A 288358-nucleotide genomic window follows, 5' to 3' on the forward strand; every position below is an offset into this window, starting at 1 on the left:
GCATCAGTTTTTCAGTCTAGGAAGATGACATAGCCCTGGTGAAATGAGCTTTTAGCTTTTGAGGAGGTTCTATATCTTGGGCTATATATACCTCTCGAAGGCCTCCTTGATCCCTCTTCCAATGGTACTCTTTGATGCTATTTTACCCTGATTCCTTCCCTGGAATTGAATGAAGAGATTATTATCAATTCTCCAGTTCTTAGTTGAATCGAAGTAAAAAAAGAACATCGTCAAGTAAATTACATTTCTGTTCCTTTGCATTTCTGGGATTTTGGCAGGATTGGATAATCTCTTGATTTATGAAATTGAGATACAACTTTAGGTAGGAAAAAAGTATCTAATTTAAAGGCTATGTACAACTTTCAAAACATTAAAAAAAAATAAAAAAATGTGTATCAGTTTGTTTTGTGCAACTTTGTAACTACATTTAATTTAAGGGAAACTAAATGTTCGACAAACTTCTGACATGTCATATTGACATGTCAGAAGTTTTGATTGGTGGGGGTCCGACCACTGAGACCCTCACCAATTGCTAAAACAAAGCAGCAGAGGTGCTCGTGTGAGCACTCACTGCTTCGTTTCTGTTTGGCTTTCTCCAGAAAGCTGATGTATCGGAGTACGGGTTGATAGACTTTCTATTGAGCCCGTACTCCGCTGCATTGACTTCCGGAAAAAGCCGAACAGACGAGCGCTCACACAAGCAAATCTGCCGCTTCGTTTTAGCGATTGGTGGGGGTCTCAGTGCTCAGACCCCACCAATCAAAACTTCTGACATGTCACTAGGACATGTCAGAAGTTTGTTGAACGTTTAGTTACCCTTTAATAATTATTTTCACTTTTTAAGACACAGCTGCTTTTTATTCTGTATACAGAACAGTTGTATCTTGCGCGGAGACCTGAATCCGTCAGGTCAGCGGCACTGACTGGTTCAGTGTTAGCGGGTCCTGCTTGTCTCTGACACGCGGGATCCACCTGTTATAGATCACATCTAATTTATGAATTTAGATGTGATCGATAACAGCTCAGTCCTGCATGTCAGAGGCATGCAGGACCTGCTGTCACTGAACCGTCAGTGCTGCTGACCTGACGGATACAGGTTTCTGGAAGGACAAATGGGTCTTCTAAGGCAAGTCTTAAGAGGGTTGAACACCAACTTTTTTTTGGTCCAAAGAGGAGCTTTTCTAATTATCCTAGCTGTTTCTTGTTTAAGCTTCCTGAGAATTAGGGTATGTTCACACGCAGCGACCAAAAACGTCTGAAAATACGGAGCTGTTTTCAGGCGAAAACAGCTCCTGATTTTCAGCCGTTTTTGTAGCAACTCGCGTTTTATTTTACGGCCGTTATTGGAGCTGTTTTTCAATGGAGTCAATGAACAACGGCTCCAAAAACGTCCCAAGAAGTGACATGCACTTCTTTTTCGCGGGCGTCTTTTTACACGCCGTATTTTGACAGTGACGTGTAAAATTAAGCCTCGTGGGAACAGAACACAGTAAATCCCATTGCAAGCAATGGGCAGATGTTTGTAGGCATAATGGAGCCGTTTTTTCAGGCGTAATTCGAGGCGTAAAACGCCAGAATTACGTCTGAAAACACTGCGTGTGAACATACCCTTAGAGGAAGGAGAGGGAAGGGTGGAAAGGAATAACCCAGTTTCATAATCCATTTCTGAGACAAAGCATCTATTCCTGCTGGCTGGTCTCTTTGGTTTAGGGATATTTTTACTTTTGAATTTATTTTTGGTGAAAATAAATCGATCTGAGGGAGACCCTACTTTTGGATCAGCATCTGAAATATTTGCTTGTCGATGCACCTTTCCCCAGAATTAATATGTTGGCGACTGAAAAAGTTTGCCGTTGTGCTTTATGACTCTTTGAGGTAAATGGCCGAAATAGATAGAACAGATCCTCTCAGCCCAGAGGAACATTTTTGGAAATTGTTCCTGAAGTTGAGGATGACGAGTGCATCCCTAATGTCTTGATAAGGATACTGTCTTCCTATTGTCAGTGAAGACTTTTATATGCCAATTTCGGGTGAGATCTTGAGCTTCCAGGAAGGTCTCCCATACTGCTCTCAGCTCTCGATAAATTGAAGGCCTCTGTCTTATCTGATGAGGCCATGTCCCCTGGAAGAAATCTTCTATAATGTGAGCCACCCAACCCCAGAGGCTGGCACCCATTGTCACAGATATGAACGGGAATGGACACCAAGTAATTCCCTTGGAAAGATGTCCTGTTTTCTGCCACCAATCTAGGGGCTGGGAAACTCATGTATGAATTTGAATATTTTTGTCCAGAGATTGGTGTTTTTTGTCCCAACATAACAGGATATGGTATAGAAGAGGTCTGGAGTGAAACGGTCTCCAGGGAACCATCTGACTGCAAGATGTAATTTGACCTAGTATATGCATTGCTTGACCTAGGATCTGCATTGCTGACATCTTTGTAACAATATCTTCCATTTTGTAAAAAGGAGTGCTGAGAAAAAGAATCTAGAACAACATCTAGAAATATATTTTTCCTGTCTGGAACTAGGTCTGACTTGACTGTGTTGATAATCCAATCTAGTTCTTGAAATGAAGCTATAATAAACTGAATATCGTTCTGGAGATGCTTTTTTGAGTCCCCAATCAGTAAAACGTCATCCAGGTAAGGGATAATATATAGATTTTTCCCTCTCTAAATAGCCACTATCTCTATCACGACCTTTGAGAAGATACAGAGGGCTGAGGAGATCCCGGGGGAGACACTGGAACGAAAAATTATAAATTTTTTTATCTGGATCTGAAGGTCGTTTATACCTTTTTAATTTTTTTCTGCAGTGACTGAGATGGCTGATTTTTTATGATAAATTTGTTTGCAAGAAGAGAAATAAATTATATTTTGCCTGATTTCTTTAGCATAAAATCCCAGGGGTTCTGCGTAATTTCTTCCCACAATAGAGCAAAGTGGGACCATTTCTCCAACTATTCTGGTGTTTTATTAGGCTGGTATGGATTAAAGATGAATTTCCTTTCCTTGCCTCCTTTGGGTTAACTCCATCGTCCAGATTTCCCTTTACCTTTATAATCTGCCCCAGACTGATACCTGGTTTGTGGTCGTGATCTTCGAAAGGAAGGATTCTTCCGGACCGGTCTTTCTTATACTTTCCTTTTGTCATACACTTTATCTAGTATTATAGCTAATTCAGGCCCAAAGATATAATTTCTCTTAAAGAGGATTGAACAGTTTATTTTCAGAGAGAGGACTTTACGAGCTGAGTTACTCACGGCGGCATCTCTGGCTGCAAAACTTTTGGTTTCAGCTGAAGCATCTGCCAAGAAAGCCGTGGCCAGTTTAGCTAGCACCCCACACACCCTCCTTTGTAGATAGTGCCCCACACACCCTCCCCTGTAGATAGGGGCGGAATTCCCAGCCAATGTTTTGGCAACGCTCTGGCCAGGGATTCCGTTCCAGGAGGAGCCCGACTTCACTGTCCAACTTCCTCTTGGAGCTGAATCCCCGGCCAGAGCGACGGCAATGCTCTAGCCAGGGATTTTGCTCCTGAAGGAGCCATGAAAGCAGTGGCAGCGTAAAGCACTCGGCGGCTGAATGGGCCCCCCCAAGGGTAGTGGGCTCCGGCACTTGCCCGGGTTCACCAGGTGCTGCCAGTGACCCTGCCTAGATGTTTTTATTTTTAAATGGTTGTCAAGTTAATTAATGCAGATAACCATGAATCTTGCAACAGAATTGGCTGCAATACCAATTTTAATGATACTAGAAGATGCCTCCGAGGATTTTTTAAGGAAGCCATCTACTTTCTTATCCATTGGGTCCTGCAGTTGGAAAGAGTCCTCAAATGGAGTAGAGGTTTTCTTAATCACATTTGCCACCTGTATGTCAATTTTTGGAATAGAATTCTAGAAATCTGGATCCGCAGGACTGAAGAGCAGCCTATTTTTAAACTCAAGGTGATCACCAGACATCTCTGTGCATCTTCCCATTCCTCTAGGATTAATTTCTTTAAATTATCGTTAACAGATGCTTCCTGCGAGGATAATAATTACTTTTTATCGTCTGCCTCTGTTTGGGGATGAAATAATAATATTTGTTTAATTCACCTTCAGATAAGTCTCCAGACTGTAAGACTTCTGAGTCTGAGCTATACTCTACCTGCACACGGGAATGCTTTCTTGGAGCACCCGCTAGCTGTAGACCTGAAACGAAGGGTTGAATTTCCTCACGGACCATTGTCCTGCGATCTTCTACTATAGAAGGTCTTTCCTCTTTAATCACATTAGAAACACAGGCTGAACATAACCGTTTTTTGTAAGATTCTTTAAAAAAATTTGTGCACATGACACAACGTTTGATACGTTTTTTTTAGTGTCAGGCTTAAATCTCTGTGTGTCTATATCCTCCTAACAGAGCGAGAAAGACACATAGAATAATTTTTACTAGCCAGATCCTAAAAATTGCAGATTTCCTCATGGGGTACTCACATTATAGGGGTATGTTGCACATCTGCCATGTCTGCTCTAATAACGTCCATAATGCAGCATACCACGGTATGAATAGACAGGCGTTTTCCCTGACTCAAATAGGAAGTTCTCCCCCAATCAGCCACCTCATCTCAGAACCACCATGGCCCATATAATGGTCATCCTCAAAAAGTGCCCTGAGTGCATCTGACATCATCAAAGTCTGCTGGCCCAGATAATGGACGTCAAAGGCCTTCAGATGCATGTGACTTACAGTGAAGGAAATAAGTATTTGATCCCTTGCTGATTTTGTAAGTTTGCCCACTGTCAAAGACATGAACAGTCTAGAATTTTTAGGCTAGGTTAATTTTACCAGTGAGAGATAGATTATATAAAATAAAAAACAGAAAATCACAGTCAAAATTATATATATTTATTTGCATTGTGCACAGAGAAATAGGTATTTGATCCCCTACCAACCATTAAGAGTTCAGCCTCCTCCAGACCAGTTACACGCTCCAAATCAACTTGGTGCCTGCATTAAAGACAGCTGTCTTAAATGGTCACCTGTATAAAAGACTCCTGTCCACAGACTCAATTAATCAGTCTGACTCTAACCTCTACAACATGGGAAAGACCAAAGAGCTTTCTAAGGATGTCAGGGACAAGATCATAGACCTTCACAAGGCTGGAATGGGCTACAAAACCATAAGTAAGACGCTGGGTGAGAAGGAGACAACTGTTGGTGCAACAGTAAGAAAATGGAAGACATACAAAATGACTGTCAACCGACATCGATCTGGGGCTCCATGCAAAATCTCACCTCGTTGGGTATCCTTGATCCTGATGAAGGTGAGAGCTCAGCCGAAAACTACACGGGGGGAACTTGTTAATGATTTCAAGGCAGCTGGGACCACAGTCACCAAGAAAACCATTGGTAAACATTACGCCGTAATGGATTAAAATCCTGCAGTGCCCGCAAGGTCCCCCTGCTCAAGAAGACACATGTACAGGCCCGTCTGAAGTTTGCAAATTAACATTTGGATGATTCTAAGAGTGATTGGGAGAAGGTGCTGTGGTCAGATGAGACTAAAATTGAGCTCTTTGGCATTAACTCAACTCGCCGTGTTTGGAGGAAGAGAAATGCTGCCTATGACCCAAAGAACACCGTTCCCACTGTCAAGCATGGAGGTGGAAACATTATGTTTTGGGGGTGTTTCTCTGCTAAGGGCACAGGACTACTTCACCGCATCAATGGGAGAATGGATGGAGCCATGTACCGTCAAATCCTGAGTGACAACCTCCTTCCCTCCACCAGGACATTAAAAATGGCTCGTGGCTGGGTCTTCCAGCACGACAATGACCCGAAACATACAGCCAAGGCCACAAAGGAGTGGCTCAAAAAAAAGCACATTAAGGTCATGGAGTGGCCTAGCCAGTCTCCAGACCTTAATCCCATCGAAAACTTATGGAGGGAGCTGAATATCCGAGTTGCCAAGCGACAGCCTCGAAATCTTAATGATTTACAGATGATCTGCAAAGAGGAGTGGGCCAAAATTCCATCTAACATGTGTGCAAACCTCATCATCAACTACAAAAAATTTCTGACTGCTGTGCTTGCCAACAAGGGTTTTGCCACCAAGTATTAAGTCTTGTTTGCCAAAGGGATAAAATACTTATTTCTCTGTGCACAATGCAAATAAATATATATAATATTGACAATGTGATTTTCAGTTTTGTTTTTATTATATATAATCTATCTCTCACTGGTAAAATTAACCTAGCCTAAAAATTCTAGACTGTTCATGTCTTTGACAGTGGGCAAACTTACAAAATCAGCAAGGGATCAAATATTTATTTCCTTCACTGTAAGTAGGACGCCGACGTCTTACACGTGATCCGGCATCAGCTAATACGGTTTCCGGTCCAGCACAGCGCAGGACTTTCAACAGCCGATAGAAACCGCAAACCCACAATTATCATTGGATAATTTTTTAACAGCAAGTAAATGGCAAAAAACTTATTTTGATACATCTAGACAGGAAGATACTTCAGTAGCCAAAGACATATCTGATATGTCTTTGCTACTAAAGGCTCTAGCTCAGGCTAGATGGCAGCTAGAGCTGCGATTAGGTCTTGTTTTAAAGCTAAGATTCTTGAGCTAAAGCTAATTGAAGGCAGGGACGCATCTACCATGAGGTGGGTTGAGAATCTCACCTCAAATGGCAGCCTGTAGCATCTAGTGGTGGGCCGCATTACAGAGCTGCTGGTTGTGTGGTGCCACAGGTTCTCCCTGTTTTGGCTCCACTGTCTCAGTCACTCTCCGTTCTACCATCTCATTATGGTAGTTTTGCAGAGACGTCTTCAGTAAGAGGAAAGCAGAGACTCTTCCTCCTCATCGCATCTACAACTGCCCTGTTGATTTACTCCCTGACACTTCACCGCCTCGAGGGTGCGTTTATCCGCTTTCCCTGCAAGAGACCCTAGCCATGTCCACCTACATTAAGGAGGACCTCGAGACCTTCATCCAGAAATCTTCCTCCCCGCCCGCAGTCATGGATCTGTGAGCGCTGGTCCCCATCTCCTCATGAGATGCCAGCATTCACTTCCGCTTCTCCCGGTCGAGTCCCGTGGGGCCAGCGCGTGCACCTGAATTTAAGTATAAAATTAGCCCATGAGCCCCCTGGACTATAAGAGGGGCCCAGCCCCTTCCTGCCTTGCCTGATCCTTGTTGTCTATGCAAATAGTCTCCTAAGTGTTTTCCAGTTCCCAGTGTTTCCCGTTCCTGTAACCTGTATCCCGTGCTATCCTGGTCAAGTGCTGTGTTGAGATGAAGTCATGTTGTGCTGTGTACTATGCATGTCCTGCTACACCACGCCTGGTGCCTGCCTGCTGACTTGTCTCAGCCGAGCCTGTCTTGCTACTGTCTGAGCTAAAACAGGTACACTATACGAACTATAGACTGTGACCTGTGTCCTGTTGGCAAGCTGCCATACAGTCAAGGTGGTATGGCCCAGTGGGTCCACATACCCAACGTGACACCATTACTTTCAATTGACCTATTAGATCTTATTAATACCATGTCATGTGTGTGCAATGATAGCAACAAAGATTGCAATGCAATTAGAAGTGGACGTGCACATGCTCTGTATGGATTGAGGAGGGGTCCTGAGGATCCCTCTCCTCTGGTGGGCCCTAGGAACCACAGTTCTACACTGCATGCTTGCAGCATGCAGGTAGAGGAGAATCTGTCATCCACGTCTTTTCCCTGTATGGCTGTATATGACCCCATCTGGAGGGGTAACATGAATGTTTCTTCACGTTATCATCCACATTATCAATCAGAGAGCATACTTTCTCTCTGATTGTCATATATGGGGGGTCCTTTTTTCATAAAAGGAGTGAGAAGATGAGCAGTTGCTCATTTAATCATCCCCCTCCGCCTAACGAGGTCGTTTATTGACTCCACGACCCAGATGTTTACCAGCATCTAGATCGCAGTGTTAATTACATCACACTAAACACACGTACACACAAACATCAATAAAGTTTACACAGTGCATTCGGAAAGTGTTCAGACCCTTTCACTTTTTTCACATTTAGTTATGTTGAGACCTTCTGCTAAAAGAAAAAAAAACAACAAGTTTTTCCCCATAATTCTTCACTCAATACCACATAATGACCACATGAAAACAGAATTTTAGACATTTTTGCAAATTTATTACAAATCAAAAACTCAAATTTCGCATGGACTGGAAGTACTCAGACCCTTTGCTATGACACTTGAAATTTAGCCCTGGGGGCCTCCCATTTCTCTAGATAATCTTTGAAATTTCTTTACACCTTGATTGGAGTCCACCTGTGGTAAATTCATTTGATTGGACATGATTTTGAAAAATCCCCCCTGTCCATATGGGGCAGAACTACAGGGGTCTCTGCAATAATTTAAGATGCTGTTAATTTTTAACTTACACAAAAATATAAAAAACTAATAAATTGTTCATCTATCATCATCATACCTCCACACACTTTTTCCACCTTCCCCTCCCCTTATCAATTACTCACTCCACCCTACTCACTCACATTTAGGAGCAGGGCGGACGGAACCAAGTATGGCAGTGGTCTGAGTGAGGTCGGTGCGTGCCAGCCCGAGAGTGGACCAGTCCAGTCACCTGATCTCACATCAGTGACCTGAGCTCAGGTGACTGGACTGGTCCACTCCCGTCACAGCACGCACTGACCACACTCTGACACCCGCTGCTGCCGTGACATTCCCTGTTTGGCTCCGACCGCCCTACTCACTCACATTTAGGAGCAAGAGGAGGGTGGACAAAGCCAAGTATGGCGGTGGTTTGAATGAGGCCGGCGCGTGCCGGCCCGGGAGTGGACCAGTCCAGTCACCTGACCTGAGTCATCTGACGTGAGTCAGGTGACTGGACTGGTCCACTCCCGGGCTGGCACACGCTGATCTCCTCACTCAGACCGCCGCATCCTCATTCACTAGTAGTGAATGACAGTACTTTGCTCCCTCTGCCCTCCTCCTGACCTAAAATTTTGAAACTTAGCTGAGGCTTAAATGTAGAAATGTAGCTGTAGTGTAGACATAGAACCTGTCCTAAACGCATGAAGTGAGGTCAGGTGCATTAAAGGGGTTTTCCCATCAAGGATATTTATGATATATCCACAGGATATGTCATAAAGGTCAGATAGGTGCGGGTCCCAGATCTATGTCTAGAACGGGGCTCCCTAAACCCCGTTCTACCTCTTTGTGTTTTGGCTAAAGCTTGTGATTTCCGACCACTAATAAGAATTTCGTAATTTCATAATGTTTTTGTAAGTCCCATAGAACTGAACGGTAGTTACTGAAACAACGTAACTCACATTCTACGCTGCTTTCGTAACTGCCTTTCACTACTATGGGAGTTATTGAAACAGCGCAGCTCAGCAAGCTACGCTGTTTTCTTCTTTATGGTCGGAAATCAGCCTGAACACAGTGAGGTAGAACAGGGTTTAGGGGGCCCCGTTCTACGTTCTAGAGATCGGTGCGGATCCCAGAGGTAGGACCTGCATCTATCTGCCATTTATGACATATCCAGTGGATATGTCATATATGTCCCTGATGGGAAAATCCGTTCAAGTAAGTTAGGGCTCAGACGAGCGGCCGTCACACGGATTCATGTGCTTCAATGGGGCCGTTCACATGACCGTTGTTTCAACAGAGCGTGTGAAGGGTCCATGAAAAAATAGGACTATTTTTTTGAGCTTCACGCATGCCTCCATAAAATCTAGTCTATGAGGGATGCATGATAACGTCCAACACGGGTGCACCTCGGACGTGAAAAACGAAGTTGGCTACGTTCGTTTGAATGTAGACTAAGTCGGAACTACTTATTGCTGCGAGTTCTTTTCAAAACTTACCATTGCAAAGGGTCGACTACGTTCTAGACTGACCGACGCAGTAGCAACATCATCAATACCAGCTAACATCACACCCCTCACCAAAGAGAAGCAGTTCTAGCCATCACATTAGGGGTGAGTTAATGAAATGTTTGACCAAACATAACAGGCTAACTTTTAAGTTGATCATTTTGTATGGCCTGCGAATGATGTTATAAATATCCAAATGGCCCTTGCCAGAAAAAATGTTCCCCACCCCTGATATAAGGTCTCACAGCTGACAATGCATATCAGAGCAAAAACCAAGCCATGAGGAGGAAAACACTGCCTGCAGAGTTCAGAGACACGATTGTATCGAGGCACAGATCTGGAGGTTACAAAAAGATTTCTGCTGCACTGAAAGTTCCCAAGAGCACAGTGGCCTTCATGATCTTAAATGGAAGGAGTTTCGAACAACCAGTACTCTTCCTAGAGCTGGCTGCCCCACCAAACTAAGTAATTGGTGGAGAAGGTCCTTGGTAAGAGAGGTGGCCAAGAACCCAATGGTCACTATGGCTGAACGCCAAATATCCTGTGTGCAGATGGGAGAAACTTCCAGGTCAACCACCATCACTGCAGCACTCCACCAATCTAGGCTTTATGGCAAAGTGAACAGAAAGAAGCCTCTCCTCAGCAACAGACACCTGAAAGCCCACCTGGAGTTAGCAAAAAAGCACCTAAAGGACTCTCAGACTGTGAGAAACAAAATTCTGTGGTCTGATCAAACCAAGATTGAATTTTGGCCTCAATCCTAAGTGTCATGTCTGGAGGAAACCAGGCACTGCTCATCACCTGCCCAATACCACCCCTACAGTGAAGCATGGCGGTGGCAGCATCATGCTGTGGGGATGTTTTTCAGCGGCTGGGACAGGGAGGCTGGTCACGGTTGAGGGAAAGTTGAATGGAGCAAAATACACAGATATTCTTAAAGAAAACCTGATCCAGAGTGCTCTGGACCTCAGTCTGGGCCGAAGGCTCACCTTCCAACAAGACAATGATGCTAAGCACACAGCCAAGACAACACAGGAGTGGCTTATGGATAACTCTGTGAATGTCCTTTTAGTGGCCCTGACTTGTACCCAATCGAACATCTCTGGAGAGATCTGAAAATGGTTGTCCACCGACAGTCCCCATCCAACCTGACAGAGCTTGAGAGGATCTGCAGAGAATAGTAGAAAATCCCCAAAACCAGGTGTGCAAACCTTTTGTCCAGCGGTGTAACTAAAGGGGTCGCAGCGGTCGCAATTGCGACCGGGCCCCGAAGCCAGGGGGCCCGCAGCCCCCCGCACCACATCAATGAAAAGGAACTATAGTAACTGGGGTCTATGTAATAAACTACACGGGCCCGTTACTATAGTAATTGCCAGTACTTACCCTCCTTGTTCCGGAGCGCAGCGGAGGTCCTGACGTCACAGTGCTGTGCGTGTCAGTGATTCACAGTGTGAGCAAGTAAGGGAAACGAAGGGGAAGCAGCGCTCGTACCCAATTCAAAATAGACCATCAATATTTTGGGACTTGACAACCCCTTTTAAGCCTACCATGTGGTAGGCTTAGATACAGGGCCCCAGCAGACAGTAATCTTATACTGTATAAGATTACTGTCTGCTGGACCTTGTAACTAAGCCAACCTTGTGGTAGGCTTAGATACGGGGTCCAATAAACAGTATCACACGTGCCCTGTATCTTTGCCTTCCATACGTGTTAATCTGTGTTCACATCACCGTTGCCCTTCCGTTGAGGGGTTCCGTCTGAGGTTTCCGTCGGGTAACCCCTCAACGGAAAGGCAAACTGAAACCTCAGCTTCCGTTTACCTCACCATTGATCTCCATGGTGACGGAAACGATGCTAAAGGTTTCCGTTTGTCAACGTTGTGACAGGGTTGCATTGTTCTTGACGCAACCATTAGCGCAGTCGACTGCGCTATTGATTCCGTCAAGACAACGGAATCCTGTCACAACGTTGACAAACGGAAACCTTTAGCATCGTTTCCGTCACCATGGAGATCAATGGTGAGGGAAACGGAAGCTGAGGTTTCAGTTTGCCTTTCCGTTGAGGGGTTACCCGACGGAAACCTCAGACGGAACCCCTCAACGGAAGGGCAACGGTGATGTGAACACAGCTTAACACGTATGGAAGGTGTCACAACGGTGACAAATGGAAATGTTTCTGTCTGTTCAGTTTGCCTGCTGTTCGGGCACACTATGTGCTGCCCTAACAGCAGCCTGTGTCAGAGTGACACAGTGTAATGTACTAGCATACAGAAGTATGCTAATACATTATAAGTAAAAAATAAAGTTGTAAATAAAGTTATCTCCTAATGGGATTTTAAAAAAAAAGTAATAAACAAATAATGTCCCAAAAAAGTCATTATCTTGCATAAAATATATTTTATTGCCCCTACATTACACACAAACAAAAAACCTACACATATTAGGTATCTACACGACCGTAATAACCTGAAGAATTAATTTAACTGGTTATTTAGTGTGAAACGTGAACAGGATAAAAAATAAACAAGAAAAACAATGCAGAGAATAGCTTTTTCCTATATTCATACGGTAAAAATAATTTTTTTCTAACCCCCAAACTGCGAAAAAAAAAATATATTTCTCCCGCATAAAACAAGGATTCATACGGCCACGTCAATGAAAAAATAAAACAGTTGTGGCTGCTGAAAGGCAGAAAGGCAAAAACAGAAAAATGTAGCTGTCATTAAGGCCTTTTCAGGACCGGTCGTTAAGGGGTTAATGCATTAGATTAGGTTGAGAGATTTGCGATTATTGACTGTGCTTACACGTTGCTGTCACTTTGTGCTTTTTACCACGATTTTCACAGAGTGGCGGCAAAATGGAGTGATTTTGCCAGGGGCGTAGCTAGGGGGGGGGCATGTGCCCTGGGCGCAACTGGGTTGGAGGGAAGGGGGTGCCACTGGTACAGCTGATCGCTTCTGCAGCCCCTCCGGCATACAGGGCGTCTATCAACAACGATCAGCTCATCCTCCAAGGGTCCCCTGCCGTGGGGCCCTGGTGCTAGCGACTGCCACATTCAGTTGTATCTGTGACGCAATTGAATATTATGCTGCTTCCTGCTCCGCCATTACTAGACTACAGGCCACATTAGGCCTGCAGTCTATAAGAGTCCCAGAGCTGGCCAGCATGATGATATCACTGGATCATGCCGGCCTACACAAGGGTCCCACCTTGGCGTGGAGCAGGGAACGGGGTTAGGTAAGTAAAACATTTTTTATTTGTTTCTACAGGGGGGGGGGGCTGTGTGTCACCATCGACAGGGGGGGCTGTGTGGCACCGTCTACAGGGGGGGTTTGTGGCACCGTCTACAGGGGGGGGGGTTTGTGGCATCATCTGCAAGGGGGGCTATGTGGCACCATCTGCAAGGGGGGTTGTGTATGGCACTATCTACAGGGAGGCTGTGTGGCGCTTATCTCTAAGGGGGAGCTGTGTGTGGTGCTATCTACAAGATGGGGGTTGTGTGGCGCTATCTACAAAATGGGGGTTGTGTGGCGCTATCTACAAGAGGGGGGCTGTGTTATGCTATATACAAGAGGGGGGGCTGTGTGGTGCTATGTACAAGAGGGGGGTTGTATGTGGCTTTATATACGAGAGTGGGGCTGTTTGGCAATATCTACAAGAGGGACTGTGTGTGGTGTTCTCTACAAGAGGGGCTGTTTGTGGCGTTATCTACAAGAGGGGCTGTGTGTGGCGTTATCTACAAGAGGGGGGCTGTAAGCCATTATCTATAAGGGGCTGTGTGGCACTATATACAAGAGGGGAGCTTTCTGGTGCTATCTACAAGAGGGAGGCTGTGTCGTTATCTACAAGAGGGGGGCTGTGTGGCGCTTTATATACAAGAGTGGGGCTGTGTGGCCCTATCTACGAGAGGGTCTGCGTGTGGTGTTCTCTACAAGAGGGGTTGTGTGTGGCGTAATCTACAAGAGGGGGGCTGTAAGCCATTATCTATAAGGGGCTGTGTGGCACTATATATAAGAGGGGAGCTTTCTGGTGCTATCTACAAGAGGGAGGCTGTGTCGTTATCTACAAGAGGGGGGCTGTGTGGCGCTTTATATACAAGAGTGGGGCTGTGTGGCCCTATCTACGAGAGGGGCTGCGTGTGGTGTTCTCTACAAGAGGGGCTGTGTGTGGCGTAATCTACAAGAGGGGGGCTGTAAGCCATTATCTATAAGGGGGCTGGGTGGCGCTATCTACAAGAGGGGGAGGCAGTGTGGCACTATCTACAAGAAGGGGGCTGTGTGGCGCTATCTACAAGAGGGGGGCTGTGTGGCACTATCTACAAGAGAGCTGCTGTGTGGCACCATCTACAAGAGGGGCCGGATGTGGCATTATCTACAAGAAGGGGGCTGTGTGGCACTATCTAAAAGAGGGGGGCTGTATGTGGCCCCTTTAATTTATTTTCTTTTAATTTATCGTTATGGTTACTACTTTATGTAACTATATTGCTTGTAAAACGTACAAATGGTTTTATGCTCGAGTTACATAAAAAAAAAATTGATTGGTAGAGAAAGCAAACATGGCGAGGGGGAAGGAAATGTCGGAAAAGAAGTTGGGTGAGTGCCAAACTGAATCTTTGCGCTGGGTGCAGGAGAACCTAGCTACGCCTCTGTTTTTTGCTGCAATTTTTTTCAATCGCGGCAAAAATGCTTTTTGATGATGACAAGGGAACACAGTCTTGGGGCTTGTCCAGACGTAGCGGCATTGCTGCATATTTTCCATCCGGACGGAAAATACGCAGCGGAATACAGTAGCAGCAAAGTGACTGAGATTTAACAAATCTCATTCACACGCTGCATAAAAATTCCGACCCGAAATTGACCTGTGGTGCGTATTTTTCGTAGCGCAGCATGTCAATTTTTGCTGCGGAAAGTGAACTGAATTGCTGTGTTTTTCAGAGGAGACATCACCATCTCCTGGCATTGGGAAAAACGCAGAAAAAATTCTGTTACGTGTGGACAAGCCCTTAGAGTTTGTAAACGGGGATGAAAGATGATATACCCATACACCGCGTTCCAAATTATTATGCAAATGTTCTTTTTCGCTGATTTTCCTAAATAGTCGATGCAAATGACAGTCAGTATAATCTTCAAGCCATCAACCGTTGGAGTATAATGCGAATTTTATTGAACAAATCTCCTAATGATGACAGATTTTTTTTTAGAAGTAAATAACTCAAAATGCACTGTTTCACATTATTATGCACAACAGAGATCAAAACATTTTAAAGGTTGTAAAGAGAACTAAAATGGTAATTTGTTGAATTTGCAGCATCAGGAGGTCATATTTACAGAATTCAAAAGCTCTTTCAATAAAAAAAAAACTTAGCAGGCCAAGTTACATGTTAACATAGGACCCCTTCTTTGATATCACCTTCACAATTCTTGCATCCATTGAATTTGTGAGTATTTGGACAGTTTCTGCTTGAACATCTTTGCAGGATGTCAGAATAGCCTCCCACAGCTTCTGTTTTGATGTGAACTGCCTCCCACCCTCATAGATATTTTGCTTGAGGATGTTCCAAAGATTCTCAATAGGGTTGAGGTCAGGGGAACATGGGGGCCACACCATGAGTTTCTCTCCTTTTATGCCCATAGCAGCCAATGACACAGAGGTATTCTTTGCAGCATGAGATGGTGCATTGTCATGCATGAAGATAATTTTGCTACGGAAGGCACGGTTCTCCTTTTTGTACCATGGAAGAAAGTGGTCAGGCATAAACTCTACGTACTTTGCAGAGGTCATTTTCACACTGTCAGGGACCCTAAAAGGGCCTACCAGCTCTCTCCCCATGATTCCAGCCTAAGACATGACTTCGCCACCGCCTTGCTGACGTTGCAGCCTTGTTGAGACATGGTGGTCATTCACCAACCATCCACTACTCCATCCATCTGGACCATCCAGGGTTGCACGGCACTCATGAGTAAACATGGTTTGAAAATTAGTCTTCATGTATTTCTGAGCCCGCTGCAACCGTTTCTGCTTGTGAGCATTGTTTAGGGGTAGCTGAATAATAGCTTTATGCACACTTGCAAACCTCTGGAGGATCCTACACCTTGAGGTTCGCGGGACTCCAGAGGCTTCAAATACCTGTTTGCTGCTTTGCAATGGCATTTTAGCAGCTGCTCTCCTAATCCTATTAATTTGTCTGTCAGAAACCTTCCTCATTATGCCTTTATCTGAACGAACCCGTCTGTGCTCTGAATCAGCCACAAATCTTTTCACAGTACGATGATCACGCTTAAGTTTTCTTGAAATATCCAATGTTTTCATACCTTGTCCATGGTATTGCAATATTTCACGCTTTTCGGCAGCAGAGAGATCCTTTTTCTTTCCCATATTGCTTGAAACCTGTGGCCTGCTTAATAATGTGGAACGTCCTTCTTAAGTAGTTTTCCTTGGATTGGGCACACCTGGCAAACAAAGAGCCCTAAGACACAATACCATCAATGAGTTTAATTGAAAAACTAATAATTAAATGTTTATGACACTTATATCCAATGTGCATAATAATTTGGAACACGGTGTATAATCCCCAATTAAATTTGCATGCAAAAATCGGTTGGTGAATTTCCATGGCTTTGGCGTTTCTTTAACCAACCCCTTAAGGACACGGCCAATTTTGGCCTTGAGGACAGAGCAATTTTTTTACATTTCCCTATTTGCATCCCGACGCTCATACCTCTTTTATTTTTTGTACGACGTAGTTGTATGAGACTTTCTTTTTTGCGGGATGAGTTGTACTTTATGCAGGTAACATTTTTTGGTACAAATACATTATCGTTTAATTTCTATAAATTTTTATTTTGGCAAAAATGCAGAAAAAAAGCAGTTTTAATATTTTTTTTTTACACCATACACCGATCATCATAAATAATGTTATACATTTGTTGTACAGGTTGTTACGGTCGTGGCGATACCAAATATGTCTATATTATTTCATGTTTTGGGACTTATTTTTTATAATAAATAAACTTTTTAAAATATGTGTGTTTCTGTTTTTTATTTAACTTTTTATTTATTTATCATAAAAAAATTTTTTACGTTCATTTAACTTTTCTTTTTAATCCCATAAAGGGATTTATCATTTTGATTTTGTAACTGTAATATACTGGCATAGATCTATATGCCAGTACATTAGCCTGTTACTGATCGTACACAGGCAGTTGTTAGGACATACCTCAGTATGCCCTAACAACAGGAAATATGTTCAGACAGACCTGGGGTCCTTCAATGGACCCTGGGCTGTCTGGCCATATGAGTTGTGGGCTTTGATCGCGTCACAGTTATTTTCTGTGACGCGATCAATGTGCAGTCCCCCCTCTTTGAACGCCGCGATCAGCTTTCATCGCGGCGTTCAAAGGGTTAACGTCGGAGATATGTTTCTCTCCTCTCCGCTGTCAGAGCGGGGCCGTGGCTGTGTAATACAGCCGTTGCCCCGCTCTCGATCGCGCGCACAGATGGCTGTCACACAGGATGAGTATGCTCGTCCTAATGCGCGAAGTGCTCGCCGCTCAGGACGAGCATACTCGTCCTGTGTCGGCAACCAGTTAACACAAGCACCTGTGAACGTAAACATGTGTGAATGTATCAACTCCTCACATCATACAGTTCTTTACAGAGTATATTTTGTTTGCATAAGGGTAAGTTCACACGTGGTGTAAATACTGCGGATTTTCCGCAACGTATATTGTTGCGAAAAATCCGCAGCATAATATAGTAGCAGCAAAGTGGATGAGATTTGAACAAATCTCATCCACATGTTGCGTAAATGATAAGCGAAAACATTTTCAGAAATTGACCTCCGGTGCGATTTTTTAATCTGCAGCACGTCAATTGCATAATCGCTGCTTTTTTGTTGCAGGTTTTCCCCATTGAATTCAACATTCAACTTGGAGGTAAAACCCGCAACAAATAGCGGATGTTGGGATTTTTGCAGCAGAAAAGCTGCGATTGCGCCACAGAAATCTTAACTCAGAAAAAAAGATAAATCTTATACTTACCCAGAATTGTGTGCCTCTTAGTCCAGGTCGGCCTCCCGGGAAGACATTTCATCCCATGTCACCGCTGTAGCCAATCACAGGCTGCAGCGCTCACATGGGTTCATACGTCATTGAAGGAGACCGGTCTGCAGGACACGAGAAGGTAAGTATGGCTGTTTTTTTTCTTTTCGCTTCTGTTTTTGGCAGCAGACATTCTGGCCGAAAAAACGCACCACAATTTGGTGCATTTTTTGGGGCCAGAATTCCCTGCGGCTGCCAGGGCGGATATGTGGTGTACTTTTATGAAGCGTATCCGCCCTGTGTGGTTGTGTGTAGCTCTTTCTGAGCTTGGTGGTTTAAGTGGCTTGTGAACTAAGTGGAGTTCTAAAACCGGATTGTGTTGCTGTACTTCTGTATTGTGTTGCTGTATTTCTGTGTTTGTGAATCTGTTTTGATTGCTAGCAAATAGAAGATAGCAAAAACTCACACAATTTAAAAAAAAAAATTTGTAAATGTTTTTTTTTTTTTTTTTTTTCCCTTGCAGATTCGTTCCAGCTGAACAGCTGACGAGGGGGAAGGGGTTAACTGGACACAGATTCGTTCCAGCTGAACAGCTGACGAGGGGGAAGGGGTTAACTGGACACAGGTGGTATAAATTAGTCAGCAGACCTCATTTTGAGCTTGCTCTTTCTGAGCTTGGTGGTTTAAGTGGCTTGTGAACTAAGTGGAGTTCTAAAACCGGATTGTGTTGCTGTACTTCTGTATTGTGTTGCTGTATTTCTGTGTTTGTGAATCTGTTTTGATTGCTAGCAAATAGAAGATAGCAAAAACTCACACAATTTAAAAAAAAAAATTTGTAAATTTTTTTTTTTTTTTTTTTTTTCCCTTGCAGATTCGTTCCAGCTGAACAGCTGACGAGGGGGAAGGGGTTAACTGGACACAGGTGGTATAAATTAGTCAGCAGACCTCATTTTGAGCTTGCTCTTTCTGAGCTTGGTGGTTTAAGTGGCTTGTGAACTAAGTGGAGTTCTAAAACCGGATTGTGTTGCTGTACTTCTGTATTGTGTTGCTGTATTTCTGTGTTTGTGAATCTGTTTTGATTGCTAGCAAATAGAAGATAGCAAAAACTCACACAATTTAAAAAAAAAAATTTGTAAATTTTTTTTTTTTTTTTTTTTTTCCCTTGCAGATTCGTTCCAGCTGAACAGCTGACGAGGGGGAAGGGGTTAACTGGACACAGGTGGTATAAATTAGTCAGCAGACCTCATTTTGAGCTTGCTCTTTCTGAGCTTGGTGGTTTAAGTGGCTTGTGAACTAAGTGGAGTTCTAAAACCGGATTGTGTTGCTGTACTTCTGTATTGTGTTGCTGTATTTCTGTGTTTGTGAATCTGTTTTGATTGCTAGCAAATAGAAGATAGCAAAAACTCACACAATTTAAAAAAAAAAATTTGTAAATGTTTTTTTTTTTTTTTTTTTCCCTTGCAGATTCGTTCCAGCTGAACAGCTGACGAGGGGGAAGGGGTTAACTGGACACAGATTCGTTCCAGCTGAACAGCTGACGAGGGGGAAGGGGTTAACTGGACACAGGTGGTATAAATTAGTCAGCAGACCTCATTTTGAGCTTGCTCTTTCTGAGCTTGGTGGTTTAAGTGGCTTGTGAACTAAGTGGAGTTCTAAAACCGGATTGTGTTGCTGTACTTCTGTATTGTGTTGCTGTATTTCTGTGTTTGTGAATCTGTTTTGATTGCTAGCAAATAGAAGATAGCAAAAACTCACACAATTTAAAAAAAAAAATTTGTAAATTTTTTTTTTTTTTTTTTTTTTCCCTTGCAGATTCGTTCCAGCTGAACAGCTGACGAGGGGGAAGGGGTTAACTGGACACAGGTGGTATAAATTAGTCAGCAGACCTCATTTTGAGCTTGCTCTTTCTGAGCTTGGTGGTTTAAGTGGCTTGTGAACTAAGTGGAGTTCTAAAACCGGATTGTGTTGCTGTACTTCTGTATTGTGTTGCTGTATTTCTGTGTTTGTGAATCTGTTTTGATTGCTAGCAAATAGAAGATAGCAAAAACTCACACAATTTAAAAAAAAAAATTTGTAAATTTTTTTTTTTTTTTTTTTTTTCCCTTGCAGATTCGTTCCAGCTGAACAGCTGACGAGGGGGAAGGGGTTAACTGGACACAGGTGGTATAAATTAGTCAGCAGACCTCATTTTGAGCTTGCTCTTTCTGAGCTTGGTGGTTTAAGTGGCTTGTGAACTAAGTGGAGTTCTAAAACCGGATTGTGTTGCTGTACTTCTGTATTGTGTTGCTGTATTTCTGTGTTTGTGAATCTGTTTTGATTGCTAGCAAATAGAAGATAGCAAAAACTCACACAATTTAAAAAAAAAAATTTGTAAATTTTTTTTTTTTTTTTTTTTTTCCCTTGCAGATTCGTTCCAGCTGAACAGCTGACGAGGGGGAAGGGGTTAACTGGACACAGATTCGTTCCAGCTGAACAGCTGACGAGGGGGAAGGGGTTAACTGGACACAGGTGGTATAAATTAGTCAGCAGACCTCATTTTGAGCTTGCTCTTTCTGAGCTTGGTGGTTTAAGTGGCTTGTGAACTAAGTGGAGTTCTAAAACCGGAGTTGAAAAGAGGAGTTGAAGCCCCAGTAAGTACTCTTCTTTTCTTTTTCTTTGACAATTGTTCGCTGTTTTGGTGTAACTTGGATAATGGATAGCAAGATTGGAGGTTTTCTTCAGTGCACAGTTTGTCATATGTATACACGACTGGAGCCGGAGTTCCAGGGTGAATATCTCTGTGGCAGATGTGAGCATGTTGTTCACCTGGAAGCTCGTATTAGAGATCTGGAGGAGCAGAATGCAACACTGAGGAGGATAGACAATTTTGAGCGGAGCTTGCTGCTCACAGAGCATGCAGTAAGTGGGTTAGAACTGGAGGGTGAAGACATGGGTGAGCAGGATCAGGTAAGTAGCTGGGTTAATGTAGTTAGGGGCAGTAGAAAGGGGTCAAAGACAAGGAAGGCCGATCCGGTTTCTGGCATTCCAAGCAAAATTGCCAGGTTGGGTGATGATGCAAGGGTGTCAGTCTCAGAAAAGGCAGCCCTAGTGGATACTGATCTCCCTAACAGCCGGGAGAACAGCCCAGCTAGTAGTCGGCGGGATGGTAATGCAGGCAAGCCAAGACAATTGATAGTTGTAGGGGATTCTATAATCAGGAAGACGGATAGAATAATTTGTCGCCAAGACCGCCTCAACCGAATGGTTTGCTGTCTCCCTGGTGCCAGGGTTCGGCATGTGGTGGAACGGGTGGACAAATTGCTGGGAGGTGCTGGTGATGATCCAGCTGTCGTGGTCCATGTCGGTACCAACGACAGAATAAATGGTAGGTGGAGGAGCCTTAAGAATAATTTTAAAGAACTAGGCTACAAGCTGAAGGGAAGGACCTCCAAGGTTGTATTCTCAGGAATACTGCCTGTGCCATGCGCATCACAGGAAAGACAGCGGGAGCTTAGGGAGTTAAATGCATGGCTGAAGTCTTGGTGTAGAGGAGAAGGATTTGGGTTCCTAGAGCACTGGGCTGACTTTTCATTGGGGTACAAACTGTATTCTGCAGATGATTTGCACCTAAATGGAAGGGGGTCTGCTGTGCTGGGGGAGAGAATTCTAGCTGGGGTGGCGGAGTATTTAAACTAGGGCTGCGGAGGGAGGTCAATGTAGAAAAAAAAGGGGTAGCCAGGTTAGAGAGGGGTCAGACTATATTGGTGGGGGGAGAAACAGAATGTGGGGAGAGGACTAGACAACAAGATAAGGAGATCCTTTCGTTACAAAACATCAGTGTAAATAAAAAGGACCGATTAATGTCAAATCACATTTCTGATAATAAAAGTGAACAACTGACAGGCAAGTTAAAGTGTATGTTCACAAATGCCAGAAGTCTAGCAAGCAAAATGGGGGAGCTGGAGGCCTTGATACTGGAAGAAAATATAGATATAGTTGGTGTTGCTGAAACATGGCTGGACTCTTCACATGACTGGGCTGTAAATCTACAGGGTTTTACACTTTTTCGGAAAGACAGGACAAATAGGAAAGGTGGTGGTGTATGTCTGTATGTGAGAAGTGATATGAAGGCGAGTGTGAAAGAGACAATAGTGGGTGAAGACTGTGAGGAGGTTGAAACCTTGTGGGTGGAACTAGAAAGGGAGGTAAACACTGAAAAAATTACTTTTGGTGTAATCTATAGACCCCCCAATATAACTGAGGAGATGGAAGGTCAGATATATAAACAGATGGAGCGGGCTGCACAGGCGGGTACTGTAGTGATAATGGGAGATTTTAATTTCCGGGATATTAATTGGTGTCATGGTTCGGCTTCAACTGCAAAGGGGAGACATTTCCTCAACCTGTTGCAGGAAAATTTTATGGGCCAGTTTGTGGAAGACCCGACTAGAGGTGAAGCTCTGTTGGATCTGGTCATTTCTAATAATGCAGATCTTGTTGGGAATGTCAATGTTCGTGAAAACCTCGGTAACAGTGATCATAATATAGTTACATTTTACCTATACTGTAAAAAACAAACGCAGGCTGGGAGGGCAAAAACATTTAATTTTAAGAAAGCCAATTTCCCCAGGATGAGGGCTGCAATTCAGGATATAGACTGGGAAGAACTAATGTCAAATAATGGAACAAATGATAAATGGGAGATTTTCAAATCTACTTTGAGTTATTATAGTGCAAAATTTATTCCTACAGGTAATAAGTATAAACGACTCAAATTAAACCCCACATGGCTTACACCTTCTGTGAAAGGGGCAATACATGACAAAAAAAGGGCATTTAAAAAATACAAATCTGAGGGTACAGCTGTAGCCTTTGTAAAATATAAAGAGCTTAATAAAATCTGTAAAAATGTAATAAAATTAGCAAAAATACAAAATGAAAGGCAGGTGGCCAAGGATAGTAAAACAAATCCTAAAAAATTCTTCAAGCATATAAATGCAAAAAAGCCAAGGTCTGAACATGTAGGACCCCTAGATAATGGTAATGGGGAGTTGATCACAGGGGATCAAGAGAAGGCAGAGTTACTAAATGGGTTCTTTAGCTCTGTATATACAACTGAAGAAAGAGCAGCTGATGTAGTCGGTGCCAGTGCTGTTAATATATCAGTTGATATACTGAATTGGATGAATGTAGATATGGTCCAAGCTAAATTAAATAAAATAAATGTGCACAAGGCTCCGGGACCAGATGGGTTACACCCTAGAATTCTTAAAGAGCTTAGTTCAGTTATTTCTGTCCCCCTTTTCATAATATTCAGAGAATCTCTAGTGACTGGTATAGTGCCTAGGGACTGGCGCAGGGCAAATGTGGTGCCTATTTTCAAAAAGGGCTCTAGGTCTTCCCCGGGTAATTATAGACCAGTAAGCTTAACATCAATTGTGGGGAAAATGTTTGAGGGGCTATTGAGGGACTATATACAGGATTATGTGACAATAAATAGCATTATAAGTGACAGCCAGCACGGTTTTACTAAGGACAGAAGTTGTCAAACTAACCTAATCTGTTTTTATGAAGAGGTGAGCAGAAGTCTAGACAGAGGGGCCGCTGTGGATTTAGTGTTTTTGGACTTTGCAAAGGCATTTGACACTGTCCCCCATAGACGCCTAATGGGTAAATTAAGGACTATAGGTTTAGAAAATATAGTTTGTAATTGGATTGAGAATTGGCTCAAGGACCGTATCCAGAGGGTTGTGGTCAATGATTCCTTCTCTGAATGGTCCCCGGTTATAAGTGGTGTACCCCAGGGTTCAGTGCTGGGACCACTATTATTCAACTTATTTATTAATGATATAGAGGAAGGGATTAATAGCACTATTTCTATTTTTGCAGATGACACCAAGCTATGTAATATAGTTCAGACTATGGAAGATGTTCATGAATTACAGGCAGATTTAAACAAACTAAGTGTTTGGGCGTCCACTTGGCAAATGAAGTTTAATGTAGATAAATGTAAAGTTATGCATCTTGGTACCAACAACCTGCATGCATCATATGTCCTAGGGGGCGCTACACTGGCGGATTCACTTGTTGAGAAGGATCTGGGTGTACTTGTAAATCATAAACTCAATAACAGCATGCAGTGTCAATCAGCTGCTTCAAAGGCCAGCAAGATATTGTCGTGTATTAAAAGAGGCATGGACTCGCGGGACAGAGATGTAATATTGCCACTTTACAAAGCATTAGTGAGGCCTCATCTAGAATATGCAGTTCAGTTCTGGGCTCCAGTTCATAGAAAGGATGCCCTGGAGTTGGAAAAAATACAAAGAAGAGCGACGAAGCTAATAAGGGGCATGGAGAATTTAAGTTATGAGGAAAGATTGAAAGAATTAAACCTATTTAGCCTTGAAAAAAGAAGACTAAGGGGGGACATGATTAACTTATATAAATATATTAATGGCACATACAAAAAATATGGTGAAATCCTGTTCCTTGTAAAACCCCCTCAAAAAACAAGGGGGCACTCCCTCCGTCTGGAGAAAAAAAGGTTCAAGCTGCAGAGGCGACAAGGCTTCTTTACAGTGAGAACTGTGAATCTATGGAATAGCCTACCGCAGGAGCTGGTCACAGCAGGGACAGTAGATGGCTTTAAAAAAGGGTTAGATAATTTCCTAGAACAAAAAAATATTAGCTCCTATGTGTAGAAATTTTTCCTTCCCTTTTCCCTTCCCTTGGTTGAACTTGATGGACATGTGTCTTTTTTCAGCCGTACTAACTATGTAACTATGTAACTATGTAACTATGTAACATGTTATGCTGTGCGCACTCAATAAATGTAGATTTTGGTACCATACTAGCGGTTTGCCGTGAGTAGTATATATTTTTAACACATTTTTGGATGATAGCCCAATACTGCATGGCCTCTGTATCAGCATGTTTGTTGATGTATGTGGTATATATGAATATTGCACACCTTGGTCTATTATTTTTACATTGTTTGTGTGTGTAAACCTCTGTCTGTATGCGAGTTTTATGTGAAAAGTGTGTAATCCCTGTATTTTATAGGTTGTCACTTTTTTTTGTTGTAAATTTCCATCTTAAAGAGGCTGTCACCAGTTTATAACTTGCCTATCTCCTACCTAATCTAATGGGCGCTTTGATGTAGAAAATAACTGTTTTTTGTTTTTTTTAAATAAAAAGTTTATTATTGACCAAGTTATGAACATTTTACGATTTATGCAAATTTTTTCTACATGCCCAACTGAGTGGCTTTTTTCTATTCACCAAGTGGGCGTTGTATAGAAAAGTGTATGACGCTGACCAATCAGCGTCATACACTTCTCTTCAGTCCAGCCCAGCTTGATTCACAGCACAGCGTGATCTCGCGAGATCACGCTGTGACGTCTTTGCCTCCCGCAGGTCCTTCACCGGAGCGATGGAAAACTGAACAGCTCCAGCTGCTGCAATTCGGGTAAACGTCCTGGCATAGCTGGAGGCGATGTCTGTTCAGTCTTCCGTCGCTCCGGTGAAGGACCTGCGGGATGAAGTGATGTCACAGCATGATCTCGCGAGATCATGCTGTGCTGTGGATCAAACTGGGCTGGAATGAAGAGAAGTGTATGACACTGATTGGTCAGGGTCATACACTTCTCTTTACAGCGCCCACTTGGTGAATAGAAAGTTGGGCATTTAGATAAAATTTACATAAAATCGAAAAATGTTCATAACTTTGTCAATAATAAACTATTTTTTATTTTAAAAAAACAACAACCAGTAGTTCTCTACATCAAAGCGCCTATTAGATTAGGTAGGAGATAGGGAAGTTATAAATTGGTGACAGAGCCTCTTTAAAACCAGATTTTGGGTCTCTTCTGATTTTATAAAGACATGTGCATGTAGACATAGACATAAGTGGTACACAAACTCCGCACAGGTCAGAGAAACAAAGCATTTAGTATTCAGCGCAGTCAACGTTGTGACAAAACCAATCGAACCCCTAAAAAACGGAGACGTAGTCTCGTAATGAATGTATAGAGGCTATGGAGTGGCCGACATGCAGGAAACAAGAAACAATGCCTGTGACAGCCCAACCCTGGGACTTCCCCATAACAGTGCAGCGACCAGCAAACTGAGGGGAAAAGATCCTAAGAAAAACAAGAATGAACTGACAGCGGAGAACAGAGCCAGGCCACGACTTTTACATCCTGGGTAAAGGGCAGGTATACAGCAGCCGCCCGCTGGACACACGCGCGGTCCAAAGCTCACTGAACTATCAGCAGTAAGCAGACACGAAGACGATCATTGGCTGGACGAGGCGTGACTGACTGAAGGTCGGCTGTAAGCAGGGGGCGGGGCTACTGTGAGGGTGACTGAGTGTCCCGAACATAACGGAGCACAGCGATTACAATACACATTCGTCCTATCATACACACAGCCAATAGGCAGCAAGCACGGGCGTGGCCTGCGCGAGAGGGCGGATACTTCCTCCCCTCCTCAGTGTTGCTGCCCTGGGACTCAGTCAGTGCCGGGTAGAGGCAGCGGAATGGCTGGATGTGTGTTTATAGTGTGTGTGGTTACCTGGCAAGTGCTCCCCGCCCTGGGGCAGGGGGAGTGAGCGGCCCAGCCTCCCGATTCACTACTAACAGGGATTCCCACACAGCGGGTTCCCCCCTCCCGCACTTCCCTCGCTCCTCCCCTCCGATAAACTCTGACAAACAGCCCGGGAAGTGGCAGCGAGTCTCAGGTCGGAGCTGAGCTGCAGGAACACACTGAACGGCTGCACTCCCGTACTGTGAACGGTAAACTTTGTGCGCTCACCTGAGGCAGCCGGGACTCTCCACAGACACAGCCGTGCGCACCTCTAGCGGACATGCCTGTCGGTAGTTTGCTGCCTTTCAGTGTGGCCCCGCTGGGGTCGGGGAGCGGAGCTGGGGGCGGGCCGGGTGGATTGGCCACCGGAGGCGGAGTGTCCGGGCTGCATTGGTTGGGCCCCGCGGGAAGGAAGCTCTCAGGGTTTCGACTCACAGAGAAGTTCGTTCTCCTGCTGGTGTTTAGCGGCTTTATAACCTTGTGTTTCGGGGCCATCTTCTTCCTTCCCGACTCCCCCAAGCTGCTGAGTGGTGTTTTCTTCCAGCAGCCCCTGCAGCCTCCTCCACAGCGCACCCCTGTTGGTCCTGGGCTGCAAGATGAAGAGGACGGGGATCGCCTTGCCCGGATCCGGGAGGAACATGAGAGGGCGCTGCGGGAAGCCAAGGACACCCTGAACCGACCACCTGAGCAGATCAAGGGGGAGATCCAGGAGGAAAAGGACAGACTGCGGGCACAGGGCAAGGTGACTGCTGCGGGCAGGTTAACTCCCCGGCCGTTTAAAGAGCCTATTGGAGTGGTGGGGAAGGAGCCTGCCGATCCCGATGTCAAGCAGAAGCGGGACAAGATTAAGGAGGTGAGGACCGATGGCTGGTGGTGCCGGTGTAACAGGTGACAGCACACGTAGCGTTGCCATCAGTGTGGTACCCTGTCACTTGGCACTGATCGTGCTTTATCACTGTGAATACATGACCTGCTGTTGGCATGTTACAAGCTTGCTGGACAGTGTCCTATAGAATGGTACAATTTTCTGGCAGTGGGTCATAGAGGGCAGCTTGTGTCCGGGACATAGTACATGACAGTGCGGCACCCTGCAGAGCACTGGAGGGATTACAGGTCACTGTCCATCCTGCATAACATGTGCTGCTCCGTACAGAGGAGGTGTCTATTAGATTAGTGCCACGGCAGATGGGCGGTCAGGGCTTCCAGTATTGGGTGCTGATCCTAAACCATGATTATAGCATAGAGCTGTGCAGTGCATGGTGCAGGCTGGCTTTCTGTCCTACATGTGGGTAACAGGGATCGGTGCCAGTTTATAGCACAGTGCTGAGTTCTGCAGCTTATTGTGTATCTGCCGTGAGCGAGTGCAAGCTGGCATCTATCCGTTCTGAAGCTGCTGGCAAGCCTATGCCTTCAGCTATGCTTTAATGCCTAAATCTATCTCTATCTATCTTCTCCATACACCCAATCCCTGATGATGATGATAATAGTAGTACAGCTTTGATTATATAGTGCAATCCTATTGTGCACCACTCTGTAATCCTGCATTGCTTCTTCATTGGTGGTCTTTTTTTCCAACGCCATTGACAATCTCCTTGGTCGGTGTCAACCTCAGTCCATATATAATGCGTTTGACCTAAGATGCTATGAATTCTGCTTTCTACCATCCACCTCTGCAGCTGGGACCTGGGTAGCTATAGACTAGTTACATGGAGAATGACTTGTGTTTATATGGTGATGACTTTGTCTTATATCTTAGATTCAGGAACAGGTGGTACAGGTTGGATAGGGTTCCTTGAAGAGGTGAACATAACTGTGTGTCTTTACAATTCATAGCAACAACCTGTTTTGGTTTTCTCTTACTTGGGTTGATAACCAGACTTGACAAGTTTCCGGAGCCCGGCGGCCAATGTGCCTAGACGTTTGATTCTGGTGCCTGACTTTATAGGTAGCACCCTATTAATGTCTATGGAAGCGCTCATTGCCTGGATACTAAAGAACGCTCCAACTGACTACAGAAAACTGTCCACTGCTGGTCCTGAACCTACATGACACTTGTAGTTGCTGCTTCTAGTCTTCTGTGCCTTTGTAATGTTTACTTTTTCGCACACACAGCCTCGTCTTTATATTTTTAATTTTTTAGGAAACCTGTCAGTGATTGTTTGCCTGCCAAACTTGTCCCAGCATTTTGTAGGTCTTGTAAAACTGTGGCCACGTTCCTTTTAGTCTTTGTATTACCTTGTTTGTTCAGATAAACCACTTTATTGCTGTAGGCAAGTGCCAGTGAGGATAAGATTGAGGTGGCCATAGCGTGCCAATATTAATCCTGAGTAAGGGGTGGGGTTGAGCATCGTAAAACCAGGAGAACAGGAGCACTTGCGTGGAAACGGACTGTCTGATAGGCACTTGCTGAGTCATTTGCGTATGGTAATAAAGTGGTTTATCTGAACAAACAAGGTGATACAAAGTAAACTAAAGGTATGTGGGCACACAGTTTCACATAGTCTTCTACCAAACGCTAGGGCTGGTTTTGAATGCAGATAGGAGCTGACCGGTTCCCTTTAATTGCTATAATAAGGTTGGATTCACACGAGCATGTTCGGTCCGTAAAGGACTGAACATATTTCGGCCGCAAGTCCCGGACTGAACACAGTGCAGGGAGCCGGGCTCCTAACATCATAGTTATGTACGACGCTAGGAGTCCCTGCCTCTCTGTGGAACTACTGTCACGTGCTGAACATGCTTGTGTGAATCCAGCCTAACTGGTTACTTCACACAGAATCTGGTCAATCCTGAATCACTTAGTCCCTTAATTTGTCCTGTGGTCATTTGTGTAACGTTATCTCCTCACTATTGTCCTCTCATGATCTTCGCTTTAAGTGGCTGCCTTTGTCGACTTCTGTCACTTTTTTTTTTTTCTGTAACTCCATTAAAAATTTCCATTTCAAGCTGGATTAGATTAGTAGAGCTAAAAAAAAGCAGGGAAAAAAAAAGTTTTAGGTTTAGACAGATTTGTCAAGCCACGGAGCAGCATGAACTCTCTTGATTTATGTCTTGCTGTTATGAACCACCTCCGATTTACTTTCTGCCTTAAATTTTGGGTCTGTTACAAGCTAGAAGTGAGTGGTGTGTTTTTTTTTTTTAATGAAGAAATAAAGTACTCATTGTTCATTTGCGTAGGTCTAAAAAAGTGTGAAGAGTTTGTGTGATTGCCTACGTTTTCCTATACTTAAAGAGGCTCTGTCACCAGATTATAAGTGCCATATCTCCTACATAATGTGATCGGCGCTGTAATGTAGATAAGTGGTTTTTATTTAGAAAAACAATCAATTTTGACCAAGTTATGACCTATTTTAGATTTATGCTAATGACCAACTGGCCGTTTTTTAGCTTTTGACCAAGTGGGCGTTGTAAAGAGAAGTGTATGACGCTGACCAATCAGTGACCAATCAGCGTCATACACTTCTCTCCAGTCATGTACTCAGCACATAGTGATCTTGCGAGTAAGCGATGTGCTGTCACTTACTCACATATTAACTAGACTGAGGTGTCTGGAGAGTGAATAGACATAATTTTCAGCCAGGACGCGATGTCTATTCACAAAACCAACACTTCGGTAACGTTTGTGTGTCACTTACTCACACAGCACATCGAGATCACGCTTGCTATCATTAAAGAGGCTCTGTCACCAAATTATAAATGTGGCATTTCCTAATCTGTTCGGCGCTGTAATGTAGATAACAGCAGTGGCTTTTATTTTGGAAAAACGAACATTTTTGAGCAAGTTTAGATTTATTCTAATTAGTTTCTTAATAGACAACTGGGCGTGTTTTTACTTTTTACCAACTGGGCGTTGGACAGAGGAGTGTATGACGGTGACCAATCGGTGACCAATCAGCATCATACACTTCTCATTGTTCCAGCCCAGCTTCTTTCACTGCAGAATCACAATGTAACAATGGGCTGGAACAATGAGAAGTGTATGATGCTGATTGGTCAGCGTCACACACTTCTTTACAACACCCAGTTGGTGAAATGTAAAAACACACCCAGTTGTCTATTAAGAAACTAATTAGCATAAATCTAAAATTGCTCATAACTTGCTAAAAAATGATCGTTTTTCAAAATAAAAACCACTGGTGTTATCTACATTACAGCGCCGATCATATTATGTAGGAGATAGGGAATTTATAATCTACTGACAGAGCCTCTTTAAGTCCCACACGTTACCGAAGTGTCGGGATTGTGAATAGACATCGCGTTGCGATGGGGTTGCGGAAATGACGCAGAATTTTAAAGTGTATTGGTTTATATTTCCAAACTTCTGAGAAGTTAAAAAACCCTTTATAGTATCCATTTGTATGCCTTTGACTTCTATATTATTACTGGTCAGAATAGCACAGCAGACTATGCTATTTTGTGTATCAAAAAGGAACAGAAACTTGAGTTAATGAAACCCAACACCAGTGTCAACATAGCCTAACCTGTATGGGGAGATAGAATAGTGACATTGATCTGCACTCGTCGGAATGATTTACACTAAGGGCTCATTCAGAAGAGTGTGTGGCGGCCGTTAAAACAGGGAACATGTATTTCAATGGGGCCGTTCTCGCGACCATTGTTTCAGTGGACATGTCCTATTTTCTTGCATTTTTACTCATCCCTCCGTAGATTATAGTCTATGGGGAATGTGTGACAACGCGTCCTGCACGGGTGCACCTCCGTTTTTCACGTCGGAGGTTGGCCGTGTTTGTGTGAATGTGCCCAACTCTCTCTCTCCCATCATCATTGGAAACCATGTGTAAGAATGCTGACCAGGAATGGAGGCATTGTCCTCAGGACCAGCTAGTCTGCAAGTTTTTCTCATCACATAAGTAGGCTATTCAAAATAAAAGTACGTTTCGTTTTGATTCTTCTTTGAAAGTTCTCACAACCGAGTAAGGCGGGATTCACACGACCGGGTCCAGCCCAAGTGCCGGCCGGTAAAATCGGCTATTTTGCCCGGCCGGTTTGCATAAAGTTTTGCATCTGTTCCGGGCTGGGCATATCTGGACAGTGACATCAGCGTGTTCGGGGATTCCGCTTCAGGAGTTTCCCCTGATGTCACTGCCCAGATATGGACAGAGACATCAAGCGCTCTGTCCAGGAGCGGAATCCCCGAAAACACGGGGATTCCGCCCCTTTAAGGAGCTAAAGTGGGGCTAGCACATAGCAGAGCGGGGAGATACCTCCCTGCTCTGCTATACTGGTGTCGTTACAGTAGTAGCAGCCGCAGCAGCTGCTAGCGGCGCCATTGAAGGTGTCGCCGGGCCAGGGCGCTTTTAAAACAAGCAGAGGAAGGGAGCCAGCACAGCGCTCCCTTCCACCTGCTGTACACCCCGGCCCTGCCACACAGTGTACAGCGTAGCCATTCGTCCGAATGGCATCAACTCCTCCTCCTCACATGCACTCTGCGCTGTGAGGAGGAGGAGACAGAGTGCAAGCCACGGAAAACCCGGCCATCACTCGGGACACATTCCGGTGGCGGCCGGGTACCCGGCCGAAAATAGAGCATGTCCTATTTTTTGACGGCCGGTTTTTCCGGCCGTCAAAAAATCGGTCGTGTGAATAGCCCCATTAGGGGTCTATTATTCCTAAAGCAGCCGGGTGCTGGCCGATTTATGAACGGCCAGCACCCGGCTGGGAAAACCTGTCGTGTGAATGAGGCCTTATAGCTTTGTATTAAAATTACTCACAAACCATTCCTGATAATTGTGATGAAAAAAATAAGCGTTGCAGATGGTGGCTTTAGTAAAGGTCATTTCTGGAACTTATAAAAGCCAATTTTACCGTATAAGTTAAAAAAAAAACCGCAAGTGATTTAAGGAAGTGAGAAGTACAACATCATCTGTGACTGGTAGATCCGGCATTGTTTCTTATGTTTGCTAACTGCAGAGGAACGAATGGTGTAGTAATGAGGAACTGTCACCTCTCCTGACATGTCGATTTCAGTAAATACTTGCATTTCCCACGAAATAATTCTTAAATATTGTTTCTTAGAACTCTGCTTTGTGCTGTTCCTCTGTTATTCCTCTGGGCAGATGTTCCCATTCCCCTTGTCAATGGGTCATGTACCTACAGTCTTACACTCCAATCAGGGCTGACAGTGTAACGCTATTGACAATCGGAATGGTAAAACCCAGTTGACAATTTATTAATACAATTCGAGGAGGAATAAAAGTATTTAATAAAACGGTCCTTTCAGGAGAGCTGACAGATCTTCTTCTTTAAATAACCATTTTCTGATCCTTCACAGTTAAATACTGAGCTGTGGAGAGAGCGTTGACCAGATTGTCTTCTTACCCTTTTACCTTTTAAGCTTCTTGAAAATAAGTACAGTACGTCTGCTTTCTCCATCTATTACGGATGGCTCCTAAGCTGTCCCACAAAGAAAAGCTGGATTACACTGTTACATTAAACCATAAATAAAATGTAAGAGGGGGACACAAATGGGTGACTACTGTCCTAGGAAAAATTACATTCAATATTCTATCAACACGAGGAAAACTGTGGCTTTTACAGGTTACCTGTCAGCATTAGAAAAAAATACTACACTAAAAAAACAATTACCTAGAACATGCTGTACTGCCTACGTGGGGCAAGTTTGCCCTCCGTAGTGTTCTCTGTGGCCTCTAGAATCCTGTACAGGAGAGGCCAAGCTGCCTTGTTAGTGGCCAGACAACAAGAACTAATCCGTTATCCTAAATGGCCCATGTGGTTAGTTGCCAGCAGACTATTTTTAAACCTGGATCTTGGGATTTGTCAGGCCCGTCATGTATGTTTGACACGAGAAGTCAAGGAAGTCATATACTGAAGTCCCAGCCCAAAACAGCCCACGTATACAGAAGTCCCAACCACTGACTTCAAATTTGCAGTAAGATTTGCTTATTTTGTCTCTCAAATTTGGAAAGTGACAGATATATAACCCTAGAGACGTGGTTCAGGCAACATTTAGGCTATGTTCAAACAGGGCGGATATGCTGTGTAAGAGCACAACGCGTATCCATCCTAGGCGCCGCAGGGAATTCCAAGCTGAAAAATACCAAATTGTGGTGCCGTTGTTTGGCCGGAATGTCCACTGTGTAAAACTACACGTACAAAAAAAAAAAAAGTTTGATACTTGCGTAGGCATGGCGACGCGCCTCTGCCGTCCTGCAGATCAACCTCCTGAGATGACTTTTTATCTCTTGACTTTTTTTTAAAATATTTTTTGTTGTGTTTTTTTTGCGGAGGAATCTCTGCTTTTCCACGGCAAAAAACTGAACGTCTGCTATCTGTTGCAGATTTTACCTCCCCATTGAATTCAATGAGGGAAACCCTCAACAAATAAGCGATTACGCAAATACTGTTGACATGCTATGGATTAAAAAAATGCACACTGCAGGTCAATTTCTGAGGTTTTTTTCTTCCGCTCATCCAGTTTGCTTCTACTGTATTATATTGCAGATTTTCTGCAAGAAAATCCATTGCAGAAAATCTGCAGTATTTACGCTACGTGTGAACTTACCCTTAGGCCGGGTTTGGCTGTAGTGGATCCGCTCGACAAATCTCAAGCAATTTACAGTGCAATACAAGTGGATGGGGATTTGCAAAACTATAGGTGTAGTGAAAGACATTTGAGAATTGACTGAATATGACAAGGCTTTGTGTTTATTTATATATCTCCTATTGCCACGCATAACCCCACTTTTCATGAAGCTTCATTCAGGTAGATGTATGTAGATTACCTGTCAGATAATATTGCTGAGCGGAGGGGATTCTGGTTTACTGTTGAAGACGTCTTGTCATTACTTCCTCTATAACCGTTCTCTGAATGTAGTCATTAGCGATGAGCCGCTACTTACATTATGTGGGCTTCTGTGACCTTTCACTATTCCACTTTCCAAAGATGTGATGAAACTTCACTCATTTACTCCAAAAGAATTGCCTGCCTGTCACTTTCTCTTTGGAACTGACGGCTTATCTCACTGTAATGCCCCTCCCCCACTCATTTCACACTACTTATGTTTTACATCGTGTTAATTGAAAATACTGCTTTGGTGTAAAACTAAACTCAGACTTGATACTACTTCATGTTGTATTTATGAAAAATGCCTAATGGTGTCCAATGAGCTACTGATCCGGTTCATACTTAATTGTATGTTTCTATGGGTTTTCCAGGATAGGCCATCAATGTTTGATTGGTAGAGGTCTGACCTCCAGGACCCCTTCTATTCGGCACAATTATGACGGCCAACAATATTTAAGTCCTGGAAAATTCCTTTAAGGCTGGGTTCACACTACCTATTTTCAGGCGTAAACGAGGCGTATTATGCCTCGATTTACGCCTGAAAATAGGGCTACAATACGTCGGCAAACATCTGCCCATTCATTTGAATGGGTTTGCCGACGTATTGTGCAGACGACCTGTAATCTACGCGTCGTCGTTTGACAGCTGTCAAACGACGACGCGTAAATTGACTGCCTCGGCAAAGAAGTGCAGGGCACTTCTTTGGCACGTAATTTGAGCTGTTCTTCATTGAACTCAATGAAGCACAGCTCAAGATTTACGAGCGTCACAGACGCCTCGTAAATTACGAGGAGGAGCATTTACGTGTGAAACGAGGCAGCTGTAAACAGTCTGTCTTTTCACACGTAAATGCCTCTCAGCATGTGAACATACCCTCAGTGTATTCACAGGGTGCAGTTTTGCTGCGTGGCCTAAAATCACACTCCAAAAACACGTGTTCTTACTGTGATTTTGCAGTTAGCATGGAAACAGGGAAAATCTCGGTAAAAACGCACACCGTTTTTCAGTGTGGCTTTCGAAATACACCCTCAACTGTTAAAAAATTACACTGCATCTATTGTACAACTTTCCGCTGTGAATCAAACTCTAAATAAAATGCTTAATCGCTACATTATTCAGAATTTTTTTTTGCCTAAAAAGAATTGTATCATAGGCTGTGCTCCGTTGTGATGTCACAATATAACAGTCTTCCCGCTCGGAGCCTCCACTGTGCCAGAATACACAGCCGTTCTGTATGTCTGGCATGTAACACTACATTTTCACTGCAGGGAAAATGTATAGCCAGAGGCGCCTTCCCATGGCGATAACTGGATGCTAGGGGTTTGAGAACCTGATCGCTGTTCTACGTTGTTTAAAAAAAATTATATAAAATGTGTTGTCTTCACATTTCCCTTTGTAGCCGTTTCAGATTACGTTAAGGTGTTCAAAGTATCCATTTCCATTGTTTAATAGTGACAACCTTCCTTTATGGCTTCTTTTAGAGATTGACAAGCATGTTATAGCTTTTGAGCAGTACTACTATAAACAGGCAAAAGTTATGACCTATAAAATGTATTTTTTTTTTTTTTTTTACATATACATTTTATTTTTGCTAAAAAATATAACATATCTTTATAAATTCAACAAAATATAAGCAAACCAATTCCCACGCCCCCGGTAGGCTACGAGAGAAGAAAAAAATAAATAATAATAAATAAACATCAATCAACCTACTTAATTGGGCAGTCTATAACTTCTATGCCCATTAAGGTGCCCAAACCCTACTGTTTCACTTAATCGGACACATGAGCGGAAATCCATTTATCCCATATTTCATTAAATTTAACCAGTTGGTCCCTCGACTGATAAATATTCTTTTCAAACCCTATATTACCAGACACCTGGTTCTCCCAACGAAGTATGGGAGAGATTTGTGGAGTCATCCAATATTGCATTAACACCACTCTAGTGATCATTAGCAACTTAAAGAGGCTCTGTCACCAGATTTTGCAACCCCTATCTCCTATTGCAGCAGATCGGCGCTGCAATGTAGATTACAGTAACGTTTTTATTTTTAAAAAACGAGCATTTTTGGCCAAGTTATGACCATTTTCGTATTTATGCAAATGAGGCTTGCAAAAGTACAACTGGGCGTGTTGAAAAGTAAAAGTACAAGTGGGCGTGTATTATGTGCGTACATCGGGGCGTGTTTACTACTTTTACTAGCTGGGCGTTCTGATGAGAAGTATCATCCACTTCTCTTCACAACGCCCAGCTTCTGGCAGTGCAGATCTGTGACGTCACTCACAGGTCCTGCATCGTGTCGGCACCAGAGGCTACAGTTGATTCTGCAGCAGCATCAGCATTTGCAGGTAAGTAGCTACATCGACTTACCTGCAAGCGTAGATGCTGCTGCAGAATCATCTGTAGCCTCTGGTGCCGACATGATGCAGGACCTGTGAGTGACGTCACAGCGTAATCTCTGGAGAACACGGCTGTGTCTGCACTGCCAGAAGCTGGGCGTTGTGAAGAGAAGTGGATGATACTTCTATACACAACGCCCAGCTAGTAAAAGTAGTAAAAACGCCCCGATGTACGCACATAATACACGCCCAGTTGTACTTTTACTTTTCAACACGCCCAGTTGTACTTTTGCAAGCCTCATTTGCATAAATACGAAAATGGTTATAACTTGGCCAAAAATGCTCGTTTTTTAAAAATAAAAACGTTACTGTAATCTACATTGCAGCGCCGATCTGCTGCAATAGCAGATAGGGGTTGCAAAATATGGTGACAGAGCCTCTTTAAGTGCCGCTATTTTGTCATTGCTTCAAACATTGATACCGTTTGTATCACCAAGAATAAACAATTCGAAATCCATAGATTTTTAACCCATCTATATGGTTAATCTCATTCATGATCTTTACCCAGTAGGGCCACAGCTTTGGACACCTCCAATACAAGTGTGACAGGTTTGCATGGCTAGAAAAGCACTTTGGGCATTCCGAGGCCGATGTAGTTCCAATCTGATAGGTGAATAATGTATGTAGTCTGTTCATTATGAACCATTCAGTGGTTCAGTATGAAATTGTAAGAACAACATTTTTCATTCTTGAAAACTGACCCACATTCTATGGATCAACCCGGAAGCATCCCATTTACATATATGAACATTCCCCATAGAATTCTATATATTCTAGAAAGGTGACCTTTGACCACCCCATCAGCAGACAAAATCAAGGAATCTAAAATCTACAACTTTCATATACTGAGGATTAGAGGGATTGGTCATCAGACTCTCTAGTTGAACATAAAATATAAAAAGATCTCAGATCTCACCATTAAGCCCTGATCTACTAACGTATCAAAACTTTAGTCTTCCTTACGCAAAAAGTTGTGCAATCAAATTAATTTTATTTTTTATCCAAGAACTTTGTAGTCCCTCCAGCTCAAGGAGGTGAGAATTGCTCCATATTGGATTGATACCCCCAATCTCTCTAACCGTCTGCCAGACTTTATACGTTTGAATAGCTAGCGATTTTTTTATTTTTTTTTTAAATGTTTTTTTTATTATAAGGCACTCTAATTAGTTGGCCGGATTTCAAAAGCTTGACCAGTCCATCAAACTTAGGATCTTTGCAAAGATCAACAGGATAATGACAGAACAGGTCTTTTAACCAGTCACAAAAATAAGATTGGGCCGCCAAATAGCCTAAAATTCGGAGCTGCTACTCCTCCCTCTAATATGTTGTATACTTACTACCAGTTGTCTGTCAAAGGGATCCATTAAAACAATTAAAGTGTATCTAAATGTTTGAGAAACTTCTGACATATCATAGAGACATGTCAGAGGTTTGGATTGGCGGGGGTCTGAACACTGAGACCTCCACCAATCGCTAGAACGAAGCAGCTGAAGCGTTCGTGTGAGCACTCAGCCGCTTCGTCTGTTCGGCTTTTTCTGGAAAGCCGATGTATCAGAGTACGGACTCAGACTTTCTATTGAGTCCGTACACCGATAAAAAAAAATCCGGACTAAGCGGAACAGACACAAAGCGGCTGAGCGCTCACAGCTGCTTCGTTCTAGCGATTAGTGGGGGTCTCAGTGCTCGGACCCCCGCCAATCCAAACTTCTGACATGTCACTATGACATGTCAGAAGTTTGTCAAACGTTTAGCTACACTTTAAGGCTGGGTTCACACGACAGGGTCCCGGTTTGCATAAAGTATTGCATCCGTTCCGGGCCGGGCAGATCTGGACAGTGACATCAGCGGCAACTCCTGAAGGGGAATCCCCATGTGTTCGGGGATTCCGCTTCAGAAGTTTCCCCTGATGTCACTGCCCAGATATGGACAGAGACATCAAGCGCTCTGTCCAGGAGTGGAATCCCCGAAAACACTGGGATTCCGCTCCTTCAAGGAGCTAAAGGGGTCTAGCACATAGCAGAGCAGGGACATACCTCCCTGCTCTGCTATAGTGGCGTCGCTACAGTAGTAGCAGCAGCAGCTGCTAGCGGCGCCATGGAATGTGTCGCAGGGCCAGGGTGCTTTTAAAACAAGCAGGGGAAGGGAGCCAGCGCAGCGCTCCCTTCCACCTGCTGTACACCCCGGCCCCGCCACACAGTGTACAGCGTACAGCCATTCGTCCGAATGGCTTAAACTCCTCCTCACATGCACTCTGCGCTGTGAGGAGGAGGAGGAGACAGAGCGCAAGCCACGGAAAACCCGGCCATCACTCGGGACACATACCGGGGATGGCCGGCTATTACCCGGCCCCATAGACTTCTATGGGAGCCGGGCGGCCGGGTACCCGGCCGAAAATAGAGCATATCCTATTTTTTGACGGCCGGTGTTCCCGGCCGTCAAAAAATCGGTCGTTTGAATAGCCCCATTAGGGGTCTATTATTCCTAATGCAGCCGGGTACCGGCCGATTTATGAACGTCCGGCACCCGGCCGGGAAACACTGTCGTGTGAATGAGGCCTAAGGTTTAGTTCACCATGAGGTAGTTTTAGGTTTCAATGTTTATTGATACGTTGGTCAAAATATACACGAGGCAACAAAATATACACGAGGCAACAAAGGTACATATTAAGGCATGGCATGCAATTAAAATGGAACATAGAATGTCAAAAAGTAAATCCTTATAAAGGAGAAACCTCAGGATACAAATGTCATGCTAAAAAAATAAACATGACTTCAACGAAGGTGGGAGAAAAAAAAGGGCTGCTAGATAGAACAGGCCCCCGCTGATTTTCTACAGACTGCCCAAGTTGTTGAAATCTGGCAGACTAGAATATTCTGAAGCCCAGAGCTTCACTGTGATAGATCAATGACCTGTCTGAACATTATTTTGGGCTGGATATTTCCTTTAAGAATAAAAGCCTCATAAATAATTGTAAGGCCTTGTTGGCAGTTTTTGATGCTTTGTAGCCCAATTTTTTTTCAAATATATAACGGTATACAATAGTATGAAAAGAACTTAACCTAACGCGCTATTAGGGCTGTCACGATACCAGAATTTGGACTTCGATACCGATTCTTTGTGTAGTATTGCGATTTCGATACCAAAACGATACTTTGCCAACAGTAATAAAAAAAAAAGTTCTTCCATTTTCTGATGTGAGGCGCATGGTGTGATTGAATTTTGAATGTGCCTCACATTAATACTAATTAACCCCATCATATTTCTCAGTCATAATGGGTTAATATGTAAGATACATGATGGGGTTAATTACTATTAATGTGAGGCACATGGAGGTTAAATTCATCACACCTCGTGCCTCACAATAAGTGAAAGAAAGCAGTTGTTTTTTTTACACATCATAAATGACACAAAAAAATTATTGCGCAGGTTATAACAGCCGAGCCAATACCGAATGTGTATATTTTATGTATTGAGACTTATTTTAATGTTTACTGTAAAAAATGTGTATTTAATATTAATTTTGTTTTTAAAACTTTATTTTTAAACTTTAATGTACTGGCATATATCTATATGCCAGTACATTAGCCTGTGTACTGATAGTATACTGGCAGTTGTTAGGACAGACCTAAGTATGCCCTAACAGGAAATATGGTAAGACAGACCTGGACCCTGGGCTGTCTGCCCATATATGGTATGTCCCTCAATCGTGTCACAGGGATTCCTATGATGCGATCCAAGGGGCATCCCCCCTTCTCATTTTCCCCTGAATGCTGCAGTCAGCTTTGATCGCAGCATTCATGGGAATAACGGCGGAGATGAGCGGTTTCTCTGATCTCCGCCGTTATAGAGCGGGGCTGCGGCTGTGTAATACAGCCATTGCACTGCTCCTGACATTAAGTGCGTGCGCGGTCAGCATGAGGTGATGCAGCCGGCGCTGCACTACTGAGCGGCGGTTCAGCCACTGAGGACAGAACATGGGGGTGTTTTGCTGCGCGCCCGCTATGTTCTGTCTTCAGTGTCGCTGCTCATTAGTGCAGCACTGGTTGCATTACATCATCCTGACAGCGCGCACTTGTCAGGACTCAAGAGCAGGGCAATGGATGTATTATACAGCCGCAGCCCCGCTCTCATACATTCATGTATTACTATACTGAGCTGTGCGGCCGCGCAGCTAAGTATCAAAATACATGAAATAACGGTATCGAACCGTTTGGGGATGCAGAGTATCGAAACATTATCGACGTTTCAATGCATCATGCATCACTACGTGCTATCACAATGCACTGTGCCAGATGACAAACTTTACACCTCCTACATTTGAAAGACTAAGGCTTCGTTCACATCTGCGTCAGGGCTCCATTCCGGCGTTCCATCAGATTCCCATCAGAATGGAACCGTGACTGAAACAAACGGAAACCATAGGTTGCGTCCCCGTTGATTTCAATGGTGACGAATTCGGTGCAAATGGTTTTAGTTTCTCAGTTGTGCAAGGGTTCCGTAGTTTTGACGGAATAAATACCGTATTCGATTGCGCTATTCATTCCGTATAAACAAAAGAAACCTTGCACAACTGAGACAAACTGAAACCATTTGCACTGGATCCATCACCATTGGAATCAAACCTGTGGTTTCCGTTTGTTTTAGTCAGGGCTCCATTCTGACGGGAAGCTCCGATGCCAGAACCGAGCCCTGATGCAGATGTGAGCGAAGCCGTACTTGTCCTAGCGTTTCAGCCCACTATTTTTGTTGTTTTTATTGTTTTGCCTACACTTAAGTACCAGATTATCAGACTTTCCTGATTATAGGAAGTTGGTTTGAACAAATGTCACTCTAACAATAATTTGTATGAGAGCATTTTTTTTTTTTTTTTTACATGCCTATTTTTCTCTTTGAAATCTGTGAGGACAATAGCATAAAAACCCCTGACTTCTGGGACTGACCTGCAGATGATATTTATTGGAATAGCCCAGCCATTACCGGTATGTACTAAGCTTGTTTTCATAGGTTATTTAGTAGAAGGACTTGAAGGCTTGCTTGTACAAAACCTATTTCACGTGCCTGTGATTGTATGAAGGTTTAGATACATACCCAAAAACCCTAAAGCAATCACTGAAAACATGTACTGCAATTTATAATACAAAGCACTAAGTAAATGACAGCCGGAAATAGAATAATCATATTTCATGCCATGTAGCTGCATGACCCGAGATATTTGGGATACCCACCTGCTCGTTGCCACGCTGACAACTTGCCTTTATCTTATTAAAAAAAATAAAAAATGGAAGAAATCAATATAAGGCCGCTTTCAGACATCCATAATCTGGCAGCGTTTTAACGTTTGTATTACAGCTGCAATACCCGGACCCACCACGGTTCTGCTGAAACGAACTTAGATCGCCGTAGATAATTTTTTTTATTTTGGAGTAGTGGGAAAAGAACCAGTATTGTCACCATAAGGATTGATGCTCATCTTTTTCAGACTCCTGAATGGGTAATCTGCACAAGATAGGTAGGTTGCCTATACAGCGGTCTTGGACACCTGGAAGACCATAACACTAAAGGTCCTTACACTGGTTAATTTTGTCCGGTGCAACGAATGCCGGTCAATGAGACAGCTCGTTGATCGGCAGTCATTTGCTCCTTTCACAAGGAGCTAGTATGGGACGTGCTCTCGTTACTCCGATCGCTCGTCCCCATACATTATCGTGTTGGCAGCGCGTCTCCCTGTTTACACGGGGAGATGTGCTGCCAACAACGATAATATTGAACACTTTTTTTTTTTTAAACGTTATGACCAGCAGATGAACTAGCGTTTGCTCGTTCATCTGCTGATCACCGCCCTCTTTACAGGGCAGTTATCATCAAGAAGCGTTCTTTGAACGCTTGTTTGCCCGATAATTGGCAAGTGTAAAAGGGCCTTTAGGCTATTTTTATCGGCTGTAATACGGGCATGTTTTATCGTGCATATTATAGCTGCTAAGCCTGGTCCTCCTGCAATTCTACTAAACTGCTTTATCACCATAGCACCCTATAGTATAGCACCCATATATAGATGTCCGGGTATTGTGGCCTTAAGCTGCAATGACCTACATATAGGTTGTCGACTAAGGCTTCGTTCACGTCTGCGTCAGGGCTCCGTTTCGACGTTCCGTCTCTGCTTTCCGTCGGAACGGAGCCCTGACTGATAAAATGAAACCATTGGCACCGGACCAGTCACCATTGAAATCAATAGTGATGGGAACGGAAACCTCTGGTTTCCATTTGTCAGTCAGGGCCCCGTTCCGACAGAAAGCTGAGTCGGAACGGAGCCTAACTCGGCCGACATGTTTAAATTTTGCTTTGACTGATCTATATTGAATGCCATGTTACCTGTGAAAGTTGTTTGCAGTCAAACCTTTACTTGAGAAGTTCCTAAGCCAGGTGAGAGAAAAGTGCTCACCTGCTTATACAGGGAATTTGTCCTGAAAAGTACCTTACGGGTATGCATTTCTACAAAGTACATTAATTGTCTTAATCAGAATATATGTTACATCTTTGACACCAGCTACAGGGTTGATATATTTCTGCAGAAGCCATATCTGATAAGCAGCTACTGAAGGTGAACTGTCCCTCTGGCACTTTTCAGTTCCTGGAAGTCAAAGGGTATGTTCACATGCGGCAAGTTTGTTGCAGAAATAGTTTCCACAGCATGTGCATTAATTTTTTTTTTAGAAAGCCATTCAGAAGTATGGAAAAGTCGCAGTAATGTGTGTAACAAATCTACCGTTACTGCGCTCACAACCGAAAAATGCAAATGATGGGGTGCAGGAAACTGCTGGATGGGGAGTTGCTTAGTAGTCTCCAAAAAAAGAACTGCTTTTGTAGTCCCTCAGGGATAGATTGAGCTTTATTGCAGCCACCTCTGAGTTTTCAGGTTTGAGTGAGCGTAGACTTTTTAGTGGTAACTTGTTTCTTGTGTCGTCTGACTTGGGCTTTTGTTTTTACACATGTAAGGATATTCCTTATGTTTATATTTTATTCAATATTTTTTTATTTTTAGAGTAGTGCAGCATGCTACTCTATTCTGACCATCAAAGATGGAAGAGTAGGTATGTGTATGTTACGAGGTGGCACCTCCATGGATCGGATAGTTTTTTTTTCTTTCACATTCCATATGCGAATTGAGATTTTGGGAATTTGGAGACAAAGTCAACCCTCTTAACTCTTTGTAGTGTTCCTCAAACCATTCCTGGCAATTTTTTGCGGTGTGACCGGCTGCGTTATCACAGTGAAAGAGGTCACTGCCATTTATGGAAAACTTTTGCCTGAAGGGTTGTACTTAGTTTGCAACAGAGTTTAGGTAGGTGGTACATGTCAAAGCAACATCCACATGAATGCCAGAACCCTAGGTTTCCATGCAGAACATTGCCCTGAGCATCACACTGCCTCCGCTCGCTTGCCTTTCCATAGTGCATTTTGGTTTCATCTCTTCCCTAAGTAAGCGACACACATGTACCTGGCCATCCACATGATGTAAAAGTAAACAGAGGAGTTGTTCACTCCTTCACGACTGCCATACAGCTATATAAATTCCAATTGCCGATGCCCTGTGCAGTTGTCCCGTATATATAAGTTGGCAGCCTGGAACGGGGTTTAATGAGTGCAGTGCTGCTTTAGTGTAAGCAGGCCTGCGCTCTTATGGTTGCCGCCCGGGGCTTTGAGAACCCCGGAATACGACCCCCTGTATATAGCGTAAAACCCCCTGTAGATAGCACCACATAAGCTCCCCCTAGGAGTGGATTCCCCTCCTAGAGGGAGGCCCTGACGTCTCTCTACCCCCCCTTGTAGATCGTGCCATGCCCTGCAGATAGTCGTAACCACCCTGCTGTAGATAGCGTCACCCCCCTCCCTGTAGATAGCGCCACCTAAGCTCCCTCTTGGAGTGGAATCCCTGGTGTCAGATCCCTCTGGCCGGGGATTCCGCTTCTAGAGAGAACCCCCTACGTCGCTGTCCATTTGGACAGTGACGGCAGGCGCTCTCTAGGTACGGAATCTGGCCGGGGATTCTGCTACTGGACAAGCCCCTGGCGTCACTATTCATATGACCGTGACGTCAGGGGCTACTCCTGGAGCGGAATCCCCAGCCAGAGCGCTACCGATGCTCTGGCAGTTTTTAGAGTTAGCCCCTGATGTCACTGGCGCTGTCTACAGGGGGTGCTATATACAGGGTGTGTGGAACTATCTACATAAACACTGCCATTATATGGGCACTTGCTACAGGGGACACTGGCGCTATCTACATGGGTGCCATGTGTGGCACTATGTGGGCACTATTTACAGTGGGCACTTGAGACACACTGATGCAAAACAGCCATGAAAAACTTACCGTTAATCCGTTAACCGCCATTTTTTTCTTGTCGTGTGAATATAGCCTTATAGCCCTCTTCGCTCACAGCGATCCAGGGTGATGGAGAGAGGAGAGAACTAATTGTTAGGCTTCATTTAAACGACTGTGCCCGTAATTGTAACCAGTAACTGTCCGTAATTACGAGCGATTTTTACGGTCGTGTGCATGGCGCCTTACAGAGCTGCAACAGTGTATAGAGATCGATACAGATACAAAAAATTATTTTTTTTTTGTTCACATGGAATTAAACTAATCTACAAAATGAAAGCCTCATTAGGGTATGCTCACACGATGAGAGGCATTTACGTGTGAAAAGACAGACTGTTAACAGCTGCCTCGTTTCACACGTAAATGCTCCTCCTCGCATTTTGCGAGCCGTCTGAGACGCTCGTAAATCTTGAGCTGTGCTTCATTGAGTTCAATGAAGAACAGCTCAAATTACGTGGCAAAGAAGTGCCCTGCACTTCTTTGCCGAGGCAGTCAATTTACGCGTCGTCGTTTGACAGCTGTCAAACGACGACGCGTAAATTACAGGTCGTCTGCACAATACGTCGGCAAACCCATTCAAATGAATGGGCAGATGTTTGCCGACGTATTGTAGCCCTATTTTCAGACGTAAAACGAGGCATAATACGCTTCGTTTACGTCTGAAAATAGGTCGTGTGAACCCAGCCTAAGTCTTGTAAAAAAAAAACTAAGTAAAATAGTTGTGATATTCAAAGCTTTTGCAAAGATATTGTTTAAAGAAGTGGAAAATGTTACTTGGACACGGGAATCAATAACCCTTGGTCATGAAAGGTTTAAAGGGGTTGTCATCCGATGCATCCTTTTTCAGTTTGTAGGTACTATTGCGAGCACCTGATCAGGGAATGTATTAAAGAGGCTCTGTCACCAGATTTTGCAACCCCTATCTGCTATTGCAGCAGATAGGCGCTGCAATGTAGATTACAGTAACGTTTTTATTTTTAAAAAACGAGCATTTTTGGCCAAGTTATGACCATTTTTGTAGTTATGCAAATGAGGCTTGCAAAAGTCCAAGTGGGTGTGTTTAAAAGTAAAAGTCCAAGTGGGCGTGTATTATGTGCGTACATCGGGGCGTTTTTAATACTTTTACTAGCTGGGCGCTCTGAAGAGAAGTATCATCCACTTCTCTTCAGAACGCCCAGCTTCTGACAGTGCAGATCTGTGACGTCACTCACAGGTCCTGCATCGTGTCGGCCACATCGGCACCAGAGGCTACAGTTGATTCTGCAGCAGCATCAGCGTTTGCAGGTAAGTCGATCTTACCTGCAAACGCTGATGCTGCTGCAGAATCAACTGTAGCCTCTGCTGCCGATGTGGCCGTCACGATGCAGGACCTGTGAGTGACGTCACAGATCTGCACTGTCAGAAGCTGGGCGTTCTGAAGAGAAGTGGATGATACTTCTCTTCAGAGCGCCCAGCTAGTAAAAGTATTAAAAACGCCCCGATGTACGCACATAATACACGCCCACTTGGACTTTTACTTTTAAACACACCCACTTGGACTTTTGCAAGCCTCATTTGCATAACTACAAAAATGGTCATAACTTGGCCAAAAATGCTCGTTTTTTAAAAATAAAAACGTTACTGTAATCTACATTGCAGCGCCTATCTGCTGCAATAGCAGATAGGGGTTGCAAAATCTGGTGACAGAGCCTCTTTAAGTTTAATGTGAATAAGTATAAGGTTTTCAGTTATGTATTAAAAAGTTAAACACTGGGTAAAACTGCCACTAGAAGGGACTTGTGGATATTGTTGGACAGCAGACTTTGGGCTCCATGTACACGCTGCGTATTTTGCTGTGGAAATTCCACAGCTAAAACCACACCTAATGGTGCCTTTTTAGGTCAGGTATTTACATTTTGAGGCGGAAATAAGGTGCAGTTGAATGCTGCGTATTTTGGTGCGTTTTTGTTTAAATCTAGTCTGATACAATTCAAAAGCGGAAACGCAGGATAAATTGACATGCTGCGGATTTTAAAATATGCACCGCAGGTCAATTTGCATGCAGAAAAAATCTGCACTGTGTCAAAGAGGTTTCTTGAAATCATTTACTTTGCTGGTACAGTATTACGCTACGGATTTGCCGCATGAAAATCCACGCCGCAAATCCGCACGTAATACGCAACGTGTGCATTTGGCCTTGTGATCTCCCATCCGACCTAACATCGGGGGTAGAGAGACGGTTCTGCACACTGTGCGGTACCAATGCTCTGACCAGCTTAAGATGCCCAAAGATTATCGTGCATGGGTCCTACTCTAATAGGACCTGTGCATGATGCCCTCTGGGCATCGTGCTGTGGCAACCGTAACTGTTATCGTCTGGCGAGTAGGAGCGTCTCTATACACCTGTCAAGTCGGGTAAGAGATCACAAGAGGAGGTACACTTTAACTCTAGCAACTAGTGCCAGGCAGCTGCTGCCAAGGCAAAAAATAAAATCTGATACATCAACAAATGCATAGATGCCCATAACAAGAATATAATTTGACCCCTATACAAATGACTATTCAGACCTCACATGGAATATTGTGTGCAATTTTGGGCATCAGTCAGGAGCAGGTGCAGAGGAAGGCAACCAAAGTATTTCAGTGAATGGATGGATTGCAAAACCAAGAAGAATGATCAAATCTGGTTATTCAATTTGGGGGAAGGGTTTACGATTGAGCTAAATATTATGTACAAATATATTGATGTACAGTACAGAGACCTCTCTAACCTTTTTATACCTTGGCCTGTGACCAAGACAGGGGGGACGGGGGGGGGGGGATTCTCTGTCTAGAGGAAAGACTGCGAGATCATCATAGAAAGGGCTTCTTTATTGTGAGTGAGAATATGGAGCGCTCCACCACAAATTGCTGAAATGGTTAATTCACTGAAGGAGTTCAAGGGTCTGGATGGCATTTTTGAATGTAATAATTACATTAATATGATTTTACTTTGTATTTAACGTGAGAAATAAAAAAATAATTTAATAAGCTTGTGAAATTGTCAGTCTGTAAATTTTCTAATCTCTAATTTTGGTGATGACAGAAATTAACTCTTTCAGAAATGTACTGTAAGGCTGTGTTTTTGTTTTGCTTCATGTAAAATGATTCTTTCTGAATCTTTCGAAGGAAATGAGATGCATGCAGTGTAAAGGTCAACAGCAGAGAGTTCCACTCTGTAAGTCTAACATGAAGAATATTCGAAGATGTTGGCATTTCATTCTCTAATGGAGTTAGACATTGCAATTATGGTAGATCTCCTCCTCTTGTCATATCTCTAGTGGATGATAGTTGTGTACATATATTTACATATTTCTGTACTGTCATGCCCCATTAGCTGCCGTATCTCCAACCGTATTCTGCCCGAGAAACACAAAAAAATGCTTTTACCTCTAGAAGCATTGAGGTATTCTAGGTGAGAATACTTTACCTCTGTGCACCATGTTCATGAGGCCTTACTGTAAAATACATTGCAAATGATTGATAAAATGCTTGACTGTCTACAAACACGAAAGCAAGTGGAGAAACCCCTGGTTCAGGAATTGATAAAGTGTTGGGCATTGTGCACACAAACGTGTTTTTGCGGCTGCAATTCACCCGCAAATCTGCAGTTGATTAGCGGTCTTATTCATTTCCATGGGACCATGCACACGACCGTCCACTGCCCGTGAGCCTGGACCGCAAAAAGATAGGCCGTGTCTTATTACAGCCGCATTTTGCTGTCCGGGCTCATTGAAATGAATGCACACGGCCCGTGATTTGCGGGTGACACTCCACGGCCGTCCGAGCCACCAATCACGGGCCGTGCGCACCACTACGGTTGTGTGCATGAGGCCTCAGGCCCTGTTTACACTGAGTTTTTTTGCAGGCAGAAATTTCTGCCTGGAAAGATCAGCGCCGTTTTTTTTGTTTGTTTTTTTTTGAGTGGTTTTGCACCAGACTTTTTTTTTTTTTGCCTTTAACGGGCAAAGCGAAAGACCGTGAGCGTCATAAAAAGCATCAACGCTGAGGCCGTTCGCTGCGTTTTTTTCCGTCTCCCATTGATGGGGTTTTTGAGGCGAAAAACTTCTCAAGATAGGGCATGTCTCTTCTTTTTCCTGCAAGCGTTTTTTCTGCTCGTGTGGGAAAAAGTAATTCCACCTGCTATTGAAATCAATGGGAGGCAATTTCGGCCGTTTTGTGCTGTGGTTTCTGCAGCAAACCATGTCAAAAACCTCAGTGTGAACAGGGCCTTAGGCTAAATTCACACAAGGTGTCACACGCCCATTTTTAGATTAATTAAAATGTATGGGTGTATTCAGCTGGCCGTCTTTTATTTATTTTTATTTTTTCAATGGCCCATGAATGCTGGCCGTCAAAAAATACAACAAGTTCTATTTTTGTCCGTCTTCACATAGTAGTTAATGGATCAGTTAGAAACCGATCCTGGCCCTCAGAAGAGGACTCCAGGGGCACAGTGCTACTCTAAGCGCTGAGACTGGGGAAGCCCTTGCTGTCACTGTCCATATATGTACAGTGACTTCCGGGACTCCTCCTGGAGCGTAGCAGACGCTCTGGCTGGGGATTCTGCCCCTGCAGGGAGCCCTGATGTCACTGTCTAGATAGCGCCATTGGGGCTCCCCTCTATCTAGAAGGGGGGAGGTGTGGCGCTATCAACTTGGGCACTATCTAGAGGGGACACTGGTGCTATTTGCATGGGCACTGTGTTGGCATAGATTAAGTCTATTGAGGGATCCATGAAAATGGGCAAATATAGGACGTCTTATTTTTTTTTCACGTGCCGTTCACATGATTCGTATAAGAAAACTACTGTGTGAACAGTCCCATAGAAGTTCATTGATTTTAATGTAGCCGTGTGACGGTAGTTAACAAAACAGCTGTCACACCGCCGATTTTATCCCGTTCGTGTGAATAAGCCTTTACAGTTTTATAATGCTGTAGTAGGCACTTGTTTTCTGTGTAGGTTTTTTTTTTTTTTCACCAGTTAGGGTCAGTTCATACTGCGTTTGTTTTTTGCGCCAATTTTGACGTGGAAACCACTTCGGGATCCGCGTCAAATGGCCCAAGTCACAACCCCCCCCCCCCCCATTGATTCCAATGGGAGGCAGACGTGTTTTCTTTCCCCTGCGGCTTTTGACCGCTCGCTGAAAAAAGCGGCATGCTCTTCCTTAAGCGGTTTCTACCTCTGACCTCCCATTGAAATCAATGGGAGGCAGAAAAAACCCACGGCTCTCTTGAGGTCAACATTGCTGGCAATCCGAAATCTGCCTCAAAATTCCTGCTGGATTTTTAAAGAAATAATTTTTTTTTGTCTGCTAAAATCTCCTCATGTACTAGGCCTTAATAAAAAAAAAAAAAGAGGGAAACTCCCTCTAGCTGGAGAAAAAAAACTGTTAAATCTTAAAGTGATGAGGCTTTTCTACTGCAAGTGCTGTGAAGCTGTGTAATGGTCACGTCAGGAATTGGTGACCACAGAAATAGTCCATCACTTCTAGAAAGGATTAGATGATTTCTTATAACTACACAACATCAGTGCTTGTGAAAGTGTAAAGAATTCTTGTATAAATGTTGATGCTCCTGTCTTATGGCCTTTTTTGTCTTCCTTTGGACCAATAGGGGGAAACAAATTTCTAAGATATAACCCACCCCTTCCTTTTAGCCACATCTTCTCCCTTCCCCTGATTTAAATTTAAAGGAGTTGGTCAGGAAAAAATATTTTCTAAAAAGTTTCCTCCAGCGTTGGTTTGCCTTCCCTAAAACCCCCTACATACTTTCTAACCAGTTTCTGTTTGATCTCAATAGTCACTGCTGCTCTTTTTGTTTGTTTACATCCCTTGCTTCCGTTCCTGTCTGTTTCCTGTCTTGTAACCCACCATACCCATGATCCCTTGCTGCATCTGAGAAGGCAGCTTTCACCACCCCTTCCTCCACAGCATCTCAGCTATTTGCAGACTAGAACACCCCTCTATGTTCATAGGTCATTGCCTGCTATAGTTAGTCACCCAGCTCCCTGCACAGACACACACACACCCAGTAATCCTCACACTGGGATGATGGAGGTTATATACAGGGATGGCGGGGGTTATATACTGGGTTGATGAAGGGTAATACACATGGATGATGGGGTTATAAATGGGGATAATAATGTAATAGGGATGTTTTGGGGTTATACACAGGGATGATGACCCCATCATTCGTGTATATAACCCCTTTAGACCTGTATATAACCCCCATCCCTGTATTTATATAACCCCTGTAATAACTATATACCATCAGAGGGGGCATGGGCGATGAGAGGGGCAGGAACAACGAGAGAGGGAAGAAGGGGGCGAGTACTAACAGAAATTACATTTCCCTGTCTTTGCTCAGCCAGCAGTTCCGGCTGAGAAGAAGCACGACTCATCATCAACTAGGTTTACAGACAGTGGGGCGGGCGGATGTTTCATGAGCTCTTCAGAGCTCCGCCTCTGGTCCCACTGCCTGTAAACGTAGTTGACGCACCGTGCTTTAGCTCTGCCAAAAGTGCTGGCTGAGCAAAGACCAGGAAAGTCAGAGGAAGTGAAAAATGTACTCTGGGTATGGTCACGTGACTGCACATTTGAAGTAACGTCACAAGATATAAACAGACCTATTCGGAAGTTAATTGTACGTGTCACATTAAGTTAACTGCGACTGCGCTACTGATTCCATCAAAACTACGGAACCCTGTCACAACGGTGACAGACAGAAACCATTGGCTAGGTTTTAGTTTGAGTTCAATGGTGAGTGAAACTGAAGCGGAGGTTTCCATTTGCCTTTCCGCTGAGGGGTTAACCCGACCGAAACCTCCGATGGGACCCCTCAGTGGAATCTAACGCTATTGTGAACACAGTTGTAGCAATAGTATCTCTGAAAGCCAGGTTTGAAATTTGAAGTTTTGCACTTGTATAGGTTTCTTCTGAACGGTCAGCTTCGTCAGAAAATCTTAGGGCCTCATGCACACGACCATAATTTTTATCTGCAGTTACGGATCCGTATTTACGGATAAAAAAAAATACTGATCCATTTATTTCTATGGGCCTCAGACACCTTCCCATATATTTGCAGGTAAGTGTCCGGGTTGTAAAAATGACCCACAAAAAAAAAAATAGAATTTTTTTGCCTTTATGGACTGTGCTCCTATACTACTTAATGTGGGCATGACCCGCAAATGCGGGTGACAGTCCGCAGCCCGTCCGTGCCGTAATCACGGAGTCTACAGACTGCTACAGCCGTGTGCAGGGGCCTGAGGTTTGGTCCACAAACTCCTTTTTGGAGCGCTGCTGATTTTTCCCTTGTTGTAAAGAGACTCTGTCACCACATTATAAGTGCCCTATCTCCTATATAAGGAGATCAGCGCTATAATGTAGGTAACAGTAGTGCTTTTTATTTTAAAAAAAAACTATCTATTTTTACCACTTTATGAGCGATTTTTAGCTTTATGCTAATTCGTTTCTTAATGCCCAACTGGGCGTGTTTTACTTTAGACCAAGTGGGCGTTGTACAGAGGAGTGTATGACGCTGACCAATTAGTGACAATCAGCGTCATACACGTTTCTCCATTCATTTACACTGCACTAGCGATATAGCTATATCGCTATGTGCAGACACAAACACTAACATTACTGCAGTGTCCTGATAATGAATATACATCACTACCAGCCTGGACGTCATGTGTATTCAGAATCCTGACATGTCTGAATCTTTTCTGTGAGATTTCCAGCAAGGCAAACGTAATCTCGTTTTAAATGACAGTTTACATCGTAATCTCGCGAGATTACGTTTGCCTTGCTGGAAATCTCACAGAAAAGATTCAGACGTGTCAGGATTCTGTATAAACATCACGTCCTGGCTGGAGGTCATGTATATTCATTGTCAGGACACTGCAGTAATGTTAGTGTTTGTGTTTGTGGCTGCACATAGAGATATATCTATATCGCTAGTGCAGTGTAAATGAATGTAGAGGAGTGCATGATGCTGATTGGTCAGCGTCACACACACTCTTCTGTACAACGCCCACTTGGTCTAAAGTAAAAACACGTCCACTTGGGCATTAAGAAACTAATTAGCATAAAGCTAAAATTGCTCCTAACGTGGTAAAAATAGATAGTTTTTCTAAATAAAAAGCATTACTGTCACCTACATTACAGCGCCCATCTCCTTATATAGGAGACAGGGCACTTATAATGTGGTGACAGAGCCTCTTCAAGAATCTTTTACTGTGTGATTTTTGCAATTCTTGTTGCCACATGAATATTGTTTTATATGTTGGGAACATTTGGTTAGGCCTCCTGCACACTCTACAGATATTGTGCTTCCTGCAGAAACAACCCCATTCAGATAAGTGGAACTAATTTTTCATTAGCAGAAATTTCTGCAATAAAATCTGCAGTGTGCGCATGGGGCCTTAAAGTAACACTGCTAGCAAAACAAATAGTTATTTTGTAAAAAAACTGCATGAAAACTATGACTGTCCAAGATGGAGCAGCACTGTAATGGGAGCTAGTCCCAGTGCAGGTGCAGGCTTCAGAAGTCCTTACTCTAGGGTCCAAATAGGTAAAGGAAAAAGCAGCAGCACTCCAGGTAAAGTGGCAACAGTGGTTTATTCACCAATGATGGTCTAGCTAAGTTTCAGCTCCTCCTCGGGGCCATTATCAAGCCTTGATAATGGCCCCGAGCTGAAACGTAGCTTGTCTGCATCATTGGTGAATAAACCACTGTAGCCACTTTACCTGGAGTGCTGCTGCCTATTATGAGTGAAAACTGCAAGCTTCAGGATTTTTAATTGTAACATAGATAACAACAACGTGGGGCAAAAAAAAATAAAAAAATAACAAAGTTTAATGTAAAATTTGAAACGGGTACTTTTCTGAGGAAACCTTTCTTAACTCGCGCTCCCACTAATGATTGAGGGGACTCTACTCACCCCATCCAACTGTATACAGCAAAGTTGACAAGTGAGCTGCACAAAACAGGATATATCGGCCCATCACGACTGCTCTAATGGCCCATGTGTAAACTGGAAAAATGCAAGATTTATATATAATGCAGCAGCCAGGCTCATCTTTCTGACCAACCGCTACACCAATTCTTCTACCCTGTGCCAGTCACTGCATTGGTTGCGCATCCCCTTCAGAATTTAATTCAAATTTATTATTCTCACCCAAAGCTCTCCACAGTTCTGCACCTCCTTACATCTCCTCCCTCATCTCTGTCTACCACCCATGCTCTGTTCTGCCAACGATTTTAGATTAACATCCTCCATAGTCTGAACCTCCCACTCAGTCTCAAAGATTTTTTTCGTGCTGCACCAGTTCTCTGGAATCAGATTAATTCCCAACATCCACAGGTTTAAGGAGTGCCCTGAAAACACATCTTTTTAGACAACGCTATAACATTCCCTAATCTGACTCCTTTCCCTGGCTCCCCTTTTACATTAGTCCTCAGAACTTGACCCCCTCATTCAGCTGTATCCTCCACACTCCTTGCACCCTAATGCACTTGGTCTGTCATACACCGATACTGGCTGGTGACCGGCTCATGCAGCTTTGTGTACCACCCCATATGTATAAAAGATGGCTGGACCATTGTACTGAACAAGCACATTTGTGTCTCCCTGATTACCTCATAGATTGTAAGCTCTTGTGAGCAGGATCCTCAATCCTCTTGTATCTTACTATTTCCTCATAGATTGTAAGCTCTTGTGAGCAGGGTCCTCACTTCTCTTGTATCTTACTATTTCCTCATAGATTGTAAACTCTTGTGAGCAGGGTCCTCACTCCTCTTGTATCTTACTATTTCCTCATAGATTGTAAGCTCTTGTGAGCAGGGTCCTCACTCCTCTTCTATCTCTTACTATTTCCTCATAGATTGTAAGCTCTTGTGAGCAGGGTCCTCACTCCTCTTGTATCTCTTACTATTTCCTCATAGATTGTAAGCTCTTGTGAGCAGGGTCCTCACTCCTCTTGTATCTCTTACTATTTCCTCATAGATTGTAAGCTCTTGTGAGCAGGGTCCTCACTCCTCTTGTATCTCTTACTATTTCCTCATAGATTGTAAGCTCTTGTGAGCAGGGTCCTCACTCCTCTTGTACCTCCTCATAGATTGTAAGCTCTTGTGAGCAGGTTCCTCACTCTTCTTGTATCTCTTACTATTTCCTCATAGATTGTAAGCTCTTGTGAGCAGGGTCCTCACTCTTGTATCTCTTACTATTTCCTCATAGATTGTAAGCTCTTGTGAGCAGGGTCCTCACTTCTCTTGTATCTTACTATTTCCTCATAGATTGTAAGCTCTTGTGAGCAGGGTCCTCACTCCTCTTGTATCTCTTACTATTTCCTCATAGATTGTAAGCTCTTGTGAGCAGTGTCCTCACTCCTCTTGTATCTCTTACTATTTCCTCATAGATTGTAAGCTCTTGTGAGCAGGGTCCTCACTCCTCTTGTATCTCTTACTATTTCCTCATAGATTGTAAGCTCTTGTGAGCAGGGTCCTCACTCCTCTTGTACCTCCTCATAGATTGTAAGCTCTTGTGAGCAGGTTCCTCACTCTTCTTGTATCTCTTACTATTTCCTCATAGATTGTAAGCTCTTGTGAGCAGGGTCCTCACTCTTGTATCTCTTACTATTTCCTCATAGATTGTAAGCTCTTGTGAGCAGGGTCCTCACTCTTCTTGTATCTCTTACTATTTCCTCATAGATTGTAAGCTCTTGTGAGCAGGGTCCTCACTCCTCTTGTATCTCTTACTATTTCCTCATAGATTGTAAGCTCTTGTGAGCAGGGCCCTCACTCCTCTTGTATCTCTTACTATTTCCTCATAGATTGTAAGCTCTTGTGAGCAGGGTCCTCACTCCTCTTGTATCTCTTACTATTTCCTCATAGATTGTAAGCTCTTGTGAGCAGGGTCCTCACTCCTCTTGTATCTCTTACTATTTCCTCATAGATTGTAAGCTCTTGTGAGCAGGGTCCTCACTCCTCTTGTATCTCTTACTATTTCCTCATAGATTGTAAGCTCTTGTGAGCAGGGTCCTCACTCCTCTTGTACCTCCTCATAGATTGTAAGCTCTTGTGAGCAGGTTCCTCACTCTTCTTGTATCTCTTACTATTTCCTCATAGATTGTAAGCTCTTGTGAGCAGGGTCCTCACTCTTGTATCTCTTACTATTTCCTCATAGATTGTAAGCTCTTGTGAGCAGGGTCCTCACTCTTCTTGTATCTCTTACTATTTCCTCATAGATTGTAAGCTCTTGTGAGCAGGGCCCTCACTCTTCTTGTATCTATTACTATTTCCTCATAGATTGTAAGCTCTTGTGAGCAGGGTCCTCACTCCTCTTGTAGAGCTGTTAATTATTTTGTCCCTATGTAATGTCTGATATTGTCTGTACATGTTGCCTCTGAATTGTAAAGAGCTGCGGAATGTTTTGGAGCGATATAAATAAAGATTATATCTATGAAGATACGTTCCCCTTAAAATTTTTATGAGAGGCTGTTTAGATAGTTGATGATGCATGTTGTAAACCTTCTAAAGCTCTATGTAAATAAACAGTAATAAATACAACTGTTTGGCCTCATTCACACGACAGGGTTTCCCGGCCAGGTGCCGGCCGTTCATAAATCGGCCGGCACCCGGCTGCATTAGGAATAATAGACCCCTAATGGGGCTATTCACACGACCGATGTTTTTGACGGCCGAGAAATCTGGCCGTCAAAAAATAGGACATTCTCTATTTTCGGCCGGGTACCCGGCCGCCCGGCTCCCATAAAAGTCTATGGGGCCGGGTAATACACGGCCATCACCGGAATGTGTCCCGAGTGATGTCCGGGTTTTCCGTCGCTTGCGCTCTGTCTCCTCCTCCTCACAGCGCAGAGTGCATGTGAGGAGGAGGAGATGATGCCATTCGGATGAATGGCTACGCTGGAGATACTGTGTGGCAGGGCCAGGGTGTACAGCAGGTGGAGGAGGCGCTGCGCTGGCTCCCTTCCCCTGCTTGTTTTTTAAAAGCGCCCTGGCCCGGCGACACCTTCCATGGCGCCGCTAGCAGCTGCTGCTGCGTCTGCTACTACTGTAGCGACGCCGCTATAGCAGAGCAGGGAGGTATCTCCCCGCTCTGCTATGTGCTAGCCCCACTTTTGCTCCTTGAAGGAGCGGAATCCCCGTGTTTTCGGGGATTCCGCTCCTGGACAGAGCGCTTGATGTCTCTGTCCATATCTAAGCAGTGACATTAGGGGAAACTCCTGAAGTGGAATCCCCGAACACATGGGGTTTCCCCTTCAGGAGTTGCCGCTGATGTCACTGTCCAGATCAGCCCGGCCCGGAACGGATGCAAAACTTTATGCAAACCGGCCGGGCAAAATGGCCGGTTTTACCGGCCGACACTCTGGCTCGGGTGGGACCCGGTCGTGTGAATGCCGCCTTACAAATCGGTTAACTGGCCTCTCAATGGCAAATGTGCTTTCCTTTGTGTAGATAGCCATAAGTGTTTTTTTGTTTTCGATTTATTTATTTTGTTTAACATTTGATCGATAGAAAAACAGTTTCACATCTGCACTAGGGTTCAGTCAGAGCTTTCCGTCGGAACGGAGCCCTGACAAACACAAACCGTCTTTTTGACGGAATCAATACCGTAGTCGACTACGCTATTGATTCCGTCAAAACGACGGAACCCTTTCACAACGGAGACCATTGGTACCGGATCAGTCACCATTGAAATCAACCTTTGGTTTCTATTTGTGTCAGTCAGGGTCCCGTTCCGACTAAAAGCTTAGTCAGAACGGGACCCTAGCGCAGATGTGAACGAAGCCTTACATGGGTATGTTTTCTCTCAACACACAGGAGGGTTGCATCTAAAAGTGTGTTCTTATCACTTCCTTCTATGCCTGACCAGATATGCCAAATGCAGCATAGGAAACAAACAAAAATGGCAAACTTCCTATATTTGCAAAAAAATTAGTACGGGCATGTGCTGTTTGATTTAACCCCTTAAATGGGTTGTACCGCAATGAAATATTATTATTTATTTTTTTTAGATCACGGTAAAATAAAAACTTTCAGCTGCAAGCCTATGACTTGTAAATTAATAACCAGGCTACAGCTGAAAGGCTTTGTAAAAACAGTTTTCAGATGCGTTTTTTCTTTCCCGCATTACAAAAATGCACAATGTGAACCCAGCCATATCTAGAAACAGAAGCATTTTTATTAAATGGCTCTAATTGAAAAATTGGTATGGTCTTTTGCATGATTTAACATAAATGTAATATTTAATCATGGGACAACCCCTTTAAGGGTTTAATGGCAAATTAAATATATATGCAAATACATTTACATGATGCCTGCTTAATGTTGTGCCTATCTTTGGCATAGCTTTCTGCAGGTTTATCTCATTTGGAGAAGAGAAGGGAGGTGTATTGTTAGAAGAGTAAAACAATGGTTTAACAAAATATAAATATCAGTAGAACTGCAAGCATAATAAAGGTGTTTTGACATGGTGCACCAGGGCCGCATCATTACTGCACTGCAGTTGCTGTAAATATTTAAGAAAACCGCAATCGTAGTAAAACTGTGGCAAAAATAGCGCACATTTGTATGCGATTTTGCTGCAGCCAAGCTTTCTTGCGCTTATAGACTTGCTCTCTGCCACACCATTTGAACACTGCTTTAAAGGAACAGTGTCGCCCAAATTTTTTTTTTTATATCAGTTTTATGTTAGGGTTTTATTAAAAACGTTTATATTTATTTGTGTGTGTTACTGTTTTCTATTTTTACACTTTTTCTTTCCTATGGGGGCTGCCATTTTTTTTTCCATTTCTGTATGTGTCGATTAACGACACATACAGACATGGAATACGGCAGCTCCAGTCCCATAGGGACTGCGAACGGGGCCCGTTCCATCCACTAAGGTGTACGCCGTGTGTGTGGGAACGGCACATGCGCCGCTCCCACACAGTCCGATTTGAAATGCGTGCCATTTTCCTGTGGACTGGAAGTCGCGGCCGGGCAGTAAGATTACTACTTCCGGTCGCGGCTTCCGGACTTGTACACATGGAGCAGCAGACGGAGTGGACGGACCGGAGGGAGCGGCGGCGACTGGAGCAGGTAAGTATCTATGTATGTTCGTGTTTCAGTGTGTTTTACTAGTGTATGTAAACCTTCTACACTGTGTGTTAGCTCAAAAAATGGCGACACACAGTGTAGGAGGTTAGACCGTTCAAACCCCTCTTTTCTCCCGGCACTAGCCAGGATAAAGGAGGGGGGGGGGATTCTGAGAGCTCACTAGAGTGAGGGATTTTTTCCCAATTTTGCAGCATAAAGCAATGTGGTTGCTTTACCACATTCAATGCTGCAATTTTGGGAATTGCTCCATCTAGTGACCAGTGCTGGGAAATATTATAAATTGAATCCAATTTATAATATTTCCTGACTCGTGAAAAAAATAAAGAAAATTAGAACCATGTTTAATCACCTACACACTAATTGTTTAACTAAAAAAAACAAAAACATGTTTTGCTGGCAACACATTCCCTTTAAATGGTTACTAGCTTTGCAACAAACTTTACATAAATCAATAGTACACGCGCAATATATCAAGAAAAAGCCCCTTCCTCCACTCCGCCCCCTCTCACGCACTCTGAATTTAGTGCTTCTTCTAGGATCAGGTTACAGCTGCTTATAGAAGTCTCTAGAGAGGGGAGGAGGACAGCAGGAGCAGAGAGGCAGACACTGCTGCAACTTCCAAGTAAATGTAATTTTATATATATATATTTTTATAGAGATGGGGGAGTAGGATTGTCCTTTTCTGTGCGCAGTGTATAGAATACATGATAGCGGTTAGGCTCCACCCACTAGTTTACAGAAAACTGAGAATTAGAAAGAGGGTGTGGAGAGAACTGCTAAAAAAAAAAAAATAGTGCAAGTCATATAATGGCAGGAAATCGTGTCATTACTCATATTCACACACATAACCGCTTATTCTGAAAATTCACCTGAAAGGTTAGGTACGCTTTAATCGAATCCTACTTGTCCGGTTTTATTGTGTCAAACAAGTGTAAGCAGTTCATATATAAATGGTTTTGTCGGTTTGACACTGGACTGTAATAAGAATTAGATGCTTATGCGTTTCCTTGGCATTAAAGATTTGGTAAGATACTTGAGCAGGAGTCTGCCTGGAAACTGTCCAAGCCTATTTTGATGTCTTGTCACAAGTGGCAACTGTGGGTATTAGACTAAATTCACACTGTATTTGGTGTTTTACCAAATGTAGATATTTGGTGTTTATGTTCCATTATAAGTTTACATACATCTGCTATTTTAACAAAAAAAATAATAATAAATACTGCGTAGTATGCATTTTCTTTTTGGTATACAGTTGCATCGGTATAGTGATTTACTTATAGTACTTGAGTGGACACTTCCTATGTTGGATAAATAAATACACTTTTGTCTCTAGCTTATGTTGTCATTTTCTTTGTGAGGTTTTTTTTGTCGCTATTTTTGTGAAAACAAGCTTTTTGCTGCAAATACCGTGTTTGAAACAAAAACCTAACCCTGTAAACATACCCTTGTTGTGTTAAGAAAATACACATCTGGTTTGGATCAGATTTGTGCAAGTTCTTTAACATTGTGCCCTGTGTTGCAAAAACGGTATTCTCTGTAGTGTTTAATATATGAATGCCTTAAAGCCACTTGATCATTTTTAATCTAATGTTGGAACAGGTTTTGGGTAGCAGCCAGTGAAAATACAGCCATTTTTAATTGATCTAGGCTGTTGCTGCCAATAAAATGCTTGTCAGACTCTGACTTGATTTTAATGTACTGGAATCGTTTTATCACAGTATACGTAATACAATTCAATAATCCCCAATGTGGTTGAAAGGGGGAAAAGTTCTAAAACAAAAAAAAAAAGATATATATATATATATATCTATCTATCTATCAAAACTTGAACTCTACTTGTAGTGCATTTTTTTTTTTTCTTAACCAATATTCTACACTGGCTACTTTTTATTTGAGACCCCTGGCCTTTCACGATTGGAGCTTTCCTGTATGGAAATTAGACACACTATCTCAGCAGCTTTGAACGAGGCATGGTCGTCCGTGTGAGACTAGCCGTGCCAGTATGTCAAACTGCCAACCTTGTGGTTTTTTTTTCCGTGCAATAGTGTCGAGAGTAAACCAAGAATGGAGTCCTCAAGAAAAAGCATTCAGCGAAAAGGGATTCTGCGGACGTAAACCACTTGTCGACAAGATGACTGAAGAGGATGTCGGGAATAATTTGGAGAAACAGGCGGTACACAGTGAAGCAAGCCGAATACAACGCCGGTGCTCAAACTAACTTGTCCAAGTGTAAACCCGTTGTTTAACATGGATGGGCTATAACAGCAGATGACCAGTTCAAATGGCAATGCTGTCTAAAGCAATCAGACTAAACTCCAGTGGGTAAAATAGCACAAAAATGGAATCCCTGAGCAGTGGAAAAACATTGCCTGGTCGGATGAATCCAGATTTCAGTTGGATCATGCTGATGGGAGAGGCAAAATTGGGCTAAGCAGCATGAATCGATGAACCCTTCCTATCAGGTATCAACAGTTCAGGTTGGTGGAGTAATGGTGTGGAAATGTTTTTTTGGCACACCCTGGGTCTTCTGATACCTGTGGATGGACGTTTGAACAAAGGGGGTTACCCACGAAGCATTGTGGCAGACGAAGTTCACCCCTTCATGGCAGCTTTTTACCCTAAGCAGGACACTTAAACGGCAACTGCGAGAAGCTATCCTGCCCATGTGGGTCAATAATCCTGCAGAACAACGTCCACATCTAGTGGAATATATGCCATGATGAAAAGCTGCGGTTCTGGAGGCTGAAGGTGGTCCAGCGCGCTACTAGATGGGTGTCTCTGATAAAGTGACCATTCAGTCTACGGTTGCTTATTTGCTGTGTGATTGGCCTAAAAGTTGCGCATTACAAGTAGAAAGGTGCTCTCTCAAAGCTTAGTGCTGATCTTCCGAATATAAAGTTTCTAGGTAGTGTTCATAGAAATTCTTCTATGAAAAATCTGTTTAATACTGGCATCCAGACCTCCAGCAGTACAATATAAATTAGAGAAGAGTTTCCAAATAAACTTACTCTAAACCTATAGTTGTACTGAAATGTTTACTAGACTATGCTTTTCAATATAGTTGCTTTTCAATGTAGCTGAAAGGTATCCCAATAGACACGTTATTGGCATATGTGCTGCTAAAGGATGTCTTTGGGCGCATTGAGCATAAATATCGGGAGCAGTTCTCAACCTTATACGGTGACTTTCATGCCCAAATTCATTGTGTGACCAAAACTAGAAAAGACAGTCTGTGGTTCAACCCCCTCAAATATGGACTTTTTTTTTTTTTTTTAAAGGGTTTTCATGCGGCAGGATACAGAGCTTTATTTTCTATGGACCTCCCTGTGGTAAATATTTTAAAATTTTGATAAATGATTTTGAGTTCTTACTTGGTATTATAATATTTTCTTTCAATAGTGGCAGGTTTAAAAAAGTTATTTTTTTTTTTCATACTGCAGGAAAGTGAAGCTTCTTATTGTGCCCCATGTAGTAAAGTCATACTGGAGTCGCAGGAAGAAAGGTGAAATTATCTGAAGGAAGCCATTTACTGAGGCAGCAGTAGCAGGTTTTTGTGTGTTATTGAGCAAATGTCCCCTGAGTTACAGTATGAAGGACTGTCATAAGACTAAGTAGAATTATTCATTGTTGCCTGTAAGGCACAAAATCATTTTCTGTAAATTGCTGCCAGTTGTGTGAGCTCAAGTGGGATTTTCTTCAGTTTTCTTTGCCAAACACTCTGTTTGGATCAGGCAGCCAGGTCGCTCTACTTCCTACCATCAAAGTTTTCGGAGAATGACTTCAAAGGCAACTTCATACTTTTGGATGCCCGCAAGGGAAATTATATCTGTTGCATCTGCATCATTTACTAGCTATATAGAGCTTTTTTTTCGGTCTACAAAATTATTCAAAGCTCGATTCTTTGACACCATTCTTCTATCTTTCTCACTTTGGAGGAGCAGTAGAGTCCGTAATATGAATTAACATTTTTGCTGTTCAATGTTTGTTCTCTGTTCCCTTAACAGGAGGCCAAATTCTTCAAAAGCTTCTATTCTAATGTGTGGCAATGGGATGTTTCTTGAGATGATTTTTTTTTTTTGTGAAATCTGTATGTATATAGATCTAAGTGTATACAATGTGTATGTCTTTTTGAAAGATCTGTTTAGTGTAAACATAGACCTTTTTATGCACAGGTCTTTTTCCCCTTTCTTTGCATATATTGTGACAAATTTATCAGCAAGAGTAAAACGGTCATTGTTGCCCATAACCACTAATCAGGGCTCAGCTTAAATTTTCTTTTTAAACTGGTCTGGAAAAATGAAAGCTGCACTGTGATTGGTAGTCATGGTTGACTAGGCAAGTTTTTACTCCGTTTTAATATATCTGCCCTATTGTTTTTAAAGTATACCTCAACTTTCTAACACAGCCTAGTGCACCCTTTCATAGCTTGGGTTCATATATAAGGCACTTGTATTTGTATATTAGAGTTGAATATCTCTGGCTAATGTGAATCAGACAATTCCACTTAAAGGCTATATACACCTTTTTTGAATAAAAATGTGTATCACTGTTTTGGTGCAACTTTCGAATTACCTTTCATTTAAAAAATTTATTTTTTACTTTTTGAGATACAGCTGCTTTGTATTCTGTTTACAGAGCAGCTGTATCTAGTGTTGATAACCTGAATCTGTCAGGTTAGTGGCACTGACTGGTTGTGTCAGCGGGTCCTGCATGTCAGATTGAGATGTTACCAATCACATCTATGTTATGAACTTATTTGTGATTGGTAACAGGTGGATCCACGTGACCCCCTGACACTGAACCTGTCAATCCCACTGACCTGACGCATTCAGGCCTCAGCGCACGATACAGCTGCTCTGCATAGAGGATACAAAGCGGCTGTATCTCAAAGTCTAATTTACTTTTTATTAAAAATTTATTTTAAAGTTGCACCAAACACTAATTCACATTTTTATAAAATAAAAAACTTTTTTAAAGGCTACATTCACACAACCAAAGTTTGTCAGTATGCTGACCCATTCATTTCTAAGGCCCCATGCGCACTACCGTGTTTTTCTTGGATCTGTGGGGGGGATGAGTGACTGTGGGACTGGGCCGTAAAACTCAAAGCATGTCCTATTCTTGTCCATGTTTGTAGCTCGGTCTCTCCTATACAAGTCTATGGTGACGTGGAAACCACTGACGACACACGAATTTTATCCGTATGCTGTTAAAATGCCGTCCATGTTTTGCGGATGCATTGCTAGGCAAAGGGGATCATGTGACCTTCTCAGGGGGTCAGTGCAAGCTATTGATATAATTTCCCGCCTACCGTTTTTAGGCAGTTACGTCAATACGGGCTGTGTTTGCGGACATACGGATGCTGAGGACATACTGACTCACGAACCGTAAAAACAGACAACGGATTTGTTTACGGGTCGTAAAATATAAACTCATGTGCGTGTAGCCTAATTCAGATGATTGCTGTCGTAATACTTGTACTGCTCTAGTCCGCCTGAACGGTAAGCTCTGCATTCTGGCTTCCAGAGAGGTCCCAAGTGGGTCAACTATGACGTCCATATGCCCGATGGGAAGGCAACCGTGAGACACTTTGGTTGTTAGGCGTGTATCCCTAGCAACCAGTCTTTTTATATGGGATTGTCAGGCAGTGTCCCTAGCAAACAGTCACCGTTTACGCAGTTCTTCTGAACACACTGGTATTGGCACTGAGCAGAGGGCATAATGTTGGGAGGAAAAGTTTTGCAGCATACAGGCCATCCCTTTCTTTTGTATTATAGTCATAGCATCACATGTTTGTACAATAAATTTAGGTAGGCAACTTTTCCCTGTTATCTGACTTTCTTTCACTGGCAACCCATTTGGTATTCAATTAATCATCTGTACACCTAAGGACACATTCACACGTGGCATATTTGCAGATTTTTGGTTAGGAATTTGCAATAAAAGTACAGTTCTATGTGAGGTGGGTGATAAGGTAGGATAATGTTACTTGTCATTTTCTTACAGTCCAAGATGGCACAGCAGTATGAAGGCCTGAACATAAATTTGTATAGTTGGACATTTGATCCCCAGATTGGGTGGGGACCACGTTCTGTCATTTAGGGCTGTGTAGAAAAAGACGATCAATGCTGTTAAGTAACGATATGTCCATTTATTTACTACAGTGATGTGTATAGGCAATCACTTTTGTATGAGACAATCTATCTGACCATACGTTTTGACCATACTTTTGATACATTTGTCTTGTTAATTTTACAATTACCGTACTTTCACTTGCAGGATGAGCTGATTCTCTTTTGTCGAGTAGGCATGTTACATTTGGCATTCAATGTTTCCTGTTATTTATCTGTACTCTCCTAGTTTCCTGTCAGTCTGTCAGTTTCACGTTTTCCTGTTATTGCTTTATTTTTTTCTTATCCACTTTTTTTTTTTTTTTAATGCCTTTTGGCCCTTTTGTTTATAACCCTGCAATATAAATATGGCTTCTATGATGAAATTATAATGGTATAATTGGATGTCTATCATGGTACTAGAATGCAACTTGCATGGATAAAGCTAATGGTAAACAAAATATTTGTTCAGTAAGGCTACATTCACACGACAGTGAAAAAAGACAGAGTGACGCCCTTATTTAAAAAAAAGTTACGCCAGTTTTTCAGAACAATGGGTTCACATGTCCATCATCATCTTCATCTTCAGATGTCCTATTTTTGGCCATTTTCATGGCCTGACTGCTCTCGTAGAACTCAATGGATCAGTTTTTAACATCTGTTTTTCTGACATCAATCCTTGTCATGGCCGGTAAAAACCGATCCTGGCCGAGGACTCCCCGGACACAGCGCTACTTTGAGCGCTGAGCCTGGGGAAGCCTTTGACATTACTGTCCATATATGGAATGGGAAGTCAGGGCTTTCAACAATGGAGCCCCCGGCCAGAGCACCGCAAGATTTCTGGCCGGGGACTTCTGTCTTGGGAAATTGGGAAAGCCCTTTACGTCACTGTCCATATACGGACCGCAACATCAGAGGCTCCCACTGACGCACCAACCCGCATGTGGATGGCACCCCTTGTAGATAGCACCCACCACCCTGTAGATGGCACCTGCCCCTCTAGATAGCGCCACTGTAGCTCCCTGTAGGAGCGGAATCCCTGGCAAGGGCCGACTCTGGCCTGGGATTCCGCTCCTGAAGAAGTTCCCGGCGTCACTATCCATATATGGACCGTGACGTCAGGGGCTACTCCTGGAGCAGAATTCTCAGCCCATATCGCTGCCCGTGGGCACTGTGGCGCCATCTACCGGGGGCACTACCTACACGGGTACTGGTGTTTTCTGGGGGTTTGGACAAAAAACACCCTGACAAATGAAATCCATCTTTCATGTCGCTTCTTGAGCTGTTTTTGGAGTAGTTTTTAATTGTCAATAGAAAAACAGCTCCAAAAACGGCTGCGAGAAAAACGCCTCAAACGTTTGATGCTTAAAAATCGGCTGACAATGAGAGGCTGTTTCCTTTGAAAACAGCCCCGTATTTTACAGCCGTTTGTCGTTTAGCGTGTGAACATACCCGAACTATAATTTTTGCTTACATGGAAGCTTGTCATGAGGTGTGAACTCCAGGTCTTGCTCTTTAACCCTTTAAGGACTGAGGCTTTTTATGGCCTTGATGCCCTAAGCAAAATGTCACCTTTTTGCAATGCTGTATTCTAAAGGTGATTTTTATATGTATTTTTTTTGGCAAGACACATAGGGCTCTTATAATTTAAAATTGGAGATATAACTATATCTTTGTAGGTCTTATTTAGGGAAAAATGGTCCGAAAAAGGAAAAAAATTAGGAGGTTCATGTCACAATGACTACACCCAGACCAGACAATGTGAGTTATAGTCAGACCTGGACATTGTTGTGCTACTGGATGGAACCCGGCGTTACAGCAGCATTAGGCCATGTTCACACTGCTTATTTTCCGGCGTATCTCAGAGTGTAAAACGCATTAGGCTGTGGAATACACCTCAAAATGCAAAAGGCTTCTCATTGATTTCAATGGTAAAAAGCTGTGTGGTTCATATGAGGCGTAATTGTATGCAACGGTTTTAAAAAAACAAACACAATTGGCGTGTAAAAATACAATTCATACAAAAGAAGTGACGTGTCACTACTGGAGCCATTTTTTAAGCAGATATTTACATTCCCAAAGGGGAATACCAAACACTCATTGCAAAAAAACAACTCTTCAAAAATGCTTCTCAAAACTGATTTTAAAAAAACAAACAAAAAACAGCAGTTTTGAGTCTGATTTCTCCTTTATAGGTCTCTGCACATTTAGCATATTTTTTAGCTCCCGACTAAATAGGGTTGTTTCTGCAGCAAGCACAAAATCTGCAGTGTGTGCAGGGGACCTTAATCGGCCTCGTATTTTTCTGCTTTACATTTTAGTGTGACAATGCCTTAAAGGGAACCTGTCATCAGCGTATTTCACCTATTGAACTCTACTCGCCCCTCGCTGGCCACTGTTGTCAAATGTTCATTGGCGTTATCCCCTCTCCTAAACTCTTTCTCTGACCCTAAATAACAGTCTGCAAACATTTTGCGCCTTTTATGGGAATAATCCGTCTAAAAGTCTCATATGTTCCTCTTCTTATGCCCGTCCACCTCCGAAAACTGGCCCACCCTGAATGCTGTCAATCAAAAGTAAGGAGGTGGGGTTAACCCGGAAAGACTTGAGGGAATGAAGATATGACTTTTATGCTCATTGGCATATGGCACAGGAAAACGAAAAAAATAGAATATTAAAGGTACAGAGACTACTCAGAAGATAATTGTAGGTTACGTAAAAGATTTTTCACCCACTTCCACCAGGTATTGCTGGTTTAATAGGTGAAATGTTGGTGACCGGTTCCCTTTAATGCTACATTCACATGACCGTGAAAAAAAAATGTCTGTTAAAAACTGATCAACTGTCAGTTTTTCATGGCCATTTTGCATCAGTGTCTCTCCAAATTTTCATCCATTTCCGGTCCGTCTGTCCGATTGTAATGCCCACCACTGTAGGTAGCTCCCTGTAGGGGATTCCGCTCCTAGAGGGAGACTCTGACGTCCCTATCCATATATGTACAGTGACCCCAGGGACATCTCCAGGAACGGAATCCCTGGCCGGGGATTTTGCTCAAGGAGTAACCACTGACATCCCTGTCCATATATGGATAGTGACACCTGGCTCTTCTCCAGGAGCGACATCCCTGGTCAGAGCGTTGCCGACGCTCTGGCAGGGAATTCCGCTCTTAGATGGAGCCCCTGACGTCACTGTCCAAATATGGACAGAGACGTCAGGGGCTCCCTCTAGGAGTGGAATCCCTGGCCGAAGTGGCAGGGGGGTACTATCTAGATAAGGAGTGCTGTCTACAGGGGGGGGTGAAAGGGAGCCCCTGACGTCACTGTCCATATACGGACAATGACTTCAAGGGCTTTCCCAAGACAGGAGTCCATGGCCAGAGATCTTGTGATGCTCTGGCCGGGAACTCCATTGTTGAAACCCTGACTTCACTGTCCACATATGGACCGTAATGTCAAGGGCTTCCCCGGGCTCAGTGCTCAAAGTAGCGCTGTGTCCGGGGAGTCCTCGGCCGGGATAGTTTTTGTTTTTTTTGTTTCGGCTGATGCATTGAGTTCTATGGGATCCGTCTGGCCGCGAAAATGTCCAAAAAGTAGGACATGTCCTATTTTTTGATGGCTAGTGTAATTGCTGACAATGTATAGTATTTATGGTTTTATAGTCCAGAGGTGAGAACCTTCCCACATCTGAGGATTTTTTTTCTAATTGTATCTAATCTGGGCAATCCTCTGAGTTAACCGCCTAGTCCTAGCAAAATTTTCTGGTGATTTTTGTTTAGCTTTAGCCTTGAAGGTACAACACAACTAGTCTCAAAGCTTGATGACGTATGTACCTCTGCAGATGTCCACCACTGACTTTCATTGCAGTAGAATACATACAGTAGCATATGTGGGGTTTGTGGAGCAGCAGCCTGTGGTGTTCCTTACATCAAAAAAAATAATAAAGTATCCAGCTGTTAATTCAAACGCTTTCACAAACTTCTCCTCCTGTCAGTAAGGCCTTATTTACACGAACGTGTCCGTTTTTTGCGCCCGCAAAAAACGCTGCGTTTTGCGCACCCAAAAGTTCAGTGTGGAATCTGTATATAGTGCGTGGCTGCGTGATTTTCGCGCAGACGGCTTCATTATGACACTCTGTTTTTATGTTTACAAACCCAAAAGCAGGAGGTGCTTTTCTGTTTTCATAAAAAAATTTTTTTTTACTACTGAAGCGCGAATCACGCACGGCACCCGGAAGTGCTTCTGTGTGCCGAGCGCGATTTGCACGCACCCACCCATTGACTTCAATGGGTGCGTGCTGCGCGAAACACGGGTACGTATAGGACATGACGTGAGTTTTACGCAGCGGACATACGCTGCGTGAAAATCACGACCTGTCAGAACGGCCCCATTGACTTACAGAAGTCTGTGCGACGCGTGTGATTCATGGCCCGCATGTAATACACGCTCGTGTGAATAAGGCCTAAATGCGGTGTGTAGAGTGGCAGAAGCTGTTTTCACATGACCATTACACTTGGACACCAGCTCTATGCGGTTCTACTATACCAAACTTACTCTCCTCATGTAGCCGCTGTGCATCTATTTCTTTGCGGCTATAATATGGATGCTAAAACGCGGGCATGTAAAACCTTCTTCTTTTTTTTTTTTTTTACCTGCAAAGAATTGCAGGAAGATCAGAGGCCAGTTCAAATAGGCATTGTTTTTCCATTGAGGAGTTCTATCTGAGCTTTCAACGGTAAGGCAAACCGAAACCATAGCTTCCGTTAACATCACTATTGATCTCAATGGTGACGGGTACTTTGCTACTGGTTTCCGTTTGTCACCGTTGTGAAAGTTTTTTTTTGACTGTATGCACCAGTAGCGTGTCTGTGGTGTACCAGAAAGTTATGCCCCCAAACTCTCTCTTCCCTTTTAATATCAGTGTCTTAATGTCATGCATTAATGTACTGTATTATTCCATAGTGATCAATGTTCTCTATGACCCGGAACAGAGGAGACAGATACATGCACAAAGAAACTGGATATACACATGAGAGCATGTTCTCTTACAAGCTGTGAATTCTAGTGGTTCCAAGGACAATGTTGGATGTAATTCTAGGTCAGGGCTCAGCAACCTCAGCTGGCACATGTTTGTCTGGCACGCTGAGTCCTTAGCCCCGCAAGTGCGTTCAAGCCTAAACCTAGCCCAAGCCACCTTCTTGAATTGATTAATGGCTCTAGCATGTGCCAACGTCTTTGGTTCCTTCAGGGCCAGGGAACGCAAATCGTTCTTGCATGAGATTTCACTAAAGAAATGGGTTTGTGTTATGACTCGTGTTGCATGGCACACAAAGTACTTAATCTTTGTTTTTGTTTTTTTATAAATCGGCACACCACACAAAAGGTTGCCTACCCCTATTTTAGGTGTTTGGTTTAGTGGTTGCGGTTTAGGTCTTGATGTGTTCAGATTCAGAATTGATCCCTGGCAGTGTTGGCACATGATACATTGGGTATCAATAGCGTGCTAATTCTGGATTCTTTTGCTTCGATCATTGCTGGAGTTTCCTAATTTTAGACTTTTCTCCCTTAACAGTGGATGTAGTTTAGGGCTTGTTCACATAAGAATTTGGGTTCCATTCAACCTTTTCCATCAGAGGAAACGAATGGAAAGGAGAACGGAAATATAGCTTACGTTTGCATTACTATTGATTTCAATGGTAATGCTTCAGTTTCTGTATGTTTCCATTCCGTAAAGTGGCCGTTTCTTTTTTTCTTCACGGAAACAATAGCGTAGTCGACTGCTGTTTCCATGAAGAAAAACCAGAAACTTTATGAAACGGAAACAAACAAACTAAAGCATTACCATTGAAATGGTTCCTCTGACGGAAAGGTTGCATGGAACCCACACGCTGTGAACCGGCCCTTAGTGTAGTGCTAGTAAGCATTTCTAGTGTAGGCTCGCTGAATACTTATTATTAATACTTATTACTGCGTAAATCGCATGTAGGAGCTAGCCAGCTAGAACTTTCTTGTTGATCTTCTACCTGCAGTATTTCAGTCCTCAACCAAAGAGAAAAATGCAGACATACGAGAGTAGTGTTAAAGGAGACCTATCAAAATACATTTTTATAAGGCTCTTTCGTGTACAATATCTTTTTGGATCCTTCTCATGTCTCTTGATAAATCACAATCTACATTCAAATCTTGTAAACTGGCTTGAATGGTGATATATTTGTGTATCTGTTCCTTCAAACCTGCTCAAGGTCTTTGACAACACTGCAGTTCCAGTCTAAATGACCATATCTCGGTATAGAAGTAGGATTTGAAATAGTTTTTACATTTTTAGGCCTTATTAACTCGACAGTGAGAAACTGACGTTTGTTTAACGGCCCGTGAATAATAGGCCGTCAAACAGTAGGGCATGTCCCATTTTTGGCAGTTTTCACGGCATGACAGCCCCCATAGAACTCAATAGATCAGTTTTTAACGGCTGTCAATACATGTAACAACCGTTAAAAATTACTAGTTCCCTTACTGGCTATCGGCAGCTTGATGACACTCACCGATGCAGCGTCGACCTCTTCAGGTGTGGTTTCGTCTCCATGGGTTCTGAGAAGGCGATTCGATGACGTCATCGCGCCACCTTCGCAGATCCCGTGAAGTCGTCAGACCACGCGTGAAGACGAGCTGCATCGGTGAGTCACCGCGTAGCCGCAGATCCCGTGAAGTCGACAGACCACGCGTGAAGACGAGCTGCATCGGTGAGTCACCGCGTAGTCGCAGATCCCGTGAAGGCGAGAGTCCTTCCCTGAAGAAGACAGCGCTGCATCGGTGAGTTTGAAGGACATTCATGTAGGGCTGTGTGGCATCATATACAGGGAGGTGTGTGTGTGGCATCATATACAGGGAGGTGTGTGTGGCATCATATACAGGGAGGTATTCTGTAAATAGTGTCTGGGTGAACATGTGACGTTCCTCATGGGGTTGGGACAAAAAAAGTCTGACCAATGAAATTCATCAGTTTTTTTAATGGCCATGAAAAACTGATGCAAAACGGATGTCAAATGGCCATTAAAAACGGACAGACGGACTCTAAATGGATGAAAATTTGGAGACACACTGATGCAAAATGGCCATTAAAAACTGACCGTTGATCAGTTTTTAATGGACATTTTTTTCACTGTGGTGTGAATGTAGCCTTAGAACACTACATGGCCTTTTGTATGCTGCTTCACATATGCGCCTACATTGTCTTTTCATCAGCACATCAGGAGTACTGTACTTGCAGTGTTCTGTTTGTAATACCTCATTTACATCACTTACAAGAGATGTGCAGATATTTTTCTATTACCATATTGCATCTTTAGCAGTTGAGCTATCCCTGTACTGGCTGTATTCCTTTACTGTATCATTTTTAGGAAAGTTGTGGGACAACCAGTGCAGCTGCCATAGAGGTCACCACTCTGCTTTCCTATCCTGAATAGAAGTAGATGAATTTGCCAGTTTTATGCGGCAATACAGGAGCAGCGGATGCGGTTCTGCATAGGCAGACGGATTTGCTGTCAAAGGGGTTGTCCACTATTAAAAAAAAGGTCTACTGCAATACTAGACAGAGTTTAAATTGTAAGGGTATGTTCACACCCCTTATTTTCGGGCCATAAACGTCCCGAAAAATGGCTGAAAGATCGGAAGCAGAACGCCTGCAAACATCTGCCCATTGATTTTCAATGGAAAAAGTGACGTTTTGTTCCGACGGGCCGTTTTTTTTGCGGCCGTTTTTTAAAACTGCCGTGAAAAAGAAGTGCATGTGACTTCAGCCGTTTTTTTGGAGCAGTTTTTTATACTCTATAGAAAAAACGCTCCAAAAGCGGCTGTAAAAATGCAGCGAAAATCGCAAGTGGCTTAGAAAAACGTCTGCAAATCAGGAGCTGTTTTCCCTTTAAAACAGTTCTGTATTTTCAGACTTTTTTTTTTTATTTTTTGTGTGCACATACACTAAAAGGGGAGAGCAAACCCTCAATATAAAACAAATCTAATCCTGGACAACACCTTTTTTTTTTTTTTTTTTAAAGACTAGTAAAGTTGGAGAAATTCCCAAGTACAGTTTTTGTGGTCCAAAATCGTGAGATCATGTATACATTCGACTTCAGAGGTGGGTAACACCAGCGGCAATAACTATTGCGAGAATGCAGCGGGATATATGTGGTTCATATTGTTGCCAGGGAGCCCTGGCTTTAAGGAGTTAAAGGCTTTGCTGAGCAGAATCTGAGTATTTTGGCATTGGGTATGTTTAGATAAATTGGGATTGCTCTCCTATAAGGAAATAATTTGGGACTTCTGATGAGTCCTGATTATGCAATAACACTAGACACAAATACAAACACTGCCAAGATGGGTATTAGCTGAGGTTTTCTATTCTGTGCGGTTTCATCCCTCACATATCTGTAAGACGTCTTAGGGCTTGTCCACACGTAACGGAATTGCTGCAGAAAATTTCTGCAGAAACTAGCAGGATTTCCGCTGCAGAAAAACCTCCTGCGTTTTTTTTACTGCAGAAAATGGTGCATGTTTTGCTGCGTTTTTTTTTTTTTTTTTTTAATGCTGGGAGATAGTGACGTCTCGTGAAAAACGCAGCAATTCAGTCCACTTTCCGCAACATGAATTGACATGCTGTGGTACGAAAAATACGCACCGCAAGTGGATGAGATGTCAGTCTCCGTCTTTGCTGCTACTGTATTCTGCTGCGTATTTTCCGTCGACCATTCCAGATGGAAAATACGTAGCAATTATGCTACGTGTAGACAAGTCCTTGCTGTTAAAATCTTTTCCTAATGATCCTTGCTACGGCCTTACAAGTAACGCCTGATTTACAGGAAGACGCCAACAATGCTGTCAAACTCCTCATAGAAAAAATATCTGCATGATCGGAGTTAATAAACGTACGACACACTGGACACTCACTTTAACCCACATGAATGTGCACTAGTTTACAGTAGATTCTTACTCTACAATGAAAATGGGGGCAAGGATAAATTCACACATCCTGGCAAATACATCAAACTTATCCATAGGACCCATTCACCCGACCTAGGCCTAGAGCGTGTTCTTATGGTCCGTCGGGCTGGTATACATCTTTTAAACTTTTTTTCTTTTAAGCTGTATGGAAAGTGTATTTTGCTGCGCTATACGTCGGGAAATCGTCCAACTAAAGCCCCATGCACACGACCGTGTTTTTGCGTCCGCAATTTCCCCGCAAATCCACGGGAGAATTGCGGACCTATTCATTTCTATGGGCCCATACACACTATCCGTGTTTTCACGGGTCTCCGCATGTCCGCAAATCCGTGCCGCAGAAACTCAGGACATGTCTTATTACAGGCCGCAAATTCGATGCGGACATGCCAATAGAAGTCAATGGGCCCGTGGAAATTGCGGATACACCTCCGTGTGTCATCCGCAGTTTGCGGATTTGCGGAAATGTTGCTAGGCGATGACCGGGAATGAGTTCTGTCGTCATCCTGTTTTAGCTAGGCTTTTTTTTTGTTCATCCGCATTTTGCGGATTACATACGGATGAACTGCGGATTACATACGGATGAACTGCGGATGACATTTCACGGAACACGGTCCTGGAATTTGCGGACCAGAAAAACACTACGGTCGTGTGCATGAGGCCTTACACTTCAAATACAGAGTAAATGGAACCTAAACTGTTAAGAATTCTTAGCAAGGAAGGGTCTGTTGGATTAGTCTGTAAGATTCTATATGAAAAATTAACTGATTCAAGCTGAACCGTTTTCTTCAGATCTTCGAAGATTGCCAAGTGTCCTCCATTTCTAGAAGAGATGAGATTTGCCAGTGGAAATAACCTTATGTACCTCTCTGTAAATTAATTGGCTCCTTATCTGCTAGTCTAGGTTCTGAAAGGCGCGTTATAGTGCACTTCAGTCTGTTTGATGTTAGCGATTCTTTTGTGCGCAGTCCATCGCATGCAGTACCCCTTTATTTTGTAGTCTGGGCAGTGCTCTAATGTTAATTAGAAACCCTAGCAGAGCAATAAAGACCAGTGTGCAGGGGAAAAATGGTTAAAACTGTATAATAAGTGTATTAGTCATATGAGTAGTTTTTGTAACCAGAATCCTTCAAACAACGAAGTTAAAGGGAGTCTGTCACCAGAATGTCCGAGTTAAACTACAATACCCTCTTACTAGAGGCGACTAACCTGTTTCTAGCGTTTATTTTCATTTTCTGCTTACTGCCTCCTTTGTAGAGAAATCTGTTTTATTAACTTTATGCTAATGAGCATTTAGGTGCAATTGAGGGCGTTACCGTTGCACCTAAATGCTCTTACTTCGCTCCCCAGTTCAACCTCCCTCCGTTCTTCCATTGATTGACAGAGACCAGGCAGCGTAATCTGCGCGTTCATGCCTGGCCCCATACTGTCTAACGCGTGCCCCTGCTTTTCACTCGGCGCATGCGCAGTACGAACTTTCTGCTCGACATTCTAATCGGCAGTACGTCCCTGCTCTTTATTCAATGCATGCGTAGGACTGCCAATTAGAGCATCTAGCAGAAAGATCGTACTGTGCATGCGCCGAGTGAAGGGCAGGGACGCGCACGTTACAGATAGTACGGGGACAGGCGGGAACGCGTCTATTTGTTTTTGTTATGCGTTGTCAGTTTCATTTTTTTTGCTTTTTTGTAATATTGCTAAATCTCGGATGTAAAAAAACAGAACAAATCCGAACATGTGAACTATGCAAAAAACTAAAAATACCTCTTTAAAATCCACCCATTGACTTCTTTGGGCTAAAAACAGAACCAATACGGATTAGTTAGAACATGCTGTGTGTTGAAGAAAAAAGACATGCACATAAAACTTAAGCCTTATTCACACGACAGGGTCCCGACCGAGCCAGAGTGTCGGCCGATAAAATCGGCAGTTTTTTCCCCAGCCGGTTTGCATTCGTTTTGCATCCGTTCCGGGCCGGGCATATCTGGATAGTGACATCAGGGGCAACTCCTGAAGGGGAATCCCCATGTGGCCGGTGATTCCACTTCAGGAAAAGCCCCTGTTGTCTGTGTCCATTTATGGACACTGATCGTTACTGGCTTCTCCTGGTGTGGAATCCCCGTTCAGAGTGATCGGGGATTCCGCTTCAGGAGTTTTTTTTTCCCCCTGTTAAGCCACAGCTCAAATCCTGCCCATACACACCCGGTTCAGCCCACACCGTATCATGCTCCCATAGTGCCTCCCCACAATATCATGCTCCCATAGTGCCTCCCACACAGTATAATGCCAAATAGCTGCTCCCACACAGTATAATGCCCACACAGATGCCCCATACAGTATGATGCCCGCATAGTGTCTAAAAATTTTTTTTTATAATAAACTAAATATTTACCTAGCCTCGTTCCCACGACTACTGGAAGAGATCACTCTGCTCTGTAGTATGAATGGCTCGGCGCGCAGACAGGCGCGATGACGTCACTGCATAGTGCCTGTTTGTGCCGAGCGACTCACGCCAGCTTGACACAGTGAATGCTGAAGCAAGGTGCTGGCCGTTCCTTGCTTCAGCATTTGGATTCAACGCTGAGGTCGCAGATACAGTTGACAACGGTACACCGCCTGCAGTCCGGGACCATCCCACTGAATCTGGGACGGTTGGGAGCTATGCGACCTCTCGTCCCCATACATTTCTATCATGTCGGCAGTACATGTTTGTGTTTACACCTCTCATCAACACGCTACAGAAAAAAAAATGCATAAAACACGTGCGGAAATTGACAAGTTGGGCGGAGTCTGTCTGCAGTATGTCAATTTGTCTTGCCTAAACTCTTTTGAATTTACACAGCATTTCCATCTTGTGTGCAGGAGGCCTAAGGCCTTTATGGTGATACAAATCTCTTCCATACTTTTTCACAGATCTTCAGCTCTGAGTACCTCCAAAACATACTCCTCTCTGACAAGCCTTGATATGTTATACTCTAGGGGAGGCTGATAAGGTCCCTTGGCTAAAACAGAGATTTCTCTGTTCTGCTGCTATCCGAGATGGACACAGCACAGTCCGTTGCACAATGCAGCAATTAAATAGAAATGTTGGGTTGTTATTTTGTAGAAGTTTTGACGGAAGATTTCATAGCATTGTCACTTCACAGCTGTGTACTCAAGCGTCTATATAATGAAAAAAAGAGCCAGACGGTACTATATAAAATTCTGTATCCACGTGGGTATGGAGTTCAATTCCTTTAAATCGGCATTGATACCTGATTGGTGCCTGACTATCAAATGTTCTACCATATTAAATGGTGATAGAAACTTATATTAGCCCCTTACAGTCCAAGCAATGTTTTTCTTTTTTTTTTTGTTAACTTCTTTTTTCTACACCTTAGGGGACTTGAACCAGCAATCCAACTGACTCTATATACTGGTATAATACACTGCAATACTAATGATTTGCAGTGTATAGTCCCCTTTACCGGCTTCTTTTAAAGGGGTTATCCAGACTTTAAAAATTGATGGCCTATTCTCAGGATAGGCCATCAATAGCTGATCAGTCTTAAAAGCGCTGCTTCCCCTTCATTTCTTTTTGCTCTCTGTGAATCGTCGACACACATGTAGCGGCGATTCACAGGTATTGCAGCCTTCTTCTCCCATTCACTTCAATGGGAGAAAAGGCTGCAATACCTGTGAATCGCTACTACTTCCGTGTCGATGATTCACAGTGAGCAAGAAGAAATGAAGGGGAAGCAACTCTTTTACGAGCGCTTCACCCCCTTCCAAACAGCTGATCGGTGTGGGTACCGGGAGTCGGCCCCCAAATGATCAGATATTGATGGCCTGTCCTGAGGATAGGACATCAATTTTTAGCGGCTCAATAACCCCTTTATGTCCTGCCACAGGCGGTGTCAAGGCAGTCCTGGTGCACCCCATAATGGCGTTGTGGGGGTGCTACTGAGCTGTCAGAGGGGGCAGTCCCTTCCCTATTACGCCTCAGATGCTGCGGTAGCGATTGACCGCAGCATTTGAGAACTTAAATGGCCATAAACATAGCGCAATCGCTGTTCCTAGTGGTTAGTGCGTCGTGTCAGCTGTAATATACAGCTTGACACCCGCAGCCTATGGAGCGCGTGAGCGCGCACCGTACTTCTCCCCCTGCACCTTGACGTGCACTTAAGTCAAGGTGCGTTAAGGGGTTAAAAGGCTACAGGCCTTAAAAGAAGACTGGCTAAAAAAAAAATGTAACACAATAGGCAATTATCACTTGTATTAAGGGGAATGTATCATCCGAAAATTACAATGGTTTAACCCTTTTTTTTGCCAGGGTTTTCTGGACATTTTGCTCACACCACACTTTTGACATGTACAAATAAAAAAGAGGAATTCAAAAATATGTCCTATTAAACCCCCATACCGATATATTTTCTGAAAGAATACACCTGACACGGTCCAAAATTCTACTTCGCACCTTGGCTCAAAACTGCATCAAGTGTGTATAAGGCTCTGTTCACATCTGTGTTGGGATCTCGTTCTGACGTTCCGTCTGAGCTTTCCGTCAGAACGGCACCCTGAACAGACACAAACTGACACCGACGGAAACCATAGATTTCTGTTTTCATCACTGTTGATTTCAATGGTGACGGATCCGGTGCCTATGGTTTCAGTTTGTCTCTGTTGTGCGTCGGAGCCGTAGTTTTGCCGGAAGCAATAGCGTATATACCACACGTGTCTACTTTACTTTAAGCTTGCACTCTCAAAAATGCTCAAACAGAGGCCATGCAACATTTGTTTCATCTGCAAATGTAAAAATATATAGTTCATACCGCAAACAGGTGTTGTTCACGCATGATGGAATAGCTATGGATTATTACAGTACCAGCAAAATGGATGAGATTATAAAAAATCTCATCAAAATCCACACGTTTAGACAATTAACAAAAATAAAAAAAAGCAGTTTGCCCCTTCACAGGCCGCAGCGTTCACATGTGTCGACATACTATGTAACTGAGCAATCTGTAGCTGCAAATCCGCACGATTTGGAGCAAATTGCTGCTGCAGAGTTTTCTGCGGCTTCCGCCAGATTGGCTTTTTCTGCAGATCATCCGGTATGTGTGGACTTGAACTATGCTACCAAAATCCCCAAAAATATATATTTATTATACTGTAATTTTTTATTTTGAGAAAACACATAGCCTGCCATGTATAAAAAAAGCAACTTCATAGCTTTGTATGTAACCACCTCCACGCATGTTTGCATCAAACAGCGATTATAAGCAAAAATTGCAACTAACACGCCTACTCAAGCAGATCCCTTATGCAAACGAAATGCCCTTTGCTGAAAAACTAATGTGTGGCGTTCATACATTCCACAGGTCTACAATCACTATTTTGTATTAACCCCTTGGCACCTCAGCCGTTTTTTGCGTTTCACTCCCTGCCTGCTAAGAGCCATAACTTTTTATTTTTCTGTCAGTGGAGTGGTGTGGAGGCTTTTTGCAGGAGGAGCTATAGTATCTATTAGCGCTATTTAAGGCCACATTTACACGACCGGAAAAAATGGGCGTGTGATGGCTGTTTTTTTAACGGCCATCACACAGCCGTTTTCAGAACAATCTAGTTCTAAGGTTGTGTTCACATGTTGTGTTTAACGGCCCATGAATACTGGCTTTTAAAATTTGATCAGCTTTTAGCGGTTGTTTTTCCGGAATCAATCCTTGTGACGACCGTTAAAAATTGTTCCTGTCCCTCACGAGGATTTCCCGGGCACAGACCTAGTTTGTGCGTTGAGCCCAAGGGAAGCACTTTGACCTCACTGTTCATATGTGGACAGTGACGTTTGGGGCTTTGAGATGCCAGGGATTCCGCTCCTAGAGTTAGCACCTCACGTCACTGTCTATATATGGACAGTGACTTCCGAGGCTCCTCCAGGAACTGAATCACCGGCCAGAGTGTTGCCGATGCTCTGGCCGGTGATTTTGCTACATATATGGACTGTGACGTCAGGGAACAGAATCCCCGTCCAGAGGGTCCACAAAGCTCTGGATGTTGATTCTGCTCGGATAATGGCGGTCACATGGGATGTAACATTATCCTAGGAGGCCGACCTGGATGACGTCAAAGGGCTGGCCTCCTGGGATGACGCTTAATCCCATGTGACTGCCGCTGCAGCCCATTAAAGGCTGCAGAAGTCTCCTCGGATGAAACGTCATCCCAGGAGGCCGGTCTGCATGCATGTGCTGCAGTTTTCCGCAGCGGACATTATGCGCGAAAAAGTGTACCGCGGTTTGGTGCGCTTTTTGTCTTGGAATTTCCTGCGGCGCACAGGGGTGGATACGCTGCTTTCTTTTACGCAGTGTATCCGCTACGTGTGAACTCTGCCTTTAAAACAAGACCCAGCTAGGCCATATTGAGCTAGAGCCATGTTTGCCAAGGATGTATCGCATACGTTCTTGGCTGCTGAAGACCTTTGCTGAGAGGACCTACTGTATGAAATACATCCTTGGCAGAGAATTTCAAGTTTTTAATAATTAATTTTTTTACGTTTTTAGTTTTTATTTTTTTTATTTTTTTTTGTGTGTCTAGCTACATACAAGCTGACACTCCTTGCTACTACAGCTCACTTGACCGCTTTGCTTTCCCATTAGAAGTAGGTAGGGGATATAATGACATCTCTATTGTATTGATGGACACCTAGCTAAGGCAGGATAGTAACACTATATGCTTATAAGAGACTGTATGCAACTTCCATGGTCTATGGGGGAGGGGCTGTAATTCATAATCCCTTTCTGGAGGCTGTAATAGTCTGACATCTCTCTTATAATTAATTTACATTTAGTTGTAGCTGACATAAATCAAACCCCCTGCTATTCTGTCTTTATAGACCATACTGGGAGAAAGTGTGTGCCTCCAGTATGACCATCCCCAGTGAAGACTTGAAAATAAACACTAGTTGCAACGTTGAAAAAATAAAAAAGTAAAAAATAAATATATATATATATATATATATATATATATATATATATATATATATATGATAGAGATAAACAGATGGATCCAGCAGCACCGGTATAATGTGGGTGCAAGCCCCGGAGATTAGACCAAAATCTCAGTTGTGTATAGAACAAAAATAGGCAGCACTCCGTTTGTAAAGGTGAAAAAAAGAGGGTACTTTTAATGTCCCATAAGCAACGTTTCAGCTCCTTCCCCTGGAGCCTTTCTCAAGCTTGATAGAGATATATATATTTGTTTATCTTCTATATCCATTTTCTAATTAATGAAACTAAAATGAAATACATGAGACAGTCTCTCATTCAGGTCTCTGCTCGGGTTACTGCTTTTGGTTTTATGAGTTTTAGAAGAGCTGGAAAAAATTCAGAAATCTAAATCTGTACTATCTGTTGCCGTATTAAAGCAATACTGAATGTCCCAGCTGGTTCTCCGCAGTGTCTTCCACTAGCATCTGTTACTAAACAAATATTACCAGATGTAGGTGGAGGGTAAACACAGATTTCAGAACGTCTGATCGGTCATTAATCTGTCAATTGTACTATAGACTTCATTCCACATTCAGATTATCTGCCAATTATTGAATGTTTTCACTAAAGAACGCAGCTGACCGTTTCAGGGCTGGGGGGGTGTTGCAATTCATGTTCAGTCAGCTTAATTAGTAGGTAACGTAGTGACGTGACCAATTATAGATGACGTGACAATATACAGCCAACCTGGGGCAATGACATTCCTGGCCTTCTCTTCCCATTCTATGTTCTACTTGTTTGAGATCTTATCAATAGTTTTTACTTTCGATCGGTGTATAGGATCGTGTTATGTATTTAATTTTAGTTTTAATTGATTAGATTTAAGTACATAGAAGATGATAATATTTTGGTGTTTTTATGTTGTACAGATGTGTCCTTCCTTACCTTTCCAATTATCTCACTATATCCTGAGGTGTGGCGCAACATGACAAGCTTTAAAATAAATAAATATTGCAATGCTTTATCACGAGATGTCTATTCTATGTCTGGCCACTCGGTGGTTATGATGTGAATTGCAGCCTGTCGAAGGTTTTGCTAGCATGTCACAATATTGAAATGGTTTCATGAGGAATTTGAGTCCTTCACCAAATTTAAGCAAAATGTTAGGGTGGACACATTTAACTTTTTTTTTTTGTACGGCTTTCCCTGGGGGCGGCCATATTGGAGAGACACGCTTGTCTACCCTCTAAGGCCTTATTCACACGAACGTGTCCATTTTGCGAGTGCAAAAGTTCCGTGTGGCATGAGTATTTGGTGCGTGCCTGTGTGATTTCCGCGCATATGGCAGCGTGATGACACTCTCTGTTTTTATGTTTACAAACAAAAGCAGGAGTTGCTTTTCTTTTTTCATTCATTTATTTCACTATTGTAGTGCGAATCACGCGCGGCACACGGAAGTGCTTCCATGTGCCTTGCGCGATTTTCACGCACCCATTGACTTCAATGGGTGTGTGATGCGCGAAAAACGGCCAAGTATAGGACATGTCGTGAGTTTTACGCAGCGCACATAGGCTGCGTGAAAATCACGGACTGTCTGCATGGCCACAATAGACTAACAGGTCCAAGAGACGCGTGTGACTTTCACACACGTATCGCGGACGTAATACACGTTCGTGTGAATAAGGCCTTATGATGAGATGACTTTTCTCATCCTGTGCCTGTATATACAGCAAAGCTGACAAGGGAGCTACAGAGAACAGGGGATATCTGCTATAGTGACTGCTCTAGTGGGTGTGTTTGGTTTTTTTGGTGGATAAATTTGGTGGATAAATGTTTTTTTTTGGTGTCACATAAAATGTTAAAAATAAGTTTATAGTAAACCCTGATTTAAATGTCCTTTTCTAATGATACATCAGATTTTCTCGAATTTGAGATTATCTAGAGAATCCCATCTGGACACTTGTGAAGGCACAATTTTAAATGTACACTACATTTTTATTTTAACAGACCTTACATGAATGTAGGGCTATGGTTTTGTGTTCAGAGCCAAATGTTGGCCAACTTTGTGGACTACAGAGTGAACTCCATCGTATTTAGAAGGACTAAAGCTGACAGACGAGGTCACTACGTGGTTTTTGTTTTTTGTTGTTTTCAGGTCTGTATGGGGTGTATTGAAAGAAGTGGTTTTTCTTTGGGGTTTTTTTTTTCTTTAAAATGGCCTTCTCCAGGCAGATACTCACAAAAGGAAGGACTTGCACCTTCTCTAAACAAATAATCCTTTCCTTGATCTCGGAAAGCTTTGTTGTTTTCGCTCTATTCGTTACTTTGTAAAGTTTTGCACATGGCGGTTTTGTTCTATCTGGAAGCTTCAATGTTTGACAGATAAGGTATTAAGCTGTGTGGAAACTGATGTCATAATCGGGTTAGGACGGCTTACAAGCTGTATTTAAATCCCTACTAAATTGACTTTCCCCAATGTAGACCAGACCTTTAAGACAGTAAACACTGCGATATTCTAGAGAAACGCAGAATGAGTATTCTGTATAAAGGGAAGAAGCTTTGATATCATAGCTCTATTATTCAAGCTGATGTTGCCTAATTTTCCTACTATGTAGAATGTTAAAGTTCTGAAAGTATATTATGGCATTTCATAAATACAATCCAGTAACATGAACTTGCATACGTTATATATATTTTTGGTACACTTCTTAAAGTGCTTTGTGTAATGCAGTGATTGATGGCATCGTTTCTACATATAAGTGGCATTATATCTACAGTAACCGATCTATACTACAGTTTTGTAGGGTCAATTTTGTCTTTCTCTCAACTTTTTGGGCCAATAATTTTATTTGGAAGGAGTAGATTGCATGCAACTGCACCTAAAGAATTCACTGCACTTTTGATTTTTATAGTGCCACCTATTGGACCCATATCTATCTCCTTAACGGGGGTCCTCTGACCCCATTCTGCCTGGTGAGGCGGTGCACATCAGGATGGGTTTTCGAAAACAGCTGAGCTATGCCGTATCCGTAACTCCCATAGAACTGAAGGGGAGTTACAGAAACAGCGTAGCACAGCAAGCTACGCCGTTGCGCAACTCCCCTTCATTTCTATGGGAATTACTGAAACCATGAACAATAGCTCAGCGAGCTGTACGGTTTTCGGAAACCCGTCCAGCATCCCGATTCCCCATCTGGCCCCGTTCGCAACAGACCTGGAGACCCTAATCTTTTAAACATGTTTGTCAATGTATGTCATGACACCACCCTTTTAAAGTGCTTTTAATGGCATTTGTTTTTTATGTTGTACATGCGTTTGCCTATGGAAAAATGCCATACCTAAAGCATTCTCCCTTTTTTTTTTTTTTTTAAACAGCTGACCTCAAAGTTAGAGTTTCGGTTTGGGGTGTTTTTGTATGTAGGTTTTTAAAATTTTATAGACTAAAGTAAAAAAAAATGTAAAATCTCATCCACTTGCCTGCAGCAGTCTTTGGCTGCAGACTTTCCACACTCGCAAATCCAGATGGAAAATCGCCAACAAAGTATGTGTGTAAGGCCTTAAAGTATGCTCTTCTCGATCCAATTTTGATTTTAGCTTAAAGAAAGCATGCAAAATCTGCATCAAATCTGCACTGTGTGAACAATGCCTTAAGGTATGTTCCCACGGGCAAGATAAATTGCAGAGCTTCCGACTGGATTTTCCAGCCAGAAATTCTGCATCATTTACAGTAGCAGTAAAGTGAATAAGATTTTAGCAAATATCATCTACAGGCTGTGGAAAATTTCTCTGCAGAATACGTGAATAAATTGACCTGCAGTGCGGATTATAAATGTGGCAGAAAGGTTGTGCGTCTGTTGCAGAATTTAAAATTCCGTAACAACTGCCAATAGTTGTCATTTGCTGCATATTCGCAGAAAATACTGCGGCTTAAAAAAAAAAAGAAAAATTCTTTACTCCCCTTTCCTGGCGGCGCCGTAGCAATGTGTCCCCGCTCTTCCAGCTCCTCTGTGTACAGCCAGCCCTCCTGTGATGACACTTCATTACATGTGACCCCTGCAGCCAATCAGGAATGTGCTGCTAGAACAGTGCCAGGAGGATATATTCTTTTTTTTTTGTTTTGTTTTGTTTGCTGTATTCCGCAGGGGACAATCTGGTAGGATATCCGCACCAAATTAAAGTACCAGTTGGTATGGATATTGAGCCATATTTTCCTGCGGGTTCTAGGTCCGATAAACTGCAGACTTTTGTGCATGGTGTCCGACCAGTGGGAACATACCCCTAAGGCCTTGATCACACCGTGCAGGATTGTTGCAGATTTTGCATGTACTGTATTGTTGAAGCCAAAACCAGAAAAATGCATGCAAAATCTGTGTGAACAAGGCCTTATACTTTTATTTTATAGACGTCACTGCTGCTGAGCGAACTTCTACGCATGGCAGATTTGTTTTAGAAATTTCTGTGACTTAAAAATCCATGCTGTGAAGGCGGTTGTTTCTGCAGCATATGCATGGATTTCTGCAAGCTCCTTATAAATTAATTAATTGGACAGTCGCAGAAATTTCTGCAACAATCGGCCGCATGGTAAAATAAAATAGCTGATGGCTGAATAGTATGAGTTTTTACTTCAAAAGCGACACCTAGAGGCTGACCGAGGTACTAGTTTTGAATGGGATGTACCTTTTAGAAATACCAGAGCACTTTTAGGAAACCTGCACCATGTATATCAGACAGCTGGGTAGAAAACCATTAGGTTGTGAAAATGGCAAATGATCTCACAAATGTTCTAGTTAATCAAATTAATTAGTTATTCTAATTGAAATGCCACAGAGTCCTCTGTAGTGAAATGGCAGTCTCGCTTCCAAAGCTTGGTCTGGCGGAGCATTTCTTTTTGTATTTTTTATTTTTTTTAATAAGAGGAACAGAAATATCATGATAAAGTCCTTGTTTTTATTCATCATTTTCAACACTGCACATCACCGGTCACATTCAACATCGTAACTGCTTCAGTTTAATACCAGACTTTCCAATTTGTCATGGGTGTTTTTTTTTTGTTCAGGGTGTTGACAGCTTCCTCCTGTTTTTAATTACACGCCCTTCAAGTGAATGCTTTTTGGATAACATGGGTGATTGTAGCTATTCTTCACTGTGCAAATAGATCCCCTGCCTTTCCAATTTAACCCAGTTTTGGGAATACTATATCATATTATAATAATAATAGTCTAATTTAGTGTGGGCAAGAAAGGTAAGTTGAACAATGTCACAACTTGTTATAAGAAAAGGTTAATTTGAAAACCTTAGTTGCCTGACCATGATGGGCCTCAGCTCATGCACATGGTAGAGCTGTGTCCAGGAGGGTGTACGGTGGCACATAGTCCCCTGTGGCTCTGTACTAGGTTCCTAGGTACATGGTGTTTCGTGAAGCACTGTATTGGGTTATTCTCGCAATGCTATGTGGCATCTCCACGTACATACAGAGGTACAGTAGGGCCCCATAGAGGACTTTGGGTGCTCTGTTACAGCCCCGTACAAGTGATTTTGTTCAAAACTGTTTTAAGGCTATGTACAAGAGGCCTAAGGCTCCGTTCACATTGGCGCTTTTCTGTACTGACACTTTCCGACAAGAAAATAATTATCGGGATTACCTAGGATCCATTTCAAACTGGATCTGTTAAAGCTGCCATGGTTGTGTTAAGAACAAACGCCATGAGCCTAAGGTGAACAGAGCATAAAATACGCTTGTATCATTTTTACTCATTGAACGGATAACACCACATGGAGAATCCCTGTCATTCACCCCCTTTACAAACTGAAAGGCTTGAAAACAGTCAATTTTGCCTGGAGTGTTTGCTGAAATGCTCAATGGTAGTGGCCGTGCCTGGTACTGCAGCTCTGTCCCGATAGGTGGTTTTAGAAGTTGGACTTCCACCAATCTGATATTGATGGCTTATCTGAAGGATAGGCCATCAATATCAAAGTCCTGAAAACCCTTAACTTTTTTTTTTTTTAAAGGATTTTCTGGACTTCTGTAAGTTCGAAACTGATACTGTAATGAAAAGTTATTCAACTTTCTTTTACGTTGTTTCGTTTTTGTCATCGGTTTTCAAGATCTCTGCGATTTGACAGTGAATGAGACTATTTATACCCAGAGGCTAAAATTGTTGCAGACCTAATGGTGGCGTCATAGCGGCAGATTTTGTTGCCTAAACTAATGTGACTAAAAATCCGTTCCATTCATCGAAGTGTAAACACTGCAGAATTTCCGACTATTTTTGTTGGGAAATTCTACCGCGTTTTCGCAAAACAAGCTGTCATGCTACAGATTAAAAATCTGTGCCACAGATCACTTTCCGCACTTCTTTTCTGCGTTTTTTTTATATGCAGCTGGTGGATGAAATTTGTTCAAATCTCATCCACTTTGCTTCTACTGTAATACGCTGCCAAATTTCTGAACTGAAAATCCAGTCAGAAATGTTGCAGTCTTTACGCTACTTGTGAACATACCCTAATATTCCTCACATCTGAGGGACCTTTGTAACCGGTCAAGAGGCAATGGTCTGTGTACTAAGCCTGTACTCTAGGTTGATACAGTTTGCCTACTCTGAAGCACTATAAGGCCCCCTTCACATTACATTTTGGCTTTCTTTCGGAGGTGTACGTTGGGAAGACTCCCGTTGAAGGTATAAGTCTGAAGTCCAAAACCTATCCCACTGTATGGCATACAGTGAGATTAGTCGCCTGTGGAAACTCCGACAGTCACGGTCTATATATGCGCAAGTGACGTTAGGAGCTTCCCGGGGGCAGAGCACCTACTAGCGCTTTGCTCGGGGACTCAGGCACTGTGGAAGCTTCTGACGTCGCTGTCCGTATATGTACAGTAAGGTCAAGAGCTTTTTAATGCCATACTTCTTGGCTAGAACATTACAAGCGCACTGGCAGGGGATTCTGGACCTGGAAAAGCCCCTGACATCACTGTCCATATATGAACCGTGCTGTCAGAAGCTTCCACAGGGCCAATGTCCCCAGGCAGAGTGCTTCTGATGCTCTGCCCGTGGACTCTGGCATTGGGAAGCTCCTGACATCACTGCTCATATATGGAGTGTGATGACGGGAGCTTCCGACGTATATATGTTTAACAGTACCATGCATTATAAATTGTTTTTTTTTGTGGGTTTCCTCTAGATTGAATAGCATAGTCTACTACGCTAGTCCATCCTTCCAAAAAAATAAATGGTATACCGACATATACCAGTCTGACTGAGGACAAAAAAGCACTCTCTTGGTCCCGGTGGGCTAATGGAGCCGTATGAACACGGCGTACGTGATGTGAAGGTGAAGAGAAGGTTGTGCTGCTGATGTTCAGAGGATTGTCTAGGCTTCATATAATTAATGCAAACCCTCAGTTGTGAGAAATATTGGGTTACTAGGGAGTGACTTCGTTCTAAAGGCAAAAGCGGACAAACCTTAATGAAGGATGCGTGAAATGTGACGTAGAAGTATTTAGAAAATAGGAGGGCTTTGTCCTGTACTTATTCTACATGAATGCATTTTTACTATGAATATTTTTATGTAGATACATCTAAGCACAGTATGTTGATAAAGTGCTTGTAGCCTTCACTGATCAATAGTCTTTGTTTCTGTTGCCTGGAAACGTGTCAATTGCAGCATATTCTGTAGGCAAGCTGATGGAATGATGCAAAGAAAGTTTTCTAGTAAATGTTCATTTAGAAGTCCTTCGCAGAATCTGTATGAAAGCGATTTTTACAGGTCGAAAAATAACCCGAAATAAATGAGCTGCAGTTATAGGGATGGAAAGGAAGAGATTACCTATAGACTATAGGTTACAACCACATAACCCTGAGGAGCATGGGATAATTCTCTGCGGTGTTGTGTGGCCCTAACCTATAGTCTGACCGCTAATGGTTCTAGATCATGCTGAGAGTCCTACTTTACCAACAGTCGGAGACCTGGTCTATAGTGTAAAAATGTCTGCAGGCAGCTGTGGCTTAAAATAAACTAAAAACAAAAAAAAAAGAAAGACCCAGGTTGTTAAATTTCTCCTTTATTCCAACACCTTTTTAGAACTTTGCCGTTTTCTAACTTCCTTTAATCAGATCTGCCTTACCTGGTGCTTCTGAGAATGTGTAGTCAGTGGGAGTCCTTCTTCAATGCTGAAATTCTGAATAATCGAACGCGTTTCACAATCAGTTTTGCCCTGCTTGTAATGTGATGTTTTGTGAATTTTTAATTATTCCCCTTTTTGCCGGTAACCAATTTATTTATTTTTTTCCTCTAATAATGCTAACAAAAGAGAACTACAGGGACCACGTTAGCGGCTTTCTGTGTGGCTAAATAGGAACTCCACAAAGAGCGCTATATAAGTAACTCCCCTTGTACAGATGCCCCGCTGATCAGTATAAAACAAGTTTCCTTAATTCTGTCACATGGCTTGTTTCCATTTTTTACTGGCGCAGTTACGCAGCCCACAGCTTCCCCTGGATACAGTTATATTTAGCAAACGGGTCCCTCTTTTAATTGCCTTTAGAATCTAAATATGAGAAGACGTTGGACAAATTTTCAGTAACTACAGGGAGGTTTTTAATAAAGTATATTTGTGTGCACTGTTTTATGTACACATCCAGCTTTTGTACTTGTTAGATCATTTTCCATTGAATTAAAACCTTCATTTAAAATTCTTGTCATTTACTGTCAACTAAAAATGCGTTTCTAAACAAAATAGCTGTACCTGGGAAAGAGCTGCAATGTTGGCATATGGCCAAAAGTATGTATACACTTTGCAAGTGAAGATTATGTCCCCCAGTGTTTGGGATATTCCAGTCAGTTGTGAAGATTGTCCCCCTGCATTTGGAAACCACTGAAAGACCAGCTGCACAACTGACTTGAACATCCAAACACCAGAGGTAAGTAATGTGTAGCCACTTTTTCAGAGAGATGTGACTTTTCAAAGAAAGAGCCCTTTCTGATGGATACCCATGATGACGCACAGTTCTTTTAAATACACTTCCAAGAATATCCATCGAACATTAGCGACGAGCGATCCAACGCAGTGGTTGATGGCAGTTCTCGCAGTCCAGATTGTTTGCAAATAAACAGCGTGCTTTCATGAATTCGATTTACCTTGGTTTTATTCGTACCCGCTATAATTGGCTGGAGTAGGGCTGGGCGATTAATCAAATTCTATTAAATCACCCTCAAGGCCTGTGACTATTCAGTTTTTTTTTCAACAGAATCTATTCCCTAGTGGCGCCATCACACCATGCTGCATGAGTAAGTTCTGCCTCGTCACCTGCTTGGCCCAACCTGTCTGAGAAGCTGCACCCTGTCACCTCATCTACTCCGCTCTTGCCCTGGCTCTGCCTCTACCATTTCACACAACCATGATTGGGCCGTGAAAACCGGTCTTTGCGTCGGCTGGATTTCCCGGCCCAAACACGGTACATGTGAACAGCACTCCTGGCATCAGTCATATATGGTGCTAGGAGTCCCTGCTTCCCTACAGAACTGCGTTTATGTACTGAACAAAATGATACAGTATGGAGCAGCAGTTCAGTGGGGAAGCAGTGACCCCTAGTATAGTGCCACGCCCCCTCTAGAAGCAGAGTCCCTGGCCAGAGCATTTCAAGATCTCCGACCTTGGGGGGGGGGGGGCTCCTGTCTTCGGAAAGCCCTTGATGTCACTGTCCATATATGGACAGTGATGTCGGGCTATTCCTGTAGCGGAATCTCTGGCCAGAGCACTGCCGAAGCCCTGGCAGGGGATTTCACTCTTATAGGGAGCCCATGACATCACTGTCCATATATGGACAGACATCAGGGACTCTCTCTAGGAGCAGGATACCCTGCCAGAGCATCGGCAACGCTCTGGCCGATGATTCTGCTCCTAGAGGGAGCTACAGTAGCGCTATCTATAGGGAATGGGGGTGCTTCTATCTATAGGGTGTGTCGCACTTTCTACATGAGCACTGTATGTAGCACGATCTACATGGGCGCTGTGGCACTTTATATATGGCACTATGTGGGCACTGGCGCTGTCTATGTGGGCACTATTTACAGGGACATTGCGACACTATCTACATGGGCAATGTGGTGGTTTCAGGTGGTTAGGTAAAAAAAAAAAAACCCTGACAAATGAAATCCATCTGTTTTACTGCCATGAAAAATGAATGATTAATGGATGACAAACGGCCATTAAAAATAGTTGGATGAAAATTTGGTGACATAACTGATAAAAAAGGCCACGAAAAACCTGACCGTTGATCAGTTTTTAATGGCAATTTTTATTCACTGTCGTGTGAATGTAGCCTAAATGACTGATGCCAGGAGCCCCTTTCACATGTACCGTGGTCTGACTGGGAAATCTGTCCTTGTCATTTATTTAAAACCCCATCATAGGGCCGATACTGCACAGAGTCCTGTTCAGACTTCAGACACTAATGTAATCTCTTCCCATAGTGCCCGCTCGGCGCGACCTTCCTGGCCCTGCTGCAATTTAGACTGCTCTCGTCTGCAATTTTGAGACCGGTTGAGGTGGGGACAGGCAGAGAAGGATTTTAGTGAACGTAGAGTATAATTGATTATAGATTCTGTTCTCGTGTTCCCTATTGGGAAACTATTCACATCCGCGTCGGACTTCCGATCATGTGTTCCGGTCAATGTTTCAGTTGGAGGAGCCAGGGAACGGAAAGCCAAACTGAAACTATAGCTTACGTTTGCATTACCATTGATTTTTAATGGTAATGTTTGTTTCCGTTCCGTAAGATCTCCGGCTTTTGTGGAAACAATATAGCAGTCAACTAAAAAACAAACACCTTAGGATAGGTCATGAATATCAGATTGATGGGGGTCTGAGTCCCCGGCATCCCATCCGTCTGAAGGTGCAGCGACGTTTGTTGCCGCGGTCTCTTCACTATTTACAGGCACAGCGCCATACACATCAGATCGGTGAGGGTCCCGGCAACCTTGCTGATCAGCTGACTGAAGAGGACGTGGCGACAAATGCCACAGCCTCTTCAATGTTTACCATTCACAGCGCTGTACCCTTCCGTAGCGATTGTACCTAGTATTGCAGCTCGGCCCCATTCACTTAAATGGGAGCAGAACTGCAATCCCAGGCACAGCCGCTGCGGAATCGCTTTAGTAAATTTTTTTTATTTTTATTATATTAACCTGTTCAGGACTGCCTGCTATATATTAAGGAGGTCCTGGTCTTTATAGCCCGTGCCATAGTAGATCTATGGTGCGGGCTTTAGCTGGCTGCCCCAGCGAATCGGGCTGCCGAATTTTGGGTGCCAATTGTTCAGGACTTCCGGGGACCCTGGCGGGAATACAGAAGCGACTTTCACCGATTCGGCTTTCTCACATACACAGCGTTCAATGAGTCGCTGCCTCTATTGGTCTCGATGAGCAAGTGACCAGTCACGTGATCGCCAGTCGAACTAGACCAGAACTAGACCCAGCACAGCCCTAACGGCTTCATGCCCACTTCAGTCTTTTCCTTCAGGGTGCTAGCCGGTTTTCTGACGGCTAACACTCTGACCCATTCATTTCAATGGGGCCATGCACACTTCCGTTTTTTTTTTGACTGTCCTGTTGCTCCGTTCCGACAAAAGTAGAGCATGTCCTACTTTGGTCCAAGATTCTGTGACTGTGACATGCAAGTCAATGGGGCAGTCAAAAAAACCTGAAGGCACACAGGCATCCGTGTGCTGTCCATTTGTGATGGAGCCGTTGCCTAGCAACGGCCGGGCGGGCAGAAGTACATATCTCTATTACATGAATCAGCAGCTACTTCTCTCTATCCAGCACTGATAGAGAGAAGAGGCTGCTGATAAAAATAAAATAAAAAGCAGTTCATACGTACCCCGGATGTTGTCTTGGTGACGAGTCCCTCTTCTTCCTCCAGTCCGACCTTCCTGTATGACGCGGCAGTCCATGTGGCTGCTGCAGCCTGTGATTGGCTGCAGAGGAGGTCACATGGGATGAAGCATCATCCCAGGAGGCCAGCCTTCTGATGTCATCCAGTCCGGCCTTCTGTTATGACTTTTATCCCATGTGACCGCCACTACAGCCTGTGATTGGCTGCAACGGTGACATGGGATGAAACGTCATCCCAGAAGGCCGGACAGGAGGAAAAAGCAGGGAGTTCTGGGTAAGTATGAACTGAATTTATTTTTCATTTCATTAGAATTGTACTTTGCGAGCGCCGAGCATGGTATTTCTTCAGCGCTAGTCCCTGTCCAGGGTGCTGAAAGAGTTACCGCCGATCAGTGCAGCCCATTAACTATTTCAGCACCCTGTACAGTGACTAGCGCTAAACAACCATGCTCTTTCAGCACCCTGGACAGTACCATGCTCGGAAACGGAACATGAAGTGCACACGGAAACCACACGGATAACAAACCGGGCACACGGATCCGTCAAAAACGGCCGATAAAACGATGAAGGAAGTGTGCATGAGGCCTAATAGTGAAAATTAGCACTATAGCAGGGCCGATTTCTCCTGTAACTGAAGTTACAGTGAAAAGGGTATAATATAAAAATCAAATTAAATAATAAAGCCCCCAATGGTCTTTCTGACTTTTCGAGGGACAGACCATAATACTAAAAAAAAATTAATTACATTTAAAATACACCATCTCTCACCCCCCCCACCCAAAAAAAAATTCTCCCCGCCAATCATTGTCATACACTAGACTTGACCCAATTACCCTAAAATACAAATGTAATAATTTTAAAATCACAAATAAAAAGCCTATTTTAGAGTGATACTATATTACCAGGAAAAAAAGAGCTATAAAGTTAAAAACATATTTTTTTGAATTCACCACCTTTTTAAAACTATAATCCTAAAAATCTTGAAACATCAAAAATTATATGTATAAAAAGGTAAATGTATAACATGCATTGTTTATGAAAGTAAGTAGCAACGAACACGTGCTAAAAATGACTAAACCGTGGCTGGTCCTGAAGCCTGAAAATAGCCCCTGCCTGAGTCTGTTACATCTCCCTTAGGGTATGTGCACACACACTAATTACGTCCGTAATTGACGGACGTATTTCGGCCGCAAGTAGTGGACCGAACACAGTGCAGGGAGCCGGGCTCCTAGCATCATACTTCTGTACGATGCTAGGAGTCCCTGCCTCTCCGTGGAACTACTGTCCCGTACTGAAAACATGATTACAGTACGGGACAGTTGTCCTGCAGAGAGGCAGGGACTCCTAGCATCGTATATAACTATGATGCTAGGAGCCCGGCTCCCTGCACTGTGTTCGGTCCGGTACTTGCAGCCGAAATACGTCCGTCAATTACGGACGTAATTAGTGTGTGTGCACATACCCTTATTGTGTGTGCAGCTATTGAATGGCAACACTGCGGATGCATGGATTTCAATGTAATTCATGTTATTGATGTCTTTAGTTTATATGCGGTCTCTTGGGAAATATGTGGTTGTAGGGGCTCCGAATGAAAATTGAATGCAGCAAGGTTACATTGTTAGACCGAAGTTATTTCACATGTCTTACAACAGAGTAACAGAGTAAAATTTAAAGTGCGGTCTGTTTCCAAGGGCAACTAGTAGCATTTGCACTGATATATATTTTTAATATACACTGCATTCGGAAAGTCTTCAGAAACTTTCCCTTTTTTATATCTTGTTATGTTGAGGCCTTGTACTAAAGTAAAAAAATTCACATTTTTCCCTATTGTTCTGCACACAATACCCCATAAAATCAAAGTGAAAATAGAATTTTTGCAAATGTATTAAAAATGGAAAACTCAAATTTCGCATGGACATAACTATTTAGACCCTTTGATATGACACTTGAAATGTAGCTTTGGGGGCCTCGTTTCTCTAGATCATCTTTGAAATGTTTCTACACCTTTCATTAAAGTCTTCCTGTGGTAAATTCATTTGATTTGACTGTTGCATACATACATACATACATACATACATAGTTTGTACAGTTGAAAAAAGACACATGTCCATCAAGTTCAACCAAGGGATGGGAAAAGGAAAGGTAAAAATTTCTACACATAGGAGCTGATATTTTTTTGTTGCCTTTTTTAAAGCCATCTACTGTGACCAGATCCTCCGGTAGACTATTCCATAGATTCACAGTTCTCACACTAAAGAAGGCTTTGTCGCCTCTGCAGGTTGAACCTTTTTTTTTTGAGACGGAGGGAGTGCCCCCTTGTTTTTTGAGGGGTTTTACATGGAACAGGATTTCACCATATTTTTTGCATGTGCCATTCATATATTTATATAAGTTAATCATGTCCCCCCTTAGTCGTCTTTTTCAAGGCTAAATAGGCTTAATTATTTTAATCTTTCTTCATAACTTAGATTCTCCATGCCCCTTATTAGCTTTGTTGCTCTTCTTTGTATTTTTTCCAACTCCAGGGCATCCTTTCTTTGAAATGGAGCCCAGAACTGAACTGCATATTTTAGATGAGGCCTCGCTAATACTTTGTAAAGTGGTAATATTATATCCCTGTCCCGTGAGTCCATGCCTCTTTTAATACACGACAATATCTTGCTGGCCCTTGAAGCAGCTGATTGACACTGCATGCTGTTGTTTAGTTTATGATCTACAAGTACACCCAGATCCTTCTCAACAAAGTGACCCCCAGTGTAGCTCCCCCTAGGACATATGATGCATGCAGGTTGTTCGTACCCAGGTGCATAACTTTACATTTATCTACATTAAACCTCATTTGCCAAGTGGACGCCCAGACACTTAGTTTGCCATGATTAAGAACGCAGATCGCGTTCGAAACGCGTAGGCTCAGGCATACACCCTGACTACTTGCACTTTGGGACTGCGTCTCCCTTTTCAGTTTTACTTATATTTGTCTAATAAACATGGGACTCTCACTTCCCTTTTAAATCAACATCAGCGCTGGATCACTTTTCCTTTTCATCATTAGTTTGTTTAAATACACTTGGAATTCACGAATATCTTCCATAGACTGAACCACGGGATGTCTATTCACAATCTCTGCACTTCGTTACTCTGTCTGTGGTAGTTACAGCAGAGGAAGCGTAGTCTCGCGAGACTACGCGGTAGATGACAGGTTACAGCGAGATTACGCTTTGCTCTGCTGTAACTACCATAGAAACAATAACGAAGTGCAGAGATTGTGAATAGACATCCCGTGGAATGTCTATTCACTGTCTAAACACTTCAGTATCGATAATGTGTTAGTATAAGACAGCACATAAGGATCTAGCAGGATCCCTATGCGCTGCCTAAATGAATGGAGAGGAGTGCATGACGCTGATTGGTCAGCGTCATACACTCCTCTGTACAACACCCACTTGGTCAGCGTCATAAACTCCTCTGTACAACGCCCACATGGTTTAAAAGTAAAAATATGCCCACTTGGGCATTAAGCAACTCATTAGCATAAATCCAAAATCGCTAATAAAGTGGTGAAAACAGTAATGCTTTTTATTTAATAAAACCATCTGTCACCTACATTATAGCTCCCATCTCCTTATGTAGGAGATAGGGCACTTATAATGTGGTGACATAGCCTCTTTAAGATCTCTAGGGTGTAACCCATCTGGTCCCGGGGCCTTGTGTACGTTTTTATTTTATTTAGCTTGCACCAGATCTACATTCATCCAATTATATATATCAACTGATATATTAACAGCACTGGCAGCGGCTACATCAGCTGATCTTTCTTCTGTTGTATATACAGAGCTAAAGAACCCATTTAGTAACTCTGCCTTCTCTTGATCCCCTGTGACCAACTCCCCATTACCACTATCTAAGGGTCCTACATGTTCAGACCTTGGCTTTTTTGCATTTACACTACTGTTCAAAAGTTTGGGGTCACCCAGACAATTTTGTGTTTTCCATGAAAACTCACACTTATATATATCAAATGAGTTGCAAAATGACTAGAAAATATAGTCAAGACATTGGCAAGGTTAGAAATAATGATTTTTATTTGAAATAATAATTTTCTCCTTCAAACTTTGCTTTCGTCAAAGAATGCTCCATTTGCAGCAATTACAGCATTGCAGACCTTTGGCATTCTAGCTGTTAATTTGTTGAGGTAATCGGGAGAAATTTCACCCCATGCTTCCAGAAGGCCCTCCCACAAGTTGGATTGGCTTGATGGGCACTTTTTGCGTACCATACGGTCAAGCTGCTCCCACAACAGCTCTATGGGGTTGAGATCTGGTGACTGCGCTGGCCACTCCATTACAGATAGAATACCAGCTGCCTGCTTCTTCCCGAAATAGTTCTTGCATCATTTGGAGGTGTCATTGTCCTGAAATTGGCTCCAATCAAGCGCTGTCCACAGGGTATGGCATGGCGTTGCAAAATGGAGTGATAGCCTTCCTTATTCAAAATCCCTTTTACCTTGTACAAATCTCCCACTTTACCAGCACCAAAGCAACCCCAGGCCATCACATTACCTCCACCATGCTTGACAGATGGCGTCAGGCGCTCTTCCAGCATCTTTTCAGTTGTTCTGCGTCTCACAAATGTTCTTCTGTGTGATCCAAACACCTCAAACTTCGATTCGTCTGTCCGTAACACTTTTTTCCAATCTTCCTCTGTCCAATGTCTGTGTGCTTATATTAATATTTTCCTTTTATTAGCCAGTATCAGATATGGCTTTTTCATTGCCACTCTGCGCTGAAGGCCAGCATTCCGGAGTCGCCTCTTCACTGTAGATGTTGACACAGGCGTTTTGCGGGTACTATTTAATGAAACTGCCAGTTGAGGACCTGTGAGGCGTCTATTTCTCAAACTAGAGACTCTAATGTACTTGTCTTGTTGCTCAGTTGTGCAGCGGGGCCTCCCACTTCTCTTTCTACTCTAGTTCTAGCCTGTTTGTACTGTCCTCTGAAGGGAGTAGTACACACCGTTGTAGGAAATCTTCAGTTTCTTGGCAATTTCTCGCATGGAATAGCCTTCATTTCTAAGAACAAGAATAGACTGTCGCGTTTCACATGAAAGCTCTCTTTTTCTAGCCATTTTGAGAGTTTAATCGAACCCACAAATGTAATTCTCCATATTCTCAACTAGCTCAAAGGAAGGTCCGGTTTATAGCTCCTCTAAACAGCAAAACTGTTTACAGCGGTGCTAACCTAATTGCACAAGGGTTTTCAAGTGTTTTCTAATCATCCATTAGCCTTCTAACACAGTTAGCAAACACAATGTACCATTAGAACACTGGAGTGATGGTTGCTGGAAATGGGCCTCTATACACCTATGTAGATATTGCATTAAAAACCAGACGTTTGCAGCTAGAATAGTCATTTAGCACATTAACAGAGTGTATTTCTGATTTTAATTTAATGTTATCTTCATTGAAAAAAAACCTGCTTTTCTTGCAAAAATAAGGAAATTTCTAAGTGACCCTAGACTTTTGAACGGTAGTGTATATGCTTGAAGTATTTTTTGGAATTTGTTTTACTATCCTTGGCCACCTGCCTTTCATTTTGTATTTTTGCTAATTTTATTACATTTTTACAGATTTTATTAAGCTCTTTATATTTTACAAAGGCTACAGCTGTACCCTCAGATTTGTATTTTTCAAATTCCCTTTTTTTGTCATGTATTGCCCTTTTTACAGAAGGTGTAAGCCATGTGGGATTTAATTTTAGTCATTTATACTTGTTACTTATAGGAATAAATGTTGCACTATAATTACCCAAAATAGATTTGAAAATCTCCCATTTATCATTTGTCCCATTATTTAACATTCGTTCTTCCCAGTCTATATCCTGAATTGCAGCCCTCATTCTGGGGAAATTGTTTTTGCCCTCCCAGCATGTGTTTGTTTTTTACAGTAAAGGTAAAATGTAACTATATTGTAATCACTGTTACCGAGGTTTTCACGAACATTGACGTTCCCAACAAGCTCAGCATTATTAGAAATGACCAGATCCAACAGAGCTTCACCTCTAGTCGGGTCTTCCACAAACTGGCCCATAAAATTTTCCTGCAACAGGTTGAGGAAATGTCTCCCCTTTGCAGTTGAAGCCGAACCATGACACCAATTAATGTCCCGGTAATTAAAATATCCCATTATCACTACAGTACCAGCCTGCGCAGCAAGCGCCATCTTTTTATATGGCTGAACTTCCATCTCCTCAGTTATATTGGGGGGGTCTATAGATTACACCAAAAGTAATTTTTTTCAGTGTTTACTTCCCTTTGTAATTCCACCCACAAGGTTTCAACCTTCTCACAGTCTTCCCCCACTATTGTCTCTTTCACACTCTCCTTCATATCACTTCTCACATACAGACATACACCACCGCCTTTCCTATTTGTCCTGTCTTTCCGAAACAGTGTAAAACCCTGTAGATTTACAGCCCAGTCTATATTTTCTTCCAGTATCAAGGCCTCCAGCTCCCCCATTTTGCTTGCTAGACTTCTGGCATTTGTGAACATACACTTTAACTTTAACTTGCCTTTAAATTTTTCACTTTCAGTATCAGAAATGTGATTATTTGGGCATTTTTATTTACACTGCTGTTTTGTAACTAAAGGATCTCCTTATCCTGTTGTCTAGTCCTTTCCCCACAGTCTGTTTATCCCCCCACCAATATAGTCTGACCCCTCTCTAACCTAACTACCCCTATTATTTTTTACATTGGCCTCCCTCCTCAGCCCTAGTTTAAATACATGATTTGGAAAGTTACACCCCTGTCTAGATAAGTTTTTACAGCTGACCATGCATATCAGAGCAAAAACCAAGCCATGAGGAGGAGAGGGCTCAGAGACAGGATTGTGTGGAGGTACATTTTTTTTTCTGCTGCACTGAAAGTTCCCAAGAGCAAAAGTTTGGAACAACCAGGACTCTTCCTAGAGCTGGCCGCCCCACCAAACGAAGTAATTGGGGGAGAAGAGTCTTGGTAAGAGAGGTGACTAATAACCCAATGGTGACTCTGAATGAACTCCAAAGATCCTGTGTGCAGATGGGAGAAACTTCCAGAAGGTCAACCATCACTTCAGCAAACCAACTATCTGGGCTTTATGCAGAGTGGCCAGAAAGAAGCCTCTCCTCAGTCACAGATATGAAAGGCCGCCTGGGGTTTGCAAGAAAAAAAAAAAAAATACTCTAACTGTGAGAAACAAGATTCAGGGGTCTGATGAAACCAAGATTGAACTTTTTGGCCTCAATTATTCTTCTTTTCAAATATTTTTTTATTAATTTGCATATAAAAGAAATAGGGTAAGCATTAGCAACTTTTCCAAAATAAACCCGTAATGTAAACACATCAAAACACAGAATGTCATAGTACATGCCATAATAAAATCACACAATGTGTATGAGTAAACGCTGTGTATAAATGCTTTGATAATTTCCGTCTGAATAGAATTATATACGGAAACAATGAAATTGCCATTATGTAAAAAATGTAGATATATTTATGAAAGGAATATAACAGATGACGCCAAATAAAAAATGGGAAGGAGGGGGAGGGGCAATATTACCCAAGGGTAGCCTGGTAATTCAGTGTATGAGGTCTAATAAGGAAAGCTCTAAAGATGAGGAGCCTCTATAGTTGGCCCAAGCCACCCAGACTTCTTGGAATTTTTTATGGTTCCTCCCAATGCGAAAGGTCTTCCAGGCTATATATATTATCTACTTTAGCTTTCCACTCAAAGATTGAAGGGGAGAACCTCGCCTTCCAATAGTTGGACAATAGTATTCGGGCGGCAGACAAAAATGCCTGACTAATTTTGAGGTTTTTTTTCTAGATTTAACTTTGAGAGAATAAATGCTAGTACTTTTTTTAACCAATTCTAATCGCCGTGTCTGAAGGAAACCAGGCACTGCTCATCACCTGCCCAATACCGTCCCTACAGTGAAGCATGGCGGTGGCAGCATTATGCTGTGGGGGTGTTTTTCAGCGTCTGGGACAGGAAGACTGGTTAGGGTTGAGGGAAAGCTGAATGGAGCAAAGTACAGAGACCTGATCTTGGCCGAAGGTTCACCTTCCAGTAAGACAATGACCCTAAGCACACAGCCAATACAACACAGGAGTGGCTTAGGGACAACTCTGTGAATGTACTTGAGTAGCCCAGCCAGAGCTCTGACTTGAACCCTATCGAACATCTCTGGAGGGACCTGAAAATGGATGTCCACCGACGGTCCCCATCCAACCTGACAGAGCTTCAGAGGATCTGCAGGGAAAAATAACAGAAAATCCCCATATCCATGTCCGCAAACCTTGTGGCATCATACCCAAGAAGACTGGAGGCTGTTAGTACTTAGTTGAAGCACCTTTGGCAGTGATGAGTACAGGGTCTGAATACTTACGTTAATGCAATATTTTAGTTTTTCCTTTTCAATAAGTTAGCAAATATTACTAACATTTTGTTTTTACTTTGTCATTATAGGGTGTTGAGTGCAGGGTGATGGGGAAAAACTTGAATTTTTGTTTTAGCACAAGGCCTCAACATGATCTAAAACAATGTAAAGGGTCGGTAGACTTGTATACTTCTAAAGTTGCTCAACTAATTATGTAGATATACTGTAGGTCCCTGTTACGGTACTGTACAACAGAGTTGGATTTGGCAGTAAAAGGGAACCCATTGACTAGGGGAGATTATCTCTGACACATACAATGAGAGCCGCGGGGGATTGTGTGCTGCTGAACAGCCTCTTGAGGCCTAAAACAAAAATGGTTTCCTGTAGTGTTAAAAGTTGCAGTCATAGTATTGTCATTATTTCCTAATCTGAAATTCTGCAGGATAATGAATCTATACTGAGTCTTTGTACAGCAACATATCCTAAAATAAAAATCTTTCCATATTTTTTTTTAACTTCATTTCCCTTTTTCCCTATACAGATGATGAAATTTGCCTGGGATAATTATAAGCGATATGCATGGGGATTAAATGAGCTGAAACCTATTCAAAAACAAGGGCATTCAAGTAATTTATTTGGTAAGTAATTTCCACTTTATAGTTAACGCAACATTTGCAGAATGCCGCAGCGGTAACTGTAAGGCCTCATGCACACGACCGTAGCCCGACCGTAGCCGTGTGCACGCCCGTGATTTTCGTGTCGGCCGGCTGCGGACTGTCAGCGGACTGTCAGCCGCAAGCCGCCCGCACATGCACATGGCCGGGCCATTGTTTTCAATGAGCCCGGACCGCAACTCCGGACCATAATAGGACATGTCCGTACTTTCTGCGGTCCGGGTTCCCGGGCCGTGCACGGACCGCAAAAACTACGGTCGTGTGCACGGCCCCATAGAAAAGAATGGGTCCGCAATTCTCCCGTGGATTTGCGGGGGAATTGCGGACGCAAAAACACGGTCGTGTGCATGAGGCCTAAGGGCACTTCACCTTTTGTACAGGTTAAGATACACAAGTATTGAAAACCTGTGAAAAGCATGTTTAAAATGGCCTAGAGAATAAAGGAACACCATTTATTTATACTGTTTTCTGATTTATATGTGTAACATTCTGTTCACATATGCATTTTACCAGTGATGTCGGATCACACTTTACAGCAATGGTCTGCAACCTTTGTCTCTCCACCTGTTGCAAAACTACAACTCCCAGCAGGTTGCAGACCTCTGCTCTACAGGCATATATGTAATCAAGCATATCCTTCAACAGTGAGCGAGATAAGAGAGTTTTCATTTCCAAGTAGACCTGAGAGAGTGCTAGGGGAGGACCTTCTGGGTGACCGGGGAGGTAGCCCTGGGACATCTAATATGACTTGCAATAGTATCTCCTAGTCAGCTACTTCCTGCCCCAGAAAAAAAAGGGCTGGAGAAGTCTAGATCACAAACTGCTGAGATTAGAAGAGTAGAGGTATATTCACACAATGGTGTTTTGGTGCAGTCTTTGAAATCACAACTAATAGTGGATTCAAAAAAGAAGTAGAATGTTTGTTTCTTTATACTTCACCTCCCTTTACGATCTACTCCTGGTTGTGGCTTCAAAACCTGCACAAAAACGGCACTGTTTGAATGAGGCCAATTAAGGCTCTGTTCACATCTGCGTTGGGGTCCCGTTATGAAGTTCCGTCTGAACTTTCCTTCAGAACGGGACCCTGAACAGACATAAACTGACACCAGAGGTTCCCGTTTCCATCACCATTGATTTTCAATGGTGACCGATCTGGTGCCCTCTGGATTCCGCATATAAGGAATCTTCAGCATTGCATTCAGGAGGATATAATCTTTGGCTGGAGATAGATTGTAAAGAGCATCTGACAACTCTTTCTTTGGTGGTAGTTTTTAGGGCTTGAACAAAACGCTTCCTATCTAGTAATGTTGAACTAAAATATATCATACGTTTATGGTTTACCTTCTGTACGGACTTCTGGTTTAGAGAGATGAGACGATCCTAAAAGGATACAGCCTAAAATTATGATGTATCGTACACTCCATTCTCCCATGATTCACTACTAAACTTGAGCATGTTTAGCATTGGCATAGCTAGGAGAGGTTGGTGGATGACATAGTGCCACCTATGTTCAGCAGAATATAGGAGGATATACACCTAGACTATTGCTTAATACAAAAAAATGCTCTGAAATCTTGGTCCATTGAAATGCATTGAGTTTTTTTAAAATCTCTTTAAAAACACTCCAGTCAAGTGAGTCCCTAGAGGATTTCTTTCTTTTTTTTACATCTCTACATGATGGGATTTCGGTGCAATTTTAATAGGCAGTAGCTGCTATTTTCATCCATAGAGTAACGTGAAAATCTCTTGTAAATCACTCGCTAACGTTCTAATTAGGCTGGGTTCACATATAGTGGGTCAATTTTGGGATTTTGGCCTGATTTTTACAAACTGGAATGACTTTGTGAAAATCACAGCAAAAAAAATTCATTTTGACCGTGATGTGTAAACCCAGTCTGGGCTGCGCAGACCACAGAGGGACGTGTTGCCATGACTACTGAGACTGGGGCAAGTAGTGTTTTGGACCGCTGTTTTCCGCAGCGGACACTCTGCCCGAAAAACTGCACCACAATTTGATACGATTTTTCGGCTGGATTTCCATTCAGGCTCCAGGACGGATAGGCCAAAAGACCACACAAGCTGCAACAAAACCACAAAAATCTCATGTTTTTGGCCCGTTTTAGAAGGAAAACTAGATTGGTTTCTAGGTGCAGCCAATTTTGCCACAATTAGTTACACATTTTGGTTGATTTAAAAATATATATAAAAGTCAGCAAAGTACAGTATCTCTCAAACTTGTATATTTCCAGATAGTGAAATATTGTGTGTGAAAGTTTTTATTCTCGAACTAGGCAAGGAAATAAAAATATATGCAGTTTACGTGTGCCGTAACCTTTTATTAGTTGGTAAGAGATCGAATTACCTTCTACAATAGAGTTGACGGCTTCTGCAGAGATATGTAAACGTGCTTTTTCTCCTCCTATAATATAGAACATTCATCTGTCCGTGTTCTGGAAAGCCATGTTACTTAAGCACTCACTGAATTGCACATTTCATTGACCTAACGGGAAGTGATCACTGTTTGCAGATGTCTCTTCATATTTACCGTTCCTTTGCCCTGAGGTTCCTAACTTGGAACACAACTTCTATTTTTCCTTTAAGAAAGAGTACACATTTACCAGTGTAAAAAAAAAAAAAAAAAAGTCTTTAAAATCTTTTTTTATATTCAGGTTCACATCATATCTAATTAAAACCATGGTTATTGCATTTAAATGAATGATTATTAATAACTTCATGGAATGTGCAAGGCCCCTGTCTCCTTCATAGACATTGTGTCAATGCTGCCAAAACAGACTTTGCAGTATCTCTACACTGTAGCCTGTCCTTGAAGCCACTTAACATTATTCTAGGGAATTGCATTATAAAAACAATTCTATATACCCACAAGGCCTCAAGCACACGGCATATGAGCAGAGCTTTTCTCCCCTAGAAACATTGCTCCGTAAATACGTCACCCGACGAATCATTGTACAGTGGCACACTGAGTCCTGTACGTGACTGTGTGCCACTATACAGCCTTTATGCTGCGTGCCTGCGGCCTTAGTTGAATAGCTCACTTGCGGCCTCTTTAAACTCAGGATTGTGGAATCCCAGCAGTCGAACCCCACTAATCGCAATATGTCATAATTTTGTGTGAAAGCAATACCCTTTTTACTTAAATGGTTACTAACTGTTCAACAAACACTGTGTAAATCAAGCGAATCGAAAAAAAACTTTGCATTATATCTTTAAAAGAAAAAAAGCCTTTCTCCACTTATCAGGCTTCTTCTTCTCCCGCCCCCGACCCCTCGAAGTCTAGGATTTCACTATGTGGTTCAAACGTGTTTTTTTGCTGCGATTCGTAGCAAAAAACACTTATCTGCAACATGAGATTCTAGCTTTAATGTTTACTGACTCTGAATTTACTGTTAATTTAGTCACTAAGACGAGACGGCATATCGGCTCACTCAAGGATCAGGTTAAAGCTGCCCGTAAAAGTCTATTGAGAGGGGAGAAGGGAGCAGAGAGAGGCAGAGATAGATGCACAGTGACACTGCCGCTGCAGTGGCAAATATTCTGTTGGATCAATATTACTGGGCTTTTGTCGAGCCATCTGATGCATGGCGAAGTCCACGAGCGGTGCAGAGGACTGTTCTGACGTATTCTTAGAGATTGGGGAGCAGGATGTTCTCTGCTCTCTTTGTGCAGTGTATGGGAGACAATGATTTAGACTCCACCCACTAGCTCATGGAAAACTGAGTTAAAGGGAATGTGTTGCGAGGTTTTTTGTTTTTTTTTTTAATTGAACAGTTAGTGTCAAATTGATTAAACATTGTTCTAATTTTTTACTTTTTTTCACTAGTCAGGAAATATTATAATTTAGATTCTAATTTATAACACTTCCCAGTGCTGGTCACTAGATGGAGCAATTCCCAAAATTGCAGCATTGCATGTGGTAAAGCAACCACATTGCTTTATGCTGCAAAATTTGGGAAAACTCACTCGCTCTAGTGAGCTCTCAGAATCCCCCCTCCTTTATCCTGGCTAGTGCCGGGAGAAACGAGGGGATTGAACGGTCAAACCTCCTACACTGTGTCGCCATTTTTTGAGCTAAGACACAGTGTAGTAGGTTAACATACACTAGTAAACACACAGTAAAACACGAACATACATAGAAATAACTTACCTGCTCCAGTCGCCTCCGGTCCGTCCGCTCCGTGTGCTACCGCCGCTCCAAGTGCACAAGTCCGAAAGCCGCGACCGGAAGTAGTAATCTTACTGTCCGGCCGTGACTTCCGGTCTACAGGAAAATGGCGCCGGACGGCGCACAGTTCAACTTGGACTGTGTGGGAGCGGCGCATGCGCCGTTCCCACACCGACGGCGTACAGCATAGTGAATGGAACGGGCCCCGTTCGCATTCACTATGGGACTGTATGTGCCGTATTCCATGTCTGTATGTGTCGTTAATCGACACATACAGAAATAGAAAAAAAAATGGCAGCCCCCATAGGGAAGAAAAAGTTACAAAATAAAAAAAAGTAAAACACAAACACACAAATAAATATAAAAGTTTTTAATAAAACACTAAAATCAAAGTGATGTAAAAAAATTTTTTTTCGTGACACTGTTCCTTTAAAGTGTGAACCTGCAGAGGGAAAAGCAGATAAAAAAAATGCCATATACAAGTCATATAATGGAAGAAATAGTGTTATTCCTCAAGTACATACATAGGACAGCTGATTCTGAAGTCACCTTAAAGTTTAGGTACAATTTTCAGGCATTCCGTGACGTACATGTACATCATGGAGCGTTAAGGGTTTAAATAAAAAAAAAAAAAACCTTATTAAGGACTTAGTAATCGGACATAACTTAGTGTATATTTACATTTGCGTTACAATTCTGTCCAGCTCTGCGGTCCAATCCATGTAAAATAATAATTACAGAATTTTAGCTATATTTATATGAAATCAAATAAAAACACCTTAATCTATTTACTACCCCAGCCCACCCAGATAATGCCATTACCAATAACTCCTTTACCATCCTAAATCACCAGAAATATTGGGTGTTAACCCCTAGACCTCCAAGCAGTTTGAGTATTAAAGGGAACCTGTCAGTAGGTTTGGAGCCATTAAACCGCCAGCATGCCGTTATGCTGCTGAGGTTTAGTATTCGAAACCTCCCGATGTCAATCTAGGAAAATAAATAGTAAATTCCAACTTACCGAAAGGAGTCCGTGTAAGGAGATCTGAGGCATGGGGCGCATTTTATGTTGATGGCCTATCCTTAGGATAAGTCATCAATGTCAGATCGGTGGGGGTTTGAAACCCAGCTCCTTCGTCGATCAACTGATTCATGGTACCGGGGCGTTTAATTGAATAAGACTGAGCTGCAATCCCAGGCACAGTATTTACGGACGCGTACGGTACAGTGCCTGGTAAACACTGAAGAACGCCGCAACCCCTTCAGTCAGCTGATGGACGGCTGTGCGGGGAGGATAGGCCATCAATCTAAAATGCCCGGAGAACCCCCTTTAATTCGCTTACTCCCTAAAACCACTCTGTAAAATGTGTGATGGTGTATGATGGCAAAGTGCGCATAATGAGAGGGTATTTTATTAGCAATGCAGTGGGCACCATAGCATTTGGAAAACCCAATGCACTTTTAATCAACACTAAAGAACATGCTTGTACTAGTATTTTCTTGGGGTTTTTCTTATTTCACATTTTAAATGCGAATTCAGAATTCTTCTGGTTTCTCTTGGGAGCATTTGGGTGATTCTTACACTGCTGTCAGACATTCGCAGTAGAAGTGTCTCCTAAGACAACCAGATGGATTTTGAAGGTCATTATTTATGGGAAAGTCGATTGGTACATGGAGTAACTCCAAATTGCGTAAGCTTTTCTGTAGGTTGAAACAGTAAAATTCTTAAAGCAAAATTACCCTTTTAATGTCTCTAAATGTAACCTATCTAGAACTTTAAACAGAGTACTGATCTTCGAGGAACACTAAAACCTAGTACGAATGATAAAGGAAAACTGGAGATGAACTTTTTCTATTTTTTGTGTTCCTTATAACTAGAAATAGTGTTTTTTTTTTCCCCCATTTTCTCTTGTTCCCTGCAGTCAAGCTGTTTTTAAACGCTAAATTTCCGAGCTGTAATGTGTTATTTATTTTAGAACATTGTTACCTAATGCTTGTTCCTTCCTTTTGCGTTTTGACTCTGTCACCTTGGGTTCCTGACTGTCCACTTTGAAATGTTGTTTGTAAAGTGTTTTTTATTGCACTTGAAGCATTTTTGTTGCTTGCTAATAATTGTAGAGAATCGTGCGTTCTGCATACCGCGCATGTTAAAGATGAAGTGAATAGATCTGTCCTTGCTCTGTACACGGATTTCATTCATCATATTCAGGTTTGTCTGCGGTGTGTAATCCGCCAGATTAATTAGATTTCATAAAAACATCTGTTCAGTGCGATTCATTAAGCAGATAACCTACTTTACCAAAGGTGATCAGTTCCAGGTGCTTGAGCAAGCACATTCAGCCTATGGGTAAGGCCACACGGTGCGATCACGGTGCGTTTATGTTGCGTCTTTACACTGCAGTAAGTAATTTTTCAATAGAAGTCAATGGTGACATTTTGGTTCTGGACAGACGGCTGCTATTATATTACAATGTGTTTTTTGTGCAGTTAACTGCATCTTCATAATGTCCGACCGCATGCAGTTAATGACCGCGCTGCCAAAGTTGTTGCTGAACTGCTTGCGTTTTTACTAACTGTTCTGCAATACATTGTAATGAACTATATACAGGAAGCACCTAATAAACTTCAACACGGGTGAAAACTATGTCCATCAATTATTTCCTTTAAAAACGCAACAGAACTACAGCATTACAGAGACAAAAAACCCATTCAGTTGACTGCATGCGGTTTTCAAACGCAACAAAACCGCGTCAACACACCGTGCGGCCCTACCCTAAACCTTGAGAGTAAGCCGCCCAAGAAAAAAACACCTCTGCCTTCAATTAAAATCAATGTGGGGGCGATTTCGGACTCTTCTTTGACACTGGTTCCACTGCGGTTTCCCTGTCAAAAAACTGTGTGAGCGGACACTTAGAGTGCAGTCACACGTTGCGTATTTGCCTTGTATTTCCGCAGCCTAAAAATATTCTTCCCTTTGGACATTGTACGGTTTTCTTAGGCGTGTTTTTACTTTGCAGAAATACAAGGCAAATATGCCACATGTGACTGCACCCTAGAAAAACTGTACATATATGGACCGTAATGTGAAGGGCTTCCATGGCCTCCGTGCTCAAAGTAGCGCTGTGTCCGGGGAGTCCTCGACTAGGATCTTTTTTTTTTTTTCCCACCAGCCGTTCCAAGGATTTATTCCTGAAAAACTGATCCATTGAGTTCTACGTGAGCCGTCTGTTCGTAAAAACCTGAAGACATGGCCAGTGTTCACGGCCCATTAAAAAAACAGCCCTGTGAATACACCCATAGAACTTCATTGCTCTAAAAACGGCCGTCCGGCGGCCGTTAAAAAAATAAAAAAAAATTTAATAAAATTAAACGGCCATTTTTCGTGTGATCGTAGCCTTCGCTTTAAAACAAGACTGAGATCGCAGCACTGTAAAAAGGGTTAATTTTTATACATTTTCTGTCTTTATAACTGTAATAAAATCACTTTGCCATGGCTTTATTGTCGTTTAGAGTATGTAAACGGCTCAGTATTCGTGTCCAGTTTAATGATTTACCAATTTGCTCTTATTCTTAACTTTATAGAGTCGTGTTTGTTCATGTTCTGGTAATTTCAATAGGGTTTTAAACTTGTACCATTTAGCTGTAAGAACACTGCCTGCAATGGTTGCCTTCCAATAAATTAATGTTATTACTGCCGTCAAGCAAATCAGCACAGCGTAATAATGTGGAACAAATGTTCGCTCACATTGCCCGAAATGATGGACTGCCTTAAAAGACCTGAAGAACTAATAAAACAAGAAAACCTTGTGCTCTCGGCATATTTCTCTCTTTTTGTAGCTGGGAGTCTTGCTATCCGGGCTATAGAGCATCATTCCGATCATTGGTGTATGGGCAGCGTGGTGGTGCAGTGGTTAGCACTATTGCCTTGCATCACTGGGTACTTGGTAAAATTTCAACAAAGGAAGACATCTGCATGAAGTTTGTATGGTCTCCCTAGGTTTGCGTGGGTTTCCCCGGATACTCCGGTTTCCTTCCACACTCCAAAAACATACTGTTTAATTTGGAATATAGATTTTGAACGCTGCTCAATACATTGGCGCTATATAAATTAATAAAATATATAGTTTTTTTTTATTCACCCACTTTAATGCTATGGAGCTAGATTAGATCGAGTAGGTCCTACAATTGGCAAAGACAATTCAACTGTGTATAAAATCACTTGGTTACAAATACTTGTAATTTGTCTCCCCTATCGGGAATAATTCATATAGCAGAACATCATGAGACACGGACATCCCAATTAATTTGTGTCACATGAACAGTTGCTGTATTGGAAACCCACATTTCTTCCTGTATTATCACTTATAGACCACTCAGCAGGGTGTGTGTGCTTTATGGCAGCTGAAAAGAATAATTGTTAATTATCCGAGAAACTGTCTCCAGGAAGTGATGGTGCACAACCCCCCTCCCCCAGATATCATGGAGTAACTGGGGAGATTCATATATAGTGTTGGGCTTTGTTCACATCTGCGCCAGGGCTCCGTTCCGACGGAACGTCTCAGCTTTCCGTTGGAATGGAGCCCTGACTGACACAAACGGAAACCATAGGTTTCCGTTTCCATCACCATTGATTTTAATGGTGACAGATCCGATGCTAACGGCTTCCGTTTGTCTCAGTTGTGCAAGGGTTCCGTCGTTTTGACGGAATAAACAGTGTAGCCAACGGAACGTCGGAACGGGACCCTGGCGCAGATGTGCATGAAGCCTTTTCTGTATAGTAATTCTGCATTATCAAGGGCTCTAGCAGTCCAATAGAGCTGTTGTGTATGAGGGAGGGGGAACAAAGATCCAAACATCCCAAAGGTTAGGAGCTGATATCCCCACAGCCCTCCGACCTTCTCATAAATACACAAACCGGTAGGTCACATGAGATACAACACCCAATTACCTACCTGTTACTGGTCAGACTGCCAATCCCTCCCCAGCAACACGAGCCCCAATGCCTGGCTGTTGCTAAGTTAACAACTGCCAAATAGGTGAAGAAATTCCTGACAAAACGACCAATACCATAGAAGAATCCACCTGATGTGATTAAGATCCCGTGTGGATTGCATTGTCCAGGATCCGTCCATTCCACTAATACTGTTGGCTATAGAAATTCCATAATTCCCCCCCAAACCCGCACAGGTTTTTTTTTTTTTGGTCTAAATATGGCTGCTCCATCATGAAACTTGCGTCCCCACGCAAGTCTCCCCTTCCTACAACTCCCATAATGCCTCGTACAGAGGAGAGACCACTAGAGGCATGTCTTGCGGAGTTCCTCCTGTTTTTCCAGGGCTGTGACTGAAAGTCCTACATTACACAGAAGCCCATCAACCCCCATCAAAAAACAGTAAGTGTCCGCTGTAGTTAGGATCATACCCCCCTGAAGATGGTGCCACAGATCACCCCCCCCTGTAATTGGCACCCTCCCCCACGTAGATAGCACCACACGCCCCGCCCTGCAGGTAGTACTCTCCCTCCTGTAGTTACCGCCATTAGGGCTCCCTATGCGAGTGGAATCCCCAGCCATTGCGTTGCCCGAGCTCTGGCTGGAGATTACGCTCCCATAGGGAGCCCTAATGGCGGTAACTACAGGAGGGGGGATGTGTGTGTCTATCTACTGGGTGGGGTGTATGTGGCGCTATCTAAATAGGCACTGGGGGTGGGGCATGGGAAGGTAGCGGGCTCTGAGCGTCGTGGCAATGTAGTTCAGATCTGCCTGACGTTCTTTCAAACTGGTTTCCGGTTCGGCCATTAATTCAAGAACAGGTCACGTGGTGCAGGATACGGAACGGTACGGGGGCAATTACACAATGAAAGAGGACAAAGGTAAAAATTAGAAAAGAAAGTACACTGCATGCATCGATCACCCTATCTATAAACAGAAAAAAAGCTTGGGAGTGCTTCTTTAAATAAGAACAGGTTGAGAACTATGGTCGAGAGCTTAAAGAAATGCATACCGTATGTAATGGTTTAAATAAAAATTCTAACACTGAATTTTCTTTTCTTTCCACACAAATGCTTCAGAAATACAGTAGCTCTCATATGAGAGCACTGCTTTTAGGACTGGTATAGAGGCAAATGGAAAGTTTTGCTTATAAAAACTTGATGTGTTTCTGTGAATTTTATCAACACCTGTATTTCCTCCATTACTTTGCGTTCTTTTCCATCTGTGGATTCATCATTTTCTTTTCTGAATTGCTGTTTTTTATTTGCCCATTATAACAAATAGAACTGCCAAGCCGATACTGACGATGCATGCACTAAAGGTGGAAGTACAGTTGGTACCTTTTATGCCTCTTGGCATGCACTGGCTTTCTTTTTAAACAAAGACATATTGATTTAACCCCTTAATGACCAGCCTATTTTAAACCTTAATGACCAAGCCATTTTTTTTAGGGTTTTCAATCGTCTCATTCCAAGTGCTATAACTTTTTTTTCTTTTTGCGTCGACATAGCTGTATAAGGTCTTGTTTTTTTGCGGGACGAGTTGTATTTTTTAATAGCACCATTTTGAGGTACATATTTATTGATTAACTTTTATTAACACTTTTTTTTGGGGGGGAATAGAAAAAAACCTGAAATTTCGACACTCTTTCGCATCCTAAATCTACGCAGTTTACCGTGTGGTATAAATAACGCTAACTTTATTCAGCGGGTTGTTACGATTGCAACGATACTTGTATAGATTTTGTATGTTTTACTACTTTAACACAGTAAAAACGCTTTTTTGTCAAAATTATTTGTTTTTGTGTCTTCATATTTATTTGAAGAGCCATAACTTTTTTTTTTATTGTTCCGCCGATGCAGTTGTATGAGGGATTTTTTTTTTTTGCGGGAAGACTTGTCGTTTTTGTTGGTACCAGTAATAGATTTATAGTCGGGGTCGTTACGGACGCGGCGATACCAAATATGCGTAACTTTTTTACTTTATTTTGTTTTTTTTAATAGTAAAGCAGTTTGTAAGGGGAAAAGTGTTTTTTTTTATTTTTTTTTCACTTTTTTTTTTAAATTAACTTTTTTATTAAACTTTTTTACTACGGTAGTCCCACTAGGGGACTAGAATATGCGATTCTCCGATCGCTATTATAATACGCTGCAATTTTTGTATTGCAGTGTATTACTGCCTGTCCGTTTTAGAACGGACAGGCATCTGCTAGGTCATGCCTCCGGCACAACCTAGCAGGCATTCACTACAGGCAGACCTGGGGGCCTTTATTAGGCCCCCGGCTGCCATCGGAGACACACACTGGGCGATCTTATCGCCGGCTGTCAGTGGGATGAGAGGGAGCTCCCTCCCTCTCTCCAAAACCACACAGATGCGGTGCACACTATTGAGCACCGCATCTGAAGGGTTAAACGGGTGAGATCGATACTAATATCGATCTCACATGGTAGAGCAGGGACGCTCCCAGCCCTCAGCTGCCTCTGGCAGCTGAGAGCAGGGAGATTTGACAGCTCCCTGCTCTGTTTACTTATTCCGATGCCGCAACGTAAAAAGTCTATTGCATCGGAATAAGGCCCGTTAGTGACCGACGTAGAAACACTATGGGGCGGTCACTAACGGGTTAAGAATTGTGCCATTTTCAGGTTGAGTTTGGCATTGGGTAAATCTTCATATGCCTTAAAGGGTTGTCCAGTCTTAGGCTGGATTTACACGAGCGTGTGCGTTTTGTGTGTGCAAAAGGCACTTAACCGCTCCGTGTGTCATCACCATAGGATGCGTGGCTGCGTGATTTTCGCGCAGCCGCCATCATTATGACACACTGAATGTTTGCAAACAGAAAAGCACGTGGTGCTTTTCTGTTTTCATTCATAGTTTTACTGCTGTTGCGCGAATCACGCGCAAGTGCTTCCGTGTGGTGCGCGTGATATTCACGCACCCATTGACTTTTTACCCTTGGATTTCCACAGCGGACCCGCCCCATACAATTTGGCTAATTTGTGTCAAGAAATGACATGTCGGTTTTTTTCTTGGAAAGTGGATTTGATAATCCACAGCGGAAAAATCTGTGCTGTTCTTCATACGGCGCAGATTTTGTATTGACAGCAATGGAAGGCATAATGGGAGACCCCCAGAATGGGGAAACATGTCGTTGTGTGTTACCCCTTTGGTCTGTATGTTCCACTTCTCCTGTATCTAGGTATTTGGCTTATTGTATGTATTATGAACATTCTACTTCACTCCAGTCCTAGTATACTTACGTGGCTTACACTTGCACTTGCCCTTTCCATTTTGTATATGTACCGTATATGATTGAATATGGTATTCTTATGTTTTCATGTATTTTTATCTATTTATATGTAACAATATAAAGTTTTTCATTGAATTTATAATTTTGAGTGTTGCTGTCATTTAGGAGGTATTTTAATAGTTAGACAGCACCTGTTTTCCTTTTTGAAGCTAGTACAAGCCCTTTTCTCGTAGGTGGTATTGGGAGGCATAAGTCACTCGAATTTGGAATCCGTGCACAATTTCTGCTCGTTCAGCTGATCGGTTGGCAATCGTCACCGCTAAGCACTGTAGGAACACAATTTTTTCTCCTGTCTTGGATTCCATAGTGCTTAACTAAACTCCTACATTATATTAACCCAGCAGCTACATAGAGGACCTGTTAAGTTTTTCACCAGCTAGATGAAAATAATGAATACTTCCATTCACTCACCAAAAGCTGAAATAATATGGACGCCCAAGCTACAATATTATGTATGGGGAGGGAGCACCGGCGAAAAATCATTCAGGGGGGGCTGGCTGCTTAGTATTACAATTGTTCGTTCGTTCTTTTTTTTATTTATTTTTTTAAAGTTTCCCCTCTTGTACTGACATCCGGTTTTCCTTTTGATTTAAAAACAAAAGGCGTAAGCGTGAGTGTATCTACTTATTCTGATGTGCAAGAACCAATGTTTTTGTTCAGTTTTAGCGTTGTGGCTAAAATGTGCGCTGACAATTTGTCGTTTCAAAATACTTTTCAATCATAATGTCTATGTAAACATCAGTTACCTGGAAAAAACGAGCGGGAACACAAAGGGATATTCCTAGAATGAACACTTATCACCTATCGACAATATAAGTGATGTGTCTGGTTGGTGGAACCCCCACCGATAACTAGACCGTGTGTCCCGAGCCTCTCGTTTCTCCCCACTGCAACCAATCGCAGTGAGGAGAAGCTTCAATGAACATTCTTCCTGTCACTCCATTCAATGTCTATGGGACTGATGTAAACAGCCCAGCACTGTACCCTGCTGTCTCCGTCAGTTCCATAGACTTTGGAGCGGCACCGTGCATGCTCATACGCGACTCTACTGCCGTTTTGCATTAAGGAGGAACGTCTGGGGCTTGGGACCCCTGTTTTTGTGATCAGTGGGGGTCCCAAGGCGTAAATACTGATATGAAAATCGTGCCAATTTGTGGTAAAAACAATTGCGGCCATACAGAGGCTGTTGTGTTTCTGTACTTTTAATATTAAGCAGTCACCCCACTCCTCAATGGTAGGTGTGTGTCTGTTCAGCAGTATTTTGCACCTGTTCCACGTTCCCCATACAACATTGTGGCTTGTCTGCATCCTGCTGAGATCTGGCATTTTAACCTGCCCTTGTAACAGTAAGAATTGCCAGTAATCTTGAACAAAATTGATCCCGTTTTCTATGACCTGATAAGCAGACACCAACATGCATTTGGTTAAGACCTGGCTTCTTACTCATGGGGCTTTTTTCCTTTCTCTGGATCAACATTGCAGGAGAATAGTCCGAACTGGATGGACATGTCGTGTTTTTTATTTTGTGGTTTTTTTTCTTGTTTTTCAGCCTTATATACTATGTTACCATGTATCTGAGGCACATTTTTATAATGATAGGTTCTTTCATCCAAGCAGCCACTTTCCATTTGCCCTATTAAACTATATAGACATTAGAGGGGAGATTTCTCTGCTTAGAAGACTCCTCTGTTAGCCAGAGAGGACAACCAATGGAAAGAGTGACTCCAGGTCTGGAAGACTTGACACTGAAAGAGGGAGTCCACAGGATGCCCCAAGTGATGAAATCAGCTGGTACTGAGAACACTTGCTGTGCAGCTCCCCAAGGGGTTATAGGACATTAAAAAAGCATGGCTGCTTTCTTCACGTGAATGGTGCACAGCTGCTTTGCAAGACCAAGCTTTATCTGACTTATCTGAAAATGGGTGTGGTCTAGCAAAAAAGGGGATGTCTTAAAATGTGACACCATGCTCCAAAATTGGCGCTATCTACAGGGGAAGGGGTGGCTACGCTACCTACAGGGGTGGGTTGGGCCGCTACCTACAGGGTTTGGTTGTGGCTTTACCTACAGGGGTGGGTATGTGCGGCGCTATCTACATGGGTACTATCTAGAGGTGACACTAGCGCTATCTACATGGGCATTGTGGTGTTTCCCCAAAAAATCACACACATTAAATAGTTGTTTTTTTTAACAGCCATGAAAAACTGATGTCAAACTGCCATTAACCTCTTCCCGCGCCACAACGTACTATTGCGTCGTGGTGGGGGAGGTAATGTTCGGAGCGTGCTCACCCGCTGAGTTCGCTCCATACCCAGCGGGTATCAACTGTGTTTTACAGTTAACACCTGGTACTAACAGCCAGGAACAGCAATCTCGCTGTTTAACCCCTCAGTTGCTGAGATCAAGCACGATCGCAGCATCTAAGACGTTACAACAGCTCATCGGCCCCCGAGCAAAGCGATCGGGAGTTGCCAATGGTTGTCATAGCAGCCCAGGGGCCTAATGAAGGCCCCCAGGTCTGCCTTTCTTAATCTTCTGTTAAGCCGTGCTCTACCACGGCTTAACAGGACCCTGTAAAAATTACAATATACTGCAATACATTAGTATTGCAGTGTATTGTACCTGCGATCTAATGATCGCTGGTTCAACTCCCCTAGTAGGACTAATGAATTGTGTGATAAAAAATGATTTATTTATTTTTCCCTCCTGAAGTCATGTAAAAAACCTACAAAATTGGTATCGCTGCGTCCGTAAAAGTCTGAACTATTACACTATAGCATTATTTAATGCGCACGGTGAATGGCGTAAAAATAAAAAAAATTTAGAAAGCCAGAATCAGTTTTTTTGGTCACTTCATATTTCACAAAAAATGAACTTAAAGAGGCACTGTCACCACATTTTAAGTGGCCTATCTTCTACATAATGTGATTGATGCTGTAATGTAGATTACAGCAGTGTTTTTTATTTAGAAAAACAATCATTTTTGACGGAGTTATGACCTATTTTAGATTTATGCTAACGACTTTCTTAATGCCCAACTGGGCGTGTTTACTTTTTGACCAAGTGGGTGTTGTGGAGTGAAGTGTATGATGCTGTAAATGACACCTTACAGCGTGATCTCTTGCTGTCATTAAGTCCCACACAAACGTTACCGAAGTGTCGGGATTGTGAATAGACATCGCGTCCTGGCTGGAGGTTATGTCTATTCACTCTCGACACTTCAGTTAAGTTAATGTGAGTGACAGCACATCATGATTTCGCGAGATCACTATGTGCGGAGTACATGAATGGAGAGAAGTGTATGACGCTGATTGGTCAGCGTCATACGCTTCTCTCCACAATACCCACTTGGTCAAAAAGTAAAAACACGCCCAGTTGGGCATTAAGAAAGTCATTAGCATAAATCTAAAATGGGTCAGAACTCCGTCAAAAATGATCGTTTTTCTAATTAAAAAACATTTCTGTAATCTACATTACAGGGCCGATCAAATTATGTAGGAGATGGGGCACTTATAATGTGGTGACAGAGCCTCTTTAAGTCTCATGTAGCCCAAAATGGTAACAATAGAAACTACAACTCGCCCCACAAAAAATAAGCCCAAATGCCGGTCAATCGATGGAAAAATAAAAAAAAGTTATGGCTGTCAGAATGTGGCATCAAAACGCTAATTTTATTTTTAACAATTCGTTGCTTCCTTGTAAAAGTAGTAAAACATAAAAACTATATAAATTTGGTATCACCGTAATCATATTGACTGGTAGAATAAAGTTCACATGCCGTTTTTATTGTATGATGAAAGCTGTAAAAACGAAACCCCTCAAAAATTGAGGAATCACTGTTTTTTTTCCCCTATTCCACCCCACAAATAATCTTTTCCCAGTTTCCCAATACATTATATGATACAATAAATGGTACCATGAAAAACTCCAACTCGTCCTGCAAAAATCAAGTTTTCATATGATTTTTCCGTCAATATAATGTTATGGCTTTTGGAAGGTGGAGAGAAAAAAATTTAAGTGAAAATCTAAATAGCTGGGTCCTGAAGGGGTTAAAAAACCTGGAAATGTATGAAAATTTGGAGACTGATGCAAAACGGCCATGAAAAGCCAACCGTTGATAAGGCTTTAACCCCTTAGTGACCACCAATATGCCTTTTCACAGCATTCACTAAGGGGCCATAGGCTAGGCTGTCGCCTTTTCACGGCGGTCCAGTCTAAGTCCTGTACGGGTATCACATGCAGGTAGGAGCGGGTGCTCGGCTGTCTGACAGCCAGGCTCCTGCTCCTACGGCCGCGATCGAAGTTTACTTAGATCGCGGCCGTTTAACCTGTTAAATGCTGCGGTCAATAGCGATCACAGAATTTGAAATCATTTGCAGAAGATCTGAGCTCCCTCTCTCACCCAGGCCCCCAGGTCTGTACTGGGTATATGCCTATTAGGACGTGCTGGAGGCACGTCCTAATAGAATGCCGGTCAGTTTTTCACTGACAAGCAATAATGCTTTGGTATACTAAGGATACCAAACATTATAACGGCGATCTAAAGATTGCTAAGTGAAGTCCCCTAGTTGGTAATAAATGTGAAATAAAGACTACAGTTTAAAAAAAAAAAAAAACTCCATAAAAAATTTTTTTATTTAGAAAAAGTGTCAAAATTAAGTAAAAGTACACTTGTGATATCACCGCGACCGTAATGACACAATCAATAAAGTTAACATGTAATTTAAGGCGCAAATGAAAACCATTAAAAAAAAAAAAAAAAAATGCGAAATTGAAATTTTTTTCCATTTCCCTCCCAAGAAGTCATAATAAAAGTTAATCAGGTCATCCATGTACCCCAAAATAGTACCGATAGAAACTGTCTCGTACCGCAAAAAACAAACCCACATATCACTACATTGACGGAAAAATAAAAGAATTACGGCTCTTGGAAAGCGATGATGCAAAAACTAATTTTAGTTCAAAAGAGTTTTTATGGTTCAAAAGTAGTAAAACATAAGCCTAAACATATGTGGTATCGCCATAATTGTACCGACCCATAGAATAAAGATATTGTGTTTGTTTATGCCGCACAGTGAACGGTGTAAATTTAAACCGCATAGAACAATGGTGGAATTTCAGGGTTTTTTTCTATTCCGCCCCCCCCCCCCCCACCTCCAAAAAAGTTAATGTAAGTCAATCAAAAAATGATATGTACCCCAAAATGGTGCCCTTAAAAGGCACAACTAATCCCGCAAATAAGTCCTCCTACAGCTATGTCGAAGGAAAAATAAAAGTTATAGCTCTTTGAATGCGACTGTAGAAAAACGAAAAAAATATCTGTCACTAGGGCCTAAAATAGGCTGGTCACTAAGGGGTTAATGGCCGTTTTTTGTTTTTTTTCATTGTTGTGTTAGGATATGTAGAAATGACTAAACTGCCAGAAATATAGGATCCTGTAAATCTCCAGGGACTAAGGTAGATTCTGAAATAACACACACATATCTGAAGAAAAAGCATGAAGATGGAATTTACGTAGTAGGCAGTTTTATATGGCTAACGGCTTCCTATAAGAACTATAGTTGAGTATATAAGACATTTCATGCAGTGCACATTCACTGGTCTTATCGTATACATCTCCTGGGAAGGATCAGAACATGGTTAATGCCTGGGGATATTCTGGGTGGCCAAGGTTAAGTGCACACTTTAGTATTAAAGAAAATGTCGGATAATGCTAATCCGGACACTTGTTCCGATAATAGATTAGTAGAGGAAGTCCTATACGTATGCTCACTACTTTATCCCATTAGTGCACAGCCAAAGGCAGTTATGCATAAAAATCAATATAGTCCGATTTGTGTTAAAGGCTTTTGTATACACCATATTGCATGGATATACATAAATATTGTCTATTGAACTGATCATACAAAATAGACAAACAGACATTTATAGGTCTACATATATACATAAAAATAAAAAATCCTATTCGGAGTATAACTGCTAGAAAAGGGCAGATATTCAAAGTCCGTATAAAACAATGCTGTAAATGTGCTATGTTGGTAAGTAAACCATATCCGTTGTTGACCTGGGAAATGGAATGTATAGCTTACCTTCTCTTGGCACACCATCTTTGAAGCAGTACTAATAACCTTTGAGCTCTAATGTACTACTAGTGCAATGCAGATTTGTCTTAGGTCTATCGAAAATAAAAATAAATTCTGTTGCCGTTATTGCCAGTGATCTGTGTGGTCCTATAAATCTCGCTCTCCTAATGTATGCACGTAGATTTTATAAATGTGCTTCTGTTATGTGACCACCGGACCGTCCTACTTTAGATTCTACGGCCAGTGTTGGTGAAAGGGAGGACTAAGAGGACCTGTCCCCTCTTCTGACATGCCTGTTTTAGTAGATAATTTTATTCCTCATGAAATAACTCTGGATTATCTTAAAATTCTATGTTGTGCCATTCCTCGGTTATTCCTCCTAGAAACGTATGGGTGTCCTTACATGGACTGACCATGTTCAATCCGTGCTGAAAGAGTCAGACTGTGTAGGGACACACCCCTTTGACAATTTGATGCTACCCTTTCCATTGTCAATGTATTCATACATTTCTAGGAGGACTAACCGGAATGTTAACAGATTTTTACGAAAATATGTTTCAGAATTTTTATTTCATGACAAAATTCAAGTATTTACTAAAACAGATGTGCCAGCAGAGGTGACAGGTTCTCTTTTAATTGTATTTTGTTTTTTGGTGCAAAAGGAATAGCTCCAATTTCAAGGAGCTTATTTTGTGGAAATATCCACTTTGTGGGTTCACACTGAGTTTGTTGCAGGCAGAAAATCTGCCTCAAAATTCAGTTTGGAATTTTGAGGCAGATTTTACTCTGCCTGCACGCCGATTTTCGCCCGCAGCCATTGAGCGCCGCGGGCATACAACGCCACGAAATACGCTTTCTCTGCCTCCCATTGATGTCAATGGGAGGTCAGAGGCGTAAAAGCCCGAAGATAGGGCATGTCCCTTCTTTTTCCCGCGAGACGTTTTTTCAGCCTGGGGGGGAAAAACGCCTCCGCCTCCCATTGAAAGCAATGGGAGGCATGTTCGGCCGTTTCTTGGCGCGTTTTCCGGCGCGGTTTCCTCTTCAAAAAACGTGTCAATACTCCATGTGAACTGGCCCTTCATGTATAATTTTGTTTTTGTTTTTTTGTTTTTCTAAACGCCTTTATATTAACTGCTTTTTTTTATATTTGATTCCAGGTAACATCCAAGGAGCAACAATTGTAGATTCTCTTGACACTTTGTTCATCATGGGAATGAAGGATGAATTCAAGGATGCTAAAGAATGGGTGGAGAAGAACCTAGAATTCAATGTGGTGAGTTGGATTTCAAGTTTTCCATTTACTCCCCATTCAGCCAGACAGTCTTACACAGAGAGTTGTAAGATTTCTACTGCTTAACCTTTGACTGGGGCTGTAAATATGAATGCTGCCAGCATCTGTATGGAATTTGGGTGCTCTTCGAAAACACAGGAAGTTGTATTCCACTATCAGCCTATCCCATACACCTATACTTGCCTAGTTGATGCCAATGCACAGATCCCCTACCATCTTCTTGGAGGCCTCCCTAGATTATGTGCAATCACTTTACCGATCAACGGTTGTCATAAGCTGTTTGGGTGCATATTCCCAGTGGCCGATAATATTTGATGTGTGGCATCTGACGCCAACTTTCTTTATATTAAGACCGTCTTACAGGGTTATTCCCATCTGTAACTCATAATTATTTTTTGGGCCGGCACACATGTATAATCAGAAAGAAACCTATTGAACTCCTCCAATTAAAATATTCACACTAGGATTTCCTCCTCTGTCTTCTTCTTTTCCCTGCTGCTTGTGAAGCATTGTGGGCAGCACGCTGCAGAAACTATCTTACACACAAAGTGCTTGTTCCAAACTACACACAGTTATTTCTGCTTACATAGAGAGAGATAACCGTGCTCTGAAGCAAACACACGTCACAGCCCTGATAAGGGCTCTGCAGTTATGTGATGAGTTTAGAATTACTGGACGGCTCCCGGACAACTGCGCATGACCGGTAGCCATCCTATTTACTTGCACTAGAGCAGGAGAGGTGGCTGGGCTGGGAACAACTGTGCATGCTCTATGCGCGCTCCAGAGTACCCGGCCAGCCTAATCAGGCTGAATTCACAACCTGCAGATTTGACGCGGATCTCACCATTGCAAAAGGTAAAATCTGTGTTCAAAATCTGTAACAAATCTGCAACATGTGAACTCGGCCTTATAGGGAAATACTTAGTAGAAACTGCGCAAGTGCGGCCACCACTGCATGGTTTGTAACCATTAAAAAACACTCACAAATAAAGCAAACGACATGTGGGGGGGGGGGGGGGGCGGGATCGGATGGATTATCTTCTGAATGCCACAAAACTTAGAAAGGAGGGTATTTAAAGAAGCTGGGCGTTCTGAAGAGAAGTGGATGATACTTCTCATCAGAACGCCCAGCTAGTAAAAGTAGTAAACACGCCCAGATGTAACACACATAATACACGCCCACTTGGACTTTTACTTTTCAACACGCCCAGTTGTACTTTTGCAATCCTCATTTGCATAAATACGAAAATGGTCATAACTTGGCCAAAAATGCTCGTTTTTTAAAAATAAAAACGTTACTGTAATCTACATTGCAGCGCCTATCTGCTGCAATAGCAGATAGGGGTTGCAAAATCTGGTGACAGAGCCTCTTTAAACTAGGTTCATTGAGATGGGAATACCCCTTTAATACAACTCTTCCCCCCCCCCCCCCCGTGTTTTCCATGTGAAGGGCAGGCTCCTTTAATGCCCCTGCCACTTGATATAAAAGCTATCAATTGTATTCTATGTGCATCTCCAGCTCACTCCTCTCATCAATTAAACGAGGCAGGCAGAAGCCGGTGAACCTGCATACAGCGTCTCATCCTTTCTCTTCTGTTTCTCTATTCTTACTGCAAAATAACAAATTAAACTGTTCAACAGTTGCGGAGGGAGGCAGTGCCAGGCTAAAATGTATTACTGTCTGCTGTAAACTCTCATGGACTAGTTGTGGAATCGAAAATGCTGCATTTATAGGCGACCTATTTATAAACTAGTGTGTGTGTGTGTATATGTATGTATGTATATGTATATATATATATATATATATATATATATATATATATATATGCATTTTATGCTTTTTACCAAGTCAGCAAGCCACACATATATTGTAGAATGGTTTTCTAAAGGGCAGTGTCCATGCGACTTTTTTTTTTGTGAATTTAGTGCATGTCATGTAGGATCAATTTATCCGATCTGTCTGTCTCTGATCTATTCATCTATAATATGTACCTGCTTTGTGTCGGATGCGTTAATACAGGAGTAAGTGACTGGCTAAAGACACTGTTGAAGATCGATTGCTTAGAATAGGTTGCCCACACTGACATTTAGATTGAATCTTGGCTGGCTTATGTGGGGCATTCTTAAAATTAGAGGTACATTTATAGTGTTGGTACAGTAAGCCGAGTAATGTGAAGTGTAATGTAATGTAAGTCCTCAGTCGTTGGTGAATTTTCCTATGATTCTAAAGTTTTCTGTCGTTGCTTAATCCCTTCGAGCATCTTTGTTAATCAACCGCAAAATCTCTGCTGGTGTGAAAATGATTCTACATTTCACTTCAGGAAAAGTATTTTCCAAACTGCAAGCCGTAGCTTCTCCAACACTCGTGTATCCTGGAAAAATTCTGCGTTGTCTAATGGGAATACATGGGGCAATGCCATTATACTGGCATCTCCTAGTCTGGAGTAGAGGTAGCAACCAGTTACAAGACTCCATTGATAACATATGTTATCCATTTATTTTAAAATAATATAATTTTGTCGTGCCGTGAGATGAGTTTTTGTTGTGGTTGAGATTATTCTAGATTAGAGGATGACTCTGTAAGGTTCTGTTCACACTGGCGGTTTTCTCTACATTGTTTTTTGTTCAAAAGAACCTAAAGAAACATTTTTTTATTGTCTCCATTCCATCAGAGTAACATTTTTTTGGGCAGCAAAAATAGCATAGACGTCTATTTAACAGGTATTCTGTTTGGTTTATGTTTGATGTAAATGGTGCAGCAGATTCTAATTCGTTATCGCCATTTTGGTATCCATTTAACTTCTCTTTTGAAGGTTAAAAATCTGATCTATTAAAAACAAGAGCACGACACGAACGTGAAGCTAATCTAATATCATTATTTAGCAGATATTAAACCTTTCCAACAAATGGGTGTACCATTACGTTCTAACTGTGGTCTTTTACCCGTAATGGAACATAATTGTGTGACTTGATGATCGCGCAAGCCCAGAAGCTGAGCAGTCGCACTTCCGATGTAACGCCCCCAGGATCGGAGAAACCTCCAGTCCCGTCCGTTTAATTGCGGAATTGAAGGAGCATGAACGGAAGGAGAGGACTCCCTTTGTTTTACCAGTCAGCCCCCGACATTGTGATGTGGCTCACATTTTAACATGGTTTTAAGAATCACCGCATGGGGCCTAGTTTTGGCCCTCATGGCTGTCCTATGATATTGACTTTTAGGGCATACCTAATGAAATGTAAAGCTAAGCACATACACTACCGTTCAAAAGTTTAGGGTCACTTAGAAATTTCCTTATTTTTGAAAGAAAAGCACAGTTTTTTTTAATGAAGATAACATTAAATGAATCAGAAATACACTCTATACATTGTTAATGTGCTAAATGACTATTCTAGCTGCAAATGTCTGGTTTTTAATGCAATATCTACATAGGTGTATAGAGGCCCATTTCCAGCAACCATCACTCCAGTGTTCTAATGGTACATTGTGTTTGCTAACTGTGTGAGAAGGCTAATGGATGATTAGAAAACACTTGAAAACCCTTGTGCAATTATGTTAGCACCGCTGTAAACAGTTTTGCTGTTTAGAGGAGCTATAAAACTGACCTTCCTTTGAGCTAGTTGAGAATCTGGAGCATTACATTTGTGGGTTCGATTAAACTCTCAAAATGGCTACAAAAAGAGAGCTTTCATGTGAAACTCGACAGTCTATTCTTGTTCTTAGAAATGAAGGCTATTCCATGCGAGAAATTGCCAAGAAACTGAAGATTTCCTACAACGGTGTGTACTACTCCCTTCAGAGGACAGCACACACAGGCTCTAACCAGAGTAGAAAGAGAAGTGGGAGGCCCCGCTGCACAACTGAGCAACAAGACAAGTACATTAGAGTCTCTAGTTTGAGAAATAGACGCCTCACAGGTCCTCAACTGGCACCTTCATTAAATAGTACCCGCAAAACGCCAGTGTCAACGTCTACAGTGAAGAGGCGACTCCGAGATGCTGGCCTTCAGGGCAGAGTGGCAAAGAAAAAGCCATATCTGAGAGTGGCTAATAAAAGGAAAAGATTAATATGGGCAAAAGCACACAGACATTGGACAGAGGAAGATTGGAAAAAAGTGTTATGGACAGACGAATCGAAGTTTGAGGTGTTTGGATCACACAGAAGAACATTTGTGAGACGCAGAACAACTGAAAAGATGCTGGAAGAGTGCCTGACGCCATCTGTCAAGCATGGTGGAGGTAATGTGATGGTCTGGGGTTGCTTTGGTGCTGGTAAAGTGGGAGATTTGTACAAGGTAAAAGGGATTTTGAATAAGGAAGCCTATCACTCCATTTTGCCATGCCATACCCTGTGGACAGCGCTTGATTGGAGCCAATTTCATCCTACAACAGGACAATGACCCAAAGCGCACCTCCAAATTATGCAAGAACTATTTAGGGAAGAAGCAGGCAGCTGGTATTCTATCTGTAATGGAGTGGCCAGCGCAGTCACCAGATCTCAACCCCATAGAGCAGTTGTGGGAGCAGCTTGACCGTATGGTACACAAGAAGTGCCCATCAAGCCAATCCAACTTGTGGGAGGGGCTTCTGGAAGCATGGGGTGAAATTTCTCCCGATTACCTCAGCAAATTAACAGCTAGAATGCCAAAGGTCTGCAATGCTGTAATTGCTGCAAATGGAGCATTCCAAGACGAAAGCAAAGTTTGAAGGAGAAAATTATTATTTCAAACAAAAATCATTATTTCTAACCTTGTCAATGTCTTGACTATATTTTCTAGTCATTTTGCAACTCATTTGATGAATAGAAGTGTGAGTTTTCATGGAAAACACAAAATTGTCTGGGTGACCCCAAACTTTTGAACGGTAGTGTATGTGCCATGTAACAAAGAACTAAATGTGTTTGGAATATATACTCTTTTTGTGAAAATTCTGTGCTGAAGAGCTGAATTCAGGCTTCAGGTGATATGGGTTACCATTATCCATACAGCAGTGTTCATTGGCCGGTTGTGGACATTGATTTCTGTGAGTTTATCTTCTCCGGCAACTGTGGTGTCCCAAGATTTATGTGGAGCATATTACAAACTCAAAGGGGTTATCCAGTTTCAAAAACCGTTTCATATACCCTTTTAGGAATTTCTGCGTAAATTTAGGGGATCCTGTGTTCATGATTCTCATCTCTTGGCCAGGGTTGAGAACAGTTGCAAAGAGCATCTCTCCCCCTGGAAGACCTCTTCTGTCCTGCACAGACAACTCATTGATTTTGAATGGACAGTTGTGTAATGTGTAGTTTCTCATGTGGTGGCGCTATAGGGCAATTTAACACTTCGTGTTAGGTTTCCCCACTGATTACAGCTGATCGCTGAGATCCCAGTAGGGGGACACTTTGGATCCCTTGCCAATAAGCAGATAACAAAGTGGACAACCCCTTTAGAGAGAGTGTGTGTGTGTGTGTGTGTGTGTGTGTGTGTGTGTGTGTGTGTGTTTGCTCAACACTTGCCCTGGGTTTTGTTAGTATTTGCAGATAGCTTTCTAGTATTTTTAATGGCTAGACTAGCGTGATTTGTATTGCTTTTTTTGCTGTAAAAAATACTGTAATTCAAATGGAATTTATTAAACTTATTGGGGTCTCCGTTTTCTCTTGGATCTGTTGGAAAATAGATGGGTCATTGCTCTGTTTATAAACAGACCATAAACAGGATTGACCTTAGTGCGATGTGAAATATAATACATTTGTATAAAACTTTAAAATCCTACCAACATTTAGTTATATTTTAGTTTTAACTTCCAAATGTGAATTGCCTGCCCCTTTCAATGCTATTCCAATGCCATAGGCTTGATTGAAATGCCTTGTTCATCCTAGTTGAATTTTCATACCCCCTAAAGACTAGGTGAGCAAAGTAGGAGAACACTTTGAAGCTGTACCAAAGGGATTGTTGTAGTGCTTGTGGCACCCTCAATAGCTGAAAGCTAAGAGCTTAGATTTTTATGTTGGGCAGAATAAATACTGTTTAAATATAACATTGAGTATTTCTAAATCGAAGGTTCTTATTTAAGTTTTTGATTTTTTTTTTTCCCTCAAGACAGTTTTGCCTTTTTTAAGTCTGCTGCACGATTGAACTTTTCATAGGAATATATCAAAAGTTTTGGAAAATGTATGCTTTGCCATTTTTGGATTTTAAGTGTTGAATCTGCACTGAAAATCGGTGACTATTACAGTATAATGCGTGTGGATGTGGTTTTGAAATCCCAATCGACATACAGCTAAAAAAAAAATCAGTGCAGCTTTCAGGGCATGCTACGGATTTGTCGCAGATTTTACGGCAAATTTGTGGTAAATCCTTTGTGAATCTGCCACGTGTGAACTTGAGAGGAGAAAAGGTTTCATTCAGACTTTGATAAGCAAACCTTTTACCAGAATTTTCTCAGGTAAAAAGCAAGTTAAAAAATATGCTAAAAGGTGTTTAATAATTCCAATTAGAATTACTGTGGTATCGTGAAAATCCCTTTAGAATGATGATCTTCCCTTTCTGACCAGCAAAAATAAATTAACGTTGAATGGAAGAGAATTGGTGGGATCCTCCCTTACCTATGAAGCCAGTAAAACGGCGCAAACCTACTTTTGCTGGACAATAGAGCTCCATCCGGTTTTTGTGAAATGACCTGTGACCTGTGTATATGTTCACATTTGACATTCACAACCAGTGACCAACGGAAAGCCAAATGCGAGCCAGACCTATTTGTCAATCATCAGTGTCTGACCTCACAAATGCTCTTTTGGCTGAATAGGCACACAATCTGACAAAGGATCTTGTGGAAAGCTTTTCCAGTAGAGTGGAGGCTTTTATAGTGGCAAAAGTGGCTCAACTCTATATTCGCGCATTTTGATATAGTATGTTCAACAAGCTCATATAGGTGTGATGGACAGGGTGACTACGATGTAAGGTGGGAGATGCAAATACGATTTGTACAAGGTCGAGGTGGAATTTTGGACTATTACTCCCAACATATATGATTTAGTTCAACAATATATCTGGAATTTCTTAAGTGCACAGTTTTTCTTCAGGTCATTCCACATCAACTTGATAGGGTTAAGGTCAGGACTCTGACTTGATAATTTCAAAACACAAATCTCTTTTTTTCAACCATTCTTTAGTTTATTTACGTGCGTGCTTTGGGTCATTGTCCTGTAACATTGCCCAACTTCTCTTCCGCTTGAGGTCATGAGCTGCTGGCCTTGCATTCTCCTGTAAAATGTTTTGAGACACCTTTGAATTCGTTGTTCCCTCAAATCACAAGTTGTCCAAGTCCTGAGGCAGCTAAAGCCCCAAACCATGATGTTCCTCCACCGTGCTTCACAATTGGGATGAAGTGTTGGTGTGCAGTGTTTTTTTTTTTGTTTTTTTTCTCCTCCAAACATAACCCTGCAGTTGTGCTAAAAAGTTCCACTTTTGTTAAATTTGTCAATAGAATTTTTTTTTTTTTTCAGAAACATCAAGGTGGTCTCATTTAATCTGGAGAAGGGCCGCAATGTTTTTTTGGACAGCAGCCGCTTCCTTCGTGGGTGTCCTTCCATGAACACCATTCTTTTTTTTTTTTTAGTGTTTTTATAATATTGGACATCTGAACAGAGGTTTTTGCCGTTTGTAAAGTCTTCAGTAGGTCTTTTGCTGTTTCTCCCCTCTATCAGGATTGCCCTTTGCGCTGTTTGAGTGATCTTAACTGGAGGCCGTCTCCTAGGGAAAGTAGAAAAAGAAATCCTGAATTTTATCCATTTGTATACAGTTTGACCAACTGTGGATTGATGTACACACAGGTCTTTTTGAGGTTTTCTGAAAGTTGTTGCCTAGAGGCATGGTTCACACTAAGGCCTCTTACACACACACACACACACACACACACACACACACACACACACACACACACTTACACACTTTTTCTGGCAATTTAAACCATCAAAAAAACACTTTTAACTTGGTTTTTGGTGACGTTTATTCATTTGGTTTCATTTTGTACATGTTTTTTTTTTTTTTTTTTTCGGGGGTTTTTAAAGGAGCACTCCCACAACAATTTTTATTCTCTGGCCTGTTGGATAGGCACATTATGTAAATTGGGGTGAAGGTAATTTTCTTACCAGTGGGTGTATTTGTGAGTTATCCACTTCCTTTTGGTCCTCAGCTGAGTCATGTGACTAAGACCCCATGCACATGACCGTAAAATTGCCCGTAATTACAGGCCGTCATTACGGTCCGTAATTTCGGCCCCTTTCGTTTCTATGGCCGACTGACACCTTCCCGTAATTTTTACGTGAAGGTGTCCATGCCATAGAAACTTGCCGAAAAAAATAAGACGTCCCATTTTTGTATTTTACGGACCGAGCGCCCATACTTTAAAATGGGAGCACGGCTGGTAAATACGGACGGCTGTCGCCGGCCATGCCCGTAATTACGGGCACGGTCGTGTGCATGGAGCCTAAAGCTGGATTCACACGTGCATGTTCGGTCCGTAAAGGACGGAACGTATTTCGGCCGCAGGTCCCGGACCGAACACATCATAAATATCTATGACGCTAGGAATCCCTGCCTCTCCATGGAACTACTGTCCCGTACTGAAAACATGTTTACAGTACGGGACAGTAGTTCCACGGAGAGGCAGGGACTCCTAGCGTCGTACATAAGTATGATGCTAGGAGCTCGGCTCCCTGCAATGTGTTCAGTCCGGGACTTGCGGCCGAAATACGTTCCGTCCTTTACGGACCGAACATGCTCGTGTGAATCCAGCCTAACTCTCAAACTGCCACAGTGTCTCGTGTGGACAGGAGGTCAGTTTCTCCATTCATTCCTATAAGACTCACATCGAAGCTGTGATAGTAATGAATTTGGAAACTGACTTCCTGTCCACACATGAGATGTTGTAGCAGTTGGATAGTCCTATTGCTGGTCACATGACACAGCTGAGGACCGGAAGTGGGTGGATATCTTACAAATACAGCCACCGGTTAGATTAACTTCACCATAATTTAATGTGCCTCTCTAATGGGCCAGCGAGTAAAAAAAAACAAAAAAAAACGTGTGAGTTCTCCTTTAAAGTGCTCTAGAGAAACCTATGGGGGAAAAAACACCTAAAAAAAAGCCATACCCAGAACATGCTGCTTTTTGGAGAAAAAAAACCCCCCCACTGACCATCAAAACTACGACAAACACCCAAAACGAGTTTGTATAGTGCATTTTATATATTACTACAGACTTAAATTTAACATCTGGCCACCAAAAACACACAAATTCAGTAAAACAGTTTAATTCGCCAGTCTTAATAGGCTTAAAAGTTGGAGTAAACTCCGACAAATTCATTAAGAGGCAAAAGCCTTTTGATGTGTCGCTTGTGGTGCAACGAGCACAGCCATTTGCCGTTCATTCTTTCCCCCTTTCGGCCCAAAAAATAAACACACCCAAGCGCTCCCTTTCTCCCCTCCGGCTCTTCCACCACTCCAGCGCTACACATACAAGGAACTGGTGGTGAGCAGCGCCGGGACCATATATGCGATGCAGGGCTCAATGTCAGTGCTTTGTCGCTTACAACATCCTGAAGCTGCCCGGCGTCAGGTCCTTGTATGAGCGGCGCTGCAGTGATGAAGGACCCAGAGGGGAGAAGAGGAGCAGTGAGTACAATTCATTTTAATCTAAAAAAAAATAATTTAAAATTGAATTGTCCAATGGAAGGGGCGGTGGGCAGTCTGGTTTAGGGGCCCAACATGGGCCTCTAACTTGCTACGCCCCATAGAGTGAAATCTATGCCAGCCAGAAGCTGGTGTAGATTTTTCCACTATAATTAACGACCATTTTATGGCGTAAATTGCAATAAATTTGTTGGGGCCAGGTGGCCACACAGTCTTTTCACAAAAGTGGCAAGGGTGGCACTTTTGGGCCGTTTGAGACTTTTCTACGCCAGAAAACTGGTGTAGAAAGGTTGATAAATTACCCCCTTTGTCTAAATCCAGCCTTAGGGCATGTTCACATGGCTTCTTTTCTGGCAGAAAATTGTACTCCGAAAAAATAATTTTTTTAAAAAATATATATTTTCGAATTGTTTTTGCCATTGTTAATGGGAAATGTTAAAAATCTTAAACTGTTTTAAGAAGTGACACACACTTTTTTCGAGGCGTTTTTTTTACGCAGCTTTTTTTCAAACAGCACTGTAAAATTAGGCCTCATATAAATGTTCTCAATAAAATACATGAACCGTATGACTGTGTTATTAGCATAGTTAGATTGTGTAATTGTGACTTTAATTACAATGAGATCACATTTTATTAGTAATAAAAGCCAAAATCCAGGTAATTCTAAAGGGTTAGTTTATTTTTTTCTTTCGATAGATAGATAATATACCTATATATAGAGATCTTTATAGATATATCTATATCTATATATCTCATTTTTATTTCTATTTGGAAACCTTGCCCATTTTCCTAGCCTGACTGCTTTCTAACTGTTTGTTCTTTTATCTCTTAATCTTGTTTTACAAATGTAACTTTTTTTCTTATTCAAATATAATTTGCTTTCAAAAGAGGTTTTGTAAGGCTATACAGTGTAATTGATCTGTGCATAATTTTAATTAAAACACATTAATATTTCATGTCTTTGTATTTCAAAGTATATTTTCATTATCGTGCCATTCCGTTGTACCAAAATCAAACTTGTCTCTTCTTAGGTAATTTTGTATTTCAGGCTGTTCTCATTTCACTGTAAGATGTTTTTTATAAGTGATAGTTAATCGTACAGTTTAAAGAAACAATTTGTCCATTTTAAGGCTACAGAACTGTGCAAAAGCTTAGTATTCCGTTTGTTTATCTTCAATAGGATTCAATTAACTCTGTTTTTGGATTATCCTTGCAATTTTTCCCTAATTTTAAGAAGAAAAGCTTTCAGGGATATAGTCAATTGATACATTTTTGGTCATACTTTATAATTCATGAAAAGACTCTTTCTATCCTGGCGTTTTTTTTCAAATTAAATCGAAAATGAACACTGGATAGTACGTGTCTATGTGCATATTAACGAGAGCTATTCAAATTGAAATAGTAGTTTTTTCCGAAAATACACAATAATCCATCTGCTGAATATGCAATAAAGTCTGTGCATTGTCAAAACCAATAAAAATGAATTGACCTCTTAAAGTGTATTTCCATACAAAATAGATCTATAGTCAGCACTACTGTATGTATACAGTAATAGGGTATTCATATGAAATAAAAATCAAACAAAACGCAAATCTGCAAGTTTAACCCCTTAGTAACCAGCCTGTTTTAGGCCCCAACGACCAAGCAATTATTATTTTTTTCTATAGTCTCATTTCAAAGAACTTTTTTTTTATTTTACCGTCGACATAGCTATATGAGGACTTTTTTTTTGCGGGATTAGTTGTACTTTGTAATGGCACCATTTAGGGTACAAATAGTTTTTTGATTAACTTTTATTAACTTTTTTTGGGGGGGGAATAGAAGAAAAACCCTGAAATTCCACCATTGTTCTATGCGTTTTAAATTGTTGTCGTTCACTGTGCGGCGTAAATAACATGATACCTTTATTCTATGGGTCGGTACGATTACGGCGATACCACATATGTAGAGGTTTTTTTGTTTTGCGACTTTTGCACAATAAAAACACTTTTGAACTAAAATTATTTGTTTTTGCATCGTCGCTTTCCAACAGCCATCATTTTTTTTTGTATTTTTCCGTCAATGTAGTGATTTTTTTGTGGTTGTTTTTTGAGGGACGAGACATAGTTTTGATTGGTACTGTTTTGGGGTACATGGGACTATGATTAACTTTTTTTATTACATTTTTTTGGGGGGGCAATGGAAAAAAATGCAATTTCGCCATTGTTTTTTTTGTTTACGGTGTTCACCTTGCGCTTTAAATTACATATTAATTATATTGTTTGAGTCATTATGGTCGCGACGATAACATATATATTTATTTTTTACACTTTTACTAAATAAAACCACTTTATGGAAAAAAAATTGTATTTATTTTTTTTACTGTCATTTTTATTTGACATTACTTACTTATTTTTTTTTTTAGTCTCACTAGGAGACTTCACTATGCGATCTTCAGATCACTGCTATAATGCTTTGGTATACCAAAGCATTATTGCCTGTCAGTGTAAGTCTGACAGGCAATCTATTAGGACGTGCCTCTGCCACGTCCTAATAGGCATATGCCCAGGGCAGACCTGGGGGCTTTTATCAGGCCCCCGGCTGCCATGACACCCCGTCGGAGGCCCGCGGGCCGCCGATGGGTGACAGAGGGAGCTCCCTCCCTCTGTGAATGATTTAAATGCCGCGGTCGCTATTGACCGCGACATTTAACGGTTTAAACGGCCGCGATCTAAGTAAACTTCAATTGCGGTTATTGGAGCCGGAGTCCAGCTGTCATCAGACAGCCGAGCCCCGACTCCAGCCTGCACGGGACACCTGTGCAGGGCTTAGACTGTCCTGCCGTGAAAAGTCGACGGCCTAGCCTAAGGCCCCTTAATGACCGCCGTGAAATAGTAGCGTATTGGTGGTCACTAAGGGGTTAAGCAGCTTCTAGTCCGGCAAGACTTGTAAACTAGGAATTCTTTCTCTCAGCATTGTGGTGCACTATAGGGTAAAGGGTTTGACTACCATAGGCATTCCATTCTTGAATACCCAATTAGGTCAGGCTAAGGCAATGGATGTGGAGTGCAGAGAGTTGCGTCTTTAGGCTACGTCTATACCTAGCGGTAGTAATCCACCGCAATCTGCATGTATACTATACATTGAAATAGTGAAATCTGCGGCTTTTTCACAACACAATGAGCATGCTGTGAATTTAAAAATCAACAGCATGTTCATAATTTTTGGGTGGAATTTGTCAACATGTATTGTCCTATACGTTGCTGGGAATTTACGGTGCAGATTCCGCATCGCAAACCCGCAACAGATTTACCAATGTCTGAACATGAACCTTTTATCTCGTGTGTCTAAAAAATCAATTTCCGTGTTTTTTTTCTTCCAAAATATTATTTACATTTTTACAAATAAACTACATGATTAAGCGTGTGGAGAAATCTAGTAGAAGGTGTCTGTTTCTCTGGGGGAAGCACTCATTAACGTAATATAACACATTTTATGATGATGCCCTTTATATGTCTATAGATTTATATACTGGTATGAGATTTGCCGTATATGCTGGGTAGGCTACTCTACTGGGGCAGTGTTGTTAAATGCAGGGCTGTGGAGTAGGTAAGCCAAATTTTGACTTCCGACACGAGTTTTGACTATTTTCTAAATAGGTAATGATGATCCCAGTTTTAGCTCGCTGTGTAGAAATGTATGTATAGTTTGTAATGTGTTTGTCCTGGAAATCAGGTTTTGGTCTGAATGGGAGTTAAATCAACATCTAAAGTGTATTTGCTATATTGAGTACTTGCCTTAATACTGTCTACCGGTTCTCTGTAGTAGCTCTGAGGGCACTGCAGGCACGCACAGTCAGGGCCGATTTAACCATCGGGTAAACGGTGAACTTGCACCAGGCCCACTGGCAGCGGCACCATTTTCTACCGTGTTTGCCTTCTCTGGACACAGACACAGTTGAAAACTTGTAAGGGCAAGTTTGGGGGCGAACACCCAGAGACAGGGAGAGAACAGCAGTGTTGTGTGTTTTCTGATGGGTATGTGTCCCCTGTTGGCCCTTGTGTGCTTCACCTTCATTGGTTATCTGACTTCCGTTTCCGCTTTTGTGTTGGTCTGCCTGTTCTCCCTCCTGTAGTTCTGCTCTGCAGCATGCGGCTTGCTGCAGAGGAGGGAGGGGAATATAGGCGCAGCGAGGAGGGAGTGAGAAATATACATAAGTACTGGACACTACAGCACAGCCCGATTTTTGGTAACAAAGACCATATTAACCCTTAGCGCTCTAGTCTGTTTAGGAGGGAGTTGGCCCACTTATGAAATTGTTGCACTGGGTCCACCAAAGTGTTAAATACGGCCCTGTGCTCAGTAGTTAACGCCCTCCAGAGTCTTCAGAGGAGGAGCTTCATTACTGCACGTGGGCAGCAGAGATTTGGACTTTTTAACAAAGTTCCTTGAAGCAGCAGCATGAAGACACTTAGTATAAGGCTCCATGCACATAACCGTAAAAATACCCGTAATTAAGGGCCGTAATTACGTGCCTATAGACTTCTATTGGCCACGGGTACCTTTTCGTTTGCATACGGGAAGGTGCCCGGGCCGTTGAAAAATATAAAACATGTCCTATTTCAGGCGCTAATTACGGCACAGGCAGGCCAATAGAAGTCTATGAGGCTCCCGTAATTACGCGTGGCTACTTGTGTGCACATGTAATTACGGGATCGTTGCTAGGTGACGTCAGGGGATTTAAATTTTTGAATAAAGAGAAGCAGAGAAAATTGCGTCTGAGCGGTTGTGACCCTTTTAAGGGGTTTGGACATGATTGTGACATTATTTCCAGCCCCCCTTTTTTTACGGGCCCGTAAATACGGGTGGAATACGGATGACAACTGACCTGTATTTACGGGCACGGGTCCGTAAAGTCAAGTTAAAAACGTGTGACAATGGGCCCATATTTATGGCCAGTATTTACGTGAGGGAAAAAATACGGTCGGGTGAATGGGGCCTAAAAGAGAAGAGCGAATAAAGGAGAGGTGATAACTCATTTTCTTTTGCCGCTAGAACCATACTAGTTATGTTTCTTCCAACTCGACCCAAAACTGACCATGACTATCAAGTCACTGTAATTGTAAACCTTTATATGTTTTTGTAACGTTTATTGTATTTCTCTTTCCTTTTAGAATGCTGAGGTTTCAGTCTTCGAAGTTAACATTCGTTTTGTTGGTGGCCTTTTATCTGCATACTACCTTTCTGGAGAAGAGGTAAGGGTTTCTGTTCATTCTGCTTTCCCAGCCAGTCAGACGTTCCCTGACAGAATGTTCCACTTTAAATGTAGGGTGTGATATGTTGGTCTTCAACTCCTTTTTAAAGATGCATAAAATGGGGTGGACCAATTTTTTCTTCAGATTTGAACCATTTTACAATTTCTCTATCCTCACATTGACTTATTATGCTGAGAAAAGTGCAATACACATTGTGGTAAACTTGGTTATACAACCATATGGGAGATAGTATGAGAAGTGTCTGTGTGTTGACCATCCTTTTGGGGTTCGATGTGTTCCTGATAGGAGTTCCTCAGTATAAGAAAATCTTTTCGGAGATTCCCTTGGTGTGCCAGAATCGCATAAACATTTTCTTATCCTTTTCCACACATTGACCCTCATGCATAAAAACTTTTCTAAGTAAGTTTCAGTATTGCCTATAGCAACCGATCCGATTACTTGTAAGCTGAAATCTAATTGGTGGCTCTTTCGTAGAACCGTTTTTATGTATGAGGGGGGCCACTTTTCCACCTTTTTGGGTTTAGCATGAAGCAATAATAGTTGCATGTAGTGAGTAGTGACCGGTTTCAATTGATAAAATTCATTGCCAGCCTGACTTCAATTAAGATTATAATGGAATTGTCAAATCGCTGCATGTAAACATTTTGTACAAAATAATCAGATTGCAAGTTGGATTTTCATCATAGTGTGCCAACCCAACCTAAAGCCTCGGCGTACAACCGTAGAATTCTACGGGTTCAAACTGTACCTCCCTTGCATGTATTTACCCCTAGTTGCATTGCTCTTTCTAGCCTTATGTAGGTGCCATGAGGTGGCATATGAAGTGCCTGCAGGTCCATAATACAGACCTACAGCCACTGTGTGTACACTCCATGCACATGCCATTGCTTTAGCCCTTAGGCATTGGCCCCTAGGCAGCGGTTTGGTGGTCTACACACATACCTGGTAACGGAGGTTTCTCAAGGCAATCTCTATTTTACCATGAAGCATTTGTTAATCTAAGGACTTTATGTGTAACAATCACCTCCATTGGCACCAAATCCAAGGTATAAACTTAGGGATTGATTCTGAACTAGGATCTTATGAGCTTTTTCACATCTTGTTCTAGCAATATTTTTTTCCCCCTCATTATTTGCGTTCTGTAACAGCACTCTGCACATTTCTCGAATATAGCCCTTGTACACAAACAATAAGATGCCTCCAGTAAAATGCTCCTGTTTGGCCAAACATCAGTGGAGGAAATCTGTCATATTAATTTTTGGTTTGTGCAATACACTTTGGCTTCTCCGCTTATATCTGACAGTGGCCTGAAGGAAGAAAGATGCCGTTCCCATTCTAGGAAGAAGGATCTCCATGCCCTTCACTATTCTGATATGCTACAAAACAAGGCTTTTGCTGTACCATCAGTTTTATGTTGGTAATTCACTACGTGGAAATAAAATACATGACTATAAAAAGAGACAAAACAATACATAAAAATGTTATATTGTGTATAACAAAATAAAAAAGCATTTTGAAAATGGGAAAACAAAAATTTCAATTTTTCTTTTACCTTGATGTTTCTGTTCTACCCCTGGTCCTTCTTGTTTACAATCTGTACAGTATGGGACGTGCCATAATGTTCATACTTATGTCAATTATTTGCAATGCAGATTTTCAGGATGCTTTTTATTTGAAATAACTGATGTTTGAGAAAATAGAATATTTAAAGTGAATCCGTCATAAAAATCTGTCTAGGTCCAACTAGCTATAATATGAAACAGGACAAAAAAAATGGTGCCGCTTGTAGAACAGCCGACGTTTCACCTGCCTCCTTGCACCCCTTAGCTGTTATACATACAGCACAATTTAAAAAAAATTGTAGTCCTACATGATTAGTTGGAATGCCCACATACACCCTTCGGCATCATTTACACGAGCATAATATACGCACGTGCTTTTCACGCATGTCGTACGCACCTATATTAGGCTATGGGGCAGTGCAGACAGTGCGTGAGTTTTGCGCAGCGTGAGTCCGCTGCGTAAAACTCGCGACATGTTCTATATTTCAGCGTTTTTCGCGCATCACGCACCCATTGAAGTCAATGGGTGTGTGAAAACCACGCAGGTCGCACGGAAGCACTTCCGTGCGAACTGCGTGGTTCGCACAACAGCTGTCAAACTCTGAATGTAAACAGAAAAGCACCACATGCTTTTCTGTTTACAAACATTCAAACGGAGTGTCATAATGATGGCGGCTGAGCGAAAATCACGCAGCCGCGCATCATACACTGATAACACACGCAGCTTTTAAGTGCCTTTTGCGCACGCAAAACGCCACATTTTTTGCGTGCGCAAAACGCACACGCTCGTGTAAATCAGGCCTTCTAGTTAGCAATGCACGTGTCTGCACGGAGTTTCCGTTAAATTCATTGACTTGGTATAACCTGGCATGAATGAGCTGTGGTGTTAGAGACTCTGTCACCACATTATAAGTGACCTATCTCCTACATAAGGAGATGGGCGCTGTAATGTAGGCGACAGTAATGCTTTTTATTTAAAAAAAACTATCTTTTTTCACAACGTTAGGAGCGATTTTGGTTTATGCTAATGAGCTTTCTTAATGCCCAAGTGGGCGTACTTTTACTTTCGACCAAGTGGGCGTTGTACAGAGGAGTGCATAACGCTGACCAATTGGCATCATGCACTCCTCTTCATTCATTTACACTGCACTAGCGATATAGATATATCGCTATGTGCAGCCTCATACACAAGCCCTAACATTACTAGTGTCCTGATAATGAATACACATGACCATCCAGCCTGGACGTCATGTGTACTCAGAATCCTGACACTTCTGACTCTTTTTTTTTTTTTTTTTTGTGAGATTCCGGCAAGTGAAACCAAATCTCGTTTAGCTCCGAGATCTCGCGAGATTTTGTATCCGTTGCTGGAATCTCGCAAAAAAGAGTCGGAAGTGTCAGGATTCTGAGTACACATGACGTCCAGGCTGGATGGTCATGTGTATTCATTATCAGGACACTAGTAATGTTAGGGTTTGTGTATGAGGCTGCACATAGTGATATAACTATATCGCTAGTGCAGTGTAAATCAATGGAGAGGAGTGCATGATGCTGATTGGTCAGCGTCATACACTCCTCCGTACAACACCCACTTGGTCAAAAGTAAAAGTACGCCCACTTGGGCATTAAGAAAGCTCATTAGCATAAACTAAAATTGCTCCTAACGTTGTGAAAAAAGATCGTTTTTTTAAATAAAAAGCATTACAGCGCCCATCTCCTTATATAGGAGACAGGGCACTTATAATGTGGTGACAGAGTCTCTTTAAGTTCTTCTATTTAAAGAAACTTTGAAGAATTAACTGGAAATACACTTTAGGCTTTTGCTCTTGACCGGTTTCAGCAACACTAATATTATTTGTAGTATTTGTGAAAATGTTCCTACTTGTCAGATTTTTTTTGTCATGAATGACAGACAGGAGAAAGGCTTATGGGAAATGGTTTGTCATCTGACATGACAGGTGCTGCAGGAACAGATGTCGGCTCGCCCCGAAAGAGTTGATTGCCAGAGTCAGGATGAACAGCTTTTAACCGGGCATAAAAACCTATTTTGTTTTGGAACTGCCAGATTTAAGGGGCACACAATACAACCTAATTATCATTGTCACACACTTGGGTTAATTTTACAATCACATCTTGGATCTACAGTTCTGGATTCCTAAATCATTTCTACTGTGTAAGCATGACAAAATATTAAACGGTGTATTGATTTCTGAATAATGGTTGTAAGCTGAAAAAGAAATGGACTGCTTTTGGCAGTATATTTTATTTAGTATACAGGCTAAAATATAAACTACATTAACATTCCCCTCTTTTTAACCCCCTATCGGTCATATTGAAATAAAATGGGAAAGAAAAAACCTCCCAAAAATGACACTTTTTTTTTGTTGTTTTTTTGTAGCTTTTGTATTTTGCCTCTTGTAAATATTTGACTAATTTGAGTACCTTCATAGGAAAATAAGCTCCTTGCTGCCGCAATCATCTTTTGTTTTAATTTTTTCCTCCCCACGTTTTAGGAGCTAAACAGCAATTCCTCCATTGTTTTTTGGGTTTGCTTTTATGGCATTCACCATGCGTTAAAAATGACATGTTAACTTTATATAAATTTTGTATTTCCGTAATTGTATAGGCCTGCAGAATAGCTTTTTTTTTTTTTGTGTGTTGCCACTTTTACAAGAAAAAGTGTTAACATTTATTTTAAATTTGTGTCCCCATATTCTAACACCCATTAATTTTTTCCTTTGATAATGCCGTGTGAGGGTTTGTTTTCTGGTGGGCGATCTGTAATTTTTCATGGTACCATTTTGGGTCACATATGACTTTTTGATCTCTTTATATTCCATTTTTTTGGGAGAGGTCAGGTGATAAAAAAAAAAAAAACAGTAGGCGACCATGGCAACCATCCATCCCCCGCAGCAGTCGTGGCTAGGGCCAATGGGATGACTGAGGGGGTGATCCCTCTTTCTAATGGCTTAGCTGCTGCGGTTGCTATTGCTAAAAGGTTAAACTGCCAGGATGAGAGTTCTCCCTCTTCCCGGCCATGATTTCCAGATACGTCAAATGTCGAGAAGGGGTTAATGACGTAGCTGATTTTGACCTTGACGACTAGTAGCTGTGTAAAGACCCATGCACACGACTCTAGAATTTGTCTGTAATTATGGACCCATTCATTTCTACGGCCGACTGACACCTTCCTGTGTCGTAGAAACATTCCGTAAAAATAGGACATATCCTGTTTTTTTATTTTACAGACTTTATAATGGGAGCACAGACCGCAAATGCGGCCGGCTGTCCACGGACCGTGATTACGGGCACGGTCTTGTACACGGGGCCTAAGGTCTAGACAGCTGTATCACGGAGCTTTCACCCGGAGACCACTCAGTGTGATTTCCAGTCATGTGATCGCTGTGACAGCCTGTCACAGCGATCACATTGCTCCTCCCAGGAGCGCTTGTGCGCCGACAGTATGGCACTCAGCTATGTGAACGCTGTGACAGTCTGTCACAGCGATCACATGCGTGCCGACGGTAAGGAGCTCCATGATACAGCTCAGCTTCTAGAGACAGCTGTATCACCGAGCTTCAGAGTGGTCTCTGGTCAGGTGATCGCTGTGACAGCCTGTCACAGCGATCACCAGTTGCATCTTCTCCCTCTCTGGCAGACTGCCAGAGAGGGAGAAGAATAATGCAATGTAAAAAAAAAAACACCTTTTTTTTTTTTTCAATAACATTTTTCTTTGTAAATAAATTTGTCTATCTGCTACACGGTGACTTTGGCCACGCACGACACAGGTCGACCAGCCAAAGATCGCTATATCCCGTTGCCTACATTGCATGTAATAAGTCAATGTGGTTGTGTCGCAACGCACAACTTGCCACGACATGACAGTTGCAAGAAATCAAAACTCGTGTGGCAGGTCGCAACGCAACCACATTGACTTTCATTACTTGCGGTGTAGGCTAGGGATGTCACGATACCAGTATTTGGACTTCGATACCGATACTTCGTGTAGTATTGTGATTTCGATTCCAAAACGATACTTTGCCAACAGTAATAAAAAATAAATTAAAAAAAATTCTTCCATTTTCTGATGTGATGAATTTTGAATGTGCCTCACAATAATAGTAATTAACCCCATAATGTTTCTATCATAACTGGTTAATGTGTAAGGTACATGATGGGGTTAATTACTATTAATGTGAGGCACATGGAGGTTAAATTCATCACTCCTCATGCCCCACAAGTGAAAAAGCAGTTTATATTATTTTTTTTACAGCGTGCACATCAAAAACGATGCAAAAAAAAATGTTGTGAAGGTTATTACGGCCACGCCAATACCGAATGTGTATATTTTGTATTGAGACTTATTTTAAGGTTTATTGTAAATAAGGTGTATGTGTGTTTTTAGTTAATATTACTTTGTTTTTACTTTATTTTTAAACTTTAATGTACTGGCATATATCTATATGCCAGTACATTAGCCTACGTATAGTAAGCAGGCAGTTGTTAGGACATGCCTAGGTATGCTCTAACAGGAAATATGGTAAGACAGCCCTAGGGTCCTTCAATGGACCCTGGGCTGTCTGCCCATATATGGTATGTCCCTCAATCGCGTCACAGGGATTCCTGTGATGCGATCCAAGGGGCATCCCCCCTTCTCACTTCCTCTTGAATGCTACAATCAGCTTTGATTGCAGCATTCAGGGGGAATAACGGCAGAGATAAGAGGATTATCTGATCTCTGCCGTTATAGAGCGGGGCTGCAGCTGTGTAATACAGCCATTGCCCCACCACTCCTGACATTGAGTGTGTGCGCGGTCAGCATGAGGAGATGCGGCCGGCACTGCACTAATGAGCGTCCGTTCAGGCACTGAGCACAGAAACATGGTTTTTTTTCAGTGCGCCCGCCTTGTTCGTTCTTCATTGCCGGCAATCATTAGTGCAGCGCTGGCCGCATCGCATTATCCTGACGGCGTGCACTTGTCAGGAGCGGGCAATGGCTGTATTACACAGCTGCAGCCCCGCTCTCATACATTCATGTGTTACTATACTGAGCTGTGCGGCCGCACAGCTTGGTATCGAAATACCTGAAATAACGGTATTGAACCGTTTGGGGATACATGTATAGAAACAGTATTGAAGTTTCGATGCATCGTGCATACCTAGTGTAGTCTATGGGACATAGCGATCTTTGGTTGGACAACCTCTACACAGAGTATTTTGCAGGCAGTAAAAAGTCTGCCTCAAAATTCCTGAAGGAATTTTGAGGCAAATTTTGACCTGCCTACACTTCTTTGCTGTGTTTTTTGCCTGAGGCCATTGAGGAACGCGGGCATAAAATGCTTTTTCTGCTTCCCAGCCGCCCGGGAAAAAACAATTTCGGCTTTATATTGGTGCTGATTCTGATGCGGTTTCCACATCAAAATCAGCACCAAAAAACTCAGTGTGAATTGGGCCTTAGGGTGACATTAGATGTGGCGGATTCACTGCAAATTTTACCTGCGGATTTGCGCAGGCAAAGTCTGCAGCGGATTACAGTACAAGGCAAGTAAATGAGATTTTACAAAACAACTGCATGCTGCAGACATTTTACACGGCATGATTTTCAAATCTTTGATATGTCGTTAAATAAATTCCTTGGTCTGCTTTCCATAAAATAATAATTTTTGGGGTGTCAAAGGGGTTTTCCAGTCCACAAAAATTGATGGCCTATCCTCAGGATAAGGCCCTATTCACACGACCGGGTTTTCTGGCCGTTTGATGGCCGTTCAAAATCACACGGCCGCAGTAGGAACAATAGACCCCAAATGGGGCTATTTACATGACTGATTTTTTGACGGCCCTGTAAATCGGGTAAAAGTGGGACATGCCCTATTTTTGGCCGTTCTCCCGGCCCCCATAGAAGTCTATGGGGTCAGGTAATACACGGCCACTATTTGAATGAGTTCCGAGTGACGGCAGTGTCTTCCGTCGCTCGCGCGCTCTCCTCCTCACAGTGCGAAGTGCATGTGAGGAGGGTATTTTGTTGCTCCCTGTAGGAGCGGAATCCCCAATCCCCGGCCACAACTTTGGCAACACTGTGGCCGGGGATTGGGGATTCTGCTCCAGGAGAAGTCCCTGCCGTCACTGTGTCCATATATGGACACAGTGACGTCAGGGACTTCTGGACAGTGAAGGCAGGTACTTTTCCTGGATCGGAATCCCCGGCTACAGTCGTGGGGATTCCACTTCAGAAGTCCCTGACGTCACTGTGTCCATATATGAAGTGGAAGGCCCACCGCTGTAGCCTGGGATTCTGATCCAGGAGAAGTCCCTCACTTCACTGTCCATATATGGACAGTGAAGTGAGGGACTTCTGCTGGAGCCATCCCCTTCAGGAAGGTAGGGGCGGTGCCATCTATGGGGGGTGACTATGTACAATCGGGCTGTGTGGCACTACCGACAGGGGGGCTGTGTGGCACTACCGACAGGGGGGCTGTGTGGCACTACCGACAGGGGGGCTGTGTGGCACTACCGACAGGGGGGCTGTGTGGCACTACCGACAGGGGGGCTGTGTGGCACTACCGACAGGGGGGCTGTGTGGCACTACCGACAGGGGGGCTGTGTGGCACTACCGACAGGGGGGCTGTGTGGCACTACCGACAGGGGGGCTGTGTGGCAGTATCTACAGAGGGAAGTGTGTGGCAAAAAATTTACAAATGAAATTCATCCGATTTTAAAACGGACAGGGGAAAATAACTGATGCAAAGCGGGACAAAATCGGCCGTTACAAACAGCAACACGGAACGTAATCGGAATGGATGGAAAACGTGCAAGATAAAATGGCCGTTTTTATCGGCCGACACTCGGACCCTGTCGTGTGAATAGAGCCTTAGCCATTAATATCTGATAGGCGGGGCTACGGGCCACCACCAATCAGCTGTTTTGAAGGGGCTGCGATGCTCATACCATCGTCTCTTCTCCTTCATTTCCTTTACTGCTCACACTGTGAATCGCGGACACACTTGTAGCGGCGGTTCACAGTTGTTCACTTGAATGGTAGAAGGCTGTAATACTGTGAACCACCACTACAAGTGTGTCTGCGATTCACTGTGTGAGCAGTAAAGGAAATGAAGTGAAAGCAGCGCTCGTATAAGCACTGTGGACCCTTCAAAATAGCCGATCGACAGGGGTGCCGGGTGTCAGTCCCTGACCGATCAGATATTGATGGCCTATCCTGAGGATAGGCCATTCGTTTTTGTGGACTGGAAACGCCACAACATCTGTAATGGTCGTATGGTGTCAGTGAACCAGCTTTGGAATTTTTTTCTCTAAAAGCTAGTTTGCGCACCATTCATTGTAGGCGCCACCTTGCTCCCAGCGTGTATGAAATGCACACATTTGGTATTGAAGTCGGTAGAAGTTGCCAAATATGTATGCAGGTGTGTTTACCCAATGGCATGCACCAGATTTAAAAAAAAATAAAAAATCACCTAATATCGCATTCACATATTTTTTTTTCAACTTTTATTTTCCATTTTTCCTTCCAGATTTAAAAAAAAGTAAAATATATCCTTTTTTTTTTTTACACAATATGGAAGCCCAATATGTTCTGAAAAAAACCAGACCAAATACATATACGTTGGAAAAATAATAGAACAACAATTTGCTTTTAAATTGGCACATGGCTAAAACTTAAAAATGGGCCTGGTCAGAAAGGGCGGTAAAGCTCCTGGTCAGGAAGTGGTTAAAAGACTTTATTTAAAAAAAATGTTTACTTTACTATACCACCTTGCAATTATGTATGCACCACTAGGGAGATCTCATTGTATATGGATTTATACATCTGTATAGTACAAGCTTTCCCTAGTGCTGGCTGCTGGTTAAAAGCTATGTAGACCGTTTCACCTCCCCATACATGTGCAGCATGTAATGGGGAGGCTGAACAAACCCTGGGGCACTTTACATGTTTTTTCTACCTCCCTCCATTATTTAGATATCGGTGCCCGATATTTCCATAACCCCCTGAACAGTCAACGGGGCGTGTACTGGCAAGCGGGAGTGTTACTATGGCTGTGACACTGTCCAATCAGACATGGACAGTGTTACAGCAAGAGCGAGGAGAGCGCACACGCTCTCACCTTCACTCTTCAGCTTTCAAGATTAGTCTTCTGACGAGCTGGCAAGGGGGCGTGTCACGGCTACGCACAGTGCAAAAGCTGTGGAGAGGAGAGCGCGCTCTCATCTCTTCAGCTCTTGCGAGAGATCAGTCTTGTATTGTCTGCCGAACTGGCAGGGGGGCGTGTCACTGCTACGGACAGTGTAAGCGCTCCCCAGCTCTTACACTGTCCGTAGTAGTGACACGCCCCCTTGCCAGTTCGGCAGACAAAGTACAAGACTGATCTCTCACGAGCTGAAGAGATGAGCGCGCGCCCCCTTGCCAGTTCAGATGAAAAGACTGCAATCGCTCTTGCTGTAACACTGTCCATATCTGATTGGACAGTGTCACAGCCATAGTAACACGCACCCTTGCCAGTACACGCCCCGTTGACTGTTCAGGGGGTTATTTAAATATCGGGCGCCAAATATAACGGCACCGATATCTAAATAATGGAGGGAGGTAGAATTTTTTTTTTAAGTTCCCCAGGGTTTGTGCAGTCCTCCCACGACATGTTGCACTGAGCTGAACATGTATGGGGAGGTAAAAGGTTCTCTTTAAAGGCTATGTAAACCTTTTGGGCCCTGTTCACACTGAGTTTTTTTGCAGGCAGAACAATCTGTAGGAATTTTGAGGCAGATGTTGACCTGCCTGCAAACTCTTGCCGCGATTCGAATTTCAATCGCAGCGTTTTTCGTAGCGTTTTTCGCCCGCGGCCATTGAGTGCCGCGCGGGAAAAAAAAAAGCAGTGAAAACAGCTTTCTCTGCCTCACACTGATTTCAATGGGAGGTCAGAGACAGAATCGTGTGAAGAAAGAGCATGGCACTTTTTTACCCATGAGCGGGGGTGGGAAAACGCCTCCACCTCCCATTGAAATCAGTGGGAGGCGGTTTCGGATGGTTTTTTGGCACCGATTCCGTCTGTTTCCGCGTCCAAATCTGAGCCAGAAAACTCTGTCTGAGCAGGGCCTTGAAAGGCAAAAAACATTTATTTTTTTTTGATAGGTGTATCAGTGTGTTTGGTGCAACTTTACAAATGCTCTTTTTATTAAAAATTGTTTTTTTAGGTAAAGCTGCTCTGTATTCTCTATACAGAGCAGCTGTATCTAGCGCTATTCACTTAATCAGTCAGTCCCGTGGACCTGCCAGGCTCCGTGACAGCGGGAGGATCCACCTGTAAATTATCACATCTAATTTCATAACCGCTTTGCAAAAGTTCGTTAATTCGTGGTAAAACTGAATGTGATTTTTGGCTTCACGGCACACTATCGCTACGTCTTTGGTCACCCTAAAAGCTAGATCAATTGGTCATATTTTTGTTATCCAATGTATTTTAAAATCACTTAAGACCTAAAAGAGGTTGAGGACCTCTGCTCTGTAGACTGATCAGCCTGCAGACATTTCTTCCTGATGCATGCTGATCATGAAGTGCTCGGGCAGCAGCCGGCTACAGTTCTACCCTGTACAATCTGCTGGAATCTTCATATACTGTTCTTGCTGCTCCTTAGATCCATATTTGCTCTTAAGTGTTTTATAATTTGGGTATTTGTTTTCCTCTATTCGGTATCACCGGATGTTGTATGTGCATCTCGTATTCCATATAATACTTAAAAAAGAGCCATCCCAAGGACATAATGCCTGAATTAGGGGGGAAAGAGCATTGTCTGGAGATTCATGTCATCAGTCACACAGTATTGATTGGATTAAGCAGCCTGTAACACAGGAAGTTGAAAAGACAGCTACTTATAATAAAACCATCCATCTGCGGCACGGATGGTTAGGGACGCACTACGCTGAAGCATTTTCATCACTAGTTCTATTCTCTATGTAGGCACATTACACACATCTAGACTCCACCGTTGCTGCACTAGTTTTACATGTGATTAGGTAATTTCTACATTTTTATATATGAATGGCCTTGAAAGAGGCCCCACGGAGTAGGGCTGAAACGTTGCTTTTGAGTGAATAGAAAGATCGTCCACTTTTTCACTACAATTGGCGCGCTGCCTCGTAATTGGATTTTTGCTCTTACTCTGTGTACATGGAGGTTACAAGATGCCTTTAGCAACAGGTGTGTTTAATCCGGTTTCTCTGGTTCAGCTCTTGAGGGCAGAATTCTACTTCGGTGGAGGTCCCTTAAAAACCTGAACCGGTGACATTGAATGGCCAGTACACAATAGATATGGACGGGGGTAACGTATAGTATTGCATGCAGCTATTTTATGAAACAATATTTATGTAGTTCATTGTCCTGTAACTAGATACTAGTATGCATAAATTCCAAGTCTGAATCACATAAATAAGATCTTTGCTTTGTCAAGGGGATGTATTGAGTGCCACGTAAGATTGGCCATCTAGAGATCTTGTCACATTGATGTGGTGCCTAGGGCAAGGGCTTGCTTTAGGGGACACACACACACGCACGCCTACACGCACACACATACGCGCGCGCCTACACACGACCACAGCACAGGGATCCCGCCCCTCCTGGAGAAGTCCCTGACGTCACTCTCCATGTATGGACAGTGATGTCAGGACTTCTCCTGAAACAAAGTCCCTGGCCACAGCTTTGGCCGAAGCTGTGACCGAGAATTAGGGATTCTGCTCCCAGGGAGCAAAAAAATCTCCTCCTTCTAACATGCACTTTGCACTGTAAGGAGGAGAAGAGAGCGAGTGGCAGAAAGCACGGCTGTCACTCAGATCCTATTTAAGTGACAGCCGTGCTTTACACGGCCCCATAGACTTCTATGGGGGCCGTGAGAACGGCCGAAAATAGGGCATGTCCCATTTTTTGACAGCCCAGTTTACCGAATGGTTGTGTAAATAGCCCCATTTGGAGTCTATTGTTTCTACTTCGGCCGTGTGACACGTGTCACAGCTGGGAATCCCTGTTGTGTGAATAGGGCCTAACAGTTGATGAAACGTTTTTGTCGGTTAGAGTAAAATAATGGATTTACAATATTGACTTAAAACTAACATCTATTTTATTTGGCAGCTGTCCAATATATTTGAAAAAAATATTTACTTGAAGTTAAAAAATAAAGAATGTGATGGTTGCTGTAGGCAACCAGACTGCTGCTTCTTCTCCAAAAGCATTTCTTAATATGCCTGCCATTGGCCTCTGACATGGCACATATGTTGGTAGCGTTCCCTGTACTTTGTGAGGATAAAAGAACCTGCTAGTTGCTGGATTGTAGTTACCAGACAATGTTTACTGCTCTGCTTTATTTTTGTTGACTGCGTAGATGATCGGTCTGATTGTTTCGCACATGTTCACAGATGAAGCATGAATATGGATTTTGTGTTCTATTTAACGCTTCAATTATAGTCACATCTGATGTTTTGTTTATTATTGTAAGGGGGAAAAGTTGCTAAATCCAGACGCCCACGTAAACTGAAAAGTGAATCATTTCTTCTGTGTAAATGGTTTTCAATCCATATTTAATACGGCCTTAAAAACACAGGATTGTTGTTATAGCCAATCACAAAATAAACACTTGGGGATCTTTAACAAGCCTATTGCAATGGATTGGAGATATGAACATTTCCGGTGGTGTGTTTGGTATGACAATGAGCATGAAAACAAGTCTAGGAACACAAATGTGAAAATTGAGTGGCCGGTGAGCACCACAAAAACGTCATTTTCTGATGAGCATTTCTCAGGATAGGGTCGGGTCTCCTTGAGCACAATACACCACCTCTTTGCTCCTATAGAAGAAGAGACAGATCATTTGTATCCGACAGAGATTTCCAACATGATAGCTAGAAGTTTTTGTTATCCCCATCCACGACCTGATTCTCAGCCGGTCGCCAGATAAGGCAGTAGATGTTCCCTTTGCATGGCCAGCGTTGCTTTTAATACTGTACGGCTTCTTTCAAATGTAACATTTTGCAGACGTGTCTCTTTATTACGTCTCCGAGTTTTTATTTCTGCCTCCACAGATATGGCATAATAGTTCAATGCAGAAATTTTATTTGAATGTCTTTCTATACTATAAAATGTTTTAGACCGTACCTATTCAGGGAGAAAATATCAACTTAACATTTATTTAATGATATCTATAAAGAAAGAGTTGATGTATTACAAAGCTTTCCTTGTGACCAGACCACTGTGAAGACAAAACTGTTAACAGAGGCGCCACCTACTGTTCATTCGACAGAAGACAGATGTTAATAGGGTAAAATTTACAATGAAAATAAATGCCTATGCATACATAATAACGCAGTACTCCTTTAGCATGCAGTCCTCATTTTTTACGGATTCATATATTAATGTAATCTTCATAGGACGTGACATAGTTACTGTCCATGTCCTTCTCTAGATACAACTGAAAATCTTTTTTTTTTTTTTCTTTTAAATTTGTGTGTGTTTGGAAATATAGAAACCCGTATTTCATTCTGCTTTGTTTAGACCTCACTATAGATTTGAATCCTATTCTATTTTCTGTAGCACAAAGAACCCACTATTGTGCCCAAGTGGCTAGATCACGCTTCATAAGCATTAGAAAACAAATATTTGTAAACGGTTGGTAAATGTTACTAATGTTAACACCGTAGTGACCAGCCTATTTTAGGCCTTAAAGAGCCTCTGTCACCAGATTTTGCAACCCCTATCTGCTATTGCAGTAGATCGGCGCTGCAATGTAGATTACAGTAACATTTTTATTTTAAAAAAACGAGCATTTTTGGCCAAGTTATGACCATTTTTGTAGTTATGCAAATGAGGCTTGCAAAAGTCCAAGTGGGTGTGTTTAAAAGTACAAGTCCAAGTGGGCGTGTATTATGTGCGTACATCGGGGCGTTTTTAATACTTTCACTAGCTGGGCGCTCTGATGAGAAGTAACATCCTCTTCTCTTCAGAACGCCCAGCTTGTGACAGTGCAGATCTGTGACGTCACTCACAGGTCCTGCATCGTGACGGCCACATCGGCACCAGAGGCTACAGCTGATTCTGCAGCAGCATCAGCGTTTGCAGGTAAGTCGATCTTACCTGCAAACGCTGATGCTGCTGCAGAATCAGCTGTAGCCTCTGGTGCCGATGTGGCCGTCACGATGCAGGACCTGTGAGTGACGTCACAGGTCTGCACTGTCAGAAGCTGGGCGTTCTGAAGAGAAGAGGATGTTACTTCTCATCAGAGCGCCCAGCTAGTGAAAGTATTAAAAACGCCCCGATGTACGCACATAATACACACCCACTTGGACTTGTACTTTTAAACACACCCACTTGGACTTTTGCAAGCCTCATTTGCATAACTACAAAAATGGTCATAGCTTGGCCAAAAATGCTCGTTTTTTAAAAATAAAAACGTTACTGTAATCTACATTGCAGCGCCTATCTGCTGCAATAGCAGATAGGGGTTGCAAAATCTGGTGACAGAGCCTCTTTAAGGACCAAGCTATTTTTTTCGTTTTTCTATAGTCTCATTCAAAGAGCTTTTTTAATTTTTCCGTCGACATAGCTGTATGAGGACTTGTTTTTTGCAGGATTAGTTGTCCTTTTTAATGGCACCATTTTGGGGTACATATCATTTCTTGATTAACTTTTTTTGGGGGGAATAGAAAAAAAAACCTGAAATTCCGCCATTGTTCTATCGGTACGATTACGGCGATACCACATATGTAGAGGTTTTTTATGTTTTACGACTTTTGCACAATAAAAACACGTTTGAACTAAAATTATTTGGTTTTGCATAGTCTCTTTCCAAGAGCCGTCATTTTTTTATTTTTCCGTCAATGTAGTGATTTTTTTGGGGTTGTTTTTTGAGGGGAAAGATGTAGTTTTGATTGGTACTGTTTTTGGGTGCATGGGACTTTTTGATTAACTTTAAGCATTTCTTTTTTGGGGGGCAATGGAAAAAAATTGCAATTTCGACAGTTGTTTTTTGCATTTTTTTTTTACGGTGTTCACCTTGCGGTTTAAATTACATATTCACTTTATTGTGGGAGTCATTACGGTCGCGGCGATACCATATATGTGTACTATTTTATTTATTTTTTTTACACTTTTACTAAATAAAACCACTTTTTATGGGCAAAAAATGTTGGTTTTTTTTTACTGTAATTTTTATTGATTTTTATTTGACATTACTTATTTTTTTAGTCCCACTTGGCGACTTTACTATGCGATCTTTAGATCACTGCTATAATGCTTTGGTATACCAAAGCATTATTGCCTGTCCGTGTAAATCTGACAAGCAATCTATTAGGACGTGCGGCATATGCCGAGGGCAGACCTGGGGGCTTTTATCAGGCCCCCGACTGCCATGACACCCCATGGGTGAGAGAGATGGCTCCGTCCCTCTGTAAACAAGTTAAATGCCGCAGTCGCTATTGAGTAATCTTCGATCACGGTCATTGGAGCAGGAGTCCAGCTGTCATCAGACAGCAGAGCCCCAGCCTGCCGTGAAAAGGCGACGGCCTAGCCAAAGGCCCCTCAGTGATCGCCGTGAAAAGGCGTATTGGTGGTCACTAAGGGGATAAGCTTCCGTTCATGGATTCCATTAGACCTTTCCGTCGGAGGAACCCATGAACGGAAAGACAAACGGAAACCAAAGCTTCCGTTTTCAGTACCACGGATTTCAATGGTAATGCTCCATTGCAAATGGTTTCCGTTTTGTCTCTGTTCTGTCAGGTTTACGTTTTTCCAGCGGAAACAATAGCGCAGTCGACTATTCTATGGATTCTGCAAAAGAAATGGAAACGTTACTGAATGGAGACAAACTGAAACCATTTGCAACTGAAGCGTTGCCATTGAAATCAATGGTAATGCAAACGGACGCTGTAGTTTCCGTTTAGTTTCCGTTCATGGGCTCCCCTGACAGAAAGGTGTAACGGAACCCATGAACGGAAGCCCGGCGCAGTTGTGAACGAAGTCTTATTCATGTACTAAGATATGTTTTACCTTTGCTGACCGTTTAGCGTTTTCTAGAACAATAAAAAGTTTGCTAAATTAATGCAGTGACATGTTCTCACCTTTCCATGTGTGACCGGTCACCAGGTCAACTTCATTCTAAGTTCACATCTGCGTTAGAAGCTCCATTAGGAGCCTATGTTGCAGAGCTGGTAAAAAATATCAGACAAAATAGTGCAGCATGCAGCACTATTTTGTCCAGTAAAATGACGGACATCGTGACGTAAACACGACTAAGCCCATTTATAGTCAGTGGTGTTCGTCGGGCTCTGTTGGTGTCTATCATGCGACAAATCCGTCACTGTTCATTTCCGTTCTACTGCTCTCTCAAAGGAGCAGAACATTGAAAATGCTGGCACAGCCTATGAAGGGGTTGTCCATCCCAAAGTAAAGATACATTTTTACTCCATGGGGGTTATTTTTTTAGGTTTGTTGAAGTGAAAACATGGGCTTATAACAGGGAGGATTCTTTTCTGCTCCGATTACTAGAGACCATAGAGTCCTATGAGGATTGAGGAGAAGAGATCTAAATCTTATTAAGCGCTCCTATGCACTATACAAAACAAATTCATTAAAGCCATTTATCCTATAAGAATTACAGAGGTCTTCACCTGCACAAGAGCAGAAAATCTACCTGTAGGAATAAAATAACCTGGGCAAAAAGAGCATCCCTTCTGATTTGGCATGTTCTTTGGTTGACTATGAAAGAACAAACCTCTATAAATTTGTTAGAATCTGATCAAGCTACACTTGAGGTATCGTAGTCTAGAAACAAATTCTAGGTATACCAAGGGTAAATTTTATATCTTAAAGCCATATGCAGGCTTATTTTATGATCAGAACTTTGAGTTATATTATTGAACGTCTGGAAGTTATTAAAAATAATTAAAAAAGTGTACACAAATTTGTCTTACAATTCTAACATTTTCTAAGAATTAGGAATACTGCAGGGTAGGGTATGAAAAAAAGATCATTGCTTTCTATTTGATTTGGATTTACTTTTGCAGTCATTGCTATATAGAATACAGTTTATTCTGCCTGCTTTGTACGAAGCGAGTAAACCTTGGCATCTGTTGATTACTAAAATAAACACATGAAGTCTATGTCACAGCCACCTTAATCTGGAAGAGACGGATTGTAAGTGACAGCCGAATGATATCCCAAGCTAAGGGCCTTACTGTCACTTAGATTTACATTTAAATCAAAATGAGGATGCTGTAATAGAGGAGCACAGCTGGGATTTCACTGCTGCAATAAGTACATTTTATTCTATAGTTCACTACTTTAGACATTGAATGAAATTACTAGGGTTGACTCTGACATCGCTGGATACACGGCATCTGTGGCTTTGTCAGGCACATTGTTTTTATGATGATCGCTGCGAGACGTAGTCCGATACCAGTATGCTAATCTTAAATCTAAGGCCTCATGCACACGACCGCAGACATGTGCACGGCCGTGATTTTCGGGTCGGCCGGCAGCGGACGGTCCGCTGCAAGCCGCCCGCAAATTATTTTCAATGAGCCAGACCCGCAGAACACTGCCGTAATAAGGCATGTCCGTTCTTTCGGCGGTGCGGGCTCTCGGGCCATGCACGGAGCGTAAAAACTACGGTCGTGTGTATGGCCCCATGTGGGGCCGCAATTCTCCCATGGATTTTCGGGGGAATTGCGGCCGCAAAAGCACGTTCTTGTGCATGAGGCCCAAGTCTTTGTGCAACGTGTTCGCAAATGTTAATTGAAACTATTTGATGCATTTAACTGTAGCATTGTATCAATAGTACAAGCGAATAGAAAAAATTTGTAATATAACTTTTTAGAGAAAACTGCCTCTTTCTTCACTTATTAGGGCCCCGTCCCTCCTAACTGTTCACTTACTTTGAACTTACTGCTATATCCGTCTAATCCAGACTGGAAGAACTATCATCTAATTGAAGGATCAGGTTACAGCTGTCTATAGAAGTCTATGGAGAGGGAAGGGGGGAGGGCAGGAGCAGAGTGAGAGATACACCGAGACACTGCTGCAGCAGCTTCTGGTAATTGTTTTATCTCACTTCGGTGCTGGATTCACAGCTACACTGTTCGTTACTGCTGCTTCTGAGGGTGTGCTAGAAAGAAACGAGAATAGGATGTTCTCTTGCCAGTGTGCGCTGTGTATAGGAGACATGATAGCAGTTCTACTCTACCAACTAGCTCAGGGAAAACAGAGAGAGAACCTGGAGAGAGGAGTACTGCTAAAAAATGGCATATACGGAAAGTGTTATTACTCATGTACACACATATGACCACTTATTTTGATTTTAGGTACGCCTTAAATGGGTTTGCCCATCAGGGACATTTATGGCAATTAACCGGATATGCCATAAATGTCAGATAGATGTGGGTCCCACCTCTGGGACGGTCATCCATCTCTAGAATGGGACCCCCTAAGCCCCGTTCTACCTTTTCTTGATTTCCGCTGCCTCCCGGGCCACTTCCTGATTACATGGTTGGAAATTACAAAAACAGCATAGCTTGCGGAGCTACTCTGTTTCCATAACTACCATAGACGTAAATAGCAGTTACGTAAACCGCATAGCTCGCATGTAACTCGCCACACCCAAGAGGAGACGTAATGGAGATGTGGTGGCACAGTAGTCTCAGAGTTCAGGTATCAGCCGTAATTCCCATAGACGCAATGTAGAGAGCGAAGTACCCGTACAATCTGCTACCTCTCCATTCAGTCTCCTGGATGTGACCAGCCAGAGATGGAACACCCGCTATAATACATTTATAGCACAGCCAGTGGGTAAACCTCTTTAAAAACAGTGAAACATTACTGATTGACGGCCAGTTACATCTGCCTGTATACATAACGGCCAGCAATTATTGGTGAGGTGGTGAGGGGAGCACCAGTCTCATGAATACAGCATCTCCTAACTATGAGCCTGCTGTATTCTATCTTAGCAGCTATTCTACAAATTAATACATCATTTCTTTGCGCTTGTGCGGTTTGGTATAAAATCCCAGCTGACCTGTCTGGTATGAAAAGTTCTGACTGATCGAGGTTGTGTGTGATTATAAAATAGTCTATAATAGTCTAAAATTCCTGATCCTATATAAGCTTTTATTCTGCTATACAAAAAATTGGGAAGACTGAAGGTCCCTACAGAACTGGGAATTCGAAACGGTGGTCGTGCCCTTTACTTAACCTTGCCATCTTACAAACCGAATGCTAAATACCGGTCTTCCATGTGTCCGACACACCACACCAGCATAAATGCTGGTTGCTGGATATGTCCTGACACAAAGTCACTAAATAGCGTGAGAATTAACAGCGAGTCAAATTTATGAGGCTAAGAACGAGCCTTGTGCGTCTAGTGTCTTCTGTGATGGGCATCTAATTACAGCCTCACGTTCGAGCACCTATTTGTTCTATCCAGCAGCCTTCTAGAAACCAGCGCTCGCAAGTTGTCAGGATAGTTTATATGCAAAGTAGTACCTTTTGTTCATACTTGAGAACGCATGAATATAATGGCTATTTGCTACTCTAGTTTCTGTTCCATACACAGAGCTAAATGTAATAGGAAAATTGGGAACCAGATGCTTGAAGCTTAGCAGAGGGTATGTGATAAAAGATGCTTGCGATTACCAGCGGATCTGGGGATTGTGCACAGAACAGGCAGCTGCTGTCTACTGGAATGCAGTCTAAATAATGATGACCTTTTCTCTGTATTGTTTGCATACTGCTGGATATTTTTTTGTGTTTTTTCTTTTTTCTGAAGCAATCCAGGCATTTAATAGAAATTCTAATTGCATCGTACGTATAGTGTTCTTGCACATGGCCATAGTTAGTGTGATAATAAAATGCTGGAAAACTAAACTGAGTTTATCATCAAAATAAATCAAAGCTTATTATTTACCACTATATGGAGAGCAGGTTGAGCTCTTATACTATGTATCTAAATGTTTAATAAATAAAGCAGTTTAGTTATGAATTAAAAATGAACGCTGTGATTATAAAAAAAAAAATTTGTGTTGTGCACTGTTCTTTGAATTCAGCCAGCAATGTAAATGAGTGTTTTCCTTCTGGTTGCTATGGCCACGTCCATGGACATATTTACACAGTATACGTAACATAATTTAAAAATTAAATTAAAAATAATGAAATGCTGGTATGAAAACATATGGACCTAAACAATATATGTATTCATTGCGGTTGCCATGGTTTTTACAGCATAAACACAATGCAAAATCAAAGTTTCCCCTTTGGGAGCCTGACCGTGTTATGATATTATCGCGACTCAAAGGCGGGACCAAAAGTCGCTATGTAGCCCTAGCCTACATAGAATATGGTATATACATTTTCTTTCAGCAAATGCAGCAGTAGACTGTGATATTGAGAACCTCTTAGGCCTCATTCACACGACAGTCGGAGTGTTTTTGGACGATTTTCCCGACCGGTTTGCAGCCGTTCCGGGCCGAGTTGCCGTTTTTACCGGCCGATTTGGACCCGATTTGCATCCGTTTTTTTCCCTGTCCGTTTTAAAATCTGATGAATTTCATTTAAATTCCACCCTGCCCCCTGCCGGCGATGCCACCCTGCCCCCTGCCGGCGATGCCACCCTGCAGGTGATGCCACCCTGCCCCCTGCAGGCGATGCCACCCTGCCCCCTGCAGGCGATGCCACCCTGCCCCCTGCAGGCGATGCCACCAAGCCCCCCCCCTTTCCAGGAGAAGTCACTGACTTCAATGTCCATATATGGACAGTGTAGTCACTGACTTCTCCTGGAGAGGAATTCCCTGCCACAGGTCGGGAATTCCGCTTCAGAAGTGAGTGACGTCACAGTGTCCATATATGGACAGTGTAGCCACTCACTTCTCCTGTAGCGGAATCCCCGGCCATAGAGTCGGGGATTCCGCTGCAGAAGTGGGTGACTTCGCTGTGTCCATATATGGACAGTGTAGTCACGCACTTCTCCTGTAGTGGAATCCCCAATCTCCGGCCGGGGATTGGGGATTCCGACTCCTACAGCGAGCAATAAAAGACCCTCCTCCTCCTCCTCCTCCTCCTCCTCACATGCACTCTGCACTGTGAGGAGGAGGAGAGCGAGTGCGCGAGCGACGGTAGACCCGGCCATCACTTGGGACACATTCCGGTGATGGCCGTGTATTACCCGGCCCCATAGACTTCTATGGGAGCCGGGTACCTGGCCGAAAATAGAGCATGTCCTATTTTTTGATGGCCGGTTTTCCCGGCCGTCAAAAAATCGGTCGTGTGAATAGCCCCATTAGGGGTCTATTATTCCTAATGCAGCCGGGTGCCGGCCGATTTATGAACGGCCGGCACCCGGCCAGGAAACCCTGCCGTGTGAATCCCGCCTTTCTGTATCTCTTTAAATTGCTGCATGCCCTATTCCTGGTGCATGTCTATTTTCCATTCAAATGCACCAGGTAAGTTTTTGTTTAGCTATTATATGTTTATTTGGGGGAGTGTGTTATCCTAGGCTTTTCTAAACGTTAATTCAATACATGAAATAAGTGTAATCCACTTAATAAACCTTTTATAGATTCAATTTTTTTTGTATATCCATTCTTGCTGAGTATTGTACGTTGCTTTTTTATTTATTTAGACTGACACGCTGACCATGTTTTGCTTTATTATACTTGGTTACCCTTTAACACTAGCGGATCTCAATATATTGATCAATTGATCCCACTGTCAATAGATTCAGCTGCTACATCTCCTGGACACGGCGAGCTACTTTTCAGGCTAGCAGTTAATCAATATTAAAGGCCCATGGGTATCCTGCCATTGCACATTACTCTAAGCGGTCATTTCATGTGTTTATTACTACACTTGTGTATGCATGCCTATAAAATCTGTCCTGAGCATTGTGCCAACTAGTACTTTCAGGTTATTTATACATTTTTCGTTAATCACATATAGTCATGTGTATTCTAGCTGTTCTAAATATGTTGGCAATTGAAGTATTGGAATTGCGCAAATCCTTCTTGTTGAATAATTTAACTACACGCAAAACTATAGTTCCCCTTGTGAATTCTCACCTGTAATCATGATGACAGACATTTACTGCTGCTTCCTGTTGGTTTCTGAATACTAAAATGTGCCTGGCCTGTTGCATAGCAACAGTCCAGGAATGTACTTTGTGGCAGCTGCAAACCCTCTTAGCCCTGTATATTCTGCTGTGGTCACAATCTTCTTCAGGCTGCTTTCTGTCTCCTTTAGCTGATATATAAGACTATTACCAACCAACTTACTCTTCTCCTCCATGCAGTCGGATGGAGTCTGCAACTACACACAAGTCCCAGTCAATGTACATAGTGCACAGTCTGCAACCGCTCCTGTGCCTTTGCCTACATACATGTCTCTTCACGATGCTAGTCCAAATTTGTAATTATTGAACTATAGCTTCCGATAGTTGCAGTCGGCCCTATTCCGGGGCAAAGCACTATGGGACATGTAGTTACCAGAGCTACTACTTCCTTTAGATATGATTTCTGCGGTCAAGATGGTGGACATAAATGGGATTATTCTTATTTCATGTGTCTGCTAGAGCTTTAGTGAAATTCAATGTAGATAGATTTATAGAATATTTTTGCAGTACGTTGGAGAATGTTCTTCCTATTTCTAACTAACAGATCATAAGCTTATCTGAAAAACAAATCTGTTCTTCACCCCTAAATGATGGCGCATGTTTATCTTGGTTCTATAATTGATTTCTATTACGCTTGCCATCCTCTGCTGTATGTTATGTTAAATTAATGTGACTACATACAAGGTGTCACGGGGCTCTAAAGCAGTGTTTCTTGCAAGCATCCTCATGTGTTTTTCGGAACACAGAGAATACAAACCTATTGAATCATTGATACTAAGGTTTCTTAATAAAATGTTATGAAGGAGAAATTGTCTATCTCTTTATCCATTTTTTTTCTTTACTGATTCTGTTTGTGGTCTTTTGGGAGCCTGCTCTGAACTGCACAGAAAGTAATGCATCTTGTTTAGTGTTCTGTCTGGTTCTATCAGTGTGCCCAATGTAAAACCTTACACTAGCTTTCTTTTTGACAGATTTAATCATTTACATCTTCACAATCAAAATAATTTTCGTTACCCATTCTAATTCTGAGTGGACGGTACCGCATACAAAAGTACAATTTCAGTCCTTTTATATTACAAAACACAGCAACTATTTAATAGTGATGATTGGTGTTCTGCCCGGGCAAAAAAATAAATAAGCTCAGTCTATACTGGTGTCCTGGCTATCGTTATTACAGAAGCTATGACTGATCGGTTGTGTATCGGATCCTTACCAGGGCCAATTCTAGCTTTTCTGCTAAAATTGAAATGGCGCCCCCCAGATTTTGATTGACATTACCCTGGCTGTACTACATCACTATCAGCCACCTCCAACTCTTTCGGATGCGCTGTTGCCTTGTACTCTCCTGGCATGCGTGGTGCAGCCGGGCAGAGTACACCTTGCTGCACAGTGTGTGCCCAAGGAGTACGAGGCAATGGGGCATCTGAGAAAGTTGGAAGAGACTGGTAGTGATGTAGAACAGCGAGGGGGATGTCCATCATGAATGCAAAGGTGAGTTTGGAGGCAGGACTATGTGACTCTTCAGGATAGCGGAACTGCCCCATGACCCTTTAAGGAGTAATTAGAATATAGCGTGTGCCGGTTTAAAAGTTGATTTAATCGATTTTTCTGCATCTGAATAAAACATACAAGGGAATGTTTGGAAATATTGTCAGGTCATGTATTACTGCATGCTGGCGGTTCAAGGGGTTAAAACTACCTGACAAATTCCCATTAAATCTACAATGAACTGAAAACAATTCTATCAGCCCGGAAATTTTGTTAATATAAATATATCCTATATGTTTACAGCTTCAGAACCATGCTCATATATATATATATATATATACACACGGCACGAGAGCCAAGCTCATACATATATACAGCACCAGAACCAACTCTAGTACATAAACACAGCACTAGAACCAAACTCGGTACATATACACAGCTCTAGAACCAAGCTCAATACATAAATACAGCACTAGAACCAAGCTCCGTACATAGATACAGCACCAGAACAAAACCTATACATATATTCAGTGCCAAAACCAAGCGCAGTACATATATACATCCCCAGACCCAAGCTTAGTACATATATACAACACCATAACCAAGCTCATCATATAAATACAGCACCAGAACAAAGCTCAGTACATAAATACGGCACCAGAATCAAGCCGTGTGTGTGTGTGTGTGTGTGTGTGTGTGTGTGTATATATGTGTATATAGCACCAGAGCACAAAGCAAAGGTAAATATACACATCGCCAGAACAAAGCTCTGTACATAAATACAGGTCCAGAACAAAGCTCATAACATATATACAGCACAAATACCGCTCAATTTAGTGCAACCCCTGCTGTAGAGGTTTGTACGGCGTAAAACTACAGCTCCCAGCATGGCCTGAACAATGGTAAGGATATGCTGGGAGTTTCACAAAAAAAAAAAAAACATACCACCCATCATCTCGCTCAAGATCATACAGTGACTACAGTGCTGATTAGAGGCTGAATAAACATTTACATTAAGTGACTCAGCGGTGACGTTTCAGATTCAAGTACTTTTACTCTTTTCTTCTCCATCCGGTCCAGACCTCCATGATGACTTCTCCCGGCCAAAACCCATTTCTGCAATTTGCCGCTCAGATGTCTTCAGCTTCTCGCTTTTCAAAATTTTTGCACCTATAAACGAAGATAAAATTCTCATGGTGCCACACGCTATGCCACAATATATAATGGCGCCATACACTGCACCTCTAATTATAATAGTACCATACACTGTGTCCCTGATAGCACCATACACTGTGTCCCTGATATCACCATACACTGTGTCCCTGATTATAGCACCATACACTGTATCCCTGATTATAGCACCATACACTGTATCCCTGATTATAGCACCATACACTGTGTCCCTGATGGCACCATACACTGTGTCCCTGATGGCACCATACACTGTGTCCCTGATGGCACCATACACTGTGTCCCTGATGGCACCATACACTGTGTCCCTGATTTCACCATACACTGTGTCCCTGATGGCACCATACACTGTGTCCCTGATGGCACCATACACTGTGTCCCTGATGGCACCATACACTGTGTCCCTGATGGCACCATACACTGTGTCCCTGATGGCACCATACACTGTGTCCCTGATGGCACCATACACTGTGTCCCTGATGGCACCATACACTGTGTCCCTGATGGCACCATACACTGTGTCCCTGATTATAGCACCATACACTGTCCCTGATTATAGCACCATACACTGTGTCCCTGATTATAGCACCATACACTGTGTCCCTGATTATAGCACCATACACTGTGTCCCACACACACATTCCTCCCTCTAGATAGTGCCCCACATACAGCCCCCCGTAGATAGTGCTCCACACAGCCCCTGACCATATATAGTGCCCCACATGTAGCCCCCCATAGATGGTGCCCACATGTAGCCCACCCCTGTATATAGTATCCCTCATATAGCCCACCCCTGTCTATATAGTGTCCCTCATATAGCCCACCCCTGTATATAGTGGCCTAAATATAGGTCTCTCTGTAGATAATGCCACTCACATTTTTATTACACATACTCTCCTTGATCACAGTCCCACGCCGTCGGTGGCTATGCAGACCTGCTCTCTTCTGAGTAGGTCTGCTTTGGCTGAACGACAAAAGGCGCTGATTGACTGGGCAAGTCATTCTGCCATGCCAATCAGCGCCTTTCAAAGACGCAAGCGGCGCGATGACGTCATCGCGACGCTCGCGTAGCTGAGTGGCCGAGCGCTGCTCCCGGCCATTCATCACCTATACAATTATAGTGCAAGAGGGGGTGGCGGCAGCGGCTGGTTTCAGTGGCATCACCGCTCCCTCAGAAGCAGCAGGCCGCAGCCTGAGGCGAGATGCTCATCTCTCCTCATGAACGGTGCGGCCCTGATTCTTACAGATACCATCGAGTTCTGATGGATTGGTCAGCTGTCCTAGTTTTTAAAATGAAAGACTATTCCATCAGATTACACTATTCTGGCCATAAGAGAGCAACAGAATTCTGATGGAACAAACCATGGTTCACACAGTTGTTTGCAGCAAAATCTGCCTTAAGAATTCCTTCAGGCCCCAAAGGAGCGCCACAGTTTTTATCTGCCTTCATAATTCCAATGGGAGGTCAGAGGTGGAAAGGACATGCCACTTTTTTTTCTGCTTAAGAAGCAAAAGCCACCCGGGAAGAAAAAAGCGTCTGCCTCCCATTTAAATAAATGTGGGGCATTTTAGGCAGTTTTTTGGTGCTTAATCTGACGCGATTTCCGCATCAAAATCAGCACCACAGACCCTAAGACTGTTTGCTAACACCATGTTTTGTACTTCATGTAACCCCAGTTGTTGTTTTTGCTTAATTTTTATTTTTTTTTAAGGTTCACGTTACAAGATAAAATTATACTTCCTTTAAAAAAAACAGGATGCCTACCGATATTTATTCCATGTCGATGATCCACTTTAAAAAAAGAACAAAAATTCTGCTGACCCAAGAAGTTAGGCCACATGCACACGACCATAATTTTCATCCGTAATTACAGACACCGTAGAAATGATCCGCACAATATAGAACATATCCTATAGATGTCTATAGGAGCTTCCGCAATTGCTGATGGCTACGGATGTGTATCCGTAGTTGTCGGATCCTTATTTGCAGACCATAAAATCCCTTATGGTCGAGTTTTTTTTCAAAAAAAGAAAAAACACCCCCTAGAGGGCCACATGTTTATGGAAATTTGTCATTGTAGTATGTAGAATCTGATTTCTCACACTGACTAGCAGTAACCAAATTATGTAAGGGCCTGTTCGGTTTACGTTGATGGGTTCCGTCGGAGGAACCCATCAACGGAAAGGTGAACCATTAGCAACGGAAGCATTACCATTGAAAGGTCTGACGGAATCCATCAACGTAAACCGAATGCTGATGTGAACACACCCTAAGTTGTGTTTAGAATAACATTAGCTAATTTAGAAGTTCTAATGAATAATCCCTGCCATACAGTAGAGTACTGTGATTGCATCGTCTTACTATTATACTTACAGAACAATTCTGTAGAGACTTGTCAATGTTTTTTTAAAATGTGCAGCCAAACATTTCCAGGTTAATACTACAAAAATAATACTTTGTCTCTAGACTCTGGCTAAGATCAAATAAAATAATTACTTCCACGTCATGAAAATGAAGCACCAACCAACAACTTACCTTAGCTGCACAAGAAGCAAATATAAAATTTAGCAACTTCGTAATCTTTTTATTTTAACTATTTCTTTCATTGTTTTTGCAGCTCAATAATACATGAATACCCACGGCGGATTGCCTCAGTAGCACATATATGATTATAGTCCAATAAATCCAGCCTGGACGTCATGTGTACTCAGAATCCTGACACTTCTGACTCTTTTTTTTTTTTTTTTTTGTGAGATTCCGGCAAGTGAAACCAAATCTCGTTTAGCTCCGAGATCTCGCGAGATTTCGTATCCGTTGCTGGAATCTCACAAAGATTCAGAAGTGCCAGGATTCTGAGTACACATGACGTCCAGGCTGGATTTCATGTGTATTCATTATCAGGACACTGTAGTAATGTTAGGGTTTGTGTATGTAGCTGCACATAGTGATATAACTATATCGCTAGTGCAGTGTAAATGAATGGAGAGGAGTGCATGATGCTGATTGGTCAGCGTCATGCACTCCTCTGTACAACGCCCACTTGGTCAAAAGTAAAAGTACGCCCACTTGGGCATTAAGAAAGCTCATTAGCATAAACTTAAATCGCTTCTAACTTTGTGAAAAAAGATCGTTTTTTTAAATAAAAAGCATTACGGTCACCTACATTACAGCGCCCATCTCCTTATGTAGGAGATAGGGCACTTATATTGTGGTGACAGAGCCTCTTTAAAAATGTAGTGCATGAACGCGATCACATGTTTTCAGTGAATAGCATTAGCCCGGTGGAAGCCAAAATAGTGTCCTTTTGGTTTAATTTAGGCTGGTATACATTTTTTGCTTAACTTTTTTTTTTTTTTTATTGGGTACGTTTTTTTCAGTTAAACACTGGAAACCCAGAACTAAAAACATACAGCTTTTTTGAGGTTTCTTGAATAGATAGTGCAAAAAAAAATGGCATCACACAATCCAGTGATCAATTGGCGAGACTCCAACCTGCACCTTAGAGGAGGAACCACTGTAGGCAGTGTTAATAGAAAAAAAAACATAAGACATGTCTGGGATAGTCCATAAACCAGAATGAATTGATCACTCAGGAGGACGAAACAGTGAGGGGAAGGGAAGACGGAAAAAGGGTACAGGGTACTGTAAAAACTTACAAGTACTTATGTTGGAGAAGTTATATCTGTATACCTTTTTTGTTTGTTTGAAGGATAAAATAGCGCAGTAGACTACACATTTCCAGCCTACTGGCAAGAAAAAGCGTATACCGCACAGTATTCGTTTTTTTTTGGGGGGGACGACGACGACTATGGGTGATACCACAAGCCTCCATTAAAAGTATGCGTTGGGAAGCTCCATCGATGTAACTGGACCTTCCTGATGCATCAAAGCCTGCTTTGCCCTCAGACTCTGGCCGCCCTGTCTTTACCTGATGTAGGGCAATGTCCGCTCTGTGGTTTAGTCTGTGATCCAAACAGAGAACACTTACTACGCACAATGGCTCTATTGCACCTTCTAAGCAGCCGGAGTCCCCAGCTGCTCGATCAGCCCAGGGGGAAGCTACATCACCCCAGTGACCTAACTGGTCATAAGGGTTATTTTGCCTTAAAATTTATTACATAGCCAACGTGTCGCTTCTTTACAAATGCATATCAATTCCATATAAACTTGATATTTAATCCTGCGTAGCTATCAGAAGTATGAGCTAAACACGCAGCATCTGAAACAAATTTGCTGTGTCTCCCCCAACAGTTCCAGACATGGGTGGAAGAGTGAAGTAAATGTTACCACTCTCTTTTAAATTCCTTTTAGATGGTACCGTTTAAGATGCTATATTGGCTATGAAATAGATTCTGTCAGATATATGGGTAAAAATCAATCAACCCTTAGGGTATGTTCACACGCTTAACAAAAAACGTCTGAAAATACGGAGCTGTTTTCAGAGAAAACTTCCTCTGATTTTCAGGCGTTTTTGAAGCTGAAAGCGAAGCTTTTAATTTCAGGGCTTCTTTTCAGGTTTTTTTATTAAGGCGTTTTTCATAGTGTTCAATGGAAAATCCACTCAAAAAAATGCCTCAAGAAGTGACATGCTGCTGCTTTTTACAGAACGTCATTTTACGCTCCGTTTTTTAAAACAGAGGCGTAAAAAGACGCTCCGTATGAACTAAATGCTGTTTTTCCCATTGATTTCAATGGGCAGATGTTTGTAGGCGTTCAGCTTCCGTTTTTTCAGGTGTTTTTCGAGGCATAAACGCCCCGAAATACGCTTGAAAGCACTGCGTGTGAACATACCCTAAAATATAAAATAATCCCTGACAACAGATTGTTGTGAACATTTCTGCCAAAAAAAGATTCATGCGATACATAACTGATCATGTGCATACTTCATGCTTATTTGTTGATCGACTAAATTTTGTGCACTAGCTATAAATTTTATGATATATTTGAAGGGGCTGTCCAAACTGAACCACCCCTGACGATCAGCTGTCATCACTCGTGAAATCTGCAGGCGACAGCCCACTTTGCTGCATGGAAAACTGAGTGTTACACTCAAAGTTAATGAGCGACAATAAAATACATGTTTGTGACAAGTCCGACCTCGGTAGCCCTTCTTTAGTGACTCTACTAGCTGATTTGAGGGGGTCCTGAGTGGGAGACAATCCTCTTTGACATCCATATACCCCAGTAGGACAGGGGTTGTTCACTCTTAAGTAATCCGCACATGTGAACATGTTCTAGAAATGAAATTAACATTTTTAAGATTAACCTTGCATATTAATGCCTAATAAAATGTGATATTCGTAAGGTTCACCATAGATTGTATTTTCCTGGAGCGGTACCGATAATCTTCTTCAAATGTAATAAGTGCTTATTAGATGCCATGCAAGCAACTGAAAGATTGTTTTTTTTTATTGTTACAATAGATATTTAGAAGAAAAGCAATAGAACTTGGAGAGAAACTGTTGCCTGCTTTCAATACACCAACTGGAATTCCTTGGGCACTGTTAAACATGAAGAGGTTAGTGTGTGTGTGTGTGTGTGTGTGTGTGTGTGTGTGTGTGTGTGTGTGTGTGTGTGTGTGTTTTATTATTTAGTGTGTTAAATTATGTTTTGGTGGTTTTATATTTTTTTCCTTATTTCCTTTGTGTGATGAATAAACTTCATTTGATCAAGCTTTACTATAAAATTTAAAAGTGAATGGAAAGTTGTTCATTATTTTCAGTCGAAGGCAAAATTTTCATTCTGCCAGAAAATATCCCAGTGGCCCTTGAGTGATCTGCCAGCGGTAATTTCTTTTGTGATGTTCGAGATCTTAAGTGAGAGTCGGCATGCTAAAAGCAGGTCTCGAGCGGCAGCATTACTTGTCATGAAGATATTATTAATGATAAACACTTGAGATATTACGGTTTTTGTACTGTGATATACGTTTCAGAACGCTTACCTTCGTTAGTTTCAAGGCATCAATCAGTTAAAGTTAAAGACTGTCCAAGTATTCTGTGTGTCCCTCAGCCCCTAGGCGGACTATGGAAAATCTGCTTACTCTGCCGACATGTGTGGCCCACTTTACACAAAACAGTAGACATGTACTTGGCCTAACTATAAACCTAAACCTGCCTGGAAATGGCAACATTGGTCTGCAGATGTATCCCTATTCCTTTACTTAGCCAAGTGAAATAAGTCTGCGCTTGTCATTGTCCAGCTGAAACTTTACCGGACAATAAGCGAGACCTCTCCATGCTCCACTGCAGCCTCTGATTGTGTTTAGATAAGTGGTCACTCTTTTCCCCTTAATAGTCATGATTTCATAATATGGGTCTAGGTGCCCCCTATGTTTTGATGTATCATGGGTGCAGAGTTACTATTGACTTCCTATTTAACTATGAAAACACTGTATATGTACTGTGGAAGAAAAAGTCCACATATAGAACATTATCTTGTAGTGGACCAAAAAGCGTTGTCCAGTTTTAATTTTTTTCACTTATTTGTAGAATAGGATACCATACAGTTTTCTAATATATATATGTATTATAAACTCTGCTCACATACCTTTCTTATAGTGCATGAGGCCCCTGTCACAGTGGAATGGTATAGCCCACAGTTTCTCTGCGCGTGAGCGCTCTTAGTAGGCCGGCCCTCTGACGTCATCCTGGTCGGCCTACTGTGGTGATGTTTCCACCCATGTGACCGCTGCTACAGCCTGCGTTTGGCTGCAGCGATCAAATTGGATGAAACCTCATCCCAGGAGGCCGGCCTGGAGGAAGAAACAGACTTCTGGGTGAGTAAGATTTTTTTTTATTTGCGTTTTTTGCGACGGAATTGCTGCGAACTTGGCGCAAAAAAAAAACGCAACAACTGCGATTTGTTGTGGGTTTTACCTCCCATTGAATTCGATGGGGAAAACCCACAACAAATAGGCAGCGTTTGCGCAAGTACAATTGACATCCTGCGGAATAAAATTCCGCACCGCAGGTCAATTTCTGAGTTGTTTTTGTTTGATCTCATCGACTTTTTGCTACTGTATTTGTTGCGGGTTTTCTGCAATGAAATCCGCAGTATTTACACAACGTGTGAACTGATTCTATGGGGGCTGTTTTATGGACAAGTCTGTGGGCTATACCATTTTTGTTATTTTTAGACTGAGGCAACTGCACTGATATAATAAATGTATGTGAGCAGAATTTTAAATACATGGATATTAGAAATCTGTATGATTTCCTATTCCATAAATAGAAAAAATAAAGTGGATAACCCCTTTAAAGCTTGACTACATTACTTGAGCAATTTAATACATGAGCACTCCGCCAAGAAATAGCCATGAGATATTGGTACTTTGGGGTATGAGGTAATGCAGGCCAGTTCTTTCGTTTTTGATGCCAGTTTTAAAGTTGGGCAGACAATGGGTGGTCTTTACATTCTATCCAGCTCCAATTTCATAGCATTACACCACATCTTTTCCACTATTCTAATTTCACGTACATACATTTCTCAGTATGAAGCAGACAATGGTCTTTGTGGATCAGATTTGGCCTGAATAAGATCTTCTCTAATAGACATTGCTGTGTACTTGTATTCTAAGCCTAACACCCATATAGATAAATTGTTCTTGATCCATAACTAAATCCATTAGTCTCAAGGAAGTTCTTATATACTTAAGCTCTCTAAGCAGCTATGTCCTGTTTGGAATATGAATTGGAGTTTGTCTGTAATGAGGCAACAGTGAAAAATGAGCCTAATGCCCTTAGCAGTACAATTAGATTTTGGGGACGATGACGATGTCTAGTATTTCATAAAGTGGTGACAGACACACCGATTTCAGATCTATGTCCCCTATGTCTAAGTGATCTTTGTGAACTTACATTTAGAGCATGCATCACACTGGAAGTAAGTATTATTATGAGCTTAGCCTCTGGATGCAAAGAAGAATGTTCCAGTTCACTAACCGTAAGCAGAAATCTTGAAAACAGGGATTTAAACAAAGTATATTAGACATTTTTATGGGAGCCGTAATACGGCCACGTGCGTGAGTTCGAAGATGGTCGTGGTTCTTAGGCCAAAGGGAAGTGGCAGTTGTCACCTCACTGCAAAAATAAGTATAAAATAGCGGAACAATGATGGCACTTATCCTGGTTGCGCTCTCTGGATAAGTGGGGGGGGGGCATTAATGTTACCATTCTATCCTAGTCGTTGGCATACATTGCAGATAGAAGATTGATCGCTCCATAAATAACACTTTCTATCTCGATGTATGACCATGCCATCTTCACTGTTTCAGCTCTGGAACACCACACTCTCTTCTCCTAAAATATCCTCCCTAAAATACTTAAACTTTTGCGGTATTATTTTTTAATCAACACCATCATACGGTGTGAAGGATGTTTTGTAGCCAATTATTGCTACATCCTGATAATTAATGCAGTGATATTGGGTGTTGTATAAAAGTTTATAAGTAAAGATTACTGTGGATTTGGCCAATATCTCATTGCTGAATGATTTTTAGCCTACTTATCTGTCAGTGAAATTTTTTTTATACACTTTTTTTTAATTGGCCAAAATCAGGATTGGATCCTAAATGGTGAAAAAATGTAACGGAAAGGAATTGGACTATTTGTCTTCTCTGAATCCAATCCTGATTTGGACTAAAAAATTTAAAGTCATCTACATGACGACAAAGCCTTTTTAGGGGTTTATTAAATATTTTTTAACAGCATGAACATTATTACAAGGCTATGCTGGAGCTTTAGAATGTTTATGTATAATGTCCTTTTAAAAATATACCAAAATATCTCAACTAATTCAATTTTACTACTTACATTTTCCAATTACAATTTAGTTAAAACCAACAGCCAAATTTAATTTTGAACCACTTGAGAACTTAACAGTATGGCATTGGCAGACAAGTTGGCAGTAATATAAGCAAAGCTATTAAATCGGCCCGTTACTAAATGAATGTTTCACTTTACCTTTCGCCATTTTACAGCATTTCTAATTGCATTTGTCCTCAAAACTCTTGAAACATCCATTATTAGGCATCTTTAAAAAGCCATTTCCTATCAACATTGCTTTAATTGTTTCTGTAAATCTAGCCGTTCAGGATGCCCGAAGGTCATTCAGGTGTTGGGTGTCATTTTCTACTGTTTGTCAGAGATGAATAAAATTAATTGCATTTCCATTTTAATCACATATACTAGTATTTTAAATGAGCATTTTTGTTAGCCCAAATAATTGAGCCCATCTTCTACATAAAAACACAGTTTTACCAAGGCCCTGTTCACACAGCGTTTTTTTTGCAGGCAGAAAAATATTTTGACCTGCCTGCACTTTCTTGCCGCGGTTTTTGTGGCGTTTTTCACCCGCGCTCATTGAGCGCCACGGGCAAAAAAAACGCCTTCTCTGCCTCCCATTAATTTCAATGGGAGGTCACAGGTGGAACTCCGGCAAGAAAGAGCATGCAGCTTCTTTTTGCTGCAAGCGGCTAAAAGCCGCTATGGGAAAAAAAAAACCTGGTGGCTTCAGGCAACCAGAGTTGTATCCTTAGTCTTTACATGGTATTTGGAGCTTTGTATCAGAAAAAACAACCTCTAACTCCTATGAAGATGTATTAACCCCTTAGTGACCAGACTTTTTTAAGCCTTAATGACAGAGCAATTTTTTTTCCCCAGTTTTTTGATCGCATTTCAAGTTCCATAATTTTTTTTTCTTCTGTAAAACAGCGTGTGAGGGCTTGATTTTTGTGGCACAAGTTGTTGTTTTTAATGGCACCTTTTTAGACTACATAACATTTATTGCTTTTATAAAGCTACATTTAGACTATAATGGAAGAAGACCAGAAATAAAGAAGTACTCAGAAGGTGGAGATAAATTACCAGTAGTTTATTCCAGGGTGTGACGTTTCGGCTTGAGTAAGTATGCTTGATAAAGGCTTATACAAGCCGAAACGTCGCAACCTGGGAAAGACCACTGGTGATTTATCTCCACCATCTGAGCGCTACCTACCTTCTTTATTTCTAGTGTAACTTTGGGGTTGATTGGGTCCATCCCCCCGGTTTGACGCGCACCATGGGATACATAGGAATCACGTGCTCTTCCCATCTCTACTTTCTATAATGGAAGAAGCTCTGATGAAAAGAATATAATTCAAGTGATGCAGATAATGAACTGTACATAATAGAATTTCATTTGTACAATGTACAGTCTGAAAGCACACAAAGATACGCCGGGTAAAAAAAAATCTGGAAAAACACTGAATGAATCACACTCTGGATTTCTGTACAATGCCATTTGTGTCATGATGGAATATATTAGTTTTGAATTATTTATAATAGGTTAAGTTTATTTCGGCCAATTCATATTGAAGCGCCAAACTGCTCGAGCAGTGAAGTAATTAGTGGACAATGAATACACTTCAAGCCCTCGAATCTCAATTACTTATACTAAAGTTGAGCTATATTGTTTTAATGCGTGAACGTTTATCAGTTTGCCTTGTATATTATGAAGGTTATATAGCCCCCAGGCCTGAGAGAAACGTCATTAGGCAATGCAAGATTTCCTCTCTTGTATTGTGCTTGAGGTTTATTAGTAAAACAGCGTGTAGAACATGATTTCTCATGGAAACCTGCTATTTTTGAGTGTTATTAATTGATTTAATTAACTATTTTGTACGTCCGCTATGCCAGCTTCAGTTTTTAAATGCTTCAGTATTTTTTTTCAAGATTATAAAAAAAAATTGTTTTGAAATATAGTGCAATATGTCCTACAAAAGCCAGTTTGAGAATTGTCTTGAGGGTTTTCTGTTTTGTTTTTTTGTGTGTTTCTGTTTTATGGAATCAAGGGGAAAAGCTGTCTCGAGACTTTCAGGCTAAGTTCACACTTGAGTTGTGGCTACTGGATCTGTTGTATGACTGATACCATATCTGAATTCAAATTGGATGGATCCATCCTAGAGCTGGCCTCCGTTGTTAATTTTTTATGGTGAGAAGGGAATGGGCTACTCCCAAGGAAACAAATGTTTGAAATTCAACATGACAATGCTTTTGTCCCCAAAATCTGCTATTAGGGGACGTTCCAGCTGCCCCATATACACATTAGATGGCTTTGAACTAATGCGTGTTGCCAGCTTGAGACCTGTTTTTCCTATAATCAAAGCAATATATACATAGTCTACAGCTAACCTTGTCAAAGTGCACATTATGGTATGGCAGTTTTTACCTGGCCGGGACTGAATGAGGATCTTTGTATTCTAACTGGAAAATATATAAAACCTTTATGGCTTGGTCCATATAAAGTGTTCAAACTCTGCTCACCTAAAAAATAAAACTATCAATAATGTAGAATAAGTGTACTGCATGCCGGCTAAAGGTTTATGTGGGCCCTTGGGCGACATAGATTTAGTGTGCCCATTTACGGGGAAACACACAGCAGCAGTAAAATGGCAGAAAACGTCAGGCCCCCCTTTTGTACCCCCATAAATATAGTGCCCACTGTAGATAGTGCCACGCCGTCCCCCTCTCCCAGGGAGCGCCGTGCCGCCCCCCTCTCCCAGGGAGCGCCGCGCCGTCCCCCTCTCCCAGGGAGCGCCGCGCCGTCCCCCTCTCCCAGGGAGCGCCGCGCCGTCCCCCTCTCCCAGGGAGCGCCGCTCCCCTCTCCTTGTAGGGAGCGCCTCTCCCTGTAGGGAGCGCCGCTCCCCTCTCCCTGTAGGGAGCGCCGCTCCCCTCTCCCTGTAGGGAGCGCCGCTCCCCTCTCCCTGTAGGGAGCGCCGCTCCCCTCTCCCTGTAGGGAGCGCCGCTCCCCTCTCCCTGTAGGGAGCGCCGCTCCCCTCTCCCTGTAGGGAGCGCCGCTCCCCTCTCCCTGTAGGGAGCGCCGCTCCCCTCTCCCTGTAGGGAGCGCCGCTCCCCTCTCCCTGTAGGGAGAGCCGCTCCCCTCTCCCTGTAGGGAGAGCCGCTCCCCTCTCCCTGTAGGGAGCGCCGCTCCCCTCTCCCTGTAGGGAGCGCCGCGCCGCTCCCCTCTCCCTGTAGGGAGCGCCGCGCCGCTCCCCTCTCCCTGTAGGTAGCGCCTTCGCGGCTCCATCTAGGAGTGGAAACCCCCAACCAGAGTATTGTCGACACTCTGGCTGGGGATTCCGCTTCAGGATGCGCTCCTGACATCAATGTCCATAGATGTCAGGGGCAACCCCAGAGCCATAGCGCTCTGCCTGGGACTCCTGCTCTGCTCTTGACATCATATATGGATAGTGATGTCAGGGGCAACCCCCGAGCCAGAGTCCTGGGCAGAACGCTATTCGCACTCTGCCTTGGAGTCTATAGCCTAGTAAATGGCAGAGTAGGGAGCTACCTCCCTGCTATGCCATAGCGTTCCATAGTATCTGTGTCCTAAGGACGCAGATACTGAGGAATGTGGCGTCGCTACCGCTGTAGCAGCCATAGCGGCTGCTATTGGGGCCACTGGGCATGGGGGGTCCTGACGGTGGGCGGCATGGGCCCCCTCATATCGTGGGCCCTGTAGCAGTGCCTATGGCTGCTACAGCGGTAGTTACGCCGCCTCCTAGATGGGATCCCTCTAGAAGCAGAATCCTGTTGGCAACACTCTGGCCGGGGATTCCACTCCTGGAGGAGCCATGACGGCAGCATCTGCACCCGGCGGCAGAGTGGGCCCCGGCACTTTCTTGGATTCGCCGGGTGCTGACTGTATGTCTCTTGATTGTTACCACATACGGTGTAGGCAGCCTAAGAGTCTACACAAAGATACGAGCTCCTGATAATTCTACCTCTTAAACTAGATCAGTTAACTATCGAAACCTCTTATTGTTCTTTAGCTTGTATCTGAAGCCTATGATGCTGTCGATTTTTTTTTTCTTGGGAGGCACTGATTCTCCTTGCGGAAATGCAGCTGCTAGGAAATCTTAGAAAACGATAGCTGCTTTCTAATTCTGTAAAACCAGTCTAACAAAAATAGTGCTACACCTGTCCACAGGTTGTTTGTAACATTGCAGCTCAACCCTATTCATTTCAATGGAGCTCAGCTGCAATACCACACACACCACATGGACAGGTGCGGTTTCTGGAAGAAAACAGCCATGCATTTCTAAACCTGAACAATACCTTTACACCTAATGCACACGACCGTTATGTACCGGCCGGGTCCCGTCAGTGATCCGTGAGAAGATGGGACATCTTTCCATAGATCGGAGAATCGGGTCAGTTTTCACGAACCCGATTCACCTGCTAAAGTGAATGAAAACCATCGGATGCCGTGAAAAACGGCCCGAGTGGCACTCGGTCGTGTGCATTAAGGGCAATGCTCCATGGAGTAAAAGAAAAGGATGCAAGAGAGCTATTTTGCATGATGTATCTATGAGATTTTTTGTCTCTTTCCCGATTTGTACCTGCTGAAGTCATAGTATAGAATTTATATTATAATTTTATCAATAAGCAACTTTGTGACATTACATGAGAAATGAGTACCAGAATATCTTCTCCAATATCTTCCAAATTGGCCAAGCTGATGCTTCTGTATATGTGTTCGGTGTTCACTGACGCTGAGGTTTGTGCGCCGGTAAAATGTTATGTTCTCTACCCCATTTATCATGCCAAAGATAATAATTGTTCTCAACCTTCAACTCTGCTGCTGTTGAAAAGACCGTTTTAGCATCTTAGCTGTTGCTATTTACTGGAATCCCTAGTTACACATCTCCGTTTTAGATACATAATTATATAATAACTACTTGGCATTCTCAGACTTCATCAGTTTGTGATTTGTAAGTGCACTTATTCCTACAAAGTAATGAACTTTCTTAATGTTACAAATTTGCATTTCACAATGACTTCCTATTGGCTTGAAGCTGCTCGCATAACTAACAGTGGGAATTGTTGAGGATTGCTGCTCTAACCAGCTCACAGCTGGAAAATGTTCTGCTGCCAGGAATTCTTCATTCCCCATCGTTTCATTCACTTTTCTAATCGATTAATTGAATTCTCTTTTTCATAATTGATGCATTAAATATTTCTTCTGTGAGGTCGTTTTTCTCCATAGGCTACAGAACTCCAAAAACCGTATCTAGAGAATGCTGCACTTTGATAAAAATGCCACGGAAACCTAAACTCTAGTTATTTAGGCTGGACATATGACATCTGTCAACATTGTTTTTGGCACACAAAAGTGTGGAAAAACACAATTGAAAATGCGTCAAAATGAGGTTTGCGAAACAGTCTTGTTACGACACACTCTTTTTCAAATGAAGCCGGTGCGGTGAAAAGCTGAACACTGCGGATAATGCAGGGGGAAGCTGTAGCTGGCAATACATTAGCCCATTCGAAGCCAAGATATCATAATGAAAGTCCTGGCTAATAGTGGTGGGTCCTGACATATGGAAATCGGGTTTTGCGAGACGTTCTGTCTGTGAATAAGAAGTAAATTTTTTTTTTTTTTTTAGATTGTGTTATTTTATTCTATTAAAAACATTTGGAATGGTTTTATAAAGTGTTTATTCCTTTTACATACATGCTTTAGAACTGTGACACTTTATGGATGAGAATGTTTCATGCAGTAAGTAATCTATATAACAATCTATTGTCTGCGTGCATGTTGGAGTGTGAAAGCTTTTTTGTGAGCATATGCAAACTCTTTAAATATTAAAAGAAATTGCATGTTTTAGGATTGAGAGCAAGTCTGAAAAATGTGACTAGACAGCCAGAAACTATTACAATCTGCAGAACCCACTCAAATCAACAATCTATAATTTGTCAGGGTTTTGTACAGACAAATGATAGTTATTGCAGCTTGAACAATAGTTGCTCTGTGTGTAACCAAATGGTTAATCATACATTTTTCCTAGTGTTTTTTCCCCCTTCTTCCTTTTCATTGGTCTTGTTTAGAGACTTGACGCTCTACTATTTTCTTAATCTGTAGTCTAGGGATTCGGCTCGATACCCTTATGCGTGTTCAGTTTGGTTATCTATGTGTGATTATATTGACCACATCTAACTGCAATTGTATCTAATGACACAATCTGTTCATGGTCCAAGCATCTCCTATAGAAATTATTAGCTGCCATCTTTAGGTTGGACGGGCATTCATGACTTATTTAGTGTACTTGTTATAACTTTGGTTTTCATCAATCAATGTTAGATAAATTAAACTTTGTCATATATATATATATATATATAAGTTTAATTTTCCTCATCTTACAGCTGTCTGTTGTCCAGCTTTCCCTGTCTGGAAAAAAAAAGTCTCTAAATGTCAGAAACCGCTCCAGTCATCCAACAAAATCAGTCTAGAGTGAAACCGTGAATAGGGGGGATGCAGCTGCAGTATCTCGCTCAGTACAGTATATGTGTGAGACTGCTGTGACACGGGAGGTGGAGATGTATGATAGGTCACAACACACCAGGAAGAGCCCACCCACTCCGTATGCTAGAATTTCCTATACATTACCAACCTTATCAAGTACAAACTCTATCTGTGTGTATAGACGGCTTCTCCTTCCATTTTATAGCTGAGCTTCCATAACCCAGAAGGAAAATAGTGAATTTTATAATTGATAAATCAATATTTTCCTTACGTGCATGCGTTATACAATGCATATTGAAAATGACTAATCCTATACAATAGAGCAATTTATCTAAATATTTATAACGATCACAATAATGAACTCCAAGATGAAGCTTGAGCAGTGGATATTTTTAGGTTTTGGGCATGGCATGCTACAGTATTACTTTCCACATCTAATATGTTGCAATACAATTTGCAGGTTTCGTGCAGCCATTATAGATAATGTCTCACTATGTCTGGTCTTCGAATAACCACAATAAAAACATAAAGCGAGAGATACTAACTCTGTCCATTGCTGCCGGCTTCCTCGTACAACTTGTCTGCTGCTATGATGAGACGTGTTTGGAAATAAAGTATCACCGCTGCCAGCTAGCTGATATTCTGCACTTATCGGACCATCTGAGCCATAGTTTTCCAACTCCAGATAACTACCATAGCAGCGGCTAGAAAAATGAGCTGCCCCAGAGCATTATGCAGCGCTCGTCTGTATCGACGGAGTTATAAATAGATGGACCCTGGAGAGCTTTTTTGTTTGCCAGTCTGAGTACAGTATCAGATCACGGTGCAGGATCTCACTCTTGCTTTGACTGTTCGGTCTACAGAACATATTCATCGGCTTGAGTGGTTTACATAACTGATCAGTTATGGTAACCAGTGCCCGTCTGTACGTTTTACCTTATACGTATGTATATAGTAATCTTTATTACTGCATCTCTTTGTGCTGATTGTATTTGTTCGGATTTGCTTATTTTCAGTTTGGTTTATTTGGATATCTGTAAAGGGAGAAGACGTAATTTACTGCGGATGTTCTAAAGTTTACGGATAGTAACCATCAGTAACCAATTTCTATCCATTCTGTCTTTAGTAATAAATCTGTATACTACATTGCCATCATATGACTCAAGACTTGATTCAATGAAAATTCAGGTGGACAACAGAAAGGGCAGCCATATTGGTTATCACTTTGAATTCCCTTAGAAGCCGATGGTAAAACTAATTTCTCAGTGTGTTCAGCCAATAACAATGTGACCGCTTTACCATAGCTTTTCACTTTTTTACTAAAATGACCGTTGTAACGAAATTGAAAAATGGCAATATTTCAGTAAGTAAACCAAACAAAATTACCAAACTACAGTATGTCTACTGCTGTCATTTCCCATTTACTAGTATATGGCCAATTTTATGTTTTAAGTGGAAATCCTCCTTACAGAGAAGTACCACCTTTTGAACAACATTGCACAGTGAGTAACAAGTGCGTAACAGCAATATCTAGATACAAGAGCATTTTTAAAAACGTATAATTGAAAAATTATGTGCTGCGTGATCCAACAGAGAAATGTAGTATTTAACTGGTTGGGGACAGTCCACTGGATATAAATTGCAGTCCAGGTCACTGAAGCCTGTGCCATCGTATGTCTATGGCGCGGGCTTTAGCTGGCTGCCCAAGCGATTGGTCAGCAAAATCTCGGATGCCCAGATGTCAAACTGCTATACAGCCCCAATTACAGTGGAAAAAAATAGGAATTTTCTGACCTTTTGAGGGACAGACCATAGTAATAAAAAAAGATTAAAAGTGAAATTAAATTTAAAAAAAAATACACCTAATACCCCCTGGATAAATAATGTCCCCCCCCCCCACCAATCATTGTTAAAGGGGTTCTCAGGACATTTTTCATTGATAGCCTATCCTTAGGAAAGGTCATCAATATCCGATTGGAGGGGTCCAACTCCTGGCACTGATTGATGGGGCCGTGACATTAGTCTTTGCAGCCTTTTCCCAGTTTACAGGCAGTGTCGTACGCTTCCATAACGGCTGTGCCTGTCATTGCAGTTCCTGTCCCATTTCAAGTGAATGGGTTCAGCTGCAATCCCAGGCACAGCTGCTACGGATGTGTACAACGCTGTTGCTGGTAAACCTTGAAGATGCCGCAGCGAAAAACCAGCTAATCGGGGGTGTGCCGGGAGTTGGACCCCCACCAATCTGATATTGATGGCCTATCCTGAAGATAGGTCTTCAACATTAATGCCCAGAGAACCCCTTTAACGCTAGCCCTGACACAATTACCCTAAAATAGACACGTAATATATCAAAATTCAAAAATATTTTAGGGTAACCTTATATTACCAGAAAATATTAGCTAGAAATTAAAAAGCATATTTTTTTAATTTGAACTATACACCTTAAAATTCTAAAACCATAAAAATGATCTGCATAAAAATGACAAAGCGAAACCTACATTCACGAAAATAAAGTTGCAAAAAACACACCGCTAACCCAACAAATAAAAGTTATAGCCATTTAAATAAAGCATACTAAAAATGTCTGGTCCTGAAGGCTCAAGAGGTTGGTCCTGAACCAGTTAATTGTGGGTCTACCCTTTAACGGAGGTACAGCAACTTTGACTTTAAACAACCCGTAACAAATTCTTAAGCTAATGGAAATGTAACAGAATAAAAAAATTATCAAAAGGCCATAATTACCCCAAAATGGTACCAAAACTTCAACTTGTCCCACAAAAAACAAGATCTCCTAAAGCTTAGTTGACGGTAAAGAAATAGTGTTATGGGTCTTGGAATGCGGCAAGACAAAAACAAATTATTATTTCAAAGTATTTTTATTATGCAAAAGTAGTATAACATAAAAGCAAACTATATATATTTGGTATTTACCATAAAAAAAAATGCATTGTTTCACTACTGCAGCATCTATGTATCACAGTAGAAAGCATTTGCAGAAAGCCTTTGTGAGCCAAATCAGTCAGTGAGCTGCTGTGGCGGCTCGGTCTGTGTGAATTCATTTGATCAGAACTGAGCTTAGAAGATCGCCAAGACACAGATGATTTTTGCAAATCTGACGTGTCACTTTATGTGGTAATAACTCCGGAATGCTTTTGCCTATCCAAGCGATTCTGAGATTGTTTTCTCGTGACATATTGTACTTTATGTTAGTAAAAAAATTTGGTCGATCAATTCAATATTTATTTGTGGGAAACTTCAAATTTTAGCAAAAATTAGCATTTTTCTAAATGTAAATGTATTTGCTTGTAAAACGGATAGTAATACCACACAAAATAGTCACTAGTTAACATCCCCCATATGTCTACTTTGTTTGCATCTTTTTTTTCATGTCCTTTTATTTTTCTAGGACGTTACAAAGCTTAGAACTTTAGCAGCAATTTCTCATATTTTCAAGAAAATTTCAATAGGCCATTTTTTCAGGGACCAGTTCTGGTCTGCAGTGGCTTTGAGGGCCTTCTATATTAGAAAGTCCCCATAAATCACCCCATTTTGAAAAATGCACCCCTCAAGGTATTCAAAACCACATTCAGAAAGTATTTGAACCCTTTAGGCGTTTCACAGGAATTAAGGCAAAGTAGAGGAGAAATTTACAAATGTATTTTTTTTTGCCGACATTAATTTGTAATAAAAAAAATCTGTACCACAGAAGGTTTTACCAGAGAAACGCAACTCAATATTTATTGCCCAGATTCTGTCGATTTTAGAAATATCCCACATGTGGACCTAGTGTCCTAATGGACAAACACCGGACTCAGAAGCAAAGGAGCACCTAGTGGATTTTGGGGCCTCCTTTTTTTAGGAATATATTTTAGGCACCATGTCAGGTTTGAAAAGGTCTTGTGGTACCCAAACAGTTGAAACCCCCCAAAAGTGACCCCATTTTGGAAACCACCCCTCAAGGCATTTTTCATGGGGTATTGTTAGCATTTTGACCCCACAGTTTTTTTGCAGAATTTAGTGGAATTAGTCTGTGAAGATGAAAAATCACATTTTTTTTCTTTGGAAAAATAGAATTTTTTCATTTTTACAAGGAATAAAAAGCACCCCAACATTTGTAAAGCAATTTCTCCCGATTACGGAAATACGCCATATGTGGTCATAAACTGATGTTTGGACCCATAGCAGGGCTCAGGAGGGAAGGAGCGCATTTTGGAGTGCGGATTTTGCTGGATTGGTTTTCAGTGCCATGTCTGGTTTGCAGGGGTTTAATGAGCATTTTGACACCACAGGATCTTTTTTAGCGCTAAGGTGACCAAAAAAAAAGCCTTTTTGGCGCTTTGAATTCTTTATTTCTTACAGCGTTCACCGTGCGCAACAAATTACATTTTACTTTACTTTATTCTGCCGGTACGATTACGGCGATACTATATGTGTATAGTTTTTTTTAAGTTGTGCAGCGTTTGCACAATAAAATGACGTTTATATAAAATAATATATTTTCTGAGCCGTAACTTTTTTTTATTTTTTCGTCAAAGCTGTGGGAGGTCTTGTTATTTGCGGGACGGGTTGTAGTTTTTATTGGTACTATTTTGGGGTAAATGCGACTTTTTGATCCCTTTTTATTCTATATCTTGAGAGGGGTGGTGACCAAAAAATAGCGATGCTGACAGTTTTCCGTTTATTTTGTTTGCGGCATTCACCGTGCGGAAAAAATAACATAGTTTCATATTTTGGGTCGTTACGAACACGGTGATACCAAATATGTGTACTTTTTTTAACGGTTTCATTTTTTCCCTATAATAAATGACTACTTATAAGAAAACAAAAACTTTTTTTTACTTTTTACACTTTCTTTTTTTTATCTGCAGCTCTGATCGCTGCTATAATACATTACACTACCTAGGTAGTGTAACTTATTCCAACTGTCAGTGTAACGTCACTCTGACAGTTAGTCTACGAGGACCAGCCAGAGGCTGGTCCTCATAGGCTTCCATACATGGCAGACTCGGAGGCCGTTGCCTGGCCTCCGGATGCCATCACAAGCATCAGCAGCCCCCACAATTGCATGGGCGCTGCTGATGTGCTACAAACCTCCTAAATGTGATCGCAATCGAGCACAACATTTATCGGGTTAATTGCCAAAATCCGCAGCGATGAGCCGCTGATCGGCAACACTGGAGTGTCAGCTGTCGGGGACAGCTGATCTCCCAGTTCCCGATGCACACCTTGTCGCCGACAGTGTGCATCGGGAACGACACAGTGACTTCCTGTCACTGTGACAGGAAGCTTATCGGGACCAGCCGAAGGTTGGTCCTGATGGGCTTCCGTCCATGGCCATTGTTTGGCTTCCGTTTGCCATACGGACTATCGGCAAACCCCGCGATTTCGGACCGGGGTCTGCCGATATGCTGGAAATCCCTAAAATTCGGCGATTGCAATCGATCGCCGAATTTAAGGGGTTAATTCGCCAAAGTCAGCCGCAAAGGATCACTGGCCGACAAGAGTGGAGTGTCAGCTGTCGGCGACAGCTGACCTCCCGGTTCCCGGTGCACGCTGTCGCCGACAGTGGGCACCGGGAAAAAACTCAGTAACTATACGTCCTCGTCCTTGTGCGCAACGACGTACAGTTACTTACTCGTGCGGGTAGGGGTTAAGGATCCAACTGTATGCAATGAACATGTTCCCCTAACTAAGCTCTATCTCCTTTGGTAAATAAGGGAAGCAATTCAATTTAATGTCCTAATCTAAAAAGTGGGAAAAAATGATACTAGAATTTTTCTTTTTCCCCATCATTCTTCTTCCCCAGTCTGTTAGGTCTTTATATACTGTGTGTTTTCCTGGAATTCCTCCCGCTTTAATTGTCCATTATACACAGCTCGAGCGCTGCCATATGCAACCATGGTGGTGCATTTGTTCAAACTCAATCTTTTGTTGAGGTCATGAGTACCACCTCCGATTTGAATGATTTATCACTTATTTGTTTGACTGTCAACTTTGTGTTATTTTAGAATGTTTTATGTGGAGTCAGCAGGTTCCGCTGTCTCGGGTGCAACGAACTTTGTTATCAAAGATATCCCTCATTAAGTAGTTTTGGCTGCAAGTCTGAAATTCGAATTTAAAGCTTTCATAAACGGCATTGAAAGCAACAAGTAGTAAGTAATAAGCTGTTCTAAATATTTTACGTGATTTAAATTGGCCCATTTCCCAGTTTTGAAAGAATGAGTTTATAAGAGCTGAACCATGGCAAAACACTGCAATTGAGCTCTCATTCTGTTATCATACAAAGCAGTTGCATCATTGTGAAATTATTTAGCAGTACGCATGTGGTAAGCGGAGAGCTTGTTTTTATGTCTTAGATTTTCACCATTGTCTAAATTCACTAGAAAATGCTACAATAGTAATACACAACTATTAAACCACAAAAACAACGGAAGCATTGTCTAGCCAGCCATTTAAAATGTAGGGTTTTCTAGCTGATATAAAAAATTAGAAATATTGTAGCGGGATTTTGCAGTGACTGTGATAATGTTGCAGTTGGATTGTTTTGTTATTGTAGATGATTTTGTACTCATCAGTAAGAACTTCAAAATCAAGTTTTATTCCATGATGTAAGAAAAGTTCCGTAGCCGTTGATTACAATAACTTGCTTTCTAGAACTTGAGAACATTTTGTCTTCTCTTGCTCTCTACACCGCTTTTCTTTTTCTTTTTTTTTTAAATATATATTTCGCATATAGAAGTTGTGTTTTTAGCCAGCATTCAAATATGTGGTATAGTAGAACCATACAAGGATGGGGTCTCTCTCTCTGTTCAAGCCCGCAAGTTACTTTATTGGTTGTATTCTTATGCTCCCAAATAATGCTGTCGATATTCTATTCACTTCTCAAAGGGTAAGTAAATGTTCAACAAACTTCTGACATGTCATAGTGACATATCAGAAGTTTTGATCGCTGGGGGTCTGAGCACGGAGATCCCCACCGATCGCTAAAACGAAGCTGCAGAAGTGCTCATGTGAGGGCTGAGCCGCTGCGTCTGTTAGGCTTTTCTTGGAAATCCAATGTAGCGTTGTACGGGCTTATAGACTTTCTATACGAGAAAAGCCAAACCGAAAGCAAGCGGATCGCACAAGCGATTCTTGCGCTTCGTTTTCGCGATTGGTGGGGTCCCAGTGTTCAGACCACCAGTGATCAAAACTTATGACGCGTCAGAAGTTTGTTGAACGTTTGGTTACCCTTTAAAAGGGACCGGTCACTAGGTCGTAGGAGCTGAACTGGTTAACTAACCTGAATAGCGCTGTCTCCCTGAATCCAGCGCTGTTTCCTTGTTTTTTGTTCTTTTTTCCTAGACCCCACCGTTTGAGCGATATAGCCCACTGTTGTGTAGGCTTCCTATATGCTAATTTGCTGAAGTTAGCCACCAGGGCGTGAACTACCCTCAAGCTGCCTCACGTTGATTGGTCAGCATCAGAGGCAGGAAAGCCAGCTCCACCCGGTTGACGAACTGCAGCAAATTAGCCTATAGGGAGCTAAAACAACAGTAAGCCATATCTCTGGGGGCTCCAGGAAACAAAAATGCTGAAATCAGGGAGACAGTGCTGTTCTGGTCATTTAACCAGTTTAACTTTTATGACCTAGTGACAGGTACTCTTTAACGTCCTGTACCTACCAATCTCAAGGCTTGGAGACATGTAAAGCTCAGCTAATAATTTGCACCCTGATGACAAATGATCAGTGGTTTGAAAAATTGTTCCAAGTATCTAATTTACCTTTTCAATCCGTTCAGTCATTGGGAAGGAGTTTCCACTTCCCTGCAGGAGGCCTTACTATTGCATACTGATGGCTCCCTGAGAGCCATGCATTATGCATTGCAAATGTCACTGAGCCGCATTTACACTTGCCAATACCGACATTGACGTTTTTTAGGAATGTCCTAAGAACTTTGATATCTTTGTGCATTATACTGGGCAATGATCATTGTGGTCATTTGGAAAGGAATGAATAGTACTTTTATTGCCAATTGCAAACAGGCCTTCATAGTTCCAGCAGGTAAACAACCAAGTGGTACATCTAGTCTTCCCTCTAATTTTATTTCTGTGGATGGAGCATTGGTCTTGTCCTGCAGATAGACCACTTTTCTAGTCTGCGCCCAAAAATTTGTTTCCGTGTAGAAACATGTAGTAACTTCTGCAAGGTGAATTTAGTCTGTCCCCAGACTTCTTGGGCTACATTCACACGAGCGTGACGGATTTACACACGTAAAATCTGTCAGTGTGTGTTACCTAGTTATTTTACATAGTTCGTACGGTTGAAAAAAGACACATGTCCATCAAGTTCAACCAAGGGATTGGTAAAAGGGAAGGTAAAAATTTCTACACATTGACATAGGAGAAGATGTTTTTTCGTTGAAGGAAATGATCTAAGCCTTTTTTAATGCCATCTACTGTAGCTACTGTCACCAGCTCCTGCGGTAGACTATTCCATAGATTCACAGTAAAGAAGGCTTGTTGCCTCTGCAGGTTGAACCTTTTTTCTCCAGACTAGTGCCCCCTTGTTTTTTGAGGGGGTTTTACGTCAAACAGGATTTCACCATATTTTTTGTATGTGCCATTAATATATTTATATAAGTTAATCATGTCCCCCCTTAGTCGTCCTTTTTTCAAGGCTAAATAGGTTTAATTATTTGAATCTTTCCTCTTAACTTAGATTCTCCATGCCACTTATTAGCTTCGTTGCTCTTCTTTGTATTTTTTCTAACTCCAGGGCATCCTTTCTATGAACTGGAGCCCAGAACTGAACTGCATATTCTAGATGAGGCCGCACTAATGCTTTGTAAAGTGGTAATATTATATCCCTGTCCCGCGAGTCCATGCCTCTTTTAATACACGACAATATCTTGCTGGCCCTTGAAGCAGCTGATTGACACTGCATGCTGTTATTTAGTTTATGATTTACAAGTACACCTTTACATTTATCTACATTAAACCTCATTTGCTAAGTGGACGCCTAGACACTTAGTTTGTTTAAATACGCTTGCAATTCACGAACATCTTCCATAGTCTGAACATTGCTACATAGCTTGGCGTCATCTGCAAAAATAGAAATAATGCTATTAATCCCATCCTCTATATCATTAATAAATAAGTTGCATAATAGTGGTCCCAGCACAGAACCCTGGGGTACACCACTTATAACCGGGGACCATTCACCTTCTCACCTCTTCATAAAAACAAATCAGGTTGGTTTGACCGCTTCTGACCGTGCTGGCTGTCACTTATAATACTATTTTTTGTCACATAATCCTGTATATAATCCCTCAATAGCCCCTCAAACATTTTCCCCACAATGGATGTTAAGCTTACTGGTCTATAATTACCCAGGGAAGACCTAGAGCTGTTTTTGAAAATAGGCACCACATTTGCCCTGCGCCAGTCCCTTGGCACTATACCAGTCACTAGGGAATCTCTAAATATTATGAAGAGGGGGACAGAAATAACTGAACTAAGCTCCTTAACAATTCTAGGGTGTAACCCATCTGGTGTAACCCACCCTTGTGTACATTTATTTTATTTAATTTAGCTTGGACCATATCTACATTCATCCAATTCAGTATATCAACTGATATATTAACAGCACTGGCAGCGGCTATATCAGCTGCTCATTCTTCTGTTGTATATACAGAGCTGAAGAACCCATTTAGTAACTCTGCCTTCTCTTGATACCCTGTGACCAACTCCCCATTACCACTATCTAGGGGTCCTACATGTTCAGACATTGGCTTTTTTGCATTTATATACTTGAAGTATTTTTTGGGGATTTGTTTTACTATCCTTGGCCACCTGCCTTTCATTTTGTATTTTTGCAGATTTTATTACGCTCTTTTTAATTTAAAAAGGCTACAGCTGTACCCTCAGATTTGTATTTTTCAAATGCCCTTTTTTTTTGTCATGTATTGCCCTTTTTACAGAAGGTGTAAGCCATGTGGGGTTTAATTTTAGTTGTTTATACTTGTTACCTAAGGAATACATTTTGCACTATAAATACCCAAAGTAGATTTGAAAATCTCCTATTTATCATTTGTACCATTATTTGACATTAGTTCTTCCCAGTCTATATCCTGAATTGCAGCCCTCATCCTGGGGAAATTGGCCTTCTTAAAATTAAGTGTTTTTGCCCTCCCAGCCTGTGTTTGGTTTTTACAGTATATGTAAAATATAACTATATTGTGATCACTGTTACCGAGGTTTTCACGAACATTGACATTCCCAACAAGCTCTGCATTATTAGAAATGACCAGATCCAACAGAGCTTCACCTCTAGTCGGGTCTTCCACAAACTGGCCCATAAAATTTTCCTGCAACTGGTTGAGGAAATGTCTTTCCTTCGCACTTTAAGCCGGACCATGACACCAATTAATATCCCAGTAATTAAAATCTCCTATTATCACTACAGTACCAGCATGTGCAGCCCGCTCCATCTGTTTATATAGCTGACCTTCCCTGTCCTCAGTTATATTGGGAGGTCTATAGGTTACACCAAAAGTGATTACCTTCCTTTGTAATTCCACCCACAAGGTTTCAACCTCCTGACAGTCTTCACCCTCTATTCTCTCTTTCACACTCACCTTCATATCACTTCTCACATACAGACATGCACCACAGCCTTTCCTATTTGTCCTGTCTTTCCGAAACAGTGTAAAACGCTGTAGATTTACAGCCCAGTCATGAGAAAAGTCCAGCCATGTTTCAGCAACACCAACTATATCTATATTTTCCTCCAGTACCAAGGTCTCCAGCTCCCCCATTTGGCTTGCTAGACTTCTGTAATTTGTGAACATACACTTTAACTTGCCTTTAAATGTTTCACTTTCAGTATCAGAAATGTGATTATTTGACATTATTTGGGCATTTTTATTTTCATTGCTGTTTTGTAACAAAAGGATCTCCTTATCCTGTTGTCTAGTCCTCTCCCCACAGTCTTTCTCCCCCCACCAATATGGTCTGACCCCTCTCTAACCTAACTACCCCTTTATTTTCTACATTGATATCCCTCCTCAGCCCTAGTTTAAATACTCCGCCACCCCAGCTAGAATTCTCTCCCCCTGCACAGCGGACCCCCTTCCATTTAGGTGCAAATCATCTGCAGAATACAGTTTGTGCCCCAATGAAAAGTCAGCCCAGTGCTCTAGGAACCCAAAGCCTTCTCCTCTACACTGAGACTTAAGCCATGCATTTAACTCCCTGAGCTCCCGCTGTCTTTCATGTGATGCGCATGGCACAGGCAGTATTCCTGAGAATACAACCTTGGAGGTCCTTCGCTTCAGCTTGTAGCCTATTTCTTTAAAATTATTCTTAGAGGCTCTGTCACCACATTATAAGTAGCCTATATTGTACATGATGTGATCGGCGCTGTAATGTAGATTACAGCATTGTTTTTTATTTAGAAAAACGATCATTTTTGACGGAGTTATGACCTATATTAGCATTATGCTAATGAGTTTCTCAATGGACAACTGGGCGTGTTTTACTATATGGCCAAGTGGGCGTTGTACAGAGGAGTGTATGACGCTGACCAAACAGCGTCATACACTTCTCTCCATTCATTTACACTGCAGATAGCGATATAGCTATATCGCTATGTGCAGCCACATAAACACACTGTAACGTTACTGCAGTGTCATGACAATGAATATACATGAATATCCCAGCCAGGACGGGATGTGTATTCAGGATCCTGACCACTTTTCTGCACGTCTCTGTGATGCACAGCACAGCGAGATCTAGCTGTAAATGACAGCTTACAGCGTAATCTCGCGAGACTACGCCTGCTATGCTGTAACTCTCAGAGAAGTGGTCAGGATTCTGAATACACATCACATCCTGGCTGGAGGTAATGTATATTCATTGTCATGACACTGCAGTAATGTTAGTGTGTTAATGTGGCTGCACATAGCGATATATCTATATCGCTATGTTCTGTATAAATGAATGGAGCGAAGTGTATGACGCGGATTGGTCACTGATTGGTCAGCGTCATACACTTCTCTCCACAACGCCCACTTGGCCAAAGAGTAAAACACGCCCAGTTGTCCATTGAGAAACTCATTAGCATAAAGCTAATATAGGTCATAACTTTGTCAAAAGTGATCGTTTCTCTAAATAAAAAACACTGCTGTAATCTACATTACAGCGCCGATCACATCATGTACAAGATAGGCCACTTATAATGTGGTGACAGAGCCTCTTTAAGGCTCCTCCACCTACCATTTATTCTGTCGTTGGTACCTACATGGACCACAACAGCTGGATCATCACCAGCCCCTCCCAGTAATTTATCCACCCGTTCCACCACATGCCGAACCCTGGCACCAGGGAGACCGCAAACCATTCGGTTGAGGCGGTCTTGATGACAAATTATTCTATCCGTCTTTCTGATTATAGAATCCCCTACAACTACCAATTGTCTTTCCTTACCTGCATTACCATCCCGCCGACTACTAGCTGGGCTGTTCTCCTGGCTGTTGGGGAGATTAGTATCCACTAGGGCTGCCATTTCTGAGACCAACGCCCTCACATCACCCAAGTTGGCAATTTTGCTTGGAATATCAGAAACCGAATTGGCCTTCCTTTTCTTGGACCCCTTTCTACTACCCCTAACTACATTAACCCAGCTACTTGCCTGATCCTGCTGACCCATGTCTTCACCCTCCAGTTCTACCCCCACTAACTGCTTGCTCAGTCAGCAGCATGCTTCGCTCAAGATTGTCTATTGCCCTCAGTGTTGCATTCTGCTCCTCCAGATCTCTAATGCAAGCTTCCAGGTGAACAACATGCTCACATCTTCCACAGAGGTATTCACCCTGGAACTCCGGCTCCAGTCGTGCCTACATATGGCAAACTGTGCACTGAAGAAAACCTCCTAATCTTGCTATCGATTATCCCAGTTACAAAAAAAACATGAACAATTGTTAAAGTAAAAGAAGAGTACTTACATGGGCTTTAACTCCTCTTTTTAACTCCAGTTTTATAACTCCACTTATTTCACAAGCCACTTAATTCAGCCAGCTCAGAAAGCTCAAGCGTTGTGTTTTGCATCTGTGTGCTTTGTGAGTGGAATGTTTTTCATGCACTCGCAAGCACTTCTTGTTTTAAGCATAAATTACATTGGGGGGGGGGGAAGAACTGCACACGGATGTGCATCCGTGTGCTGTCCGTCGTTTTCATGCACCCATTGACTTCAATGGGCGGCTAGGCGCGTGAAAACGCACTGATATGGACATGCAGTGAGTTTCACACAACTAACACTTGCTTCGTGAAAACTCACGCATGTCTGAATTGCCCCATTGAAATTAATGGGGCCCTATGCTGTGCGTTTCAGCGCGCAGCACAAGGACGAGATTCACGATCGTGTGAATGAGCCCAAAGGCCCCATGCACACGAACGTGCTTTTGCGGCCGCAATTCCCCCGAAAATCCACGTGAGAATTGTGGCCCCATTCATTTCTATGGGGCCATGCACACGACCGTGGTTTTCACGGTCCGTGCGTGGCCCAGGCTCATAGCAAATAATGGCCGCGGCCATGTGCACGGCCCGCGATTTGCGGGTGGCATGCAGATGACACTCCGCCCCTGGCCGACCCGAAAATCACGGCCGTGCACATGGCTATGGTCGTGTGCATGAGGCCTTAGAGTGGATAAACACATATCACTCTTATCTAGGTTCTTTTTGGAAGTTCTGCAAGCCGTAATGCCATAAAAGATACAGGTCATAGTAACTTGTGACTTTTTGTCCTCATTTTTAATAGTAGAACACATAGGCACAGTCTACAAAAGTATCGACTCCTGTATAAGTACAGCAATAAAACCATTTAGCATTTCTGATGTTTGCATGTTTTGTAAATGGCTATGACTTTTTTTGTTTATACATGCATTTTTTTTTAACACTGTGTATATTGTTAAAAATTGGGTTTTATTTTTACTTGGCTTGCAATGAGCAGCGAAGTTGTTTCTGAAATCTGGTGCAGAGAATGTGGTGGTACGTCCCCTTATGAGCTACACTTTTTGTTTCAAAAAGTACAGCAGCATTTGCTGTTCTTCTTTAGTGATTCTTCTCTCTATTGTTTCTCGTCTAAAGGTGTTTTTACACGTTAAGATAAATTTTGTTGCCGATCGATGAGAAAGCGTATCATTAACGTCAGAAAGACTTGTATTTGTATGTAATAATAATCGTCTTTTTTCCCGAGCTTCGATCGCTTTCTAGGTTTCTTTTCTCCTCCTGTCATTTGTTAATGACTAGCAGATACCAGTTTATACAAGAAGATATAACGCCGACAAACAATTTCTAGGTCCTCATAGAAGATTTGATGAACGATAAACAAGCAGTTTCCCGCTCATCCTGCAATCGCTGAACATGTTTTTACTGGCCAATGATTGGAAACTTTAATGCGCTATTACGATTTTTTTTTTTACACAATCTACTGCGCTTTCCCCCTTTTTTCTATCCAGTTCTCATTTTCTACTAGCTGTGTATAGTTATGACCAAATCTGTATGACTGAAGCAGTTGGGTTATAACTGTATACTATACTTTACTGCACACAGTCTACAGCTGTCCAGATTTTAGGGCCCCGTTAAAATGGCAATAATACATACTGCAGAAAATCCATCTTTAAACGTCACGTAAATTTATACACCCACGCAAGGTAACATTATGACAATTTTCCTCTGAAATGTACTAGAATTAAACCGTATAAAAAAAAAACATGCCACATATAAATCCATGCGTACTTTGTTGCAGGTTTGTAGTGATATATAGATAAATACATAAGGTAAGGTTTTAAACTGACTTCAATTTTCGGGCAGCCTCCGTTTATTACTGATTTACTAATGACATGTGTAAAATCAAAATGACCAATGCAATAATGCCATTAATACATTTTATGTGGAATATCTGGTTGGATAATAACACAAAATTTGCTGTTTTATACATTTTCTCTGACTCTCATTGTAAGCCTCTTTTTTTGTTTTTATTTTCTTCAGTGGCATTGGTCGAAATTGGCCCTGGGCATCAGGAGGCAGCAGTATCTTGGCAGAGTTTGGGACCCTGCACTTAGAGTTTACACATTTAAGTGAAGTATCTGGAAATCCAGTTTTTGCTGAAAAGGTGAGTTTTTAGATTGTGTTTAGAAAGTGATCGAAATAAATCCGACGTCTATGAAGTGGCTAAATGTTGAATGGTATTTAACCTTGACTAAAGAAAAACGGAGTATGTATATTTAGTCTTTAGTTTTTAAAATATGAAAATGATATAAATATTACTGGGTTGAAGTTACCGACTGCCTGTTACTCCATAACAACCTTCCCGGTCCTGTGCTCCGGCAGTTCAGTGTTGTCATACAGACACTGGGTCTCATAACATCGGTCAGAATCCAGCATTCTTCTTTTCTAGCACAGGTAAAAAAAAAAAATTGAGAGATCTGATTGGTTTAGAGACCCACTGTTGCTATGAGAAGATTGAACTACCAGGGAAAGCAGCATAAAGTGTTGTCATGGGGACACAGGAAGAGGCTTGTCTCATAGACAGCCTGTAACTTAAAACATGATCCAGTTATAAGAGTCACATTTTTAAAACTCACTAAGACTGGATTCACACAATGTTTTGTGGTTTGTAGCGTTTTTGAGGCAATTTTGTGGTCGTGTTTTTTTTCTTTTTTTTTTTTTTAAAACGCAGCTTGCTCTGGGTATGGCATTTTTTCTGGTGTTTTTCCCATAGGCTTCTCTATAAGACTACAAAAACTCCATAAAAAATGCCACTAAATGAAAGACGCCACTAAAAAAAAAAATGTCAAATTTTAATAAAGCTACTGTTTTTTGGTTCAGTTTAATTTGACAGAAAAATGTTTTGTGAAGGTGGCTTAAAGGGACTGTAATATACTGTAGGTTTACTGGAAGTTGGCCTTTAAAGTGTTATTTTCATAACAGATTAAGATTTTGATCCATTTCCCCAGAAGATTGTATTGGTCAATGTTGTAGCTGTGTTACTAAACTCCAGTAGCTTTGAAGATTTATACTATGTTGACAATAGAAAAGCCTAGGGCCTGCTGAGATTTGTAATTTACAAGCACTACGGTAGTACACCTTGCTTAATGAATCGTGTGGAATCCTAGACTGGAAAGCACTCCAGAAAATATTACTATTTACGTTTCACATGGCCTTATTTAGTATCTACTCTATCTATTGAAGCCAACATTTTTCGTAAAATTCACATCATAGAGCTATGATCTTAAATGATCTTAAATCTTCGGAAAACCTTCTAATAAATATTATGACTTTATAGTTTAACTCCTTAATGCCGAAGGACGGATATATCCGTCCTCAGCAGCTGCTAGTTCGCGCAGGAGGACGGATATATCCGTCCTGTGATCGCGCGGGTACTGACAGCATACCCATGCGATCAGCGGCAGGAGCACGGCTGTTATACACAGCCTGGCTCCTGCTGCAACTGCCGGAATCGAAGCGCGCTCCGATTCCGGCAGTTTAACCCATTAAATGCCGCTGTCAATAGTGACAGCGGCATTTAATGTGTTTTACAGAGGGAGGGTGCTCCCTCTATCACCCGATCGGCGCCCCCGCAAACAAATCGCGGGTCGCCGTCAGGTTTCCATGACAGCCGGGGGCCTAACAAAGACCCCCAGGTCTGCCTTCAGCATCTGCCTGTTAGGCGATGCCAGAGGCATGACCTAACAGGTTGCCTGTCAGTTTTACACTGACAGGCAATAATGCTTCGGTATACTAAGTATACCAAAGCATTATATAGTTAAATAAAGTTTGTGAAAAAAATAAATAAAAATTACAGTGAAAATCAAATAAAACTACTTTTTGGCCCAAAAAGTGGTTTTATTTAGTAAAACGGTCAAAACAAATCACACATACACATATATGGTATCCCCGCGATTGTAACAACTTGACCAATAAAATGAACACATTAATTAAACCGCCGGATGAACGGCGTCCAAAGAAAACGCAAAAAACAACGGCAAAATTCTCTCTTTTCTCCCATTCCCCCCATAAAAAATAAAATAAAAGTTAATCTATAAGTCCTATGTACCCCAAAATAGTACTAATGAAAACTACACATTGTCCCGCAAAACAAGCCCACATACGGCCACATCGACGGAAAAATAAAAACGTTACGTCTCTTGGAACGCGGCGATGGAAAAACAAGTAATTTTTTTCTAAAAGGGTTTTTATTGTGCAAACGTAGGAAAAACATATAAAACCTTTACATATTTGGTATCCCCGTAATCGTGCCGACCCATAGAATAAAGTTAACATGTTATTTACGCTGCACAGTAAACGGCGTAAATTTATAACGTGAAAATTAATGCTGGAATAGCTGTTTATTTTCAATACTCTCCTAAAATAAAGTTAATAAAAGTTAATATGTTATAAGCATCTAAAAATGGTACAATTACAAAATACGACTCGTCCCGAAAAAAACAAGCCCTTATACGGCTATGTCGACGGAATAAAAAAAAAGTTACGACTCTTGGAATGCGACCGTGAAAAAACAAAAAATAATCCTTGGTCATTAACGTGCAAAATGGCCCGGTCATTAAGGGGTTAAGACCATTATATTTAGTATTAGACTTTGAGAGATAGTGAGTAAGAAGGAAACCTGTCAGTAGGTTTGGTGCCACTACTGGGGGTTTTCCAAAGCTGCCAACCTTGCCGTTTAGGCAATAGTTAGTAAAATAACTTGCACGTTACTGAACGGCAGCATCGGACACATAGCGCACATGAAGCCGAGGACAGTACACCTCTCCTCCACTGCGGATAAGCAATGTATTGTCTCTGGCTTCATGTGTGCTATGCGTATACACCCAATTCCGCTCCCGGACTGATCTTGGTAACTTGTAGGTTATTTTTCTATCTCTTAAATGTCCATTTTTGATGTGGACATGGTTAGAACGCTGGATTCCAGCTGCAGAACGACATGCTAGTGGTTTAGTGGTTCCGTATCTAGTGACAGGTTTCTAGTGGGATTGTGTTGATTCAGAAAATGAATAATAAAATTAGAGGCACACTGAGGTGCAGTATAGGCCCACCGAATTATATGGGCTCCATATTACAGCTACATAGCTCACAGATCGATAATGCGGCCGTGTGCACGAGGTCTTAGACTGGTGGCAAGAAGAAACTTTATTATTGTACAATTTATTCAGCTCAGCAGATTAAGTAGTATTTTAGGACCAGCGATTAAATTCAACAGGCCTCGCACAGGTTAGCTTCGGGTGAGGGCGGATTCAGACGAACGTGTTTTGCGTCCGTGCCGGCTGCGTGGTTTTCACGCGGCTCGCGCGGACCTAGAGAAGTCTATGGGGCAGTGCAGACAGTCCGTGAGTTTTGCGCAGCGTTAGTCCGTTGCGTAAAACTCGCGACACGTTTTATGTGTCTGCGTTTTTCGCGCATCACGCACCCATTGAAGTCAATGGGTGCGTGAAAATCACGCATTCCCCACGGAAGCACTTCCGTGGGACAAGCGTTATTCGCGCAATAACCGTAAAAGAATGAATGTAAACAGAAAAGCACCACGTGCTTTTCTGTTTACAAACATCCAAACGGAGTGTCATATAGATGGCTTCTGCGTGAAAAGCATGCAGCCGCGCATCCATATGAACAGGGCACACGGAGCTGTCAAGTGCCTTTTGCGCACGCAAAACGCCGCAGTTTTTGCGTGCGCAAAAACGTCACGTTCGTCTGAATCGGCACTAAAGAGCACTTATACCTATATAGTAATACAATTATCTGGGCCCTATCCGTGTGCAGTTTTACATATGTGAAGTGAACAGATACCTTAATGTTTGTGGCGCTTAATCTCTGTTGGCATTTTTTACGCTCCTTCCTAATCTAGTGCCTGAAAGTTCCACAGGGATATAAGTAAGAAAGTAACTGTAAAATAGGACTGTAATGATAACAAAACTGTTTTAAAAAGCTTAACCCCTTAGCGCAAAATCACATAACTGTACATGAGGAGGGTTAAGGAGAAGTATGGAGCGAGCTCATGGGCTGAGCTCACTCCATACACAGCGGGTAACTGTTGTTACAATCGCGACCACTGCATTTAAAGTGTTATAATCAGGGGGCACCCCCTCAAACACGCCATCGCAACCCCCCCACAGCGCGATCGGCCGGTAACAACGGTTGCTACGGCAGCATGGGGGCCTAACGAAGATGTCTTGTCCTTGTCTGCCGAGAGCTGAAGAGCGAGAGCGTATACGTGCATGCGCGCTCTCCTCTCTCCAGCTCTTGCACAGTCCGCAGCAGTGACACGCCCCTTGCCAGTTCGGCAGACAAGTACAAGACTGTATGATCTCTCGCGAGAGATCAGTCTTGTCCTTGTCTGCTGAAGAGTGAGAGTGTGCGCACGCACACGCTCTCCTCTCTCCAGCTTTGCTGTGATACTGTCCGTAGCTGATTGGGCAGTGTCACAGCGATGTTACACGCTCCCTTGCCATTACACGCCCCATTGACAGTACAGGGGATATTTAAATATCGGGACCAAATATAATGGCACCGACATCTAAATAACTAAGGAGGGTAGAAAAAAAATGTAAAGTTCCCCAGTGTTCGTGCAGCCCTGCCCATTACATGCTGCGCTCAGCTGCACATGTGTGGGCAGATGAAAGGTTCTCTTTAAAATAGATTTTTTTTTTATTCCTTGCCAACCCCTTTAATGTTCATGTATATAGCAATTAATCCATATGTAATGATGTTATGTTTAGTATATCTGTTTATGTAATACTTGACATTACTGTTGGTTAATAAATGAAAATACCATTGCTTATTTTAGGTAATGAATATTCGAAAAGTATTAAATCGACTGGATAAACCACAAGGGCTTTATCCCAACTACCTAAATCCCAGCAGCGGCCAATGGGGACAACGTAAGTGTGCTTTATTACCTCTGATCAGAAAATAATATGCCTTTTTAGTATCCGTGTCTGCATAACCAATGTTAACAGAAAATTGCCTCCTGCAATAGGAATTTTTGATTTCATTTCGGTCATACCTTTTTGATACTCTTATTACTTTATCTGGCGCACCTCTTCTTTTTTTAATGTGCCTCTAAAATGAAAACGTCCTCTGATGTAAAGTATATTGTGAAGTTGAAAATAAGACCACTATTTAGCTTTTGTTTTGCAATCACTATAAAATATATAATGGTATCACAGCTCAAAAATAAACTGCAAATGTACAATTAAACTGTGCAAGTTACTATAAAGAAGTTTATCGAAAATCTTTCTCTAGTTTTACACTCATCCACTCTGCTGTATAGTTTCCACTGTAAAGAGCAAAAAGTTCATGACCAGTGGCAAGAATAGATGGAAAGATGTATCAGGGTCTGAAGTCATTTGGGTTTAGGACATATTGTAGCTCTGTGATCACATGTAGGGACATAAGCCTGGGTCTAATTATTTTGGTCTCTGTGGACTTAAGCAAGGTAAGCTCCTTCAGACTTGACCTTCCTCCGTGTTTGAGAGCTTGATTCATAAATTGATGCCATTGTAGACATTCGCAAGAATCCTGTGACAGATCTGGTTCTTTCTTTAACATCACTAGCTCAACAATATGCCTTCCAAGTATTACACTATTTTCACACATTGGCATCAGTAGACTCTCGGTCTTCGTAATGAAAGGACCTTTTTCTTTTGTAATACCAAGCAGTGTCCGCCTTTAGAATTAAACTCCTGTCCATATACCCGATTATATGCTCTGACAGACCTGTCACATCCAAACTTTACATAAAAGGCAATATCATTGAATAGCTGCTATGAAGCGCTACATTTCCCCTCCAGTCAAAATGTATAGCTAGATATTGCTGCTCGCCAGTCTGGCTTTTAAAGTGGACCTAATCACTCCTGGGAAACGTCATAAAGTGATAGGAGACCTAAATATAAAACGTATGTAAAATATATATATATATATATATATATATATATATATATATATATAGTTTAAGGAAAATGTTAAAGTCCCCCCTAATTCAATGATAAAACCTGTGGCTATTTAAGAAAGGCTTGCCGCTTCAGCTGAAATCTCCACATGCAGCAGGTTGTAGTCAAAGGCTCCGTTCTTACGTAGCGGGATTGCAGCAGAGGTAAATCCTGTTACGGGGTGTGTGTGTGTGTGTGTGTGTGTGTGTGTGTGTGTGTGTGTGTGTGTTGAGAAACACAGATTAACTCTTTTATAAGCAACTGTATCCTCTAGCTGGGCTGAATAATACACAAGGATTTGCACCAATGTGAGGCAATAGGCAATTAATTTGCCAGGTTTGTGATTCGCTTTTGGCGAATTTGAGAATAATAGGGGAATCTATTTATCCATTGTATTCTATGAAGCCGCAAAACATGAGAATGGATTTGCTCATCCCGAGTACTGATCAGATTTGAGCACAATTTGCCATTCAGATGCTGTATAGAATTAGCTCCCCCCCCCCCCCTCTCACAGTTAATACTTCCCAGGCAAGAGAAGAATCTCTTGAGATTTGGATCTCGCTTTGCTAAAATAATACTAAAAACTTGTATTTCATATGCCAATATTAGCTTAAAGGGAATATTTTTTTTTTATTTTTTTTGTCTTCCACAAGTTTGGAAGTATTAAAAAATTAAATATTAAGTTGACATGTTTTCCTATGTTGGCCACCAGAGGGAGCACTTCTAAGAATTACAGCAAGGTAAAGCGGACAAAGCAACCTGACTTACAGCTGCTGTAAATGTGGGAGGGCGACTCACCCCCCCCCCCCCCATCTCTATTTTTGGCTACAAGCAAGGAAAGGGTGTCTTCAACTTGCTAAGCAGTGGCCAGCTCAATTTTTGAAGAGATTATACAAATGGCAACTGGCTGAAGCTATAGAACACACCAAAAGACTAAGGGCTTATTCGTGTAAAACTCGTCTGTGTGCTGTGCGTGGAAATCACTCACAGCACACGGACCCATTGATTTCAATGGGGCTGTTCACACATTCGTGAGTTTTCACGCAGCGAGAGTCCCTTGCGTGAAACGCACTGCATGTCCTATATTGGTTCGTTTTCATGCGCCCATTGAAGTCAATGGGTGCATGAAAACCACTCACAGCACAGGGATGCACATCCGTGTGCTGTGCCTAATTTGCGCATCAATTCCATTGGAAAAAAAAGTGCTTTGCAAGTGCGTGAAATACGCATGCCACTCGCAGAGCACACTGATGCAATGACGCAACGCACGCGGACATATTTACATGCGTAAATCTGTCACGCTCATGTGAATGCAGCCTTAGAATGAGGAGTCAAGAGGGAGACCCTGTGGTGAATGACTTTTCAGTTGACAGGTTCACATGCCGTGTATTTGACGAGTTTTTTGGCGCATTTTATGAGCTGAAAAGTGCGTCAGAAAATGCTTGCTTAAGCTTTTCTTTTACATAAATGGGAAAGCGCACCGTTAGTACGCTCAAAGCGCTTTTTTATGCAATCTGTTTTTAAAAACTCGTTGCGTAAATAACAAAAGGTGTCGCGTCAATTCTTTGGCCCGTAAAATGCAGCAAATGTTTTTATAGTCAATTGGAGTCCTAATTATGCACCAAAAAACGTGCAAAAAGTGCACACAAAATGTGTCCATAAACACGCGAAAAAAAGCATCAAAAACGCTTGATTAAGCTTCCCATTTACATCAATGGGAAAGCGAGCCGTTAGTACATACTACGCTCTTTTTTTTTTTTTTTTTTTTTTTTTTTTTACGGAAACGTTTTTTTAAAAGAAGTGTCCGATTAATACTTTGGTGTGTAAAATGCACCAAATGTTCCCAGAGCCAGTGGGAGTCCTAAGTACGCGCCAAAATACATGCAAAAAATGCGTCAAAATCCCTGTGTTTTAAAAACCGCTTTACACTTTCACACATCATTTTTTTCTTAGCGCCGTGTGAACATGCCCTAAGGGAATTTTTTTTCATTAGCCCATACTTGACATTGCGGTGCAGGAAGAAGACAGAAGTCTGCTGTAGTTTGGTAGAAGTATTTTTATTTTTCATATTACTAAGGCCTCATGCACACATCCGTAGATCGTCGTACATCCGCAAATCAGTGTTCTATCCGTTAAAAAAAACTGATCGCACACTGAAGCATTTCACTGAAGTGTGCTTGAGGCCTTACTTTATTTTTTTTTGTTTTGGAGGTTCCTCTGGACCTATTGGACTACGTCGTAGATTCGGTGGACTACTCCGATGATCTACGGTTTTTGTTTAAATAAAATGGTTAGCGATGATTGTGTGGGGGAGTTTTTATTTCAATAAAAATATTTTCTTTTGTCTGTTTTTTTAATACTTTATTAGCGCTTTGACCATGGCAGTTGTCTGTTTGGTGACGTCTATTACTAAGGCGGGGCTTAGTGTTAGCCAGTAAAAAGACTAGCACTAACCCCCCATTATTACATCGGTACACACTGCCACCAGGGGTGCCTGGAAGAGCTGGGTACCATCCAGTACCGGACCATCTGTAGTGATGGACAGGTACTGGGGCGGCCACAGGCTGGTATTATAAGGCCGGTAAGGGACAAAAACTGTGACACTTCCCACCCTGGTAATGCTAGCCTGCTGCTGCTATGTTGTATTTGGCTGGTTACGAAAATGGGGAGAACCCCACGTAATTTTTGTTTATTCATTTTTTATTTTAAAAAGACGTGTTTTCCCCCCATTTTTTTTAATAATCCGCCAGATACAATATAGCAGCAGCCTAGCATTGTGAGGGTGGCAAGAGCCACGGTTTTTGGCCTTTCCCAGCTTAATACCAGCCTGCAGCTGCACCAGTGCCTGACCATTACTACAGATGGTCGGGTACTGGATCGTAGCCGGCTCTTCCCGGCACCCCTAGTGGCGGTGGGTACTGGGGTAATAATGGGGGTTAGTGCTTGCCTGTCTACTGGCTAACACTAAGCCTCGTCTTTGTTTGACGACGTCCATTACTGACAATTGCCATTACTAAGGCGCTAATAAAGTATTAAAAAAACAGACCTAAGCAAATATTGAAATAAAAACTCCCCCACACAACCCTCGTTAACCATTTTATATAAACAAAAACCGTAGATCATCGGAGTAGTCCACCGAATCTATGACGTAGTCTAAGGCTGGGTTCACACTGAGTTTTTTGCAGGAGGAAAATCTGCCTCAAAATTCAGTTTGGAATTTTGAGGCAGATTTTCCTCTGCCTGCACGCCGTTTTTCGTTATCCGCTTTTTGCCAGCGGCCATTGAGCGTCGCAGGCATAAAGCACTGCGCAATATGCTTTCTCTGCCTCCCATTGATGTCAATGGGTGGTCAGAGGCGTAAACGCCCGAAGATAGGGCATGTCCCTTCTTTTTCCCGCGAGCCGGTTTTTCCACCCGCGGGGAAAAAACGCCTCCGCCTCCCATTGAAATCAATGGGAGGCAGTTTTGGACGTTTTTTTGGCGTGTTTTGCGACACTGTTTCCGCATCAAAAAACATCGAAAAACTGTGTAACCAGCCTAATAGGTCCAGCGCAACCTGCAAAACAAAAAAAGTAAAGTTGGCAATATGAAAAATATAAATACTTATACTCACCTACAGCAGTCTTCTGTCTTCTCCCCTGCACCACAATAAATACTAGAGGTCAATGAACACACACAACCCACCCACACGCACCCGCCAACCCTACAAGCACCCTACACGCACCACAAAACCCCCTCCACACACAAACACCCCGCAAACCAGCACGCACCCTGCACGCACCCCCCCCTCCCCGTACACAACACCCACGCAAACACCCACACGCCTCCCCACCCACAGACACACGCACACACACACCTTACCTGCTATGCTGCCGGGCTTCAACAAGATGGCGCCGGCTTTCCTCCTACAAACCAGCTTCTATGCTGGTCGTTGTGGCGGAACGGGTGACGGTTACAGGCATTGTACCCAAATAAAGGTTAAGCCTGCCGCAAACCGTCGCACTCCCGCCATCCGGGTGCCATAGCTTAGATGGCGCCCGGTGCTAGATGGGGATATGTCCCCTCAAACTGCATTACGTTATGTTTGATAACCAGTTGATTTATATATATTGTATTCAGTGCTGCTTCACTGTCCTCCCCTCTAGGGTTAATCTTACACTGTAGGAGAATGAGTCACAGGCTGCAAGCGGGAACTTGTATCAATGTAAATAAGAAAAAGGAGGGGGCAAGAGCAGAATGCACATGGCCTGATGCCTGAGGGAGGGGTGAGTGAGGGAGACAGTAGTGCTGGATTAGTTCTCAGTTAGTTCCCGTCCAGGAGAGGATGAGATAGCAGTGTGAGCTGCAGGCAGGGGCTATCTACCTCAGAGATGGTACCTGACCTAGGGACAGTAATAGAGGACAAGTGCTGGAGTCCCATCTAACTAAGGAGGATCTGGAGACACCCCAAAGGATGAAAGGTACAGTGGAGAGACCCCATAGTGAGGTAGCCTGTCCCATCCAGCCCAGAGGGGAGAAACAGCAGTGCATTGTTTCTGTGTGTATCTGTCTCTGTTAATAAACGCGCCGCTGTGGCTTGTCCCCTGTTAATCTGTGTCGCCTGAATCTATCGCCCACATTCTCTTGGCGTAAACCGACCCCCACTGACCCGGTTTCGCCACAGTCGTTGTGTCTTTTAAGACAGCGGGAAATCTGCTGTTCTGCCCATACATGCTTGAGTACTATTATTTTGTGTGGGGGGGGGATTTATTAAAAGTCGCAAATGCATCAAAAGTCGCAATTTGTGCAAAAAATGTTAACTTTTTACATGTTTACCTGCTGAATTCACTTTTAAGAAAGTGAGCGCGCTTAGAGTTCGGGGACAGGTCCACCGGCAGCCTGACAAGTTTACAATAATTTACGTCCGACTCTAGCATAAATTATAGAAAAACTATACGAGCTACGAGCTCTCTTTCTGGCGTACAGCCAGCCAGAGATGTGCCTAATTTATTAAGAGACGTGCATCTCTAATAAGTTAGGAGCATTTTACTCCAGCATATGTTCTATTAAGACTGGCGTATGAAACGCCAGTCTTAATAAATTAACACCTTTGTGTTTTTTGTGTTTTTTCAGAACCAATAGGTCCGCTTTAATGCATGTTCATGTTTATGGGTTTTCTTTTATAATGCTGTGTGAGCTTATATAGAATATTTTACTGATTGCAATAAAATATACAGAATATACAGATTTTTGTCTGTCCAATTTCTACTAATTATGCCGTGTGAAAATACCCTATGTTTGAGGCAAAAAAACACGAGGCTGACTTTATGGGAAAACAGCTGTGTGCAAGCATATTTTGAGGCGTTCTTCATAGTGTCAATGGAAAATCCGCTCCAAAAACGCCTCAAGATGGGACATGCTGCTACTTTTTATGAGGCCTTTGTTTAATTCAGCCGCGTAAAAATACACCTCGTGTGAACAGCACAGTGTATTTCCCATTGACATCAATGGGAAACTGTTTGCAGGTATATTTCAAGTGTATTTTGGAGTGTAATACGAGACTTTTACACTGCAAAACAAGCCATGTGAACATAATGTTTGTTTGAATTTTGTTTTTCTTTCCCTTTTTTTTTTTCTTTACACATGTTACTGAATTGCCGTGATAGATATCCAGATCCGGTTGCTAACGCAAAGTAGCAAAATCGGCGCGCTGTATTAGGCCTCATGCACATGCAAAAAACGGAAAGTAGGACATCCTCCATAATTCACGGCACGGTTCGACGGCACGGACATCCTTCCGTAGTGATACGGGAAGGTGTCCGCAGCCAATAGAACCAGGCGGGTCCGTAATTGTGGACTGTATTGCGGTCCGCAATTACAGAGATTTTTTACGGTCGTGTGGATGGGGCCTAAAGGTGTATTGAATAGAGGTACTGTTTTAGATTTTCCAAAAGTTTTAAACATTTCCCGGCTTGGCCAGTGGTATTTTGTAGGCAAAGAACATTTAATTCCCAGCCTGTAAATACTGCTTGCCTTGAATGATGTTCTCACGCAGTAACAAGACCTTGTGAAGCCACTCTGGCTGTATGCGCTAAACTAGATAATGAGTCACGCAGAGCACAAGAATACAGGGGGATAAAGTACAGAGCTTTAACAAAGTAAACTTTTGTGTCTTTATTCACTCTTTGTCGCTCTTAAATATATATCCCTATTCATAATAGTAATTGCTGCGGCAGAAATGTTTCTGCCTTGTGACCAGTTACTAAGGGACCAATAAAGATTCTTTGTTCCTTTTAACAAGATGCAAGGCTTCACAAAGTACCCTAATCTAGAATACGTATTTTACGTCGGTATATATCTTACATGGGGACATTAACACCTGAGGTCCCACTGTATCTCTGGTGCCTGCATACTGACCAATGTCTTAAATTTACTCGGTGATTGTGTCGACAATTGTACATTGTAAACTGTTAGAGGTCACGGCAATAAACGTTCTCCAACCTTCACTACGAATTGTGACATAGGTTCTTAACTATTCTTGTGGTTTGAATACTTGATTCGACCTCCTGTCAGGTAAGCACAATCTTCCCACATATGTCTATACGTGACTGCTAATATTCGCCGCAGTGTAGGTGGTTTAAAAAAACATTTAACATATATCCTGCCGAGAGCATTATAAGTAAAAGAAAGCTCTGTATTCATGAGACTCTCATCCAGCTAATCCCAAATGGTGGGTGGATGTATATTAAGAACCACACAATAGGAAACAGTCATTTCAAAGTCTGCTTTGCAGAAGTTAAGCTTATATTTGTGTAACTTAAATGATGGAACGCTGTGCCATAGTTTTTGTTTAGTAACGCAACTCCAGTATCCCACCTAGAAATCGGCATGAGTAGACTAGCGTCTCCAGATCTTCGGCACTTGAAGAGGGTCGCAATGGCGTACAACTTTGAACATTTAACCCTCCCTTCAAATAAAAACCCCTCTGATGGTCTGCTTATCGGATCTGACTTGTGAAATCCCCTGCTGTGGACAGCTCACAAGAGGGGGAGTACCGTGTGAGGGATCTCCTTCTAGGACATTGATCTATGCTGTAAGGAAGTCCAAATGTGTCAACTCTTAAGAATATACCCTTTAAAGGCTTATGAATTGTGGACTATGGGAAGATAAAATAGTAGGAGGGAGATTAAGTTGAGATAGATGTTTAAACCGTCTAATTGCCTTATTAGCAGTGATGATAGGTTAGTAATCTAGAGTGAAGGGAAAGTCTGTTCTCTCTGTCAGCCTATACCGCACTTCTCCTCTAGTAGTGGCATCAATAGCCTGTTGGTTTCATGAATAAATGTGGCATAGGGTACACTGAATTTTAATCATATTCTTGAACGTGAATTTTTAGAAACTATAGACACTAATTTGGTGTAAAATGCACAAAGGTGCAAATACATTTAGAAATGTGGGCCACTTACTAAGATCAATACATGTTACCACTAGTATCAAAAATGTATCACTGGCTCTTAGTGGAAACAATAGTTTCTAAAAAAAATAAAAAATAATTCTGTGAGCCCAAAAAAGGGAGGGGAGGGGTGTTCAATGTATTCTAATTCGGGTCAGGGATCGGAGGATATACATCCTTGTGACCTTATATTGATTTGTTTTTTCGGTTATTCATCTTATTGAAATAAATTATTTACAAAAAAAAAAGTTTTAGAAACTATTGTTTCCACTAAGAGCCAGTGATACATTTCTGATACTAGTGGTAACATGTATTGATCTTAGTAAGTGGCCCACATTTCTAAATGTATTTGCACCTTTGTGCATTTTACTTCAAAATAGTGTCTGTAATCTGCTGTGCAACATGTTCATTAATCATTTGCGCCATGCACGTTCGTTTCTAAAACTGGAGTAACAAGTGGGCCGACATGGCTTACTGCCTGCCCAGGATTTAGAAAAATGACAAAAAAAGCTGCAAGTAAAGAAAAAGTTGCACCTCTTCTCCCCACAGACCCTGTTATAGAAAAAGTGGATTACTTTTAGCCAGTGTGAAAGTATTAACGGCGGTGATGTATGTTGGGACAGCTTTATCAATTAGGGCAAATGCTGTCATGAATTTGTCATAACATATTTTGATTTTGCTGAGTTTTAACTTAGAAATTGGCTAACATTGAAGCCACTATTTGATAAACGTGGGCTGGTGAGTTTTTTATTTTAGGCTTATTTGCTTATCTTAAATATGTCCTGGTTTACTTGAGGTCCTTTTACACCGGCCCATTTTGGCCGTAACGAGCACTGGTCAACAAGACATCGTTGATCGGCGCTCGTTTGCTCCGGTCACAAGGACCTAGTATGGGGACGAGTGCTCGTTACTCCGATCGCTCGTCCCCATACGTTAGTCATGTCGGCAGCGCGTCTCATGGTTTACACAGGGAGATGTGCTCCCGACGACAATTATTTTAGGCTGCCAAAACTATTCGATCAGCTGATGAATGAGTGTTTGCTCATGCATCGGCTGATCATTGCCCGGTTTATACGAGGCAATGATCTGGAGCAAGCGTTCTGTGTAAAAGGTCCCTTAGTTGCTATGCGATTTATATTTAGTTTGCATCTGTTATTTCAATTAAATCTTTGCTTATGATCAGTCACACCAATATGAGTTTGTTTTAACATGTAAATGCCCATATTTGTAAGGGGCTGTGATGCAGGAATGTGCCACAATGCCAAGAACTGCATGGCAAAACAGCGTGTTCTTTTACTGCGAATTGCCGTGGTTAGTGATTTATTTTTAATTTTTTTTGCTGCACATCTTGAACCGGTGGAGCACTTTGAAGCTATGTAAATTTGTGAAGTGTGCTGTTTGCTTGACCTTTATAACTACAGTTTAAAGTCCCTCCAAATCGTGTTAGAGTTATCGCCTTAATTTCAATATTTTTTTGCAACTTGTAGTAATAGTTGTTTTTTAATCTGAATTGGGAAACATAAAATTCTATATGTCCTGGGCGGGGGAAACTCCTCTGACTTCAATATTCTCTAATAGGGCAAATGGACAATGGTTGTCCTCTTTATGTTGACAAGTACTCAAAATGTGGTGACCATGTAATTTTTTTAATTCTTTTAAAAATGGCTATGACTCGGCCTCTTTCTTACATCTTTTATTTCCTTGGTTTGTTTTTTAGACCATGTATCTGCAGGAGGCCTTGGAGATAGTTTCTATGAGTATTTGCTGAAAGCATGGCTAATGACAGACAAAACCGATGAAGACGCAAAGAAGTTATATTACGATGCTGTTCAGGTAAATTAAATTTCAAATCCTTTCAAGGAAAACCCAGTATTTTAGTTGTTTGGTGTTCCTAATTGATTGTGGAACAACATGGAATAGCAGTGGATTTAAAGTGTTTTCCAATGTTACTCTCTCGCCGATCTGACATTGAGCTTACAGACCCGCAACTGCACACAGGCATCGTATGGTTGCTTCAGCAATTGTGCAGCCCAAACGTGTATCGTGCACTGGTCCTGTTCTAATGGGACCAATGAATAACACTTGCTGGGCATTGTATGGTTGCCTCAGCAATGGTGCCGCCAAGTATGCAGTTGCGGCTCTGTACGCCCAATATCAGATCGGGCGAGAGAGTAATATTGCAGGGACACTTTAAGTAGGTTTTTTTTACTAACATGATTTCTCAGCAAAGGGATCTACATCCATTACAGTTATTAAGGTTATGGATAAGGTAATGGATAACTATACCTTCCTGCTACTATCACACCTAAAATCATTGCTGTAATGGTGACATGGAAGTCACATTTGTAAAATGAAGATCAGCTGTATGCAGTGATGGTGATATTAGTTTTAATACGTGTGTATCTGGATAGTCCAATCTTTGATTCCTGACAATAATTACACAATTAGGCTGGTTTCACACAGTTTTTTGACGAGGAAACAGCGCCGCAAAGCTCATCAAAAACGGCCCGAAAATGCCTCCCATTGATTTCAATGGGTGTCGGAGGCGTCTTTTTCCCGCGAGTGGTAAAACAGTCTTGCGGGAGAAAGAAGGGACATGCCCTATCTTCGGGCGATTACGTCTCTGACCTCCCATTAACATCAATGGGAGGCAGGGAAAGCGTATTTTGCGGCGTTTTATGCACGCGGCGCTCAATGGCCACGGGCGAAAAACGCAGCGAAAATCGGCGTTCAGGCAGAGGAAAAGCTGCCTCAAACTTCTAAATGGAATTTTGAGGCTGATTTTCCGCCTGCAAAAAACTGTGTGAACCCAGCTTTAGGGTATGTTCCCACAGGCAGGATAATGCTGCAGATTTTCAGGCAATGGAAAATCTGCAGTAGGATCTCATAAAACTGCAGGTAAATCAGTCCCAGAAATCCGCAGCACATTGCATTTTTGCTGCACATATTGCTGCGGAAACATGCAAATAAGTAAAGTGTAAGTGCAAAGGAGGAATCTTGTTACGCAGGAAAGTCCGGCAAATTTATTGAGATAGGTTTACATGTCAGACTTATAGGTAAAGGTATATAAATAAAACAAGATCACTAGTAACAGATATAGTGCAAAAAGGCATGAAGAGGCTAAAATCCCGCAAATTTCCGCCTCACCATCGGCTTTGTCTAGGATGAGTCCACAAGATCTCTCCTGTGCGTGATTTCAGACATGTCCTGGAATTCCCATAGATTTCTCTGCTTCTTTACCTACAGTGTTGTTGCAGGGAATAGGTCTACTGTACTTGCCACACGTCATCCAGTGGGACCCCTATCCAGCCATCCGCTTTCCTTCTAAATGGGGTTAACTTAAAGAGGCTCTGTCACCAGATTCTCAAACCCCTATCTCCTATTGCAGCAGATCGGCGCTGCAATGTAGATAACAGTAACGTCTTTTTTTTTTTTTAAACTATTATTTTTGGCCAAGTTATGAGCAATTTTATATTTATGCAAATGAGCCTTTCTAATGGACAACTGGGCGTGTTTTCTCATTTCCAACTGGGCGTGTTTTCTCTTATTTCCAACTGGGCGTGTATTGTGTTTGTAACATCTGGGTGTGTTTACTTGTTTTACTAGCTGGGCGTTGTGAATAGAAGTGTATGATAAATCCTATACACAGGGCATACGTACTGCATCATCTAGCAAAATACATCCTCCCTTGTAACGCGACTGTACTCCCAAAATATATTAGACCAAACAAGAAAAGGACCATGGAGTCTATAAGTCAAAAAATATATATAATGTTTTTATTACACAACAGTATTATACTGGTTACACATGTGTTTCTAAAAATGAATCACAAATAAAAGCATGGCCGCCAAACAAGAGTCAAATGTTCAACAAATGAAATCATGTGAATATAAGCTTGTTAGAGTATACCTCAAAACAAATGCATATAGCATAGTGTGAATGTAGTAGGGCACACTAGTTACAAGTAATGTGTTCTGATGCTTGAGGATACGTAGGAAGGATGTTAATAACATACTGAAAATTAAGTAACCAACGGACCAATAACGAGTATTATATCCAAAGATATATTCATACATATGTAAGTGCTAAATGCAATTTGTATGTAGATCTTCCAAGCAACAAGAACAACAAGCAATGGATAACAAAGTACTAACCCATGTGGCTGAGACTTAGAGAATGGCGACCGGCCCCAACGTGTTTCGGCTTCCGCCTTCGTCTGGGGGTGGCACCTACAAGTATATCCTTCCTATTTATCTTACATAGAAGCCAATCTGAGACCGATTGGCCAGATGAAAGTAATGCACCAAATATTTACCTCAATCAACTGTTGGCGTCATGTCCGCGTTTGTCGATAGGCAAGCATCATGTGATGCGTGATGAGTACGCCGCGTGATGATATCACAGCAGCGTCTCTTGTCACGTGCACATCAAGATGCCGACTCTTAGTGAGTTGCTAGGGACGCCAGCGCATGCGCACTTGATTGAGGTATGTTTACAATGAATCTACCAAATACGACATATATATAAAGAAGAGCTCCACAATATTTGATAGAAGTTCCATATTCACTACTTATACATATATCCCCTACCATAATTATGCATAACCAAAAGATTATTTAGACATAAAAAGGTTGGACATTCAGCACAGAACATTAAAAAAACATATATATATATATACATATGTATATTAAGAACTATTACATTAAAATATAGAACACATTACTTTATATAAAGGTTTTTATATATGGTACACAGTCATAAAAGTAATTAAATGTGGAAATAGACCATATTACATAAATATAATGTGCATAGAAAATATATAAAACATATATATATATATATATATATATGTATATATGCGTGTGACAGTGTAAAATTAATACTATACATTGTAAAAAAAAATATATATAAATATATAACATGTACATACATATATAAGTGCTATTCATACACATGAAAACCACATGTGCTGACCATAGTGATATATGTGCAAAGTGATATACAGAAAATAAATAGATAAATACTAACTAGTGATAAATAATTATATATAAATATATACGTACACACATCATATGCACGTATAGTCATGTGAAAAGATATGTAAACGATATATACAACAATGTATGTAACTTCTTTTACTAGCTGGGCGTTGTGAATACAAGTGTATGATGCTGACGAATCAGCATCATTCACTTCTCATCGTTACCACCCAGCTTCTGGCAGTGCACAGACACACAGCGTGCCCTCGCTCGTCCGACACGATGAAGTTCCTGTGGGAGGAAGTGACGTCACAGCGTGATCTCGCGAGATCACTCTGTGCACTGCCAGAAGCTGGGTGGTAACGATGAGAAGTGAATGATGCTGATTCGTCAGCATCATACACTTCTATTCACAACGCCCAGCTAGTAAAACAAGTAAACACACCCAGATGTTACAAACACAATACACGCCCAGTTGGAAATAAGAGAAAACACGTCCAGTTGTCCATTAGAAAGGCTCATTTGCATAAATATAAAATTGCTCATAACTTGTCCAAAAATGATCGTTTAAAAAAAAACAAAAACACGTTACTGTTATCTACATTGCAGCGCCGATCACATGCAATAGGAGATGGGGGTTTGATCATCAGGTGACAGAGCCTCTTTAAAGCAACACAGATACTGTTATGCCTTGTGCAGGGCCTGAGGGGCTCTACATGGATCTAGGTTGATTCTACATTGAATACAGGGACATTTCTGATTAGTGTCCGTTTTGAACTGTATAAAACATTCTTGTTTCCAGAATTATCTAAATTGTCCCATTTTCCATGTTCACACTGATGGATTTAACAATAAACCAATATGCTTGTAGTGCAATAAAGGTAAAACAAGGCATTTTGTGTCTACAGAGTGTTTGAAAGCTTCATTATAGGCTTTCATTAATGCTATACATCTATTGTGAGCTTATAAAGATCGTCTACTTATCTCTCCCCCACAACTTTCCGGACTCATTTTCACTGATGCTGAGCAAGGTAGATCTGTTTCTCCATGAAGAACAAACATTATTAGACTTTTAAGCTGCCACTAGGGAACCTGCATAGGTTATCGGTCATGTGAGTTATGTTCCTTTCTTATGACAGTGCTTACATAGAATGGCGGCTTTACCTTGCCTCCAATTATCCAATACAATGACGTTTCTGGGCAATTACTCACGAAAATGTATTGTGGTGGTCACTATATCCAAGCTCCATTAAGTATGTGAAGCTTTTTTCCAGCCATGATTTTCAAAGGTGTTTGGTTTTTTGTCTTAATATGGTGTTGAACTTGAATGGAGATGAGCTTCAATATCATACACAGCCCATGGACAGGCCTGGCGCTGTTACAGGAACAAAAAGCAGATTCTTCTTTTTTCTAATTCTAGATAACCCCCTTAAATTGGAGCTGTCACTAGTTCCTATAAGTTGAACTGTTTTACTGACTTGAATAGCGCTGTCTCCCTGATTCCAGTGCTGGTTTTTCTTTTTTTCCTGGACCCCTCCCCCCCCCCCCCCCCATGCCAAAAGTATGGCGCACTCACTGTTGTGTTGGCTTTCTCTATTCTAATTAACTGTAGTTAGCCAAAAGGGCGTGAACTACCCTAAAGCTTCTTTGCACTAATTGGTCAGCATCAAAGCCAGGGAAGCTAGCTCCACCCTGTTGGATATCTACAGCAAATTAGCATACAGGGAGACAACACAACAGAGGGGGAACAGGGGGGTCCAGAAAAAAAAAAACGCGCTGGAATGTGGGAGACATTGCTATTTAGGTCAGGTCAACTTATATGACCTAGTGACAGGTCCTCTTTAAGCAGAGATGGAAGAGCTCCCCATAGTGCTTGCTTCTAGGAAGGTTTCGCCTACACCTTTTTAGATGACTCACTCAACAATGGATATATACTGTACTAATAGTATACAGGAAGTGTAAATGGAGTCTCACTATAACCAACTTCTGCAGAAAACTTCTACTCATACAGAAAATTAACGGTGATAGTCATACATTCACTTTGCTTTAGGTACCATTCATATTTCCTTGAATTTTTGGCGGAGTTCTCTACCCGTCCCTTTCACACAGACAATCCCATTAAATCCTGGCCACTCAGATTCTTTTCAATTTCTAACTAATCAACATCCAAGAAGGACGTCTATAAAAGGCCAATATTTCCTGAGTTATCCTGCCAAACTAGAACCAATTAGCATGACAAAATAGCATTTTTCTTTTCTGTTGTGCTTTGTGTTCAACTATGATTTTCTGTCTATTTTGCTGCTGGTATGTGTAAAGGTCTTCATAGAAGATTACCGTTTTTACCGAGATCCTGAACAAGATGCTGCGGACCCCTAATGATAGCTTTACTTGACTTCCAGTTTTGTGTAGCACTCTGTAATTTTTCATATTGTTTATGCTTCGGTAGTTCAGTAGTACAAACAAAACAATAAGCAGAAACCGCTAGAGCTTAGTCATAGTAATGCATCATTAAAATAAAATGGTCATGTGCACGGAATAAACAAGTGATTTGTGATGGATTTAACGCCATGCAGGCAGGCGGTCTTGTCGTGGAGTAGGTGCCCATCCATTTTCTATGTATGCTCCCTCATTGCTGGATAGGAAGGAGATGACACACACACAATTAATTGCTCGCATTATTCTGCAGGGTAATGTGCCTGTATCTTCTCCACACACACACACGCTCTGTGCGTTCATTAAGCAGTCCTCATTCTTGGCACTATGTTTTTCGGGAATGACAGCCCTCCATTAGTATGCTCCTAAATCTTTGTCTACGTGTGTCAATTAATCATGGCACAATACCGGAGGGACGCAGACGATAACTCTGATCTGTTTTTTGTGTATTATCTGGAACTTTTTCATATGCAAAATATAAATATTTTATTGCATTGTTTTTCTGATGGCTATATTTGTCAGGACTGGTGCCTGAATATTGGGCTTTAGTGTAACAATGGATTTATTAGTAAAGCGCTGTATATTATTAAAAAACAAAAAATCTGAGAAAAGCAATAGTAATTTAGTCATTTGTAGAATATGGCAACTACTTTTTAAATGAATGCAAAATGAAGATATTAGGAGTCTTCTGTCGCCTGATAGACGTAATGGAATTATCGCTGATTATATGAATTGTGTTCCATGTGGTAAATCACTCCGGAGGAAAGACTCCAGCTTCTTCTCTAAGTGGAATCTGTACAGATGTAGCACCAGCACATTTATCACAATGAATATCTTGTTATAAGTGGAATGAGTGTGTATAGCTGATGAAGAACATGCTATCATTAGGCTGTAATGGCTTTCAGTCGTAAATCAATTGCATGTATTTGTTTTATGACATATGGGTATCATTATTCTTGGTAATGGTTAAAAACCTATTACAAATATCATTCTTCATGCTGGTAAACCAATAACTGTCACTCTCCTACAGGTAAACAATGTCTATGGTGGGGGTGGGGGAGGGTTGAGTAACAGGGTTTCTCTATTTGATGCTAGTTGAGTCCCTGTTTTATTCTCTGTCCCCTTGTGCCCTGCACTAGGCATAACCCGCGGGCTGGGCAATTATGACCTAAATCAAAATCAAGATTGATTGAAAATGTAACCTCTATTCATTTTAATGAACTATTTAGGCCACACCCCATTTGCATGCCATGCCACGCCATTGAATTAATATTTATCCCGCACCTGCTGTATACAATATAATCCCTGACATTGCCCCCACACAGTATATTGCCCCATAATGCTCCACACGCAGTATAATACCCTTATAGCTGCGCTCCACACAGTATATAATGCCCCTATAGCTGCCCTCCACGCAGTATAATGCCCCTATAGCTGCCCTCCACGCAGTATAATGCCCCTATAGCTGCCCTCCATGCAGCATAATGCCCCTATAGCTGCCCTCCATGCAGTATAATGCCCCTACAGCTGCCCTCCACACAGTATAATGCCCCTACAGCTGCCCTCCATGCAGTATAATGCCCCTACAGCTGCCCTCCACGCAGTATAATACCCCTACAGCTGCCCTCCACACAGTATAATGCCCCTATAGCTGCCCTCCACACAGTATAAAGTCCCCCATAGCAGCCCCAATAGTGGCTGATAAAAATAATATACATACTCACCTAACCCTGTTCCAATGATGAGTAGAGGAGATCCCTCTGGTTCTCCGGTCTGTGCGGCTCGGCGCAGTCTCAGACAATGACGTCACTGTCTCGCATCAGGCGATCCTAGTGAATGGTAGAGCAGGCATCTTACGGCACCCTGCTCTGCCATTGGAAACAACTGTATCTGCATCTTTAGGATGCAGTTTAAACCGGGAAAATTAAATTGAAAAAAACAAAATGCACAGGATGACATCGGTTGCCTGCGCTGAATTTCAGTTTCGTTTTTTTTTTTATTAATTGTCCAGCCCTACATTACACACTGTATTACTTTCTCCCAGACTGTTCCTTTAAACACAGCCATTTTTCATCTTGTATGCCCCCCCCCCCCCCCAGCCTTCCAAAAGTCATAACTTTTTATTATCCTGTCGACATAGCCATATGAAGGAGGGCTTGTTTGCAGTTGTTCTTTGCAGTTTTTTTTAATGGCACCATTTAATGTACTGGTAAACTGGGAAAAAATATTTTGTGGGGTGTGCAGAAGTAGCCTGTACAGAGGCGCACAGCGTCCCTGTGCCTCCATTCTAGGGTGTCTTAGGCACTGTATTATAAAAAGTTTGATTCTATAGAATTTTTACCTCCGTAATATGGCATCCAGTGTAGTGTACAACAATTAATTTTGGTTTTCGTATTTGGCATCTGAGGATGCAGTAGGGCTTCATAGACTTGTATGGGTGCCATAATACAGCTCTGTCGTAAATAAAGTTGTGTGCGTGAGCCGTAAGTGGCAGAAAAAAAAAGCTGTTTCTTTATGCTTAACTGTTGACTTGGAGTAATGGAGTTTCTGCTGTTATGAACAAACCTCTATTGTTCATTACTGTAGGGTGTTTGTTTGTTTTTTTTTAGGCACATGGAGGATGTTTTATATATGCAGCTTACCAATAGTTGACCATTTTCAGCATAATCGACTGTTTTCTTTTGGGGTTTTTTATTGTGCTTTTATAATTTTTAAGCTCCTAAAAGAAAAATCTGACTCATTTCTGGTTTCTCTTTTTAAAGGCCATTGAGACTCATTTAATCCGCAAATCAAGCAATGGCTTAACCTATATCGCTGAATGGAAAGGAGGTCTTCTGGAGCATAAAATGGGACATTTAACATGTTTTGCCGGTGGCATGTTTGCCCTCGGAGCAGATGGAGCACCAAGTGACAAAACAGGGCACCATATTGAACTGGCTGCAGAGATTGCAAGGACGTGCCATGAATCCTATGACCGAACAAGTACGTCTAATAATTTTGATATTCTGTATAAGTTGTGAAAAAAAAAATTCGGACTACAGACTCCCTATTATCCTCTCGGCAACCATTAAAGTCCATATGACCTTTTAGGGACCCCCACCCTGTATGTGCCAGAATGGAGAGCCACATCGTAAGAGTGGGATGTAATGCTACAAATGTGTCTCTGGCTCAAAAGCATATCCAGGATCGAAATCATGGGGTGCAGGGTGGAAATTAGTAATGCATGGTGCAGAGAATTTTGCTTTGTTTGGTTTGCTAACGTACTCCTTTTCACTGAAATGTTTTTTTTTGTTTTGAGCCGTGGATCCTTGGCACAAATCCAAAGCTTATTTCGGATTTCTGCAGCGGATTTGCAGTTTTTTGTGCGGCGGGATCTACATGTGGATTATTCCCACTCAATGGGGCTAATCTGCATGCAGCTTTTTCATGCAAAATCTGCATCAATAAGTGACATGTCACTTAGTGACATGGAAAACTTTTGATGTCTGTACAGCTCGATGTCCTGGACGCACATACCACACATCGAGCATGTATTACTGGAAAGTATACGACCACAAGAGAAAAAAGTCTGACAATGGCAGCAGATTGCAAACTACATATTAGTGGGTCTTGATGCAGTATCTGTACATCTGGTCTTGGATCTGTACAGGGGATAGCCTGGTCAGAGGTCTGTATGAGTGGATTGTACTCTGGCCTGGGGTCTATATAGAGGATAGTCTGGTCTGTATAGGTTATCTTCTCCGGTGTCTGTATAGGGGACAGTAGTTTGGTTTAGGATCCGTGTAGGGGATAGTCTGATCTGGGTTCTGGTATGGGGGTCTTTATTTAGGGAGTCTGTATTTGTTTAGAAGGTCTGGTCTAGTGTCTGTAATAGAATGCAGCAGTTGTCCATAGCAAAAATTAGATTTCGCCTATCGCAGCCCTGAAAAAGTACAGTTCTGTTCTAATTGTTTGATATAGGCAACTGACTGACTTTTTTTTTTTTTGTGCCATAATTATAAATAAGAAAATACAGGGAACATTTATAATGTTGAATGGTATGTCAGGCTTAAAATATGAAATATAATGCCTTGGAAATGGATGTGGCCTGCAAAAGAGGCTTGCCAGGTGGCTTGACTTGCCAAACGTTGGCAGGTATGCCTTAATGTTTGATCACTCTGAAAAAGAAGTATTGCTACAAGAAGTCTGTGTGTAGCCCTAATCTTGTATGCACATATTGTACAAATAAGTAGAAGAGGGTGTATTTCACAGCAGAAAGTAGGGCAGTTGTATATGTGGTGCCAATTCTGATTCTGAATTGGTTTTAATTTTGTATTACCTTTAATCTTCCTTGGAATTCATGATTACTTTTCTCTTTTAATTCTCACTTCCTATGCGATGGTTAGCAATGAAGCTGGGACCCGAAGCATTCCGGTTTGATGGAGGTGTAGAAGCAATTGCTACAAGGCAAAATGAAAAATACTACATTCTACGACCTGAGGTGATCGAAACCTACATGTACATGTGGAGATTCACACATGACCCAAAATACAGACAGTGGGCCTGGGAAGCTGTCCAGGTAAGCAGGTTTAATCATTAGAACAGAAAAACATATATAATCCAATACTACAAGATGCAGATCTATAATAAAGAAAAAAAGGAACGTTTACCAGTCAAGAATCGGTGTATTTTGTCCTTATTTTATGGTAGTAAGTTTATTCAATTGAATCATTGTTTGGGATCCCACTGTCCTATTTGTTTACATAGGTTTTCACGTAAAGGCTTCATTCATAGCTGTGTTCTGTTTTTTCTTTGTTCTGCTCCATCACGGGAGCAAACAACTAAAAACCAAAGCCGTCGGATCTCATTCATAGTGTCCGTTGCTTTTCCGGACAAGATAGGGCAGTATGCGAACAGAGCCTTAGGGCCTGTTCACATCACCGTTCGCTTTCCATTCCGGGGTTCCGTCGGGTGAACCCCGCAAAGGAAAGTGAAAATACAGCTTCCGTTTCAGTCACCATTTGATATCAATGGTGACGGAAACGTCGCTAATGGTTTCCGATCGTCACCATTCTGGAAGGTTTCCGGTTTTCAGACTGAATCAATAGCGCAGTCGACTCCGCTATTGATTCCGTCGGAAAACCGGAAACCTGCCGGAATGGTGACGAATGGAAACCATTAGCGATGTTTCCGTCACCATTGATATCAATGGTGACCGAAACGGAAGCTGTGGTTTCACTTTCCGTTGCGGGGTTCACCCGACGGAAACCTCCGACGGAACCCCGGAACGGAAAGCGAACAGGCCCTTATTCACTAAATGGCACATGTTTATTTAATTTCATTGGTTATATTGATGTTTATTTATTAAAACCGACGTTTACTAAATTATGCTACCTAGACTATGCACACCATTCATTATGTTGTTTCTTAATAGTAGCATACTGCAATATTTAGGACTTGAACCTACACATCATACTCCCAGTGTGACCCGGTTTCTGAAGCCTAGCTTTAAATTGTTGCCAACTCTGGCAGTGGTTGGTTTTGCTGCTGTATGCTTTTAATGTCCTAAAACACATTACTGCAGTTCCCCGCTCACATTGAACACTTTGATCTTGGAAAGCTCCACCATTGTTCAACATACGCATCTGTATTTCATTTCTTCTTTATAGTTTTTGTTTTTTTAGAATTTAACCCCATCCCGCAAAATGACATACATATACATAATTTAATTCCTTCAGTTAAGGCAGACTGGGACGTACACGTACGTCTGTGCCCATGCGATCAACGTCTGAGTCCGGCGGTGATTGACAACCGGACTCCCGCTATAACAAGTAGAATCGGAGAAACCTCTCATCCCAGCCATATAACCCCCTTAGATGTCGTAGTCAATATTAACCTAGGCAATCAAGGTTTTGACAGAGTCAAGAGGCTCCCTTTGTCAACCCATTGGAGCCCCACAATCAAAGGGTGACTATGGGTTGCCATGGAACAAGGAGACTAACCAGCCTGCCATGGCTGGCCTAATGTATAAGCTAATAGATTGCCTGTCGGTTTATTACTGACAGGCAATAATGCTTTGGTATACGGAGTATACCAAAGCCTTATATAAGTAATCAGCAGATCACATTGAGAAGTCTCCCATTTGAGACTAATAAACTTCATTAAACTTTAATTACATTTTTAAAGTCAGTCTGTCATCACTTTTTCGCCTCCCAAAGCGCTAATACCGGTGTATAGGGAAGGATCATAGTTTTTTAAGCATTTCTATGTTGCCAAAGTCGGCCCATCGTGTTTCATAAAAAAGTGCTTCAGGCGCAATATGCAAATGAGCACAGAGGAGTCCTGCAATCCAGAAAGTGTCCTGCATTCTACATGGTTTCTGTTTAGAATGTAGGACACTTCCTGGATGGCAGGACCCTTCAGTGCGGATTTGCGTTAGATGGCCGGAGGAATTAAAGCACTTTAAGGTTCGATGGGCTGACTTGGGCAACATATGTATGTTTGAAAAGCTATCATCCTTCCTTATATAGCGCCATAAGCGGTTTGGGAGGCAAAGATGTGATGTCAGAATAAAAATAAAATACAAATGTTATCACCGCAGTTGTGATGACCCGTATAATAAAGTTAACAGTTTTTTAAAAAACTGCATGGTGTACGACATGTAGTATTTATTTTTTTATTCAGGTTTTCTTGCTACAGTGGGATTGCTTTTTTTTTTTTAAGTCCCCTACCCCCAAAAATAATAATCAATAATTTATATGTACCCTAAAATGGTTTGATTAAAAAATGACGACTCCTGCAAAAAAACAAGCCCACTTCTGGCTACATCGACGGAAAAATTAAAGTTATGGCTTGGAATGCGGCATGGATGAAAAAAAAAAAAGTTCTTATTGTACAAAAGCTGTAAAAATAAAATAAAAAAAATACATATTTGATATCGAGGTAGTTGTACCGACCCTCAGAATAAAGGTAACGCGTTAATTAGGACACATGCTGAGCTACGTAAATTTAATGCGCAAAAAAAATAACAATTGCGGTATTGCTGTGTTTTTCCCATTCCTTCCCCAAATAAATCAAGCTTAATCAATAACTTATATGTAACTCAAAATGGTGCCATTGAAAAATACAACTCCTACTGCAAAAAAAAAAGGTTGTCCTAAAACAACGGCATCAATAAAATAAAACAAGTTATGGCTCTCTAAATGCTGCAAGGCAAAAACAAAAAAAAATTGCAATTCATCACCATTTTCAAGATTTCAGCTTACGGTCACTAAATAAAAATACTCTTTTTTAACATCTAGAGGATGAAAATCCATGCTGGCCATATGTAATTGACACGTATATACAGCTTGTTACAAGAGAAGGAGATCTGATAAGTCTCACTAGCCATTCACCTGCCTGTGTCAGTTGAACAATGATCAGGACATGTTGGCAGCCTCGGATGTAAACAAGAACATTGCATCCCCTGACATCAAGCAGAGATCTTGCGACATTCGAATGTAGTGTTTCAATTCTCTCCAGTTTCAACTCCTTTCCGTGTACAATTAAGGCCTCATTCACATCTGCATTTGGATCTGGCTGAGATTACCGGAGACAATAGTGCAGCATGCTGTGCTATTGTCTCCAGTAAAACCATGAACACCCCCGTGGAAAGCCGATGGAACCCATTAAAGTCAACAGGTTCAGTTATCCGCTGGTGGTGCCCGTTGTGCAACAGAACCATTGCTGCCGTTATTCCCTTGTTCTGCTCCTCTGATGGAGCAGAACAACGGAATTACACAATGCAGGTGTGAACATAGCTTTGTAAACTTTCTTTACATAAACCAGAAAGACCCTTTAAACGCCTAGTGATTATTTTGCTACTTTAGCAATTAGTTATTGCAGTACAAATAACCCCTTAGCCAGCAGAATCAGTCAGAATAATAGGAAATTCTCAATTGGCTATTTTGAAGTGGATGTTGCCCCTTAAAGGAGTATTCCCAGAATCAATAATTCTTACCTATCCAGAGGATAGGTGATAATTGCGTGATCGCTAAGCGCCCCACCGCTAAGACCTCCACCGATCACGAACGGGGGTTCCGAACCCTCTCTTTTGTCCTCGCTGCTCGACCGCAGTGAGAAGGACATTGAATGGAGCAGCGGTTAAACATGGGCTTGGCTGTTTCCAATAGTCCCATAGACATTTAAACAATCGGTGGGTGCATGCTCGACCGCTGCTCTAGTCAAGCTCCTCCTCACTTCAGGGGTGCAGGGTCCCAGCAATGGGGCTGTGGATAGGTGTTAATTTTGCAATTCTTGGACAACACCTTTAAAGATAGCATTATAATACCCATACAACTGCCTCCACACAGTATAATGACCCCATAGCTGCCACGACACAGTATAATGCCCCCCATAACTGTCCTCCACACCGTATAAGCCCCCATTACTGTCCTCCACACTGTACAATTCCCCCAATAACTGCCCTCCACATAGTATAATGCCCACTTAGTTGCCTCTACATAGTATAATGCCCCCATAACTGACTTCCACACAGTATAATGCACCTATAGCTACCCTCACACAGTATAATGCTCCCATAACTGCCCCATAGCTGCTCCCACGCTGTATAATGCCCCCACAGCTGCCCCCAATAGTGCCTGATAAAAATAATAATATGCATACTCCCCTAACCTCGTTCCAATGATGAGTGGAGGAGATCCCTCTGCTCCCCTAGTCTGTGCAGCTTGGCGCAGACAGGTGCGATATGTAGTGAATGCTAGAGTAGGGACCTTACGGTCCCCTGTTCTACCATTGGATTCAACTGTATCAGCGTCCTGAAGATGCAGATACAGTTTAAACCAGGAGAAAATAATTGGAAAAACCGAAATTCGCAAGATGACATTGATTAATTGCACTGAATTTAGATTATTTTTCAATGAATTGCCCAGCCCTAAGGCCTCATGCACACGAACGGAAAAACGCTCGTAATTACGAGCCGTAATTACGGGCCCATAGACTTTTCTATTGACCATGGGTACCTTCCCGTTTGCTTACGGGAAGGTGCCCGTGCCGTTGAAAAATATGGAACATGTCCTATTTCAGGCCGTAATAACGGCAGGGGCAGGCCCATAGAAGTCTATGGGGCTCCCGTAATTACGGGTGGCTACGTGTGTGCACCCGTAATTACGGGAGCGTTTCTAGGTGACATCAGGGGATAGTCACTGTCCACGGTGCTGAAAGAGTTAACTGATCGGCAGTAACTCTTTCAGCACCCGGGACAGTGACCACAGCTGGAGTTAATAGTATTAAAAGTTAACTTACCCGCTTCTTCCTCCAGTCCGGCCTCCTGGGATGACGTTACAGCCCATGTGACCGCTGCAGCCAATCACAGGCTGCAGTGGTCACATGGACGCCGCGTCATCTAGGGAGGTTGGACTGGATGTCAAGACGGACGCGTCAACAAGACAACGGTACGTATGAACTTCTTTTACTTTCAATCGCTGCGGAAAGGGCTGCCCCTTTTCTCTTTCCAGCACTGATAGAGAGAAGGGGCTGCCGATTAGTGCAGAGAAAACGGGTCCGTAAGTACGGGTGGAATACTGGTGACAGCAAACCCGTATTTACGGGCATGGGTCCGTAAATACGGGTCGAATACATGTGACAAAGGACCCGTATTTACGCAAGTATTTACCGGAGGAAAGAAATACGTTTGTGTGCATGGGGCCTAAGGCTATGTTCACACGGAGTATTTTGGGGGAGGAATATCTGCCTCAAAATTCCGTTTGGAACTTTGAGGCAGATATTCCTCTCCCTGCACGCCGATTTTCGCGGCAATTATCGCGCCGTTTTTCGCCCGCGGCCATTGAGCGCCGCGGGCATAAAACAGCGAGATATACGCTTTCTCCTGCCTCCCATTGAAGTCAATGGGAGGTCGGAGGCGGAAGCGCCCGAAGATAGGGCATGTCGCTTCTTTTTCCCGCGAGGCAGTTTTACTGCTCGCGGGAAAAAGACGCCGACGCCTCCCATTGAAATCAATGGGAGGCGTTCTCGGGCCGTTTCTGCCGAGTTTTGCGACGCGGTTTCCGCGTCAAAAAACTCGGCAAAAGACCCCGTGTGAACATAGCCTAAGAGTGCTTCATGCTGTGTAAATACATATACTATCACAGCAACACAATACACGGCACAGACTAGTGAAATGTTTTGTCTGTAAACCAGCCATACAGTAGGAGTGTGGGGGTGATTCAGCTTAACCCTGGTAACACCGTTTTAATGTAAAATGATGATCCGATCAGGGCTGTGTAATAGATATGGATGACGTACACCCTGCCTGCAGTCGCTGGATGCATGTTAATCCTAGGTTACAGATGTGGCCGGCTCTTGCCCGTGGAAGTATCGACTGCTGAAAATCACCTCTTTATCATCAGTACTTTGCCATTCCCATCATCCCTGTTTTTTTGTGATGTGAAAATAGAAAGACCTCACTCTCTGAATGCACGTTATATCCGCCAAATGACAAGACCTTTTGAACACAACTTTATTGCTATGAAATCAATTCCCTGTAACATTTCAATTAGATTTATTTAATGTAATTTCTAATTGAAAAGTCAACAAATCGGGAGCCTTCCTCGGCCTAGTTAATATTTCATGCTGATTGAAAGTCGCACACATAAAAAGCTTCCTGCTGGATGAATTGTTTCTATTCATTTAACTGATTATTGTTTGCAAGGATTTCTGCCAGCTCTGATCCTTCCAAGAACCTTACAATTATTAATTTTCCAGACACTAAATTGATTTATCCATGGATTTTTTTTTTCTCTGAGGAAACCGTTTGCCCTTACTTAGTAGTAGTACTTACTGCAATATTTCTTCAATAGCTCATAACTGGCGGCATTAGACGCTTACTGTTAACGTTCAATACTAAGATCATGTCTGGTTTTACACAAAGGAAGATTGAGCTTCTTCATACTTTTGTCTTCAATTAATATTTCTCTTGGCAAATGGCAAAATACAGCAGTGGCTTTATAAAACTGAAGGTATTGACATGTCATAACTTGCAATGGGATTCAGGGACTAAAGTGATATATTGTAGTTTCTTAAAAAAAATAATTAAGTCGTCGTAAAATAAAGTTATACAAATTTCTAGTATACTTTCTGTATCAATTCCTCTTAGTTTTCAAGACCTCTGCTTGCAGTCATTCAGTATAAACATTCATTGTTTCTAGTGGATAAAAATTGGTCCTGGTCATGTGATGATCACACAGGTACTCTGGCAATTACAAAACAGAGCTTTGTTATCTGTAATGTAACGAGCTGTACACCTGTGTGTCCATCACATGACTAAGACAGATTTAAATCCCCTGGAAGTAAACAGCGAAGGTTTGTTCTATATGAGTGCAAGCAGAGATCTTGAAAACCATGAGGAATTTATACAGAAAACTAACTTTTCATTATGGCTAGCTGTGCATCCAAAACCACTGGTGAATAGCACCTATGCCATTTATTCCAACTTGAATATAGCTATTTTAGGCTTGTTCGCCCCTACTAGTACAAGACATGTAGACCATGGCTCTATTGAGTAGAGAGAAACCAGACAGAATAGCAAGTAAAGTTATGGTGTGTGTTTACATTTCAAATCCTATCTGCCCTTTTAAAAATACAAAATTCAAGGAAAGACAGTTCTTAAATGGGGTTGTGCAGCTCCTCTCACTTCCGCTTCATCTGACATAAGGTATTAACCGGTTCCCGATTGCCGGATGTATATAAACATCCGGCGGACGGGGTCCTTAAAACCTGCGCAGTAGTGTATTTACGCCACAGGTTTTGGCTGGCTGCCCAAGCGATGTAGTGTCCCCGGCAGTCAGTGACTGCCAGGGGCCCTGTGGAGAAGATAGAAGCAGCTTTCACTTCTATCTTCTCTGATCACTTGTACACAGCACTCAATGAGCACTGTGTATAGAATAGAGCCAGTGGCTGCGCCGTTGCCTCTATTGGCCCCGGTGATCATGATCGCGGGATGCCGTTAGTGGCAGGTTGCTGCTGGGAATGCCACATGCCTACCACGTGTTACTTATTGTTTTGTTTTTTTTTAAATATTCTGTTCTTGGGCGACGTCTGATTCTACTGATAAAATGGTTAACTAGGGTTGTGTTGTTTTTTATGTCAATAAAAAAAATTCTATGTCTTTGTAATTTTTATAAACTTTATTACTACCGCCTTAGCAATGGCCACTGGCTGATTGACAGCGTCCATTACTAAGGTGGAGCTTAATGTTAGCCGGTGAAAAGGCTAGCACTAACCCCCATCATTACCCCGGTACCCACCACCACCTGGGGTACCGGGAAGAGCTGGGTACGATCCAGTACCCAACCATCCGTAGTGATGGTCAGGCACTGGGGCGGCCGCAGACTGGTATTATTAGATTGGAAAAGGCCAGAAACCTTGGCCCTTCCCACCCTGGTAATAATAGCCTGATGTTGCCATGTTGTATCTGGCTGGTTATGAAGAATGGTGGGCACCCCAACATAGGTTTTTTCCAATTATTTATATATTAATTTGTTTTTGTTTTTTTAATTCTGTGGGGTCCTCCTTTTATTTTATTTTTATAACCAGCCAGATACAACATAGCAGCAGCGGCAAGCATTACCAGGGTGTGAAGGGCCAAGGTTTCTAGCCTTTTCCAATCTAATACCACCAGTCTGCGGCTGCCCCAGTACCCAACCATCTCTACAGATGATCGGATACTGGATAGCACGCGAGTCTTCCCGGTACCCCTGTTTGCGGTGCCTACTGGTGTAATAATGGGGGTTAGTGTTGGCCTCTGCACCGTCTAACACTAAGCCCCGGCTTAGTAATGGATGCTGTCAGTTAGCCAGTGGCCATTACTAAGGCAGTAGTTATAAAGTTTCAAAAAAATACAGACATAGAAAAAATATTTTATTGAAATAAAAACCCTACACAACCATCGTTAACCATTTTATTGAAAATTAAAAAAATCAGTTGAAGTAGTCCTCAAATCCGACGTAGTCCAACAACCGAACCTGTAAAAAACACATTAGTAACGCATGTGGTGGGCTTAGATACAAGGCCCATGTGTGATATTGTCTGTTGTACCCTGTATCTAAGCCTACCACAAGGTAGGCTTAGATACACGGCCCCAGCAAACAGTGATGGAAAACTTACCCTCCTCTTCGTCGGCTACAGGCGCAGTAGAGGTCTTCACGCCATCCAGTATCGCTACATTGTGAGCAGCGCACTGCGTCGTAACGTCAGACATCGGGACCTCTTCTGTGCCGGGAATGAGGAGGATAAGTATACTGTTACTATAGTAAAAGGGCCCGTGTAGTTTCTTACAGAGGCTCCAGTTAAGAGGGGGGAGGAGAACCTCCAGCTCACCGTTTATTGCATGCCATGAGTAAGGACACAAGACGTGTCAGAAACGCGTAGGCAAAATTAACCAAGGCAACTTTTTTGATCTTTCACCCTCCACCCATCTCTGTACTCTGCTACGTTACCAACTACCCTTTCAAATTTAACTTGTTATACTACTAATAAAATGAGAACAGTTGTTCCTTTTACTTACCTCAAGCGCTGGATTTTGGTTCTGCTTCTTCTCCAGAGGCTCCAGTTACTATAGTAACTTTTAACAGACTTGGGGATCCTCACGGGAGTATCACCTGTACTGCCCTGATGGCGGCCCTGGTCAGATCAGACTAATGTGAGGTGCTGCACAACCCTTAAAGGGTATGCCCGCCTTTTAGCTATGTCATGTAGATTATATATCATACAGATAAATATAAGAAAGTTGAGGAGCTTTGTAAATACATAGTCTTACAGTTCTTCTTTTACTGATCCAGAGTTGCAGCTTGTAATATGGTTCAGACAGCTGCATTCACATTTCTGCTAATTCAAACTGGAAACCGTCATCTAGCTCAGTATAACATATGTTGCAAAAAGCTTAGCTGAACTCTTAGGCCATGTTCCCCCGGAATTTTTCTGATGCGCTAAATGCACCAAAATCCACAATAAACTTCACATTTAAAACTTCCAATTGACTTAAATGGGAATAAAATAGGTATGCACTAATGGCACTTCTATTCAGTGTAAAAACGCCTTCTTTTATGTAATTTGAAGTCAATAGGAGACATTAAAACGCTACCAAAATACACTTGTTTGATATTCTTAGTGTTTTTTCATGCAAAATACATGGCGCATATTTTAAGGCATTCACATTTTTAAACAACCCCCCCCCCCCCCAAGAAAATATCAAAAAGGTATTAAAAAAAGAACCAAAATGAGATGTTAAAGAAATGCACCACTGATTTTTTTTTTTATGCAAGTTGAATATGTTCAATAATATGGTTAAAAGTATGAGGATTAACTCTTTATGGCTCGACATGACTTGAAAAACTGTTGGCACAGGAGACTGTTCTAAAAAAAGGATCTGTGACAAACCATTTCTGCTCATCTCTTCCTGCAGAAGTAATGTAATGAATGTCACTCAACTCTGATCTGACATCAGAGTGACATTATTATATAAATATTTACAGACTTGTCAATGGAAAATATCCTCTGATGTGTATTGTAAGCTGAGAATGATATAGTAGCAGATCATGCTGTAAGTCTGGGGTCTCAAACTCGGCCGGCTAAATGGGCCGCACATAGAAAAAATTTGAAGTTAACGGGCCGCATTACTTTCAAATTTGATACAAAAAGACAAAATTATTGTTAAGCAATTAGTTATTTGAACTACTATAACAATACAACATTACTATAACAATACCACATTACTATAATACTACTACATTACTATAACAATACTGCTACATTACTATAATAATACTACTACATTGCTATAATACTACATTACTATGATAATACCGCGACTTTACCCCATGTACTTATTTTAACAATCCAGTTTGTGTCGATAAATGCACTCTAGCGGCTCAGTTGGCAGTGTTTGGGAGACATAAGTATGTCAAGATTGAGCAGCCCCTTCTTAGATAGTGCCACAGTGCCCCCTGTAGAGAATGCCACAGTGCCCCCTGTAGAGAATGCCACAGTGCCCTCCTTAGATAGTGCCACTGCCCTGTAGAGAGTGGCACAGTGCCGCCCTGTAGAAAGCGCCATTGCGACTCTCCCTCTAGGAGTGGAATCCCTAGCTAGAGTGTCGGCAATGGGGATTCCGCTCAAGGAGTAGCCACGGATGTCACTGTCCATATATGGACAGGGACATCAAGGGCTTCCCCGGGCTCAGCGTTTAAAATAGTGCTGTGCCCGAGGAGTCCTTGGCGAGTGAAGGCGCTCCCTCTTCCCTGAACTAATGCTGAAGCAGGGAGCTGACCGTTCCTTGCTTCAGCCTTGGGTTCAACTGTATTTGCATCCTCAGGACACCATTACAGTTGACAGCGGGACAGTCCCAGATTCCGGGCTGTGTGCCGCTGTCCCAAGCGGTCGGGGTATGTATCTGGGACGGCTGGGAAGTATGGCCCAGGCGGAATGTTTTGCTATCTACAGGGGGGTGGGGTGATATCTACAAGGGGCGTTGCACTATCTACAGGGGGCTGTGTGGCCATTGCTTACCTACCACCAAAGGACTGCGCTCCTTCATGACGTCATGAAGGAGCGCCAGCAAACTCCTCCTTCGGACTGCTCGCTCCTCTCCCGAAGGAGCTATGGTGCCCCACAGGTGACCACCTCAGGGGGTCATGCGGCCCGCAGGCCACCTGTTTGAGACACCTGCTCTAAGTGCTACCATGAGTGCCATTAAAGTGCTATCAGAAAGGTAATAAATAATTTCAAAATGTTATCTCATTACAGAACATTATTTTTTACCTTTTTAGATGACCGCTATTTTGTCCTGCACAAAAAGCTCATTAAAATATTACTCCAATTTTACAATGTACGTAGCAAATGTACATAATATAAATCAGTCAAATATTCAGGAATGGGCATGTGTATAAATTGAGATTCAGTATTTTAAAATTAGGTTTTTAATAGGAACGTGTATGCGTCTCATTGAATCTTATTATACTAATGCTCTAATATGTACAGCTGTAAATCCAAAGTGTCACTGAAATCTGGCAATGTTGATGGACTGGCTGCCCAAACTGAAGCCCCATACATCTTCTTCTCTCTCTTATCTGTCTTTGTAAATTGAAACCATGCCCATATTCTTTGCGACAAGGTGCTTTCAATTGGCAGAAATGTGCAAGGTAATTGGATTTTGCAGGCTAATCGAAACATTGACCGTAGATTCATGTGCAGCAGCGTGATTGTATTCTTGTGCTTGTCAGGCATTGGAAAAGTACTGCAGAGTGGAAGGAGGCTATTCTGGCATCAAGGATGTTTACGCTACCCATCCCGGTCACGATGATGTGCAGCAAAGTTTTTACCTTGCGGAGACACTCAAGTAAGTACGGACAGTGATCAAGAGAGCAATTAATGTTAAGCAGCAGCGCAGATGAGAACAGACCATTAACACTCTTGACATTCTCATAATGTTTCATTACACTAAAGCAGCAAAGGGTTGAATAATGTGAAGCAATTGACTACAGAGTGTGGCGACGGCACAAGTTATTTGCAATAACATTAATTGGAGGTCAACCCGGTTTCATTTTATTTTTCCATACTTTCAAATAGCTAATTTTTCTGTGTGTAATCTTGGATGTATTCATTCTATGATGGTATAACCCTAGCCTTAAAATGTTGTTCTCAATAGTTTATCTACAGGAAATGATATGAGCTATAGTTATGATGGGATTATGTTCTTACAGTTTATAACTGCTCCAAATGCTAGTAGTTTCCTGTTTATTGCTACAGCCTTATGTTTCTGCTAAAGTGATGGCATAAAATGTTTATAAGTACCGCATTAAAAGCAATACTAGGTCTTAATTGTGATCACTTTACAAGTAAGATGGATTCAGAAGATACTGCTAGGCTGAGCTGTCAGCGGAATACAGGTACTTTTTATGGCAGCCTGCATTCTGCTAGAAGAGTTCCTTAGTCAGAACATTGTGACAACCTCTCTGTCAGTGGAATACTCAGAGGCTTTGGGGAATAGAATTTCTGGGCAGTCCAAATTTATTAATGCACTGACTGGTTAGAGGTCTATTCCCATCTCAGGTGTTTATAGTGTATCCACAGAATATGCAAATGTCTGATGGGTGCGGTGCCACCTCTGGGAACTGCACCTATCTGGAGAATGTCCCACCTTGTTGAGGTGGTTGCCATATCAAAGCAGAGGATAAAGAGGTGACCGCACATGTGTGTGGCTCTCTCTATTTACTTCTATGAACGGCCACATTAATGTCAACCATAGTTAGTATGCAAATATTGTCCACAATGATACATTTACGGTCATTATCAAAAATTAGCTGACAGGTGAATACAATCTAGAATCTAATAATATCTGAAGATTGCTAATAAAAATTAAAGGGGCTCCACACTAATCTAAACCAGTATAACTGTGTGCGTATATGCTGTGCCATGCCTTGTAATATACAGTACATTCAGATTTTGGTAGTGATAGCAGCTACACAGGTAGAGTGTGAAGAAGTAGCGGCAGCGTACATACTGCCTACACCTCCGTCTATACCAGTGGCTGTAAGTATCCATGCTGCTTACAAGAGGGTTGGTCCTTGCCGTTGTCGGCACTACGTATGCTGCCTCTTCATTCCTACTGCTCAATAGCCATTTGCAGCATGAACACAAAAAAATAATCTATAGAAATGTACACACAGAATTTTCAGGTGGCAATGCGTGTATTTATGCAATTTTGCCATAAGGTCATTCCATGCAGGATCTTTTGTTTTATATATAAATTGGTACAGTCATTGGAAACTCCTTCACATTCATCTCCTGCAAATATGTAAAAGTGAAGAGACTTCACTAACATTTACAACTTTCTTTTCCATTTCAGGTATCTCTACCTATTATTTTCCGATGATGACCTTCTTCCATTAGAACATTGGATTTTCAATACTGAGGCACATCCACTCCCCACTATCCAAAAAGCTGACAGAACGATAGAAAGCATAGAGAAATAAGAGTGACACAAATTTCTCTTTATACCGGAAATTCACTGCATTCCTGCAACAGTCCTATCTCTTTATTTTCTTAGATCCAGGACAGAGTACCCTTCCTCATGTCTATTAACAATTTTTTTTTATTTTTTCTTGAAGTTGTGAACCAACATTTTGCAGTCAGTCATGTTTACTTGGGTGATTCTAGAGCCATTCCTTAGTGATCTAACCAATGACTGAATTTAAAGCACCTTTCTTCTTGGACATTCCCTTTACAGTTAGACAACCGTCCGTCGCCATATAGAATAGAACAGTCTGCACTTTTTGTTACGAACTCCTCTTTCCTTTCATTTGACTGCAAAGATCCTTCCTCCTCTATGAGGAGATTGTCTGCTTTAAGCTGTAATATTTTGCCATGTTGCAAAAAGCCATAATGATTAGTATAAAGAACGACTTTTTTTCCTTTCCAGTTATATGTGAATCTGATTTGTCTAAAGCTCATGGAAGACATTGTGTAACTGTGACATCCTCCTCTTATGCGGGTTTTCACTATTTCATTTCTAAGAAAAATACTTAAAAAATGACTGTTCCATGCAGACAAGACAATTTTATTTTTTTGGGCAGTAGCCCATTTTTTTTAAATTTTTTTTTGTTTAATCGGTGTTAAATTAATAGCCATCTAATCTGTTCAATGAAGCTGTATTTTGATTATAAGACTAGATTTATCTATATATATCTATCTATAAATATCTGATCTATAGACAATCCAGGTGTGGCAAAATAAAATGTTCAGATTATTTTCCTAGGGCAATATGTCGCTTGTCCTTTATAGTAGAATATTTAATGTGATATATTTTCAGAGCATAATAACATTTGTAAACCAGGTTTACGCAAATAATTTTTTCTCTATTCACTTGGAAGGTTTTGTTAGGTGTTTTGGAGAATTTCATAACTATATTTCGTGGACCTTCAACTTGAGTGACCCCCCCAGCAGAATGTGTCTTCTTTGCTGAAACCAAATTCTTTGATGTTAATTCCCAAACTGTAGCGGTCTAGTTGCTTCTATTAAGTTTTTCAGGAAATTCATCTCATTGAACTTTTGTAGGTGTCATTGAGTCAGAGTAAGTGATATTGATCTGCTTCATACAATAAAAGGCCTTTCAGTCATTGGGCTGGCAGATGCTGCGGTTGTATTAGAGAAAGCATATATTCCCTACTTCATGAGGATAAGCAGAGTAGTCAGCCTGCTATTAATGTTTTAATAGAAAAAGCTAATATATATATATATATATATATATATATATATATATATATATATATATATAATATGTGACACTGCAGGTGTCATGCTTAAAAAAAAAAAAAAACACACTGTCAAAAATGTCTGCTGTTAAGCCGACCTCTGCCCGCTTCTACTGGAAAAAAAAAATCTCAACCACTGGGTGCTGATGGTTCTCATTTCTGGTGTGGAATGGCAGGAGACTCATTCTCCATACAGGACTGGCAGATGACAAGGGATATCACAAAGGCGTAAGTTGTTCAGTGTTGTCATCTTCTTCCTGCTGCATCTGAGTCCACAATGGGAGAAAATCTATTGTTTCAATTCCATTTTAATGCTCTCACAACTGCTACAGCGGGGCCAGTCACATGACGAAGAGTCGTATCGTCATGAAGGAAGACTGTGCAGCTAGACTTGCGGTCCCCCACCAGCATTATAAAAATCTATTAAAATCTCATAATCGGCACAACGGGGGACCGGAATGTTTATTAGCGAGTGTACTCACATACTGCAGTGAGTACACTGCTAATATTTTTCAGTCCCCACATAACCCCTTTAAAGTGACGGTGTGATGTGACATCTATATGTAAGCCGCATTCACAGTCCTCGGAAAAGGATGCAAGGCAGCACTTCTGGAGGAGAGCAGCTCTTCACTAATGAATGGCACTGTTAGAAAGGCTCAGTACCACTGGCTGAAAAAAGATGCCCTGGTGTTAAAGGACTACGCAAGTGGCTTACAATAGCATAGATCTACATTTCTGCCCATGCTATTTTAACTACCTTAAAGGGAACCGATTACGTTAAACGTGGTCCTATCTGCAGGCAACATGTTATAGAGTAGCAGGAGCTGAGCAGATATATTGTTTAAGAAAAGTTCAGTATAACTTCTAATTTGAGTCTAATGGGTGGAGTGACTAAATGATTGTGCGTACAGAGATGGATGTCAATCCATATGTAGGACTCCCCACCTGATGCAGAAGCCCAGTGATCTGCTTTCCACATGGCTGCTTCCTTTTAAAAACATTAGCCTGGGGCTGAACTGCAATACCACACACAATGAAGCTATCCGACGCTACTCATAGACAGGTGTGGCACTGCTTCTGGAAGAAAGCAGCCATGTTTTCCTCATTTTCTGCAGGCCCTTTAACATATGAGGCATCTTGCATGTCACTTCTAGGCAGCCACTGTGTACCCCAATAAGCCACTTAGTACGCTTTATCCTCACAACTCTCCGATGCTTCTCACCTAAGTCTGTGTACCTGACCTTATCTAGCTACATTGGAGCTTCATATTCAAAATGTGCTACCCATTTCCAGGGTGAGACATATACTTTTTGATTTAATCCGAATTTTCAACAGATCTGCATGTTTGTAGTTTTTTTTCTTGATTTTGTTTGATTCTCTCTAAATGGTTAAAAAAAAAAAAAAAAAAAGCTAGTAGGAGAAAAAAAACATGATCAAACACTGCTTGTGTCCAAATACCAGATATATGGTCTCCGCTGCCTTAGTCTCATATAAATGTTTTAGTTTTTTTTGTTTTGTTTTTTTTATAATGGAACACTAAACCTAGAAATTCATCCAAATGTGTAAAGTATCCCATGGAAGATACTGATGCGACAATCCAGCTGGTAGGAAATCTTAAGGGTAATGTGCCCTTGGGGGAAAAAACTATGAAAAATAGCTTGCCTCCTTAAATAGCAAAAAACACTCAGTAGTCAATTATAGGTGGGATTATAGATAAAGTCGATGCCAGACCTATTAAAGAGCCTTTAATTATGAAACCGTGAACGGACTACAGATGGGTGATTCTGCTTTGGTTATTATCGCGAGTCATGTTTCAAGGCTATATAAATGGTCGGACATTGACTTAGAGGGTAGTCACCTACAGGTGGAACTAGAGGCATTGTTTGAGAGAAATAGATGGGATATTTAATGTGCAATAGCTCTCTTCCAAATGACTTTTCTCCTTTTAATCCTATTTTGTCTCAAATTGCAAGTAAAACTGAGAAATATATAAAGAAATATTCTCTGTGTCCCAGGAGATCAGCCATTTCCCCCTCCTCATATCCTGTATCTGGCCGTAAGACAATAACCTGAAGAAGGAGCCCTCACACTACGGTCTGCAGTAGTACACATAACTTATTAAAAGGGGTTTCCAGGATTAAAAAAACATGGCTGCTTTCTTCCAAAGCTGTGCCACACCTGTATACAGGTTGTGTGTTTGTTTTATTGCAAATCAGCCTCATTGAATTCCATGGAGCAGAGCTGCAATACTCAAAACAACCCACGGATAGTTGTGGCGCGGTTTTGGAAGAAAGCAGCCATGTTTTTCTAAACGTGGACAACCCCTTTTAACCAAACCCACTTAACTAAGCCCCACCCCCTTAACTAAGCCCTACCCCCAGTTGTTTACCAGCTAAAAGAGATACGCAGGTAGTTAACTCCTGTGTTCTCTGCAGGATATTTACAAGATGGTGACATACTGGTGGTGTGGGTAAGTTTTTGTTTTTTTTCTCCTTTTATAATTCATTTCTAGGTTTAGAGTTCCTTCGTTCACATCTGCGTCAGGGCTCTATTCTGACGTTCCGTCTGAGCTTTCCGTCAGAATGGAGCCCTGACTGAAAGAAACGGAAACCACAGGATCCTGTTTCCATCACCATTGATTTCAATGGTGAGGGATCCGGTGCCAATGGTTTCCGTTCGTCTCAGTTGTGCAAGGGTTCAGAATCAATACCGTAGTCGACTATGGTATTGATTCCGTTTCTGTTTTTTCCAGTCAGGTTCCCGTTCTGACAGAAGGCTCAGACGGAACGTCAGAACGGGACCCTGACGCAGATGTGAACGAAGCCGAAGAGAGGCTGTAAAAAATTGAAATAAGCCACTGAATTGCATAATGACGGTTTGATTTGTTTTTCAGATTATTGACTTCTCATTGTTACATCATCTGGAATACAATGAAAAAGCAATAGATTTGTATATTGTAGCTAACTTATGTTTTAGTGACCATTTAAAGAGGCTCTGTCACCAGATTATAAGTGCCCTGTCTCCTACATAATGTGATCGGCGCTGTAATGTAGATAACAGTGGTTTTTATTTTGAAAAACTATCATTTTGACCAAGTTATAAACAATTTTAGATTTATGCTAATTAGTTTAATGACCAACTGGGCGTGTTTTTACTTTTTACCAACTAGACGTTGTGAAGAGAAGTGTATGAGGCTGACCAATCAGTGACCAATCAGCGACATACACTTCTCATTGTTCCAGCCCAGCTTCTATCACTGCACAATCACACTGTGCTGGAACAATGAGAAGTTTCTCGCTGAATGGTCGCTGCACAGTGTGATTGGTAAGCGTCATACACTTCTCATTGTTCCAACTATATTACCGTATTTTCCGGACTATAAGGCGCACATAAAATGTTGAGAATTTCTCAGAAATAGAAAGTGCGCCTTATAATCCGGTGCGCCTTATATATGAACCCGACAGTAAAGAGAGGGGTTCATACAGGATCCTTTACCTCTATCGTGGGCGGCAGGGGTCGGCGGCGGCATACCACAGCACACACCATGCTCCTCCCCCCCGTGCGCCTATGAATTTATTCTTCACTTGGGTTTTTACAGTATCCATAAATGGATTGAGCATTACGGCCACCGTAATCAGGAGCCACACTGAGTGATACTTACAGCTCTGTAGGATCCTTGCAATATATCTTTGCTTTAGCGTTAACTATACCCACTACCCCAAAAAATGCCTCCTGTTAAGAGACATGCTTATGATGCAGGTTTCAAGCTTAAAGCTATAAGTTATGCAGTAGAGCATGGAAATAGGGCAGCTGCAAGAGAATTCAACATTAATGAATCCATGGTGCGTAAGTGGAGAAAACAAGAAGATGACCTCCGCCAAGTAAAGAAGACCAAACTGAGTTTCCGAGGAAACAAAGCAAGGTGGCCACAGTTGGAGGACAAAATAGAACAGTGGGTTATGGAACAGAGAAACGCATGTAGAAGCGTCTCCACTGTCTCTATTAGACTCAAAGCCACTGCTTTAGCACGTGACATGGAGATCAAGGACTTTCGAGGAGGTCCTTCATGGTGCTTTCGTTTCATGCAAAGGCGTCATCTCTCCATTCGCACCAGAACTACTGTGTGCCAGCAATTACCAAAGGATTATGAAGAGAAGCTGGCCATTTTCCACACCTACTGCATAACCAAGATAAATGAAAAGAATATCCAGCCAGAACACATTATTAACATGGATGAGGTTCCCCTCACTTTCGATATCCCCGTAAACCGTACTGTTGAGAAAACAGGGACCAGTACGATATCTATACGTACCACAGGAAATGAGAAGTCATCTTTCACTGTAGTTCTCGCTTGTCAGGCTAATGGCCAGAAACTACCACCCATGGTAATTTTCAAGAGGAAGACTTTGCCTAAAGAAAATTTTCCTGCTGGTGTCATCATTAAGGCTAACCCAAAGGGCTGGATGGATGAGGAGAAGATGAGTGAGTGGCTGAGGGAGGTCTACGTCAAGAGACCGGGTGGCTTTTTTCACAAATCCCCATCCCTATTGGTCTGTGACTCGATGCGCGCCCACTTGACCGATACTGTCAAAGCCCAAGTGAAGAAAACTAATTCGGAGCTTGCTGTCATCCCTGGTGGATTAACCAAAGAGCTCCAGCCGCTAGATATCAGCATCAACAGGTCATTTAAAGTTAAATTGCGAGCTGCATGGGAGCATTGGATGACAGAAGGTGACCACACATTCACCAAAACAGGGAGGCAACGCCGTGCGAGTTATGCCACTATGTGCCAGTGGATCGTGGATGCCTGGAAGAATGTATCAGTCTCCAGTGTCATCCGAGCTTTCAGGAAGGCTGGAATCACCACTGAAGAGCCTAGCAGCAGCAACGAAACCGACTCGGATAATGAAGAGGAGGACCCCATGCTTGATGCCGAAATCGCCCAACTGTTCAACTCCGACACTGAAGATGACGGATTTGATGGATTTCTGGTGGAGGAATGAACTGAAAAAGTACGGTAAGGGTATGTGCACACACACTAATTACGTCCGTAATTGACGGACGTATTTCGGCCGCAAGTCCCGGACCGAACACAGTGCAAGGAGCCGGGCTCCTAGCATCATACTTATGTACGACGCTAGGAGTCCCTGCCTTGCTGCAGGACAACTGTCCCGTAGTATAATCATGTTTACAGTACGGGACAGTTGTCCTGCAGCGAGGCAGGGACTCCTAGCGTCGTACATAAGTATGATGCTAGGAGCCCGGCTCCTTGCACTGTTCGGTCCGGGACTTGCGGCCGAAATACGTCCGTCAATTACGGACGTAATTAGTGTGTGTGCACATACCCTTAACGTTTTGATTTGCAATTACAGCTGAACCAGTTGCAAGTTATTGTTAAAAAGTGTAATAAATTTTGACTTGCAGTCTGAGCAATGGTTTATTTAACGGTAATGTGCTGCGCCTTATAATCCAGTGCGCCTTATATATGAAACATGATTGCTTACAAGGCGCTCATAGAAAGTGCGCCTTATAATCCGGTGCGCCTTATAGTCCGGAAAATACGGTATAAGTTCTGTTTATATACAAACCTGGCTCATCTTTATTGACAAACTCAACTCTGCTACATCCTCGAACAGGCGCATATATCTGATTATATTATTGAATTAATATAATGATTTTAAAAGGAGTGAAGCCCAAAAAGCTGAAATTATGCATTCTTTTTGTAGTTGAACACTTGCACATTTTGATGCGAGTGGTACTTTCCTTAAAGAAGAAAGTCATCTTATGTGTCCATTAAAGGTCACACGGAGCAATGCTATAGGGTAATGGGATCAGCTGCAGAAGGTAATATCTCATGAATGCGTGTACAATTTGTATATTTAATTTTTTGGGTGATCTCATTACATCCATATTCATTAGGAGAGGGTGTTCAATATATTTCCCCAGTCTCTTTTACTATATGGCATTTATACCTTATATTGTATAGTATCAGTGGCTATAAAAAGTCTACACACCCCTGTTAAAATGCCAGGATTTTGTCATGATTCAAAATCCGTTCAAGATGAATAATTTCAGAACTTTTTCCACCTTTAATATGACCCATAATCTGTACAATTATATTGAAAAACGGACATCTTTTCGGGTGGAAAAATAAAAATAAAGAACAAAAATAATGTGGTTGCATAAATATTCACACTCTTAAACTAATACTTTGTTGAATTACCCTTTGACTTTGACAGCATTCAGTCTTTTTGGGTAGCATGGCACACCTTGACTTGGCAACTGTTGCCAAAGCTTCCTTGCAAAATCTGTCAGATTGCGAGGGCATTTCCTGTGTACAGCCCTCTTCAGGTCACCCCACAGATCTTCATTGGGATTCAGGACTGGGCTCTGGCTGGGCCATTCCAAAACTTTGATCTTCTTCTGGTGAAGCCATTCCTTGTTGATTTGGAGGTATGCTTTGGCTCGTTGTCATGTTAAAAGGTAAAATTAATCTCCAGCTTTTTAGTAGAGGCCTGCAGGTTTTGTGCCAATATTGACTGATATTTGGAACTGTGTATAATTCCATACACCTTGAATAAAGCCCCAGTTGCAGAAAAACAGCCACAAAGCATAATGCTGCCTCCACCATGCTTCACTGTGGGTATGGTGTTCTTTTGGTGATCTGCAGTGTTGGCTTTGCGCCAAACATGCTTTTTGGAATTATGGCCAAATAGTTGAACCTTGGTCTCATCAGACCAGAACACTTTTTTTCCCCACATGCTTTTGACAGACTTTATGTAGGTCTTTGCAAAACATAGCCAGGCTTGGTTGTTTTTCTTTTTTAGAAAAGGCTTCCATCTTGCCACCCTTCCCCACAGCCCAGACATATGAAGAATATGGGAGATTGTTGTCACATGCACTACACTACCCGACCTGCCAGAAAGTCTTGCAGCTCCTTTTGCTGTAGGCCTCTTGGTAGCCTCCCGGACCAATTTTCATCTTGTCTTTTCATCAAGTTTTGAGTGACATCCAGTTCTTGGTAATGTCACTGTTGTGCCAAATGTAGTCCACTTCTTTATGACAGTCTTCACTGTGTTCCATGGTATATCTAATGCCTTGGAAATTCTTTGGTACCCTTCTCCTGACTGATGACTTTCCATAATCAGATCCCTTTGATGTGTTGTAAGCTCTTTACAGACCATGGCTCTTGCTGTCACATGCAACAAACAAAATGTCAGGAAAATTCTAATAGAACAGCTGAACTTTATATGGGGTTACTCAGAATCACTTTAAATAATGGCAGCTGTGTACTGACTACTATTTAACATGAACACAACTACATCCCCAATTATAAGAGGGTGTTCACACGTATGCAACCACATTATTGTAGTTTTGTTTTTATTTTTCCCCTGTAAATGATTTCAGTTTGTTTATCAATGGAATTGTACAGATTCTGAAAAGATTCATCTTGGACTGATTTTGTAACATGACAAAAACCTGGCATTTTAACTGGGGTGTGTAGACCTTTTATATCCACTGTGGATATATCCATTACTACTCTAGCCACCATTTGTACCAGATCCATACTTGGCTAAAGCCAAGGCCGGGTCCACGCATACTATAATTGCTGCAGATCGTTTCAGCATGAAAAACTACATTCGTGCTAAATCCTTCACAAAATCCACAGGTTACACATCTATATGTTAGGCCGGGTCCACAAATCCGCCACGTGCTCAAAACTCTGAAACGCTTACACACTTGTAGCTGCGTTTCACAGTATTATAGCCTACTCCCATTCAAGTTAATCAGAGAAGTCTAATACGGTCAACCGCCGCTACAAGTGCGTCAGTGTTTGACATTATTTAGCAGCATGAGTGATGAAGGGTAAGCAACGCTCACACAAGCAGTGTGACCCCTTCAAAATAGCTCATCAGCGGGGTGCCGAGAGTCAGACCACCATTGATCAGATATTGTTGGCCTATCCTGAGGATAGGACATACATTTTTTCTTTCTGGAAAACCCCTTAAACCTCTAAAAAGTGTAGGTTCAAACTTCATGAATGTTTGTGTCACTTCTTTATGCTGCCCTCTGAAAACAGACACTGATTTCAGAATGCTGTCACTTATTAGTTAAAGTGACGTAGTTTAGTAGTATTTAGTAGTTGTACTTGCTGCGTGCGTCTGGCGCTGAAAGCATGAGGCGAAGTATATTCATATATTCAAGTATATTTTTCCTGTGCACAGTAATGGGAAGAAAAGTGTCAATCAGCGGCTGGAGGGCGGGGGGAGCGTAAATATTGAATATACTGGGACTTGCGGTGTGCGGCCAGCGACGCAAGCGTGAGTTCTAAATACACCTAAACTATGAAACATTAACTAATAAGTGACCATACACTGAAGTCCGCGTGTCTGTCACTTTATGCTGTCCTCAGACAGGGAGGATAAATATCTGACCGATCCAGGCAAAACTGTTCCAATCGTGGAGATGAAATAATACTGCACTGCATTGTGCGAGCGTTGTGCCACTCTCCCTCCGTTTACTGTGCTCCACATTAATCACCAGTTTATGAATCTGTCAAAGATTAAAAACAACTCCAGGACGGACCAGTCAACAATTGGTGCGACTGAAGCCCCGCTCAATTTTTTTCAGACACATTCATATATGTCAAACTATGTGGTGCATGTCCTTATAAATATGGCAATTTGCACGAATGGCATATGATTTAATGTATTTACGCCAAGTGACATGCACCTCCCTCTCGGGCCCTGCAGTGGGTATAACTCAGTTTTTTCAGTTGTTGTCCATTTGTCAAATTTTGCCTGTTTTATCTCCAACAGTAAGTGTATGTGCCCCAAAGGCAAGTTCTTTCTCAATTCAATACAGCAGATGGAAGGGGGATGGAAACGTATGCAAAGGTCATTGATCTCCCCTATTAAGTATGGTTACTGCCCAATAATTATGTCCGAAAAGGATGGAATAAAAGCAATACATGCTTTTCTTCCCAGCATATTGAGATGTTTCACCCAAAAAAGCACCAGGATTTGAGGCTATCCTTTCCTTTATCAGTAGAACTGGTCACACAGGACACTAGTTAAGAATAGAAGTCCTAAGGCATTTACAGCAATAGCAACAGACTTATGATATATTGAAAGCAAAAAAAGTATTACCTTCACTTTTGAACAATTTATCAGTCATAAAGCTTATTCCTATTTTCCAATTAATAGTATAAAAATTATTTATAAAGACTTAAAATGAATGACTACTCCTGAAAACAATTTTTTTTGTTAAAAAAAAAAAAGACCGAAAAATTATTTGCATAGCCAAAGATTCAAAAGAGAACTTGTTGGCTTCCTGCAGCCTGGCACTTCACTAACTGCATACTGTTTATACACTAAGTTGAACCCCTTCCCGCATCATGGCTTAACTGCACTTCATAGCGAATGTGGCAAAGTATGCAGCGGGATCATGGGCTGAACTTGTTCCATGCGCTTTGGGTGTTAACTGTTTATCACGGCCGGCTCCAACAACCGGGATCGGCGAATGCCGAGCCCATCCATTTAAGACATTCGACAGAGGGCCCCCCCCCTCTGTCATCCCATTGGCTTTGATTGCGGAGTGTCGATGGTTGTCCTAGGGGCCTACTGAAGGCTCCCGGGTCTGCCATCTCATATCTCCTCCTGTTAAGCCCTGCCAGATGAAAGGGCTTAATAGGAGCCTGTTAAAGATACCACACACTGCAATACATAATTATTGTGGTGTATGGTGCAAGCCATCAAAAAATTAAATGTTCAAGTTCCCTAGTGGAACTAAAAATTATCAAAGTTTTTAGGACTGTACAAAAAATCTATAATAGTTTTTTTTTTTTAAAAAGTATGAAAAAAAGTTTTCCCTTTTCCCGTAATATAACGTAAACATTTGATATTGCTGCTTCCATAAAAGTCTAAACTATTACAATAAAACTGTATTTATCCCACACTGCGTACACATTAAAAAATAAACCCAATCAAAAAGTAGTTTGTATCGCCAAATGGCCCTCACACTGCTCCATTGACAAAAAAGTTATGGGTCTCAGAATATGGCGACACAAGGACATTTTTTTTAAAACAAAATTTTAACAGAATTTTCTTTGCAGGAGTAGTAAATCATAAAAAAAACTATCAATTTGTTATCGCCATAATCGTATTCACCCGCAGAAAAGTTAACATGTCGTTTTTACCGCACTGTGAACGCTGTAAAAACTAAACCCAAAAAATAATAGAGGAATCTGTATTTTTCTCCCATTCCACCCACTACCTTTTATATAGTAAATTAGTGCCGTTAAAAACTACAACTTGTCCTGCCTTATACGGCTATGTCGGCAGAAAAATAAAGTTAAGGAATGCGGCGGAGGGGAAAGAATGGCCTGAACCTTAAGTGGTTAATATGCAGTAAGCTCTTAAACTCCCTCTAGTGGCAGTTATACAATCCATTCCACACAAAAGATATATAAAAAGAACACCAGATCTATGTTATGGAGGGATTCTTTTTACGCTCTGACAGCAAAAATTGAGATGGCTTAGGGCCAGAAAAAGACTGTTCAAATCACATGGGACTGTTTCATCATAAGTGTATGTTCACACGAGGTCATTACGTCCGTAATTGACGGACGTATTTCGGCCGCAAGTACCGGACCGAACACAGTGCAGGGAGCTGGGCTCCTAGCATCATAGTTATGTACGACGCTAGGATTCCCTGCCTCGCTGCCGGACAACTGTCTCGTACTGAAAACATGATTACAGTACGGGACAGTTGTCCGGCAGCGAGGCAGGGACTCCTAACGTCGTACATAACTATGATGCTAGGAGCCCGACTCCCTGCACTGTGTTCGGTCCGGTACTTGCGGCCGAAATACATCCGTCAATTACAGACGTAATGTCCTCGTGTGAACATACCCTTAGAGTTGTTTAGGCTTTCCCTCTCAAGGCACACTCCAATAGACTGCATTAGTCTCATTCACTGCTCTTCAGAGCTGTAATACGCCATGTGCACAGAACCGCGGTGTATATTAGGTGAACTATTATGGTTTCCTGCAGTGCAGTGTAATGTTATCTCATTTTCTAAGTTGTTCCACCTCTTGGCCTGGACTGTCGAACGAAGGCCTCATGCACACGACCGTAGCCATGTGCACGGCTGTAATTTTCGGGTCGGCCGGCAGCGGAGTGTCACCCGCGAGCCGCCTGCAAATCGCGGGTCGTGCACATTATTTGCTATGAGCCTGGACCGTAGAACATGGCCGTAATAAGACATGTACGTTCTTTCTGCGGTTCGGGCTCCTGGGCCATGCACGGACTGTGGAAACCACGGTCGTGTGCATGGCCCCATAGGAATGAATAGGGCCGCAATTCTCCCGTGGATTTTCGGGAGAATTTCGGCCGCAAAAGCACGTTCGTGTGCATGGGGCCTAAGGTTAGGGGTCTACAACATTTAGAGCCCGGGGTAAAGCATAACCTTGTGACTTTGTATGCTTCCCTTATCTAGCCAGTTCTCTATCACAAAACCAAATGACAAGCACAAATACTTTTATTTTAATCAACAGACCTATAAAGGAGAAGTGTTTTAATATTCTATATTTTATCTATTCCTGCACAAACTACGGTGAGCGTTTCTAATAAAGGTTGTTTTGGGTTTTTTTTTTACTGTAATTTCAAGCATGGTGGATCAGTGGCATCATGACAAAGTTATGCTACAATTTACACAAGGGCAATTCCTTTATTATATATTATTGCCCGTTCCCTCTGCTAGCCTGGCAGGAGTATTAATGCTGCAGTTTGATGCTGCCTGTATACTTCGGTTACTGCAGACACGGTTAGATGTTTACCCCCAGCAGATCATGGTAACTTGCAGTGCATTGCTGCAGGAAGCCTAAAATTCCCTGCAGATCTACTGGTTAATATCAGACTATTTAGATTTGCAAAGCCAAGATTTCCTTTAATAGAATATTAGTAAATTGCTATTTATGCAGCAAAAATGTTCCGAACTTTAAGTCCAGTACTTTGAGAGATACGTCTGTATGTATACTTTAAATCAAACTTTGTTGAGAACATAGTGACATTAAGATCTGGTCTATTTTCTAAACACACAGTATTTTTTCCATTAATATTCTTGCTCTTGAAATTAACCAGTTACATTCCATTATAAATTTGTAAGCGAATTTGAAACCTAGTGACACTTTTGTTTTTTCCTTATTGACAAATCAATTTTGGTAGTAACACCATGTTTCTTTCTATGCATTAAAATTTATTTTTTACATTTCACCTTTATATGAATCGAAAAGTTTAGGGTTATGTAATAGATTAAAATGCACAATTTATAAGAATTATATTTGTAAAATTCTATTGTGAATAAAGTCTTTTATTCTACATGAGATAGTTGTAAAGTCTTTTTATCATGTTTTAAAATATTATTCTTTTTAAACTAACCACTGGCACGCACACACGCACACACGCACACACGCACACACGCACACACACACACACACACACAGATTCTGTGGATAGACTGGCATGGGGTCAGCAGAGTCACCTCATTGACATTAGAGGCAGCGTATTTAATGACAGCTCTATTGTTAGAGGCCCAGATTAAGCACAATAAATACAACACCGATAAGACTCTCCCCTGTCACTCCTTGATCTCTGGAGAAACGGGGCTTTACTCCATCTCTGACATTTCTCTGTCCATTAACTGTCTCCAGGAAGTGATAACAGTCATTCATTGCAGCTGCTGTTTAGCACCCATACCCTGTTGCACTGTCTTTGCGGATAATACAGGAAGGACGAGTGTGATTCACTGTCTATGGTAGATAAATCTTTGTGATTTTCCCTTGGATAACGTATTCCATATTTTTCACTGGGTGGATACCAATGGGAATTTTATTTTTGTTACATCGTAACCCCCAATATAAGATTTGATTCACTCTAGTCATTTATAATAATGTTACAGTTGTATCTATACAGATGATTCATTAGTGCTTGCGTGCTTTACATTGACACATGTAAAAGAAAAAATAGTTTGGATAGGTCAAGGATGTGTAAAAAAGCTTTAACGGTTAATACCATCACAATCTAAAGGAATCTTATATTGAAGGTTCCCATTGGTATCCACCCAGTAAAAGAAAAGGAAGGACGCGTGTGCCTCAAGTATGGCTTTCCCAGGGAAGTTTTGTTTCTAAAAAAATAAATGACTACAAAACTTTGAAAAATATAGACACATTATTTCTCCTTTAGAGACTTACAACTAATAAATTAAGTACATGATCCATTCCCCTTTATGGCTAACTGAAATAAAACAAACAGACAAGCTTTTAAGAACACCTAGATCTCTCTATTATACATGATGAATAGACTTAAGTATTCTTTAAAGTTTGTGATTTGTTTGTGAGAAGTACCCTGGAACAAATATTAAAGGCTATAAACCCCTATGACATGGGGAAAAATATTTTTACATTTACTAATGCTCGTATCGGTACAGCTTCATCCCTATACTGCTTTGTCTTCTATATCCCATGAGAGATCTCGTCTCCCTGGTGCTGACAGACATGCTGATGCTGAGGAGTTTAATTCCCAACACCCCCCTCCCACTTACTCACCTGCAGAATATGCCGTAGGTGCTAAAGTGATATTCCCCCCCTCCCCCCCCCCCCCCCCCTGCAGACTGCCATGTGTTCTTTCCTCCCTACCTTCACTGTGATACTGTACAGCATGTTTGATCTGCCCTCCCTGAAGGCTCGGATGTATTTCTCCCTATCCACTCTATGATTGACCATATACAAACGCCTTCCTAACCCTGCTGCTTTCTCTCAGGGCGAATTCACATAGTTTCCATGGTTTTGCATTGTGCATGTTTTAGCCATAAAGGTGGATTCTGCAGCCAAACAGATTGCCTGAAAAATGACTTTTGATGATTTGTACTTTAAGCTCCCAAAACACCCGATTTACTATATAACAAAATACTGAGAAATTTCTTTAAGACACAGAATTTCTAGATCTGTCTGCTCCCTGCTATGCATCAGAATGTTACAATCCATTATTTTACAGTAGTGGCACAGTGAAGCATGAGCAAGGCAATTTGCCAATTTACCTTCATGCATATTAAACGCTTGTGACACTTCACTTTTAAATGTTTTTATTGCGGAATATAGTGGTTAATGTGCAGCCTGGAAGTCAGTCTCAAAAAGATACCTATCTTAACAAATAATACTTATCTTCTCATATCTACAAATTCATTTATTTTTGGTCCTAGTGGAGAGGGCATCAAGGCAGTAACTTTGCACCCTTTGACGTTTGCCATATGTAAGGCTTTTAGAATGCAGTTTTCATTGCTAAGATTGATTGCTTTTCTACCTGGTAAGATGATTCTGATAAGCTAAGAGAAAACTGAATTTTAACTGATAATTAACCTCCGAACTTTGCTTTTAGCAGTTCATTTAGTGTTAACCGTGTACGTGCTTCTCTCGTAAGAAATACATTGTACTAAGATATATTGAACATAATCTCCTACATCAAAACTTCATCAAATCTAAATGTACAGTTAAAACTCTTTGACGACCATCCAAAATTGCAGTGACAAATAGTATTCTAGGGAGGGGTCGTTCTCTCAAAGAGGAGGCCAAAATACACAGAAGTTAAAGGAATTGAAAATCTGTCACTGAGATGACCACCACCCATCGAGACCAGATTTTTCTGTGACGGATTTTCAATTCCTCTAACTATACTGTGACATATCCCCTAGGTCAATGTGTGCCCAAACAGTTTCCTGTTTTGTGGCAATTGCAGCAGGTTAACTAAAAAAAAAAATCTCAATTGAGTAATTTATCATGAGCCCTACAACTTCTTTTTAAATAAAAGTGGGTAATACTTCTCTAATTCCCCGCGATCAGCCGTTCTCGATGGCGGAAGTCACCTGCAGCAGAAAATGTAGCATTACAGCAGGAAACAGTAAAGTATTGTGGAGGTTCCGTGCAAGTTTGGGGCTACATTTCAGCAAATGGAGTTGGGGATTTGATCAGGATTAATGGTTTTTATCAATGTTGAGAAATACAGGCAGATACTTATTCATCATGCAATACCATCAGGGAGGCGTCTGATTAGCTCCAAATTTATTCTGCAGCAGGACAATCACCCCAAACATACAGCCAATGTCATGAAGAACTATCTTCAGCGTGAAGAACAAGGAGCCCTGGAAGTGATGATATGGCCCCCACAGAGCCATGATCTCAATGTAATAGAGTCTGTCTGGAATTACTTGTAGAGACCGAAGGATTTGAGGAAGCGACATAAACAGAAAATCTGCAGTTAGTTCGCCAAGATGTTTGGAACAACCTCCCTGCCGAGTTCCTTCAAAAGCTGTGTGCAAGTGTATCTAAAAGAATTGATGCTGCTTTGAAAACAAAGGTTTGTCACAAAAAAAATATTGATTTGATTACGATTTATCGAGTGTGCATTCACTTTGTATTTTGTTCTTTGATGAAAAAAAACTTTTTTCTATTTTTGAATGCATTCTTACATTGCAACATGTTTCCACAACTGCCTAAAACTTTTGCACAGTACTGTATATCAACTTTAATTTACTTGCTGTTAAACTTTTGTTAATTTATCCATGCAAATTATGTGTGAAATTACTGCCACTAGTTGTCTCCCTTCCTGTAATCTACTGTCCACACCCTATTATCAAACAAGGTCCGTTCCTGTTACAGTGCAGAATTGACAAACTGCAGAAGGTGGGGTGTGTCTCTTCACTGACTTCTAATACAAATATATGGAGAGGGGGAGGGGAGAAGGAGCAGAGTGAGAAAGACACAGATGTGCTGCAACTGCTGGTAAGATTACTATGTCACCCCAGTGCTGGATTCTCAGCTACACTGCTCATTAGTGATGTCATCCATGCTCTGCGGCTTCTTTATATGTGATAGAACAGGATTCCCCGCTTCTATCTCTGTGTGAAGTATATAGGAAACATTATAGCAGTTAGACCCAGGGCCGGCGTTAGAGCGGGGGCAAACTGGGCAAATGCCCTGGGCCCCCATCCTCTTAGGGCCCCCTGCCCATGGCTGCAGCCTATAAGGCACTGGGAAGACTCCCTGCGCAGGCCGGTGTGATGACGTAACTGCATCACGCTGGTCTGCGTATGCGTCCCACTGGAGGTAGTGCATCGCTCCGTCCGTCGCGGGAATGGGGCTAGGTAAGTACAATTTCTTTCTATATTTTTTTGGTGGCTGAAGTGCAATATACGGGGGGGAGTTGTGTAGCACTATATATAAGGGGGGCTTTGTAGCACTATATACAAGAGGGTGGCGCTGTGTAGCACTTAATACAAGTGGGGCGTTGTGTGGCACTATATGCAACCGTGGTAGCGCTGTGTAGCACTATCTACAATGGGGGGGACCAAGTAGCCTTATATACAACGGGGGCACTGTGTGGCACTATATACAATGGGGGCGCTGTGTAGCACTATATACAAGGGGGTGCGGTATATCACTATATACAAGGGGGGCTGTATAGCACTATACAAGGGGGGAGCTATCCATATATGGACAGTTGTCAGGAGCAGAGAAGTGTGCCAGGCAGAGATCTAGTAGCGCTTTGCCTGAGACTTTGGCTCTGGGGTTGCCACTGACATCACTAGCCGTATATGGACAGTGATGTCAGGGGCTTGCCCAGAGCTGGAGTACTGAAGCAGAGCCTTTACTAGCGCTCTGCCTGGGACTTCAGCTCTGCTCCACACATCTCTGTCCATATATGGACAGTGATGTCAGGAGGAAAGCAGGAGTCCCCGGCCGACTGCTAGTAGTGCTCTGCCCGGGACTATGACTCTGGGGTTTCCCCTGACAACACTGTCCATATATGTCAGGGGTTTCTCCTGAAGTGAAATCCCCAGCCAGAGCATCGACAATGCTCTGGCTGGGGATTCCACTCCTAGAGGGAACCCCAAAGGCGCTCCGACGGAGGCTGTGTGGTAATACCAGGGAGGGGGGCTGTGTGGCACTACCTGGGAGGTGGGGGCTGTGTGGCTCAAACTGGGAGGAGGGGGCTGTGTGGTACTACCTGGGAGGGAGGCTGTTTGGCACTACCTGGGGGGTTGTGTGGCACTACCGGGAAGGGGGGCTGTGTAGCACTACCTGGGAAGAGGGCTGTGTGGCACTATCTACAGAGGGCACTAAATTTATGGAGGTGCAAACTGGGGGCCTAACTTCTATATAGAGGCATAAACAGGGTCCAACGTTTACATGGGGGCACAAAGTGACGTTTTCTCCGATTTTATTGCCGCAAAGGGGCCTACTAAGTCTGTGTCGCCCAAGGGCCCACATAAACCTAGCGCTAACAAAAAAATAAACTGCTTTTCTAGTAAAGAATAAAAAACAGCCAGCCGTAAAAATACAGCCAGCGGTCGGGAACCTGTTAATGTGTCTCTAAATAGAGGGAGCTAACTGCATACAGATTTAACCCCTAATAACCAAGCCTGTTTGGGCCTCAATGACAAACTACATTTTCTTTTTCCCCCACAAATAAGCCCTAACTTTTTAATCACTTCATTGGTGTGGCTTTTTGAGGCCTTGTTTTGTGTGGGATGAACTGTAGTTTCTTTAGGTGACATTTGGGGTTACATAAGCATTTAGTTTTTTTGTGTGGCGGATATTAAAAAAATTAATGTTGAAATTATTTCTCCTTTGTTATATTTATACAGTTAATTTTTACACTGAGTAACAAACTTTATTTTATACTGAGCACCTAAGGTTATATTCACATGACAGTGAAAAAAAACACCCGATTACAAGTGCGAGAGATTTTCTGATACAATCTCAGTTTCTGCATCGGATTTACTATACACGAGTAAGGGTATGTTCACACTGCAGCGTCCATTACGGCTGAAATCACGGAGCTGTTTTCAAGAGAAAACAGCTCCTGTTTTTCAGACGTAATGGCATGTTGCCTGGTGTTTTTTGCTGCGTCCATTACGGACGTATTTGGAGCTGTTTTGCCATTGTGCCAGTGGAAAACGGCTCCAATTACATCCTAAGAAGTGACAGGCACTTCTTTGACGCAGGCGTCTTTTTTACGCGCCGTCTTTTGATATCGGCGTGTAATAAAAAATGACTGTCGGCACAGTACATCGTAAAGCCCATTCAAATGAATGGGCAGATGTTTGCCGACACCTTGGAGCCGTATTTTCGGACGTAATTCGAGGTTAAAACGCCCGAATTACGTCCGTAAATAGGGTGTGTGAACCCAGCCTCAGACTCCAGAGGATTGGGATGCTGTCTTCAGATAGCTGTTTTAGATGCCAGTCGGAAGTAGGTACATATATACACTGTGTATGGTTGTGTCCCAGGAAGGCCCACTTTTGGTCAGAGGTAGTAGAATTTTTTTCATACCGACTTTGAATTTCCGAAGCTCTTTGCCCCTCGGGTGTTTCTTTTGGGTATCATAAATGATTTCGTACAGAATTACCATGAAGAAATGTTTTTTTCGTTTTGTTCTATTCTGCGTTAGAAAAATTGTGATTATGGCACGGGAGGCCCTAGTTTGGCTCACTGGAAGAAAATGGTGAATAAATATGTACCCATGTATCGTAAATTATATTTAAACAGAAATTGTCCTAATAATTTTGATAAGATCTGGTCCAGATGGATGGAGTCATCCGAATCTGCGGTTTAAAGGTGGGGGGGACGGAATTCTGATTGGACTGGGGGGGGTTGTGAAGAATGGGGCATGGGATGAATGTGGTGTGAATGTTGTTTTCTTGTGAGGCATTACAAGGGCAACAAGGGCACACTTCACTATTCCTAATTCATTGGGGAGGTATGTTCTATATGTGCTACATCTCTTCTGAAAATATTCTTGCATTGTAGTGCCTACCAGATGCCGTGTCATTTGTCTTGTTTCTATTTTATTTACTGTACTTGTTTGTACTGTAACAAATTGTAAAAGTTTTGGAGAAATAAAGCCTTTTTTAAAAAAAATTAAAAAAAGATAGACCCCAAATAAAAACGGATCAGCTGTCAGTTTTTCGTGGCCGTTTTGAATAAGTGTATCTCCAAATTTTCATCCATTTCCCGGCGGTCTGACCGTTTTTCACAGCTGTTATAAAAAACTGATGAATTTTATTAGTCACGGTTGATTTTGTCTTAACCCCCTAAAAACATCACAGTGCCCATGTGGATAGTGCCCACATATAAACTGCCAGTGCCCACATAATGCCACACAGTGCCCATTTAGATAGCGCCACATTGTCCCTTGTAGATCGTGCCACACTCCCCACTGTAGATAGCGCCACACGCCCCCATCCTGGGAGTTGAATCCACGGGCACCATTGGCTCATACAGTTAACTGGGTTGACACCAGCGTTTGCCATTCTGTTGTTTTTGTTTTGTTTTTCCAAAAGAAGTGTGTTCTTTTGGATTCTGTAATAGAATATGAATTTTCTTCAAGTCCTTGAATCAGGCAGATTTATGGGACACTAGTCTTGGAAGTAGCAGTTCATTCTTATTTACTGGTGTTTTGATTAATTGATAATTATTTATTTCTTCTTAAAATGATATCTGCCATTATCATTTTGCACAAGTTATCATTATTAATTCAGTTGTTTCTGAATATGAATTATTCATAATGAATGTCGACATACATACATTTAGAAATTCTATTACAATTCTAAATGAACGAAGATACCTCTGATGGGATTTGAACCTATTACACTCTGATTCAGTGAAGTGTGGACTATCAACCTTTAATAGAACAATTAATAATTTATAGAATATTAATATAAACTAACCCTTCTGAGGAATCCGAGGGATGTTTTATTAAGTTTAGAAATTGATCGCTCTACTATCTTCAATATGTTATAAAGAGAAGAAACTATAAACCAAAAAATATCATTTAAATTGTCCACTGATGGGCAGTCACATGTAGTCAAAGCTGATGTTCCTAACGTGGAAATGTGTAATTAAATTTATACTAATTGCAAAGTGTTATAAACTAATGATATGAACAGTATCAGTTACTGCCACAGTAAAAAGTGTTTGTTACCGTTATAGGCACTATAGCTCACTGATTTTAGCTGCTAACCACTAACATGGACTAAAAGGATAATGACATTCTGAAGGCTGGCTGCAGGCAGGGGATGTGTTAAAATAACAAAATAAGTAATACTGACCTGGTAACTCCTCCGTCAGAAGATGATAGGCTTGGGCTTAGATGATCGTGCAGAAGACATGAGAGGCTTGAAAGTGAGTCATCAGAGAGCCCGTCTGAATTAACACTGAACAGCACTGATAGTTTTACTCTGTATTGGAATACATGCAATTTGCAGAAGAGATAGTTTTTTTTTTTTTTTTATAGCCTTAGATAGTTAAAACGCAATAAAAAAAAGTTCAAAGGTGTCCATAGCCTTTAAACCCTTCCTGACTTTCGCCATATATATATATATATATATATATATATACATACATATATATATACACACACACACACACACACACGGCAAAGACCAGGGGGAAAGCGTGGAGCGGGCTCACGGGCTAAGCCCACACCATGACTTCAGCTTGTCGGCTGTATGTAACAGCCGAGACTTCACTGGAACGAGCGGTAGCCCGTTCGTTTTTACTCCTTAGATGCCGTGGTTAATAGTGACTCTGGCATCTATGCCATTGGAAACAGGGGGTCGGCCCCCTCTGATGTGATTGTGAAGTGCCAATGGTTGTCATGGCAGCCTGTGGGCCTAATAAAGGCCCCCAGATCTGCCACTTATGTGATCAAAAAAAGTTCAAACAGTGAGGCTTAATGGGAGCCTGTAAAAATCACAATATACTGCAATACAGTAGTATTGCAGTATATTGTGCAAACGATCCAATAATCGCTGGTTCATGTCTCCTAGGGGGACTAATCAAAAATTTCAATAAAGTTAAATAAAGGTTTTTATGTATACAAAAATATTTATAAAAAATCATTCTTACATTTCCCCCCAAAAAAGTAAAAGTCTGAACTAGTACAATAAAACATTATTTTACCCACCTGGTGAACGCAGTGAATTTTTTTTTTTACAAACGCCAGAGTCTCGGTTTTTTGTTCACCTTATCTCCCACAAAAAAATGGAATGAAAAGCAAATAAAATTATTGTGTACCCCAAAAGAATACCAATAAAGACTATAGCTCCCCCTGCAAATAACATTGCTCCATCGATGAAAAAATAAAAAGTTATGGCTCTTAGAATATGGCAAATTGTATTTTTAGCGATTACTTTTTTCCTTGTAAAAGTAGTACAACATAAAAAAAATATATAAATTTGGTATTGCCATAATCATAATGACCAACAGAATAAAGTTAACATGTTGTTTTTACCACACAGTGAATACCGTAAAAACTTAACCCAAAACATAATGAAGCAACCACTGGTTTTTTTTTTCCCATTCCACACCAAAATAATTTTTCCAGCTTCCCAGTATATTATATGGTTCGATAAATGGTACCGTGAAAAACTACAATTCATCATGCAAAAAAGAAGCCCTCATACAATCATATCAATGTAAAAATAAAGTTATGGCTTAAAAATGACTGCGGAGGTAAGGGGTTAACTTGGCACTGAACTTTATACAAACTTTGCATGAATCAATAGCACAAGCGAATATAAAACATTTTGTAATATATATAATTCGAGAAAAATGCCTTTTTCTCCACTTATCAGGTTTCTCTCCACCTAACTGTTTGCTCACTCTCACAGCATGTTCACACAAGGCGGATGCACTGCATAAAAGTACACAGCATATTCGCCCTGTACCCTGCAGGGAATTCTGAACAAAAAAACACACCAAATTGTCGTACAGTTTTTTGGGGAGGATTGTTCACTGCGGAAAACAGCAGGTATAAGAAAAAGCTTATACTTACCGTAGTCATGACGACACATCCCTCTGATGTCCTGCAGCCCTGCCTCCTTGGATGACGTTTCATCCCATGTGACCCCTTTAGCCTGTGATTGGCTGAAGCAGTCGCATGAGATAAAGCATCATTCCAGGAGGCCGGGCTGCACGGAGAAGCATAGGGATCTGGGTAAGTATAACCTTTTATTATTTTTCTAAGTTGCGTAATTGCAGCTTTTCCACTGCAAAAATTGCAACATTTGTGATTTGTTGCGGGTTTTACCTCTCTATTGAATTCAACAGAAAACCAGTGATTTTGCAGAATAAATTGACATGCTGCGGATTAAAAAAACAACACTGCAGGTCAATTTATGAATGTTTTTTTGGCAGATTTTTTACACAGCATGTGGATGTGATTTGTTCAGATCTCATCACTCTGCTGCTGCTGTATTACACAGCAGATTTTCCACAATGAAATACGTTGCAGCACATTTGCAGTATTTACGCTACGTGTGAACATACTCAATGTACTGCTTTTTCCATTTTCTCAAGACACTGAGCTCACAGCTCACTGAGGGATCAGGCTATAGCTACCCAAAGAAGTCTATGGAGGGGGAGGGGAAAGAGGGAGCAGGAGTAGAGTGAACGAGAGGCAGAGAGATACAGATGCGGCGGCAGCTTCTGCGAAGTGTTTAATCTCACCCTAGTGCTGTATTCACAGCTACACATCTCATTACTGCTGTATGCTGTCCTTCATGTTGCTGCTACCGCTATGTATTTGAAATATAGAGATAGGAGAGCAGTATTCTCCTCTTCTCTATGTGCAATGTATGGCTAACATGATAGCAGTTAGGCTTCACCCACTAGCTTAGGGAAAACTAAGAATGAGAGATAGAGCTTGCAGAGGGAAAAACTGCAGGATACAAGCCAAATAATGGCCCTAGTTTTAAGTAAATTGCTCCAAAGTCAGCTCCAAATGAGATCTGAACCTTCATTTTCATCTCTGTGAATTTTAGTTCATGGTATATATTTCCATTTTCCTCTCTTCCTAACTGAGCTATACTGAGACTTTTTGTAGTGCTACTGATTGATTTTAACTGTCAAGCTACAGCTGCATTTCAAAAGAGTCCATTGAGATGGATGCAATCCAGTGGTCTGCAGTTGTTACGCAATAGTTAAAGAGGATCTGTTACTAGTTTATTAATGCCCTATCTCCTAACTAATCTAATAGGCGCTATGATGCTGATAACTACAGTAGAATTTTTATTCAAAAACATTTATTATTTGCAAAATGATGTGCATTTTTCTAAATATGCTAATTTGGCTATACTTGCCAAATGGGAGGTTACTCTTTCTTTTTATTCTGGGCGGTGTACTGTTTCCTGTATGGGGCTGTCCAATCAGAATACAGATTCTCCCTCTTCCCAGCCCACCAACACAGTGTGATCATATAGTAAACCGTTCCCATTCCAGACTGTGTTTTCAACTGGTGATATCTCAGGATGTTTCAAAGCTAGAATTGCGATCCTGGTGCCATAGAAAGATTAGAATCTCGTCTTTCATATGCCACTATTCTAGGTGGTCTACAGCCGGAGATATGGCTATTTTAAATGATCCCCCTTCCCTCCAGCCTCAGTCTCTCACACTGTGTGTGAAGCAGCTTCATGCTGATAGGACAGCATCAGAGGTAGCTCCACCTCTGGACACCCACTTGTCAAGTATAGCCTCATTTGCATATTTAGAAAAAAAAGCTCATAACTTTTAAAATAATAAACTTTGGCTGAGATTTTGTCCCTCCATTTGTGCTTTGGTTTCCAAAGATTATGTTTGTGGTACGAATTCTTGTTTTTTTATTTTGGTGACATGTATGAAATAAAAAAAAATTGGCCTAGAACTTTGTTCTTTCATTTGGTGTGTAAAATGGTGAATATGTCACAGCTGGTGGGTGTTTAAAATTGCTGGTCTTACCTACATGCCCTTAGTTATAGGTCGACATTTGGGCTTTATTACATGCTTTTTATTGACGTTTAATGTCAATTACAATTTTACTTGTTTACAATTAATTTATCAAAATAAAGCTGTGGCCGACCCCTAAGTCAACCCAATGGTTAAAATATAGGAGATGGGATGCACTCAAAAAGTTGAGGCGAGGTGCTTCATGAAACAGGAGGGATCCCACTTCGACAGTAACAAGATAATCACAGCACACACTTTGGCGATACTTGCAATTAGTGACACCAAGACACACTTCTTCCTACTCAATCTCCACCCTGTCACCCCAGTTTTCTACATTTTGCCCAAAATTCACAAATCTCTTCACAAACCCCCAGGTCGCCTTATAGTTGCCTCTCCAGACTCAATTCTCCAGATAGCATTCTGGACACAGTGGACGTTAACAGCCTGTACACATTGATACAACATGACATGGGTATCCGAGCAGTTGAGATCCTACTCAGAAATGCACACCTCACAAAAGACTCAACACAATTATGCCTAGACCTACTACACATTGTGCTCCATGACAACTTCTTTCTTTTGTGGCGATGACTATTATATTCAGACATGCGGGACAGTCATGGGTTCCAATGTGGCTCCACCATACGCTAACACCCACATTGCCCAATTTGAAGAGGAATTTGTCTATACACACCCTCTGTTCATTACTAATTCCATATGCTGGTACTGATATATTAATGATGTTTTCGGCATCTGGGGTGGTAACCAAGACACACTTTCTACCGAGAAAATCTGCTTTCTGGACACCCTAGTACAAATTGACCCCAGAAATACTCTGGTAACTGATATTTATTCCAAACCCACAGATAGAAATGGTCTACTACAATACAGCAGCTGTTACCCGAGATTGACAAAAAATTTACTTCCGCGCTCACAATACATGAGTGACTCGCATAGTCTCTGATCCCAACAAAATCGATACACATCTTAGAAAAATGTCTATGAAATTTGAAGATCGGTGTTACCCACCAGATCTGCTCCAAAAGGATTACACTTGTTGGAAATCAATTACCTATTAACCACAACGTCAAGAATCCCATAACATAACCCCTTTTGTGCACACATCAACGGATTATCCCAAAGATCCAGCAAATCATTAGGAAATATTGGCCCCTTTTACATAGATCACACCCTGAATTTCCACAATTCACCAACCAGGCAATAATATGTTTTAAAAGATCTAAAAACATAAGGGATCATTTAATTAGGGCAGACATAGGTAGCCAAATCAAGGTACCCATACAAAAATTTCTGAAGAGTAAATTTAACGCCACATTTCCCTGCCTGTATTGTTTTTGCAGCAATAACATCAGCAGAAGGGACACTATCTCCCACCCCCACACTGGAAGAACATTCCCAAAGGTTTTTTCACATGTGAATCTAGGAACATGGTACAACTCATTAAATTCCCTTGTGGTCTGGCCTACGTAGGGGAAACCATACAATGCATTAGGGACAGGTTCACGTCCCACAAATCAACTATCTGGTGCAATAAAACATGGCTTCCTATCCCACACCGCTTCTGTATGGTGGGACACAAACTCTCGCAACTGCACTTCCAGATTATTAAACGGGTTCTACCACCAAGTTGTGGTGGTAACCATATCCAGAAACTGAAGAAACGTGAGTCATTTTGGATTCACACCCTACGGACCCTCAATCCCAAAGGACTCAACCGAGAATATGATGATCTAGTTTAATAATATGGATTCATATACACAATGTCTATGTAATTTACCCCTGTCCTGACTTCATAATCTAACACTCTATATTCCCTCCTAGGCTCGCTGATCTTTTGTCACATGATCACCCAGGTAGTATGCAGCCCAGTTGTCAGTCTCTTTTTCTTTTTCTCCCCCTTTTCCCTTATCTCCTACCCTATCTTTTCATATATTTTATCCATAGTACTACTTACATTACATCTCAACCACTTTTTCCTTTAGACTACTGATCATTTACAGGTTTCACACACCGTCATTCTTTACTACTTACACTGCCCCCAGCAATGATACACATATGTTTCCTTGGTTACATACGTCACTTCCGGTGATTTGATTATGTCCCACTGCCCATTCCAACCCATCTAATGAATGGCCTCCCATATATTACTTTGCACGATCCCAGATCTCCTATGTTGAGCCCGACATAATTTCCGGCTCACGTCATGTTAGGACATCCGCACTTCATCAGACTAATATGATTTATAGATCATGTTGTCCTGTGATACATCATGATCACTAGTAGATCACTTGCATATCGCAGATGAAGAGGACGACAGATCTGAATCCGGGACCTACAACGGAGGACCACATTTTGCCCAATGTGAGCTCCTTTATTTCTATACTGTACCAATACTACCGATATTCTTTGTTTGATACCTTAGAGATTTTCTCTGGAAACATCCACAATACCCAGAAACATCCAAAATACCAATTATACCCATAAGAACTATACAATACCAACCCAGCAAGAGAGTGCAGAAAAAATGTGGGAAAACACTCAAAATTATGACTTCTATCGATTCAGCTGGATCAGAAACCACAACATGTGAAAAGTGGGTTGATCCTCCAAATAACATGGCACTGACGGATCTAACAATAAATGATACCAGCCAACATGATCTTTCTACTTCTCGAACTACACCAACACAAAGCCTATCTGCTCCTCCGCTGTACTCCACAGGGACTGTCATCACAATGAAAATAAGACTTGAAAAAAGGAACGATTAACCAGAATAGAACCAAACAGAACCAGAAGAATGCTTTAAAACAAATATAATCAAACTTATGAGCAGTTTATTTATTAACCCCTTCCCATTGCAGTCATTTTTTTTATTTTCTAACTTATTTATTTTTCTGTCGATAAGGCCGTTTGAGCGTTTGTTTTTTGCAGAACGAGTTGTAGTTTTTTTATGGCACCATTTACTGTACCATATAATGTATTGGGAAACTTAAAAAAAAACTGATTTCTCCATTGTTTTTTGGGTTTAGTTATTACGGTGTTCATTGTGCAATAAAAATAACATGTTAACTATATTCTGTGAGTTAATACAATTGCGGAGATACCAAATTTATATAGTTTTTTTTATGTTTTACTACTTTTATAAAGAAAAAACAAATTGTTTTGTGTCGCCAGATTCTTAGAATAATAACTTTTTTATTATTCGGTCGATTGAGGGATGTGAGGGCTTATTATTTGCAAAACCAGCTTTAGTTTTCATTGGTGTACGTAAGATTTTTTTTTTATCAGAGATTACGCTGTAGATGACCGGTTACAACGAGATTACGCATCCTCTGCTGTAACTACCATAGAAACCGTAACGAAGTGCAGAGATTGTGAATAGACATCCCCTGGAATGTCTATTCACTGTCTAAACACTTCAGTATAAGACAGCACATAGTGAGTGATCTAAAAGGATCCCTATGCGCTGAGTAAATGAATGGAGAGGAGTGCATGACGCTGATTGGTCAGCGTCATACACTCCTCTGTACAACGCCCACTTGGTCTAAAGTAAAAACACGCCCACTTGGGCATTAAGCTACTCATTAGCATAAATCTAAAATCGCTAATAAAGTGGTGAAAACAGATCGTTTTTTTTAAATAAAAAGCATTACTGTCACCTACATTATAGCGCCCATCTCCTTATTTAGGAGATAGGGTACTTATAATGTGGTGACAGAGTCTCTTTAAAGCAAAATAAAATCTGTGCCAGATTTGTGGCTGCCTAAACAAAAATCTGCAAATTTACGGTACAGTGTCTTCAACGTTTGGGGGGGCACTTTGCGAACTGCCCGGGGCCCATAGTACATTTAATCAGCCCCTGCTAAGGCCTACTGGATACCCTACCCAGCAGATCACAAAAAAAGAGAGAAAGGTGGGGCATAACCCCCCCCCCCCCCCAAGACTGTCTTTAAAAAATACACTAGAAAGCAAGAGGAGAAACTAAAGCAAAAAAATAAATTCTGCAAACTGTCCCTCATAGTACAAACAAAATAAAAAACTTTTTCAACTTATCCTCAAGCAAACTAATAGAACCTGAAATTTAACTACTTTCCAAAGGCCTGTCATATTCTCCAGCCGAAAACATGAACCTGTTCCAACTTTATGTCAATGATAATGTACAAGAAATCTCACACTAAAAAGCCATTATGTCCTTAAGGAAATAGAAATGAAGACACTAGAGACTAACCTCCAGATCATAACATAGAACATCTGTAGATATTTTCAAGATCCAAGTCCAAACACAGTAAGTACAGAGAATTAACCAATGTATATATCCTTTAAGAGAAAATCCAGCTTCTACCCATTAGAAGACAAAGGAAAATACATTTCACCACAAAGTGGCACAACATACAGCACACTCACAAACATTTATAAAAATGCCATCGAAAAAAGAACTAGTAAAAGAACTAAAAAGAGCTAAAAGCAATGAAAGATCTACAACAAGCCTCCAAAAAAAAATTTCAACCGACCAACAAGGGCGATCGTCATTCAAGACACCTCATACTACCACCAAGACTACACATATCGGACAACAAATTCTATTACCTGCCTATAAAATGTTATCCCGCTGAGGAATACAACAAGGAATTATTAAACATACTTAAAGGACCAATGTCACGAAAAAAAAATTTTTTAGATCAATTTGATTTTAGTGTTTTATTAAAAATTTTTTATTTATTTGTGTGTTTGTGTTTTACTTTTTTTTCTTTTTTCACTTTTTCTTCCCTATGGGGGCTGCCATTTTTTTTTCCATCTCTGTATGTGTCGATTAACGACACATACAGACATGGAATACGGCACATACAGTCCCATAGTGAATGCGAACGGGGCCCGTTCCATCCACTATGCTGTACGCCGTCTGTGTGGGAACGGCGCATGCGCCGCTCCCACACAGTCCATGTTGAATTGTGCGACGTCCGGCGCCATTTTCCTGTGGACCGGAAGTCGCGGCCGGACAGTAAGATTACTACTTCCGGTCGTGGCTTCCGGACTTGTGCACTTGGAGCGGAGATAGCGGACGGACCGGAGGGAGCGGCGGCGGCAGGAGCAGGTAAGTTATTTCTATGTATGTTCGTGTTTTAGTGTGTGTTTAGTACTGTATGTTAACCTACTACACTGTGTGTTAGCTCAAGAAATGGTGACACACAGTGTAGGAGGTTTGACAGTTCAATCCCCTCGTTTCTCCCGGCACTAGCCAGGATAAAGGAGGGGGGATTCTGAGAGCTTACTAGAGCTAGTGAGTTTTCTCAAATTTTGCAGCATAAAGCAATGTGGTTGCAATGCTGCAATTTTGGGAATTGCTCCATCTAGTGACCAGCGCTGGGAAATATTATAAATTAGAATCTAATTTATAATATTTCCTGACTCGTGAAAAAAATTAAAAAAATTAGAACAATGTTTAATCACCTATACACGAATTGTTTAACACTTTCCCTTTAAGGAAGCAAAAGCAAATAACAATCTCAAAACAGGAATTTTATAAATAAACCAAAGGTCTTGGTATACTATCACTTACCAAAAATACACAAAAATGTGACCCATCCCTCAGGAAAACCGATTATCTCAGGCATCAATAATATAACCTTAAACCTAAGCTAATACATTTACTACCATCTGCAAAGTTACGTAAAATACCCATCTATTTAAAGGATATAATACACATTCGCAACATACTCAAAAATATTACAACCAGCAACTCTCCCATGTCGGTTGCTAGTGACGTTAGTGCACTCTATTCCAATATACCATACTCCCTAGTGATAAGAGTGGTCTCGAACTACTTGGTCAATGACCAATACATCACACACACACACACACACACACACACACACACTCACTCACTCACTCACTCACTCACTCACTCTCTCTCTCTTCATGCCTAGAAAGTATGGAATTCACTTTAACCCATAATTATTTTGTATACAATGACACCTCCTTTTTACAAAACTGCAGGACTGTGATGGGCATTTATTTCGGACCGAGTTTCGCAAACCTCTATATGGGGTGGTGGGAGAAGATGTATATCCGAAAAAAACAACCCATTTCTTGCCTAGAAACTTTACTAAGAAAGATATATCGACAATATTATAATCATATGGGAAGGACCGGTCTCAGAAATATCGTACCTCAAAGAATATCTGAGCAACAATCCACTAAACTTGAAATTCAGGACCCAACACAGCAAAGAACAGATCAACTTCCTCGACCTCACACTGACAATCAATGAAGCAATCATACAAACTAAAACATATACCAAACCCACCGATGCAAACAGCTATCTTCACTTCCATATTAGCCACCTAGCAAAATGGAAAACTATAATACTGTACGTGTACGGTGAGTTTAATAGTTTTTACAGAAACTGCACAAATACAAGTGACTGCATAAATTAAATAAACAAAATTACAGAATCATTTGAAGCTCAACAATAACCTATGAAACTACTACTGGCTTCAAAAAAGAAAGTCTAGAAGAAAGAAAAAACAAAAAACACCCACATCGACTGAACCCCATAACAACTGAAAAAGAAACCTACAGAGAAAAAGAGAACTACACTTACGTACCATTCATCACACAATACTGCAACCAAGTAGGCACCATCAAGAAACTATTGGAAAGAAATTGGTTGATCTTAAAGAGAAGAAAAAAAGGATTGGTTTTTAACCGTACCTAATAGAGATTCCCAAATAAATGCAATAATTTATTGCACGGTGCCGTTTCCGGAAAAGGCAATATATAAAACAAAAAAGAAAAAAAGAAAGGCACTCTTGGGATTATAAGAATTATAGAATAATATTTTATTGAATTCTAAGTAAATTTCAGAATATAAATATATAGAAAGGGAAAGGGGAAATGGACACAAAATGTAATAAAAATCTCCTGGCCAGGAAACCACATGAAATTAATTATTGCATTCCTCCCATAGATAGATAGATTCTACATCATACAAAATGAATTACATATATATCTCCCCTGTACAGAGTAAATTGCATATAATTTAGCAAAACTTTAAAAAAAAAAAAAAAGAAGTTTAGAAACCGCTGGGCTCCGTTCACACTTGCGGTTTCTGCATACTTTTTAATTTCAATCTCAAACTGGCACGAACTCTTATTCAAAAGGATTGACAATGAGAATAAGAGACAGATTTTCTATTATGTGATGGTTCTCATCCAAAAGGTGCAGGCAGGATTAAAGAAAGATAAAATTGTGGTGTGCTTTTTGCTCCTCTTTTAAGACTGGATCTTATTTTGGGGATTAGGGGTAAATGATAGTCTCTTTCTAGACCATTTAAGGATTTCTACATCCCCCTAACTAATAATCCACCTGCAAGTTTATCCTGTATATTAAACAGAAAACTTTCATTTGCCCTAGACGAGGGCTTGATAAATAAACAAGAATTTCAGTTTTTAGAGGTAAGAGAGCCACGAATGCCCACCATTTATGTACTTCCTAAGGTGCACAAAAATAGAAATTTACCACCGGGCAGACCAATCATATCGGGTTGTGACAGTCCAACAGATCATCTGGGAAAATACATAGACGAAAAACTGAAACCTTTTGTTCGTAGACTTCCCTCTTTCGTTTTTGATACAGGAGACCTTCTGCACAAAATTGAAAATTTAACAATTGAGGGCGAATTCTTGCTTGTTGGGTTAGACGTAGGGTCCTTATACACTTCGATCCCCCATGATGTTGGCATGAGGTCCACTGCACACTTTCTGGAGAGGAGAGGAGGCGATTGGGCTCACCAAAATGAATTTATTATTGAAATGTTGGAATTTGTTTTAAATTACAACTGTTTTTCCTTTGATGGCAAATATTATCGCCAAACACAGGGGACAGCTATGGGGTTATCCTGTGCACTATCATATGCTTGTTTACATCTAGGATGGTGGGTAGAGTTCATTGTATATCCTCACGCCCTCTTCAGAGCGTGTGCATCCACCTGGCTAAGATATATGGATGATATCCTCTTATGTTGGAAAGGATCGATTGAATTTTTGGAAAATTTCATTAAAGATCTCAATACTAACAACCTAAATATTTTTTGGACATTTACGTATAGTGAAAGTACCATCAGTTTTCTTGACCTTAACATATATAGGGAAGAAAATAAATTAATAACCACTACTTACCGCAAACCGACATCAGGTAATACCCTATTAGCGGTAAGTAGCCACCATTTCCCTTCTCAAATTAGGGGGATTCCAATAAGTGAATTTCTTCGGATTCGGTATAATTGCACCAAATTCGAAGACTTCAAAAATTAAGCTCGAGACTTATCATCCCGTTTTGAGAATAGGGGGTACCCTAGAAAACTAATAAAGAAAGGATATAATAGGGCCATTAGATATAATAGAAAATAAACTCTCAATAGAGTAAAAAAGAATAATAGTGACAATAGGGTTAGATTTATCTCGAGATATGGAACACACTGGAACCTGTTACGTAATTTAATGATAAAGAACTGGCCACATCTAACACTGGACAAAAGAGTAGGCTCAATAGTAGGAGATGCACCTAGCATGGTCACAAAAAAGGCCCCCACATTAAAGGATCTTCTAGTTAGTTCTGAGTTAAAAAAAAGGACTCTGGCGAAAGAATCATGGTTACAAAAACGTCCGAAAGGAATGTATATGTGTGGTTCTTGTAGGAGTTGCAGATATGTTCTCATATCAGATACTTTTTCTGATCGAGAACACAAAAGAGAATTCAAAGTCTATAATTTTATCAACTGTCGTTCAACTATGGTTGTATATTCAATTATCTGCCCATGTGGGAAACAATACATTGGGAAAACTAAACGAGAACTACACATAACAATAAGTGAACACCTTTCAGATATTACCAAAGGAGAAATGAAAAACCCCTTGGCAGTACACTTTAAAACACATCATAAGCAATCACCTACTGGCCTAAAATTCATGGGGATCTACCAACTCTATAGAGATAGAAGAGGAGGTGATCGTAATCGCATTCTCCTTCAGAAGGAAACCATGTGGATTTACACTTTCGGCACTTTGAATCCTAGGGGACTCAATAATGAAATGACATTTAATATGTTTCTCTAATCTCAGGGTGCCCAATAATTAAATAAAGTAATACTAATTTTTCAAAGAAAGTACAATCCCATTTTTCGTTTGGGAGCGAGTACATGGACTACTGGGATGGCTGTTTACCAGCGCCTCAGGGGGTCTCCATGTACCCACTCCTATATAAGTAAATAATTTAAATTGGGTAATAAGATAAAAATTACCTTATTATCTCTACCTCTCTAGTCCATCTGTTTACACTCTAATTTGATAAGATACGTTTGCCTCATATACCTGAGAAACTATTTCTAGCTTGGAAAGTATAGACTCAATCTGAATATCCCTTTTCTGAATAACAAAAATCTCTTTTTCAAAAAAAGTAAAGAAAAAGAGATAAATCGCACAATCATTGATCTTGCCATCAAGCAATGAAGATACAATCTGTGATCTACATAAACTGACTTATTTTTTGACAGGTACAGATAGACATTAAAAATAAATCTTTTACATTTTTCTATTAAATATAGAATTTTGGAGGGATTTAAATCCATGGCGCCTCCCATGGTCGGTGGGGACCCGATCCCATTGCCTTTTCAGGCATAGAACCAATTCCCAGCCTTCTCTGGGATGAGCCATGAATTCCCTACATATATCTTATTTTTTTTAAATTTAAGTTATATAATTTGAAATGAACGAAATCCATTAGAGAAATTATCATTTAGGTTTTTCGTTTTTCTGTTGGCTAATTTTGTGTTGTGGAGACACATCGCTGTTCACCCATTATTATCACAGGGTTAATATGAATTCTCTGTTGATATGCATTTTTTTATTAAAACATAAATGCTCTATATCTCCCCTTGCACATTAACTGTTGGGGAGAATAATGGCAATCTTTGTATATGAGCTATTTTATATATATATATATGCAAATGAGCTTTGAAATGGACAACTGGGCGTGGTTTTTTTCGTATGTCCAACTGGGCGTGTATTGTGTTTTTAACTGGGCGTGTTTACTTGTTTTACTAACTGGGCGTTGTGGAGAGAAGTGTATGATGCTGACGAATCAGTGACCAATCAGCATCATGCACTCCTCTCCATTCATTTACACAGCACATAGTGTTCTTACTAGAACGATGTGCAGCCACATACACAAGTGTCCTGATAATGAATACACATGACCTCCAGCCTGGACGTCATGTGTATTCAGAATTCTGACACTTCTGAATCTTTTCTGTGAGATTCCAGCAAGCCGCGCGTAATCTCGCGAGATTACGAGGTAAATTAGATTTTGTTTCCCTTGCTGGAAATCTCACAGAAAGGATTCAGAAGTGTCAGGATTCTGAATACACACGACGTCCAGGCTGGAGGTCATGTGTATTCATTATCAGGACACTTGTGTATGTGGTTGCACATCGTTCTAGTAAGAACACTGTGCTGTGTAAATGAATGGAGAGGAGTGCATGATGCTGATTGGTCACTGATTCGTCAGCATCATACACTTCTCTCCACAATGCCCAGTTAGTAAAACAAGTAAACACGCCCAGTTAAAAACACAATACACGCCCAGTTGGACATACGAATAAAAACACGCCCAGTTGTCCATTTCAAACCTCATTTGCATATATATGAAATAGCTCATAACTTGGCCAAAAATGAACGGTTTTAAAAAAAAACAACGTTACTGTTATCTACATTGCAGCGCCGATCACATGCAATAGGAGATAGGGATTTGAGAATCTGGTGACAGAGCCTCTTTAAGTAGTGATCAAATCCTTCAAAATACCGTCCCTGAAAAACTTTTAATCATACACAAGGAGAATCCCTAAAAAGCATTCTAGCACCAACATTAAGAACAGACAAGAAAACATACAGTGAAAAACACCACAAACAAATAGAAAGAAACTATAAAGTAATATTTATCCAAGAAAACAAAATAAAAATTTACAATAAACAAAATATTATCTGCGAATTACCAAATGTGGCATATATGATTACCTTTACCTGTGGGATACAATAGGTCCACTAGACCCCTGGAAGGACCACTAGAAGACTGAAAGACAGATTTCCAGAACACTGCAGAAAAAAAAAAAAAACTGAAAAAAACCAAAACCCTCTAGCACCAGTGGCGTAACTACCGCCGTAGCAGCAGTAGCGGCTGCTACGGGGCCCGCGGCATGAGGGGGCCCGTGTCGCCCGCCGGCACGGGCCCCTACCATGGCCGGAGGCTCAGCTAGCACCCGCTATGGCTGCTACAGCGGGACGCCACTGAACACTACGGCAGAGCAGGGAGGTATCTCCCCGCTCTGCCATTAACTGGTTCCCGACTGCTGGCTGTATTTTTACGGCCAGCGGTCAGGGACGGGTCCTTAAAACCCGAGCCATAGACTTTCTACGGCTCGGGTTTTAACTTGCTGCCCGCGCGATCGGGCAGCTGAATGTCTGGTCTCCGGCTGTCAGTGACTGCCGGGGACCCTGAGGAGAGGATAGAAGCAGCTTTCGCTGCTTCTGTCTTCTCTGATCACTTGTACACAGTGCTGAATGCGCGCTGTGTACAGGAAGGGTATGTGCACACACACTAATTACGTCCGTAATTTACGGACGTATTTCGGCCGCAAGTTCCGGACCGAACTCAGTGCAGGGAGCCGGGCTCCTAGCATCATACTTATGTACGACGCTAGGAGTCCCTGCCTCGCTGCCGGACAACTGTCCCGTACTGTAATCATGTTTTCAGTACGTGACAGTTGTCCTGCAGCGAGGCAGGGACTCCTAGCATCGTACATAAGTATGATGCTAGGAGCCCGGCTCCCTGCACTGACTTTGGTCCGGAACTTGCTGCCGAAATACGTCCGTATATTACGGACGTAATTAGTTTGTGTGCACATACCCGAATAGAGACAGCAGCAGCGGCGCTGTCTCTATTCCTCCCGGTGATCATGTGACTGGTCACATGATCGCCGGGTGCCGTTAGTGGCAGGCTGCTGCTGGGTCTTACTAGACCCAGCACAGCCCTATTAGTGACCATCGTCACTATGAGAGGGCTGATTTCCCCTGTAACTGGGGCTGCTGTGCAGCTCCAGTTACAGGGGAAAAGATGGTGTAAAACAAAGAAAAAGTATATATAAAGTTCCCCAAAGGTCTTTTTTGACCTTTGGGGGACAGACCATAGTAATAAAAAAATAATAAAGTAAAGTGCAAAAAAAATGTAAATAATAAATACACATAAAATACCCACCCCAAAAAAAACTTTCCCCCGCCAATCATTGTTGTAACGCTAGCGCTGACCCAATTACCCTAATATAGACATGTAATATATAAAAATTTATGGTAGACAATGACGATCACAAATAAAATGTCTATTTTAGGGTAAAACTATGTTATTACCCCAAAAAAATAGCTGAAATGTAAAAAAGCTTATTTTTTTACTATTATTTTCAAACTTTATGAATAAAAATTCTAAAATAGCAAAAAAGGTGTGTATAAAAACGATAAAAAAAAAGAAACCTGCATTGTCTACGGAAAAAACGTCGCAAAAATCACGTAGTTCGCCCAACAAATAAAAAAGTTATAGCCATTTAACTAACACGTGCTAAAAATGGCTAAACGGTGTCTGGTCCTGAAGGCGCAAAATAGAGCAAAAGACATGTATCCCCCCCTCTCCACAGGACACGTATCCCCTCTCCACAGGACACGTATCCCCTCTCCACAGGACACATATCCCCTCTCCACAGGACACGTATCCCCTCTCCACAGGACACGTATCCCCCCCTCTCCACAGGACACATCCCCTCTCCACAGGACACGTATCCCCTCTCCACAGGACACGTATCCCCTCTCCACAGGACACGTATCCCCTCTCCACAGGACACGTATCCCCTCTCCACAGGACACGTATCCCCTCTCCACAGGACACGTATCCCCCCCTCTCCACAGGACACGTATCCCCCCTCTCCACAGGACACGTAACCCCCCTCTCCACAGGACACGTATCCCATCTCCACAGGACACGTATCCCCTCTCCACAGGACACGTATCCCCCTCTCCACAGGACACGTATCCCCCTCTCCACAGGACACGTATCCCCCTCTCCACAGGACACGTATCCCCTCTCCACAGGACACGTATCCCCCTCTCCACAGGACACGAATCCCCTCTCCACAGGACACGTATCCCCCTCTCCACAGGACACGTATCCCCTCTCCACAGGACACGTATCCCCCTCTCCACAGGACATGTATCCCCTCTCCACAGGACAGGGGATACATGTGTGATCACTGGCATTGATGGGGAGAACGGGGGACTAAAAGTCCCCTGAAGTTCTCCATCACAAACCTTGGACTTCCGGGGTCTGTGTCGGCAGCTCCGGAGAAATGAATGGAGCGCCGGTCGTGCTTGTGCGCATGCGTGACCAGCGCTCCTTTCATTTTTATTGAGCTGCGCAGACGCCGGAAGTCAGAGGTTAGTCATGGAGAAGTTCAGGGGACTTTCAGTCCCCCGTTCTCCCTATCACTGCCAGCGATCACACATGTATCCTCTATCCTGTGGAGAGGGGATACATGTATTTTGTAGGACACACTGTAGGTCACATTTTTTTGGGAGGGGGGACGCTGTATGGCGTTCCCTACAGGGGGGGGGAACGCTGTATGGCGTTCCCTACAGGGGTGGGGAACGCTGTATGGCGTTCCCTACAGGGGGGGCTGTATGGCATTCTCTACAGGGGGGGTGGCTGTATGGCGTTCCCTACAGGGGGGGTGGCTGTATGGCGTTCCCTACAGGGGGGGCTGTATGGCGTTCTCTACAGGGTGGGCTGTATGGCGTTCCCTACAGGGGGGGCTGTATGGCGTTCTCTACAGGGTGGGCTGTATGGCGTTCTCTACAGGGGGGGCTGTATGGCGTTCCCTACAGGGGGGGCTGTATGGCGTTCTCTACAGGGGGGCTGTATGGCGTTCCCTACAGGGGGGGTGGCTGTATGGCGTTCCCTACAGGGGGGGCTGTATGGCGTTCTCTACAGGGGGGGCTGTATGGCGTTCCCTACAGGGGGGGCTGTATGGCATTCTCTACAGGGGGGGCTGTATGGCGTTCCCTACAGGGAGGGTGGCTGTATGGCGTTCCCTACAGGGGGGGCTGTATGGCGTTCTCTACAGGGGGTGCTGTATGGCGTTCTCTGCAGGGGGCTGTATGGCGTTATCTACAGGGGGGCTGTATGGCGTTATCTACAGGGGGGGGGCTGTAAAAAAGGCACTATCTACAAGGGAGGGGGGGTTGTGTGACACCCAGGGGAGGGGGGGCCCCAGTCAAAAATTTGCTATGGGGCCCAATCTTTCCTAGTTACGCCCCTGTCTAGCACTATATATATATATATATATATATATATATATATATACTCACTCACAAAACATCTAGGAAAGGACAAATAAGTGACAGGGATCGACATTGTTGAAGAAAAAATTGGAAATCGTTTTAAAAATCTGTGTGCCTGTGAATCTTACTGGATATATAAAATTAGACAGGCCTCATGCACACGACCGTATTTTTTCCCACCCGTAAATACTGGCGTAAATACGGGTCCGGTGTCACACGTATTCGACCCGTTTTGCACCAGTATTTACGAACCCGTGCCCGTAAATATGGGTCCGGTGTCACACGTATTCCACCCGTATTTACGAGCACGTTTTTGGCGGCAAAATAGCACTGCACTAATCGGCAGCCCCTTCTCTCTATCAGTGCAGGATAGAGAGAAGGGACAGCCTTTTCTGTAATAAAAGTTAAAGAAATTCATACTTACCCGGCCGTTGTCTTGGTGACGCGTCCCTCTCTTCACATCCAGCCCGACATCCCTGGATGACGCGGCAGTCCATGTGACCGCTGCAGCCTGTGATTGACCTGTGATTGGCTGCAGCGGTCACATGGCCTGAAACGTCATCCAGGACGTCGGGCCGGATGTCGAGAGGGACGCGTTACCAAGGCAACGGGCGGGAGACCAGACTGGAGGAAGCAGGAAGTTCTCGGTAAGTATGAACGTCTTTTATTTTTATTTTTTACAGGTTTATACTGATCGATAGTCACTGTCCAGGGTGCTGAAAGAGTTACTGCCGATCAGTTAACTCTTTCAGCTCCCTGGACAGTGACTATTTACTGACGTCGCTTAGCAACGCTGCCGTAATGACGGGTGCACACATGTAGCCACCCGTTATTACGAGAGCTCCATAGACTTCTATGGACTGTCCGTGCCGTTATTACGGCCTGAAATAGGACATGTTCTATCTTTTTCAACGGCACGGGCACCTTCCCGTGAGAAAACGGGAAGGCACCCGTCGCCAATAGAAGTCTATGAGCCCGTTATTACGGGTCGTGATTACGACCCGTAATAACGGGCGTTTTTACGGTCGTGTGCATGAGGCCTACACAATCATAGAAAAAAAATTCTCAACTCATCAATAATACAAAGACTAGACGAAACTCCATTTATTCCTTCAAGCACTATTAATCCATAGCAGTAATGCAAAAATAAACATTACCCCTACGGTTCCTTTTTTTATCTCAACTCATAGACAAGTAACATGCCACACTCCATACACCTCCAGTCGCCAACACATCATTCATGTTTTTTTTTACAAACTATGTATCACTTATGTCGCAACTTCTTGAACCAAAGTTTCTTTTTGCTGGAGCATACGCACTATTTATACAAGAACTTAGAACCACCATCCCAGAGAGACACTATTCATTCCACCCTTTTTACTCAGTTATACACTAGGGCAAAGGAAAACTATAAGCACATGCCAACAAACCGACAATCACGGATATTCCTCCACTTACGATCAAACTATGACCCTTGATCCCTAACCTAATATGATGCATTTAACATCATATCTCTTTGCCTATTTAGGCAGGACACCAACCCCGTCAGTACATACCACTCCAGATAAAGCGGGTACACCCGCAAAACATTGAGCTCTTGTTTTTACTTGTTTTTGTTCTGTTTCTTACTTTTTATTTTAATAGATAAAATATATACATAACTTTTGACTGCCGAATGAGGCCAAGTTTGCTACTACCTACAGGCATCCGCAGCCCATCAGACTAATATGATCGGTAGATCAGGACGGCCTGTTATACAACAGGACCACTAGTAGATCCTGTGAATATCGCAGACGGAGAGGACAACAGATCCGACCGCGGGACCCACAACTGAGGACCACATTTTGCCCAATGTGAGTACATTATTTCTATACTGCACCAATACTACCTATATATTACACAATGGCGAGGGCATTCTTTGTTTTATACCTAATTAGGATTTGCTTGTTATGATCTACCATTGTCCGTTTGGTTTTCATCATTTGACTGTTATCATCACCCATCATTTGTCTTACATCATCTTCTTGTTCCATGCCTGTCTTCAATCGGTAAAAACCTGTTTCTTCTATTTCTGTTGCCTGTCAGTATTGTGATATGTGCTCCGTAATTCCTTTCGACTGTCCGGTAGGATGACAATTTAGCCGTACAGTAGTCCAGGGATTGTTATAGGTGAAGCCTCTTCCTGTCCTCTTTTGGGCAGCCGACATCCTTACACCCCCATATACCTTGTGGGGGTGTAATTCGGAAAAGAGGGACATTTGTAAGCCACGCCCCCTAACCACGCCCAATATCCCACATAAGCACATCAAATCTAGGCCAGATCCTTCTTCAAATAACAAGAGCAAATTCTCACTGCGGATATCTAGACTTACAAAAAAAACTATGGATATCACAAATATTATGGATCAGGTTATATCATCCTTTTCTTACCTTGGGTATAACATTTGCTGATCTTGGCAGAAGCAGCTGTAGGACAAACAAAAAGGCTGAGAACAATGAAAGTCAAGAGGGAGTCCCTGTGGTGGATGAGTTTTCAGTTGACAGGTAGCAGAGTTACATGATGTAGTTTTTTTTATCCTGTCGTGTAACTCTGCTACCTGTCAATGAAAAAAATCATCCGCCAGAGGGAAATTTTTTTCCACATGGCATAGTACCACAAAGAAACACCTGGAAATCAAACATGATGGGGGAACATTTTTCCCTGTGGTGGATGACTTTTCAGTTGACTCGTAGCAGAGTTATATGAAGGGGAATTATCCAGCCTCATAATACTAGCATGCAGCCAACCCAGTGTCCTCCCATCACTACAGATGGTCGTACCTGGCTCCTCCCAGCACCCCTGGTGGCGGTTACTGGGGTAATAATGGGGGATTAGTGCTAGCCTTTTTACTGGCTAACACTAAGCCCCACCTTAGTAATAGACGTTGTCAATCAGACAACTGCCATTACAAAGGCACTATTAACCCTTCCCAACATTTTTCGTATGGATACGTCATGGTAAGCTAGTGCTTCCCGTATTTTGCCGTATCCATACGACAAATGAATGACACGGGCTCAGAAGCTGAGTCCTTGTTATCATCCCCTGGTGTCAGCTTCATGTTACAGCTGACAACCTGGGGTAATGGCAGGGACCGAAGTTAGCATGGATCCACTCCATTATCCCTTAAAATGCAGCGGTCAAATTCGATCGCTGCATTTAAGGGGTTTGCAGCTCATCGGCACTCCAGCAATGAAATTGCCGGGGTGCCTGTGGCTGCAATGCCAACCAGAGGCCTAATAGTGGCCTCCCGGTCTGCCTACTATGGAAGCCATTCAGGCCCCGCCTGGATGCGGGGTCTAAAAGACTTCCGTAGCCGCTGGCAAGATGGTGCTGGCTCAAGTGCTGTGCCGGTCTTCATCAGCGGTGGATGTCAGCTGTATGTTACAGCTGACATCCACCTGTAATGGCAGGAACCGGAGCTAGCTCCGATCCCTGCCATTAACCCCTTAGATTGCAAGTGACTGCTGCATCTTAGAGGTTGGTAGGAGATCGGCAGCCCTGCAATGCTATTGCAGGGCTAACGACTGCTGTTATGGCAACATGTGGCCTAACAATGGCCTCTTGCTCTGCCATTACGGAAGCCAATCGACTTGCTGTCAGTGAACGACTAACAGATATATTACATTACACTACATAGGTAGTACAATGTATTAGAAAAAATAAATCAGACAGTTGGACCTTCAAGTCTCCTAGTGGGACTAAAAAAAAAAAGACTAAAAAAAAAAAGTCTAAAAAAAAAGTTAAAATAAAAGTTGTAAAAACTAGAAAGTTTCAAGTAATAAAAGAAAACACAATCGCCCCTTTTCCCTTATCAAGTTCTTTATTATTGAAAAATAATATTAAACCATACATATTTGGTATCGCCGCGACCGTAACGGCCTGAACTAGACAATTATTATGTTATTTACTCCACGCGGTGAACGGCGTACAAAAACAATGTCAGAATTTCTGTTTTCTGGCCAACAAAAATTGGAATAAAAAGTGATCAAAAAGTCGCATGTATCCAAAAATGGTACCTATAAAAACTACAGTTCGTCTCGCAACAAACAAATGTAAACCGCTCCGTCGACGAAAAAAATGTGAAAGTTATGGTTCTCACAAAAAATAATTAGAAATAAATAATTTTTTTTTACAAAAGTAATTTTATTGTGCAAAAAGTTGTAAAACATGAAAAAGTGCTATAAATTTGGTATCGCCAGAATATTACTGACCTGCAGCATAAAATGAACATCTAATTTTTAACGCATATTAAACTGTGTATAAAAAAATTAAACTATGCCAGAATTGCTGTTTTTTGTTTTTTTGCCTCCCAAAAAATAAGATAAAAAATTATCAAAAAGTCGCATGTATCCCAAAATGCTACCAATAAAAACAACAGCTCGCAAAAAAACAGTCCTCATACCACTACATCTATGAAAAAATAAAATTAGTTAAGGCAATTTATCAAAGCCCTAAAATTAGGGAACCAGGAAAGTGGGAGCTCAAACATATCTGCTGGAAGCGAGGGTGCACGTATTATACCAGGCAACACTTTTCCAGTGTGTACCAATAGCGGGAGCGTGACACTGGTCTGTACAGAAAGGATTGCTTCACAGCATAACACACATCTATGCATTATTTGATTGCTTTTTTTAACCCATTATAATACCACCTGACTATGCCCCTGATGTACTCTGCCCAGCTTACATGTACCCCCAGATTATAAACTGAAATACCAGTAAAACTCCAAACAAAACTACTACCAAGCAAAATCCACGCTTCAAAAGCCAAATGGCGCTCCCTTCCTTCTGAGCCCTACAGTGTGCTCAAACAGCTGTTTACTTCCACATATATGGCATCGCCATACCCGGGAGAACCCTTTTAACAATTTTTGGGGTATGTGTCTCCAGTGGCACAGGCTGGGTACGACCTATTTGTCACTGAAACGTCACATCTAGGGAAAAATGTTAATTTTTACTTTGCACCATTCGCAGCGTAATCATTTATGGAAAAGACCTGTGGTGTGAAAACGCTCACCTTAATAAATGCCTTGAGGGATGTAGTTTCCAAAATGGGGTCACTTCTCAGGGGTTTCCTTTTTTATTATTATTTCACATCAGAGCCTCTGCAATTGTGAACCAATACTTTGTAAATCGCCAAATTAGGCCTCAATTTTGCATAGTACTCTTTCACTCCTGAGCCCTGTCGATTGTCCAGGCAAAAGATTAGGGCTACATGTTGGGTGTTTCTAAAACTGGGGAACACAGAATAATAATTAGAGATCTGTCTTTTCATGGTGGCACAAGCTGGGCACCAGAAATTGGCAAATCTATGGAAAAATGTCCATTTTCAGTCTGCAACATCGAGTGTACACTAATTTCTGTAAAATACATGCGGGGTGAACATGCTCACTGCATCCCTAGGTGAATACCTTGAGGAGTGTAGTTTCCAAAATAGGGTCAATTCTGGGGGGTTTCCACTGTTTTGGTCCCATAGGGGCTTTGCAAATGCAACAAAATGCCCAGAAACCAATCCAGCTAAATCTGCACGCCAAAATCCAAATGGCGCTCCTTCCCTACTGTGTGCCCAAACAGCAGTTTATAACCACATATGGGGTTTTTCTATTTTCACTGCCCAATTCTTATAAAATCTATGAAATACCTGTGGGGTCAAAATGCTTACTACACCCCCAGATGAATTCCTCAAGGGGTGTAGTTTCGTAAATGGAGTTTACTTTTGGGTAGTATACACTGTACTGGTACCTTAGGGGCTTTGCAAAAGTGACATGGTGCCCAGAAACCAATCCAGCAAAATCTGAACTCCAAAAGCCAAATGTTGCTCTTTCTCTTCTGATCCTTGCCGTAAGCCCAAACAGCAGTTAATGACCACAAACTGCAGAATCTGGGCAATAAACATTGAGTTGCGTTTCTCTGGTAAAGCCTTCTGTGTTACATAAAAAAAAAAATTAAATATGAATTTCTGCAAAAAAACATAAAATTTGTAAATTTCACCTCCTGTTTTGTTTAATTCTTGTGAAATGCCTAAAGGGTTAAGAAACTTTCTAAATGCTGTTTTGAATACTTTGAGGGGTTCCGTTTTTAAAATGGGGTTACTTATGGGGGTTTGTATTGTATAGGCCCCTCAAAGCCACTTTAGAACTGAACTGGTCCCTGTAAAAATAGCCTTTTGACATTTTCTTGAAAATGTGAGAAATTTCTGCTAAAGTTCTAAGCCTTGTAACGTCCTAGAAAAATAAAAGGATGTTCAAAAAACTATGTCAAACTAAAGTAGACATGTTAATTGGCAACTATTTTGTGTGATTTTACTATCTATGTTAGAATCAGATAGATTTAAATTTAGACAAAATCTGTTTTTCACAATTAAATACTGAATGTATTGACCAAATTTTACCACTAACTCAAAGTCCAAGGTGTCACGAGAAAACAGTCTCAGAATCATTTGGATAGGTAAAAGCATTCCAAAGTTATTACTACATAAAATGATACATGTCAGATTTGAAAAATAAGGTTCTGTCAGGAAGGTAAAAAGTGGCTGCAGAGGGAAGGGGTTAAAGTGTTAAAAAAAACACAGAGGCATAAGAAAATATTTTTTTTATTAAGGTAAGTACTCCCCCACACATCCCTCTTTGACCATTTTATTAGAAAAAAACATAGATCTAAGTAGTCCAACGAATCTATGGCGTTGTCCAAACTGTCCAGCGGTACCTGCAAAACATATAAATAAAGTTAGTAGTATGAAAAATAAAAAAATCTTATACTCACCTACAGCAGTCTTCTGTCTTCTACCCTGTGCCGCAATAGAAACTAGATGTCAATGAACTTCTGAAACGTCATATACAGTTAGGTCCAGAATTATTTGGACAGTGACAGAATCTTCATGATTTGGGCTCTGCATGCCACCACATTGGATTTGCAATGAAACAACTGAGATGCAATTGAAGTGTAGACTTTCAGATTTAATTCAAGGGGTTGAACAAAAATATCCTGTGAAACGTTTAGGAATTACAACCATTTTTCTACACAGCCTCCTCATTTCAGTGGCTCAAAAGTAATTGGACAAATTAACTTTACCATAAATAAAATGTTTTTTTTTAATGCTTTGTAGAGAATCCTTTGCAGGCACTGACTGCCTGAAGTCTGGAACCCATGGACATCACTAAACGCTGGCTTTCCTCCTTTGTGATTCTTTGCCAGGCCTTTACTGCAGCTGTCTTCAGTTGTTGCTTGTTTATGGCTCTTTCTGCCTTAAGCAAGTGAAATGCATGCTCGATCGGGTTGAGATCTGGTGATTGACATGGTCATTGCAGAATATTCCACTTCTTTGCCTTAAAAAAAACTCCTGGGTTGCTTTCGCCGTATGTTTTGGGTCATTGTCCATCTGTACTGTGAAGCGACGTCCAATCAACCTTGCTGCATTTGGTTGAATCTGAGCAGAAAGTATAACACTTCAAAGTTCATCCGGCTGCTTCTGTCTTCAGTCACATCATCAATAAATACTAGTGACCCAGTGTCTTTGGCAGCCATGCATGCCCATGCATCACACTGCCTCCACCATGTTTTACGGAGGATGTGGTGTGCTTTGGATCATGAGCCGCTCCAAGCCTTCTCCATACTTTCTTCCTCCCATCATTCTGGTACAGGTTGATCTTATTTTCATCTGTGCAAAGACTGCTGTTCCAGAACTGGGCTGGCTTCTTTACATGTTGTTTGGCAAAGTCTAATCTGGTCTTTCTATTTTTGAGGCTGAATAATGGTTTGCACCTTGTGGTGAACCCTCTGTATTTGCTCTCATGAAGTCTTCTCTTTATGGTAGACTTACATACTGATACACCTACTTCCAGGAGGGTGTTCTTCACTTGGGTAGATGTTGTGAAGGGGGTTTTCTTCACCATGGAAAGGATTCTGTGATCATCCACCACTGTTGTCTTCTGTGGACGTCCAGTCCTTTTGGAGTTCACGAGATCACCAGTGCGCTCTTTTTTTTTCAAGATTGTACTAAACTGTTGTATTTATTGTTGCTATCTCTATGATGGATTTTTCATTTTTTTTCAGATTAACGATGGTCTGTTTCACTTGCATTGAGAGCTCCTTTGACCTCATGTTGTGGGTTCACAGCAAGAGCTTCCAAATGCAGATGCCACACCTGGAATCAACTCCAGACCTTTTACCTGCTTAATTGATGATGGATTAACAAGGGAATAGCCCATGTAGCCCATTAAATAGCTTTTGAGATAATTGTCCAATTACCTTTGGTCCCTTGAAAAAGAGGCAGCTCTATATGAAAGAGCTGTAATTCCTAAACCCTTCCTCAAATTATGATGTGAAATCTCCGCGCGCTCCGATTCCGATTCCGGCAGTTTAACCCATTAAAGGTCTGTCTTCAGCAAATGCTTGTTAGGCCATTCCGGAGGCATGACCTAATAGATAGCCTGTCAGTTTTACACTGCCATGCAATAATGCTTTTTTATACTAAGTATACCAAAGCATTATATATGCAATCAGCAGATCGCATAGTGAAGTCCCCTGGTGGGACTAAAAAAAAAAATGTAAATCAGTTAAATAAAGTTTGTGAAAAAAAAAAAATGACCGTGAAAATCAAATAAAACAATTTTTTTTGCCCAAAAAGTGGTTTTATTTAGTAAAAGTGTCAAAACAAATAACACATGCACATATATGGTATCCCCACGATCGTAACAACTTGAACAATAAAATGAACACATTAATTAAACCGCCGGATGAACGGCGTCCAAAAAAAACGCAAAACAACAACGGCAAAATTCTCTTTTTTCTCCCATTCCCCCCATAAAAAATTCAATAAAAATTAATCTATAAGTCCTATGTACCCCAAAATAGTACTAATGGAAATGACACATTGGCTCGCAAAAATCAAGCCCACATACGGCCACATTAACGGAAAAATAAAATAATTACGGCTCTTGGAATGCGGCGATGCAAGTAATTTTTTTCTAAAAGGCTATTTATTGTGCAAACGTAGGAAAACATATAAAACCTTTACATATTTGGTAACCCCATAATCGTGCCAACCCATAGAATAAAGTGAACATGTTATTTACGCTGCATAGTAAACGGCGTAAATTTATAACGTGAAAATCAATGCTGGAATAGCTGTTTATTTTCAAATCTCTCCTAAAATAAAGTTAATAAAAGTTAATCAATATATCATAAGCATCCAAAAATGGTACAATTACAAAATACAACTCGTCCCGAAAAAACAAGCCCTTATACGGCTATGTCGACGGAATAAAAAAAAAGTTACGACTCTTGGAATGCGATCGTGAAAAAGCAAAAAATAATCCTTGGTCATTAACGTGCAAAATGGCCTGGTCATTAAGGGGTTAAGCCCATATTAATTATATAACTGTATATTCAATATGTTTTGGTAAACAGCTAAAATGCCAAAACTTGTATCACTGTCCAAATAATTATGGATCTAACTGTATTACAGATTAAAAGGGTTTTCCCACAAACACATGTATTTCCTATCCACAGGATACATTTGTGATCGTTGGGGGTCCGACCACTGGGGCCCCCAGCAATGAGAACAGGGGACCGAATGTCTCCTGAAGTGGCCAGTGCTCCATTAATTTCTATGGGACTTAGGGGACCGCTGTCTCCGGCAGTTCCATAAAAATGAATGGAGCAATGGTCGAGCAAGTACAGCAGCGCTCCATTTTTATGGAGCACTTCGGGGGAATTTTGGTACCCCGATCTCATTGCTGGGGGTCCCAGTGGTCAGACCCCCAGCAATCACACATGTATCCCCTATCCTGCGAATAGGGCATACACAGTGGCGGATTAAGTGTACCATGGGCTATTGGCACAACTTGGGCCCCCTCCTTCCCCCTGCAATTCAACCCCCCCAACCCGTTGACACTGTACCCATCAGTGCCACTGACCTGATGGATACAGGTTCTAGCATTAGATACAGCTGCATTCAGGATATTCAGGATATAAAGCAGCTGTATCTCAAAAAGTAAAAATAATTTTTAATGAAAAGTATTTAGAAAGTTGCACCAAACACACTGATACTGTTTTATTAACCCCTTCCCGTTACGCCCGGCAGATAAAGCGAGCACAGGAGCTGTGCGCGCTTTATCTTCAGCGCTGTCAGCTGTTATACACAGCTGACATGCCGCTGCAATGGCTGCGATGGCTGTTACCGCCGATCGCAGCCATTTAACCCCTTCAATGCGGCTGTCAATGACATCCGCCGCATTGAAGTGGTTTACAGAGGGAGGGAGCTCCCTCTGTAACCCCCGGGCCCCCCCCCCCCCGCGATGGTTTGCGGGTGGCGATTGTTGCTATGGCAACCAGGAAGCCGTGACTAGGCTTCCTGGTTGCCAAGGTACGGTAGCCTATTAGGTCCTGCCCGAGGCAGGACCTAATACGCTAACTGTCAAATGAAAAATGACAGTTGCGATGCACTGCACTACATAAGTAGTGCAGTGCATCGTACCGGGGATCAGAAGACCAGATCTTCATGTCCCCAGGTCAGTGTAAAAGAAAAAGTGAAAAAAGTAAAAAAAAATGTGAAAGAAAAAGAAATAAATAAAAGTTAATAAATAATAAATAAATAATAAAAACAACACTTGCCCTGTTTCCCTGATCAACTCTTTTAACCCCTTCCCTCTTTAGCCACTTTTGACCTTCCTGACCGAGCCTCATTTTTCAAATCTGACATCTGTCACTTTATGTGGTAATAACTCCGGAATGCTTTCACCTATCCAAGCGATTCTGAGATTGTTTTCTCGTGACACATTGGACTTTATGTTACTGGCAAAATTTGCTCGATATGTTCAGCATTTAATTGTGAAAAACACCAAAATTTAGCGAAAAATTGCAAAAATTAGCATTTTTCTCAATTTAAATGTATCTGCTTGTAAGACAGGCAGTTATACCACACAAAATTGTTTCTAATTAACATCACCCATATGTCTACTTTAGATTGGCATCGTTTTTTGAACATCCTTTTATTTTTCTATGACCTCACAAGGCTTAGAACTTTAGCAGCAATTTCTCACATTTTCAAGAAAATTTCAAAAGGCCATTTTTACAGGGGCCAGTTCAGTTGTGAAGTGGCTTTGAGGGCCTTATATATTAGAAACCCCCAAAAAGTCACCCCATTTTAAAAACTTCACCCCTCAAAGTATTCAAAACAGCATTTAGAAAATGTCTTAACCCTTTACACATGTCACAGGAATTAAAGCAATGTAGAGGTGAATTTTACAAATTTCATATTTTTTTGCAGAAATAAATTTTTAGTACAATTTTTTTTATAACACAGAAGGTTTTACCAGAGAAATGCAACTCAATATTTGTTGCCCAGTTTCTGCAGTTTTAGGAAATATCCCACATGTGGCCGTAGCGTGCTACTGGACTGAAGCACCGGCCTCAGAAGCAAAGGAGCACCTGGTGGATTTTGGGGCCTTATTTTTGTTAGAATAAATTTTAGGCACGATGTCAGGTTTGAAGGGCTCTTGCGGTGCCAAAACAGTCAAAATCCCCCAAAAGTGACCCCATCTGGGAAACTACACACCTCAAGGAAATTATCTAGGGGTACAGTGAGCATTTTGACCGCACAGCTTTTTTACAGAAATTATTAGAAGTAGGCCGTGAAAATTAAAATCAACATTTCTTCAAAGAAAATGTAGGTTTAGCGATTTTTTTTCTCATTTTCACAAAGACTAAAGGAGAAAAAGCACCGTAAAATTTGTAAACCAATCTCTCCCGAGTAAAACAATACCCCACATGTGGTAATAACCGGTTGTTTGGAGACACGGCGAGGCTGAGAAGGGAAAGAGCGCTATTTGGCTTTTGGAGCTCAAGTTTAGCAGGAATGGTTTGTGGAGGCCATGTCACATTTACAAAGCCCCTGAGGGGACAAAACAGTGGAAACCCCCCACAAGTGACCCCATTTCGGAAACTACGCCCATTGAGGAAATTATCTAGGGGTATAGTGAGCGTTTTGACCCAACAGGTTTTTTGCATAAATTATTGGAAATAGGCCCTGAAAATGACAATCTAAATTTTTTCAAAGAAAATGTAGGTTTAGCTAATTTTTTCTCATTTCCACAAGGACTGAAGGAGAAAAAGCACCGTAAAATTTGTAAACCAATCTCTCCCGAGTAAAACAATGCCCCACATGTGGTAATAAACGGTTGTTTGGAGACACGGCAGGGCTGAGAAGGGAAAGAGCGCTATTTGGCTTTTGGAGCTCAAGTTTAGCAGGAATGGTTTACGGAGGCCATGTCACATTTACGAAGTCCCTGAGGAGACAAAACAGTGGAAACCCCCCCACAAGTGACCCCATTTTGGAGACTACACCCATTGAGGAAATTATCTAGGGGTATAGTGAGCTTTTTGACCCCACATGTTTTTTGCAGAAATTATTGGAAGTAGGCCCTGAAAATAAAAATCAACATTTTTTCAAAGAAAATGTAGGTTTAGCTTATTTTTACTCATTTCCACAAGGACTGAAGGAGAAAAAGCACCACAAAATTTGTAAAGCAATTTCTCCCGAGTAAAACAATACCCCACGTGTGGTAATAAACGGCTGTTTGGAGACACGGCTTGGCTTAGAAGGGAAAGAGCGCTATTTGGCTTTTGGAGATCACATTGAGCAGGAATGGTTTGCGGCGGCCATGTCACATTTGCAAAGCCCCTGAGGGGAAAAAACAATGAAAACGCCCAAAAAGTGACACCATTTAGGAAACTACACCTCTTGAGGAATTCATCTAGGGGCGTAGTGAGCATTTTGACCCCACAGATGTTTCATAGAATTTATTAGAATTGGGCAGTGAAAATAAAAACAATCCTTTTTCTTCAATAAGACGTAGCTTTAGCGCAAATTTTTTCATTTTCGCAACAAATAAAGGAAAAAAAAGAACCCAACATTTGTAAAGCAATTTCTACCGAGTACGGCAATACCCCATATGTGGTCATAAACTGCTGTTTGGGCACACGGCAGGGCTCAGAAGGGAAGGACCGCCATTTGGAGTGCAGATGTTTCTGGATTGGTTTCTGGGCGCCTGTGGGCCCAAAACAGTGGAAACCCCCCAGAAGTGACCCCATTTTGGAAACTACACCCCTCAATGCTTTTACCTAGGGGTGTAGTGAGCATGTTAACCCTGCAGGTGTTTTGTAGAAATTAGTGTGAACTCGATGTTGCAGAGTGAAAATGGGATTTTTTCCACAGATATGTGGACAATATGTGGTGCCCAGCTTGTGCCACCATAACGAGACAGCTCTCTAATTATTATGCTGGGTTTCCTGGTTTTAGAAACACCCTACATGTGGCCCTAATCTCTTGCCTGGACAGTCGACCAGGCTCAGGAGTGAAAGCGTACCATGTAAAATTGAGGCCTAATTTGGCGATTTACAAAGTATTGGTTCACAACTGCAGAGGCTCAGATGTGAAATAATAAAAATAAACGCCTGGGAAGTGACCCCACTATGGAAACTGCACCCCTCAAGGCATTTATTAAGGGGTGTAGTGAGCATTTTCACCCCACAGATCTTTTCCATAAATGAATGCGCTGTGGATGGTGCAAATTAAAAATTTATATTTTTCCCTAGATATGCCATTCAGTGGCAAATATGTCGTGCCCAGCATATGCCACTGGAGACACACACCCCAAAAATTGCTAAAAGGGTTCTCCCGGGTATGACGATGCCATATATGTGGAAGGAAACTGCTGTTTGGGCACGCTGTAGGGTTCAGATGGGAGGAAATGCCATTTGGCTTTTGGAGGGCGGATTTTGCTTGGTAGTAGTTTTGTTTGGAGTCTTACTGGTGTTTCCGTTTATAATGTAGGGCATATGTAAGCCGGGCGGAGTATATAAGGGGCATAGTCAGGTGGTATAATAACGGGGTAAAAAAAAACAATAAAATAATCCATAGATGTGTGTTACGCTGTGAAGCAATCCTTTCTGCACAGGCCGGTGTCGCACTGATAAATGGTGTCATTTCTTATCCCCCTTTTGGTCCACACTCCGCGCCTTTGTAGTTTGGGGAATTTTGCTGGGAAGTGTTGTCCTGGTATAATACGGGCACCGTCGCTTCCAGCGGATATGTTTGGGCCCTCCCTTTCCTGGTTCCCTAATTTTAGGTCCTTGAAAAATCGCCTCTTCAAACAGAAGAAATGTTCCCCTCGGGCACAACTGCATATTTTTTTATTTCCTGACTTATTGGAGCCATAACTAATTTTATTTTTCATAGACGTAGCGGTATGAGGGCTGGTTTGTTGCGGGATGAGCTGTAGTTATTATTGGTACCATTTTGGGGTACATGCGACTTTTTGATCACCTTTTATCCTATTTTTTGGGATGCCAGGTAAACAAAAAAACGCAATTCTGGCACAGCTTTTTTCGGGTTTTTTTTATACAGCGTTCACCATGCGTTATAAATTACATGTTAACTTTATTCTGCGGGTCAGTACGATTCCGGCGATACCTAATTTATAGAACTTTTTCATGTTTTACAACTTTTTTGCACAATAAAATTACTTTTGTAAAAAGAATGTATTTTTTCTGTCGCCAAGTTGTGAGAACCATAACTTTTTAATTTTTTTGTCGACGGAGGTGTATGAGGGCTTGTTTTTTGCGGGACGAGCTATAGTTTTTATAGGTACCATTTTTGGATACGTGCGACTTTTTGATCACTTTATTCTAATATTTGTAGGGCAAAGTGACCAAAAAACAGAAACTCTGGTAACGTTTTTTACGGTTTTTTTTACGCTGTTCACCGCGTGCAATAAATAATATAATATTTTGATACCTCCGGTCGTTACGGTCGTGGCGATACCAAATACATATGGTTTATTATTATTTTTCAATAATAAAGGACTTGATAAGAGTAAAAGGGGGATTGTGTTTTATTTGATTACTTGAAACTTTTACTGTTTTCAAACTTTTATTTTGTGCACTTTTTTTTACACTTTTTTATACTTTTTTTACACTTTTTCTCAAGTCCCACTAGGGGACTTGAAGTTCCAACGGTCAGATTTTTTTTTTTCTAATACATTGCACTACCTATGTAGTGCAATGTATTAGATCTGTCAGTCATTCACTGACAGCAAGCCGATTAGGCTTCGCCTCCCGGCGGGGCCTAAATCGGCTTCCGTAATGGCAGAGCAGGAGACCATTGTGTCTCCTGTTGCCATAACAGCAGTCGCCAGTCCCGATTGCCTGTCAGGGCTGGCGATCTGCTAGTAACCGCTACGATGCAGCAATCGCTTTCGATTGCTGCATCGAAGGGGTTAATGGCAGGGATCGGAGCTAGCTCCGGTTCCTGCCGTTACAGGTGGATGTCAGCTGTACAGTACAGCTGACTTCCACCGCTGATGACGCCGGATCAGCTCCTGACCCGGCGCCATCTTGCCGACAGCTACGGAAGCCGATCAGGCTCCGCCGCCGGGCGGATCTTGACCGGCTTCGGTGCTAGGCAGACCGGGAGGCCAGTATTAGGCCTCCGGTTGCCATTGCAGCCACCGGAACCCCGGCAATTTCATTACTGGGGTTCCGATGAGCTGCAAACACCTTAAGTGCAGCGATCGCGTTTGAGCGCTGCACTTAAGGGGTTAATGGCGGGGATCGAAGCTAATTTCGGTCCCCGCCGTTACAGTCGGATGTCAGCTGTAAGATACAGCTGAGATCCGGTGATGATGGGACCGGCTCAGCTTCTGAGCCGGTCCCAAACATTTGGCGTACATGTACGGCAAGATGCGGGAAGTCAGTACTTTCCATGACGTACATGTACGGCAAATGTCGGGAAGGGGTTAAGATTAGAAAAAAAATGAAAATATGAAAAAAACCCTATACATAATAGGTATCGCCGCGTTCGGAACGGCCTGATCTATAAAAATACCACATTATTTTTACCGCACGGTGAACACCGTAAACATTTTTAATAAAAAACAATGACAGCATTTTATTTTTTGGTCATCTTTTCTCAAAAAAAATGTAAGAAAAAGTGATCAAAAAGTTGCAAGTAACGCAAAATGGTACCAATAGAAACTACAGTTCGTCACGCATAAAACAAGCCGTCCCGCAGCGATATCAACGAAAAAATAAAAAAGTTATGGCTGTCAGAAGATGGCAACACTAAAACATGATTTCTTTAGAAAAGAGTATTTTTATTGTGGGAACGTAGTGAAACGTAAAAAAACTATATAAATTTGGTGTCGCTGTAATCGTATCGCCCCGCAGAATAAAGTTAACATGTTGTTTATACTGCACGGTGAACACTGTAAAAAAAAACAAAAAAGAAACGTGCTGGAATGGCTGTTTTTTGGTTTCCTCATCTCCCAAAAAATGGAATAAATAGTGATAAAAAAAAATTGCATGTCCCCCAAAATGGAACCTTTAAAAATTACAGCTCGTTCCACAAAAAACGCGCCCTCACACAGCTCCGTCACCGGAAAAATAACACGTTATGGCTCTCAAAACGCAATGATGCAAAATGACGGCCCAGACTAATTTTACGGTCCAGTAGAATTTCACTAAATATCCCACATCGTCCTTTGCTGGACCCCACAGGTGGACCCTGTAGATGCAGTGGAGATGAGGAAACTTTAGGGCCTTGTGCGGCTTATAGGGCGAATGAAGAAGTCAAATATAAGGCAATACTGGAGCGCAGATATTTTGTATAATACCCAATAAACCCGGCCTGTGTATAAAGGATTGGTTCAAAGCGACCACACCAATCCATGGATTATTCATTCACCCCATTATTACATCATCCTATTATGACCTGATGCACTCCGCCCAGCTTATATATACCCTGATGTACTCTGCCCAGCTTACATATACCCTGATGCACTCCGCCCAGCTTACATATACCCTTAATGTACTCCTCACAGATTACACATACCCTAATGTACTCCTCACATATTACATATATCCTGATGTACTCCTCACATATTACATATACCCTGATGTACTCCGCCCAGCTTACATATACCCTGATGTACTCCGCCCAGATTACATATACCCTGATGCACTCCGCCCAGCTTACATATACCCTAATGTACTCCTCACAGATTACATATACCCTGATGTACTCCACACAGATTACATATATCCTGATGTACTCCTCACAGCTTACATATACCCTGATGTACTCCTCACATATTACATATACCCTGAGGTACTCCTCACATATTACATATACCCTGATGTACTCCTCACATATTACATAT

At 41.9% G+C, this 288358-nt stretch overlaps 1 protein-coding gene across 2 annotated transcripts; it reads left to right on the top strand.

The window, feature by feature from the left end:
• The first annotated feature begins 26394 nt into the window (after positions 1 to 26394).
• Positions 26395 to 232691, top strand: MAN1A1 (mannosidase alpha class 1A member 1). Of its 2 annotated transcripts, XM_075862404.1 has the most exons (12): positions 26396 to 27339; positions 102138 to 102234; positions 121989 to 122104; positions 136946 to 137026; positions 167854 to 167948; positions 192743 to 192866; positions 197556 to 197649; positions 207849 to 207964; positions 216306 to 216525; positions 217929 to 218101; positions 229797 to 229912; positions 231422 to 232691. In XM_075862404.1, exons 1-12 carry the CDS (start codon positions 26767 to 26769, stop codon positions 231546 to 231548), a joined length of 1932 nt encoding a protein of 643 aa, XP_075718519.1. In that variant the 5' UTR covers positions 26396 to 26766; the 3' UTR covers positions 231549 to 232691. The 2 variants fall into 2 exon arrangements, with proteins under 2 accessions (XP_075718520.1, XP_075718519.1); XM_075862405.1 differs by lacking the exons at positions 229797 to 229912; positions 231422 to 232691 and adding an exon at positions 226705 to 227734 and having other exon boundaries at positions 26395 to 27339.
• The last annotated feature ends 55667 nt before the right edge of the window (positions 232692 to 288358 follow it).

Source organism: Rhinoderma darwinii, chromosome 4 (assembly GCF_050947455.1).
Source record: "Rhinoderma darwinii isolate aRhiDar2 chromosome 4, aRhiDar2.hap1, whole genome shotgun sequence".
Taxonomy (NCBI): domain Eukaryota; kingdom Metazoa; phylum Chordata; class Amphibia; order Anura; family Rhinodermatidae; genus Rhinoderma; species Rhinoderma darwinii.

Bases quoted from the DNA above. Each gene is read 5' to 3' on its own strand.
- MAN1A1 (XM_075862404.1), top strand. From the start codon at position 26,767: ATGCCTGTCGGTAGTTTGCTGCCTTTCAGTGTGGCCCCGCTGGGGTCG. The intron at 137,027-167,853 runs GTAAGGGTTTCT...TTGTTACAATAG, and splicing joins ACTACCTTTCTGGAGAAGAG to ATATTTAGAAGAAAAGCAAT. The intron at 197,650-207,848 runs GTAAGTGTGCTT...TTTGTTTTTTAG, and splicing joins CAGCGGCCAATGGGGACAAC to ACCATGTATCTGCAGGAGGC.